This window comes from Leptodactylus fuscus, chromosome 2 (assembly GCF_031893055.1).
Source record: "Leptodactylus fuscus isolate aLepFus1 chromosome 2, aLepFus1.hap2, whole genome shotgun sequence".
Classification (NCBI taxonomy): Eukaryota; Metazoa; Chordata; class Amphibia; order Anura; family Leptodactylidae; genus Leptodactylus; species Leptodactylus fuscus.
The window spans coordinates 49,453,170-49,681,907 of NC_134266.1; the positions used below are offsets into that span (position 1 = coordinate 49,453,170).

The 228,738-nt window shown below is 43.2% G+C and overlaps 2 protein-coding genes across 5 annotated transcripts; one reads left to right on the forward strand and one right to left on the reverse strand.

Annotated features, from left to right (window-relative positions):
* The first annotated feature begins 13,740 nt into the window (after positions 1-13,740).
* TMIGD1 (transmembrane and immunoglobulin domain containing 1) lies at positions 13,741-34,176 on the forward strand. Its single transcript, XM_075266384.1, has 6 exons — positions 13,741-13,806; positions 15,238-15,307; positions 21,202-21,480; positions 28,757-29,035; positions 33,242-33,348; positions 34,105-34,176. The coding sequence occupies exons 2-6, from the start codon at positions 15,250-15,252 to the stop codon at positions 34,174-34,176; spliced, it is 795 nt and encodes a 264-aa protein (XP_075122485.1). The 5' UTR covers positions 13,741-13,806; positions 15,238-15,249.
* A 13,213-nt stretch (positions 34,177-47,389) lies between these two features.
* Positions 47,390-210,759, reverse strand: SSH2 (slingshot protein phosphatase 2). Of its 4 annotated transcripts, XM_075263728.1 has the most exons (16): positions 210,503-210,759; positions 172,131-172,208; positions 144,372-144,415; positions 74,958-75,061; positions 72,546-72,610; positions 67,589-67,710; positions 64,128-64,196; positions 63,218-63,283; positions 62,926-63,120; positions 62,258-62,351; positions 61,410-61,538; positions 58,544-58,590; positions 57,506-57,652; positions 56,355-56,555; positions 54,099-54,906; positions 47,390-53,550 (listed from the first exon to the last, which is right to left on the reverse strand). In XM_075263728.1, the coding sequence occupies exons 1-16, from the start codon at positions 210,563-210,565 to the stop codon at positions 51,556-51,558; spliced, it is 4,227 nt and encodes a 1,408-aa protein (XP_075119829.1). In that variant the 5' UTR covers positions 210,566-210,759; the 3' UTR covers positions 47,390-51,555. The 4 variants fall into 4 exon arrangements, with proteins under 4 accessions (XP_075119829.1, XP_075119831.1, XP_075119832.1 ...); XM_075263730.1 differs by lacking the exon at positions 172,131-172,208; XM_075263731.1 differs by lacking the exon at positions 210,503-210,759 and having other exon boundaries at positions 172,139-172,181.
* Positions 210,760-228,738: the final 17,979 nt, after the last annotated feature.

The following is a 228,738-nucleotide window of genomic DNA, read 5'->3' on the forward strand; positions in this document are numbered from 1 at the left end:
GGTACACTGGAGGGACATGGGGGATAGTGCGGTGCTTGTTAGTAATGTGGGGTACACTGGAGGGACATGGGGGATAGTGCGGTGCTTGTTAGTAATGTGGGGTACACTGGAGGGACATGGGGGATAGTGCGGTGCTTGTTAGTAATGTGGGGTACACTGGAGGGACATGGGGGATAGTGCGGTGCTTGTTAGTAATGTGGGGTACACTGGAGGGACATGGGGGATAGTGCGGTGCTTGTTAGTAATGTGGGGTACACTGGAGGGACATGGGGGATAGTGCGGTGCTTGTTAGTAATGTGGGGTACACTGGAGGGACATGGGGGATAGTGCGGTGCTTGTTAGTAATGTGGGGTACACTGGAGGGACATGGGGGGGGATAGTGTGATATACCTGGATGTAGTTATAGCTGCACTCATTAGTATCGGGTCTCCATTATACAATACTGTGAAGACCCAGTGGCTATGATGGCCACCATCGTCTGACATGTACTATTACGGATGTCGGGAAGGGGTACAATTATTTAAAGGGATCCTATCATTCAAACGCATTTTTAGATTACTAACACGTCGGAATAGCCTTAAAGGGATCCTATCATTTAAACACTTTATTTTCTAGCTGACACGTCAGAATAGCCTTAAGAAAGGCTATTCGTCTCCTACCTTTATCCGTCGTCTCCGGCCCGCCATTCGGTAGAAATACAGTTTTTTTACCGGTATGCAAATGAGTTATTTCGCAGCAGTGCTCAGACAGTACTGGGGGCGTCCCCAATGCTGCCAGAGAACTCTCTCCAGCGACGCCTCCATCTTCAACAGCAACCGCCTCTTCTGCGTCTTCTCTTGGGTCACACTCCGGCGCCTGCAAAGTCGTTTCTGCCATTGGGATGCAGGCAAGAGCCGAGCGCACAGGCCGGCTGGCAGCAATTTTTTTGTAGGCCTCTACGCACGCATACGCAGTAGGCTCCTGTTCTCCATACAACTACAGGAGCGTACTGTGCATGCGCGCGTAGTGGCCTCCAAAATAATGACCGCCGGCCAGCCTGTGCGCTCGGCTCTTGCCTGCGTCCCAATGGCAGAGCAGACTGCGCAGGCACCGGAGTGTGATCCCAGCCGGAAGAAGACGTAGAAGAGGTGGTTGCTGTTGAAGATGGAGGTGTCACTGGAGAGAGTTCTCTGGCAACATTGGGGACGCCCCCAGTGCTGTGAAAGAACTCATTTGCATACCAGTAAAAACCTGGTATTTCTACCGAACTGCGGGCCGGAGACGACTGATAAAGGTAGGAGATGAATAGCCTTTCTTAAAGCTATTCCGACGTGTCGACTAGAAAAAAAAGTGTTTAAATGATAGGATCCTTTTAAGAAAGGCTATTCGTCTACTACGTTTCGTTGTCTTCTCCGCGACACGGTTTGCCTGAAATCCTGGGTTTTGTCGGTATGCAAATGAGTTCTCTTGCAGTACTGGGGGCGGGCCCCAGCGCTCAGACAGCACTGGGGGCGGCCCTAATGCTGCAAGAGAACTCTCTGCAGTGCTGCCTCCATCTTCATCATCAACGGCCTCTTCATCTTCTTCTTTCGGTGCGCGGTGGGTCAAAATTCAACGCGTGCACAAGTCTGCTCTGCCAGTGGGCCTCGGGCAGAGCTAAGTTCACATGCGGATGGCCCTTTTTTTGTGGCTGCTTACGCGAGCAGGCACAGTAAGAACTCCATAGAACTACAGGAGTGTACTGCGCCTGCTCGCGTAAGCGGACACAAAAAAAGGCCGCTGGCAAAGCCGACTTGCGCATGCGTTGAATTTTGACCCACCGCGCACCGGAAGAAGATGAAGAGGCCGTTGCTGATGAAGATGGAGGCAACGCTGGAGAGAGCTCTCTCGCAGCATTGGGGACACCCCCAGTGCTGTTTGAGCGCTGGGGCCCGCCCCCAGTGCTGCGAGAGAACTAATTTGCATACAGACAAAAAAACGGGATTTCAGGCGAACGGCGGCGCGGAGAAGACAAGGAAACGTAGGAGAATAGCTTTTCTTAAGGCTATTCCGACGTGTCATAAAAAATGCATTTGAATGATAGGATCCCTTTAAAAAGTGACCTCTGAGTTTGTTCATGTTTTGCTGTTATTTTGTTGTTTTTATTTTGTATTTTTTTATTTTTTTGCCCCCAAAATAAAATTTTATAAACATAAGTGTAAATAGTGTTTTCTGAGTGTCATAACTTTAATAGTAAGCCATAACTTAGTAGCCAATTAGCCATAGCTTAACCCCTTCCCCCCCTTGTGTCACCAAAGTGACTCTGACCCATCAAGGCACAACAAGATCTCTGCATACAGTAGTGGAAGACCTAGAACATGATGGAGTAAGGTTACTTTCACACTACTGTTATACATGTCCGTTACTGTCATCTGTCATAGGATGAGAGCAACAGACATAGATGGAGCCTCCTCATCCTCCTGCGTCTCTTCCCATTGACTAGAATGTTACAAAAAACCCATTAAGGACGCCGTCTTCTGTTTCCTTTTTCTGTCTCTTGTGTTTCTTCCGTTATTTTTGTAAAGGAAGGAAAATGTCTGGTGCGCACAACTTATTCTTCAGTCAGAAAACTAAACATAAATGACGGGAGACGGAGGACAGACGGGAGACGGAGGACAGACGGGAGACGGAGGACAGACGGGAGACGGAGGACAGACGGGAGACGGAGGACAGACGGGAGACGGAGGACAGACGGGAGACGGAGGACAGACGGGAGACAGCGGACAGACGGGAGACAGCGTCCATCATGTTGTTTACATTAGTGTTAATTGGAATGGTCACTGACTGTTTCTGTCCTTTTCTCTGATACAGTTAATGTTCGTTGCTCTCATCCATCAATGGACATTAGCCAGGGTAGCCTGAGCCCGCCATAGGGCTGCTATTACACAGGTGTGTTTTTGATCAGAGTAGAAACAACAGCACATGCGCTAATGTGAATAAAGACTACGTGTGTAATGGCACTCTAAGGGCGGCTTCACATGGACACATTTGGTTGTCAGCAGTATAGTTGTTTATGATGCTAGGAGTTCGACTTCATCGCAGCTTCAGTGTCTCATACTGTAATGTCTGTGTGAAGCCGGCCTAAGGGTGAGTTCACACAGAGTAAAGTGCCGCGTGAGCTTTTGCGGGCCGTATACGCTCCCATTGATTTCAATGGGAGTCGGGATCGTATACGCAGCGCTATTTTGCGGCCGCAAAATCACGGCTCCCATTAAAATCAATGGGAGCGTATACGGCCCACAAAAGCTCACGCGGCACTTTACTCTGTGTGAACTCACCCTAAGGGTGCATTCACACTGAGTAAACGCTAGCTTATTTTGTAGAGTAAAATTACACTTGTAAATTTTGCTATCCCATTGACTTCAATGACATTTTACAGGCGTATTTTTACAGGCGTATTTTTTACAGGCGTATTTTTACACTTGTAAAAAAATATCATTGAAGTCAATGGGATAGCAAAATTTACAAGTGTAATTTTACTCTACAAAATAAGCTAGCGTTTACTCAGTGTGAATGCACCCTAAGGGTGCATTCACACTGAGTAAACGCTAGCTTATTTTGTAGAGTAAAATTACACTTGTAAATTTTGCTATCCCATTGACTTCAATGATATTTTTTTACAAGTGTAAAAATACGCCTGTAAAAAATACGCCTGTAAAAAATACGCCTGTAAAAATACGCCTGTAAAATTTCATTGAAGTCAATGGGATAGCAAAATTTACAAGTGTAATTTTACTCTACAAAATAAGCTAGCGTTTACTCAGTGTGAATGCACCCTAAGGGTGCATTCACACTGAGTAAACGCTAGCTTATTTTGTAGAGTAAAATTACACTTGTAAATTTTGCTATCTCATTGACTTCAATGATATTTTTTTACAAGTGTAAAAATACGCCTGTAAAAAATACGCCTGTAAAAAATACGCCTGTAAAAATACGCCTGTAAAATGTCATTGAAGTCAATGGGATAGCAAAATTTACAAGTGTAATTTTACTCTACAAAATAAGCTAGCGTTTACTCAGTGTGAATTCACCCTAAGGGTTACTAATATGAGAGGTACCTGGAGGCAGTAATTAAGTAACTCCACTATGGAGATCCTTAAGGCTGAGACCCCACGTTGTGGAAACACAGCTTTTTTTTGTTGCAGTTTTTTGAGCCAAAGCCAAGAATGGCTACAAGAGGATGGGAAATATATAGGAAGTTGTTATACTTCTACCTTTTGCACAATCCACTCCTGGCTTTGGCTCAAAAAACTGCAGCAAATAAAGCTGCGTTTCCGCAACGTGGGGCCTTAGCCTAAAGAAGTATTCTAGGAATATGCTGTTGAGCTGTTGATTGTCGCCGAGCATGGACAGCCAGCTCTCAAATGATCTGAAATCAAAGATTGTTCAACATAGTTGTTCAGGGGAAGGATACAAAAAGTTGTCTCAGAGATTTAACCTGTCAGTTTTAACCTGTCTGTTCTGTGAGGAACATAGTAAGGAAATGGAAGACCACAGGGACAGTTCTTGTTAAGCCCAGAAGTAGCAGGCCAAGAAAAATATCAGAAAGGCAGAGAAGAAGAATGGTGAGAACAGTCAAGGACAATCCACAGACCACCTCCAAAGAGCTGCAGCATCATCTTGCTGCAGATGGTGTCACTGCATCGGTCAACAATACAACGCACTTTGCACAAGGAGAAGCTATATGGAAGAGTGATGAGAAAGAAGCCATTTCTGCAAGCACGCCACAAACAGAGTTGCCTGAGGTATGCAAAAGCACATTTGGACAAGCCAGCTTCATTTGGAAGAAGGTCCTGTGGCCTGATGAAACAAAGATTGAGTTGTTTGGTCATACAAAAAGGCGTTATGCATGGTGTCCAAAAAAAACAGCATTCCAAGAAAAACACTTGCTACCCACTGTAAAATTTGGTGGAGGTTCCATCATGCTTTGGGGCTGTGTGGCCAATGCCGGCACCGGGTATCTTGTTAAAGTTGAGGGTGGCATGGATTCCACTCAGTATCAGCAGATTCTTGAGAATAATGTTCAAGAATCAGTGACGAAGTTGAAGTTACGCCAGTGATGGATATTTCAGCAAGACAATGATCCAAAACACCGCTCCAAATCGACTCAGGCATTCATGCAGAGGAACAATTACAATGTTCTGGAATGGCCATCCCAGTCCCCAGACCTGAATATCATTGAACATCTGTGGGATGATTTGAAGTGGGCTGTCCATGCTCGGCGACCATCAAACTTAACTGAACTTGAATTGTTTTGTAAAGAGGAATGGTCCAAAATACCTTCATCCAGGATCCAGGAACTGATTAAAAGCTACAGGAAGCGACTAGAGGCTGTTATCTTTGCAAAAGGAGGATCTACTAAATATTAATGTCACTTTTCTGTTGAGGTGCCCATACTTTTGCACTGGTCAAATTTTGGTTTAATGCATATTGCACATTTTCTGTTAGTACAATAAACCTCATTTCTATCCAGAAATATTACTGTGTCCATCAGTTATTAGATATAATCAAACTGAAATGGCTGTTACAAACACCAAAATATTTAGAACTAAAAATGATTAAGATTAATAGGGGTGCCCAAACTTTTTCATAGGACTGTAGCCAGTTCAGTGTGAGATGGCTAAATACTATCACTGGAAAGGACCTCACTGGTATGAAACCTTGTAAGTATAGGATACATAGAAAAGGTCCTTACGGAGTATAGTAAATAGCCAGTTCAGTGTGAGATGGCTAAATACTATCTCAGTTAAGGACCCGACCACTAGGGGGCAAACAGGTCCTTACCAGAAATGGGAAATAGACAGCTCAAACTGAGCTCGCTAAATACTAGACGCCGTAAGGGATTCTACCATTAAAACCTTTTTTTTTGGATAAGACGTCGGAATAGCCTTTAGAAAGGCTATTTGTCTCTTACCTTTAGACGTGGTCTCCGCTGCGTCATTCCTTAAAAAAACCGGTTTTTACCGGTATGCAAATTATTCTCTGGCAGCGATGGGGGCGCTGGGGACATTATGTTGCTGGGATGCCTAGTATTATAGATAACTATTCTGCTAGGAGTCCCTCTCCCGACATGATGTTCAGGCCAGTAAATAAGGCCAAGACATGGACCAAGTATCACCGGGTAAGAGGATGGCCTATAGACAACTTGTAGGTGGGTTAGAAAAAATTACAAGTAGATCATGTAAAAATTCGGTCAGTGCTCTTTAATCATATACGATGCAGGATATTTTCTAAGATGTTATTTTTCTGCTGGATCGAAGCAGATTCTGTAATAAACACAATGACATTATTATTTATACAGTATTCAGAGATATAGCATAGTATTAGGTATGGTAAGAGAATTTGCTGTTAGGTAGGTGACATCATATGTTTCATCTCTCTAGGTTATATCTGTATTGTATATGACAGCATCTATAATAATGACTTAGAAGTAAAGTGTGAATTTGTTCCTAATCTCATCATGTTGTAAATAAAGTGAAATACTACGTACGTGCAAATACACAGGAGAGCTAAAAAACCGATCAGGACCAGTAATCCGGCAATCACCCATCGTGGTATGTCCTGGAGATTTTCTTTTAGTTCTTCTAGTCCTGACACAAAAGATCTGCGGATTCCTAAATTAAAGAGTATTCATGTTGCAATAAGAATTGGGCGGGTTAGACATTTTGCAGACCTACTGATTATTTTTTGAAAACTAAAGCGGCGGTCCAAAGAAATACACTGGGATAGATCTGCTAATAGTGTGTAAACTTAGAGCGGATATCGGACCAGTTATTGTTCCTGATCAGTAGAGATGAGCGAGTACTGTTTGGATCAGCCGATCCGAACAGCACGCTCCATAGAAATGAATAGATGCACCTGGTACTTCCGCTTTGACGGCGGCCGGCCGCTTAACCCCCCCGCGTGCTTGCTACATCTCCATTCATTTCTATGCGAGCATGCTGTTCGGATCGCCTGATCCGAACAGTACTCGCTCATCTCTACTGATAAGTGATCTGTGTAGTTGTACAAACGATCAGCTGACCAATGAGCATGATCGCCATGAGCGTGATCACCACTGTCATACACAAGTGAAAAACCCCTCTAATTCATTCCCTATGAAAGTAAATATTAGCAAGCTATTCGTCAAATTCATTATATAATACCCATAATTGCATCATATACTTTAAAACAGGGGTCTCCAACCACTGGTCCGCGAACACGGACCAGGCCGTTTGGGTTTTTTTGCCGGACCACAGGGCGGGACGATGGGCTGGCCTCAGCCTTAGCTGGATTCCTCGCGCTAGGCCACGTTGCTGTGATAATGTGTAAACTATCGGGTAACGCTATTCAATAGTTTACACGTTACCATAGAAACGTGGCCTAGTGCGAAGTATCCAGCCTCGGTGTCTAGCAATTCGCCATGTCCGCTGAGATGCTCATGTCACGTGTGGAGTCTCCCTCACCCCCATATGACCAAAACCCTGCCCCTGCCGGGCCATAGAAGAATGATCGTGCTTGAAACTGGTCCCTGGTGCAAAAAAGGTTGGGGACCACTGCTTTGAGATGATGAATCATTTTATTTCAATGGTGGAGTCAGTGTGGGTAACCTTTATCAGACTCCCACATTGACTTCATAGCCCTGGGTAATATTTGATTTTTTGGGGAGTAAATTTCATATGTTACATATGGAGGACACTTACTCAGGAGTTTGTGAGCTGCTATAGATGGGCCATTTACAGGGAAACAATGATATTTGGCTTCCTCCTCCACGACAGGGCGGCATGTAGTATATGACAGGCAAACAAGAATGACAGAACGCAGGTCTAGAATGTGATAATGTCATAGATACAGCTTATTCACCGTATATCTGTTCTGTCAGTGGCGGATACAGACTTTGCGGGGCCCTGGGCAATTGACTTTGGCGGGGCCCTACTTACCAGGGGTCTGGAATACCCCCCCGGGGAATGGGGGGTCTGCCCCCCCCCCCCCCAGGATTTTTTGAAAAATTAGCTCTAAAAATGTGTTTTTTTTGTGCATAAGTAACTAGACAGCCTTGTCTCCACAACGGGTTCAAACATAATGATACAGGTATATGTACAGTTTACCAATGGAGTCCGTATAACGTAGAGTTCTTATTTTTATTAATAGGCGGCAGACCCATTGTCAACCCTCTTAGGTATGAAATCAAGATGGAGAGTAACATTAGTTATTACTGCTATATATTATACAACCTGAATAAATAAAGTGGTTAAAAATTGTTAGATTGGTCTTTGTGCGCCCCCTGGTGGTAGAAAGTGTTATCATTTAGTAAAATACTGTAAAGATTGTGTAATTTTCTGGTTTCTGTGATTCTTGACACAATACAAACAATATAATTTATGAATAATGCCTTGTAACATACTAGGGATATCTGGATAACATTGGTAACGGCGCAAAAGTGTAAGGTAACATGTTACTGTAACATGTACGTTGGCAAAAGTAACAAAATTTTAGGCCTCGTGCACATGATTGTGTAGTATTGTCAGTGTGCTAGCCTTGTTTTTCTGGGCTAGCACACTGACCTATTTATTTCTTTGGCCTCATACACATGACTGTGCACGTATTACTGGCAGAGAAAAAAGTCCTCCATAACTAACGAAACACTGAAAAAAAAAAACGCATTGCTTTTTTTTCCCCACTGCATTTTCTTTGCGTTTTTGCAGCATTTTTCTCTGAGTTTTTCAGCGTCTTTTCCTGCGATGTGTGGAGGCGGTTAACCAAAATCTCATTCACTTTACTGTTACTGTAAAACACAGCGTTTTTTCCTGTTGCGTTTCCACAATGTGGGGCCTTAGCCCTAATGTAAAGTTTCCAATTATTGCATTTACTTAATCCAAAGGCTGGGTTTTACACAGTGATTTTCTACATACAAAAAAAGCTTACAAAAATGCATGTATTTCTATATGAAAAACACACTTTTTTGATAAAAGGCATGCTGTTTTGAAGAACACTTGTGTGGTCTTTCAAACCACATGAATTTTTCAGAAGTGCTTTCGTTTTTGTATGTTTTTGTGTATAAAAACACTGTGTAAATCCAGCCTTATACTGTAAATGTTGATCTTTTGATCAGCTACAAATCTTTTCTGCATTTAGATGTTGCTTTTGTATTGTTGTGTTCCAGCCTTTATAAAGGACTTTTCACCACCTGCATCCCTTTGCATTGTTTGCACTGACTTTGGTGCTGTATGTGCAGCATGGTGACACTCTCACAGTGCCATTGTATTCCAAAGGCACATTCGATGGACCAAATAAAATCCCAAAGATGGAGATGATGCAGAATTGACCAGCGCTTATCCAGTGGATTAAACAAAACCTCTTTATTACTCGTCAAGCACACAACGCGTTTCGAGGCATGCAAGCCTCTTTCTCAAGTGTAAAATAGACAAAACGGAGTTGAGTTAGTACCAAAAAGCTCATTTTTTCTCTCATCTGACCTCAGCACCATCTCCCAATCACTCTCGGAATCATCCAGATTGGTCAGATGAGAGAAAAATAGCTAAAAAAATAAGCACATTAAGGTCATGGCGTGGCCTAGCCAGTCTCCAGACCTTAAACTCATAGAAAACTTATGGAGGGAGCTGAAGATCTGAGTTGCCAAGTGACAGCCTCAAAATCTTAATGATTTAGAGATGATCTGCACAGAGGAGTGCACCAAAATTCCTCCTGACGTGTGCGCAAACCTCATCATCAACTACAAAAACCATCGGACTGCTCTTGTTTGCCAGAAGGATCAAATACTTATTTCTCTGTGCAAAATAAAATGTATAAAATTTATACACAAAATAATGGATCTGGGATTACCAAGTAATCAAGAAATATCCTATGGAAGTATCCCCCAAAGAAAAAAAAATATTAAAATATAACTTTTATTTATTATACTAAAATGCCGGCAAGCGGCTCCTAACAGTATCTATCACAGTAAGGGCCCCTTCACACGGAGTTACGCTCCATGTATTCTGTACATTTTACACGTGTAAAAATACACGTGTAAAAGGTAGTTAGCCATTGAGTTCAATGGCATGTTCGTATAACGCGCATCTTTTTGCGCGCACGTTTGCGCGCGTGCAAAAAGAAGCGCGTTATATGACCATGCCATACAGAATACACAGAGCGTAACTCCGTGTGAAGGGGCCCTAAAGGTATCGAAACTAGACACCATAACATAATCTAAGCCGAACAGCAGCACACCTGTGCAGTGTAACTTAGATGTTGGGTGGTGAAAAGGAGGTCAGTCCGGCCAATTCTGCAAGTGCACCTTGAATAAAAACACTACTCTCAGAGATTTAAAATCTAAACTGATTATGGCTCCGGTATTCCTTTCTCTGTAGCGTTGTATCAGTGCATATAGTCAACTTCACAGCAGCATACATACAGCAGTATATGCATATGTATAAAGTTTATACAATTTGGTTTTCCGGATCTTATTTTTGATATTCTCTCACTGTTAAAATTAAATTACCCTTAAAATTATAGACTGTTCATGTTTTTGTCATAGGGCTAACTTACAAAATCCGCAAGGGATCAAATACTTATTTCCTGCACTGTAATCCCACAGGGGCAGGCGGCATAATGAATAGCCTGTGTATTGCATGTAATATTATGTCATCTCCTGCCGAATTACAGACGTTGGTAAATCTTATGATATAACAGCACATGCTACATTTCCCACAAGTATATGAACCCCATTTTGGGCCTTTATTTACAAACAAATTAGTCTGGATGTTAGGGACATAATGCCCCCAAGTCCAAATGTCCCGGAGATTCCTAGATCTCCACCAGGTGATACTTGGAAATTCTGTCAGAAAGTGAGCAATGTCACCATCCCTCGACAACACCGGCCAATACTTATGAAGAACTTTACGTGCATCACACAAACTGGAAATAAATCTTACCTGTGAGGAACCCCTGTTTTCATTTTCCCAACTTACTAAAAGAGAACCTCTTGTTGCTGATTTAGCACGAATATATCCATTTCTAATATATGTACTATTATGGACAACACAATATATATACCACCTTTTCGTTGTGAAGCCCACAGTGTAACACCCACATCCACAGTATAATGTCCCCCTCAAGATTACCCAATTTAATATGCTCCCTACAGTGTAATATCCCCTTTCATGTGGCCTTCACATTATAATGTCTCCATTTATATGGCCTCCACATTATAATGCCCTCCTTAATATGGCCTCCACATTATAATGCCCTTCTTATTGTATAAAACTAATACTTACCTCATTCCATTTTCCCTGCTATCCATTTCTGTCTCTGCTGCCAGGTAGCAGAATGTCCGATGTAGTGATGTCACTGCAATACCCATACACCAGGAGAAGAGATGGGTCAAATGGTGAAGCAGAGAACAGGCAGCATCTTCCCTTCTTCATGAGTATACTCAACTCATCTGTGTCTGGAAGATGTAGAAGACGTGAAGCTAGGACATGCCTTCCACTGCCCAGAACAGCACCCAGAGTCCAGGAGGTACGCACAGCGGTCTCCTCCAGGACATATATAAAATCTAGCGGCATCATCTCTGACGCACATTTTTTTTCTTTTTTCTTTAGGCTTTAATTTTTTATAAAATTTTTCAATAAAGGTATAACAACTAGAGATGAGCGAACAGTAAAATGTTCGATATTCATTTTGAATAGCCGCTCAATATTCGACTATTCGAACGAATATCGAACCTCATTATAGTCTATGGGAGAAAATTCTTCGCTACAGGGGATCCCACCATTCGACTCAGGAGAGTCACCAAGTCCACTAAGACACCCCAGCAAATGATGCCAACACCCTGGAAAGCAACTGAGACAGCAGGGGAAGCATGTCTGGGGGCATCAAGTACCTTTATTATGTCGGGATCCCTGTCAGCTTGCGATATGCTGGAGCTGACTTTTTCCCTTAGGAATGCATTGACCAGCGTTGATTGGCCAGTGTACAGCATTCGGCCAATCAACGCTGGTTCTGCCTGAGGAGGCGGAGTCTAAAATCGGTCCTCAGCAGTTTCCATTCTGGTCCGATTTTAGACTCCGCCTCCTCCAGCAGAACCAGCGTTGATTGGCCGAATGCTGTACACTGGCCAATCAACACTGGTCAATGCATTCTTATGGCAAGATGAAGCAGAGCTAGCCGTGTGGTTAGCTCGGCTACTCCGGACACCGGAGATGAAGCAGAGCTCAGCTCTGCTACACCCAACCATCCCTCCAACTACTCCTCCTGTCACACACACAGCTCTGCACTACTGCCAACCATCCCTCCAGCTACTCCTCCTGTCACACACATCTCTGGTGTAACAGAATAGAGCTGAGTGTGCGCTGAGCTCTGCTATACATGAGATGTGTGTGACAGGAGGAGTAGATGGAGGGATGGTTGGGAGTAGTGCAGAGCTGCTACACCAGAGATGTAGCAGAGCTTGCCGACGTTAGCAGTCCGATGCAGCAGAGCTGAGTGTTTTAGTCTGCTGTATCGGATTGCTACATCTGCCAGCTCTCCTACTTTGGGCCGTGCGCTCAGCTCAACTACTCTGGAGTAGTTGAGCTGAGTGTGCAGTATCGGATTAACCCCCTCCCCTCCACCGGTGTCCGCTTACCTGCAGCTCCCTGTTCTTCTTGGTCCGATCTGGTCCTTTGTCCGGTTTTCAGAGCGCCCTACCCCCTTCTCCCCCGACTAGTGTTATAGAGAAGGCGGGGCTTAGGAGAGTGTGTGGGGGGGTACTGGGTGGGGAGAAGTCAGAAAAAGCCATATCTGAGATTCCTAATAAAAGGAAAAGATTTATATGGGCGAAAGATCACAGACATTGGACAAAGTATGATTGGAAAAAAGTGTTATGGACAGACGAATCGAAGTTTGAGGTGTTTGGATCACACAGAAGAACATTTGTGAGATGCAGATCAACTGAAAAGATGCTTGAAGACGCCTGACGCCATCTGTCAAGCATGGTGGAGGTAATGTGATGGTCTGGGGTTGCTTTGGTGCAGGTAAAGTGGGAGGTTTGTACAAGGTAAAAGGGATTTTGAATAAGGAAGGCTATCACTCCATTTTGCAGCGCCATGCCATACCCTGTGGAAGGGTATGTTCAGACGGTGGAAACCTTTTCCACCTTGTGACTTCTCCGCGCAGCTAGTGGCAACGGGATGCCAATGCAGTGCATCGGCATCCTGTCGCAGCATCCTGCTCCTGATTAGCAGCCTGACAGCATATAGAAAGAAATAGCTGTCAGTCATTGCCTACGACTGTCCACAGACTCCTAAGTATAGAAAAACAGGGATTTCCATCAATTTCCATCATTGTTGCCATTTTCAAGGTTTCTGCTCAATGTTACAATTTTTCATTGATATTTTGATAAATCTTTACTTTATATTTCAGAAATAAATTGTGAAATTGTTTTCGTTGTAAGCCATATTTCTGGGGGAAAAAAGGGGGAGTTTATTTGCCGGTTCCATTCCCTTTGACAGATTTACAGGGGTGAATGGCACAGAAATGATTCTAGATGCCAGAAATCTTTGCATTTTGTTGAGACTCTAAAGCCTCACCCAGTGTCATTAAGTGGGAAAGGAACAAGTTTGTCCTTACTCAACAATGCAGAAGCTTTTTCTTAAGAGTGGTTTTATATTTACTTAGAGTCCATAAAACCGGGCAGACCTTGAACTGTAACTTCTCAGGCATTGACCCTGACGTCAATAATTTAAAGAGAACAAGATCAGGACCAAGAATAGAATCACTCGTACTTGTCAGGTTCAGCTCAGCGGAGGTTCTCCAGGATCACCAAACGTAAGATATTAGTTTGTGGGCACATTTATACTTGGTCAATTTTCACCTATAATAAAGAAGAATCGATTCTGCTCTGCCCTTTCCTAGAATCTTCTTAATTTTGATGAATAATCGTGTTGGGATGTTGTAGAATTTTAAGTGGGTAATATGAGAATTATCGCACATTTGCACTGGTCAATCTGTATTCTTAGTCCTGTACACATGGAGGGTTTACCAATGGCAATAGAAAAATTTGGACACTTGGACATGGATTTCCATTGGATGGTACTAACGCTATTTAGCCATGAATTATTAGAATATTGTTTAGGTCATGAACTACTGTATAATCCTTATGTGTAGGGTTAGGTTCCGATTCTGCGACTCCACATAGAACGGTTACTTAAGCCAACAATCTTCTTCTTGATACTTACGCAGTGAAGACAATCTTTTCTGTTGGTGTTTTAATTGAAATCGTTACAGTAGGTTTATATTGTTTGCTTATAAATTTTAATCCGATCCATCGTTTATGGTAAAGTATTGTAGACGGCTTATAGAAACAGCCGTGTGTCTTTAAACCTTACGCGTTCACAGAAAGCTTAAACATTCATGAAGCTTCAGTAGCAACCACAATCTTGTTTGTTCTTCTTGCCGTATCTTATCAGATTATTAAGTGTGCAAAGAACGATAATCGGATAATGATAAGTTTGGCTTCTTTCTACAGAAATACAGTAGCCGGGAAATTTATGGAGGTTATCATATAGTTTGTTTATTTATATGAAGGACTAAAGTTCACGGTCTTATTTCTCTTATGTGGGCAGATACATATATACAATTCATAGGACACCAATTGGCCTCTCCTTAAAGGGAGTCTGTTGGCAGAACCCTGTATATCAACAAAGTCCAGCAGATAGATAGGTTAGAGGCACCTGAATTAAACAGTATTATTCTGCAAGAATTGGTGTGCCTGAGGGGCCACATGGTGGCTCAGTGGTTAGCACTGCAGCCTGGCAGCGCCGGAGTCCTGGTGTTCAAATCCTGCCAAAACAATCTGCAAGGAGTTTGTATGTCCTCCCCGTGTTTGCATGGATTTCCAACCCGTATTCCGAAGACATGCTGATAGGGAAAAATGTACATTGTGAGCTCTATATGGGGCTAACAAACTACATTTAAAAAAATAGAATTGGTGTGTCTGGTGCTTTTTTTCCCCAATATGCAAATGAGCAATTTCCTCATTGTTCCCAATAACTCATTTGCATATTGACAAAAACAAGGATATCGCAGCAACGGAATTGCCAATTTACAAGGGAAAATACTGTATGATTCAGGTGACCCTAACCTATCTATTTGCAGTGCTGGGTTATGGTGATACTAATAAGAAATATAAATAGGATAAAGTCTTCAATAATAAAGCATACAGAGAAGTAATGAATTCCCTTTTTTTCTCCCTACTAGTTCTGGGTAAACATGAAGAAACCTGTAATCTTAATAGCTGTCATTTTACCTCTCTTGCATGAAATTGCAGGTGAGTAATATCCAATGAAATTATGCAATATAATAATATAGTAATAGACTGTATATATATGCAGCACTATGTATTGGTTCTGTCATATAGATAGTAATAATACACACATCATAAAGGTCTCAGGCTTGACCACATATCAGCTCCGGTTTGAATGAAACCATAATAGGGCACCAATATAGGTGCATAGGACTTACAGTACTGAAGGGACTCCTATTGCAACCCATTGACTGTGGTGACCATGACTTCTAGTTGCAAAAAGATAGAGCAGTGTTCCATCTATTTGCAACTAGTAGGGTTGAGCGATTGAGATCGGGAAAGATCGGATCCCAATTGGCGATTTAGCAAATTTCACGATCAGGATCAGCTGGAAAATGAACGAAAATCAGATTTTAAAAACTATCCTGAAATCTCAAGATCGGCTCAACCCTACTCCATAAACATAAAATAACTAGGGTTGAGCGATTGGGAAAGATCAGATCACGATCAGTGATCAAGCAAATTTCACTATTGCGATCGGGATTGGCTGGAAAATGATTGGAAGTCAGATTTTAAAAACGATCCTGAAATCTCAAGATCATCTCAACCCTAGCAACTAGACACCCTAGGCGTTGCAATGGGACTCCATTCAACATTGGTGAAGGAATCGCAGGATGACTCTGCAATCTTGGCAGCTAAAGTCGCCATCATCCTTGATGGGAAGCACTTTGCTTACCCTCTTCTCCAGAAGCATTGCTTAGGATACAAGATTCCCTACACCAATTTGGCAGTAAGGAGAAACTGTGTGCCCTAGACCAGTGATTGCGAACCTCTGACATTGCATGTGAGACGTATTGGCAGCTACTTATTGTGTTTTTGCAATAATTTTTACTGACATGTCCACGGTCCTGTCCTGGCTGCCTTCTGCTGCATCCTATAGGTGTTGCTACACTTACGTCCCAATGCTGAAGAACACCGGGGCACTATGTACAGCGTCCCGGCGTTCTTCAGCACCAGTGCACCCAGGAGGTGGCAGCAGTGGACGGCCAGGACTAGAGCGTGGACAGGTGAACAAAAATTACACTGGTCAACACAAAAAAAATCATCAGCAAAAGTAACATGTCTGTTTTATGGAGTTTGATGTGCTGATTCCAAAAACTATTCCTATGATATTAACAGTTTTGTAAGGTCAAGCATTTTTTTCTGCTATGTAGATTACTGTTTGTAAGGTCACCATTATATTTCCTATACATTATAATAATGATGCTGCTCCGTGGAAACTATACGTGCTACAGAAAAACTATATACATTGAAATGAGGACAAAAAGCTGATTCAGAAAAGTACAAAGTCAACTGCAATGATTAAAAAAAATGTTGTTTTTTTTTGTAGACCTGTTGTCACTATTCTGTGTGGGGGGTGGAGGAAAAAAAGGGGGTCAAATACCATGGCTAGGCATTAAAAAAGGGGTCATATACTGCTTGCCAGGTATAAAAGGGGGTCAACACCTTGTGGGGTCCATAAATAGGGGGTCAAATACTGTGTGGGGGCCATAAAAAGTGGTCAGATACTGTGTGAAGAGAAAAAGGGTTCATAAACTATGTGTGTGGGGGCCAGAAAAAAGGGGCCAAACACTGTGGGAGTGGCATAAGAAAGGGGTCATCTACCGGGTGGGAGGCTAAAAATACATCATATACCTGGTGGGGGGCTAAAAATGAGCCATATACTGGGTGGGGGGCTAAAAAAAAAGGGGGTCATATACTGAGTGATGGGCCAGAAATACAGATAATATAAATACTCAAAAATATAACATATCTCTCTATATTATAAAAATGAATTCTTGTCTGTCTGTCTGTCTGTCCTCTATGCGCGACCAAATGACTGGACCGATCTTCACCAAATTTAGCACACAGATACTTCAGGTGTCCGGGAAGGTTTAAGATGAGGCCCCAACTCACTTGGACGTACCGTTCCGGAGATACAGCTTTCCCAACATCCTGACACCCCCCCCCCCCCCATTAGCCAATACAAACCTGCAAGTCTTTCACTCATATTCTAACTGCAATACACACGGTCACTCCACATATACAATCTAACACTGATATCCAAGTTGAGATACACACATCAGAGGATTAGATACTCAAGTAAGCACCCAGTATCACATGCCAGAGGATTAGATACACGCATCTGCACACAGTTTCACACGCCAGAGGATTAAATCTGCGCTTCTGCACACAGTTCCACATGCCAGAAGAATAGATATGCAAGTCTGCTCAAAGTACCACACGCTGAAGGATAAGATACACAGGTCATCACACAGTGTCACACGCCAGAGGATTAGATATGCACATCTGCACACAGTTCCACAACCCAAAGGATTAGATACGCATGTCTGCACACAGTACCACACACACCAAAGGATTAGATACACAGGTCAGAGCACAGTATCACACACCAGAAGATTAGATACGCACATCTGCAAAGTACCAAATGGCTAAAGATTAGATATGCGTGTCTGCACACAGTTCCACTTGCCACAGGATTAGATATGCACGTCTGCACAAAGTAGCACATGCTGAGGATTAGATACACAGGTCAGCACACAGTATCACATGCCAGAGGATTAGATACACACATCTGCACACAGTTCCACATGCCAGAGGATTAGATATGCGCGTCTGCAAAAATTACTACACGCCAAAGGATTAGATACATAGGTCAGCACACAATATCACATGTCAGAGGATTAGATATGCATGTCTTCACACAGTACCACATGCCGGAGGATTAGATATGCACGTCTTAACACAATATCATACGACAGAGGATTAGATACGCAAGTCTGCCCATAGTTCCACAAGCCGCAGGATTAGATACGAGCCAATGCACACAATACCACATGCTGGAGGATTGGATAAGTGTTAATGCACACAGTTACACACGCCATAGGAGTAGATATGCACATCTACACACAATTCCACATGCCAGAGGATTAGATATGCGAGTCTTCACACAGTACCACACGCCGGAGGATTAGATACGTGCGTCTATGCACAGTTTCACATGCCGCAGGATTAGATACGTGCGTCTGCACACAGATCCACACGCCGGAGGATTAGATATTCACGTCTTTACACAATACCACACAATGGAGGATTAAATACGTGCGATACATGCGTCAATACACAGTTACACATGCCGCAGCATTAGATATGCACGTCTGCACATAGTTCCACATGCCGGAGGATTAGATACGCATATCTTTACACAATACCGGAGGATTAGATATGCACGTCTGCACACAGTACCACACGCTGGAGGATTAGATAAACAAGTTAGCACACAGTACCACATGCCGGAGGATTAAATATGCATGTCTGCACACAGTACCACAAGCGCCAGAGGATTAGATACATGCGTCTTCACACAAATCCACACGCCAGAGGATTAGATATGCGCCACTGGACACAATACCACTCGCCAGAGGATTAGATATGCACCAATGCACACAATACCACACAGGGGAGGATTAGATACGCACCACTCCACACAGTACCACATGCCAGACAAATAGATACGTGCATCTGCACACAGTACCACACGCCGGAGAATTAGATACACGGCTTTGCACAGGATACCACATATTACAGTTTTACTCCAGGTTTCCATAGCAATACAGCCATTTTTTTTCCACTATTTTATGTCAGCCTTAAAGGGGCAGGGTGCTGTGGATGACACTGTTACCCAAGGTCACATACACAAAGCTTTACTCCAGGTCTCCATAACAACCGATTGCAGGTTTTTCACTGATATCTGAAATGAGATACACATGATCACATGACGTTTATGGACACACACAAACGATATACAAAATACACCAGTGCAAAGTTGGACAATTGATATGGGGCCACTACATAAAAAAAAAATTAAATATACCCGTGTGAAGCCGGGTCCTCCTGCTAGTGTGTGTGTGTATATATACACACTGTGTATATATATATATATATATATATATATATATATATATATATATATATATACAGTATATATACTAGAGTTACAAATAATACAAAATTATGGATATTTCTAGATGTGACACGGCACCCAAGTTAGGGGGCATTCACACGGAGTAAAGTGGTGCTGATTCTGCCACGAAAACTTGCAGCAGAATCAACTCCGATAAAAAGGCTCCCATTGAGTTCAATGGGTTCTATCTCCCGCGTGAAACACATTGAAATCAATGGGAGGCTTTTTATCAGCGCTGATTCTGCTTTGAGTTATCATGGTAGAATCAGCACCACTTTACTCCGTGTGAATGCACCCTTAAGCTGGATTTTTTTTTTACGAATTTTGAAACTAGTGGCACTCAGGAACGTACCGGTGAAGGCAGCGCTGTCGGCTTTCTAGCAGTATATAATGTAGCAGGTGCAAGATGACGTGAAAGGTTCTCTTTAAGGTCTAGCTAACTCTTGAGCTCTCTGTTGTTGTATTGCATCTTCGGTTAGTCCAGAGATGGAAATGCTAACATTAGAATAAAAAGCATGCAAGGTAGAGCAGTATGCGCCTATAGTTTAAAAAAACAAAAACAAAACCCGTACCCATCTGATCCATGTTCGGCACAATATCTACAGATGTTCAATTAATGCCAAGAGCTACAAATAAATTATCTAAATATACAGAGGCACCTTCAGTACCTGTCGAGCTAGTTTACCTGGCGCCATGCTAGTTAATGTGTAATCGGAATATTTTATGGTAAATTTTCTGTTACCATGGAGACCTCATTTTGAGTATTAGACATATTTAGACCTCGTAATTCATAATGGATGTCAAAGCAAAAATATGCAGGGGAATTTCCGGGGCTCCAATGTAACAGAATAGTTTACATTCTGCCATCGCTCTGCTGCCTGCTCCTTTGCTTTGTAAGGGTAATATATTACAGTTTTAGTTTGACATATTCTTGGGTATATTTTGCTTGAATCTAGAGTCGAATCTAGAGGTGACACTACCGTAGTGTGAACCTACTCTATGAGATTGCTATCAACTTTGCTCTAATATAAGAATATTGAAGTTTCGTATCAGTTGTATCAAAGTTAAATGGATTGTCCAGGAGGAAGAAATTGATGGCTGAGACCTCAGAGTGGGTTACATAAAAGGATCAATGGTGGACACGGGTTATCAATGTGGGCAGGGATAGGCATCTTCTAAGTATGACATGGGCCTAGGCCATAGAGACCAACAGGGCCCCAATAAGAATCACATTGGGAGCAGTGGGGATCGATTATAATTGATTGCCTTTATTACTTTTTATTTTTAACCCATTTTGACCCCTTTGTCATAGGTTTCTGTTATACAGCCCTTTTAATGCAGATCTGTCAGACATTGCTGCCTTTCATAAGGCATGCACAATTTTTTGGCAACAAAATGTGGTGCAAAGTCTGCCAGCCTTGAACTGATATTAGAAGGAAAAAATGTCTAAATTCTTGCAAGACGTGCCAAATCTAACACACATTTACAGGAGTAAGACTAGGGCTACATGGTTAGAAATGTCACACTGACAGTCACAACTAATGGTAGCGAATGCCAACAATCCTGCAAAGTTGAATTTTTGCTGTCAGGTTGTGGTCGTGGCACCTTGTGGCTTGCAACACAACCAGGCTTACTAGCTTTTTGTGATATTATGTGGTGCAACTAGCTTAATATGAAGCTTGTTCCATCATCAATAAATCTATACACTATAATATGGAAAATATTAGGTAGGTTAGACCAGGGATCCAATCTCTATAGCCATTTCTATGTAGTAGCTATAAGGACATGCCACCGACATGTTGTGTAGGTGAGGAGGAGACAATGCACTTTTGATAACAATGTATTCCATATAGCCTTTATACTTTGCTAATGATACTATTTTGGCTGTCTGCAGCCGTAGATCTCAAGCTGAATAATGCGACTTATGACAATCGGCATACTGGCAGCCTCGGCGACCCTGTGAATCTCTGCTGTGAAGTTATTGGCAACATGAAAGAGGAAACCCTAATCTGGTACCGTGGGACCCGACAAGTGGACATCAAAGCTGAGAACAGTGTGAACATCAGTAATGTGTGCATCCCAGAGCTGACTGTAGAAGACAATGGAGCGAGCTTTACCTGTCTATTGAAGCGTAACACCACCATCAAGCTTTCTCTGCAGCTGAATGTCCTATGTGAGTCCCAAAAATTATTCTGGTCTAGTAAATCCCCAACAATGAAGAACTGTAAGATTTACTTTCTTCTGAAGTGTATTATTAATGTGTGAATTACACTTGTAACATAGACATGGGCCCTAACATGTCTACAAGTGTCTATGACTGTGAAAGTAAAAGTAGGCTTTGAGGCCTAGTAGAAATTGATGTGAGTTACTACAATCACAATTCTACAGATTATGTCGGTGCTATATAAATAATGTAACAGACCAGAAAAGTAGGACCAACTTCATATAAACTCTATTTGCCACAGTATGAGTTAAGAAGTAAAAGATCCGCGCTTACCCTCAGAATAGTTGAATAATCGCCTTTATTTAAAAATCACAAACAGGGATCTTCATCACTACGCGTTACGGGACACCTTGGTCCCTTTTTCAAATGCAAAAAATTTGGATCTATTTTTGCACTTGAAAAAGGGACCAGCGTGTCCCGTAACGCGTAGTGATGAAGATCCCTGTTTGTGATTTTTAAATAAAGGCGATTATTCAACTATCCTGAGGGTAAGCGCGGATCTTTTACTTCTTAACTCATACTGTGGCAAATAGAGTTTATATGAAGTTGGTCCTACTTTTCTGGTCTGTTACGTTTCTATACGGCTGGATCTGCTCCTGAGATTACCCTGTGTTATTTTTCTAGCTATATTTGGGCTGTGACATATCACAGCTGAATAAGGTGATTATCCCTACACTTGTTATTAGAATCTTCTGTTACCAAGTGATAATGCACTAGGTGTAGCGCGGTGCTTTCTCTTTTTGTTTTTCTATATAAATAATGGGAATACATAGATATATATGATCAGGACTCTTGGCTATTCCTGATTATACCGCTGCCGTGACCTCTGGATTTCCTGTCTAGTACTTATACTGCTACCCTTGGTGTATCTGTGTTAATCATAGAACAGCTCTTGCTCCGGTAGACCTGGCCTGATGTATGTAATACTACTGCAGTGGTCAAGTGATCATCAGGCTAGTCTTAATCTAAAATTAGGAATGTCTTCATTAGATAAACCCCCTATAGTTCTACCATAGTCAGGAATTCATATCCTTATGGCCTTTGATCAAGCACATTGGAGTATTGGACGCTCATTCCTTGAGCAATTGGATTCACTAATATTATTCCTCTTCTGAGTCCAGTATAGGAAGGTTAAGTTTATGCCTATTCCAGAAATACACATATAATAGGACATACAGATGTAGCAGAGTTATATTGACTTTCTGCAGTGGGATACATTGTGTTATGTCAGTCCAGGTAGCTGCAACGGGGCTAAGGGATGGCAGTAGGGAATCTCGCCCTGCACTACTCCCACTAGCTATCCCGGTCCCTGCCTCACGGGTGTGGGTCGGCTGTACTCAGGCTAAGCCTGACCCCGACAGCTCCTCTCTCACTGACACCGTAGGCCTAGAGGGAAGTGGGAGAAGGAATGCCCTATAAGATCTCTAGGGACTGGAGACTAAAGGGGGTCACCCCTAACGAACAAGTGAAGCTGCTACTGACAGGGACTGACAAGGGTGTGTGCTGACTAACAACACAAGCAGCACACAGGAAACATGTAGGAAAGAATTCCCCAAACCAATATGGGAAGGAACCATACACTAGGAAACAAACACAGGGAAACTGAGTAGAAATCAAAGGATAAGGCAATTCACTCACACAGTCAATTATAAACGGAGGGAGGATTGGTGAACACAGAAGGGAAAACACACACACCAACTTGTTCACCCAAAACCTCCCAAAAACCAACCACGGAACTTCCTCTATCCAAGATAACCACCTACTCCTCCTGCTAAGGCCTAGCTCTGTAAAAGCGACACTCAGCACAGAACCATGGGAGGCATGGGTTTAAATACAGAGTAGAGACCACTCCTCCCAGGTGCAAATGGGAGGACAGACTAATTAACCAGGAAATCAAGCTGCCTACCAACAGTGCGTGCGAGCAAGTCAGAAGGTGTGCACCAATACCCACGACACAAAATACTCCTAACAGGATCCTCCCCTCAAGGAGAAGACTCCGGATTCTCTAGGAGCATCCTTCTTCGGGAACTCCTTGTGGAATTTCTCCACGAGTCTGGGGGCTGACATATCCGACTCCAGAACCCAAGAATTATCTTCAGGACCGTATCCCTTCCATGCCACCAGATACCGTAGCTTCCCCCGAACATATTTGCTATCCAGAACTCGGGATATCTCATACTCCCCGGACTCAGAAACTGGTGGAACCTTAACTGGAGACGTTCCCTTCTTGGCCTTCTTTAACAAGGAGACATGGAAGACCCGGTTTATCTTCCACCTTTTAGGTAGTTGCAGCTGTGCCGCCACTTCATTTACCATCTTGTTGATCTTAAAAGGACCCACAAACCTGGGACCCAGCTTCTTGCTAGGAACCTTCAACCTGATATTCTTGGTGGACAACCAAACCATCTCACCAGGGAAGAACTGCAACTCTCCTCTCTTCCTATCCGCCTGGACCTTAGCCTGGTGCGACGCCCGCACCAGATTCTCTCGGATACGGGACCATACCCCTTGCAGCTTTTTAGAAAATAGCTCCTCCTCCGGAACTGGGGACGAAATGGAAGAAAATACTCCGAAAACAGGATGTCTACCACCGGAGCAAAAAAAAGGTGTGGTACCTGTGGCGTTGGAATCATGGTTGTTTAAGGAAAATTCTGCCAGGGGAAGAAAGTCAGCCCAATTATTCTGATTCTCTCGAACAAAACACCTCAAAAACTGTTCCACATCCTGATTCTTCCTCTCTGTTTGCCCGTTAGACTCCGGGTGAAACCCGGAGGAAAACGACAGTGTAACTCCCAACCTGCTGCAAAAAGCCCGCCAGAATTTAGCCACAAATTGCGGACCCCTGTCCGAAACGATCTCCTCGGGAAGACCATGCAACCTTACAATTTCTTTAATAAATGCCCCTGATAGTGTCTTGGCACATGGCAGCCTGGAAAACGGGATCAAATGGCACATTTTCGTGAAGCGGTCAACGACTACCCAAATGACCGTGAAACCCTTAGACACTGGAAGGCCCGTGATGAAATCCATAGACAGATGAGTCCAAGGTGCCTTAGGAGGTTCTAACGGATGTAGAAGACCGTGGGGACGGGTATGCGACGCCTTGGCTCTTGCACAGACCGAACAATTTTGAACAAACTGCAAGACATCCTTACTCCACCCTGGCCACCAAAAATTCCTAGACACCAATCTCATGGTCTCTGAAACCCCCGGGTGACCAGCAAGAACCGACTCGTGACACTCCCTCAGGAGACTTTGTCGGAGAGTAGTTGGGACAAACAGCTTGTTTCTAGGTATCTTGGAAGGTGCAGCGTGTTGCGCTTCGATCAAGGCTTTCTCCAATTTCGTGCCCAATACTGCTACCACCACTCCATCCCCAAGAATAGTGGCAGGCGCCTCTCGTTCCTCATCGGTCGACATATACCGGGATAAAGCATCAGCCTTAACATTCTTTGAACCCGGCACATAAGTCACGGTAAAATGAAACCGCGCAAAAAATAGAGCCCATCTGGCCTGCCGTGCATTTAATCTCTTCGCCGACCCAAGATAAACCAAATTCTTGTGATCGGTAAATACCTGGACTGGCCTTCTGGCCCCCTCCAGGAAATGACGCCAATGTTCGAACGCTAGTTTTATTGCCAGTAGTTCTCTATCTCCGATGTCATAATTCCGTTCAGAGGCAGAGAATTTCTTAGAAAAGAAGGCACAGGGATGCGTACCCTCCTCGAACTCCTGAGAAAGTACTGCACCCACCCCCACCGAGGAGGCATCCACCTCCACTCGGAAGGCCAACCTCTCATCCGGCTGTCTCAAAATAGGAGCGGAGGAGAATCGCTTCTTCAATTCTTCAAACGCGGCTAGCGCCTCTGGCGACCACTTAGCACAGTCAGCCCCCTTCTTAGTCAAGTCCGAGATGGGTTTCACAACCTCAGAAAATCCCTTAATAAACTGGCGATAATAGTTGGAGAATCCCAAGAACCGTTGGACCGCCTTTAGGTTCTCAGGTCGCGGCCACTCCAAGACTGCCCTGACCTTCTCAGGATCCATCTCGAACCCCTTGTCCGATAGGATATAGCCAAGGAAACATAATTTATTGACCGCGAACACACATTTCTCCAGCTTAGCACTTAATTGGTTAACCCTCAGGAGATTTAAAACCTCTCTCACTCTCTCCCAATGAGTCTCCAAATCCGGGGTGTAAATGAGTATATCGTCCAGATAGACCACAACCCCCCTCCCTATGACGGCACTTAGTACATCATTAATAAAATTCTGAAAAAACGCGGGCGCATTGGTTAGACCGAAAGGCATCACCAGATTCTCAAAGTGTCCTAGGGGTGTGTTAAACGCTGTTTTCCACTCATCCCCCTTCTTGATTCTCAGCAAGTTATACGCCCCACGTAAATCTATTTTACTAAACCAGCGAGCTCCCGTAATCTGGCTGAAAAGATCCGAGATCAACGGGATGGGATAGGGATTCCGCACCGTGATTTTATTAATCTCCCTAAAATCCAAACAAGGGCGCAACCCTCCATCTTTCTTCTTTACAAAGAAAAACCCCACTGCTATTGGGGACTTAGATGGGCGAATATGCCCCACCTCTAGACTCCCCTCAATATACTCTTTGAGCGCCTCCCTCTCCGGAATAGTGAGATTGTACAACCTTGTCTTGGGTAACACTGCATTAGGTATAAATTTAATCGAGCAATCATAGGTGCGATGTGGTGGTAATGTCTTGGCTGCCCTTTCCTCAAAGACCTCCCTGAACTCACATATTTCTTGAGGCAAATTGTCTATAGACAAAGACAAAACGGATATGGGCAGACATCGACCATTACACCCATGCCCCCAAGAAACTACTGTCTCGGTCTCCCAGTTGATAATAGGGTTATGTTGCTTCAGCCAGGGCCACCCCAACACTACTTGTGCTGGTAACTTAGATAACAAGAACAAGTCAATCTCTTCCCTGTGGCCACCCACAATAAACTCCAGACCCTCCACCTGTTTGGAGATGACAGATTGCTGTAGAGGGGTCTTATCAATAGCCCACACCGGTATCTGAGACTTCAAGACCAAAGGACTCACCCTTAGTTGCTCGCAAAACTCTGAGTCAATAAGGTTGACTGCCGAACCACAATCAACCAAAATCCGGCACTTCTGCCCATTTACCCATCCATCAAGGGTCAACCCGGCAGTCTGAGTACAGGAAATATGCACACCTCCCTCCTTAGTAGGTTTTCTCCCTTTACTCTCAATAGACCTGGGGTTATTACCCTCCTTGGCGAACCATTCTCTGGAGGGGCATACCCTTGCTACATGTCCCATCCCTCCACACACAAAACAGCGTACTGTGCGGGACCCTTCACTCTTGGGTCTAGCACTTCGCACAGTGGCCCCAATCTGCATGGGTTGGTCCCCCGGGTCCTCTCCAAAAACAGAGAATTGAGGAGGGCTAACCCCCCCAGGACTCTTGTCTCCACGCTCCCGGAGGCGCCGTCCAACTCTAATTGCCAGCTGCATGGCCTCATCTAGATCTCCCGGAACAGGGTGAGAAACTAGATGGTCTTTAACCTGGTCCGAGAGCCCTGTCTCAAACTGACTAAGTAGAGCGGGGTCATTCCAGTGTACTTCTGCTGCCCACCTACGAAACTCTGTGCAATATTTCTCTATAGCGTGATCCCCTTGCACCACACGTCGTAGGTTATACTCAGCCGTGCGTACCCTGTCTGGGTCGTCATACAGTAACCCCATTGTGGAGAAAAACGCCTCTACAGTTAGTAAGCAAGCTGAGTCGGCTGGTAACGAATGTGCCCAGATGAGGGGATCATCTCTCAATAAAGTAATAATAATCCCAACTCTCTGTACCTCAGAACCGGAGGAAAACGGCCGTAGCCGGAAATACAAAAGACAGTCCTTTTGAAATCGGAAAAAATCTGACCTCTTACCTCGGAAGGGTTCAGGTAAGCTGACTTTTGGCTCCAGAGGCCGACCCACAGGGGCGCTACTCACCTGCCTCTGTATGCCCTCCACCTGAGAGGCTGTGTGTTGAGCTAACTGCTGTACTTGAGATACGCCAGAAGCTTGGATGGCATCCATTCGTAGCTTGATCCCCTCCATTTCAGTGGAAATCTGCTGCACCGCCTGGTACAACTGTTTCAGGTCCGTCATAATGCAAACGAACCTTTCCTTTTTTTTTTTTTTTACCGGCTGAGTGTACTGTTATGTCAGTCCAGGTAGCTGCAACGGGGCTAAGGGATGGCAGTAGGGAATCTCGCCCTGCACTACTCCCACTAGCTATCCCGGTCCCTGCCTCACGGGTGTGGGTCGGCTGTACTCAGGCTAAGCCTGACCCCGACAGCTCCTCTCTCACTGATTCCGTAGGCCTAGAGGGAAGTGGGAGAAGGAATGCCCTATAAGACCTCTAGGGACTGGAGACTAAAGGGGGTCATCCCTAACGAACAAGTGAAGCTGCTACTGACAGGGACTGACAAGGGTGTGTGCTGACTAACAACACAAGCAGCACACAGGAAACATGTAGGAAAGAATTCCCCAAACCAATATGGGAAGGAACCATACACTAGGAAACAAACACAGGGAAACTGAGTAGAAATCAAAGGATAAGGCAATTCACTCACACAGTCAATTATAAACGGAGGGAGGATTGGTGAACACAGAAGGGAAAACACACACACCAACTTGTTCACCCAAAACCTCCCAAAAACCAACCACGGAACTTCCTCTATCCAAGATAACCACCTACTCCTCCTGCTAAGGCCTAGCTCTGTAAAAGCGACACTCAGCACAGAACCATGGGAGGCATGGGTTTAAATACAGAGTAGAGACCACTCCTCCCAGGTGCAAATGGGAGGACAGACTAATTAACCAGGAAATCAAGCTGCCTACCAACAGTGCGTGCGAGCAAGTCAGAAGGTGTGCACCAATACCCACGACACAAAATACTCCTAACACATTGCTTCAGTGTGTTCTTATCACAGAAATGTTTTTTTTTTTTTCAATGACTTGTTTTCTTCTATGATAAGATATCACTCTATGGCAAGTTATCCCGCTGCTAAATTTGGGTTAAATCTGCTTCATGTGTAGTTGGCCTAACCCATTGAATTTGGTAGGTCCAGCAGGCTGGCTTATGTGTTGACTACACATTGCCACCCGCAGCTATGAAATAAATGGCATAATATTCATTTGTCTCCATGATGTTTCTTCACAGTTCCTCCTGTGCTGTCTGGAGACACACAAATCAATGCGGAAGAGGGTAAAACAGTTGATATTACTTGTGGATACAAGGCCAACCCGGCCGCCACAATGTATTGGCTACAGAATGACAACGTATTCACTTTACCTAACAACTTCAAGCAGGACTTGACCACTGACACCCTGAAGATTACCATAGAAAAGGTGGCAAAGAAAGATTCAGCGAACTACACATGTGTAGCTTTATTGCCCGATGGCAATTTCACCACCAGAGTCTTCGAGCTGATTGTTGGAGGTAAGACTAAGAGTTATCACAAAGCACCATATTGTCTGGCTCATGTAACCTCCTCTTGTCTACACGTCTGCTATCCATATTAGATGAAGGTTGGCCAAAGTTGACAAATTGCCAAGACCAGCTCAACTATCTAATGCCCAATACTTGCGTTCTCAGGGGCAGCGACTTACTTCTCCCTGCTCTTTGAAAATTCATGCTTGGCCGAATGTGCATGCGTAAGATGGTATCAGAAGGAAGTTTTCTGCCAAATGAGCTTTTGGCCAATATAGTGGGTTTTCTGGTCCCAAATGGATTTCCACAAGATAGGTCATCAGTATCTGATCTGTGAGAGTCCAACATCCAGACACTGCACAGATCAGCTATTCCAGCAGCTGTTCTGAAAGCTGCAGCATTGGAAGGGGAATGTATGCATGTTGATCCTATACAAATAATAGGAGTGGTGTTGCAATTCCCCAAAACCAACACTATACAGTGGATGTGGCTGCTGCACAGTTCCTATTATGCTGGGTTCACACCTGCGTTCGGATCTCCGTTCTCAGGTTTCTGTCTTCTGCATGCAGAAGACTGAAACCTGTTATGCCGAGTTCGGCCTTGAGCGCCGGTGAGCGTTTTATGCTCTCCACAGCGAGACCGGTTTTTTTAAACCGTCACAGAGTACTGCATGTCCGACTCTGTGTCAGGTTTAAAAAAAAAAAAAAATGGTTTCGCCGCGAAGAACATAAAACGCTCACCGGCGCTCACGGCCAGACACTTTTCCAACCCATTCAAATGGATGGGTTTGGAAAGATGCCGGCAGGTTTCAGTCTCCTGCCCAGTTTTGTGCAGGAAACGGAAACCTGCAGAACGGAGTCCCGAGCGCAGATGTGAACAAGCCCTTACTTGAATAGTAGAAACCAATACATGCTCCCTGTCCACTGCAGCACCTTGCAGCGCATAAAGACTACTGGAACAGATGATCTTTTTACTCCTAGGCCAGTGACAGTGACAAGGGGACATCCTCTACGTCTGGAGGAAAGTCTCACCAGCAACATAGAAGGGGATTCCTCACAGTAATTACAGCGAGGTTATGGGCGTCTCTGCCCCAGGAAGTGGTGATGGCGGATTCATTGAGCAAGTTCAAAGAGGGTCTGGATGCTTTTCTTGAAGAGAATAATATTACGGGTTATGGGTTCTAGATTTTGTTAAGAACACGTTGATCCAGGGTTTTATACTGACTGTCAGATTGGAGTTGGGAAGGAACTTTTTCCCCTGAAATGTGGCAATTGGCATAAGCCTCATGTCCTATAGTGGCCCCTGCACAGTCTTATGCCCCATAGTGGCCCCTGCACACTGTATTATGCCCCACTGTGGACACCCATGAACAATTATTATACTCTGGGGTCTTTTTAGACCCCAGAGTATAATAATCAGAGACTGAGAGGGGATACAAACATAAAAAACAATGTTATTTACCTATCTCCCGCTCCGCTGCAGTCTTCTGTGGTGACGGCCTTCTTCCATGACGTATGGGACGTCACATGACCGGGACCTGCGTCCCGGTTCATGTGACGTCAGGGAGCATCCAGAAGTAGGCCTGAACCTGCCCGGAGCGTGGAAAGGTAAGCAACATGTTTTTTTATGTTCTCTTGCCTTTTCCGGACCCCCGATCGTTATACTCAGGGGTCTGAAAAGACCCCCAATATAATAATGATGTTTGTGGGGCCCGTGGAGACACTTACCGATCCCGGTTCCTGGAGTAACTCCAGCCGGTAACGGGGAAAAAAAAAACCGCAGCATTAGCGGGTTTTGCCTGGCCCCTAATGTCCCGGGCCCTGTGGCAGCCACTACCCCTGCTACCCCTGTAGTTACGCCACTGTCTTCATCCAACCGTGTTGTACCCCACAGATTCAATACTGATGACCTATCCTGTAGAGCCAGGTGAGATAGCAACAGATCAGCCTTAGTATCGGGTAAAGATAGTAGGCTTGCCACAGTCACATGGAGACATAGAAGGGAGTTGTGCTGGTGATGTACAGCAAGGAACCACACTACCTACAGAGGTGGATACCATATACAAAGATGCTGGAAGCATTTGACAGTCTGGATTGAGCGCTGTAATCCCACCAGAGTTCAGGGCCAGTAGACACCACTACTGCTACTATTGCAGCCCCTATAGCTATGCCCCTAGAAAACAGAAAAGAAATCAAAGGAGTTTAATCAATCTTAGTGGGGTGAGGGTAACCTGTGGGTCCCATTGGCTTATAGGCAGGTAAGAGCTGCAACCTCAATAGTGACCCCTTCAGTTTTACCCTGTGCAGGACAAATTTAGGTTTGTAATGGATAAAATATAGATTTCCCAACAACTCCATATATCGAATGGACTAATGGGACAAGTATTGCAGAGTTTGTTATCTTTTTCCACTTATTTATAGAAACCACGCATGTCAGTTTTATAACATGAACTATAAAACATTGCAATGTCCTGATCATATGGAGGAATGTGGAATCTGTTCTCAGTGTTACTGAAGATCACTCGCTAGTTAGTTACTAGTTCTAAGACCTATCAATGGTTAACTCGGACATTTCTCGCCTTCCATCGTACAGTCATTACCTTATTCCTAGTATTATCTGGTATTGAGTGAAGCTTAAAGATTACCTTTCATGTCCTCTGGGCACATGAGGTGTGATACATCGCTAGAAAGTCAACAGTGTGCTGAATTCAGCGCACTGTCGGCTTTCCCGTTCTGTGCCCCCAGGGAAGAGCTATCGGTGCAGTTACTGTAGCTCTTCACCGTCAGAAGGGAGTTTCAGACAGTCAGTCAGCAACATCCTTCCTCACATCAGTGACTATTGCGCTGTACTGTGAGAGGGGGAGCGTTCCTTACCGACCAAGGATGACACTGAGCGGTGAGGAACGCACCCCCTACTCCTGATAGTACTTGTCCTTAGATGTGGGGTCACAGAACGGGAAAGCCGACTTTCTAGCGGTGTATCACACCGCATGTGCCCAGGACACGAAAGGTCCTCTTTAAGGGTATGTTCACATGTGGCATATATGCTGACACTTTTTTTCCATGAAACTCCAGGCAGAGAATCTAGTAAATCTCACACAGGGAGAAAATCTGCAGCAGAAAGTGACCGGCAATGCATCAAGTCAATTTATATTGCAGATTTTCACTGTGGATTTAACCCTTTGGAATGCATAACATATAATCCGTGGCAAAATCCACTACAAATCTGCATATAGCATGAGCAGATTATTCTGCAGACTTGTCTACTGGACAATATATCTTGGGTGGATATACCCTAATGGTGGGTACCAAGAATGTGACTAGAGTCTATAAATCTATATATACAATGGTTCAAAAGTTACAATCATAATTCATTCTGGGACAACCATTGTAACATGAGACCATAACACTATAGAAAACTTGTAATTGGTTCCCAAGATCCCAAAACGTCACCAAAAATATACTCCCAACTTTCCAATGACAGGAAGAAGGGACGGAATTGTTCCGAAATGGGGAAAATTTAGCCCCACCCACTTCCACTTTGACACCACCCAATTCATTTCTCTTTGTGCCCACATGGTATACCCCCCCCAGTATCCCCCACTGTAGAAAGTTCTTCTCCAAATGCTCCCAAAGTTTAATGTTCCCCCTCCTGTTGCCCCCATAGTATAATGTCCCTCTCCCGGTACCAATCAAACATAGAAAACCTAATACTAACCTCACTGCTGGACACAGATTATTTGACCTCAGGATGTAATTCCCACTGATATGGATAGTGAGACAGGAGCCAGAATACGGGGAGGTATCAGATGACGAATATAGATATAGCAAATTCTCACACATAAACGTTAAGTTGTAAATCACTTTCTATGATGATGACAGGAACTTGTTTGGAGTTCTGTACATACTAAACCGTATCATCATACTAATGCTCCTTTAACTAATAAGTCCTTATACCAGTTGGTTGTAGTGAGGTAAGAGTTTTCCATATAGATCAGGGGTAGGGAACATACGGCTCTCCAGCTGTTGCAAAACTACAACTCCCAGCATGCATACTTGCTCTGCTTTTCTTGGAACTCCCATAGAAGTGAATGGAGCATGATGGGAGTTGTAGTTTCACAGCAGCTGGAGAGCTGAAGGTTCCCTACCCCTGATATAGATCGTAAGCCTGATTATAAGTTGGAAGATAAACTTATATATGATGTCTTCTTCACAGATCGGAAGGTTGGCCTTCCTGTGGAGGCAATCGCTGCTGCAGTTGTGGTCGGAGCCCTCATCATTGCCTTTGGACTGTTTGCACGGAGAGACAAAATATTGAAAGTGGTAAGTTTTAAAATTCCTTGAAAGAAATATGATTTATCCAGGTTATGATGCAACTAAAAAGATCCCTCACACAGAAAAAGAGAAATCTGAGCAGGATCACGAAAGCTGCGACTAACATCCCATAATCAATTACACAGTCAGTCACAAGTATATACAAGTACATACTAAACTCTCCTTACATTGTCGAAGTTTCAGAATCCTCTAAGTGCCTGCTGCTTGCAGACATGTACAGGTAGTGAGGATAACCAGCCTCTCTACATTCATCCTGTAAAGAAAATCAGCCCCTCCTTCCTCTACTCACTGTTAAAACATCTTGCTTTTGAAGATAACTAAGGACATAACTTCCCTTGTAACAGGGAGTGAACAGCAAAGTAGCTAGAAGTGGGAGCACCTTGTACCAAGTGTCTGTTTTAGTGCAGGTGACCAAGCTTTAAAAGTCTGTGTTCATGGTTTGGTTTGCTTGACAAAGCAACCTCAGGAATGTATTATTCTGGAACTAAGAGGAGTATATTACAGTCTGCTTAGTATTCTTTCATATTATTCCAAGTTTTTCCAGCCATTTCTTTTTGCACATTTGTGGTCAGTATTGCTTCAACCTAGATAGTTATCAACCCAGATCAAATGTACTTTTGATGTACAGAATACTCCCTATTGCTGAAAATAATTCTTCTACAATTCTTTAGTAGAACAGTTATAAGGAGATTCCCATGTAAGATTAGTTACATTCCACTTTAACATGTGATGTCTAATATACAGATAACGCCCACAGGGAAATATTCGTGGAATTATCTGCTGGGCTACAGAAAGCTGCCTCTTATGTCTACATAAACTTCTCTACAAACACATATAATAGATAGATAGATAGATAGATAGATAGATAGATAGATAGATAGATAGGAGATAGATAGATAGATAGATAGATAGATGATAGATAGATGATAGATAGATAGGATTGTTGGGGACATTAAGGGGTCCCCATGATAGAGTATGTTGCTGAGTTCCAAATTAAATATCAGGCCTGAAGTAATTACGCCCATTATCAGGTCTGGAGAAGCCACACACACACAACTGATGGTGTATCAAGTGAGTTCTAATTTAATGGTGCACAAAGGTGGTTTAAATACAATACAGACAAGAGCAGGTTGGACTATTCTAATAACATAACATGGTTGGCATAAAATGATTGGTTATAAGATAAACCTGGCACATGACTATTGGCTGAGGCCTTATGTATTTTGCATATCATTACAGCTTAATGGACTTTGTACTTTGTCCTTAAACAAAGAAAGTTTCAAAAACACTTATGTGTGAACTAACAGCTCACACTATGTCTATATGCATATATCATGGAAACAGAGATAAGATGTCATGTTGGTGCTAAATGAGTCTCAGTGACCTCCATATACCATGAAGATAAGATATACAAATAGCCAGCTGCGACTTACTTACACAGTTTATGTGTGAAAGGTTACAAGATGACTGACAAAATACAAAGATGGAGGATTTGACTCTAACAGGATGATAGATAGATAGATAGATAGATAGATAGATAGATAGATAGATAGATAGATAGATAGATAGATAGAGTTAGATAGGAGATAGATAGATAGATAGATAGATAGATAGATAGATAGATAGGAGATAGATGATAGATAGATAGTTAGATAGATAGAGTTAGATAGGAGATAGATAGATAGATAGATAGATAGATAGATAGATAGGAGATAGATAGATAGATAGATAGATAGAGTTAGATAGGAGATAGATAGATAGATAGATAGATAGATAGATAGATAGATAGATAGATAGATAGATAGATAGGAGATAGATGATAGATAGATAGTTAGATAGATAGATAGATAGATAGATAGATAGATGATTCAAACACACACACAAGTTCAGAACTTAGAAAGTATACCATTTATATTGATCTCTTTTGCACAGAGGGATAACACACATAATGATTGTACAGGGATGATCCAGACAATGATGTCATAGTACAAGGATAATACACACAGTGAGGTCACAGTACAGGGATAATGTGCATTATGACATCATAGTACAGGGATAACGTACACACCAAAATATCACTGTACACTGTGACATCACAGCATATGAAGAAAGTAATTATGATGTCCCAATGAAGTAATGGCGGTAGATTCAGTTTTCCACATCCCCTTCCAGGCCCATAGTTATCACTAACAGCACCCAAGGTCTCAGTGGAAATGGCCCATAGTTGTTTGGGTCCATAACAGCAGCCATGTTTGCTACCCTGGTAAGTTTTAATCTTCTAAAACAGATACATGTGTATGTATTTTATAGGATTACCAGTCACAATGCAAAGGATTACTATCGGATCTGATGAGAAGATCAGATTGTATACCACTGTAGATCACTTCTTGAGGATCCTAGTCATGGTGTAAACTCACTTCCTTGGCTCATGATCCTTGTACTAACTCCTCCACTTGACTTGCTACATCTTGCTGGGAATGTTCTGAGAAGGTTTCTTGTGTAAACTCACAGTGTCAGTTCTGGTGTGACTCATGACTAGTCATTATATAAGTGGAGGGTTGAAGATCCGGTCATAATCCTCACAGCTGCTTGTACTAGTTCTATGGCACCCACCAGCACCTCTGCTACATGGATCAGCTAGCATATCGCTGTGTGTTGTGCCAGTTGGCAGCCACAACTATTTTTTCTTGGAGTAGACTAATACCAGAATGATTTGCTATGTCAGTTCTTATAAATATTTCTTGTGCCTGACTTTTTGACTTTGCAATGTATTACGAAGGCAGGTGGAACAGATACAGAGAAAGTGATGTACACTTTGGTCCTATATAAGTCCTCTTTATTATATCAGGCACCACTTGTGCAATGCATTGAAGATATTTTGTACATGGATTAGAGAAAATTGTATACACACTGCAGGAAGGAGTCATTTTTGTAACTATAGTAGAAAAAGGATACTGTGAGATTTTTGGCAGGAGGCTGGGGAAGGTAAAAAAAAAAAAAGAAAGAAAAAAAACAAAAAACATACGCACCTGTCCCCTGCTCTCCCGTGACCCCATACCGCTGACATCTAGGGTCCTTTCCTTAAAGGGGCAAAATTATCAGCAAAATTATTCTGTATGAGCCCCACATATGCCTGAATAGCCTTTTTAAAGGCTATTAAAAATCACTGTGAACTGAGGTTAGTAACAAGGAGTGAACAGCAAATTAGCTAGAAGGGAGACACCAAATGGCAGGGGAATTAGAGAGTTTTCCAGGCAGAAAACAGCAACATTTGTAAGGCTGTCACTGATACAGAGGGAGAATGCTCTTGTTGTGTCTCTGGAGGAATGTTAAAGTATATCTTTCTGGATCACAAGAGGAGTGCTGAAATTGGAACATTTGATTCCATTAAAAGGGGTTGGCCACTTTCAGACCAATATTGAGAGACCAAAGTATTGTGTGTCTAATAAAAAGTTGCACAAGTTTCCAATATACTTTCTGTATCAATTCCTCACAGTTTTCTACATCTCTGCTAGTTGTCATTCATTCTACTTACTGCCAATGGATAAAAGTCAGTCCATGGTCATGTGATGGACACAGGTGCAGAGCTCGTTACCAGGCAGACGCCTGATTACTGTGCTGTGACTATAACGAGCTGTGCACCGGTGTGTGCATCACATCACCATGGACTGTATATCACATCACCATGGACTGTCCATCACATCACCATGGACTGTCCATCACATGACCATGGACTGTCCATCACATGACCATGGACTGTCCATCACATGACCATGGACTGTCCATCACATGACCATGGACTGTCCATCACATGACCATGGACTGTCCATCACATGACCATGGACTGATTTTTATCCCCTGGCAGACCTCTAGAATACTGCAAGGAAGTGATACAGAAAGTATATTGGAAAATTGTATAACTTTTTATTATTATTGGTCTGAACGTAGACATCCCCACGTCCTAATTTCAGCACTCCTCTTGTGTTCCAGAAAGATATACTTTGACATTCCTCCAGAGATGCGCCAATAGCCTTCTCCCTCTATGTGTCAGTGACGTCCTTACAGAGGGCTGGCAGTCTGTCTCTGACACTAGTGAAGCCAGCTCTCCTCCCTATCTGTACATCATCCATGATGAAGTAAGAGGATGGTTTAGCTAATGAACTAGTCAGCCGTCATCATTATGTCTGCCTGTGTCACAACAAATATTGGCGAGAGAACAGGGGCCACACGGTGGCTCAGTGGCTAGCACTGCAGCCTTGCAGCGCTGGAGTCCTGGTGTTCAAATCCCGCCAAGGGCATAAAACCATCTGCAAGGAGTTTGTATGTTCTCCCCGTGTTTGCATGGATTTCCATCCCATATTCCAAAAAGACATACTGATAGGGAAAAATGTACATTGTGAGCTCTCTTGTGGGGCTCACAATCTACATTTAAAAAAAAAAAAAAAAAAAATATTGGCGAGAGCTGTTCTGACATAAGGACATTGATGCCGACTCCATAATCAATGTTTCTTAGCTAGTCATACACATACAGTCTTACAGCCACTTCAGAACTGACTACACATTTACTATTTTGTGCACATTATGGAATTGGAAATGTGAATTTTTGCACATTCCATGACTGATAACATGTTGTTTCTATTTACAGTGCAAGAAGGGTCGAGTTGAGACGGCCATGTAGGTGTACATTGTGGTGTCACAGTGATGTATTACAACACACTACAGGCGACTGCTGGATTACTACACAGGGAAGCCAATGAATTCCATAAGGACTCCATGTCTATTTTTATTACTGCAACTTCTTCTTTGTAACAAACTAGATCCTATTTCCATCTGTTCTGCACTTACCCATTAAACTAGACCAGATGAAGGGCATTGTGACCTTTCCACTGATTTACAGGAATTGTTGTACAATACTCACTTATATGGGGTTGAGGCACAACGACCATTGAACTTATCAGTCGGTACGTCGTCATCAAACTAATTCAAGGCATGAATCATGGACAACAGTGTTACAAAACCATCTATTCACTTCTGGGGTAATTCATTATTATTGATGTCACATTGTAGAATGCAATGTAATTGTTCCAGATACAGACCATAAAATACCGCTATATAACTTGTATGATGCCTTCGGAGTATGGGCCTAGGGTAGACTTTGTTCGCAGGAGCAGACTATTTCCATATTGATATGAATCCTGACTCACTATTGTAAAACAATTGCTTTAATCCAATAGTATTGAGACTACAATGACAATAGGGGGAATGTAGTGTCATGCAAACACGGGACTTAGTTTACCGCGGTTCTAAGTGGTTTTCAGAGACTTATATTGATGACCTATTCTTATGCTGATCATATATATATATATATATATATATATATATATATATATATATATATATACACAGTATATATATATATATATATATATATTACACACCGTATATACTCGAGTATAAGCTGAATTCTCCAGCACAGTTTTTGTGCTGAAAATGCCCCCCTCGACTTATACTCGAGTCAGCAAAAAAAAAAAAAAAAATATATATATATATATATATTTTTTTTTTTTTTTTTTGGGGGGGGGGATGGGGGGCTATGACCAGCCACAATATCAATGAAAATTAAAAAAATAAAAGTTCTAAATCACTCCTTTCCCTAGAATACATATAGAAGTAGAAAATGACTGTGAAACACATACACATTAGGTCTCCCTGTGTCTGACAGTGCCCGGTCTACTGAATATAGGGTATCTGCAGTGCTCCTGTTCTGTCGGGAAGAGGTTAATAGGAGCACTGCAGATACCCTTTATTCAGTAAGGCTGAATTCCAAGTGGGTGAAGAAAAAAAAAACAGTCCTCAAGCTCAGGGAAGGGGCAGACAGACAACCAAAACACCCCCTCCCTTTCCCCAGCACCCAGCATCTACTGCAGCCAAAACCTCCGACCATTTTAATTTTTGAAATTTTCCAGTAGCTGCTGCATTTCCCCCCCTCGGCTTATACTCGAGTCAATAACTTTTCCCAGGTTTTGTGGTAAAATTAGCGGCCTCGGCTTATATTCGGGTCGGCTTATACTCGAGTATATATGATATACATATTTATACACACACACACACACATATTCAGCTGACAACTATTTTACCCAATCTCCCCAGGCAGTCGGCTGAGCAGCGCATGTGCACAGAGCAGGGCAAGGGGAGGAACTGGACCTCCATAGGTCTGAAGATGATGGGTCCAGCAGTGGATTATAATACAGCCTTTTTGAGCAGCCAAACAGAACTCAAGGCTCCTAGGGGCTCATGGCCACCGAAATGTCTCACCAACATTAACAAGCACATACCTCTTAGACCTTCAGCAGCATTTTACATGTACTTGGAAATACAATTGCCTTCAGCTATGCTTATCTGATCCCTAGGTTTGGCAGCAGCCCGGGTACATGCGCAATGTAGAAACCCAACTAGGGTCGAGCCGATATTGAAATTTTAGGATCGTTTTTAAAATCCCAATTCCGATCCCAATGCAAGGCAATGGGATTTTTTTTAATAATCGAAGATCGGATCCACTCTTTTGCTTCGTCCCTGTTTTACCGTATAATCAGCTGAGTATACGGTGAAACAGGGACGAAGCAGAAGAGTGGCAGGCTGCGGTAAATCCATAGGAATGAATGGACGCAGCCGGCACGCAGGGGGTTAAGCGGCCGGCCGCCTCCATTCATTCCTATGGGTGCTAAGCTTTTCCCACAATGATTGGCCAGTAGCCAAGCATTGCGGGAAATAACCTCTGATCTCGATCCCGCCCTAAAAGATTCAGGATCGGAATTCCGATCGCGATCGTGAAATTTACTCGATCGCCGATCAAAATCCGAACATTTTGCTCAACCCTAAACCCAACCTAAAACTAGGAGTTATAGTGAATGTGCTTTCCTATAAAGAATCATTCAACTGAAAATCAGCCCATTTATAAGGCCCTGAAAACCATATCCTGGAGAGACCACAATGCCTTCATATAGTTCAGGGTTCACAGTAGTCTAAAGCCATCCTTGGATCAGTCATCAATATAAAAGTCTTGGAAAACTTGTTTACCTGCACCTCCCATTTCAGGAACCTTCTGCCATGTCATAATGACCAACGAGATGTATTGATCATGTGGGTCCGGTGCTATGACCCCTGGGCTCATAGAAAGTCTTGTGTGTCCCTTGCTTGAATTGCATAGGAAAGCTGAGGCAACTGAATAGACAGTGCCCCCTTCTGTAATGTGATGGTAGTGGGATGGAACGCAAAAAGCACGTGATTCCGGCCATCATTATGGGGATGTGAGATCAATTGTGAATAAGATGGATGAACTGACAGCACTGACCAGGCATCAACAGGAGTTTTGTGAGTGCAGTATGATGCTGTTTACAGAGACTTGGCTTACTGAAATCACCCCGGACACACTTGCCTCCTTGGGGGGCTTCAAACTTCTTCATGCGGACCGGACACTGGAGAGCAGTAAGCACAAGGGTGGAGGGCTTGCAGTATTTGTGAATGAGAGATGGTGTAATCCAGGACATATTGTAGTTAAGAGACAATCGAGTGAAAAGGATATTGAACTGCTAGATGTGAGCATGAGACCTTATTACCTGCCAAGGGAACTATCACATGTTATCGTACTAGCTGCATATGTTCCCCCCTCTGCTAAAGCTGACGCTGCCTGTGAGGTGCTACATGCTGCTGTGAGCAAGCTGCAATCATCTCACCCCCATGCCCTGCTCCTAGTGTCGGGAGCTTTCAACCATGTCTCCCCAGCATCCACTCTACCAGGACTTACTCAGTACGTAACCTGCCATAGAAGAGACAACAAAACACTGGACTTGCTCATTGCCAATGTAAGGGATGCATATAACTCATCTGCCCTACCGCCCCTAGGCAGATCAGATCACAACCTGGTACATCTGCGACCCACATACACTCCACTGGTGCGCAGAGAACCGGCGGTTACCCGTACAGTGAAAATTAAATTTGGTCAGAGGAAAGTGTCGAGACTCTGAGGGACTGTTTTAATATAACATTATGGGAAGTGTTTCAAGACTCATTTCCAGGTGACATTGAGGGACTCACACACTGCATAACAGACTACATTAATTTCTGCGTGGACAGCACGGTACCAACTAGAAAGGTGAGGTGTTTCTCCAATAAACCATGGATCAACTCTGATATTAAAACTCTTCTCGAGGAGAAAAAGAGAATTTTTAAGTCTGGGGACAAAAACGCCCTGGGGGAGGTGCAAAAACAACTAAGACAACTGATCAGAGAAGGGAAAGCCAACTACAGGCGGAAGATGGAACTACAGATGGAGGATGGTAGAATCTCGAAGGTGTGGGATAGTCTTAAGGCTATATCTGGACACAAACAAAAGTCTGGCCCTCAGATAAAAGATGACAGGAAGTGGCTTAACGAGCTTAATCTAGCCAACGCTCCCTTCACCAGCATGTCAGCCAACCCCCCTCCCCTCATACACCAAGACCCAACCCCCACCGACCTGCAGTCAACTGCAAGCTGACTACCTGATCCTACAGGAGTCTCAGGTGTGTAGGGAAATCAAGAGGATTAAAGCAGACAAAGCTGGAGAACCTGATGGAATAAGCGCAAGAGTTCTTAAAATGTGCAGTGACCAGCTGTGTGGTATTATTACGCACATGTACAATATGAGTCTGAAGCTGGGAGTGGTACCTCAACTGTGGAAAACATCTTGTGTGGTACCAGTCCCAAAGAAACCCAACCCGATGGGCTACAATGACTACCGACCTGTAGCACTGACATCCCACCTGATGAAGGTCCTAGAGAGACTGGTCCTGACACACCTACGCCCCCTAGTGAGCTCCGCTCTGGACCCCCTCCAGTTTGCCTATCGGCCAGGCATTGAGGTAGATGACGCCATCATCCACTTTCTTCATAGAGCTCTCTCTCACCTGGAGAAACCCGGGAACACTGTGAGAATAATGTTCTTTGATTTCTCCAGTGCGTTCAACACCATTCAGCCAGGGCTACTGAGGGAGAATCTGAACCTTGGTGGTGTGGACCATCACCTGTCCAACTGGATCCTAGACTACCTGACAACCCGCCCTCAGTATGTGAGAGCCCGGGACTGTGTGTCTGACACTGTGATCTGTAGTACGGGGGCACCACAAGGTACAGTTCTCTCCCCTTTTCTCTTCACACTGTACACTGCTGACTTTAGGCACAACTCATCCAGCTGTTACTTACAGTACTTACAGTACTCCGATGACTCTGCTATAGTAGGCCTTATCACTGATGGCGACGATACGGAATACAGAGACTTAAACCAGGATTTTGTGGAATGGTGCCAGCGGAACCAGCTCAGGATTAATGCTGGGAAGACCAAGGAGATGATGGTGGTGGACTTTAGTAAACGGAGAAGTGCTCCAACCCCAGTGGAGATCCAAGGAACATGTATTGAGATAGTCAGGACCTATAAGTACCTGGGTGTGCTCCTCAACAATAAACTACCTAACTGTGCTATTACACATCAGTTCCCATTCATTTGAATATCCTTCTATATATGTGATACATTTACTCCTGGATGATAAAAAAAACCCCTCTCACACATACAATCTCATTGAAGCTCCATTTTCTATTCTTTGCCAAATATTAACATAAAAATGTGGTGCATAACACAGAACAGAATATCATGTAGAAGGGAAAGTCCTCAGTTTCCTTCTGAACTGGACTTCAATATCAGATTTACAGAGTTTCCTAGTCACCGACCACTTCCAGTGGGTTTATGATATCATCATGGTATGTATAGTGAATTACAGTATAAAGAAATTTCACATCAAAAAACTATTAAATTATGCAGTTTGTACTTTGGCCACTAGATGTCAGCACAACAGGTCACATAGTATACAGCCTGCTTTTTCAGTCTGTAGTGATATTAATTGTGTCATCCTCATTAATATGTGTAGGTTAAGGACAGAATTACAGGTCTGTTATATTAACGGAAACAAGATAAGCGCTTTTATACCAATAACACAAAAATAAAGGTAGCTGAGAAAGATCCGTGATGGGCAGTGTATGGCTGCATTCACACGTTGCATTAACTTTACCTTTAAAACACGATAAGAATGTATGGGGGAAAAAAATCATCATTTCCGGAAAAGGAAACGCACATCTACTCTGTTAAAAATGCAAAACTAAACAAAACATGTGCATGCAGACTTAAAAGGCATCTGCAAAGTATTAAAAAAAATATATTTTTATAGCATATTTTATTGCTTTCAGGCAACTAAAAAAAGTCCCAGATAACCCTTTTAAGTTTTGCCCACAGTGGCCGGAACACTCACTTTGCATAGGACATATGTATACACATGCACAGAAGCAAGCAGTGTCTTTATGGCAGGGAACAGAAAGTTACAGGGTTAAACCATCCCCTGTAATATTATCTGCCATCTGCTGGTGAAAATTACATGGAAGATCTTCATCTTTCAGCAACAAATGGCAGACCTAGCATGCAGACAGCAGCCCAGTCAGCAGAGAGGGAGCCTGAAGAACTTCACAGCTTTAGCCCTTTCACATGACCACTGGCTGGACCGGCCAACCCTGATGTGCCCATCCGCTTATGTGACAGACGCCCAGCAGAGCAGGCACTGTGTCCGAGCAGGAGGCTGATTTTTTCCGTATCCTGCTGCAATCTCTGCCTCCCATTGAAAACAATCAGAACTCGCTCCCAAATCCGTGCCAGATTCCTCCATGCGAACGTACCCTAAATGTGCCAGATTTATCACAGTGACTGATTTTAATAAACCTGGCGCACATATGTGATGTCCATGTTACTCACAGACTGCATGTGCACCCATGGACTTTAATAGGAGCGTACAGTTGTCCTTTATTTTTCCATTTACTAACAGTCCTTGAAAAGCCAAGAGAGAAATCCGATATTTTGGCTGTTTTGTGGACCACAGACACCAATAATAGTCTATGGATCTGAGAAAATCATGAACAGTGCAATGAGGATATGGAAGTGCTGTTTATATATATATATATATATATATATATATATATATATATATATATATATATATAAAAAAAAAAAAAAAAAGTATTGAAAATGTCAAATAAAAAGTTGATGTATATGAAAAAAGGTCCAACCATTGACCGAAAATAACCCAAAAAACGATCAGGATTGTGCGCTGCTGATGGTACATCTTAGGCCATGCACCCTTGTTGGATAAAGTGCAAAGAGTGTCTAAAACCCTACATTTAGTGTAAGGCATGTATACTAATTTTCCGGTGTCCTCACTGCTGTTTCCTATACAGATGGATACACCAATGAGAATAAATGAATAGCTAAGCTGCCATGTGCAGAGGAGTAACATGAAGTTTCTGGGCCACCAATGAAAAATCTATACCAGACCCCCCAATTATAATGTATATTTAATAGTACTGGTCTAATGAGGGGAAGAGACACCTTATGGGCCCCCCTAAGGTTCAAAGACTCCCTCACATTACTCTCCTGTGTTTTTTACAATTGGAGTCAAGGTTTGGGGTACAACAATGTAGAATATATCAGAGAACCCCTAACCTACATCTCTAATCCCATGAAACAAGTCACCAACGTCTCCAGTGAATATATTCACATGGCAGATTTGTTGCATAGTTTCGACCTTCCTAATGATTTAATGGAATTCTGCAACAAATCTCTAGTGTGTGAATATACTGTAAGCCGTGTCTTCATACTGTGCAGGGGGCTGTAGTGTGTTGTGCCACAAAGCTTCATTTTATTATGTGTAAATCCACTACACAATACACTTCATTGGTGAGTGTAAAGCTGCAAGACACAAACTGCAAGACTTCCGTTGCCCAAAATGTCCACCTTTGCCATGAAGTCTATATTCACTGCTCGCTCCCTTCCTATGTCCTTCATCATGTAAATGCTCATTAGGCCCACTGTCAGGTACCCTGGATCCCGGTGTGCCAGGTGTTGACGCTGGCACTGAGATCAGCAGGGTATTTGGCAGTGTTGGAATGGGGCGGTGTGGAGGTGAGTTGGGGAGATCAGTAAGAATCCAAAATATAGAAAATCTATATGGCTCAAACTTGCCATATGTACTGTGTTGTTGAACTTAAAGACCTCGGCTGCACTTATTAATTATTGCATTATTAAAACACCGCACGTAAAACACACGGACTCCATTATAGTCTATGGGGTCCGTGTGTTTTCATTGCTCACCGCTTGTCAATGGAGGGCATTTCACAAGTCCAGCTCTTTACATCATTTAACTAGTCACCACTCTGATTCTGGCACAGCAGGAATTATTCCTCTAGCCCCCACCATTCCTGAGCAATCAGTGCTGTGAGTTTTGCTGGCTGATGTGTTATTTAGTCTCTGTATAGTCAGGTCGCAGGCGGTATCAGGCAGGAGTAGACAAGGGGTGTGATTCTGAGCTCTGTCAATACAGAACATAAATAGCACAAATAGGCATCAAAACTTCTGTGCTTGTTGCTCAGGAATGGTGGGGATAGCGAGAAAATTCGAACTGTGTTGGAATTGGTGGAGCAGCAACTATTAGCAAGATGCTAAGAACTGGAATAGGTGGAGGTGGTGAAATGAAAGGTCCACTTTAAGGCCATTCTTTGCACTATGAAGGAATTTTCCACTACAGTCAGTTATAAGCTTAAATGTGTCATGTTCTGTATACCGTGTATGATAGCGATTGGCTATTTTGGCATTTACCAATGATTCTTCATACCTTGGAACACCCCTCTAACGTAGTGTCACTCAGAAAACAGTATCTCTAGTGTTAGCGGGTGGCAGTCATGTTATGTTTCCTTATACTGTATCTCACCACGGAGAAACAATAATGACTGATCAGTAAGGATGAATTCCCACTATATTTACAGGGTACCTCATAGGTGTATTTAGCGAGGATTTCCGGCCGTAAACCTCTCACTGATGCCTTTGATGTATGATACTAAATAGTAATACGCTGGCACAAGTTACACATAGGCCCCTGTGTATACGCTGCAGGGCTACGAAGTAGAAGTCAGAGGCAGGAAGTAGGTTTTGGGTGAAGTTGGAAAAAAGTTACCGACTTTTGATAATTATTACTTTAATTAGATTATTCAATGATATATACGGTATATATACACGTGTAGTTTGTTACATATTTACTTTCTTAGGAATCTATCTCTGGCTTTTTAATGAATTAGAGGATCTTTACTTCTTCTGACTGATCATGGCTGTCCACCATTTATGAAGGACTTTGAGGTGACGCAGGAGTCGGGTCGGGCTGTGGAAAAATAGAGGAGTCTATGGTTATGTTTTTCGACTACTCAGGGCTCGTTCACATCTGCACCCGGTCTACATTCTGCAGGTTTCCGTTTCCTGCACAAAACAGAGGCAGGAGACGGAAAGCTGCAGGACTCTTTCATACCCATTCATTTGAATGGGTTTGAAAGATGTCTGGCTGTGAGCGCCGGTGAGCGTTTTATGCTCTCCGCCGCAAAACCATTTAAAAAAATAAATAAATAAAAAAAAATCGTACAGAGTCGGACATGCAGTACTCTGTGTCCGGTTTAAAAAAAAAACGGTTTTTGCGGCGGAGAGCATAAAACGCTCACCGCCGGACCCGGTCTGACAGGTTTCCGTCTTCTGCATGCAGAAGACAGAAAGCTTAGAACGGACTCCGGGCGCTAGTGTGAACCTAGCATTAGCTCTGATACTCTGCGCAGGATATAGATTTCTTTACTGGATGCCTCTGCATAGAATAGTCAACTACATGATGCTATATAGCAAAAATATGTATACTGACATACACCAGCCTCATGGACATTGAAAGGACATTCGTTGTTTCCAGTGGGCAAATAGGGGCCTATATACCTGACATATACTCCTAAGAGCCTTCCAGGGGCATACACCAAATGGATAAGAGCGCACCCCTGACTGGGTATATTGGGCACCATTCTCTTGCGCCCCCTTATGGCAGGCATACATACATTACATTCTTAGGGTAAATCACAGCAGCACAGACAAGTCTTTAGGTATTTTTCTTTATTCAGGTTTAATATTCACAATGTAAACAATAAATTTCTTCAACCACAGTATTTCTTGTAAAAGACAAAAGAACAGCGTTTGTACAAAAATGCCCTTAAAAAAAACAAGTCGTGTTTACATTGTACAAAATAAAACTTGCCGAAGAGTGAGCCGCTATGGAGAGTGTGTGTGTGTGTGTGTGTGTGTGTGGACGGGGCCAGACTGGGGTACACTGACGCAGACAAGACATCCAATGAGATTAAGAACCCTTTACTCATCCAAGAACACAAACCTTGTCTCCACACCACATTCCCCTTCCTCCTTTTGCTGCATCGGGGGCTCCGACTACCAAATTGGAAATGGTGAACCACATTGTGAAAATAAAAGCAACGGTAAAAAGTGGATCTGTCATAGTCCTGGTGGACCGGGGTCATTTCCAAACCACTTGGCAGGCACATTATATGCAGCAGGGTATATGGATAGCTACTGTGTAAAGCAGGAAGGAAAGTTATAGACCCCCCCCCCCCAAAAAAAAAAAATACAGGCAAGATACCGAGTCATAGATCAATAAAACCTGGAAAGCCAGACTGTCTCTCAGCCCATAGTAATACGGTCGCACCCGGGAGGGAAGCAAAAACTCACAGTGTGGCTTGAGGAGCCGGGACGGAGCAGGCGTCTATTGTCAGAGACTTGGCTAGCGGTTTCCAGAAGACATTTAAAAGGCAACTAGACCTAAAGTGCCGATTCATCCAAGTCATACAACCAGGACGTCTAGTGGGCAAGTGTCCTCTTCTACTCATGGGTGGGTCTATCTTACCTCTACTCCGTACCTGCTCTCCTGACATATCTGTGTTAGTAAATCCCTGTGAGATAACTATGCTGGAGCATCGTGTCTGACAAAACCATGCCGTGCCATTGCTTGTGTTATTCCTCCTGGAAATGTATGACTGAATCCAGTAATGTGTGTAGCTATGTAGCCCAAGTTCACATCACCCTCGGAGTCTCCATTGCATTGTATGCCGAAAACATCTGACGGATCCCATTATAGTGTGTTACCGCAATTTTAGTGGTCCGTCTCTCCGTTGTTCAGGTCCCATGATGAACTCGAACAATGGAGAAGTGATGCTAATGTTCACTGAGCACTGTCCGCTCTGACTGGAAAAGTTTATGCATACGTTTCCAGGAATGATAACAGAGGAACGATACAGAATTTGACGAAAAGATGCTCCAAAAATGATTTACTGAAACAAACATATCAGGAGAGTGACAGGTCCTCTGTAAGGCACTTATCTATGAATCATTCTATACTTAAAGGGGTTTTCTGGATCTCTTAAAGATAGGACATTAATTGAAGGACTGTGGGGGCCCGACAATTGAGACTACTGTGGATTGGCTTTTCCTCAGGGCACGTGATGTCACGTTCACTGGTCGCATGGCTTGATCACAGCTCAGTCCCATTCAAGTGAACAAACTGTGCTGCCATACCAAACGCAGGCGCTGTGCTTGCCAAGTTTTGCAGTGGCTGCAGCCTCCAAAGTTTCTTATCAGTCAGTGGCTTGGGTGTCGGACCCCTGACAATCTTTAATTGATAACCTATCCTAAAGAGATGGTCAAGATTTATTTAGCCTGAAAAACCCCTTTAAACGATGCTGAACTGATCAAAATGCAAGATGCATCGATAAGTTCTAAGTTCCTTTAAGGGATTGTCCCGCAAACAAGACTATCCAGAGAATTTGGGGGTGGGTTCCAACACCATGAGTATGGGAGGTCTGAGTCCCCCCTCCCCAAATTGAGCAGGTTGCACATGCTCTATTCATCTCCATGTAAAAGGAAACCCAAGTCCATCACTATGTTATCCCTTATACTTGAATGGAGAGACAGATTTTATGTGTGACCGCTGTTCTATTCTAATTTATAAATGGGGGGGGCACATGAACCCTTGTCCTCATGGCTGGTGGGGTTCCAAGCTGTGGAAAAGATGAGATGCCTCGTTTACAGGACACCCCCTTTAAGTGATGCCTCGTTTGCAGGACAGCCCCTTTAAGTGATGCCTCGTTTGCAGGACAGCCCCTTTAAGCACATACACAACAGCATGATTCACGGATTAGTATATCCTGACACCTCGGTACCCCATAGATCTAAGAACCCATGCACACCTTGTGAGATCTCGAAGCATTTCAAGTGTCGCTGTTCTTAAACCGCCTCTGCAATGTGACCATAGCAGCAAATAAAAACAACTGCTAAAACAGGAAATGATCGACGCTAAAAACACCACCACATTGGAGGATTCCAGTTTGCAGCAAATCTTGCTAGTAACAAAACCCCAAACGTCAGTAAAAGTGTAATATAGATCACATATATTATATGTATGTATTCGAGTGGATGTTGCAGGCGTGTACATACACTATATATACACGGCAACAAATACACCAATATAATATAGTTTTATGTCTTCATACGCAAACTTTAATAGACTGAACACGGATTCCAGGAAGGCCAAACACTTTGTAGCATTGAATATCAAACACGCACACACTATGTAACATTTACAGGTTGTTTTTGTACAGACAGATAGGCAGCACTGAGAGTCACTAGATTTACAATGTGTGAAGTACGGCGGGGACAGGGGATCAGTAGAAAGAGGTGAAAGGCAAAAAAAGAAGAAGTAAAATGGCCATAAACTCCGACAGTTCACAGCATATTCAAGTAATGGAGGGTCAATCCCCATAGAGTAGACCAACTAATAAGAGCACATTCCAACATAATTATGATATTCCTCCGCTCACGTCGTCTCCCATTTACAAGGCAAAGCCTCGGGCGGTAATGGGACAGATTTTCTGAGATGTAACGGTAACTACTTCATCATTAAGACCTTCTTGTCAAAGGATAAGTGGCTGGGCTCAGCAAGACAGGGCAGTGGCGGCCTCCCTCATCCCGCAAGGAATGGAGGACAAGGGGCCACCAGGTATGTTCAGCAAAGATTTCCCCACAATGTCAGCACCTAATAGGTCACTGTCCCAACAAGCCACGAAACAGGCGTCGTCTTGCTTCAAAAGTAAGGTTTATAGTGATATGTAAAAGTCAACAGCCACATGGCACTCTGGATCCCTACTTGCCGACAGCATCTACAAATGCATGGCGGCACTGTTGACCCCAAAAGGCAATAGGTAAAGGATGAAGGGACTGAGCAGGACTTTTCTAAAAAAACAGAAAGACAAATCCAAATATCTTCTAAAATAACTTACACTTTTGTATAAGCTTTACATGCAGCCCACGGAGGTGGCAACTTCAGAACATAGCAACACCAGTAACCTGGTTATAAACTTCGGACTATCCTAAAACTTTCACAGTTCTGAAAAGATTGAAAAAAAGAGTCATCTACCCTCAGACAAAGCAACAATCTTAGGTTTTAAAGGGAGTCATTCAGTAGTTTGGACACCACAAGGCTGACGGCGCTGTATAGAAGATGGAGGGAGCAGTGTGAAGGATGAGACCGCCTCATGTGCAGTGCCCCGGACTCTCCACAGGCCATAGTCTCTTCTCTAGGTGATGACTTTAGTGGTCTACAGATTGGATTCCAGACCCATCACGAGGAGAGGTGCAGAGAGCCCTGAACCACGAGTATGAAGATCTCACCTCCTGAAGACTTACAGCACCAGGGACGGTAAAACATGAATTTATCGGTCATGCCTATGACTCCACCGATCTGCCTGACCTCTATACAGTACGGTCAACAGTCTTGAGGTGTCAAACCGGCTTACAGACTTTCTTTAAAGAAGCAATTGAAAGTGTGCCTGGTTCCTACAACAGTGACATACGCGCCAGTCGGACACCGGGGCCCGACGACCCTATAGGAACAGTAACCTGCTTTTACTAAGGATCTCTTAAAACAAACATTTGAGGTTTCAGAGTTAAAAAAACAAAATAAAAACAAAAAAAACCACACAATTCTATTTATATATGTACAATGACTTACATGTGTGCAGTCAGGAATTACTTACAAAGGGAAGGAGGAGTAAGGGAAGCCCATACCTTACATGCATCAGGAACAATAAAACAAATATGTCAAAATATATAAAATTAACCAATAAAGTGCACGTTCCTCACATATTACACCTGCCCCTTTATAAGAATGAAAAAAACAAAAAAAACACTAAAAAGTTCCAGGACTACATGGTATTGTATAGTGGATTGGTTGTTCTCTTCTTCTCATTGGTCTTTTTAAGTCTTCGCAAAGGATGAGTTCTACCATGTTCGTGCTTGGGAGTGACAGATATTAGTGGGACTGAGGGGTCTAGTACCACTGGCGGGTGCCCCTGGGCAACAGTCAATTCAGACTCAGGACTTGCTATACCCTGCTGAGTTGAACCAAACTCTTTGGCATACTGCACAAGAGGCTTTTCCACTGGCTTGCTCTTGACGACACACTCGGCGGTTTTGATCTGTTCTACAAAATGTTTTGTGGGTTCCAGTCCCGAGGAGGCCTGTACAGACAGGATGCAAAGCTTTTCAGGTGGGTCTTCCGATTTTGCTAAATCTAAATCAGACTCGTAATTTCCTGGCACGATCCGGAGAGAATTCTGGAGCATGTCAGGGTAAGTGTGATTATTTTCCGATGAGACAGAGTCCCTCTCTGACAAATCATCTTTAGAAAGTTCTAAGCAACCCAATTTGGCCAGAGACGCAGAACGTTTCATCTGGGACGGAGTGGTGAGACCAGCTTGCCGAATCCGTGCCTCTATTTCCTTCGCTCTTTGTTTGACGACGCCGGGGTTACTACTAAAGTCTTTGATGCTGTCACTACTTGAACTATGAGGAAGGCCAAAAGAGAAGGATGAAACGTCCAACACTTCTCGCAGTTCGCGTATATTCTCCGTAAGCTTGTTGATTAGATTAAGATCTTCATGGCTCAGCTGGGACAAGGCACTGTCTGCTTCCCTTTGCATTAACTCCCCAAGGCCCAGGAAAGTGTCACCTTGGTACTTTTCTGTACAGTTCGACAGATTGCCTAAATTCTCATCAGTACGAGTGCAGTCTTCGGTGACACCTTCTAGAACAATGGAGCATGGTTGACACTGGTAATCGGGACTAGGGAAAACTAGATGTATACTAGGACTGACTAGATTAGGAACCTTCAGATCACTTACAACACCATGCTCTTCCTGGGCACTGTCACATGTAGAAGTTGCATCCGGAGAACCCAGTTTCAAAGGTAGGCTGTCTATATGTGCCGAGGACCTGCCCGATGCACTTGTAAAGACATTTTTTAAAGGTGCTTCTGAAGATAGAGCCTTGGACTCTAAAACTACCCCTTCGCTATCAATGCCGAACTCATGATGAGAGAGGTCATTGTCATTGTTATCAAAGCACTGAAGTCCAAACTTATGTTCTACATCTTCTACTTTCTTTGGAAACTGTCCTGAACCATCCTGCTTTTCTAAAGGTTCGGTAATAACCAACTGGTTCTCTTTTCCTTGCTCTTTAGGTTCTGAATGACTTGTGTCTTGCTTCACTTGCATGTTATGATGCTCAGAGAATAGAGATGACTCTGTAGATGGCTCAGATTTGAGAAGTTCCAAAGGTTCTAACCCTGTAACTTTTATTTTGACCTTTTTATCCTTTTCACTATCTGGAGCATCAAGCAAAGAGTCTTCAAGTTTACTTTTTAGAGCAGAATCGCAGGAGGCAGAGTCATTCTTGGAATTCTTCCTTATTGGCACAGCGGTGGTGAGCTGCTGCTGCTCCTGCTCTTGCCTCAAGCGTTCCTCAAACTCCATTGTGGCCCTTCTTACGGAGCCTGCGCACCACTTGGGAGCCTGACCTGGAACTTCCTGATGGTCATTTGTTTCACTGGAGTTTTCAGCGTCATCCTGAGAAGCTTGTTTGCACTTCTGGTCTTTAGACTTGTCATGTGGCAGTGCTGTGCTCACCTCGCTATGCTCCTTGCAGTTGCCTTCTGGCTCCCATACAGATTCAAGTGACAAATCGTGGATTGTATTTCTCTTTGGTGCTTGTACTTGGCTAGACAGATTGTCTGTTTTCTGTTGGCACTGGCCTACTCCCTGGTTGAAGGACTCGATCTCTGTGATGATCTCTTTCACAGATATTGCATTTTCAGAGTGTGATTTGTGGAGATGATCTTGAACAACTGGTTCAGAGACCTCCTAAGGGGGAAAATAAAAAGAATAGGCTTACTACACACCATTTATTAGAACACAAAACCAATAAGAACAAGACAAATGTTAAAGGGGTTCCTCACGATTTTCACTCTGCTTATTGATAGGGGTGCTGAGAGGTTGGAGCCCATTGATCAAACATTGACAGATGGCCGACTCCATAAAGCATATTCACTAGATCAAGAATGATGAGCCAACCAACTTAATGCTTTCATTTTAACCATCTGTAGCAATTTTTGTGTTTTTGGATTTCCATTTTTTTTTATTCCTGCCTTCCAAAAGCCATAACATTTTTTAGTTTTCTGGCAAAGGATTAAAGGGTAACCCCCCCCCCCCCCATGTCATTAATTTAGGATCTGTAGGAGTCTGATTTAAGGGACACCCACCTTTCCTGAGTGAAGGGGAAAAAATCTGCAGCATATCTCCCTGCAGTGACACATGGCTCCCTGCACGCAGTCTAAGAGTGTCCTATTCTGCCTAAGCATGTAGCAGTGTAATATATAACTGAATGTAGTACATTGGTAGGGTGGACTTACCTTTGGCTGCTCCTCATCAGTAGAGGAGTCTTCAGAGGCCTGTGGGGGACTAACATCTGTGCTCTGTTTATCTGCAAGGCTCTCATACAAGGATGACTCTGGCCACGACCCTTTCAGGACGCCATTCCTAACATTACTGAATTGCTCATCCGCTCGGGTGGTGGAGCACGTCCGTGGTCGATTCTCCTGAGATAATTCTACAAACTTTTCCAGTGCACTTAGGAAATCAATTCTGTCCCCGCTCATGTCCTCAGATTGGGAGGTAAAAGAGGATTGATCAGGAGATTCCGGGAGATCACTAGTATGTGATCCTAGATCCCTTAGTGGCAGGAGATGGCAGGTAACGTCATTCTTCAGTGCATCCTTCTCCATGTCTTCCAGCGTCAGGTCAGGTAGCTCAGACTGACCAGTTAGGCTTTCAGAAACTGGAGACAAGTCTTCTGTGAGCCTGTCAGTTCTACAATTGTCCAGAAAGATTGAAGACTCGTCGGAGCAGCATCGTGCTGAGCAACCATTCACGGTGTTGAGATTCAGAATATCCTCTATTTGTCCAGTGTGATAGTCACAAGATGTAAACTCATAGTGCGCTTGTGGCGTGTTGCACAAAGAGGTGCTAATGGGGCAGGATGGGTTACAGTTATCTGTTTGAGGTCCCAGTGTAAAGGAATGATGCATGTCTGAGAGCTGCTCTGCTGAGGATGTAATGTCCTTTTTGCTCATGTCCATTCCGGTTTTCCCAATGGGCTCATGGTGATCGGATAGGTCGCTATCTGAGTGAGAACGCCATAGCTTGTTGTGTCTCTGCTTGCTGCAAAGTAAAAAAACAAACATTATTAGAAATTATATAAACATTAAGTGACAATATATAATACAATGTGTTTATATGTTATTGCACTGTACCATAATATTGATTGAAAAAGAGACAAAAAAAATGAGCAAACTGTTACCAAGGTCATTCACACTACCGCCGCTGTCTGCCCAGGTGTTTTCATCGTAAACCCCCAGGAAACTGGACAGGGGATGGCTTGCCAGTGGTTAGCTTTAAAACTCATTCATTTGAAGGTAACCACTGGTGTCCGTATGTGGCCTCTCCGCCTGGAGACTGTGCAAAAAAAAAAAAAAAAAAAAGAAGTCCTGGTCTCCTGTCCTATGGAGATCAAGTAGCAGCACACCTGCACCACAGTCACTTTATTCACTGTTGGAATAAGACCCCCATATTTGTTTCTGGTGTGGGAGTTTCCATTAAATAAGGTGTTATTCTGGGACAACCCCTTAGATGGACTGAATTAGGTCCCGGGGCTGGCATGTCTGAAGATCTGGGTTTTGTCAGGCCATCAAATAAAATGTAGAAACGTGCTTGAAAAGTATTGTAGACACTGGCAGGAGGTTGTGTACATAGCTGGCCGGGACATGGCAAGTCAGTAAAAATGCAGAGAGGCATCATATGAGTAATATCCAAGGGCACCTGTTGTGTCCGTCACTGCTGCCCAAACCTTTCCAAGAAAAAGGAGACAAGTACACAGTGAACTTCAGATGTACAAGTTCACATGGAAATATATGGGATCAAGGAGACTGCTACCTGGAAACTTTAATCCACACTTAAATATACTGTTAATGCTATGGATTCATGACATGGTTCTCATACTTTTATCATGTAGAATGGTATTCCCATCTCAGACATACATGGCAGAGATGAGAATACTCATCATGTCTGCAGCGGCTTTAAGTACGGAAACATCTTAACAGACTCTTCTATGTTTCCATAGAATTTAATAGGACTTAAGGAAACAGTATCCTTAACTTGATGGTTAAGGAAACCGCGCCGTAATCCTTACTTACGAACGTTACACTAACAGTCCATTTGGCTGTTCTATACCCCAACTCATATGAAGGGGTCTTAATCGCTTTGCCTTTCATGGCTGAGATGAGACTATCCTTTTATCTAAGTAAAAGTTGCTGATTTACCTTAACTTTCCAAACTGTCCTCCACCTTGGTGGTATCTCTAACTTAGATTAGATTTACATGGTGACTTGTGGCAGTGCGGCATTAGGATCCCATATGTTACACTGTCAGTCACACCTATTAATGCTGAATGTAGGCTAGGTCTGCTGGAGTTCTCTATGGTCAAAGACCGATATGGAAATGCAGGCGGAACCTTGTGATGTCATTGACTTCACCACAAATAATTAATTTGCTAATAAAACCCACAATATAATTATTATAATATACCCACATGACATGAAACAGACGCTCACCTTGCTAGGAGAATGCCCTGATATTCCTCAAGTTGCTTCATAAAACTAGGGTTAGGTTTGGTAACGGTTCGCCTCTCCTTTACATAGTCAAAAGCCCTATCCAGGTTCCAGCCGTACTCCTTCATAGCATAAGCGATCACAGTGGAAGCGGAGCGGCTGACCCCCATTTTACAGTGCACTAGACATTTAGCTCCATGTTTTCTGTAAGACAACAGACAAAGTGATGGTATAACAATGCACAACATAAGACAATGTGTAAGGACATTATTTAAAAAGGAAAAAAAAAGAAAAAAAAGACTGCACTGTTCCACCACTAGAGGGCATTATTTTATTATATACCAGGCCTAAATCCAAACCTGAGGGCAGACACTTATCAGTGTGCCGGGTTCATAACGCAACACTTGGACACGTGTTGGGTTGTTTATAAACCTGGGATCATACATCTTGCCCATGTTTTGTCAACATTAACACGAGAGCTGTGCCTCGAGTTTCGTGACAACATGACATGGAAACACTTCCTGCAAAAACATCCTTTCCAAAGTAACAAATCGATTTGGTAATAAAAGTTTAGGCGGACTAGGATCTCTGACAAGCTAGGCAAAGAGAAGTCATGCTCTCATTCAGCATTTTACAAGGAAGCCCCCCCAACTTTTAGAATACTGCAGAGATCTAATCAAAAAATAATTTCCTAGTCTAATCTTTTGTGGAAACATACGCGTAAAAGCTGCCCAAACTCAAAGACTGTATTGTGTTTGTTAGATGTTAAAAGGAGTTGCCCAGGATTTAGGGCTCACTCAGAGGAACCGTATGGAAAAAAGAAAAAGAAAAAAAAAAAGGCCCCCTCTACAGTGCCTGCTGAAGCCAGGGGCTCACATGACTCCCCTTTTCACTTCCAGCATGGTAAGTCCCAGCACAGGAGAGAAGGTTTCTCAAGGCCTCATGTGATTAAGCCGTGGTGCACATGCTCAGCCACCGCTCCATTCACTTCTATGGGTCGCTGTTCCCAAAGTCCCATAGAAGTTAATAGAGTGGTGGTCAAGCATACACACAACTGCTCTGTTCAGACTGGGACCTTACAGACCCTAAGTCTCCTGATCGTTTGGGGTTTTTATATGTTATAGGATGTAGTACTATATAGCCATTGAACTCACTTTGCTTTAGAGATGAATTTGTATGTATCATTCCAATACGCCAGCAGGTCCGTGCCTTCCTCATCGTACACTCTGATATTATGATACTCGAAGACACCAGGAAAGAAGTTATCAATCTCTCTTGTGACGTTCAAAATGTACCTGACCCTGTGGTAAGAGAAGAGGGGAGAAAAGAGTTAATGCGCAGGTACAGACTTGCAGATTGCAGTTCTTGCCATGCAAGTATACTAGGAAGTTAAGGGTCAAAGGTTAATTATGTACAACCCCCTCCCCTCCTTAGACATCTGTTTTATCACACTGTCCACCTTATATACATTAGCGACAGTTGCTGTCCTTGACTCCTCTAAAATCATAAGATTACTTTGGTTTTAGTAAATGCCAGGACGCAGAAGAAGAATGTGAAGTTCATTATGGGGGTTTTCTGGTCCTGATAGGGTTTTGATACTGGTGTGATATGGAGCAGAGCTACAGTACTCTGGCACAGCCACTACATGGAGCTTTCTGCTTTTGGCTCCATACACTAAAGTTCTGGCAGCTGGAGGTTGTCTGGACCAGGACACTGCTGCAGGGTCTGTGTCCCACCCCACTGATCTGATACTGTTGACCTATCCTGAGGATAACATAGCAGCCTTCCCTCCAGGGCCAGAAAATCCATTTAACTACTTACTGTTTCATAGTGACACGTCAGAAGTTTTGATGGGTCGGAGTCAGGGAGCAGAAGGTGCAGAAGTGCCCGATCTCTTCAGCTATGCTCAGCTCTGCTGAAGAGAAAAGTATGGTGTACAGATCCATAGAAAGTAGATGAATCTGTAAACGGCACACTCAGCTATCCAGAAACCTGGAGCACAGAGGATCAAAGCTGAAGGGGTACACTGCCCTGGACCTCATCGAACCTCCTGACAAGTGACTATAAAATGACTGGTATCTTTTATTCACAGGTCTTTTATGCTTATTGCTCATCCCTAAATGTATTCACTGGTATCCAGGGACATATTTATCTGTATCCATGTATACATACATAGAAATGAGTTCCCTTACCCTCTGTTCTGCAAATCTTCCAGATTGGAGGCGTTCCACTCCGAGCCCTATGAAAATAAACATCAATTCAGTTACACTTGTACCCAGTAATGACTCAAAACGCTCCAATGATCTCACTCCAATTATTTAGTAAGATTTCATCATTTATGAAATGACAAGGAAACCATTAACCAAACCCCGCAGGTAAAATCAAGGGAGGTCTACAAATCTGCCTAGAGGACACAACGACACGTCACATCAAGGGTTAACACTTAAAGTCTTCATCTATTCCACGAAGCAGAAACGTAACATGAAAGCAAACAGATGACTTCACCATCCGCACTGTAATCGGATCCATCTGAAAAGCCCTTCTCAGGGAGAGGAACAACCTGTCAGACCAGGTACATCCTCCACCGAAGGTCACATTTTCACTGAACTCACAGGAGAGCGGCCCCTGGGACGACGTAGAAAGCACCAGGATGTGTGCGCAGGGACAATGGCTGAGCACAGCTGCATCCTGGTGCCATACCGGCAAAATCCTGTAGACACTAAATGGCATAGCCGACCATTAAAAAACGACTGGGACTTTTAGAGTAGATCTGCCAGTCCACACTGACATCATATTCCCGGCAGGATCCTTGTATAAAAAAAAAAATATTAATGGGCTCCAGCCAGATAGAATATTTTATTTGCATGTGCTTTGTGAAGGAATGTAGTCTATTGTTGCCAGTAAGCATCTGTATCCGGCTCAGTACAGAGCAAAATATAAAAAGGATAGTGTTCTTCACGCTGCATTTATGGTGCATATTCAGGCTGTATATACTAAGGCAGTGTGAACTGGCATCTAGAGAAAAACAGGTCCAGTCCCTGATCACTATCATACAAGCAGAGTGATAAAGATCAGGGATGGAAGAACGTCCAGGAGGCCATGGGGTCAGGGATGACAATCTAAAGCACATGCTGGACTTTCACTAACCTCTCGGGATCTCCTGCCTATCTGCGGAGTATGGTCTTATACTGTAAAATTACAGGGGCTTTTATCTTAGCACTGACCATAATACATCATCATCAGCGGTAGAGGCCACGTGTTAACTTTACACCCTGTACATAACCCTCCATACCTGAGCAATATAGATCATGGCTCCACATGTGGGACATGTGACAGAGAGATCCATTATACACAGATAGATCCATTACTATTAGAGGTCACTATCATTGTAATAGGCCATCAATAAAATGGGGGAAACTCTTGTTTTTCCCAAATGATCAGCTGTTTAAAGGGCCACTGCACTATGGGAAACAGTATGGCCTCTTTGTGGTTTACCAGGCACAGCTTAGAACTTCTAGCACTTGTAACCAGACAGAAGTGCTACTAAATGTGCAGAGCTTTGTGTAGTAAACTGTGTAGGGGACGTGAGGCTTACTGGAGCCCAAGCTGAAGCGGTGAGGTGCAGAGTCCACCAATTTAATTTTGGTGGGGTCATCATTTTGTCCGTTTTACAGATAAAGCCATCCCAACAAAACGTGTCCTTCTGCCAAATACCGATCGTCACCTGGAGCCGGCCTCACGTTTTAAGCTAATGTGCAGTCATTGCATATTTGCTGATGTCAGGACTTCCGCTCATTTTTATTTCATGAACGCTTCTGCCCCGAGGTCCTTTTCATATCTTGGCATTGGTCCCTGGAAAGATTTCATTGTGTTTTGGGATACATTTTCCCTACAGGGAATACAGGAGGCTGCCAAGAATCTTTCTTGCCCCCATAGACCTGGCTTTGAAGATAGTCTTCCTTACACAACAAAGCCTGCTGGTTCCGCTGCAGTCACTATCCAACTCTTACCCGACCTGAGGATCAGTGTCCTCGCAGTGTAAATAGTTTACCATCCCCAGAGAGCCTGCCGGTCATCTGGCATTAACCTCACGCCGCTTCTAAACACTGTTGCTGTTTCCTGCCCTCTGATGTGATAATACAAGCCACAGGGACCCATTCCTTCAAAAGGAAGGATAAGCAAAGCCAGCAAGATGTCCTCTGCCCCCAGTGGTGGAACAGAACTATGCTGAAAAACTACCAAAAAGGATTGTATTTACTCATTTCCCAACGGGAGGGGGCTTACATATAGTGCAATCTGCTTCCTGCATTAGATCATCAAGTCCAAGGAAAACTTTTTAAAGGGCTTTTCTGGGCTCAGGATATTGATGATCTATCAGTAGAACAGTCCATTATCAGACCTTGGGCTCTCGGCATCTCAAGAGTTTTTGTAATGGCAGCTGGAATGAATGCGGCTTTTTTATTTTTATTGCTTACCTTGATCTGCCTACCTGCACGCCGTCTACTTAGTAGTGGTGGCGATGGGCTCTGCGGCTGCAATACCACTCATGGCCACTGCTATATGTAGACATGTGGGTAGGCAGACCAAGGTAAAACAAAGAAATGGCCTCTGCTCTAAGCCAAGTGCTGCAGCACCTTCAGATCTCAGAAAACCATTCAAGAGTCCAAGGCCTGGGGAACAAGAATATTTGTGACAGGTTGAATGTCCCCCACTGAATCATGTACATGGGGTCTGACTACCCATTTATTATAAGCCCTTCTACCACAAGCAAAGGTAAGCTAGTTTGTGTTGACAGTAAAGGCTACAGGAAGCAGCAAATCAATCTTACAAAATTAACCACTTCCTCAAAGAAGACAGAAGTAGAATGTAGATTTTATCAATGTCACAGTAAGGAAGTACGTAGAATTTGTGAATTAAGTTGCAAGAAAATTCACTGGAATGGTCTGAGGTTATTTTTGCTCAAATTTCTGACGTATATTGAGTTGACATACACAGAAATTAGGAAGCACAGGCTAAAGGAGAACCAATATGAAAGTGAGAGCAAAAGAGCACTCTTACCAGATACACATGGTCAAAGATTTCGGTGGGGCTATCCATCTGTCCCAAGATGACAATCATCTCATTGTCAATGAACTCTTTGAATTCTCTCAGGTTACACACCATCTGCATTTCCAGCTCTGTCCGGATCTACAAAGTAGCGTGACATATTGACAAATTTAGTATGCTGACCCTTAACATGGCTGCCATAGGTACGTCTACTTTATTACTCCAAGTAAAAACCACCCCCCAAGCAACATAATACAGAAATCTTCAAAGAGGTCAAATGCATATCAAAATATAAAAGCTGATGGGAGGAACATGCTATACTGCAATATATGACACCAACATAAAAAGAGCAAAACCAAAAGGAAGCAATATTGAGGAAACCTAGTTAAGAGGATTTGGAAACCCCCTTTTAGGAGCTGTCCAGCATTAGAAACTCACAGTTGCTTCCTTCCATAAACAGCACCACATGTGCAGATGGGTTGTGTCAGGTATTGCAGCTTGGCTCCATTAAAGTGAATAAGCAACTCTTGGCTGAAGCAATGATTTCAGTAGGGCTGGCTGACATCTGTTGGGGGAGAGTCTAGAAAACCCCATAAATCTCAGATACTCAGCCATCACCACTAAACTCAACAAGGGAGGATTAGGCATGTTGAATTTTAGATGCACAATCCACTGTTGGCAGAGAGGATATGCCACTGAGAGGGCTGTCTGTCATTGGCTTACTATTCCCATACAGAGCTGGAGCAGAGCATTCATGTATATGGGGAAGAGGGATTGGCAAGTCATGAAATTGCTATTGAAGTTGTATGAGCACCTATTATTGAGATAGGATATAGAGCTGTTGCACAATATTTCCTCACCTCTTTGGATGTGATGTTTTCCAAGTCCTTCTGCATCATGATTTCTCTTAGCTTAATTTTAATCAGACGTTCTGTACGTTCTCGTTCTGTCGGGCTGTTAAAGAAAAGTGACAGCACTTAACATGGCATGTAACACACAGAAAGTTATCATAGGGACAGGTGCTGGAGTCCTGCGAGGTGAACATTCCCCATGTTGTATCAAAGAGTCATCATTTAGAGAAGAGCCAGCGATGTTCTCATGGCTGCTACACGATGGGTCATGTCTCCGCCACCTATCCAGTAGCTGTATAGTCTCAGTCCATTTATGGTTCTGTAAAGTAGCTATTCGCCACTTGCATTCCATTAACCTTGATTCCTGAGGCCTTATCGCCCACAGCAAAAATAGCCCAAGTAATCACTTGTGATGCTGCGGCAGGACATCTCTACAGGAGATAAAACACCTCCTTCATGTGAAGAGTCCACTACAGCTAGGAGATTTACTAATGTAAGCATTGCACCAGGTATTCTAGAAAGAGCACCCACGGGCCACTTACAATGGAAACACTAGTAAATATGAGAACCAGTGGGATCAGTAACAGACTGTTGTGAACAGGTCGCCCCTATACCAATATAAACCACAATCCATATACACGGTTACGCCCTCTACAGGCTACTGTGTTGGAACTTACACATCGGTAAAGAGGACAGGAGAATCGGAGCGGTGGGACTGGACATCCTGCATAGCGTTCCATTCGTTGACCGATGTCTGGTCAGAGTTGATATGACTCTCATAGTAACTAACCCATGTTAAGAAAAGGCTGCCTGGGTAGTAATTGTTGGCACGAGCTACCTCGCAGGCTTTGTGCAAGCTTTGCAATGCAGACCTACAGAAGCAAGGAAAAATGAGGAGGTTTTAGTAAGGATTTTAAGCCAATATGATACATTTGTGACGTGCTAATAAGAAAGAGATCCTTAACTTACCACATGGCTTGAACCGACACTGGCTTAAATACGTGAATCCTGTTATCTGTAGATACGCTGAAACCCCTGAAAAGCAAGTGGAAAGAATTGGACAAAAAATACCACATAATGAGAAGGAAGCCACTGGCTGCTGATGTAGACCTTTCATATGTACATCAAATACATTCCTGACTAGAAGGACAAATACAGGAACACATGTTTACATTTATTGTGGGCTTTACAAGTAGACTTGCTTTTATATCTATGTCTAGACAATAACTCTGCTTTACATTAACTTAAACTTATCAAAAGCTGACAGCCAAAGCACAAGACTAAGGACACAACCATCTTCACAATGTATAACCTGCAGTCAGAACTGAAATGTCAGAGGATGGTCAAAATGGGACAAAGACGACCAAAACCAAACCAGACCAGAGTCATACATTACTGCAACCAGCTCAATTGTGCCAGGGCTGTCCTATAAACTGGGACAAATGGGCACAGTTTATGATCATTTAGATTAAAGGGGTTTTCCATCTCCTATTGCATGCTTCAAGCTGACTACCTATCCACAGGACAGATCATCAGTATGTGATCTAGGGGGGTTCAGCACCCAGATCTTGCACTGGCCAGCTGTAGCCCCATCCACGCTATAGAAGCTCTATGGCAGCTCTGCTCCTATTACGGTACTTGAACAGCTGATCTGTGCGGGGTCCAGGTGCCCAACCCCTACAGGATCAGATACTGATGACCAATCCTGTGGATAGGTTATCAGTATGAAACATGCATTGGGGAATGAAAAGCCCCTTTAAAAAAGGTGGTTCTTGTAATACTTAGGGGAATCATACAAAATGGATGTCTTTTATAAAATCATATTTTATCTTAAATTATTAGGAAGTACTGCACCTTAAAAAAATAATTTACTGCTTACCCATCTCCATCCAGGTGTATAAGAGTGTCGCTCCACAAAGGAAGAACTAAGCCCATGGTGCAGGAACTGCTAAAATACAGAAACAAGGCAAACAGGTTAAATACTGGCCAAGGAAAAACACAAAATAGCAGAACCAACCTCTGTATAAACCAATCGTTAAAGGGATTTTCTTATAAATAACATATAGTACTGAATCAGGATACATGCCAAATATACAATCACTGAGACTCCCAACAAGAATGGGTGTTCCTCAGCTCCATGTGTGTATGGAGAAGTAGTGGGCACGCACGACCATAGAAGTGAATGGAGTAGAGGTCATGCATGCTCAGTAATGGGGCTGGACAATCTTTTGGCTACTGGGGGCTTGACGCCAAGCAATCCTAAATTTATCAATTATCCTAATGTTCATAGGAAAATCCCTTTAATGCTTGAAGGTCCTTTAAGAGTTCGCTTTCATGGTTGATCATCATGGCTCGTTGATTCCTTTTGTCCCTTAAGAATTGTTAGGAAGACTACTGAAGCCAATTGGTGCACTCCTCACCCTGTCAGCCTATAATTCATAAGAAGTAATCGTTTACAGGTCAGTGGGCTGTCATTGTACATCTCACTAAATACTGCTAGTCTCCAATGCACTGACACGTGTCCCAATGACCTGAAGAAGTCATTTTCTCGTGTCGTGTGTACTGTGAATGTGATGAGTACATGGAAAAAAAAAAACACAAGGCATCTCATGGTGCAAGGGATATTTTTAGTGAGATCTGATTAAGGAAACCTAGCAACCTACCCAGAAACTTGTCATAAATATTGAGGCTCGTAAGCCCAAGAAACTTGACCTGTTGATCTAAAAACAGCTTGGCTTCTATATGCGGAGTCCTCTGCTCCGAAACTGTCAGCACACATAATGGACATCAACTATGCAACAATGTCCAAGGTGTACCCTATTAATAGGTCCGGGCCTTGGAGAAACATCCCAAGGAGAAATGAAAGCTACCATTGTAACTTGAACCGCTGAGGTGTATAGTTATAATATTTCTAACTTTAGCCGAATGACCGGCTACTTTTATGGTGCAAGTACCATAAAAAGTGAGGGAAAAAACCCAAAAAAACAAGTGGCTTCAAAAGCATGAGAAGTTTAAACTGGCTGGACAAGTCTCAGATTTTTACGGACAACTCTACACCTGTCACATTACAGAAACATGCTACCTAAGAAGTGGGGAAAAATGTGAGACAGCTGGTATCTTGGGAAGAGAGAAGCCTACGACACAATAAGCAGACCACAAATTTTGAAAAAATATGAATTATTTCCAAAGAGTAATGGTCAGGTCTCCTGACATGTCTGCCATAGTAAAAATACAACCTCTGAAGCAGTAGGTGTACAAGTCACCTATGAGGCCAGTGAATGGCTGCAGTGCTGATCAGTAGCCACACTGACTGGGCTACTGCCATTGAAACAGTAGACCTCTAGAGGGGCAGGTAAACAACTTTTTTTAAAAATAATTATTTATAGGATTTATTGCAGATTTTTAACTGTCAGGCATCTAGTGGCTAAAATGAGTTACATCAATAAAGAATTAAAGTGCACTTAAAGGGGTTAAGAATTAAAGTGCACTTAAAGGGGTTAAGAATTAAAGTGCACTTAAAGGGGTTGTGCTATTAAAGACATCCTCTAGCCAGAGGACAGGGGATAAGGGTCCAATTACTGGAGGTGCAATTGCCATTCCCTCTAAAGACTCCTTGCGAATGGAGCACCAGTGCGTTTCTGTGTCCAAAACTCTATATTCACTTTTATGGGGCCTCTGGGACTAATCTCCAGCATAGAACGCAGCAGTGTCCTTAATGGCACAACACCTTTAAAGCAGTTTTCTGGCCACAATGCATGTGACCTATTCACAGGATAGGTCCTCAGTATCTGGTCTGTAGGGTCTGACAGACCTGCTTATCTTGCAGCATCCGGGCACTGGAAACCGCACAGCTCCTATTCACATATTCCTCATCCACTATATATAGCGGTGGGGCAGCTCAGCTCCTATTACTTGCATAGGAGTAGAGCTGCTTACACCCCTAGACCACTGCAGCAGCTTTCAGTGGTGGAAACAGCTCATCTGTGGGGGTTCTGTGGCTATTGCACTAGGAGCCAAATAACTTTAAGGTCCGTCAGTGCAGCAGCAACTAGATTTGCTCCAGACATGAATACAAGATCTCCAGTAAAAATAAGTAAAATAAAAAGCTAGTTACATGTTTTGCTCAACAAAACACATTAGTAACCAGTCAAAAGTCCCTGCAAGTCTCTGACACATATTGATTTACTACTATAGAAAAGCAGAAGTGCAAACGCTAAAGAGGGTCACTAAAAGTATCTCTCTACACAGACGGTTTCTCAAGACGCTTATTCAGCTGTCCGTCTCCCCTGATCATTTGTTTTTCATCTTTTTGTTACGTGAGAGCAGAAAAACACACCAGAACATGATAAAAATGATGGATCTTCACCGAGAAACCATTGGTGACTAAATATCACATGCCGGTCTCGTGTCGGAGAAGAGGAGGGGAGCAGATATTACACCATGCGCAGGTGGGGTTTCAAAACAAGCAGTGAAATATTTTCCATAGTAACCAGACTACAAGGCTATGAATAACATTACACTTGAGATTCTTGGCATAGCAGTTCGTTCTCTGCTTTTCCCACAAGCTGCTGGCTAGCAAGATGGATGAGAAGTACGGAGACACGAGCTGCCAGAGAAAACGGGAAATCGAAGGAGAAGAAATAGAAATGAAGATCTGCTACATCCAAGAAATATGGGAGAGTAAACAGAAGCCATAAGTGTGAAATTTGGGTGGTACTGAAGAGGAAAGAACATTGTGCTGTCATGGCATATATTCTGGGAAGTTACGAGGATTTGTAATGAATGGCGACATGGGTACAAATGCATCAAAAATAGCTATCCCATGGAAAACATTTATCACCAATTCACAGAATGGAAGGATCATGGGGTCCCACCAGCGCCAACTCCCCCTAAGGTGGTGAAGTGAGAAGGAGGTTGTATAGAACACTGTTCACACTTGAGTACTGCTGCTAAAGTCTACGTTTGATGGAAACTACTAAACGTTCAATTTGATTTCTCCAATCTTCCCCAGGCATTGAATAAAGTGGTAATGGGCATGTTGGACCCTTTCTCTATTTAAACACAACCGCAGTAAGGATCAAGAGGAGACTTGGGACCCCCATTTAAGAGGCCGGTAATCTGACATTAAAGCTGGCCCCAAATTGATTTTTGATCCGGATGATTTTTACTTTGGATAGGTCATAAGTATGTGATCTGTGGGGGACCCCCACACAGAATGACTGTTCTGGATGAGGTGCGCCTTTCCAGTGCATGTATATGTAGGGGTCAGGGGAGCGCATGCAATGAGCCAGACACTTCTTGAACCTTATACTTATAGAAGCAGCATTTGTCATTATGTACCTGTCATTACACGCAAAATCCATCCCGAGCACAATGCTCTCCTCTGTGTCTTGCCTTCCGTTTGTGGATACGACCACCATGTAACGTGTACGGTTCTGATAGGTGCTTTCCAATTTCACGGCCTAAAACAAAGATGAAACAGGTTACTACTAACAATCTAAAACACATACAATAGTCACAGCACAGCAAGCAAATCCATAAAATAACAGCTGGAAACCAACCTGCATGGTAAACTGGCATGAAAACAACATGAGTACATTCAGTGATAAGACTAGATGTGCACTGGAGCAGAAAGCACTTTCACAAGGATAGAAGCTGATGTTCTTCTTTCATCACAAAAGATGACGCCACCCCAATTGCTAGGAACACTATTACGCCATAGGAGTGCCCTGCCAAGAGGAACTATCAAATAATTACCATTTCTGAAACAGGGAGTCTCCATGGTGTTTAGGCACATTACGGTATGTTCAGACACGCCAGATTCACGGTCGGGACGTGGCTGAAATTTTTTTGCACTGTGATAACCTACTATACCCTGGACTTTCAAATCCAGAGAATTCACAATCTGTTGCAGAAACATTGTGGACTGTGATATCGTAAGTATATGCAGAGGAATGCTGGTTAGATAGCCTTGTGTAAACCCGCTCAGGATTTACACAGTGCCTGCTGCATAGCGCTTGCATATATGTCCTCCCCGGGAAGAAAGTGCTTCCTGAGCAGTGTGCCATATCAAAGAGGACATCTGCACGGCCAAGAGACACCACAGGGATTACAGCCTATTGTATTCTCACACTCTGGGTAAGACGTCAGCTGTGTGCCCAGTCAGGGCTGACTCTGCAAGAACACAAGTAAGAGCTGTGCCAAGTCTTCAGGAAACAGCGGTCTGTGTGCATGTGATTCCAAGAAGTCGTCTTGCATCACAGGCAGAAAAATGTAGGATAACAATAAAGATCCATCAACGTCTGAGGCAAGCCTGATGGGCCGGGCTGTTCTTTCCAAATTAAAAATATGGTTATAATAGAACAGACTTGCAAAAATGACACACCTAGCAATATAAAACCATCACAATGAAACTGTTGGTTGATAAGGCTCTCGCCCGTTGTATATTGGCACACAGAGCACAACTGCAATGCTCTATCGTCAGTACGGTAGATGAGGGTTTAGACCCTAATGGAGTGGTTTAAATCAGGTGTGTTGCGGATCCAGTAGGTGGCGCTGCCTCGGCTCTGGGAGTGCTTGCTGTGCGGTCCGGCAGGCTCCTACTGGTGATATACCCAGAGCCTTTGGGTTTACGGGTGTTGAATTGTTGAAGTAGAAGCAAACTATACCTCCCCTATGTGCAACCCTTACCTGCCTGGTCGGACATGGGCACAGCTAGTGGTTCCTCATTCGAACAGTCACAAGTGGTGGTGGAAAGACGGAGGAGCGGAAATAGCCCACCTCAAATTCATCTTCCATTTCCCCTCAAACCCCAAGTTCGTCCCCTAGCTTTTAACACTGTGTGGGCTGGGAAACCCTCACATACATTAGATAGTTGTCCAGTTCCCCCTTAAAGCAAGGAGCAATGTCAACACTCAACTAAAGTGTATGAGGGTACCCGGGCTCTTTCCAGACATCAGATGCGGGATATACCTATGAAATGTATAATGTACAGATACTTTTATTCAGAATTCCTACTCATTTTAGATATGTATAGGGCTCCCAAAGCAGAAAAGCAACTCTGTAATAAAGAACGGTATTATAGCCTGTACTCTGTGTACTGCTACGTATCCCAGTTACTGATAAAAGGCCTGCAGCTGGTCCTATGAGCGGAGGAGAGAGAACATGAATTCCTGGAAATCGTCAGCCATTAGATGACTATATAAGTGGAGCAGACACTAATTGGGTGAGAGGTAAATAATACGACCCCAGCGGGAGGGATTGCATAGCGTGTGCGAGTCCCATTTGACATGACCGGTCTGGGTAAATGTAGAAAATGATCAGTTTCAGGGGGTTTAGACTAATTATCATGCCTAGCAACATGGAAAGCATTCGTAACATAAACCGCGGTAACTAGTAATTCACATCAACCAGAGGATGTATACCTCCAATCCAGCTATTCTTGGGCCGGTCCCATATACATAACACTGGGGTTAAAGCTATAAGATGACTGCATGCAAAGCTTTAGCACCATTATTAGGATTTGTTAATATTAAGTAACGCATATCTAGAATGTTGCTGTTGGCACGAAATCTAAAGCGCCCGGGCAGGGTGAGGTAGTACCATTTGTCATAAAGTTCAACAATGAGATGTGTTGGAGAGGGAGAATACGGAGAATTTTGACGTCTTTGCACATCCATAGTTATTGCCTGTTGGTTGCCCTTGGTAATAGACAATAGTTTGGCTCTACTTTGCTGTCAGATGTGGTCTAGCTGACCAAATACAAGGTAAGCAATATTGTCAGGACTATGGGGGCTCAGATTACACTTCAACACTTTGTAGACAATATCTGAATTTTAAGTGTAAGGTCACTAATAGCGGCTGCGGCCCGTCTGGTGTATGGCCAAAAACCACACCGATATGTGGTTTCATTGTGAGTCAGCACAGTTTTGCAAGGTGTGTTTATGTATGGCCTGGCTGATCTGCAAGAACAGTAAAAGAAATTGTGGAAAATCTGCATTAAATTGGGGAAAAAATTGTGGTGGTTGTGGTTCTAGGCCACAGTACAGACAAGTATGGGGAAAACTATAGCCATAGGCTTTAGAAAGATGTTGGCTATATGAATGGTCAGATGACAACTATTGCTCGCAGTAGTCTCATACTAGTGTATGCAAGACAAGTTCTCAAAGGGGAAAGACAACTACAAGAGCATATGTTCCTTGAGAACAAAGGATCAGCCATGTCGAAATTCAACATGCGTGACCCTAACATGGAACCCATCCTATACATTAGATGGGCAGCTACTGGGTGTACGTGGCATTCATCTAACGTGTATGGCCGCCTTTACACTATAAAATACATATATTCAGCTCTGTAGCAACAGTACAAGCGTCATCTAAGCCCCATAATGCACTGCTCTGGTACGAAGAAGGCAGCAGAATACTGAACGCAGCTGTGGAGGTCAATGATGGAGGATCCAGATCGGCAAACTCTTCTGAATTACTCCTCATATGAAGATTTCTACGTTTTCCCGTAAAACCTGTATGAGCTTGAACGAGCAACTCTTATACCGATTGCCATTTTAACATTCTGCCCCCTCAACGGTAGTTTGGAAAGAAGGACTCGAGGAAAATCCCAGTAGGTGAGGTACTCCGAGAAAACGTATCTATACACCGAAAGATCTTCCGAATAACCTTTGGCAGCTCAGAGTGACTGCCTCAGCAGAAATTGCCACGTGAGACAAACTTCAAAGCTTGTTATTTTATATGGGAATATCATATGAATGTGTACACCCTTCAGGCAGACATTCCTGTATAGCTTCTTATACAGAGTCTGCAGCAACTCCGCTCACAAGTGAGGGGTTAAGAGGGTTTGCAGATGAGGTTCTCAGCATATCATTGGGATGAATTAGTCTTATTTCCCACCAGGACACTTAATCCTAGTGTGCATAAGGTGCAAGGGATCCAGAATACATATGTCCGTGTGTATCTGCATTATGTGTTGAAGGATCTTCTTACACAACGCCTGTAACAAGTGCCCATCAACAATATATCAAGTCAATGGCTCTTTAATTTTCATTTACATGTGGTGACCATCATCAGTTTGCATCAGTCAACAGGGATTATCTTAGCTACAAATGCATAAAAACGCAATCAACGACATATGTTGGCCAACGTCTGGACATATTTAGATGAGACTTGATCGGTTATGTATTGTTGGTTCATCATCAACCCATACAAAAAGGGCTTTAAAAGAGTTGTGACACAGTGGATAAGTGTCTGATTGCTGGCTCCCCCAGTGATCAGGAAGATGGAGAACCAAAAGTCCCCCTAAAGACTCTATTCACTCCTATGGGGCTACGGGTGCATTACAGTGCCAGAAGCTCCATAGAAATGAATGGAGTGGCACTCACTCAAGTGCACTGGCATTCACGAGAAGGCCTTAAGGGGAAGTTCGGTTCCCCATCCTCCTGATCGCTGGGGGACACTTATAAGGGGAATGAGAGTCCATATTGGCACAAACCATTTAAAGGGATGTCCTAATTATATATATATATATATATATATATATATATATATATATATATATATATCATACTTTGTACGGATCCCCAGTCTTCCATAGTATAGAGACTCCCCATTGGATCCCAGACTAAACAGACAGGTACGTATAAAGTATTTGTTATTTTAGGCCCTATTCTGTAAAAAGTTGAACTGGAAGACTCCTTTAAAGTTTGGTGCAATTTGGTGTGATGTATTTATCTTTGTGATTATGAGAGTATAACAAATCTATCTGCAAAGAAATGAAGTTGCTGCAATTCTTCAACAATGGAGGCCACAATGTGTTGTGGTAACTATTAGCATAAGTGATTTTTATTGCACAATATGCTTCATACACTGGAATTAAATGAAAAGCAGAGGAGGTACAAAAAAATAAATAAAAATAAAGTGGCATTTGACTGCCTAAATACATCAGTAACACCTCGGTTGTAAACTGTTTTATGACTACATTATGAAAACCTGACCTACTTCTAGGAACTTTTTGCTCTGCTGAGAATTTAGGCTCAGGTTACAGGACATGTAAATTGTAACGTCATGTTACTGCACTGAACCTAATAATGGTGAATGGGGTTGCAACCATGACCTGACAACTGGCAGAAATCCAACGTTGCTGGATTTCTGTGCAACTGCATTCACTATCATTCATGGTGACGGGCAGAACAATATTTGTGATCTTCAGGTTATGCAGGCAAATGTCGCCATATAGGTCAAGCCTACAACAGATGCTTTTAGTTTTAGTGACAGCCACAAAAACTCACCAAGCGGATGTTGTCTTCAGGGCGCAGGAGTGTAAACATGGCTTGGAGGTGTTGCTGAAGGTCCCCTAAAAGTAGAGAGAATAGAAAGATTGTTATACCATGTTAACACCATTGGAAAAGAACAATAAACTGGGGCTACACTCTAGTAGTTCCTCTGTAAGCTGTCAGAAAAAAAATCTACCCCAAACTGGGTGTTTTTTTGGTGCAGCCCACCTGTAGAAACTGTTGCGGGTCCTGACACAGATTACAATCTTTGCATTGACATGCTAAAAAATAAAAACATACCGCACAAGTCACTTTGTGCAGCAGGTTGTAGTTGCAGCATGTGGATGAGATTTGCTTAATCTCATCTACTACATTGCTGGTGTAAAGCGCAGTGCGTTGTCTATATGGTCCCGGCCGTATCAACAGCCAGGACCAGCCAAGGGAATATTTTTGTTGTTATTAAAAAAAAAAAAAAAAAGTACTTTTTGGTTGGCAAGATGATGAAAAAGCATTACCATTGTTTTGTGTGCAAAATAGTAGACAAAGAAGATATCACTAACAGCTTCTTCCAGGTTTATAAAAAAGTACAAGGTCGTATACAAGGACAGATGCAATGCCAAGCTATTTCCCAAGAAACGCCTGTGTAGAACTGATAGTTGGCACGGGGTGTTCAGATAGGAAAGTATCTAAAAGTTGCCCTTTTACTGCATAGTTGTGAGATCGGGCATCCTTAAGGACAGGTCACTTCGGTTTTCATAGCAGGCTGTTAAAATGGATGATATGTAGAGGTGTCAGGTTCAGATTCACTGCTGAAAACTTATTGCAGTTGCTTATACTGTATAGCACCTGCATATTCAGCAGCGTTGTACAGAGATGATCACTTACACAACTTGTTTCCAATTTAATTGCAATGTCTCAGACAAATTAGAGTCAATTTCATAGGAAGACTATAAGAGAGTTTTAAGAGTATGGATGACCCCCCTGGATATCCATTAGGGAGTCTCCATTGGGTCCCTGGTCGTCTTGACCTTTGGCCAGAATAGGGGCTCCTTGGTCATCAATGAGCAGGGAAGCAAAGCGGAAATGGAGCATCGCTACTCATCCACTGATTGGCTGATACGCTTGTGCATAGGGAGAAAATTAAGACTAGGACTCAGAGTCCCACTTGATACCGATCAAGCAGACAGATGAGTATGTACTGTGAACATAATGAAACTGGAACACCGCTTTAATTATAACATTTATTTTTTTAAATGATATATGATATATATAGTTGATGACTTGACCACTAGGCGGCGCTCTACAATGGCAGCCTATGGATATTGGCTTGGTTCACCTTGTTGGAACAGTAAGGCACATGCTCCCTTGTATGTAAACATAGAGAAATTACATTCCCAGGAGAAAGTACATAATCTAAAATAGTTAGCTAATTATAGAATAAACATGAAAGGAGAAGCCTGACATAGAGCGATTCCACCGACAGTACAGGTGAGCACATCCGGGATTTTATAGTAATTGTCTCCTGAGTAGACAATACGAGTTTAGCATAATGTAAGGTCTTTGTTCAGTATGTCTGGCAGCGCTGTATTTTTCCATCATGTTGGGTATTGTAATATCACGTACTGTATGTCACACAAAGGACTTAATGCATCGGACGAAGAATACTTGGTGAAAATAATACTAGATAAAAATGACAGCGTCTTGCAAAACCAGTTCATGTTGCGTTTACATTTCTAAAATTGTACAATATATTAACTCATATCTTTAAAAACGTTTATAACTCATTAAGGCCCCATGAAGACTAGATAATCTCGATCAAAAAATCTGATCTGTATCTGTACTGTATATTATACGGACAGTGAAGCTCAGGCAGGCAGCGTCTCCTAGTATCAGAGTCCCGGTGTACTGACTGTGGTCGGGTTGGAAAATCTAGTTGATGTGCAAATTGGATTTTCTGATACGAATCGCCCTGTGTGCATGGGCCCTAAATGGGCTATACATCCTTTTCAAACGAATGACTTACCCTTGGGATATCAATATTATATTGTAGGTTGCAACTCTCAGCAACCCTGCCGATCAGCTGTTTGAAGGGGCTGCAGCGCTCATGTGAGGGTGCAGGCTGGCTCATACATGCACACGGCATATTTTTTGTAGTGGTGATACAGGCTATTGCACCATTATTCCATTCACTTGACTGGCTGTAGTGGTCACATATTACTGTTGGGATGCCATAGCCACCGCAGAAAGTAGACACTGGCAGGGGACCAGGCAGCATCGGTGAGGAGGTCTTCTTTTACTATTTTACACTATCCTGGTTGCAAAACCCATTTAAACAAAGATTCTGGCTATCAAAGCTCCCTTTACCTGGGCAATGTAATTCTATACTCTCAAGGAAAAGAATCAGTTCAGGAAGATTTCGGTCCTTACCCGCATGTTTATTGCGCCTGTGGCTGATTCTTGGGGTACTTGAGCCATTTCCACGTGGAAGGAATAAGGCAGCACCTTTCACGGTCAGGAAACTTTCGCTGATGCTGTAATGAAAGCAAATAATTCTCAATTAAAGCTGCAATCTATCGACTGAAACAGTGGTCACATTTACTTCACAAGTCTGACATTTAAGGGTGTAGTCCGACATGGTGGTCATGGTGCAGTTCTGGGGGTCTAAATAAATTTTACTTGGGTTTGCTGGAGATTCTTGAAAAATCACACACACACACACACACACACACACACACACACACACAGTGGCTTCTGCATGAAAAACAGTATCTGGTATGTAAAATCCAAGATGTCCAATCCATTGTTGAAATAGTGGACTATTGGTGGGCATCTTGGATTTTACGTGCCAGTTCCAGTAACATATTAGCAAGTTATAGCCTTTCTACAGTACACAACATGAACCTGCAGCATAAGGTGACAAAAGCTGAGTAGTCCTTGAAGCTGATGTAAGTATGCATACCATGTAAAAGATAGACCTGGTTTTCCCTGATAACGCTGGGACCAGCAGATGGATATGTGCTCTGCAGGCAGATCTGTGCTGCAGCATGTAAGGTATTTAAGGGGTGCCCTGAAAGTGAACCGTACGGCTGGGAGCAGCGCAGCTGCCTGGGACTGCGGCCTAACAAGGGCATGTCACAGTCCTTTCTCTCCTAATCACTTGGAATCAATCAGTCTCAGATATGCATCGTATTCATCTGAATCACCGCGGCAGGTGTTACTACAAGAAAACTATTCAATGAAATAGGTCTCTACAACCAAGAGACCTCGGAATCAGGGCACTACTGAAAAGCCTTCTTATCCCACTGAATACACATCTATTCCTGGGGCCCTTACCCTCTGAAATAAAAGTGACTTGTCAGATTTGTTGCAGAAAATTCTGCAAATGTAAATCAGTTCCATTCATCTGAATGGGGTTGTTTTGTAAGCAAGCACACAGGTTTCTGAAAGCCTCATTTAGAATAGGTAGGTCACAAAACCTGCTATGTAAAATCTAACACTTGTGGATTTACCCTAAATATTGAGGTTTTCATGGACCTGGACACTGACAAACAATCCTTAAGACAGGCCATTCATATCAGAACTGTAGGAGTCCGACACCCCGAATCAGCAGGGGTCCGACACCCCGAATCAGAAGGTCCGACACCCAGAATCAGCAGGGGTCCGACACCCAGAATCAGCAGGGGTCCGACACCCAGAATCAGCAGGGGTCCGACACCCAGAATCAGAAGGGGTCCGACACCCAGAATCAGCAGGGGTCCGACACCCAGAATCAGCAGGGGTCCGACACCCAGAATCTCTACCTCCTAGCTGTTTAAACAGGTAGCAACTTACGGATGAACGCTTTGACTTAACCATATGCCAAATACAGAAGTGTACATTTGTATAGTGGCTGTGTTTGATATTACAGCTCACCCCATGCATTTGAATGGGACTGAGCTCTGAACAGGCCATGTGACTGACAAACATGATATTACATGGCCTGACAGAACTGCTGCTGCTTCAAACGACAAATCCATGACCCCATTGATCAATTGATGACCTATCCTCATCATATAAGTCCCGGAAAACCCCTTTAACTCTTGCCAAGTTATAAGTAAAGTTTGCTATAGGAAAGATGAATTGTGACCAATATGGAGTCTATTACAGTTCCTACAGGACTTATCAACCAGATATCTCAGAAGCCAGAATTTGGCGAGTAATGCAGTGACATATTATGTCTTGTCAATGTGGAACTAAGCAGATTTACTGTACAGGTCTTTAGGAAAGCTGGGTGAGGAGTAACAGCGGCCTCCCACCTTCTCTAACAAAAACCAATGCTTTGGCCTGCATGTAAACAAGGGGTTAAGTTTCTCAGCCCATTTTCTATTCTTGCTCAAGGCATTTCTCTTTTCTATGGTTTCCCATGTACTAAGTAAAACAATAGAACAACATTGCAATTAGTAGGTATAAAGTTTCTCAACTTCCCCATCTGAAGGAGAAGAAATACATAAGACAGACACCTGGGTTTTGTAATACGCTCTCTCATGCCAACTCTGTTCCCATAGCCCTCAGTTCAACCCACAGCAGAGCGGGCACAGACCCAGAAGTGATGCTTTTCCGCAACACACTTCAAAAGAAAGAGGAAACCATGTTCATATTGCTAAACATTGTGAGACGCTTCGAGGCTGTAATGCTCGGCCCTATTGCCTATGTGATGTGTCCAGCTGCAGGGGAAGTGATGCGGGTGACGATAAGATGGCCTCACTAGGGAGCCTTCCTTCCACCTGACAATCACCGCCACAATAAAAACAAGAATGGTGAAATGTCAATTCCCATCAAACACATTATATGCTGAAGAGATGTCCAGCAACAGATAGAAGACCATCGGCCATTTAAAGGGAGCCTACACTGAGACATGAGCAAAGAGTGGCTCCTAAGGGGGAAAAAAAACTATATCGGCAGTACTTACATACAGAAAAACAGAACAAAAAGAGCGAGAAAAATGAACATCAGGGTCTCGGCTGCAATATGTACAGGCACCCTGAAAGAGGTCTTCAATATTAAACATGCATGGCTGCTTTCACTCCAAGTCCATGGCTTGCATTTGGTACTCAGCTATTAAAGGGGTTTTCAAACCCTAAATGCATTTTGATTCTAATACCTTATCCAATATGTCAAGCCATCAGTATCCTAAATGCAGGGTTCACACACCCAAACCCATACAAACCAGCTGATCCAGCCGCCATAAGATATAGCAACGGCTAATAGCCCCGCTCAATGTATAGTGGTAGCACTAGGGAATCGCAGCTCTGCTCCTGTGACTTTAATAGGGGCAAACTGATTCTGCTCTCCGTCCACTGCTGTAGCCTCCGACACCAGAAGCAGCTGATCTGAGCTAGGTTCGGGTGTCAGATCCCCACAGATCAGATACTGATGGCCTATCCTGTGGAAAGGTCTGGTAACAATACATTTGGGTCCACAAAGCTCCTTTAAATGGCACTGCAATACCACACATGACCTGTAGACAAATTTGGCAGCCATGTTTTTGTAATCTTGGTTATATTCACATGCGCAGGTTTTGATCAGGATTTTTGATACAATTTTGTATAGAGTACACAGATAACACTTCTCCAAGACTGCATACAGTTGTCACGTGTGAAACCATCTTTAAGAGATTTAGAAAATCCAGTAGACAACCTGGTGTGAGTTGTTACGGCGGCCATGATGCTTGCCTCCATGCCTTCCTGATAGAGGAAGGAGCTATGAATTTTTTTTTTCAGCAAAAGGAAGAAGGAAGATAGCGTGAGAAATCATTTTTGTTTTTCTGCAGAAATGAAGATAAGCAGGGTGTCCGCCTGCTTCCTCTCAGCGGGATAACTTGGTTTACACTCTTTTTCAGCACCTTTTCTTGGCCTGGAAATCTGGGCTCTTCCTGTGTCGGCGGAGGATTCTGGACTATGTCATGGGGGCCCCAAATGGAACGTGAAGGATGAGTTCACCAGTAAACACTGTGGCCTCAAATTCAGCGTAAATGTGGATTTTATATCATCACACTGACTTATTTACATGACAAACCATTCATAATCTGGTTTGGCTTTGTGGATATGCTGGATTATGTACAAGGCACGGCAGCTACACCTATTATTACTGTGGATTAAAGGCAGAGATTGTTCATGCCTTTAAAAGTAAAAGCTCGATGAACGTCAGAAGGAAAAGTAAAGCCGTAACAGGGTGAAATAGAAGAGGGCCAGAGTCTGCGGAGCGAGGAATAGGGAACAGTGAGCAGAACACTTAGAGCGTGGGAACGCGTTCTGTAAAAATGTATATTTGCATGAAACATCTGTGAACCAAAGACCTCAGCGTGAGGCGAGAATTAAGAGGGCAGCTCTGTACATTAACCCTTTCCTCTAATAAGGAGAGCGTGGACAAGCTAAGCAATACCCAGACCTGCGCCTGAAGCCATATAGTACAGATCTGCAGGTAACAAGCAGTCGGCAAACCAAGTGCAAAAATAGGACTGCAAACAGTAATAATGAAATGAACGATCTAAAACCCGAAATACATAGCAAAGGGATGGATTAACCCTTAAGTGGCTAAACTAATTACTATAGGCACTTTATGTTTGCACTTGTTTTAATATACAAGGCCTACTCAAGCACATTTACTAAGGTTAAGTTCACATCTGTGCCAGGGTCCTTTTATTATTGGAGAAAAAAGTGCTGTAAGCCCCAAATATTTTGTCTGGTGGTTCAAGCTTAGAAGAAAATACATCTGACGGATCCTATTATGAAGAATGGGGGTCGGTCGGACACTGTTGTCTGCTATTTTAGGACTCCTAGTGTCGGCTGTTCTGGTCCTCCAAGGAACGAAAACAACGGACACAGCGGCGCAGATACAAACATCATATTAGCCAACACATAGATCACATGCGCTATATAATTCCCATCATACGTGCTAACAATATGAACACGTAGGTGAAAAAATAGATAAAAAGAGACGGTATATTGCTAGGATAGGCCATCACTATGATCATGATGGTTGGACTTCTTAACTCCCATGGCACTACGAATGAAGGGGCCACAGTACCGAGTCCTCTTCCAAGCTCCCCATGCACAGTGCTACCCAACCCCCCCCCCCCTCCAAAGCATGAGGCCTGAAGTGCCACCATACAATATTGGGAGGCTTTTTTTGGAGGATGATTTTGAGGCAGATTCCTGACCAAAAAACTCTGTGTGAACTCTGTATTAACTCTGTATTCCCGGCCACACCTTACAGATCCATAGCAAAAAAAAGTTGGAAAAAAAAAAAAAAAAGAGCCTACAGCAAACCATTGACTTTCAAGAGATAAGAGGAACTCAGTCAGCCATTTTGTTGTGGAAACAAAGAAATCTTCACAACAAAACTCCTCAAAGCAATACAACCAGCAGACATCAAAGCCTGACGGCCCAGATTAGTCACTAGTTCTTCATGAATAGACAATTTGCATCCTCATGAATAGGAGGACAGTGTCCACACCACAAGATGGCTGCCTGATACCATGTAGTAAACAAGTAACCCATATCTCAGCCCTTCCCGCTCGGTTACTATTTTTAAGACATTAAAATATTTTGCATTTTTAAACAGGGCCGCCCTTTCACAAAACAGCTGTGGGGTCACGAGCTGAAAAATGTATCTGGAACAAACCAAGGGTCAGTCACATGTTTCCGTCCGAGGCTTGTGTCTGAGACACATGACTGAAATGTGTAACACAATGACTGGAAACATGGCTCAAATTTTAGTAAACTGTGCAAGCAAGTATGTTGAAACAAGTGCAAGAGAAAGAATTTATTGCTAGTTATATAGTCCTATAAAAATGATGGAATACCAGATTAATAATCGCACGCATAGATCGGTGTAGCAGAGTTAACCCGAACGACTGCAATTGGATAAAGCGCTGCAGCGTGATATCACAGAAGTCAACAAAAACCAAAGAAAAAGTTATTGGAAAAACATTTTCATTGGATTCTGCCGTATTCTGTGATAAGAGATTACACTGGAGTGGATTAACCAAGTGAAGATTTTTGGGGTTAAGGGTACATGCACACCACCATGTGCATCTAGCAAGGCCGTGACTAAATGGTACTGACGGCACATGGATGACATAGGCGTACCACCGATGCCTTCAAAGCCTCATTCATTGTTACCAATTAACATGGGCTGCAAAACGGATAGGACATGTGTGTATGTATGTGGCCATAGAAATGAATGGGTGAGTGTGCTAGCCATGAACACCACGGCTAGCACACTGACCATGCACACAGTCATATGCATGGGGCCTAAATGTGATATGATGTGTGTGTACACACACCCTACATAAAATGATTATATAATATGATATTGCACGCACACACACACACATAAGACGGCCTTAGAATCTGCATTTCCGTTCAGTACACTTGCAGGAATATCATCATTGTCCAGATATTCTCATCTGTTTCCACCATTAGAAATAAGTTACAAATGAAATCCCTGTAAACGTACTCAAGTCTTTTTCCAGTCAGTTGCTTCAATTTATGTTTTTTTTATACTATCCGATTATGGGAGAGCTGGGTGATGACAACAATGGCCACCGTTCCAGCCCCCAAAAGGGTTGCCATCCAGCTTTCCCACACATATGAACAATTTTAAACACTGGCTCGCTGAATGGAAAATAAAACCTGTGAAATCTTCTACTAAGTAAGTTTGCGGAGCAGAGACTTTCCTTCTCGCAGTACTTTTCCTGTACAGAACAGTATTTTACAGTAACATGGCCAGCTGGCATACAGCAACACTGTCTGTGTCAGAACGTTTATAAAGCCGCTCAATGCAAGCGACAGGGTGTCTACTGTAAGCGGACGGTGAGATGGCTTAAGGTCAATATACTGTCCCCCTTCCATATTAGTCAAGTGTAGACAACACTATATTTAGCTGTGGTATGCCCAGAACTTCCCAGCTGAAAAAAGAACCAAGCCCCCTTTGACTTTGTCTGAATTAGGTATTGGACGGTCTTGCACTTAGGAGTGAAGAGGAGATGAATACCGAATAAGTACTGAAAAAAAACTGGATGTGCGGACGGCCGAACACCGCAGTCAAGTCTGTCACTGGTCGGCTCTTTATAGCTGTCGCTGCATCGCCGGTTCACACCTACTGTGAAGGCCGGGAGCAGATGGGGCCTACATAACATGAATACCTTCATTTATAAAGGAGGACATCTAATACGCCACACGATTTCTAGGACTAGGATAGTGTACAGCACCTCAAGGACAGGCAAACATAGAAAGCGCCATCTAAGCACCTTCTTAGGGCCTCATTTATGAAGACTGGAAAAAGAAAACCGGTTTTATTGTCCATAGCATCTAGGGTGCATCAGTCTTAAAATGCATGGACAAATTAGAAAAAGTCTCAGTTCTGAGTATTTGCTATGGGCAACAAGGCCAAACTTTCAGCGCTGGCTAGAACGTATCCACCATTTTATGTCAAATCTATAAACTGTGCTTTATAGACATCTTGACCTGCGTACAGACTCATACACATAATACTAAACAGTATCCACAGGTAAAGAGTTTGATCACTGGGACCCTCTGTGATCTAATCAGTAGGGGTCTCAAGTGTCCTCGGCCCTTGCTCCATTCAGTCACTTATATGGACTACCAGAACAATGATTGACACCAGTCCCACAGAAGTAAATAAAATGTGGGAGGAAGTCTTATAGATGTGGGTCATACCACTGAGATCAGGGACTCCATCGTACGGCCGGTGTGAATGAAGGTTTGACTTGTGTGTACATGGCTCCCTCCATTAATAGGCTCTTTACAGAACTCCCACCGACGTGAACAGAGATAGGTATAACTTCCCGAGGTGGAAACCATCATAGACCAAATATCTATGTATCATGCTCTCCTAAGCACTAAGCAGAACACACACATCTATCTATCCATCCATCCATCCATCCATCCATCCATCCATCATACAAACACATATGTATTAGGCTTCTACATAAACTACGGTTTTCAATTGTAGATTAAATTGGGAATTATCGACAAGTATCCACATTAAACAACGCTATATTTCTCGAGCTGGTGGTGCTTGTGCAAGTTATTGTGCCGAATTTTCCTCCACAATACAACAAATTATACTGTAGGTTTTTTAGATTCACTCAGAGCCCAAAAGACTATAACAAATCAGCCTCATACATCTTGAGATGGTGGTTAAGTTGAGGGCAAGTTAGCTCTCTGCAACCATGTCCAATGAGCTACATCAATAGAGCATTGTCTTCCTTTTCATGACCCTTACAGACAACCCTCAGGCTGTAAGCCCTCTGTAACTGCTCCATAAGTGGACACTTTAGAAAGTTTCTATAACTTATTCCAAATTCTTAAGAAATAACGTACAAGCCACTCGCGTACACTGCAATGTACTTCACTATATTAAAAATTCCGTGAATGGGGAGATGTAAGGATTGTTGTGAACACTGGAATGGTTTTCCATCTAGAACCCCTATAACAATTACTATCAAGCATTATAATAGGATTGAATGTGGAAATTCAGTCCCCACCAATCCAATTTCTAAAGTTTGCTTGGGCTTTGGCCATCAAACAGATGTTATCTAGCAAAGTATCTCAAGGACCTTCCCAGCCCCCATCACACCACTGAAGGACACAATGCTACATGGTTGTTCCTCTCCATAAAGCCGGTCACCAGCCTGCTGGGCTCCTCTATCAAGACACAGATCTTAGAACAATGGTAGCTGATCAGCTGGAAAGACTTCTCAGAATCTATGCTTCTGAGAAGATGAAAGATGTCTTAAGTCAACAGGTTCTTAACCACTGTCATGCTACAACACTCTCACTGCTTGGATGACTGACAATCTCAACAACCACGTTTTACATACTTCTACACATGCAGCTGTTCTTTCCACTTACATATGGTGTTATCGTGTTCACCTGTGAAGAGCACCCAACATAAAGACAATATAACAGTAAACCTCAAGACGTCAAACCTAGTGACCAGAAAATGACTCTCGAATTACGCAACCTCATCGTAAACAAAGTTTGACAACTGTTCCGGGGAACAAACTTGATAGGTATTGACTTGGCCATACATATTAGACTATGGTTGCTTGAAACTAGGGTTTTTGACAGAGCCAGACAGTCATCTAATGTGCGTAAGATGTTTGGCTCAGATCTCAGATGAAGCCACTACTTAAGCCCCTCTCCCAACTGAGAACGCATGCAACCCTGACCAAACCAAACCAAACCAAATATACATATTTATCAAGAAGATGGAAGGTCTGCTATATTCAGGTGTATGGTCAGTTTTAAGAAGAACCTCATCAGCCATCTTGCCTGACTCCCAATACACATGCATGCCAGGTTTGGCACAGCTTGCAGATGATCTTAACTGGTAGAGAGGACAAAGTCACTACCTGAGGGTTACCACAGTCTCTGTTGTCACTTACCCGGAAAGTTGAAGGATACTTTCACTCACAGCATGAAGAAAAAACATGACTGAGATCATCTTGAGAAGGTTCAAAAATAAAATATCTGCTTGAATAAGAACGGGGTTTATAATGTCATAGAAAATCACAAGGGCTTCTATAATGTAATGCCACATGTGGGTGACTGGAAATGAATATTCACTGTTTTTGGGCAGCAATGAATAGGCCTACAACTATTGTCCTTTGTTTTCTACCATCTGACCTGTTGATCACGCACAATTCTTGTGTTGGTCAACAGATTCCTTGTGTCCGGTGTACGCGGCGCACGACGCTCGTAATAATCGGAAGACTGAAGAAAACTCTAATCAAGTTTAACAACCTGAAAACCTTCTGAGTGTTGTACAGCAAGGTGAAAAACAAAAAAAACTATGCGGTTAATGATTTACCTGGAAACAAATTGTATTTGTGTAGACTTGGGCAACAACATGAGAGACGGCTATATAAATAATTACAGCGGTGGAGGAGAGACTGAGTAGCACGCTTGGTGGTTATGTTGCAAAGACAACCACCCGCTGCCTGGTGAGTATAGTGCACAGGGCTTATTCTAATCAAAGGGACTTGTGCGCAATATTTCAACTTCCCAGAGTGAGGTTGGGACTCCCTATAGGGGATCTGTGGGAGAATATACCTGCCATAATCATGATCAGACCAGTCCTCTTTAAAAGGGGTTGTATGAGATCTTTTTCCAACCAGAAACTGAGATGAGCACAAGAATATTAGTCTCAGCTGCAATACCAGACACAGCCTACTGACAAGAGTGGCACTATTTTGCACAAATAAAAAGGTAGACCATTTTCTGATCTCATTCAATCCCTTTAAACGAGCTTCAGACACATGAATATTTTTTCACTTACAGAAGGTATTTCTATACAAAGACCTATATAATAACCACCTTTACTTATACAGTGCTAGCATATTTCACAGCTTTAGTCAGTAGGTCTTCATAGGTATTTCTGGTTCCCAGAAAAGTTGCCTACATGATATTTTCTTGTATGTTCCCCGGCAGTAACCCTTCTGGGAAATACTTTCCTAAAAACAAACTTCTAAAAATACTCAGACCGGTGTATGTTAATTTCGCCTTGACAAGCCTGTATAACCAGTGTGGACCTGGGATCTTCACAAGAAAACACAACATAAAAACATATCAGCGCACACACCAACTAAGTAAACACTCAAAAATCCACCAATACAATGTGTAATTCAATGCGTTGTACACAAAGGGAAAAACCCTTTAACCCTTCAAAGACATGGCCTATTTTGGGCCTTCAGGTAACAGTGATTTTTTTTTCTCTTTTCATTCCCATATTCCAAGTACCATTTTGCCATCTAGCTTTTGCAAAAGACGTTTCATGTTCTTAATGCCGCAATTTTGGGTATTTTTTTCAAGCCTCCGGACTGATGTCAGCAGTCACGTTGGTGTCACGACACTTGGATACTTGCGTGTTTGCATCACAACACCGCTGGAGCCCGATCAAAGGCCTCAGCGGTCCCTGACATCATTCAGGAGGCCTGAAGAGGACGGAGGCCAGGGTTTACTTACCTCCCCTGGGCCTCTGATTATATTCTGGGCTCTGAAGAGACCCCACAGTACAGTTTGCCCCATTATGGACCCTTTATCGTTTGACGACACCCAGCAAATTTGCTTGAACTTTCTTCAATAAATGTGCCACATGTGAACATAAGCCAAGACTTCCAAGCTGTCCAGCCTTGTTAATGGGTGTGAAAAGTAACATGAACAAACAGTTATCCCATGTGTGCCAACAAGGGACGCGTCATGTGTGACGACTCGCTAGGTAAACACAGCCCTGAAACACAGGACGTGATTAACAAGTCTGAGAGACTTTGCACTTGAGGTAATATTTTCTGCTGGTTTCTGTTCACAGGTCTGTGGAGTAACCGATAACAATAACAGAAAATGCTGACACATGCTGTATACAGGAGAGACAATATACCGCTACCCACCTGTCACTGATAGGGCCGCACTAAACGTGGCTGACGACCTGTTCGTGCTAGCGTCATGGCTTCCAGTATCACCTGATCTACGAGAGTGACGACTGGTCTGCTGAGTAACAAGTCCTAAGGGAGAACTAGTCATAGGATGGCCGAAAAACAAAGGAAACTGCACAGACTCAACAGCAGTGTGAACAAAGCACCACTACAACGCCTAGACTTCTAAACAGGAAATCGACAAATTTTACGGTGTGTGTACATATATATATATATATATATATATATATATATATATATATATATACACACACACACATACATACACAGACATAATCATATCTATCTGCCTATTAATGTCAAAAGGTTCACAAAAGGGCAGATTAATTGGAAAATAATCCATGGCTACTATGCAGCCATGGGGTATACACATAATATCAAATTTGTCATAGGTCTGTATAAGCTCTCGGCAGTAATATAGAGACTATGCATTGTCAGGTATGGCACCTATGGACCTATGAAGTTACAACTAAATATACAATACTGCACAAGCATTGGCAGTGGACTTTGACCATCAACTGAACTATAGTGGCCTGGAAAGAACTCTAAGGCCTGGTTCACATCTGTGCATGGGTTTCCATTTGGGGAGTGCGCTCAAGGACCCCACGAGTGGAAACCTAATCCGCATAGAAAAAGTGCTTACTTCAGGAAACCCACGGACTCTAGACTATAATGGGGCCAAGTGTGGTTTCTGCTTGAAAAAAAAAAAAGTGGAGAGAAAAGTGCTGCTTGCATTTTTTATGCAAAGGGGGAATGGAATGGCCTGAACACAGATGTGAACTGGGCCTAACCAAGAAAACAATCCATAAAGGTCCCCAGATTAATTTGATCCCTGGCTCATGGGATTCCTCTAAAGATTCATGCCCACCAATGGACTTTTACTAACCTATAAGAGGGCACTCAGAGGCAAACAGAAGCATAGCCAAGCCTCATGTACCTATAATTTACTAGAAGAATACTTTGTTTAAAAAAAAAAAAAATATATATATATATATATCTAAAAAAAAAATGTAGGCATGCTCAAACACTCCATAAGTAGAGGTATTCTCCCCTAGAAGCATTGCTTCTAGTGTAGAATATATCAATGTACGCGATGTGCTCCATGGAAGCCTGTACACAGAGGTTTCACAGCTGTCAGTGCAATGGGCTCACACGAGGCTATCACCTGCAGGCCCTCATACACATTAGTTGGTTGGTCAGACCACATTTATGTAATTTGTATGGATAGTTTAAAGTCGGGGGTCTCAAAACGTTCATCTCACCGAGACAACGGCACAACATCCCGGAAACAACTACTACATTACACAGAATTTCTGCTTAGGTAGCAATGTGCATGCACCTTTATTTGTTGGTGAACTTCAAGTAGAAGCAACACATCCTGTATGCAATATGTGTTTCTATGTTGTCCCAGCCAAAAGGTTGTCGCCCTAAAATCCAATCCCATACAAAGCCAAAAGGACAAACAAAGATAACCAGCAGGTTACTTGGATACTGAATGTAGGTAAGGCCAAGGTAAAGACTAAAACAGCGCCGGCTGCATTGTCTTTCCAATCCGCAGAGACAAACAAAAACCTGTGGCTGGATAAACCCTGCCATTAGCATGACTTATACTCCTTGGCCCCCAGTCAAGTCTAGACTGCATATAGCAACAACTGAAGTCCTATATCAAACAGATAAACTGTGACAACCCCAAGAGTGGCTTCACGTGACAACTTCGGCTCTGCTACATCTATAAATTAGAGCAGTAGGACTATTTTTAGCACTTTTATAACTCTTCCCCAGGCAGTGGTGCATAATACATGTATCTAGGGAGACCCTCCCGTAATAAACTTGTATACTTTCCCACCATAGAGGAAGTCGGCGGCAGAAACAGTATCTAATAAGTCAGAAATATTCCACAAAGAATTCAGTGCTCGCCTGCATATAAACAGGAAGCTGAAGGAAGATAAGGACACAAGCAACAAGTATCAAAGCAACACTACACTGTCCTTACAAAGGTCAAGTCCTTCAGACGATCAGTTTATTCTAAGGTGAGATCGAGACACCAAGATTTATATTATGGAGCTATGCGGATCCCGGAGATGAGAATCTAATTTTAGCAGACATAAATAAAAGGATATAATAAAAATGGTTCAGGAGAACACAAATACACTGCTAAAACTCGCTTTTAAGGTCAGCGCTTGAGCAAAACATATGGCAGTAAATCAAAACCCTAATAGATGCCAAGACGTCATGTGGTCAGATAAAAGGCAATAACGTTGGATGTGTCTATCGGATTATCTGCACTAGGGTGGTATATTGGCAGGGGGGTACAGGGCAGCAAAGAGCACACCTTTCATAAGCGTGCAAAATACAGATAGTCAGGGATTTCAATAGGAAAGATGTAACACTTCTTTTCACCTGTGGCGGCGCTGTAGAGAAACTGACCACCTGCTGCGGGCTTATCTAACAGATAAGTGATAGGGAGGGGGGGGGGGGGGGGGGTCCAGCTGTAGGATACCCTGTAAAGTAAATCATTATTTAATAACAAAAGAAGAATTGTCCAAACCTGAGGCACAGACATGTTCGGGACCTGACAATGTTCCCTTTACGTTTCATGCCACTGAGCTCTATGGCTACTTGAGGTTTGCAGCCGCAGCTGTACAGCAGGACATCCTGTTTCCAGAGCAGGATGCCAGAAGTCCAGCAGAATATTGCTCCACTAGTTAAAAAAAGGATCATCTCATGAAAAAAGTCAAGCAATGGAAAAGTTTCCACGTATACTTATGGACGGCACTGAGAGATGTCAGGAAAAGCGATCTCAGTCTGCTTCTTCCATTTACCTAGGGCCCATGTGGAAAAGTTTCACAGCATAGAAGTAAATACTGAATATTATTACTTGGACCTTAACCGCACTGCATGGGCTTGTGAAGAGTGCAAATGGCTGCAGGGCACAAGTCATAGCAGACCCTCAAGTGCCCCTGCCAACACAGATGGGACTTGGTCAGGCTGAAAATAGACAGCGGTCCATCCACTGTATAACCAATATGTAACATTTCTACAATAAATCATGTAATGGAAACCAAACCACTGAATATATAAAATACACGTACAATATTATATGCACACAAGAGATGGCGCGTTACTCAGCGTCTGTGCTGTGTAAGATCTGCTGTATGCAAGGCTGAGACAAATAAAGCCATTGAGAAGACTTCTGTATCAATAGGAGCTTGTGGTAAGATTCCCTGAAGTGGGCATGAGGGCCTGTACAAGATCTATTGTCCTGTGGATGAAACTATGCGCCCCCAGGGATGGGACATTAGGAGGAAGAGCTCTACACAACAGGACTGCACTATACTGAGGGTCAGGGGTAGGCGACCTTTGGCACTGCAGCTATTGTGGAACTACAAGTCCCAGTATGCCCTTGTGCTCTGGTCTTCTTGGAACTCCCCATAGAAGTGAATGCAGCATGCTTGGAGACATACAGCTGTATGTCCTACAATAGTTGCATTTTGCACATTATTCCTGTTAATTTCAGAACCCATTATCTGCCGCCTGCAGTACCATCTCCCCCCACTAGTAGACACGACTTTTGGGGACTGCTGGGAGTTTGTGCACATTTACATAGCCAGTAATTCACTTCTTTTCTATTGTCGGGAATCCAGCAAAGCCTTACAACAAAACTTCAAAGTCTGATGCTCCTTGCAGTCACTTATAGAAGCCGCAATCCTATAGTATGGAGCAATACACATGGACAATAGGGATCAGAGGGCTGAGCAACTGTGGAAAGAAGTCTTACACTGTCCTATGCACATATTACAAACCAGATCACAGATCAATAAAACAATCAGATCATCGAACAAAACCACAACAACCATACGAGATCACAATTTAACCACAATTAATTGCCAATAATATCACTAATGACAGCAGCGGTGACCACAACAAATCATCATGACCAGATCACCAAACTAGATCACAACCAGACCACTCATGACAAAATCCACCGCCAGATCTCTCATTACCAAACTAGATCACTAACTAGATTACTGATGATCAAACCTTACCACCATTAAGATTACTAACTTCCACATTAGACCAGTGATGATCAGTGATCTTGTGGGAGATTTTCTGTGGTTACCACACCAGATCACTAAAAAGAGCAGTGAGGACCAAAGCAAATCACCAACCAGATCACTAACCTGGCCACTGATGACCAAACTTAAAACCACTTATAACCACCACTAATCAGAGAAGTGATCTGGTTGGAGATTTGCTGTGGTCGCAAAAGAAGTCATCACACCAAGCACACAAGTGATTAAGTTACAACCAGATCGCTGATCACCATGATCAGACCACACCAATCAGAGCAGTGCCGATGAGTGATCAGGTTGGACATGATCTATGATCCCCACACCAGATCGCTGCTCCCACCACCACCAGGTCACTACTTACAGCTGGTTGATGGTGTTCTGAGAGATGACGGAATTTTCGGAGAAATGAGGGATCATCTTCACCCCACAGACCGCACAGAGGTTCCCGCTTCCTTCCTGCCCGTCCCCGGGTCCGGTGCCGCTCACTGTCATGGAGAAGTGTCCTGCAGCGCTGCCCGCCCTGCTCTGCCCGCACCGGCACATAAGACTCAGCGGCTGCCGCTCTGCGCTCCGGTGCTCGGGCTGCACATGCCGCCTCTGTCCCTCCTCCAGTAACTTGTGGCCGGTCCCGGTGTCAGTGCCGGTGTGTCACACGTGTGTGCAGTCACTGGGCTGGATCATGTCTGAGCAGAGAGCAGAGCTGACATGCCATCCTGAGCCCTGCAATTCACATAATGCGCTTCCTGCTGTCCCGGCTCCAGCTGCCGGCTCCCGCGCATGCGCAGCTGCCTATCACCCTCACCACCTCCTCTGTGGTCTTATCAGTGCCCTGAGGGGTAAGTTCTCACACTGCTCCCTGTGCCCTCCCTGTACCAGCCTCAGATTCCTGGCACCAGTCACTCATCACAAGGGATTTTCCCCACTACAGACATTTTTAGAGGATCTGCCAAGTTCTATGGAGGGACAGTCCCTACTTGTCACCCAAGTCCCTATTTTCTCCATAAATGTCCCTCTGATATTGGAAATAGATGTGTATTAATAACCCTAGCTGTTGCCCCATCCTGTATATCACACCTTATATAACATACAATATCATGTGACTTTTTAATGTCAATATTTAGATATTGTTTGTGCTAATAAATATGCAAATAAACTGCCACCTAAATTATAGGGGTATGTTCACACCTAGAAATTTGGGCTGGATTCCTACTTTGAGGTGGATTCCTACTTTCAAATTTAGGCCAAATTTTGCCCTAAATCTGCATCCCATTGTATCCAATGGGGGACAAGTGATGGAAGCAGGGCGCTGGGTAACCCCATTCATCTGGGGCTGATCACTATTGTATGGCAGGGTGGACAGCCAACACTCTACTTCGAGGAATAAGGGTCTGTTCCTCTCCATTTTCCGTCACCGGCATATTCGCATGGGCTAGCGCAGCGGGATGTAGATGCAGTGCATCAGCATTCTGTCGCAACATCCCACTCCTGACTAGGGTCTACACGGGCGGAATCCGCGGTGAGATCAAGCAGGACGCTTCATTTCTCCACGTCCTTCTGCAATCTCTGCCTCCCATTCGGGAGAAATCGGCTCTAGATTGGGGGCGCAAATTCCTTTGTGTGAACTGACCTTTAAGAGGAAGAAGAGTGCACCTCAATTCCTCTTCATATTCTGCCATCTGGACTGGCCCTAAGGGTAAGTTCACACAGTGAAGATGAAGGTGGATTTCTGCCTTATACTCCTCTCCATTTTCCAGCCCTCCATCTTTTTGCCATGGCTTTTACTTGCCAATCAGGCCGAGATGAATGGCCAAAGGATGTTTATTCTGTCAGGGTCCTAGTTCAGTCTCTGCCTCCCATGCAGGATGAATTTGGCCCTGATTCTAAGACAGAATGTACCTGAAAATCAGCACCAAACTCCCCTGTGTGAACATACCATAAGTGTTCCTCTTTGACAGCCCAAATATTTGGGACATGTACAGGTACCACTTACCATGTGCTAGCCAATGGGTAATCCGAACTTCTCAAAGCTCTCCCACTACTTTCTTCTAACTTGTAAAACAGCGCCATCCTTGTCCACTGGGCTAGTTCAAGAACTGCAGCTCAAGTGAATGCTGCTCGGGTGTCATTCCTGACACAGCCCATGGATAAGGGTGCTGCTGCTCCTGGAAGACAACCCCTTTAAGGAGTTGTTATTTATGTAATTGCCTAAATTAAGAGTTTCTAACCGTGAACCTACAGGCATTGTGAATAGTGAGAGGAGAATAGTACATGTATTGTATATGTATATAGGTATAATCAGATGCTGGATATTTATAGCTTCCTGTATGCAGGTCGCTGTATAAGAAAAGCATTGCAGGCTACCCAGGGCTTTCATACTCCTTCTATTCATTGCTACAGAACCAGCACGCAACGCAGGGTTTTCAATCAGCGTTCACAATGACGCCATGCAGGGGTTGGCATGGGCCGATTAGGAGATCACCATCTGGAATCTGAACCGGATTTATATAACACCAGATTATATTCTTGTCTTTCACAAACCTATGGGTTTGCTGGTATTTTATGTGGCTTTATTACATAATGCTCTTCTGATGATGACGGGCAGGCGCAGACGCCGCCACCGCTTTTATTCGGATAATTTTTTCAGCATTATAAAGGTGTTTCCAAGAATACATACATTAGGTCACATAGGACATTACATGTGGACCTCAGGGACTGATCTTGGCTGCAAGGACTATTCCATACACTTAGAACTCATGCAAAGAGCGTAATGTTCATTTTTTTTTTTTTAACTTGTTTTATTGAACATGAAATGTACTCTGTATTCCATTGTGATATTTCATACAAAATAGAGATCAGTACAAATTGTGCAATAAAAAGACCTTCAAGGGTTAAATCAAATCACTGGAATTAGGGTTAAGTTAGTGAACAGCAGTAAGGCTTGGGCTCTGTTCACATTGTCTCATGGTTCTCATAATACGGAAAGGGAACAAAAATACAGTGCCGGGTCCACCACAATAGACTCCAGCGACTTATAAGGAGGTCCTATGGTGTTCCTTAGTGGTGCCCATTGTTTTGAAGAGAAGAATCGCTCTGCATACTGTGCTATGCCTCCCACCAAATGTGAAGGATTTCACAATGCAGGATGGGATATATATGTGAACATTGCCTGATAAGGGTTGTGTCTGTAAAGGGGTTGGAGTGTTCAGAGGATAGGGGATAACAAGATACTAAGTGGGTGTCTAACCAGTGGGGCCTGTACAAGAGCAGGGGTCCCGTTCCCCTGTTCAAATGAAGCACCAGGCCAAGCATGTGCACGTTCCTTCATTCATAGTCTATGGCACTGCTGTAGATAATGGAGCACTGTACTCTCTGGAAGCCCCATAGACCGTGAATAGAGCCGCAGTATGGACGCTCGGACTTCTAGTGCACTAGAGTAGGCCCACCCACTGGACTCCTGACTAGACTGAGCAGAGATCTAAAGGAATCCTTTAACTATAGTTCCTGAACTCCTGGCTCCTTCCATTCCGACATAAGGCATGTGATATATAGGAGATAAAAGTTTTATTTAGAATTCTATAAAGCAGAGAATATAATGGGGATGTTTATAGCTATGGACGTCTACTATACATAACCCTGGTGAGAGCGATCTGGAGACTTGTTCCAGGGACTGCTTGGAATGTTCCTAAGCACTAGACTACAGGCGGACCCACACTTGGAGCACTTCAGCTCGGCTTTGTTGGCTTTAAAGCAGAGCACATGATCCGCAGCTGATACAACACCGAGCACTGCTCAATCTGCTGCCTAAAGAAACAAGGAAAGCAGCAGCGCTTGTAATGGGGGAAAAAAAGCTGGGAAAAAAAAAAAAATCAAAATATAAAGAAAGCTTTTAAAGAAGAGCACTCCACATTCCTGATGTGTCTGTTTCAGTAAATACTTGTATTCACCAAAATATATATCATCCCTTTGGTCTTATGAGATCTCTTTTTGCTGACCCACACATGTTAAAGGAGTTGTCCAGCCAAAGCAAAATACATCCGTGCATAGAATAGGGCATACCTAGCTGATTGTAGGGCGTCTCACCACTGAGACTCCCAATGATGTGGAAAGTTGAGGTGTTTTGCACCCCAGTTTTGGATGGTCAGACGGGTGTGCGGAAGTGCATTAAATGGGCTGTGATGGGTTGTCCCATCACAAGGATCCTATCTATACTGCTGGTTAATGTGGATGTAAGACTTTTCCTAAATACATTGCTTCAGCAAAGCTGCTTTGTTTGTCCACTATCTTACTTTATTCAATTCATTGTTGACACATCCCTTGACTTATCTGCTCAAAAGTCAAGTGATGTATCTGCTGCTCTCAGGGGAGAGGGAGGCGGGGCTAAGTGCAGGGATCGAGCCTGTGTATCTAGCTAATCCTGTGTCTACACCATGTGACCTAGGTCCTGCACTCAGATAGGGGAGAGGAGCTGCTTTCATTTCTTCTGTTCTCCCAGTTATCAGGCTAGCTAATTCAATTGTGTTCATTATGGCAGAGACAGGCAGTCTCTGTATGTAACACAGAATGGAGTTCCTGCTGCCTGTACTTCATAGTCCAATATGAGTGGGCGGAGCTACATGTGAATTTGGGGGCGGAGCTAAACTGCAGGTTGCATGTGAAACCCCGCCCACCAAATGATGCAAGAAACCAGGAAGAAAGAAGATTTTACAGGAGTGAAGACTGGTCAGTATGCGAGGTGGGAATACCCCTTTAATTTAAATTGGTCCGTCAGAGATCCCACACCTGGGACCCCCGCTAATCAGCAAGATCCTATGGATAGGGGGTCAGTTTTGCTGTGGCTAGACAACTGTTTTATCAAGGGGCATGGTAGCACCTAGCTGTCAAGGAGGAATAACAGAGGAACAGCACAGAATACACAGTCATGAGACAAGTCTTCTTATCTCATGGGAAATATAAATATCTCCTAAAGTAGATATATCAGAAGTGGTGTCAGGTGCTCTTTAAAAGGGATATTCCTATCACAGATCTTTATGGCATAAAGGCTACATACACTGGGGGTGGGGGTAGGGATTTACTAACCCATCAATCTTAGTTTTCTGACATAGATGGGTGTAAAATATGGCACAAGGGGAGGAAACCCTTTTAATAAATTCGACACAATTTGTCATAAATGTATATGATGGAAATATCCCTTCAAAGGGTCTTGTTTTTTGACCAAAAGCCTTGTTCTTATGTTACATGGGGGCACATTGACACTACGTGCCGCAGCAGTAGACACAAGCCATTACATCTGCCCATGATATGCACACCTATTCACAGAAATGTCAGCCTAAACACATCAAGAAACCAGACATGCAGATATCAGCGGACTACCACATTACAGGGTTATCCTACAAAATATCAGCGGCTTCCAACCTTCTCATACAAGACATGGGTGTGGGGACATGCACTGCATTCCAGCGCTATGTTCTGACTGATACGCTGACTGCTGTGCCCAAGTCAAATGGCTGTGATAAGGCTGAGATCAGCTTGTCGTCTCCACAGTATAAGCGCCAGCTCCTGTAGACGCAGTCTTCTGAGGAAACCATGACAAGGTTCTGTGCAACCCCGAATGGAAAACATTGCTTTATTATGTGAATTCCAGCCTGTAAATGACTGATATTATTAGAGTTTACTGACTGCAAGGTTAGTCAGAATGACAAGGCCCGACAGGTCTGACGAGTTATCACAAAATCTGGAGTGCAGGTCAGTCTGGGCACCAGATCGGAGTCTATTGACAGTGGGCAGAATGTATCACGTGCAGTATTTCTGCAGGAGGTAATAATGCCGTTACTTACAACAAATGTATCCAAAGTGTTCACTATATATCTAAATACATTGGGTATAAAGCGTAGACTTTCTATTATACAGCTTTGTGTGACTCGTGGCATTTGTATGTATGAATGTGCAGAGACCCTATTATTGGCCATGCTATTTTCATACAGCTTTGGCTCAAAAAAACTCAGAAAAATACACAACTTTTCCACACTGTGAGGCCTCACCCAAAAGGGAAGTTGTCATTCGGTATGGGGCCACCAAAAAAGCAACATTTCTTTACACTGCTGGGGTATAGGGTCCCAAATTTGGTGCTACTAGTCCCGTCCATCACAGTGTTCTGCAGAAACTGAAAATGTTATTTTGCCCGAGATTAGCCACGACTCGGTGCCGCACCCTGCGTGGTCAAAGGGTTCAACTGAAGCTGAGCGAGTAAACCATAAGGCCATACTGTTTTGACCTTTCATTTGAGAGGAAGTCCTCAATGTTGCTGCAGCGCCACCACAGTGAGAGGTTGAGTATTGCACTGTTACCTATGAAATCAATGGATTGCTTTATTTGATGCAGGACATGATAGGCCTACAGAGTGAGAGACACTATATTTATAGGGCCACTCTCTATGACCAATTGATGATCATCCAGAACAGAACTCATCTTATAAAAATGGGGTCTCCTAAATGCGAAAACCCCTTTAAGAAAGGATAAAGGAGTAAACGTCCAGCTCTAGGGGTGCTATATTACAACAGTACCGCTCTGTAATGTAAGCTATTGCTCTATGTCATAAGAACGTATCCCGTCCTGCCCTTCTATTGAAATATTACACAGGAAGTTAGAAGTACCGCATGTAGTAAAATCCATTTCTCCATGGCCAGGACTTGTGACCGCTCTGTAACAAGCCATTTACTGCTATTACTTGGTCTCTTTCATCTTTCTCTGCTCTCCTCTTTAAGTTTGCTTGCCCTTAAAATATTTCCCCTGTTTAATGCACCAACATAAAACAAGCAATTGGTGCAGGACATACCCAATGTACACAGCCGCATGTATGTGATGTTTATCTACTGTTAGCACACAAGGAAGAAACATGCCGTCATGGCACAACACTAAGCCAACTCAACTCTTGACACTTGTGTGCAAATGTGACATTTATGATGTACATAAACAACTGGTTCCACCTCAGTGACCTCTGATGGCTTGACGGCTATTCCTCTAAGAAATCCGACTTATACCCTGTGAATGACATAATGCATGTGGAGTAGGTCTGCCGAGTCTAAGCGCATACAGAGCCATGCTACTACTGCCTCAGTTTTTCATCTTTTCTCTCTGCCAGTTTCAGTCTTAAACTGGTCAAAACCCAAGGAACAGCCATTGGAAAACATTATAGTCTATGGCAGGGGTAGGGGAATCTTCGGCTCTCCAGCTGCTGTGAAACTACAACTCCCAACATGCTCCATTCACTTCCATGCGAGTTCTAAGAACAGCAGAGCAAGGATGCATGCTGGGAGTTGTAGTTTTGCAACAACTGCAGAGCCCAGGTTCTCTACCCCTGGTCTATGGGGTATGCAAGTAACAGGTTTTTTTTAGCGGACAGGCTCTCCATCTGGACCCGAATGACAGAGACGAACGCTAATGTGTACCTAGAATAAGACGTCTCTTAGCAGGAAGGGAAGGGTCTCAGACTGCTAAAGAACAGCAGAGAACATTCAGAAAATGTTCTAAGCTACATCTGAGACGTTTCAACCTCATTCACACAGCAGCAGTACTATTTCTAAGCAAGTCTATGAGAGCCTGGATATAAGACTCTTATTGAAATTTTGTATAGAAAAAGGGACTTGCAGCAGTGGTGTGAATCTCTATACATGCCCTGCTACTGTCTGTACATGGGGCTCTATTCCAAAAGGACATACTTCAGTCTAAGTTATCCCCATAAAAGGTTACAGTATATACAGTATATATTTGACTTGTACTTCATATGTTATACAGACAAGGTGTGAACAGAGCCTCAGTTTCTAAGAACATATGAGAAAAATCTCCCACCAAGGTTCATGTGTAGGTGCAACGTCTGAGTGACAGCAGCAAATCCTCTATATTATACTAAGAACACTGCACATTTTTACTCTGTTGCTCATCTACACGATGGAAATTTCCATCTCTGACCTTAGGCATTGGTTGACCTCTTTATAGCATCAGTACATTGCTATGACACCAGTAGGTTCCCATCATCTTTGCGGCTACACCTAGTGAAAAGTGTGTTTAAATGACACTAAAGTACCCGAGGCAGTTCAGTAACAAATAACCCCGATCACGTAACATGAGACCAAGGAAAAGATCACACGTGAAGAAACAGACCTGACATGGACTGCACAGGGAGGATGGAGGACAACATGCCGAGCAATTACTCAGTCTGGTTCACATGGCGAGTGACAAATGGAGGATCGTATAGTGTGAACCACACAGGTGTACAAATACACAAAACACACACATCATACCACACAGACCAAACAGGGTAATGCTCAACTGTTCTCTGATTCAATCTGTTACAGGGGGTTGTGCAGTCACTAAATACATTTTAGAAACCACTGGTATACAACAAGTAAAGTTGCAAATATTCATCTTACTGATTCCCAGCGGTTTTGTAACTTCCAGTTCCGGTGTCCTGACCTCCAGTGATGACAACTCAACATGACTATCTGACCAGGTCACTGCCTGCAGCACTGACCTCAAGTCACTATTACAGCCAGGGATTGGGTGCAGGGGTCACACGTCTATGTCAGGACATTATTGCTGATCAGGGGCATTGGTGGTGGTGGTGGTGGGGGGGTTTATCAGTAAATTGAGTATTACTCAAAGAGGCTCTTTCACCACCTTCAATAAGTCCAGCTCTTTATACAAATTAATAGTCACTGCTCTGCTGATTCTGGCACAGTTGGAATTTATTCTCTAACCCCAACCATTCCAGATCAATCAATGCTGTTCGTTTTGGTGCCTGATATTTTATTTAGTCTCTGTACTGTCAGGAGGGCGGTGTCAGGCAGGAGCAGACAGGGAGCGTGATTGTGAGCTCTGACACTGAGCTCCCTCTGATTGGAGCTCTGAATCACGCCCCTGCCAGACACCGCCCACCTGACATTACAAAGAGCACATCAGGCACCAAAACTAACCACGCTTGATTGTCAGGAATGGTGGGGGCTAGAGAGAAAATGCCAACTGTGCTGGAATCAGCGGACAGATGCTAAGAACTTGAACTGCTGGAGGTGGTGAAAGGTCCTATTTCAAGACCAGACACAAAACTGTACTCATTACATGTGGTGGACAGGATACAGAGACTAGACGAAAACTGGTAGAGGTGGGACAGGGATGGCAGGGTACCTGTAGGTATGACATTTATTTTAAAGGGATTATGCATTGTAAATTATTTATCCTCTATACAAAGCATAGGATTACTAGCCGATCCGAGTGTGGAGACCACCATTATCCTGAGAATGGGGGTGTTTTTCTCTCCCTTTGAGAATGTAGAGGTGGATGTGTCCTTGCTGAAACTAATGGAGATGGGGTGCATCTATATCCACCGCTATATTCTCAACGGCAGTAAAATAAAAACTTCCTTTCTCAGGATCTGTAGGGGTCTCAGCAGTGGGACCCTGGCCAGTAAGTAAACCCTAACTGTATATTTAGTTTTATGTACTTGGATACTTTAGTTCTTATTTATATCTGGTTGACATGCAACATGCTTGCCACTTTAACTTCTGCAAGTGTCGTCACACTGCATAACTTTTTAGTTAGTTACTTTTCCGCGTACTGAGAAAGCTGGGTTACAATCCATGTGATAGTAGTTACTATGCTTTCTTAGGGCCATGTCACATGGTTGTGTTCAAGCTGAGAAAATGGTCTGTGCTGAGTTCAGTTCAGCCACACAGCATGAAACAGCCCTACAAGACGCCAAATAAAATAACTTGTCCATGTAAATTTTTGACAAGGAAATATTTTTTTAGCACTAGAAAAAACATGATTGACAGCCTTTAGTGTCAGCATTGTAACCTGCCCGGACAACCGCTCATTTCCAGGACTGTAATGTCTAGAGAATAATAGGAAGGCACGCAACATGCCCTAAAAACTTGTAAGATTTCAGAGGGATCAAGTCATCCTGTAGACTTAAGAGGGTGATGATCACACATGTCAACTTGTCTAGAGACAGACATTGTGATTGTCCGTAACCCTGGAAATAACGTATCTAGAAAAGATCACAAGGCCTTACACATCCACAATACATTGGGAATATTCTACAAGTTTTTTGTGTATTTATACAAATGCACATTTCATTATTTTATATTTTTATAATTTAGACTAAGGCTGGATTCACGCGTGCACCGGACTTTTTCATCTGGCGGTTTAAGTTAATGAAAATGAACACAACGTCTGCAAGGAGTTTGTATGTTCTCCCCGTGTTTGCATGGATTTCCTCCCATTCTACAAAGACATACTGATAGGAAAATAAATAAATAAAAAATGTACATTGTGATCCCTATATGGGGCTCACAATCAGGGGTGAACCTACCTTTTTTGCCGCCAGAGGCGGACGACAGAAAGCCCCCCCGGGAGGAGGGGGCAGGGCTGAGCAGAGGGGGCGGGGAAGAGCGGAGGGGGCGGGGAAGAGCGGCGTTAGCAGGCAGAGAGCAGGCAGGGAGCATACCTGCTCTCTGCCTGAGCGTGAGGGGAGGCCGCTGGAGCAGCGATGCGTCCACAGGGCCTCCCCAATCCACCGCTCGCTTCCCGTGCCGGGCTGCCGAGACGGTGACGCCAAGCCAATCCAGGACAGCTTGTCCTTGTCCAAGCAAAAATGCCGCCCCCCCTCCGGGGCCCTGGCATAGTGCCGCCTGAAGCGGTCGCTTCAGGTCGCCTCATGGGAGGTGCGGCGCTGCTTCACAATCTACATTAAAAATAAATAAACAAACTTCTGTTACTGAAGCCCTTCATAGGATCAGAGCAACAGACTTAAATGCTGGCTAAGCTTCCTCTATCTGCATCTATTATTAAGTCAGTTGCTCAGAACCTATGACGGATCAGGACAATGGACTTCAACGATGGCAGTGTGAACTAAGCCTTATATTAAAAGTGAATGTTCTAGATGAGGGCTCACCAACCTTTGGCACTTCAGCTGTTTAGGAACTACAACTCCCAGCATGACTCATTCATGTGGTTAACTACAAAAAGAGCACAGCGAGTATGCATGCTGGGAGGAGTTGTTTCACAACAGCTGGAGTACTTAAGATTTTAGATAGTAGTAGGGTCTGCCCCAGAACCATTTCTTCAGTGTCGGACTGGATCTCCTTGGGATCACCTGAAGGAATTCAATGTGTATGGGGTAGAGGAATTAAGAATTTTGCAATGGATCTTTGTATTTAGGTACATAAAGTATAATAATATTACTACTAGTTGTAGACATAGCACAGAGCTGAATCCAGTCTGAGCATAAAACTTCAGATAGAGAACAGAGTTTGGTTTGCTACGTTTCCTTTGCTATATTTTTGCTGCATGTCTGACCAGGGTATATTTGTATATCCATAATCTTTGGCTGTAGTCTAAATACCAGATAGGAGAACAAGTAAGGGCACAGACAATGCAAAAAACATAAATCTCTGGATATTCTGCCTTGTAGTCCACCATCATGTAACATAAGGACGTCTGGTTCTTCTGCGGAGTCATTTAGCAATTATTCATCCTGTAAAGAACATAGAGCGAGGCCGTCCTGTGTAATGTAATGAGCGCCTGAGCAGTGGCGTAACTATCGCCGTAGCAGCAGAGGAAGCTGCCACAGGGCCCTGCTATCATTATACTCAGGGGGTTTATAGGACCCCCGAGTATAATGATCGGCAGCCCGGGAGAGGTAAGAAACATAAAAAACAATGTTACTTACCTCTCCATGAACCGGGCAGGCTTCAGACTAGTCCTGTGAGGTCTCATGTCCCCGGCCTGCATCCCAGGTCATGTGACGTCTGACGTAATTGAAGTTGGACTACTTCGGAGGCCGACATCGTAGGAGCCGGGAGATAGGTGAGTAACAGACGGTTTTTAAATGTTTTTCTCCCCCTGGGTCTCCGATTATTATACTCTGGGGTCTGAAAAGACCCCAGAGTATAATAATTGTTTATGGGTGTCCACTATGGGACATAATACTGTGTGCAGGCTCCACTATGGGGTACAATACTGTGTGCAGGGGCCACTATGGGGTACAATACTGTGTGCAGGGGCCACTACGGGGGATAATACTGTGTGCAGGGGCCACTATGGGGGATAATACTGTGTGCAGGGGCCACTATGGGGGATAATACTGTGTGGAGGGGCCACTATGGGGGAGAATACTGTGTGGAGGGGCCACTATGGGGGATAATACTATGTGCAGAGGCCACTAAGGGACATAATACTGTGTGCATGGGCCACTATGGAGCATAATAGAGCGTGCAGGAATGCATAGAAGGGGGCTGTCGAGGTCTTCGACGTCTGTGTCGGTCGGGGGGGGGGGGGGGATGTCAAAAGTTCGTCACGGCCCTGCCATTCCTAGTTATGCCATTGCGCCTGAGTCATCGGTTTCAGATGACCTAATAGCCCAGGAAATCTACTTCTTACAAATAAGGGCTTGGCGACAGATATGGTATAATCTACTCACCTGCAATAAAGCTATTAAAGGGTTTATTTCTGAGGATAACCCCTTTATAAAAGGAAGCTGGACGCTCTGGACTACAGAAAAGTTGGCCAAACAATATGCCTTTATTGCTATCAATACATGCAGACTTGCCAGAACCTAAAAAGTGCATGTGTATGTGGAAGTTAGAAGGAATCGATGTCAGCCAAACATGTGTTAACGGTATTTGTGCACCATAACCTCTGGTGATCAGGAGTAAATCTCACAAGATCATCTAAAGCAGCCATATAATGCTCTATGAAGGAGGCCACTCTTACACTTCAATGGTATTTAGTTCTTTTTCTTACACTAGGTTCACACCTGTGCTGGGGTTTCCGTTTGTCCGCTAGGTTTCTGCCCAAAAAATGTGGACAAAAAAGTCCTGCTTTTTGTAAGTGGATTTGGAGACAGAAGCCCAGAATAGAATCCAGGCGTAGGTGTAAGCCTAGCCTTACTTGTACAAGGCCAGCATATTCCACAGGACTTTACCAACATTGTCAGCCACTGTCCCATATAGGGCCCATAATCTACATTCCCTATCAGTATGTTTTAGGAGTATGGGAGGAAACCAGAGTACTCGGAGGAAATCCACGTATACATGAGGAGACTATACAAACTCCTTGCAGATGTTGTCCTTGGCTGGTTCGAACCTAGGACTCTAAAATGGAGCCACTGTAGGACCATGTGCCAAGTGGCTGGTGCCAGTCTTACAGACTGGACTTCATTCCTGGCGCCTATACAGGGTAATTGTTAGTGAGGTACCACCTTCTATGAGACCTAGGAAGACAATACCTGGTGCAATCTGTATTTGGCCAAAGGATTATATAGGCAGCCCTAACTTATCTATTAACTTGGCCAAGTGTACAGGCCACATTGGTGGGGGAAGTAAGATAAACAGCTGGCAGACATCTCTGGAGCCGCTTTCTCTGTGGGAAACAATGGCAGGTTAATATACGACCCATCACATACTTGCCTCTGTAGTCATAAGAGCTAGCTGCATTTCTCCACCTCAGTGTGCATCTGTAATTTTGCACTATTATCCTGCAGTCACAAGTATATTTTAACTCATGTACCACAATATATGACTTGTGCATCCTTATGGCACATCTACTAGTTGTGAATATTTTTTTGAATAAGAGTTTTTACCGGTAACAAATAAAAGCGAGATTTAGGAGGCCACAGGAACGGAGAGACAAAGTGGTCAACATGGCCGAACTTCTTGAATATGCATAGGTCAAACTACAAAGAGAGTAAGGTGCCCACCAGATTACACCATACATAGAGTCCAAATGAAGTCATTGGACCACCATTAGTGACTCTGGAAGTGGGTAATGACTTATTCCAAAGATAAAACATGTACAATTCTAAAAACAAGAAGTAAAGCTGTGTCTATAGGTTACGGCCAGGGTTCGGTACGGTACATCTCCTAACGGCATGTCTCACTACCGTATGTGTCTGACGCAGCCTCACAGCCTACGTGCTAAAAGGTCCCACTTCATCCACAATGGCTGACATAAGTGTTAGATGTTTCTATGGTGCAGTGAATCACAGCATAGAGATAGGGGGTGCTAAACACCAGGATGGTTCCAAAATTCAGATGACAAAACCATCGTGCATTGTGCTGATGCGTGCTGTACATTCAGATCTTACTAAGCCGTGACACTTTAAAGCAGTACAGATCTCTGGCCAATGTCACTCCGCACAGGATCGGTGCCACTGGAGGAATGAAAGCTTTTGCAATACATCTGACATCTCCATCCAACTTGTGGGTAATGTGTGTGCCAGGCAGATAGACGTCACACAGAAATCAAAACATCACAAGGCCTGAATCCTATTAATCTGTGTCATGTAAGCTGATAACTACATTTGGCCCAGCAAGAAAACTCTGTTTACTTACAGTCAGCTCTGTAATCCACCTCCTTGTGATGGGATAATTACCATGGACTCCATGAAGGATCTGAAGGGCGGTGATACTATCAGTCCTGTACCGGACAGAAGACCTACTAGAGTCTGAAAGTAGGCCTCTCAAGATGGCGGCGCCACAGAATGAGCCATAGCAGGATGCTCGGAATTTTACCTGAATATATTGGCTGCAGTACCTAAATACATTCAGTCTACATGAGTGTTATTCTGGCTGCACCGGTGACCATTGTGTTATGGCAAGATCTTATGGGATGTGGCAAATCAGAAATGTCACATTATGGACTTGTATAGGTTATGGTAGTGTGCAGAATCTGTCCAGGGCTGGAATCACACTTGCAGTCTTTAGTGCGGTTTTTAAATGACTTTTTTTGAGCCAAAAGCAGGAGCGGGTTCAGAGGGAATGGAGAATTTATTTTTACTGTATGTCTAGCTTTGGCTCATCAAAAATTGTATGTGTGTTTGCAGCCTTACACTAGCGTCCAAGCTAATGTGCGGGGGTCTCTGTTAGGGTCTGAATGGGAACCTGAAAGGTGGAGAACGCATTAACTTAAAAAGCGGTTACATGTGGACCGGCAGAGAGAAACGTCCTCCTTGCAGTCTCCAGATGTGAATCTATCCTTAGGCTAAACCAAAATATTCTTATGAAAAAATGTGCAACTTTTTAAAGTCACATAGCTGGTCATCAATATCGGGTCAGTTGTGACTAAATACCATACTCCATAAAGACCTTGGTCAATCCCACTTCACGTGGACTGAGTAGGTGGCGCTGCCTTGGTTCTGGGAACTTAAGCTGCCTTGGCCTTCCATAGCTAACACATTCTCCACCTCAACATTGCAGGGGCAAGGTGTGACATGGACACAGAGGGGTGGTGCCCAATGCTAAAAGGCAAAGGAGGAGAAATGGACACAGGATGATACCCAAGCAAAGGTCTTTACGGAGCATATCAGATCTTTGAGGTACGACATCCACATCCGTCGTTTTCAGCTGCATCTGGCACTGGAACTGTACCATGTACAGAGTCGTGAGCAAAAGGATCCATATATTGTGTAGTATATCGGAGTACTGCAGCTCTGCTCCTATAGGAATGGGAGACGCAGCTGTGAACAGCAGGAGCCACAGATCCTAAGAAGGTAAAAAATATTGACAACTGACCCCAGAAAAGTCATTTTGACTCTCACTTCCTTTGGAAAACTCTTGTAGCATGATGGTTAAAGAGAGCTGTAATATGGACATATGCATGAGTATAGATATCGTCTCTGAAATGAGCCAGGGACCATAGTCCATGTATTCTCTGTACTGCGCTATGGAATATGTATACACATTCTAGATAAACAATATATATGCATATCTCTAGTGATACCATGTATATTGTAGCTGCAAAGAGCCAGCAGGAGATACTAAATTGTGACTCCTGGATTGCAATGTTGTTTTATCAGGACACTTTCATTCTCATTATTAGAAACTGGCATGTATACATTACCCTTCTACTGGCTTGAGACTAGAAAACAGACATATGTGCTCTACACTATAGTCTGCACCTGATTCTTAGTAGCCCCCAAGCCGTGTGTGTGCCCCGCACTTAAGATGATGCATGTACAGGCCGATTCTACTGACACTGATAGGCTTTGTAGTGGCGGAGATCCAAACAAGACACCGGCACATATATCCATCATATAGGATGACGTACACCACTACTAATTCCAGTGTACATTCACTGACAGACATGTTGTTTTCATTATCTGGAAACAGGATCACAGATGGATTTTTGGGCCCGAGCCATCTTTGGTCATGACACACAGCAAGGGAAATGGCTTTGATAAAGTGATGTATGAAAATTGAAATGACTTAAAGGGGTTGTCCTTTAAATAAATGGTTATGGATAGTGAGCTACATGTGTAATCCAAGCTTGTAATATAGTCTCTGTATAGTAATTTGGTACCCAAGAGGATTTAGAGGCCACAATGTAGGCTGTAAGACTACCCGAACCAAAAAAAGGGGAGTTAGTTTAGTTGTTAGATAAAGTACAGCCAGTCTGCACAAATCAGCCCATGGTTATCCAAAAGTGGCCAGCCATATCAAACAGTAGTATTTCTGGCCAACAGACAAATGACAATTTCCAACATGAATGATCATGGTAGATTGGTACATGGTAGAGTCTGCTGTCACTTGCGATTTATATGCCTCTGTGCATATATATATATATATATATATATATATATATATATATACAGTCCTATGAAAAAGTTTGGGCACCCCTATTAATCTTAATCATTTTTAGTTCTAAATATTTTGGTGTTTGCAGCAGCCATTTCAGTTTGATATATCTAATAACTGATGGACACAGTAATATTTCAGGATTGAAATGAGGTTTATTGTACTAACAGAAAATGTGCAATATGCATTAAACCAAAATTTGACCAGTGCAAAAGTATGGGCACCTCGACAGAAAAGTGACATTAATATTTAGTAGATCCTCCTTTTGCAAAGATAACAGCCTCTAGTCGCTTCCTGTAGCTTTTAATCAGTTTCTGGATCCTGGATGAAGGGATTTTGGACCATTCCTCTTTACAAAACAATTCAAGTTCAGTTAAGTTTGATGGTCGCCGAGCATCAAATCATCCCACAGATATTCAATGATATTCAGGTCTGGGGACTGGGATGGCCATTCCAGAACATTGTAATTGTTCCTCGGCATGAATGCCTGAGTCGATTTGGAGCGGTGTTTTGGATCATTGTCTTGCTGAAATATCTATCCCCGGCGTAACTTCAACTTCGTCATTGATTCTTGAACATTATTCTCAAGAATCTGCTGATACTGAGTGGAATCCATGCGACCCTCAACTTTAACAAGATTCCCGGTGCCGGCATTGGCCACACAGCCCCAAAGCATGATGGAACCTCCACCAAATATTACAGTGGGTAGCATGTGTTTTTCTTGGAATGCTGTTTTTTTTGGACGCCATGCATAACGCCTTTTTGTATGACCAAACAACTCAGTCTTTGTTTCAACAGTCCACAGGCTTGTCCAAATGTGCTTTTACATACCTAAGGGGGCTCTGTTTGTGGCGTGGTTGCAGAAACAGCTTCTTTCTCATCAATCTCCCATACAGCTTCTCCTTGTGCAAAGTGTGCTGTATTGTTGACCGATGCACAGTGACACCATCTGCAGCAAGATGATGCTGCAGCTCTTTGGAGGTGGTCTGTGGATTGTCCTTGACTGTTCTCACCATTCATCTTCTCTGCCTTTCTGATATTTTTCTTGGCCTGCCACTTCTGGGCTTAACAAGAACTGTCCCTGTGGTCTTCCATTTCCTTTCTATGTTCCTCACAGTTGAAACTGACAGGTTAAATCTCTGAGACAACTTTTTGTATCCTTCCCCTGAACAACTATGTTGAACAATCTTTGTTTTCAGATCATTTGAGAGCGGGCTGCCCATGCTCGGTGACCATCAAACTTAACTGAACTTGAATTGTTTTGTAAAGAGGAATGGTCCAAAATACCTTCATCCAGGATCCAGGGACTGATTAAAAGCTACAGGAAGCGACTAGAGGCTGTTATCTTTGCAAAAGGAGGATCTACTAAATATTAATGTCACTTTTCTGTTGAGGTGCCCATACTTTTGCACCGGTCAAATTTTGGTTTAATGCATATTGCACATTTTCTGTTAGTACAATAAACCTCATTTCAATCCTGAAATATTACTGTGTCCATCAGTTATTAGATATATCAAACTGAAATGGCTGCTGCAAACACCAAAATATTTAGAACTAAAAATGATTAAAATTAATAGGGGTGCCCAAACTTTTTCATAGGACTGTATATGGCCTCTGTGCATTAGCCAAAATTGTCCATTTGGGCTGATGAGAAGAAACAAGATCATAGCCAGTATTATGGTTTATCCTTGTGGAGTCCTCCAGTTGGCGAAGGCCAGGTATTGCCAAACCACTGACCCCAAATTCATAACTGGTTGATAACTATGGTCAGTTAGAGAAGATAAGTAAATGAATCCCTACAAAAGTAAATATGTAATTAACTCTATATCTAATCATATAATAATAAGTGGATAATGCAATCCAAAAGAATCATTTTACTTAGAAGCCAGAGTCGGTAACTCTTTTCCAACTTTGACTATCCAAAACTGGCTCCGACTCTGACTCTACAGCCCTGGTTAGGAGGGTGGTTGGAAAGTTCAAAAGCTTACCAATGGATACAACAGTGTGGTCTGCAGAGCAGCAATGTACATTAGAAACAGAGATTACATACAGTCTATAGAGATAAGAGAAGGGACCCTTTATATTGTGGTTTCAGCAGTGATGTACAACAATGTGCTAAGTAGAGAGAAAACACTGGCAAATGTCTGCACAACCAACCTGAGAGATAACACACACAGTGTGGAGTCAGTGACAAAGTCTAAGTCCATAACTAACTGATAATTGTTATATTGTCTTGTGTGTGGCCAGAGATAGCGGCAGGATAGCAGGCTCTGGTATCACAGCACTTATAGTCAATGATCACCCCCTTCTAATAATGGAGGCTGCTCCACAGTCAGCCACAACCACAAAGACTGTATTATAGCTAGGGGTTAGGGGTCAATACATGGGGTGGGGGAGAAGAGAAGCTATAAGCACAGTGGAGAATACAGCACCCATATAAAAGTACAAATACACTAAAACAAGCAAAATAATATAACATTAGGGCCCTCCTTATCACTATATACATTAGCGGTAAAATAATATGTTGCATATGATAAATAGCATTTTACACTGAAAGACAAATCACTATCAAAATGTCTGTCTATGAGGAGTCTTTGAATATAGCTATCAAGGTTATTGTACTTAAGAGGCTACCAAAGACATGACCAAATCACCAATTCCTCTATTTTTCCCAGATGTTCGTTGTTATGGGGCCAGTCATCCACAAAACATTATAATACTCAGAGCCGAACGATTAACACATTCGTCAAAATAAATGTTGTGGGGTCCACCTGAAGTGGGTTGAGGCTTTCAGTCACTGGGAGATTTACACTGTGTGGGGGCTACTATACAGCATTATACTGTGGGTGAGTCTTTAAGGAGCGTATTATACTGTGTGGCGCCACTGTGGAGAATTATATATCATGTGGTGCCACTGTGGAGCATTATACTGTAAAGGGATCACTGGGGAATATATATATTACATATGTACACACACACATAACCAATGTGTGGGGGCTACAGAGCAGGAATCTGTAAGATGGATTGTTGAGAAGAGTAGCCCAAAGATTTTGCCAGTACGAGGCCCCAAAAATCCTGATGGCAGCCCTGTACGCAACTGAGCGCATCCATAGGGAGCCCCACGGCAATGTCATTCCTCATATAGTATTGTGCATGAACCAACCATGGTGGTATAGGGGTATGAACAGTATAATGAGAGCAGCGTTGGTTGCTGGGCAGTCAACACATAAGCAAGATTTCAGTGAAGGAGCCGCGGTGTAGGCTATTACCAGGAAGCTGCTGGATGGGCCCCCAGAACAAGTTCCTCTGGCGGGTCCTAGGCACTTCCGCTACTGGGTGAGCATGTAGCTTTAGAGTGCACGATGCAGAGGTCTCATCTATATGGACAGGATACTGACCCTGGTATCTATTTGACAATTTGCCCCATGCATACACTCACAGTCAATGTACATTTTGGATGCTAATGTGATATAGCACCTTGCAGCATTATTATCAGCCATCACCTAATGCTCTAAAATAAATATAGCCCACCTCAGGTTAGTAAGTGTATACTCATGATGATGGGGTACCATTTACATACTGAAGGAACCCCCAAACATGGTGTATCTGAATAGAAAACCATTACAGCCCACGTAAGGCTACTAATAATGCTGGTATAACATAGGAAAAAAAACCCGAACAGAAACGAAAATGAACAGAAAAAAAAAAAAACTATACAGTAAAACATCAATAATCTGAAACTAATAAATCCTTCTGCATGCTGCATATAAAAAAATCTAAATATTGAATTAAACTAAATTTTAATCCAATGCCAGTAGAATATTCCTATCCAAGATTTATGATCTCTCATATAGCTTTTTTTGCTTTAACCCCAATTATAGGAATTCTCTATTTTTTTTTTTATATTTATGTATATTTATGTAACTGGTCGGGTATGTTTATACGTGGAAGACCTTACGCTAGGTTTACGCTAGCGTTGCAAATCCGTTGTTTGAGTTTGTCAGGGGACCCAAACCAAGGAGATAGGGATCGATAAAACTGAGGATTCACACGGAGCGGGCAGACCCCTTTAATGGTGTCCATCGCGTGTCTGTTTTTAAACTTAAACATGTGGAGGATAAAAAGTTCCCTGTGCAGGCGCAGATGTGAACGTAGCCTTACACAGAATGGGACATGAATTTTATGCTAAATTCCACAGTAAAACTATTGACAATCTGCGAATTGTGAATGGAGTTCCTGCAAACCCATCGACAAGCTATGACAAATTTCCATGCATTAAAAATATCTGCAAGAATAAGGCTGAGGACACATGGGGCGTGCTCGCAGCAGGTAAGCTGTCGCAAACTTATAGACCTTTACCATTATGTTTACATGTAAGAGAGGCCTCGGGGAGGATTTTAATGAGACAAAAAAAATAAAAAATCCTTTGACGCTTTCTTTCTTTATCACGCATTTCTGCTTAGTAATGACAAAATAATGCTCTTCACATAGGGAAGTGATCTCCTGCTGTCTTCACATATACCCACATCAGTAGTACCATGAGTAAAGTAGTACTCCAGACAAGTCATGGCAAGTTCTGCTTTCTAGAAAAGCTATCCTTTACAAACTTTTAGTCCATTTCAGACATCGTAGCGTCATAGAATTTTTGAAGATTCCGTATAGAAAATTGCAACAAAAACTAAAGTGCAAATGAATGCAGACTTATTGAACCCCAATTACAAGAAAAAAAAAATATACGTAATTGGTGAACAAAACCCCCCCCCCCAAAAAAAAAAACAAAACAAACAAACATTATTTAATTTATTGCAGTGTCATAATATCCAAGATACACATGTAATATTGCTACATTCATGCCTGCGTCAGTCTCTTTTGCAGAAACCGCCAAAAACAGCAGAGAGAACAGTTCTACACAGAGGGGGGGGTTGCCGCCACTTTACAGTGCACACCTGCTGAACATGTGGGACACAGGCGCGTGCACACTGATGCGGCATGTATGGCACATGGATGGAAATTCACCAATTTCAATGAGCCTGGGATGCAAAATGGATTATAGGAACTGTACTGGGTTTTGTGCTGGTCTCACAGTCCCATGATAATACACAGCCCTGTATATGGGGCCATAAAAATGAATGGATCAGCGTGCTAGCGGTGAAAGACATGGCTAGTGCTCTCACCATATACGTGGTTGTGCGCATGACTATGAACTGACAGCATTTGTATAGCACAACTAGCAAAAGAAAAAAATTCAACATGGCTGGGTGGTGTTTTGGCTTTTTGCAAGAATACTACTTCACTGAACCCCCACCACTCCCATGACACTGGTTTGGGGTTCCTGTTTGGTCTCCACTTCTTGGTCATTCACCTCAGCACTTCTTTCTGTGCGTTGAGAAGAACCAGATGTTGGAATCTGTGAGCCATCACTTTTGTATGTTTAAATGCCATCATGATCCTTTTAACAGCCAGACACCCTCTCTTTAAAGCCCCCAACTCACCAGTGCCTAACCACAACACAAAGTGATCATGTCAAATATTGCTGCGGATGTCACCTGGAGCTTCCAATCTTTGTCATGCAGCGATTCCTGCAGATGTATCACAGCAGATACCATCTGATATCATCCGATACCTTCAATCCAATGCATCATTTACAATTAACCCTGTCTATCCCATAAATGTCACACTACACTCCCTGTTTTGCAGGGATAATGCTCAGATCCATTAAATTATCAATATCAACCAAACCACATTAAATATTCGAGGTCTCCGATACTACCATTACAGCGTCTATATATCTGCTGAGTGTTTGCGCTGCTCATCCTTTCAGAGGGATATACGGTAGACGAAGCATTAATATTATAATAAAAGGCGGGTTATTCTCCTGTGTAAGCAGCCCTGTGACCCCATGTTATCTGCTGACATCCTGTCCGCTCAGTCACTCCCGTATAAACTATGGAACCAGAGTGACTTGTAGGAAGCAATGGACTCCAGAGGAAATGAGACATACAGAGAGGTGAACAAACACGCGTTATCACAGGGGGACAAAGTGTGCAAGACACAACCTCTGGGCACATCCTTCTAGAAATGGAGGCCTTCAGGTCAGGACAAACGGTGAAAAATGGAATTGTCCAAAATAATCGAAAGGAAATGAAGTCGTATTTATGGCCTGGAGGAGAGGAGGAATACTGGTGGCTCCATGGTTTCCACATACCGTACTATAATAAGAACACAAAAGAGTTTGGATCCTGTTTAGTACATGACTAAGCATACGGTGAAATATGGCTGCTTTAAAATGCCCTGACTCACAAATTCGGAAATTTACAGGTCACTTTGTGCTGTGGTTAGCCACTGGTGAAAGTCCCTCTAAAGTCTTCTTGTAAATGGCAGTGACTAGGGCGTCAGTCACACAGGCAAACTGGTGCTCCATTCACAAGGTGGCTTTAGGGGGGACTTTCGGTCCCGTTGTCCTGATCACTGGAGAAACCAGCAGTCAGGTCCCCAGTGATCAGACACTTATGCCCGGTCCTGTGGATAGGGGATAAGTGTCCTTAACGGCACAAGTCCTTTAAAAGTTTTTTTTTTTTTTTTTTTTTTTTTTTTAAAGGAACTACCATACACCCGACAGAGAATGGAGCAGGAAGCAGACAGCTCTGTTCTCTGCGTAGTAGGTCACTACTAGAGATGAGCGAATACTGTTCGGATCAGCTGATCCAAACAGCACACTCCATAGAAATAAATGGATGCACCTGGTACTTCCGCTTTGACGGCGGCTGGCCGCTTAACCCCCCGCGTGCCGGCTACGTCCATTCATTTCTATGCGAGCGTGCTGTTCGGATCGGCTGATCCGAACAGTACTCGCTCATCTCTAGTCACTACAGTAAGCTGCAGTAACCTGCTTCAGCCACTAGACAGAGAACAGCGCTGTCCGCTATCTGCTCTGTTTTCTGTGTATCAGGCGTTACGAACAGCTGATCAGTGGGTGTGCCAGACATCAGACCCTCACCAATCTGTTACTGTATTATTTGTAAAAGGGACTACTAAATCTGCGGTTGTGATGTTGCGCTGTGTATTAGCCATATAGCACTTTAAGGTAAATCAGATCTAAGACAAAGCAATGTTAACTCAAACCTAGAAACCCCACCATCGACATCTTTGTTGTCATATACAAAAACACAAAGCTACAGTATATGCACCTAAAATAAAAGGCCTCTGCGGCTTCAGATACTGAGGTCGGACTACACTTGTGAACATGGGAGGATACTTCCAGGGCCTCATGTGAAGCCGCGATAAGATAAATTGTATGAGAAATGGATTCTGTAAACTGCACAGTGCAAAAACATAACAACAACATAAGAGCAGCGCTCTCCAGCTACTCGCTGTATATTGTGTGACTTTCTAACTCCTGTGTAACTTTCACACACACAACCCAATAACCACACACCTTCCCTCCCACTCAATAACCACAATATTGTACATCCATCCTGTACGGAAACTTCACATGAATGTGCTGAATATGGGATGTGCTGCAGAATGTGGAGGAGATCTGGTGACCCCCTCATCCACTATGTGAATACTGTACACCGCAGCGGATTAGCCACCTACAGCAGGCCATACACATGAGATAATTATCTGCAGATCATGGTCAGATTTTACTCATCTTGGTATCATCTGCTGCTACTCTTAGGTTGTGTTCACATCTGCGAAGTGGTCTCCATCACAATGTCCGCCTGAAAATTGGCAGAGAAAAAAAGTCCTGCACCCAACGGACCCCATTCAAGTCATTGGGGTTTGTCGAATTTTGTGTAACTGCGTTTTTTGTATCTTCCTCCCTGTTGTTCTGGGCCTCTGGCGGAAGTTAGGTCACGCTAGTGTTAACCTAACTTCAGCAAATTTAGCTGGATATGCAGATAAATATCCTGTGTATGGCCAGCTTGAATGGTGGTTGGACGTAGCCTAAGACCGTATTCACATGTCTGTGTGCATTAAAGCTGTGACAATGTCCGTTTGCCTTTCGTGTATCCATTATTTTCCCTCTGTCAGCTCTTTTTCACATACATTTAGAAGGATGGGGGGGTGTTAGGGCAACCAATGAGGCCTATTTTAGCCCAACCCACTGAAAAAGCTCACATTGTCCTCAGAAATAAAAGACATCTGAACCCACATATAAAGCACAATGGGCCTGTCTGCTGTCCATAGAGAACAAGGATGAGGCCTGAGAATGCATAGATAGTGTAAAGATTTAACCCATTGTGTGACCAAATCTACACTTTCTGTGAAAGCTCTATTGAACAGTGATAGGATTATGCAACTAGGAGATCCTATACTGGAAATGTTCAGAGGACCTTTCACCAACTCCAGCTCTTGGCATCCATTAAGGCTAAGACCACATACTGCGGAAATGCAGCTAGAAAAATGTAACAAAAGAGCTTACGTTTTTCACTGCATTGTTCATTTTTATGTTCCACGTTCCATATAGGTCATCATTTAATCCAAGACCCAGGCCCCCAGCCGATCAGTTATTTGAAGAGGCTACAGCATTTCACCGCTTCGGCCTTTCTAGTACTTACCAAGCACAGCGCTGTACATTTGTATTGTGCCTGTGTTTGGTTTTACAGCACAGCCCATTCACTTGGGACTGAGCTGCAATCAGACCATGTAACTAATGAACGTGATGTCACCTTAGAAGCGGCAATCCGAAAATCCGACACTGCCGCTTTAGCCAGCTGATCCACAGGCATCCCAAGTGTCAAACCCCCATTCATCGTCTTTCCAAAAGATTGGTCATCACCTTAAACGTCCCGATAACCCCATTATTAGATGCCAATACACGGATTCCAACACAGATGGAATTTTTTTCTCGTTCTTGAGCAAGCAGTACACTTAGTTTTGTCGGCTTAAGAGCTGCAATACCTGACACAATCCATGAGCAGAAAGCATGGAAGAAAGCGCTCATGTATTTTGGACCCTGGCAGACTAGAGTTTTGCGCCAATGCATTAAAGCAGTGTGGGGTGTAGCATTTTGGAGCAACAGAGCCACCCCCGATGCTCCAAATTGATCATTTGCATATTGTGAAATAAATGAATATCTCAGCAATTTTTTGCTCCAGAAACTCATATCCAGTTAGAAGTCAAAACGGTGACAATTTAATATCACTTTTTGGTGTAAACACTTTAATAAATCCCCCCCAATGTGCACAGAGCCTTATTTCTACATAAAACGAATCGGTGAACGGTATATATTACATGAACCGCCATAAGCTATAATACTTATTATATACGTCACGGCACTTTAGAACATTATGGCGTATCCGGAGATCTGTCCAGGAGTGAGCGAGGGCGGGTAGATCATATATCATCAGATAAAGGGGGAATATTACATACGAATAGGGCTCCTAGATAAGGTGTGCATGCTGTGTGTGTTTTCTTTGCACAATTTGCTCTCTTTGCATAGTCAAAGTACTGTTTGTTCAGTGATGGATGTGGAGATCTGACTTTTCTTCCTGTTTCACCTCAACCACAACCAAAATACACACGGCATGACGTCGCCTGCGCCGTGTGTGAAAACAGGAAACATATATTAGCAGAAGTACCAAGCGGCAAGGATATACACCGCACATCTTCCTGTCTTCTGTATTTATAAGTGCATGTGCCACAGATTGGCAGATCACCGGCAACTCAAGACTATCGGTAGGTGAACGCTAGGTTCACAATAGTTGTTCAGATCAATCGAAACAGCGGTGCAGTGGAGCACGGTGGACCCCATTGACTATAATGGGTTCTGTTGGGCATCTAATTTGTAAACTGAAAATGGCGCAGGAAAAAGTCGTCTCCATTGACTCGGCCACAGATGTGAACATAGCCTTAGCCACCAGCTACATCTACTGTTTCATCATTGCGAAAATATCATTGACATCGATATTGGCGAGGTTTATAGTGATTTTGACTGCACATCCATCAGGCAACCAAAGATGGCACTTTCATTACACTACTTTGTAGCCTAGTGAAAGTGAATGGGATTGCCAGAGTAGACATAACCTTAAGGCCAAGGCCCCACGTTGCTGAAAAGCTCCTTACTTATTTCAGATTTTTGCTGCAGTACTATACAATAAAGATAGTAGATGCAGCCCGAACAGATGACACGTGCAGAGGTCAGCTCTTGGTTTCCCACTGGTCAGATATTTATGGCCTATTATTATTATTAAAAAATATATATATATATATATATATATATATATATATATATATATATATATATATATATATATATATATATATTTTGTAACCAAACCCTTTAAGGTGGCCATATACTTTTAATAACTATTGTCCTTGCCATATGTGAATGCGTTATCAATGGGAGCTAAGCTGCTGACATTTCTATCTACCAGGGAACAAAGGATCCGGTCATGATAAGATTCAACATGCCTGATCCTGGTTTTTCCTGATATCATCTGTCGGGGGGGGGAGATGAGGAATGCCCCCATACACATAGGGAAGAACATCCTACAGTGTTCTAAATCTGATATTCCTGGCACTCTCATCGCTATAACCAGAATGCACCCATTGTTAAAGGAACTTATTCATGCCATCTCCTATCAAAATGCGGATATCTTTTTTTTAGTTTTATGCTATAGGACAAAACTCAGATTTTTCTTTTTATACATCTCAGAATTAGTTGTACTTTTCACTGAAGCCGGCGGAATGAAGAAATGTCAGATTTGCTTTCAGTTCCAGTAAACTGTATTACAAGGAGTTCTGTACTTACGGCAATGAAACAGACGTCTTCTGTCTACGCATACTCTTAGAATGAGACTTTATTATGTATCTGGCATCATTTGTGCAATCATGACTCTATAGTAAAAGCTAACAAGTTAGAGGCGTTGTCTGATTTAGAAAAATCCCCCCCCCCCCAAACCACACACACCCATTAATACCCTATAAGGGCACTCTAAGCTAATAGAAGCCACTTTCATGGTCCATGGTGGGACTATTAAAGGATTACCTTATCTTATACTACAGCTCTCTGCTGGGACTGTAACTATTGATCAAGAAGAATAGAGAGCCGCTAACTACAAAGACGCCGCCATATTCTGCTGCTGCAGTCTGGGATGGGGTTATACAAACCGCCTATTACAGGCTCTCATTATTGGGGTATGTGTAGGGAAACAGTGTGTATAGTGTGCAAGAGCAAAGATCCTAAACCTACAAACATGAAGCCACAAAAAGCAAAGCTGAGAAAATCATAAAGGCAGCTCGAGTCAATGTGACTAGAAACTTGCAGCTGGCACCTAGGTTTTTTGGTTGTTTCCTATTGAGATCTACAGTTCCTACCGTACCTTAAAATTTTTGCTTATATACAAAGCCACTAAAATAACGGGAAAAATATCTTATACTATATGTGGTAGCATAAAGCCACAGTCTGACACCGTACAGGCTCCTTGTGTGTATAAGGCCTAAGACTAATAAAGCCGCAGTCTGACATCGTACAGGCTCTAGGCCCATAGCGGGACTGTGTATTAGGCCCAAGGCTAATAAAGCCGCAGTCTGACATCATACAGATTCTAGGCCCATAGCTGGACTGTGTGTGTTAGGTCGAAGGCTCTATGTACTTTTTTAAGTGCAGCTGTGTTAATGCATAAAGTAGACTTTTAATCTGCTTACTATATTCCCCCTAATATATTTTAAGGACTTTCCACCTCGGTGTTACATTGCATCTGCGCCCAATATATCTCCACATAGTAATAGCACATGTAAAGCAGACAGACCTTATATAGATGCAGCATCGATACAGAAGAGAGGTGCAAATTCTAGTAAATGCTCTGTCAGCAGATCAGACTTTAATAACCCACATGTAGTGGTCACGAAAGCTAAACCTGCTCTAAACTAACCAGTTCTAAATGAATCACTGAATTATTTGCAGTACGTGGAGGATTTTTGTCACTGTCCAGCATACATTGGCAAGTCTCACAGTATAAGCATCTGTTAGTATTAAACGGGTTGATCAGAATTAGAACATGGCTGATGCTTTTAGAGACAGCGCCGTACCTTTACATTGCTTGTGTCTGGTATTGCAGATGCAATAGCAGGGTCATACCAGGGGTCATCTGGAATATAATGTATGTTTATGCAGCAGCTGTGTTGTTGTTGTTGTTGTATTCACTTAAATGAGGCTGAACTGCAATCAGGTCATTTGACTGTTAATGTCAGATAACATGGCCTGTGAAACGGAAGCGGCATTTAGGGAGTCTGGCCCACACAGATCTTCAATGAATGAAAAACCCCTTTAGGATTTATTGAAAATATACACCCTGGTTCTCTGGAGTCCTATGTATTACATGTACAGAGACACAGCTGGGGAGGCCACAAAGCTTATTCCTCTGCTTCAATGGATGACTATTACTCAGTGGACCTATGGCCTGATTAACGGGGAGTCTGTGACGTCACAGAGCGAGAGGCGCTGCAGGGAACACAGAGGAACAAGAGTCCCGGCCTCCCCAGCAGCCCTCTGCACAGAATATAAATAGGGCTAATAATAGTGCAGGGAATACACTGCTAACTAATATTATTCCCAAGACCACCCCTTTAATGTGAACACATATCAAACATGTCAGAAAATATTGTAGTGGGTAAAGCGCTATCTTGTTTTATACATTTTTTGAAAGGTAACAGATAATAGTAGCCTGCATATTACATGTCAGTCAATGTTTTGTCTCTATCACAGCACAGTAATCCAAAGCTGTATAACTTGTTATGCTACGAGTGGAAGATTACTGTGCGGATAATGTAATGTAATATGTGTAGTCAATAAACACAGAAATCTTGTATTGTCAAAGCAAAGGAAGGAAGATTATCCCGAAGAATGTAAAAGGGATCCTGTCACCAAGAAAATGCAGTGCTTTCTGCGGGCAGCCTGTTATAGAGCCGGAGGAGCTGAGCAAACTGATATATAGATTTGTGGGAAAAGATTCCAAATATACTTGGCATTTTTTAGTCAAAGTTCTGAGCTTAGGTGTCCAGTGGGCGGTCCTACTGATAGGCAGCGTTTCCTGAAGGAGTGTGACTACTGAGATAGTTATCATTCACTGTGTAGGACCGCCCCCTGGACTCCTAGGCCCAGAATGAGCATAGATAAAAATGACGATAAGTTATGAAAAGTCCTAGTATATAAATCTGCTCAGCATCTCCTACTCTATAACATGCCGCCTGCAGACCGGACTGCATTTTCAACAAGGCAGACTCCCTTAAACTGTGGCATCAACAGCAGTATGTTTAACATATTTTGAAGATTTTTTTTGGTGAGTTTTAAATTTGTTTTCAATGTTATTATCTATATAATAATAATAATAATAATAATAATAATAATAATAATAATAATAATACTGCAGTTCTAACTATGGCCACCAAGCTAAATCATATGCTGAGACAGACTTCCTGTTTTCATATAGATTTCTCCTCACTTAGCACAAAGATGATCACAGCTATCATGTATATGTAATAGAGGATATCACAGCTTCTCTACTCCCCTCTATGCACAATGACCTCTGCCCAGGTCACAGCAAATACCTAGAAAGTTCTTCCATAGAAGGGTCTGCTCCTGACCATTGTGTCTATGGCCCATCTACAGGAAACAGGAAACCATAGATTATTGTAGGCTTCGTGCGAAGAGTTGGAATTGCAAGATTTTTTTTTTTATAATATAGGGGGAAAAAAAAAACACAAAAAACATGGAAACTTAAAAACACCACTGAATGCAAAAAAAAAAAAAAAAAAAAAAAGTCAAATATATTTAGGTAGAAATGCCTTAAAGGTGAAGGCAAGAAAATCTTAGTGCCAGTTATTGGTGGACTCTCTAGCGGTCCTGGTCAGGCTAGAGTTACACATAGATGGTTTGTAGTGTGACATAATACAGCTAGGGTGGAATTTATCAAAGTAACCAAAATTCCAGGGTCAAAAAGTAGCAAAATAGGGTTTTGCAACTTTATGGGTTTTATTTGCTGAAATATTTTGCACAATTTTACAATTTTTTACACTGTTCTTTCCTATTTGGAAAACTGGACATGGTAACCCTGGTGAACGGATATAGTTCATATACATAAACGTGTCAGAGTGAGCGCTTCAAAACAGAATCCCATGGACTTCAATGGGTGCCGTCTTACGCGCGCTACACATTGAAATCAATGTGTTAAAAAGCCTCACGCTGCGATCTTTTCCGCAAAGTGGAGATGGGATTCACATGAATCCCATCTACTTTGCCTGCACTGTACAACTCCGCGAGTTTTCCTGCAGCGTCTCCGCTGTGGGCAAATCGCGGCATTTACGTCCCGTGGGGCCCCGGCCTAAGAGGGTTTTCCCATGTACATAACCATAACTAGATTTGTAGATAATTAAAAGTTGAACATTTTTGCAAATACAAAGAATTAAAAATTTTGCAGAGTAGTAAAGATTTTTCTATAACCATTTTGGTAGCGAGTATTTTATCTTACCAAATTTTCTATGGTCTGGGACCATGATCTCCTTATTGTGGACAGGTTATCAGACCGGAACACTACACATATGAGAAAACAAACCTGACATAATAAGGAAATCATGGCTGGGTTCTTGCAGCCACGGCCGTACTCATCGGCAACTGGTCAACACAACAGATGTCACCACTATGATGGTTAAAGAAATTTTTATATTTATAAAAACTTTATTTTTAAACTACAAATTTAAATATGGTTATTTTCAGGGAAAATCCCTTTACAGGAACGCCAAATGTATCCAACATTGTGCAACGTTTAACAAATTTAGCATAAATTATGGCAACGCAGACAAAATTATTTGCCTCCCGATAAATTTCCACTAGCAATAACATAAATGTGCGCTATATTTTGTAGCCCACTTCTTAGCTATTGCCATAGTTGTTGTGAAAAAACTGCCACATATCCTCGTCCTGTGCGTGGGGGGTATTGCAGGATGTTTTATTTTTCTTTCTCGTTTTTCAGGATGTGGGGGGGTTTACAAAATGCAGCATGGAAATGGTGAAATGGAGATCTGTCCGCTGTTTGGATGGTCTCTTCCTGTCCTGAATGTAGACATCTGCTTGAATGAGTTTCCACATCTATCACAACAAAAATGTTGTGGTCATGCAGATGGACGAAGCTTTCGAAGATAAGACCCAATTGCAAAACAAATAGGGGCCATGAACAGGAATCCAGCAGGGCCCCCATGTTATCGCAGTGACCCCCAACTCCCCACTTCCTTGTCCACTTGCCCATTTTTTCCCCCTCTTATTTACTTCCCGCCATTACTTGGTATATTTCTATATCTCTGTATACTTGTGGTATATTTTAGCTTGGGTCAGGTGTAGGTGAGCGGTGGCCCCATCCCTTGGCATGTGACGGTTCAGGAATGTTCTGGTTTTGAAGGGATTCCATATCCTTACTGGTAGAAATTCTGTGGCGGGAAAATAGTCTATAAATTCTAGTGTTTAGGATCGCCAGCTCGTATCTGGACTAACTGCAAGAAGATTAAAGCTCCATTCACATCTGTGTTGGAGTCTCTGTTCAGAGTCACCGTTGCAGTGTCCATCAGAAATCACTGGATAAAAAAGCCTGACTTTCTCAGTAAATTTGGTTATTTAAAAAGAAACCCTTTCACATCCTCTGGCACCCGCGGTATTATATACCGCCAGAAAGCTAACAGTGCAATAAATTCAGAGCCCTGTCAGCTTTCGCAATGTGCGTCGGGTGCAGGAAATATTGGTGCTGTTAGTTTTGGCACAGAGATACTCTTCCATAGCATTGTACTGTTAGACGGGGCTCAGCGATGATGCACCAATATCTCTGGCCCCCGGGTGCATAGTGTCAAAGCTTATAGTATGCTGAATGCAGTGCATGGTTAGCTTTCCAGTGGTATATAAAACAGCCAGAGCCAAAGGATGTGAAAGGTCCTCTTTAAAGAAAAAAACAGACACCAGACAGACCCAATTATGGTCAATGGGTTCCCAGTGGTTCTGTTGTTGTCCTGCGACCTACCAGAAGAATGGATTAAACAGCCCAGATGTGAACATGGTATAACAAAACCCTTCCTGCCCTTACGCTAGGTTCACACCAGCGCCGTGGTCTGCGTCGTACAGGACCCCAGAGGTTACTCATGGAGATTGGCGGATACAATGGACTTTAACGGGGTCCACTAAGTGTTCGCAGCTTCAAAACTGAAAGCGGTGGAGAAAAAAAAAAAAAAGTCTTCTGTGACTGTGGAGACTTTTCTCTCCACCGATTTTTGGTGGTTTCGGAGCAGATGTGAACCCAGCCTTATTCTGTCAGGGTAAATTGTTGGGGTTTAGTCATCCAGTTTTGGGTTGACCAGTTCTGGAATTCATGAATTTTAGTTGATTATTATTATTATTATTATTATTATTACTACAGCTTATTTAATAATGCAAGCTCACTAGAACTATTGCAGCCATTTTATGCCAAATATGAACTGTGTGTTCTGGTCTTTATTTAGTATTAAAAAAAATAAATAAAAAAATAATTTAAAAATCATACAACTAATAAACCCTAATACACATTATTTAAAAAAAATAAATTGGCAACACATTTCCTATAAGTAGGGGCAACACGGTGGCTCAGTGGTTAGCACTGCAGCCTTGCAGCACTGGAGTCCTGGGTTTGAATCCTGCCAGGAACAACATCTGCAAGGAGTTTGTATGTTCTCCCCGTGTTTGCGTGGATTTCCTCCCATTCTACAAAGACATACTGATAGGACAGAACAAAAAAATGCACATTGTGATCCCCATATGGGGCTCACAATCTACATTTAAATAAAAACAAAAAAAAAAAAAACATTTCCTATAAGTATTAGCAGAAACGTTTGTGTGTTGGTTGGCGCTTGTGTTACCAGATTTGTGAAAACTGAACATTGGCCCTACTAATTCATGATCCTGTTTTACATACAGAACAACTGCGTAAAACCATATGGAGTGATGTAGAGCAATTACGTAAGCACCGTCTTATACATCTATATATGGTGAAGAGTGCAGTGAGTCACATACAGAGAAGGGAGTAGACTATAGAGCATACTACACGAGATACCTAAACACATCCAGGAATAACAATTAATATTGATACAGCAATTAGCCGTAAGTGGAAATGCAGTACACAGAATAATAGGTGACTACGTCTTCGAGAAGGGTGAATCACAGATCTTCGGACACGTTCCTCTCACTTCCTGTGACTGATCAAATATCATTCCTTTGATCATGTAAATATTAAAAAATTAATGCAGCGATTATAAAATGGCCTGACAACATTTTCTGTCCCAATTTCCGTCAGTAGTGTTTTCATGGAAAACCACTGTGGCTCCAAATCACCATATAGAAGGAGCAGAAACCATCAGCTTCTCTTAGCTTTGGTGTCTATTGAAGACGTGGAAAAAACATCAGTCTGTGTTGATTTCATTCTGCAAGCTCTCCTTTAAAGGGGTATACAGCTCAATATATCCATATTTAGATTTGTAGACAATTAAAAGTTAAACATTTTTGCAAATATATATTAAACATTTTGCAGGGTTTTAAAGATTTCCTCTAACCATCTTAGAGGTGACAGTGTTTTGTCTTATTAGCAACCTATGGATCCAACCATGAATGGAGGAACATTCTATGGTCTGACACTTGTTAAAAATCCAGCCATGATTTTCATATTGTGGCCGGGTTAGGGCTAGTTCACACGTTGGGGGCCGCGCAGGTTTTGACACAGAGAGAGACGCGTCGAACCGCATCTCTCTCTGGTCAAAACTAGAGATGAGCGAGTACTGTTCGGATCAGCCAATCCGAACAGCACGCTCCATAGAAATGAATGGATGCACCTGGTACTTCTGCTTTGACGCCGGCCGGCCACTTAACCCCCCCACGTGCCGGCTACGTCCATTCATTTCAATGCGAGCGTGCTGTTCAGATCGGTTGATTCGAACAGTACTTGCTCATCTCTAGTCAAAACCCACCTGCCATGACCATCACGGTTGCAGCTTTCCACTTTGTAGCCGGCTCAAATGAATGAGCCGACACAGGAGGGTGCTGCCGCTAGGCGGAAGCCGCGGTCCAGCGCGCCGCAGCTTCCGCCTAAAGAAAGGGCATGCCGCTTCTTTTCTCCGCTAGCAACAGCCCGCCGCTAGCGGAAAAAAGAAGCCCGGCGGTCTGCATAGACCACCATTGTAAAGGGGCGGTTTTTTGAAGCGAAATTTGCTGTCAAAAACCTCCCCTTTGCTCATGTGTGAACTGACCCTTATTAGGCAGAGACAGCACATGCGCTAGAAAATATTCCAGTGACAAGTTATGGTTGGCTTATAGAACGTTCCAGCACCTATCGGCAACTGACTGATACCACTAAGGCTAGGTTCACATCCGCGCACAGGTTGTATGGGTCTGCTGGAGGACTCAAACAACAGAGTGCCAGACCGCTAAAACCAGCGATTACCCATGGACACCATAGACTATAATGAGTTTCTGCAGCATAGTCTTCAACAGGTGTGAACCTAGCTCAAGATGATTAGAGAAAATATTTATAACTCTGCAAAAAAATTTTATGTTTTATATTTGCAAAAATGTGGAACTTTTAATTGTTTACAATTTTAAGTATGGTAGTGTTCATGGGAAATCCCTTTAAGGCTCGGATCACATTTGCACTTTGGTTTTCCCTTGAAGTTTTCTTAGTATTGTAGATATACAGTCTATTGTCCCACCAATTTGCCCCATTCAAGCCTGTAACCATTATAAAATGGACCCATCACAGACGTCAAAGAGCTCTTATAAACGGAAGCCAAGACACTAGTGTGAACAAAGCCAACCAGATAATTGGTCCCCACTGATACAGACTGTAGGTGACTGGCTTTGAACATTTATCCCTAACCACATGAGACTGGCATACGTTGGGCAAGAGCCCAAGAGAATTGGGATTTCTTAATAATAACTAACATGAGCTACGACTTCCCTCTGACTAAAGACAACAACCAGATGTGTGCGTCACTGAGGTGTGGTGTCAACACTAGCACGAGGAATACTCTGCCATCCCTGTTATATTACACAATTACGGAGAGTTGCACAATTACAATCTGAGGTATTACACCAGTAGTCTGTAGCTCAGGACTTCTCAAGTCTCTCTCTACTTCCTACCAGACAGACGATGGTGAAATCTATCCTTTACCAGTGTTCAAAGTCCATCTTAGAACATACAAGCTTATCTTGTAGCATACATTTTTCTCCTGAACCCCTAAAAAACATTAAAAGGAATTCATCAGGTCTGTTTGGGACCGTCAAATACTGACAGGTCTTTATGGACCAGTGGGTTAGTAAGTGTGTTGTCCGGATTTCCTGCCCTGAACAGTATGCTGGGAGAGGGACTCCAAACAAAATAGTTATCTATGATAATAGGAGTCCCTACCTCCCACTGACATACCCGTCCCAACTTTTATAGGTATGTGACAGTAGGTTGCTGTGAAGCGGGGACTGTGGTGCCTCTTCAGACAGCTGATCAGCAGGGGTCCTGGGTGTTGGACCTCCACTGATCACATAACGACAACCTATCCTAGGCTAGGCCATCATTAAAAAGACAAAAGACGTGCCTTTGCCACCATGTTACAGTCCTATCCAGATAAACGGAACAGATACACAGTCACAAATCTGCCCTATGTAAATATACCCCAAGGGGTTTGAAAACCTTCTGACAACTTCTTTGTTAATAAATCAGAAGAAAACTTCCTGCTTATGTGATATAGTCTCATACAATGTAATATTCATATTTTTTCAGCGAATGATGCTTTAAGGAAACCTGTCAGCAGAATTCTGCCGCCATAACCACAGGCAGTAAGAAATTCTGACGCACATAGGGAGAGGCCTGTCAACCAAGCCAAGGCAGGGGAAACTAGAGAGGCGCCGCCTACTGGACATTTTCCCCCCAAGCCTGGTTCTTCTAATATTATGTTTTCTCTTAAATGTCAGAGTATTTCAGGGTAAAATATAATATGAGGAAGTTGGTGGCTCAGTCATGTTGTCTGTGGTCAGGGTTACATGGATCTGCAGACAAGTTCCCTTTAATAAATTGTTGACACACTGAATGCTACTTGCAGTTCTCCCATACAATGTGGAGTCCAATTTCTTCCCCCACACAGGCTTGTTATTCCTAATAATTCAGTGTTCCCTAGGAAAAGACTGGGGGTAAAAGGCCAGGCGATACTGAGTGGCCAACGTGACTTATGATCCATAAAATATGTCTGTCACAAAGGCTTTCAGATTCTAGATGGAATTTGAGGAGGAGGGAGGATTACAGCTGGCGACAGCAAAATAGACCAGGAAGTAGAAAATATTCCAGAAATAATTAGAACCTTCTTCTGGGTTGGATTTTGTTGTTGTGGACTTAAAACCTTACAAAAAACTTAAACAAAGGGTCCTTGGGAATCAATGTAAATCAGACGTCATCTGGAGGTCACAAGCCGAGCATCAATACTCAAGGGGATGGCCGATCTGCTTTGCATGTCTGTTGACTTAACCAGACCGCGTGTGAACCCAACGCACGACATTCCTGACACTGAGCAACAATTCCTCTGCAATGTTCTCCTTAAAGGTGAGCACGGACAGGTGTCTTACCTCACTTTAGCTTTCAAGGAATCTATTTTGTAAATGGTTTAGCACTTGGCTGGGTCCATCAGTCTTACAAGGCAGTGGCAGGACACATGCCTGACGACGACTACACATACTTGGGAATGTAGAAGCTTGGGATGTCTGTTCTAGTGATCAGTTGGGGAGCCAGTGATCATACATCTATCACCTGGGATTTTTACATGGGATAACCCCTTTGATGCTCAGGCGACATGCTACAAGTTTGAGTGGGATTCCCGAAATCCACTGGTTTATGTTGCTTGGTTTTCGAGATTCTCTTCCAGGATCTCTTTGCATTGCAAAGTTTGGAAATCCACAGGTGAATGACAGCAGTAATTGACATGTTAGGTGACATGCTAGGTAAGCGACATGCTAGGTGTTCGAAACCTGCAGCAAAAGTCACTTTGCACTGCAGGTTTTTTCTGCAGTGTGTGAATGGGCTTTGTAAGCCCTCGCGGGCAAGGCCCTCTACCCCACTGTGCCAGTCGGTCACTGTTAGTATTATATCTACCTGTATATTTTGTGTATTGTATGTAACCCCCAAATGTAAAGCACCATGGAATTAATGGTGCTATATAAACAATAATAATAATAATTCCCATCCACTACACTGATGTTGTACTTCAAAACAGGTTAACGCTAGCAATAATGCCATAGCTAACCCAGTGCAAACTTGCAAAGTGTGACTTTAGCCTAAAGGGGTTTTCTATGATTTTCATATTGATGATCTATACTGAGGACTGGTACTGAAGCTCTCTCACATTTACTTTAATGGGACAGAGCCATGGCACCATTCTGGGTTACTGCTATGCTATTTCCATTAATACTCTATCCCCTTTAACCAGCTGGGAGTCGGACCTCTTGATATCGATCCTAATAGATATTAATGTAAAAGTAAAAAACAAAAAAAAACAAAACCCCTTAAAGCTTTAATACAGTATGCAATACAGAACTGACTTGCCCACCATATTATGGTGTTGAGTTCCATATCTTGAATTGTAATCCCATAAAAGTGATGCAATGAAGAGCGGTGCTATGCTCCGAGGTATGGTAGCTGTACAATTAGATTGACCTTTATGGATCCAGGGGGTTTTCAGAGTTTTCTTGGTTTTTTTTTTTTATCTGATGAGCAGAAGCAGTCACCTGGACCCGCACAGATCAGCAGTTGGGGACAGTTATAAAGGAAGCAGAGATTTCTGTACAACTGTATAGTAGCTGTGAAAGGAGGCCTCTGTTCAGCTCTACTCTAAATAAAGTTTGTGACTTGGTATATTACAGGGTCCGGCTGAAGTCCCCAACAGCTATCTAGCGTAGGAGCCAAATGTTGGCCCTCCCCAATCAGATATTGAAAAAAACGTCTGGAAAAACCCTTAGGCTGAGCCAAAATGTTGCAAAAAATTTGTGGTTTCTGCTGCAGAGTTTGTCGTGGTTTTCTTTGAATCAAAGTCCAGAGTGGATTTATTAGAAGGTAGAAACATAAGAATTCCTTTATAATTCCAATTCCAATTGAAGCCACAATTGGCTTTAGTCAAGAAAGAAAAATACAGCATTGATCTCTATATTAATATGTGATCCAAATATGAGGAATCAAAGCTTTGGAGCGGAGCTGCAGTAACTGGGCATGGACATAACACTTGAGAACAGAGTTTTCTGTGTTAGTTCTGGCAACTGAGATGAACAGCTGATCGGTGGGGGTGCGGGGTGTATGACCCCGTGATCTGGGTATTCTAGGTCTACACCATGGAAAACCCCTTTAATTAATAAGGGTTTTCATTGTGTAGAGGAAATTTTAAGTGAAGTTTTTGGTGTTTTGAGGCTTGAAACATAAAAGAAAACAAGATTTTCATCTGAAACATCATTGAAGAGCCAAACCAGAAAATAGTTCAGCAGTAAGAATAGGACATTCAGTTCTTTATAACACACATTATATGGGATTTATTCACATCATCTAGGCTGTAACAAATCACACCACTCAGTGAGAGCCCTGTGTATTCAAGAGGCATAAAACAGAGAAGAAATAAGACTGTTCACACACAAAATATTCAATAAACCAGAATTACAGCTCCATAAAATTGTGCAGAAAGTGTGGATTTAGACACCGCATAATACAGTGTAAATACTGCCCAACCATAATACTGATGATTACTAAGAAGTTATCTCCATGAGTGTATTCGTAGTAATACAAGGGCTGGCCAGTGCAGGAGAGTGGTCTAACGTCAATGAGCAGTACATACACATTTTGTGTATACTGGCTTTATTACGACAGGTTCAGCTTTCCGTTCTTTGGGTCCGCTTTGAAACCCAAAAAACGGAAAGCTAACCCGCTTAAAGAGTGGTTACCCGCGGACCCTATAGACTATAATCGGGTCTGCTGAGTTTCCGTCTGGTTTCCGCCTGAAAAATGCATGCATGCAAATGAGAAAAGTCCTGCATTTTTTAAGCAGGTTTGGGAACAGAAAATCAGAAACAGAGATTAAGCGCTTGTGTGAACCCATCCTTAGGCTAAGGCCCCACGATGCGGAAACGCAGCTTTTTCTGTTGCAGATTTTGCTGTGGTTCTTTGAGCCAAAGTTAAAAATGGCTACAAAAGGAATGGGAAATATCTAGGAAGCTCTTATACTTCTCCTTTCTGCTCAATACACTCCTGGCTTTGGCTTAAAAAAACCGCAACAAAATCTAAAATGTGGGGCCTTAGCCTTAGGGCTAGTTCACATGGGGTTCCACGTGAACACATTCTGTTGCAGCTTTCCGCTTTGGATTAGGCCCAAATGAATGGGCCTAACCCGGAGGGAGGTGTCGCGAGGTGGACACAGCGGCTGAATCAGCCGTAGAATCCGCCTGAAGAAAGGGCATGTCGCTTTTTTTTTTTCTGTGAGCAGGAACAAACCGCTCACGGTAAAAGGAAATGACTGGCTCTCGTTGATTTCAATGGGAGGTGGCATGATTTTGACGCGGATTCCGTTTCAAACTCCTGACCCTTTTGCCCCGTGTGAACTAGCCCTTAGAGATTTTCTCATGACAGGATATAAGGATAGCCACAGTATATACCATAAGGCAAGTATAGTTTTGGGAGGAGATCGGTGACCAAAGATCTGCATTACCCTGTGACTCCTTCACTACTGTAAGTAAATGGAGTCACACTGTAACCTTAAGGATGCCGCAACTGCAACAATATAATATTTTTTTGTGATACTGTATCCTTGGGGTCTCAATGTGATACCATCCACTTAAACGAGTGAAGGTGTTGTAAGGCAACATGGCTATCCTTGGCTGCATGACAGAATGGAGTTCCCTAGATGCTGCTTCACTGCATCCTGTAACTTATAAGATGTGGTGCTTGCTGTTCTAGGCTCTCCTTATAGCTCCCATTTACTTCTATAGATGGTGAGGACACAGGGCACCTCAGTGAGCTCACTAACTACTGGATATGGCTGTCAAAAAAATAAAAATCACGATCAGACATTTTTTGGCATATCCTGAGGATAGATCATAAAAGTCTGTGGGAAAATCCCATTACGGCTTCTGCTACTATTTTTTTTCAGTTCTAAAAACTGCTATGAAATTCATGCGTCTTTCAAAGTCTTTTTGTCACATATTAAGAATTTAGATTACCCAGAATTTGGACAGGCCTGATTGTAGTCCTGTGTGCACACGGCCTACATGTGATGGATGTCTCTCTATGGCTTCTCTCACAAGCCTCCGCCAGAGATACAGATCCTGAGCATATGCAGCCAACAGCGTGCCCACAAGCAATGTATACACAGCCTGATTCACACCATATTGACAATTACATTTTTATGACTCAGGGTTCTTCTACATTGTGTGACTTGTTAGCAGTAACTCCAGTCTGCTACACTGTTCAGCAGCCAACTCGGGGAAACTTCATTGTCTATAGTGGTCTGGTTATTAAGAAAAGAATTAAAAAATACACAAAAAACACTAACCGATTTAAAGAAGACCTTTCACCATCTCCACCGATTCCAGCGCAGTTGGAATTTTTTCTCTAGCCCCCACCGTTCCCGTTAGTTTTAGCATGATTATTCTTTTTACTGTCAGGTGGGTGGTCCCTGTCTTCCTGTTCCAGCCAAGGACCACCCACTTGACAGTGGAAAGCATAATTGTGCTGAAACTAACAGCATTGATTGCTCTGGAATGGTGGGGGCTAGAGAAAAATTTACAACGGTGCATCAATTTAATGGTGGGGATAGTGAAAATCTGGGGTTTCTTACCCAATATTGTCTGCATTTGATATAATATGCATGGGACAAGGCGAGGTGAACCATGGCCCCATTCCTATGGGTTGCAAAAAAATAAATTAAAAATTAGGACAGTTGTTTCAGGAGGGGAAAAAAAAACAAAAAAAAACAAACAACTTTTCTATGGCCCAACATTTTACACAGGAAATATACACTTAAATAGATGGCAGGCCTTTATTTCTTCCTTATAAACCCACAACTGTGTTTGTGTGTATGCCAATTTTTATGGAAGGGTGTAGCTGACAAAATGACACAATTAGATTCATTTACCAGTAAGCGAATAGTCCGGGTACTTCCCAGTACTTGCTATAAAAATGGGAACTGGGGCCAAGAGGAAGATATTAGACAATTGCAGTATTAATATCTAACACGCAGGGCAACATTTATAGCTTATGTCGATAAACATGTTCAGGCTGTGAAAATTTAATTACAGATTTCTCACTGATTTATTTAAAGTGGACTTCAGATATATATAAAAAAAAAAATAATTCAAAAAATCAAAGCAAGCAAAAATAGTGCACATTTATGATCCACACCTGGATTTGGCTATAAAAATTGTATATAAAAACCTTAATGTATGAATATACCCTGCAACTTTTTGGAAATCGTGGACGTGCACCATGTTTTAGACACTCTATATAATACTAATAGGATTCTGATCTAGAACACTGAAGTAATTATGATATTACAAAACTTGTCAGGTTACAAGCCCATGCCCATCAAACTGAAAATCTCTGATCTACTGGCACAGTAAAAATATGCTACTCATTACGTGGCCCCGTGTAGCTTCCTGCATCAAAAAAGTGCTGCGGAAAAGACCACGGCAGTAATGAATCATTGTTTTTCTGCAGCGCTTTTCACAGAAAGTTTGCAGAGTTTCCCTCTGAGGACTTTCTGCTTCCATTATACCGATACGGCTTTTCCGTAGGTATAACTGACGTGCTGTAATTTCCAAAACCACCAAGTTTTGGAAATTGCAGCGTTTCCGCTGCGCGTATTTCATCACTTTGTGGGGTGGGATTCACTAGCATCCCATTCACTACACCAGGGCTCAGCAACCTTCAGCACTCCAGCTGCTGTGAAACTACAACTCCCAACATGCTCCATTCACTTCCATGGAAGTTCCAAGATCAGCAGAGTAAGTATGCATGCAGGGAGTTGTAGTTTTACAACAGCTGGAGTGCTGAAGATTGCTTACCCCTGCCCTGCACATGGTCCCCAGCCTCATAGGGAGTCTGTCAGCAGGAAATATGACATTAAGCTAAACACGGTACTTTCGGTATGGTCCGCTGCTCAGATATTAGTTGCTTTAAATTAAGTTTATATCTTATATCTTATCTTATTTGTTGCCTATTAAGTGAAGAGTGCTTTAGGGATGTATTATTCTGGCAACGCTGCAGATAACTGCCCCTAACTCACGAGGGGTCTGCCCCCTACAGGTATAATGACAGCTCTACCCTCCCACTGGACACTCTCCAATTTCACTGTAGCCTCAGGCTGGGTTCACATCTGCGTTGGAGACTGTCACATAGACCGTCAAAAAATCAGCTTTCAATTTCAAAACAGTAGAAACCCAATAAGACACCATTATAGGAAATGGGGTCCACCGGGCTTTGTATGTAACTGCTATTTTAGCGGTCCAGCGACCTGAATGACAGAGAGGCAACGCTAGTATGAACCTAGCATAAGTCTGAGCTGGAGTCCAGCACTTCCTGAAATAGGCAGCCATATTTGAAAACAGTGTCACAGGTCGTGTAAGGTACTGCGATTAGCTTAAAGGGGTTTATCAGGCTAAAAATGGCCTATGATGAGGATAGATCATCATTACCACATTGGTGAGGGGCTGACACTCGGGATCCCCATGGATCATCTATTCTCAGCAGCTGGTACACAGTAAATAGAACAAGGTGCAGACAGCGCTGTTCTCTATGTAGTGGCCAACCTGAGTTACTGCAGTTCAGCTCTGATTCAAATGGTCTGGTCACTACATGGAGAATGGTGTAATCTAGTTCCTGCTCCATTTTCTATGTACCAGCTGTTGAGAACAGATGATCGATGTGGGTCCCTCTCCTTCTGTTTCTACCCCCTTCCCTCATAGATTGTAAGTCCTCGCGGGCAGGGCCCTCTACCCCACTGTGCCAGTCAGTCATTGTTAGTATTATATCTACCTGTATATTCTGTGTATTGTATGTAACCCCCAAATGTAAAGCACCATGGAATTAATGGTGCTATATAAATAAATAATAATAATAATAATAATAATAATCAGAACCTTCCCAATCTGAGAACAATGAACTACCTTTACCATAGGACATCAATATTTTTAGCCTGGAAAACCTCAGCGTTTTACAGTCCCTGCAAAGTGGATGGAATTGTAGCAGAAAAATAACCGCAGCAGAAATGCTGCGATTTCCAGCACAGCATATCGATTATACCTATGAAAATGCTGGCAGTTTCCCTATAGATATAGTGGAAGCAGAAACTCTGCAGAGGTTTCCCCTTTCCTTTCTGTGAAAGGCACAATGGGGAAAAATGCAATGTTTTTCACTGCGGTCCAGTAAGTGGGGTCTTAACTTTAAAGGGGTTGTCCCATCACAAGGATCCTATCTATACTGCTAGTTTATGTGGATTTAAGACTTTTCCTAAATGCATTGCTTTATCAAAACTGCTTTGTTTGGCCGCTATCTTAATTTATTCACTTCATTGTTTACACTCCGTTTTTATGGCTCTTGGGATTATCTGCTCATTTGTCAAGTGATGTAGCTGCCTGCTCTCAGAGGGGGAGGGGCTGGGAGCAGCTCTGAGCTGTTTGAGAAGCTCCGCTACTTAAATGACACAGATAGGGGAGGTGAGAGCTCTGGGATTTCTGAGCGCTTATCAGTCGGTTTAATTGAATTTGGCTGATAAGGGCTGAGATAGTGAGTCCGTTACCTCTGTATGTAATGCAAACTGACTCAAATCCAGCTCTGCTACATCAGCTTCACACTGTAGTAATTCATTTACAACCAATCACGTGCAAGTGAAACCCCGCCCACCTATGTGCGAGAAAAGGAGGAAGTGAAGAGAGCACAACAGCCTGCAGGTTAGTGAACAAGCGTCATGGGAATACCCCTTTAATGTCATATATTTTAATTCCCTTTACGACATGCAAAAGTGGTGGCATGGGACCATGCTTTGTAACATTTACTTGCCTTACATAAAAGGACATACCTGACTACAATTGCACACAATTCCCAAATCCCTACCAACCCTAATTCTTCCACAACATACACAGACCTACCCACATCTTGTAAGACTTGCTGGTGACGTCTCCATCATACCCCAGGCCAAAATAACTGTGCCGCGTCTGTATTATTAATGACTCAGACGTAACGCTGGCACCGTAGCAGACTGATACAATTACACTTCAGCTCTCCCACGAGAACACCCACACTTTGGCACCCATGGTCCACTAGCAACAGGTTGCCTAAATAAACCCTTAAAGAACATAAGGGACCAGTCACTAGTCGTGGGAGAACACAAGTGTTTTACCTACCACCGGAGGGTACGTGGCGTTTGCTTAGCTAATTCTAAAAATTGCACTATCCAAAAAAGACAGGGTTTTCCTTCACTGCTGCCTTAACTTCACCCAGTCAAAAGGGTGCGGGACATTCTTTTGAGAAGTCAGCATGCTGAGTCAAGTCTAACAGATGGAGCAGAGCTGGACTGGGCTCGCTGCCAGATGATTTAAAGGTGCGCCAACCTCTTGCCAATCTGCCATGTGCAGCTTGTCAGGGTTCCCCAAAGCGGTTTGCTAAGTCGACAGAAGTAGGCTGACATACAAACAGGTTCAGCCGAGCTTACTCAAAAGAAACAATTTTAAGACCGAGAGGCCTCCATTTACTTTTGCAAAATGCTGTGCATGACTTTAGTCTTACACATTACATTTGTAGCAGAAGTTTAGGCAACCTGAACTATGGGGTTCTTCACTCAAATTTTAAGACCCCATGCACATGGACATGTATGGTCCAAAAAACCTAGTGCATGTATGGTCCAGATCATATTTCCCGGGATGTATGTGGTTTGACGAAAAAGATTCCCTGCATAACACTGATCAATTATGCAAGGAGTCCCTGCAGCTATTCTGCCCCATATTATACACAGCGTGGAGCTGCCAGGACTCCTAACACTACAGATCACTATGATGCAAGGAGTCCCCCGTCTCAAGACCACATTCAATCTAGGAAACGCACGCAATATTTTATCCAGATTTTTGAGACCGTACTTGCCTGTATGGGTGTTATCCGTGTGTCATCTGTGGTTTTCACGGACCCATTGAAAATGAATGGACAGAGTCGCAAATACAGACAGATATAGGACGTGCTCCATATTTTTCAGCTCTTTGATTTGGCCACGACACAGAGCCGCCAAAACTATGACTGTATGTATGGGCCCAGTGAAATGTAAACTATGACTGTATGTATGGGCCCAGTGAAATGTAGGAGTCTCTACTTTTATCTGCAATTATTTGCATGAGGCCTAAGTCACCAATCTTGTAAGTCAATATCCAACCTTGTAAAAAGGCCTTGGGAAACAAGTAGGGGGTCATTTACAAGATGTCTGCCCTTCGCAGTTGCTGTTAGAGGTATGCTGATCTGCAGACCTTTTCCCAGGGGAACACTGGATGGCCTGTAAGACTCCTGATGCTTCATCACCCCATCCCTAAAGAGCAAGAGGATCCCTAGAATAAAAACTAATGAAATCTAACACGTACTACAGGGATTTTGGTGGGGGCTGATGGACCATGTTCTGCGTCATATAGACTGTGCATGAAGGATCTGGACTTATCTGTTCTGCTGAAGGAGTAACCATGATTTTAGGAGCTGGATACAATGCTAAAAGAAGTTATAATCTTCCCCGGACTGTAGATTCAGCTGTGTGAACACTCCCTTACAGCAATAGATAACAGTGACAAGTTTCCACAACAGGAACTCGCATCACTGTGTATTATCGAAGCGCTTTCTACGCAATGCATAAATATATATATATATATATATATATATATATATATATATATATATATATATATATATATATATATATATATAAATAAATTTATGTATACACACAAAAAAAAACAAAAAAAAAAAACTATACACTAATATGCGTCACATGAAAGCTCTGTACCATGTGGCAAGAATGGCATCAGACTGTCAGGTTTCACATGATTTTTTTTTTTTTCTACAGTCGGCCAGCGAATGTGTTTAATGGGTGCAGAAAAATGGATACAGAGGAGGACTATCCATTTACACAGAGATCAAGGGTTGTTTGTTTTTTTTTAAATCAAATTCATGATTTTTCCACCTGCAGATTTGTTCAAACCATACACATCTGAGCCAAAACCACTTATTATACTCTGGGGTTTGAAGAGTCCCCACAGTATGAGAATAGAAGAGCTTTGGGGAGTTGAGCAAACATAAAAAACAGTAAGACGCACTTCTCCTGGACCACGGGTGATACTGCCTCTTCTCTCCCAGTCTACTGCCTGACGTCAGGGTGAGTAGCGCTTGGGTCTATGCATCACAACGCCACATAACGACAGAGGCCCAAAAACAGGCCTAAGCAGCCCCTGATGTCAGCTAAAAGTGCAAAGAGAACAGGGAGTCGCGCTGGAGCCCAGGAGAGGTGAGTAACACTACTTTTTTATGTTTGATCACCTCCACTGGTCTGCCCACTTATACTTTTGGCGCCCTACAGATGACAGAGTATAATAATCACAGTTTTAGTTCAGCCGTATTCGGTCCAAAAGAAACTGTTGGGTGAACCTTGCTTTAAAAGTGGGTGACCTAAATAATTGAAATGCCATTAATCTTATTCAAGGTAAAATGCCCAATTAATCGTGATTTTGATTTGGGTCATGATCGCCCAACCCTAGAACAGACTTTGTTGAAGGGCAGAATGGTTGTGGGTTTGAATCCAACGCAAAGCAATATCCACATAGAGCATGTATGTTCTTCCAGGCACTTCATTTTCCTTCCACGCCAAAAACATACTAATAGATTAATTTGTAATTTAGATTGTGAGCCCCAGTGGGGATGGGGAGCAACGTAAGTATCGACAACCTCTGTACAGTGCTATGGATTATGTTGGAGTTTTATAAATGAATAAAATATACATAAATGTAATGATCCCACATAGCCCTGGCCTATTATAACCAATCACCTAACAAGCAGAGTAGCTTACTCACTACGTGAACATATAGAAAGCCGTACAGGTCATGTACTATGCTCTACTTGGTCTTTTGGATGCCTAAATTGAGCCATCTATCAGCTAAGACGAAAACTGTATCTGCCTCTTTGCAAAAAACAAGGCGACTGATTCTGTGTAAGTGGATTTTACATGTCATTAAGCCTTTTCATGATCTTTTTTGTGCTGAATAATGGCCCCGTGATTGGACTTGTTCTGTTACATAACTCATGACCCAGACGGCTGGCACATCGTAAGGACATGTCAGGTCCCAGCAAGTATATAGTTCAACCCCAGGTCTAGTTTACAAGAATCATTGTCAGCAAAATTAGGAAGCTATATAAGACAAATATCAGAAGATGACTAACACTCTGCTATGTTTTATAGCTGTCCTTGCTTTGTGTATAAATCTATACAAGGTTTTACATGCAGAACGCCATGGCGGTAACACTGTGGGGCAGATTTATTAATCCCGTCTAATATTTAGACTGCAGAAATGGCCCCAAGTGTATTCGTGTCTGAGACTGGATGATACATTTGGTACATATTGTCTATATCATCTATTGTTTGGCTCACTGCACTAAATCTACAGCAAATTTTTGGCACTGGTCTAGTACACACGGCTCCATCTTTTACTGCTTATGTGAAGCTAGTCATAGAAATCTGATAGTGCTCAACCAACAACTATTACACAAACCTCTCCAATAACACGCATGTTAAAGTAAATGCACATGTTCTGCTGCCCGACACAACTGGCATCATTTATATTCTACGTAAGCAACGGAACGGACACAAGAAATCCAACAAGAGGTTTTCTGGCATTGCTCAAGGTGACATCCCCTATTGGAAGCCATTAGAGGGCCCAGAAAGGTTGGTACCAGAAAGTACTTACTTGCTGTACTGCACAGACTCCTCTATAATACAGGGATCCCTGGAGCATCTGTGCAGCGCTGGCATGGGAAGTGAGACGTTAGTGTCCTTTGGTTATTTTAGAACTTTTGCTGCCGTTTTAACTTTTTTTTTTCTTTATATAAATGATAAAGTGAATATTCTGTCAATGTCGAATATTAAATATCATAACCAATATATTTCTTGTGAACCAGTCACCCACTATACTGGAAACTATACAAAACCTCTGCCACCCAGTATCCACCTACAGGAATGGATAGCAGACCACCCCCTATACCGGAGGGTGTAAAAAAGACATGGTTCAGGTTCAGGAGATCATATTATTCAGGTTTTTTTGCCTGGAGTGCAAACCATGAAACAGAGACCTCACAAACCGGTATTCAGGTGTTCATTCTGCTACAATTATGTAGAACGCAGGATCTACAAGTTTAACTATAGACTTGTGGAGATAACATCAGGGATTATTACACACAATGTCAATCATGGAGATTATAGCAGGGAAATCGTACTACATCTTGTCACAATATACCACCTCTGCTGTAATAATAGATGTAACATAGCTGGAAACACTGGGAGATTATTAATATATAGGGATACGGAAGTGTTCTCTACTCAAGTCTAGGAAATAATTTTGGTATGGGTTAACTAACTTCATTTCATTGGAAAAGAAGAGGGGGGGGGGGGTGAAGCCTTTTTAACCCCTTTGAGAGTTTGTACGTTCCTGAAAGTCTTGTAGAAATCCTACAAACAGCGGAAGAAACTCTCCTGTTTTCTTTCATCTTTCATTTCCCCTTTAACTTTCATAGGAAATACAAATGAGTCGGAGTGAGCGACCTGTTCTCCATGGACATTGGTAGAGGATTTCGCTCAAGGTCGACACGATGAATTAACAAAAATGAATGCAAATCACGATTTGTTTTCTGAGAGTATTTTTTCTTCATCTCTTCCTGAAGATAATTTAGTCTTCTCAGTATCATTGCACAACGTTACAAAAAACCAATAAGGAGGTCGCCCTTATACTGTCCGCCCAGGCGCTCTGTTCTCAGGGCAAACATCAGTCTTTCTACAAGGAAGTAAGTGAATAAAACTAAAGAACGTAAACAAATTCCTCACTTCATTCGTCACGAATCTGAAGATAACCCATTTTATAGACGTTTCGCCAGTAGCCATTGTACATTTACAGTGTATCAGACCAAAGACAATAAGCGACACAATAAGGAAGCTGATGGCTGTGGTCAATACCCAGCACAAAGTGGGTAAGCCTTATCAAAGTGAATGTCAATCAAAAAGTGGAAGAGATATCATTGACCACAATAAGACCACAACTTCCCCTCATAGTTATATACACTCCTTGTGTCCTGTCCTACATTAATGGTAGCTTCAATTGTTTCCCCCCCCCGAATTCAGTGGACCCCCACCCACAATACAAACTTTTCTGCTTCTCGGAATTGTAGCGATCTGATATATCGGACTCCTACCAACCAACGTTATGACATATCCAAAAATAAGAAGGGGGGGGGAGTAAAAGAGCTTCCTTGCCTTACTATACCTATCCTTGGCTCAAAAAAAGTAGCAAAATCTGCACCAAAAGAAGCAGCTTTTCCGCAATGTGGGGCCTTAACCTGAAAATGTTTTTGTTTTTTCTTTTTTTTAATCCCACTGGAAAACTCCTTTACCATAAAAACACACAGGTAGACATACACGTTCTATGGACTATGGTGTACCAGGGGCACAATCCTACAGACGACACAACAATGACCTATCATAAGTATTGGCTAGCAATGTTATTTTCTAGAAGACCCCTTTGATAAGAATATCCTATGCAATAGAGCCAGGTGATCGTCATGTATCATATGTTTATGTCGTCCAGCCCTTATTATGAGGACTTACAATGTCGAAAAGCAAATATATTTTCTAGATATCAAGATCAAGGTGTGAACCATTTCCTACCTGGATATTAATGCCAAAGAAAACCAAAGAGTTTCTGAACAGACTAAACCAGCTTGCTTGTCCCGTTGGGAATCTGACCTCAATCGGACGATTCCCCTCCAGGACTGGTACTCAGCATTGGAGTTTGTCAGGAGGGTTTCCAGGGGAGATGGCCTGTAAGATAGCTCTTAGGTGGTACCACACTCCGACCCAACTGGCACATATATCCCCCCTCACACACTAACCTTTGTTGGAGAGGCTGCGGCGCTATTGGAACCATGCTACACATGTGGTGGGAATGCCCCCCAGTTTTGGCCTTTTGGAAAGTCGTTTTCCAATTTATGTCCCAACTGTCTGGCATTCTGCTGCAGCCATCCCTGGGTTTAGCGCTATGCTTTCTTGATTCAGCGAGCCTTCCGGATACTTTGAGCACTGTATTGGGCCAGATTATTCGGCAGCGAGACTGATGATCGCCTACCACTGCAAGACTACGTCTTGTTTTACTATAGCAGAGCTTATTCATCAGGTACACTTAGCCTTCTCCCTGGAACTAGCCTCCAAAAATCACGACTATCACAGAATGAGCAAGAAGTAGTCCCTGTGGTTTGACTACATTGCACGAGTAAATATGCCCCTGGGTGATTGAGTATTTCCTTGTAGCCTCACTGCCCCTGGTTATGATTACTCCCCATCTTGGGCAAGGTATGAATCTGAGCTATGATTTCCCTCCCCCTTTTCGTGCAGTTTTGTTGTTCCTTTATTTCCCCATATTTGAGGGACCTACTATATTTTATTGTATACTTGCTTCATTGTTATAGGCCTTCCAATGCTCTTGATGTATCCCGGGATATCCCCTAGATACACAGATTGTCCTTGCTAATTTAACATGCTGCAATTTTGGGTCCTCGTTCTCGTTTTATAATGTATGTATACTTGAAAAGCTGCAAGTTTATTTTGTTTATTCTCTCAAAAATTATATTTATAAAAAAAAAAAAAAAAGAAAAGTAACATCGGAAGTGCAGCCATTGCCTATAGTGAGTATACAGCTTGCAGCCATTGCCTATAGTGAGTATACAGCTTGCAGCCATTGCCTATAGTGAGTATACAGCTTGATCCAATGTAGGCTGCAAAGCAATGATCTGACTCCTAGCCAAGTATTATCTGCACGGATCCAAGTGGTTTCTTTATAACCCGTCCCCACCCTGTGTGGATAAACTCAGCCGCAGCGGAAAATTCTTATTGCCCTGCAATTTTGGGATAAAAGAAGAGCCAGTTGCATGTAGGACAATAGAATAAAGTGAAGCGGAGTTGTCTTGTGGTGTTAAAGGTAGTTTACTGTTCTTTTATCTGGATTTAAAGGGCTGTGTGAAGGTAAAGCATGGTAAGCTCCGTTTAGCACACATTTACACAGGAGTTTGTCCTGCCATCAGGTCTTCTACAGTCGGCAGATCACAAAATATTTTCTAAGTAAAAATCATTTTTATATCAAAGAACTTTACCTTGTCCTGACAGTCCAATGATGGGACATGGGGGGGGAGGTTTGTTGTCAACATTACAAGTGTCTGACAGCAGTTTGCTTCCCACTTCCTTTTGAGAACACATGCATGCCAGGCTGATCCGAGTATGCATGTGTAGGGGGTTGCCCAATAGCCATGTTCGATGCATGACTACCATTAGAATGTCTGTACATGACATTTTTAGTCACTGACCAGGGCATTTGAGCAATTTTAAGCAGAATCTATTAATATGCATATTATAGACCTGTCCAAACATGTCCATACTCCTGGGATGGTGAATAAGGGAAACATGGCTGCTTCTTCTAAAAACAGCACCACAGCTGTGCATAGCATCTGGAACTACAGCACTTGAATGGAGTGGAGATGCAATACCAGACACAACCCATGGACAAGTGTGGCACTATTTCTGGAAAATAATCAGCCTTGTTATTCCAATTCTAGTCATTTCATTAAGGAATAATAGCAGGCTAGTGAAAGAACATCAAAAAAACACACAACATGTGAACACAGCCTTATCTTTCTACTAGGAGGGAATAGTCAGCATTAGGTTAATAATGTGTGCACACTGCTGCAGGACATGGAGAGAATACTATTCAATAGAAGTCATGTCAGGTGTGAAATAAAATCACCAACATGAACCTGAACCTCTGGACAAGGTAACACAACCTGATTTTATCACCTGGCAGAGAGTATCTAAACAAATGTAATAAATCCGTGGTGAGAACTTGCAGCACTACCGGAAACTGTGTTATTGTGTAAGGTGTCTTGTGGTCGGGCACAGCGTGTTCTGATAACATAATCACGCCTTAGTACGGCTGCTTCTTCTAGTAATCCAGACCGAAAACGGAAGTGGAAACTCGACATCATAAACACATCGCTCATAACATAGTAAAAGAAACACCGAGCAATTGTCCTCCCTGACCTCATGTAATCCGCACACACAAATAGGTTTACCTGGATTTTTAAGGGGGAGTCAGGAAAGTTGTCAGGTTTGGCTTACAGCTAACCAATGTCTAGTCCAGCCTAAAGCTAGATTAGGCCAAACTATTAATGTATATTGGGGTCTCCTAACACTTGCATGATAACCAATGTTGGGAGAGAAAGATCAGGACCTTGGATTGCAACTGCACAATCCTTTTGTTCTTGGGAAGAAACGTCTATCAGCAGATCTTCCCCTCCAAGTCCAGCCATAAAGCATGCCAGTGTGAACAGGACCTGAAGGGGTTATGTGAGAAGATAAAAAGTGGTCACAGTGCATTGGATAAGTAGACTTGCTCATATAGATGAAGGACCAGTAGCCTCTCCATTATCAGATTTGCAGCAGAGTACTGGAAGTCTTTGCGCCCAGCATCCACTGCTGACAACATGACTATGTGTCCGACCATGCTCTACTCTAAGCACAAGCACAGGAGTAGAGCAGAGTCGGTGATGTCATAGAGAGCTGGTGCACCGGCAAAAGAGACAGAGAATAGAGAACTCCAGCACTGCAAATCTAACAATCAGGGTGCTGGGGTACCCTCATTTATAAGAGTATGGCTGCTTATCCAGAGCAATGAATGGACTCCCCACATATCCCCCAAATAATGATTTTTTCCTCTCTTATTTCAAGCACCTTTCTTGTGCAATACTTCCTAGTACTGGTAGTCTTTGAAGATTGCCTATGTTCTCTCTTTCAAGGAAAAGGCAAGACTTAACAGGAGCCTAAAAGAATGACACTATGGAAATGGGTCTGGCTGCAAACGTCACTCACTGCACTGAATAGAAAGGCTTTCACACATGTCATTTCCACATTAGAAATGGAGGTGATAAATCCCCTTTAAGCCTCATAATAAAGTTACGGGAAGTTAAGGACTACCTGTTATTAGCCATTAACCTAGCAGACTATTATTACACTTACTGGAACTGACAGGGACATTCTCACGGTTACCTAGAAAGGTAAAAAAAGTGTTGCATTTTCCTGTAACTTTACACCTGGTGAAACAGCAGAATGGGGTAGAAACTGTGCTCTCCGGCACGAAACCAAGACATTACAGTGAAACGGAGTCAGACTTTTAGTGAGAGCCCCTATGGGGGCTGACAGTCCATAAAGAGGTGCCCGGGCCATCACAATCCTACAGCAACAAGAACAAGTCATGAAGAAAATTGCAGAACTGACTGTACATATCTGCAGAGCGGCTTACCTTCTAGGCTGCGACCGACACTCTTCTTCCCCACTGTCCGCCTCCTGCAGAAAGAACAGAGGCCATTATTCTATGTTAGACGTGTAGCGGTCATACACAATGCATTATATATCAGGTATTCTGTCACAGTGAAATACGGCATAGAAATCAGCAAATCCGTCAGAATACAAATTTCTGCTTATTGGTCTAGTTTTTTTTTTTTAATTTTACTTTTATTTATGGTGTATCCTTAGGAAAAGTCATAAATATGCGATCGGTGGGGGAGCACAGTTGGCCCTGCACAGATCAGCCTTTGCACTCTACATTGCATGGAGCCAGAAGCTGATAGCTCCCTGCCCTGTATAGTGGCCAGGTCATGTTACTGCACCCCAGTTCCCAATAACATCAATAGGAAAAGAGATTCAGTAACGGCGCCTAACCACCATACAGGGCAGTGAGTTATCCGCTTCCAGCACCGTGCTCTGTATTATATACAGGTCCGATGTATCCCCGAATAGCTGATCTTTCACCGCACAATCCAATAGTTATGGCCTAATGTCAGGAAAGGCCATAAATAAAAAAAACAAACCTTGGACAAGCCCTTTAATTTGCAGCTCTATACAGAACTTGCCATCACTCATATTTGTAATCCCCTATGGGAACAGAGACCATCTAAATTATTCCTCCTGTTTGAGGCTGGATATTGATGGTCTATCCCTAGGATGGGTCACCAATATCAGACTGGAGGGGGTGCGGAGTGTCAGACCATCACCAATCAGCAGTTCTCAGCACAGAACTGGAAGCAGACGGCTCCATACACTGTGTAGTAGCCGTGGCACAATGTTGCAGCATATAGTTTACGTCTACGTAGTCCCAATACAAATGAAGCACTACATTGTGACTAGGACTTGTTAGTCGCAGCAACAGCAGATATAAAACAAGCTAACCACATGACCATGTATATACTTGAAATTATGTGTACACACCTATGTTATCTATTACATATAGAAGACTGCCAAATCAATGAAATCTATAAATAGAATTACCAAATTGGTCTGACAACCCTGGCTGAGAACATATTCATTATGTATGCGGCTTATCTGTACTCTAGACAGTTCACGTGTAATGGGTGTAGATTATGTAACTGCTTATTAATATATCCGGACTGCATGCGCCGATCATAAATAGATGTGAAAAGCCAATAAGGTTATCATATCTAACTTTCCTATTACTACCCATAAATAACCACATCAATAGAAACCATAGAGATTATTATTGTCAGAGGTTATTACAGTGTGAAACACGATTAGGCTAAAGCCCTTCGTAGCAGGCCACAGCCAAAAAGCGCGGCGAGAGAACCGCGGGGGAAACACATGACGATTTTTCACGCAACGCTTTCTGCTTCATTTATACTTATAGGGAAACCGCCAGTGTTTCCGTAGATATAACCGACATGCTGTGATTTACAAAAACGCTACGGTTTTTAAGATGACAGAATGTCCGCTGCGGATATTCTTCTGTAATGTGTGGATGGGATTAGACAGAACTCCATTCACTTTGCAGGTACTGTAAAACACCACGATTGTTGCTGCGGTGTTTCCACTGTGGCAAAAGCGCATTGTGCCCTTATGTTACTTGGGTTCTGGCTTCAAAGGGGAACTCCACTTGGACGGCACTTATAAATATTCCTATACTGGCGACTTTATAGCTGGACCTGTATATTGATAATATTGCTCATATAACTAATGCATAGCTGCAATCCCCTGCACAATGGATACTAAATAACAGACGCGCAGGTCTACAGACCAATGGAGAGTGCTTGGGTAAGTGCCGCAGCCAGGGCGGGTGAAGAGAGTAGGACCCCTACCAATGTAATGGCCTACGCTAAGGATAAGCCATCTTTTGTTTAAGGCGTGGGGTATACAATAGGTTATGTTCACAAGGAGTAAGTGAATTTCGACACTTTTATGGTGTTTTAACCATATGGTGCTAATGAGTGAGCGGCCACCTGCTGAGGTTTCACTGCTGAAGGACAGGGCAGGACACTTGTTTTTAAAGCCTCCCAGTGAAATCATTTGAGGAATTTTACATGTTTATTGCATTGCATTTTCTACATTGGAATCAGCATGAATTAACCCGGTGTGAACAGACCCTAAATTCTCAGCCAATCCTGCCATGATTCGTGATTGTATTTCAGATATAGAAGTGTGGCCAGCTTTCCTCCCAGGGCGCACATACTGTATTTTATTCCACTTTGTATTCTTGGAAGCTCTTTGTTGCCCCCTGCTGAGTAAATTAATTTACATGAGTTATCTAAAGGAAAGTGTATTTCTGGCTCAGGAAACAGCTTTTCTGTTTTCTTGACAATTCTGCACTGGACCAACAGATCACATAAAATAGTTCTACCCTAAAACCGCTACTTTACTTTCTACTGCCCTGGAAAACAATATGGTTTGGATAATCTCTTTATTACAGGTGATTATATATGAGATTGTTATGCCAGTCTCAATAAAAGGCCTGGTTGGCACAGGGTATAATGCACTACAGAAAATTGTAGGGCATTATAATAAATATAATGGTGGGTGTTAGACATCTGGCACCCCTATTTGATCAGATAATGGATCAGGAAGACAGCTCAATTCTCTATGTAGGGCTGCAGCATTCAAGTGAATAGGGGTGGATCTGCAGTACCTGGTCTGACCACTACACAGAGAACAGCACTGTCTGCTTCCTTCTCCATTCTCTGTGAACCAGCTAAAGAGAACAGCTGATCAATGGATATGTTGGTGTTGCACGCAGAAGGCAAGTATAGTCAACTGCAGGACCTGATGGCACACATGTGTTTGACTGTTTGTTGGGGGAGGGGGGTTGATAGGGTTTAACCACTGAGAATAGCTCTACTACATAGGAGCGGTGTACAAAAATAGATTTAGATCAAGACTATTTGATCCAGGGTTGAGCAATTAATTGAAAATTTAAAAAACGATCATCAACCCCAATAACCGACATGATTTTGTTCAAGTCGGTTATTTGGTTGGTGTCGCAATATTTGTGAGGTTCCACCCGCAGTTTCGTTCAGACCGAACATGTCTGAATCAAAACGGCTATCACTACACTCAGAGGTCTCTATCCTGCAGCTTTCAACCATTAAGTTTTATACATTGAATGCTGCAGGTGAAATGCACAGCAAAAACAGACATGCTGCAGGTTAAAACTCACAGCATGCAAAACTTAGTCGCAACTTGTGTATGAGATTAGTCGACGTATTACCTGCTATGCTGTAGATCGCAGTGGATTAATGGTGGGTAACCTGCCATGCTTACTGCCTATGTGGCCCTGGTCTTACACAGACATTAATATATGTAGATAGCAGCGGGTGGGTAGCGACTTACCTGCTGTGCGCCCATGTGGCCCTGGTCTTACATAGCTATTATACACATACTAAGCGGAAAACAAGCGATTGTAACTCCACAAGACCCCCGGCAGGGACTACACATACATGTAATCCATCAAAATAATTACATCCCTGGTGTACATGAAAGAATACAAGGTAAGGAAATCCAGTTACTGTCTGACTACAAGAACGAAACGTGCGAGTTTCATCGGGAGAGTAATTGGAGGCTGAGACCATTAAGCAGAGGAGCTTTTCATTTTCTCGCTGTTATGGGAGATTTCTCTCGGATACATATTTAATTAACATAAATAGGAAATGAACGAAAAGACGAAGCCGCAGGGTATAGTGTAATATTACTGACGTGATATGACAGATAACAGACTGTATCATCACTGCAGCATTATACCTATTCTCAGTACCTCAGTGTACGCTACGTCCTGCACTAAACGAGGGTGGTGTCATACAGAGGCAGGAAAAGGTCAGGAAAACCCCAAAAAAAGGATTTGCTGGGTCACAATGGAGAGGAAAGCGTGACGTATTTGTTATTTTAAGACCTAGAACACCCCTTTAAGTAGAGGTAGAACAATTACAGAAAGCAGAAGCTTTATTACTCCCTGGATAACCCCTTTAAAAGTAACCCGTAAACACCAAGCATGTCCGAAAAAAAAAAAGCTGCGAAAAGCAGTGTGTGTGAATTGAGTGTCAGCACCCATATTACACATGGCAGTAGAGCTGCAACCCAAAATGACATCACGGAAACCTCAATTTGTTTGTAAAGAAGCAATTCTAAGAAATGTTCCCAGAACTGCTTCCATGGAAAACCACATTGTGGCAGCGCCTGTAAAACGTCTGTCTGCCATTTAACTGGATGCAGAAATCAGAGCAATCCATAGGCAACTTAAACATATAGCATGTGCTGTAGGTATGGGGGGGGAAACTAGCACGGCGCAGTATCTGTTAGGGTAACGGTCGCAGTATTTTGTGAAATATTCTTTACTCCAACAGCAGCTAGTTTTTGCTACCAGCAACTTCATCTTCTTTACCTTCTGTGTAGTCAACACAGCGTCCTCTGCTGGCTGAAGCAGGTAATCTACAGCTAGCATCCATATTTATGCCTACCAGTACCAATGTTCATGGCAATTGAGGCAAATGCCAATATACATCCAAAGTCTTTTTCCCCCTCAAAGATATCCACTGAAAAATGAAACCGAATTACCCGGAGGAGTGTCAGGAGGAACAGCGGTGGGTCGAACGAGCAAATGTTTGGCCATCTGGGACCCACCGATTTTGGCGAAGACAGCCAACTATCTAATGTGTATGAGGTGGATGGCCAGAGATCTTTTTGGAATATATCTCGTATAAGGCAACCAAATTTTATCCTACCCAATCCTTGACAACCCCACCCCATGTTCTACATGATTATTTAATAGGGGACCGATCTGTAACAGCAGGAACTAAAGTTAGCATTAGTTGGCCTATTTCAATAGGTTTGTCCGACCATCTACGGAGTCTTCCCCCGGGCATCATATGTTGGGGGGAGATAATCAGTTTTCTTCTTGAACCTTTGGTTCTCTGTGAGATTAGTCTCTACTAGACATGTCTGGTTCCCACTTACTCCCCCCCTCTCCTATTCAGCACATTGCTCAACAGAGCCCCAACTTATGTATGGGGCAGATAGAAAAGATGGCTGTCAGACAAAGCGGGTTTTGGCCAACATTTCTCATGAATATGGCCGCCTCTACTGTCCCACTAAAAACCTACAAAAGTTGCCATTTGAACAACAATTAAAAAAAGGTTCACCAGGACTTTAAAACGGATGACCTATCCTTCCAACACTCAGGACCCCACAGATCAGCTGTATGACGCAGCAGCATCGCTCTATGAGCACCGCTACCACCAGGTCATATGATCTGATTGTAGTTCACTCATTCATTAAAATGAATGGGAAGAGCTGCAATACCAAGTACAACCACTGGACAAATGTATGGCGCTGTGATTTGTAAGGCTTGAGATGCTGCAGCTTCAAATAGATCATCTGGAGGCCCGGGTGTCAGACCCCTGCTGATCTTTAACTGACGATGCTGGACAATCCTTTTAAGCAAGGTGTACCTTATAATACATTACGGGGCTGTTCACATAGCGGAAAATGAAGAAGAATTCCTCTTCATTTTCCAATCCTTTCTACCCCTGCTTGGGCCCAGATGAATGGGCCAAGTCAGCAGAGAGTGCTGAGCCAAGAATTCTGCAACTAAATCAGCTCCGGCATCCATGGCAAGAGCGAGCAGGACACTTCTATTTTTCAGCGTCCTCCTGTGAGCTCTGCCTCCCACTGAAAAGAATGGGAGGCAGAATCTGGGTGTAACCTGTATCAATCTGCAAAATCAGGGTCTGTCTGACCATGGGTGTCAGCCATTTATGTAGTAGTTGAAGTCAAAGTGAGAGTCGGAGTAAGGCTATGGAGCAATAGAGGAGTCAGAGTCTGTGGTTTCACTTACAGACTCCACAGCCCTGGCTCTTTGTATATAACGCACATAATACATTACAAATCATTAATACCTAGGCTAGATATTGATCCTTATATGACATCAGGTGACAAAACTGCGATAATAGGAGGGAAAGAGCGGATATAGCAATCTGTCAAACAATTATCAGGTGTACCGAGCCTCACATGATACATTACATTTACCTAGGAGCCAACGTGCAATAAATGAAGTGAACGATTAGTGTCACCCCGGATTAGGCAGGTGCTGGTTTACAGAGATATTTGGCTAAGCATATTAAGGCCACGCTCATCCCAGGAAAATCCCACACGTATTGTTTAAGGTGTATAATCCGCCATATCCACTTATGTGTAATACCGCCACAAACCAAAAAGTGTCTTGAAATCATACACACCATAAACCGCAAAAAGTTATAAAAAAATGACCACAGCATAGAATATGATAAAGTATATATCAGTAACAATTGGTAGACGTAATGACGTTTACCAACAAGAAACCGTAACGGCCGCAGGGTTAACAGAAGCTAGAAGTGAAGCCAAGAACAAGGCTGCCAAAGGTAATATCATTGTGTCTTGTTTGCATATTATACCGGTAAAAACGGTGAAAGTTAATTCAGCTGCTGACCACTAGAGGGCAGGAAGATCATTCAGTAGGATTGCTCTATGGATTGCTAGTGCCAACACACCCCGGGGCTTAGGTCTGTGCAGTATAAGGATAGAAAACCTACACAAGCCATATAGTACATAGCCCTACAACTGGTCCAAACCTTCTAACAAGCTAAATCTTTTAGCAAGTGAATAGATCGGAGGAGAAGAAGATGAAGACCCAAATGAAAAACCTGGAGCAGAGGTGTAACTTGAAGACTTTGGGCCCCAATGCAAAATATGTAATAAAGGCCCCTACCTATAATCTCTGAGTGGTATATTTTATATGGCAAGCATCTTTGGGGCCCCGTCAGGGTCCAGTAGTGACTGCTACCTCTGCACCCCTATAACTATGACTCAGATTCGGAGAACAGACTTTTCACGAAGACCCTCAAGAGATGAGCAATGCAGCTGTGATGGACAATGTCCAGCAGGATTAAGGGTAAGGCCACACAATATGTTGGAACATTTGGCAAGGTTTCCACTGCAAAAATCACCTGAAACCAAGTACTTTTTGCTGTGGCTGGCCTGCAGATTTCTGGGTTCTCATATTGGGACTGACCAAGGTCTGTAGTTTTTCCACACATAGACCTATGAAAAGCTATCACCAATGGGGTTGTGGTAAACGGGCCCCCCACCCTTTACAGCACCTTATGATCCCATAATGCCTCTTGACTGTAGGTGAAGGAGGTGAAAACCTCTGTCTCGTATGAATTTTAGTCTAATGGGGGGTGTCAGATCCAGGAACCCCATGTTATGTCTCTATGATCTTTTTCTTACACAAGTTATGGCTTTAATTATTTCTAAGCACATTGCAACCACACTAATAAATCTAATAGCACCTTATACTGCAGTGTGGGTTCCCATACAGTGCAATGGTTTCCTACCACAAACCAGCAAGTCATGAAACAACCGGCTTATGTGTGCCTGCTCTGACCCTGGAGTCACAGGGTGCATGCGAAGAAAAGTAAGGCCAAGTTCATATCTGCGCTGGGGTCTCTGTTGGAGATTCCATCACAGTGTCCACCTTAAAATTGGAGCAGATAACTTTTTGTGTGTGTGTGAGTGTGGGGGGGGGGTCGTCAGTATTAAAACAACAGACACTCGACAGACCCAATCGCAGTCAATGGAGTCCATTGTACTCTGTGTGCTACTGCTATTTTAGTGGTCCACCTCTCAGTTGTTGTGGTCCTCCGACGGACCAGAGTCACAGAGATGTGATGCTACAGAGAACCTAGTGTCCTTTATTTAATATGTATTGTATATAACACACAGTAGTGAGTTTGCCCAGTGTGAAACGTATACAGGCCAGTACTAAAGAGACACAAGGCACTAGGCATTTGGATCTGCCACAAAATCTGGCACAGAAAGGACAACAACAGTAGGAGAGTTTAGAGAGAAAAGTAGAGCACTTTAATTATTGGGGGACACCGTTGACGGCACATTATTGGGGGACACTGTGTACTCACAAAACAACTGCAGCTTTTCTAGCAGCTTGGGCAAAATCCTATAGCTGCTGCAGAGGTACTCAGCGTATAGTGCCAACTATGGTGTGTCCAGTAACAATGTGGCAGCTACAGTGTGACCCCCGCACCAGACACAAAACCCTATAAACTGACAGAAAGAGCCCTTTATTGCCTGACGTACATCCCAGATTGGTAATCAGAAGTCCGCCAGGTTTTGGCACTCCCCATATGGACATCAGTAAACCAGTATCATTTATGATTTTGGTTGCCACAATGACAACTTCAACGCCCCTTGCAAGGGTGCACCCTGCTGCCTAAAACCAGATGCTCAAGCCCACTTTGGCATAATCCTCAACTTTGGCACTGGCGCACGCCCCAATTTTAGAGATGATCATTTCCTTTGTGATATTCCTCTTTATGAAATCCTTTTCCATGGTGAAGCAGTGCAGAGCTGTAATGTGGAAAAAATGAGCCAGTCAATGCTACAAATATAGAATATACCGAAATCCTCCGCCTCACCTCATGAAGAATAAAGACAGGACAAATAACCCACCACAGCTGCGATTATGAGCCATCTCTACAAGGTCACCAGGGATGACACAAAGGGCAGATTTTATGTCCGCCGAGATGTGACCAATGATAGGTTATAAGTAATAAAGTCCGCTCAACCACACAAAATACAGTGATTGAATTTGGTGTTCCTCTAAGGACACAAGAAATCCTTTCTGTCATATTTTAAAAGGTCAATGGAGAGATTTAGCATGCAGATCACAGCTTTAGCGAGAGGTTAGCCGCCTAGTCAAGTCCTAAAGCATGAGCTGTAATTTCTATCCAGCCCATAGGACGTCTCATTCCTTCTACCTTATAAACATTAAGGTGCAGCAGAGCAGAATGAGATGTGTGACCGTATACTCAAATATCACAATGTCTCATAAACAGCCCTCCCTTCAATCCCTGCAAACTGTTGACGTGCTCAGAGTCACTGATCTATTTTAGATAACTCTGACTTTTCTATATTTTAATGTCCGTTCAATTATGAAGCATATTTGATACTCCAGCCTTATCGAGGCCCTTATTACCAGTTAGACGTTTCCTGGGAATATAATATTGATGACTTTTCCTTAGTCTAGGTCCTCAATATCAGATCGGTGAGAGTCTAACACCCGGCATCCCCACCAATCAGCTGTTTGAAGAGACTGCTGCATTTGGATAAGTGCTGTGACCTTATCACTGCTTTCCAGGCACAGCACGGTATATCATAAAGTGGCGGGACTTGGTATTGCAGCTGAGTCCCATTTATTTAGAGGCTAAGTTGCTCAGAGTCCTTGCAGCCAATGAACATGACATCATATTGCCTGTCAAGCAGGTCTATCAATCTGGTTCTAGGCTAGAATTACACAAGTGTAACCAAATGGAAAAAAGAATTAAAAAACAAAACCCTAAAGCATACCTTTATTTCTAAACAACTGCATGTGAACATAAAGTTTGTAATATTCTGTATAAGGAAAGCAGTTTCCTGCTCAGCTTATTAAGCTGTCCTCCTGACTGACTGCTTATATACATAAGATTCATGTCTCAGTATTCAGCGTCACACACAGAGCTGTATAGCGAAGGGAGAAGTGGAGCAGGCAGCTTCTGCCGGCTGGTTAATTGATTTATTGCCGCATTCTGTGCACTTGCAGCCTCTTAACTACAACCTTGCAGTGTTAAAAGAGAACTGCATATCAGAGTATGCATAGGAGCAGCAATTTGAGTGTCTTTCCTATCCCCACTTCATAGACTAATATGTACCAAGTAACTCAGCCCCAAAAGGGGAGACAAAACTATTTCATTATATTAACTTGTACTCTTCATTTACACTTTTAAAATAACCTTGCAGCAATTAGTGAGATAATAAATGACCTTTACAAAACCCAATGGGGAAAAAACTAAAGCGTAACATTTATTTGTTTCCTAAAACACCATGTAGATCATTAAAATGAAGAACTTGTGTGTGCCGCTACCACTGATAATTCCCAAAGCCCTCCAAGACTGGGGACAGAAATGATTGTTCAGGAATGGCGGGGCCCATAAAAAGAATTCCAAATCTGCCAGAATCAGTGGAGCAGCGACTATTGAAGGATGCAAAGAGTTGGAGTTGGTGGAGGTGGTGAAAGGTCCTCTTTAAAGCAAGTCTAAATGTTTCCACATAAATTTAGTTTGATCATGGTCAAGCCCATGGTCATCTTACATTACATTCTCTCCTAATACTTGCACCTCTGCAAGAGTAAACCGAAAATTCAGACTTCAGATGAGATCTATGGATTTTTAGACTCTCATTCCAAAGCTATTTTAAATAGACACGATCCATTCTTACAGACACAAGGAGCCTCGGATCTTGAGCCGCCGGCATCTGAAAATCAAACATGTCTATTTTAAGATTCCCAGAATATGTAGAATGCATTAAGATGCCTTGTCTGGGGAACACATTTACTGGGACTTCCACTTTCGTCCCATGGGAAAGAAACAGGAAAAACGCACCAGCATGACACAGCAACATCACATAGAAGAAAAAATAAAGCTGGACACACATTACATAGCGGGTCTCTCCGTGGGAGCACAATGATGAAATCAAACATGTCCCATCCTTCATATTTCCAACATCTGTTGCGAGGACATGTCATTCTGACCGCATACACATTAGAAGGTTCAGCAACTCGGTCTAAGAAGATTTTAATGCTCTACAGAAGGGAAATCATAAAAATCTGGGCATAGACAACAATCAGAGGTGAGGTACAGACACTACCAAGTTCTGCTGCTACCGAAGACTGTGCATGAGACCAGAGCCCCACGATGCGTAAACAACACAATTTGGATGTGGCAGAAAAAAAATGCAACATTTTACAGTCACTGCAAGGTGGATAGGACTCTAGCGAATCCATCCACACCTTGCAGAAAAACATGTGCAGCAAACAGGCTGCGATTTCCAAAACCGTTGCAGCTTTGGAAATCGCAGCATGTTAATTATAGCTATGACGGTTTCCCGATTGGTATGATGGAAGCAGCTGCAATGAAAAGCGCTACAGGAAAACTGTGATGTGTTGCCGTCAGTTTTTCCTGCAGAGTTTTTTCATTGTGTCCCACTACAAGGGGCCTTAGCCTTAAACAGTCTACCACCTCCCCCAAACATATTCAACTGCACTATGTTACAGAGCACGCCAACGTGCTCCCAAGGCTGAAGGCCCACCCCCAGTGCACCAACTGGACAACATAAGGCAAACCTGACAGATACCATATCATCCAACAGGACCATCAGACCTCATTGGTGTCTGTTATTTAATGGATATAGTACGGATATCATTTTTATAAGATAAGATAATCCTTTAATAGTCCCTCAGTGAGGAAATTTCAACATGTTACAGCAGCATAGTAATACAGATACAGGATATTACACAGTAATATATTACAGACGTAGACACATATGCTGAGAAGAGAAGCTGTACTAGGAAGAAGAAAGAAGGAAGACTTCAGAATCATTAGTTTTCTGTGCGGAGTGACCTTTGCTTGGTCTGATGTAGATTATACAGCCTGATCGCGGTTGGAAGGAAGGACTTGTGATAGCGCTCCTTCTCACACTTGGGGTGAAGCAGACGGTCACTTACAGTGCTGCCAAGTCCCCATACATCGGGTGGGATTTGTTCTCCCGCATGGAGCTCACCACAGACAGTATCCTTCTGTCACCCACCACCTGTTCTGGGTCCAGGGGGCTCCCCAGGACAGAGTTGGCCCTTCTGATCAGTCTGTCAAGTCTATTTATGTCCCTGGTTGATATACTGCTCCCCCAGCAGGCCACACCTAAAAAGATGGCTGAGGCAACCACAGAGTTGAAAAAGCCCCTAAGAAGTGTCCCCTGGACTCCGAAGGCCCTCAGCCTCCTGAGCAGGTAGAGTCTGCTACAATTCTTTCTGTGCAGCGTCTCCAGGTGATCAGCCCAGTCCAGCTTATTATTGAGGAGAACACCCAGGTACTTATAGGTCCTGACTATCTCAATACATGTCCCTTGGATCTCCACCAGAATCGGAGCACTTCTCCATTTACTAAAGTCCACCACCATCTCCTTGGTCTTCCCAGCATTAATCCTGAGATGGTTCCGCTGGCACCATTCCACAAAATTCCGATTTAAGTCTCTGTATTCCCTATCGTCACCATCAGTGATGAGGTCTACCATAACAGAGTCATCGGAGTACTTCTGTAAGTAACAGCTGGATGAGTTGTGTCTAAAGTCAGCAGCGTACAGTGTGAAGAGAAATGTGGTGCCCATGTACTACAGATCACAGTGTCAGACACACAATCCCGGGCTCTCACATACTGAGGTCGGTTAGTGCAGTAGTCTAGGATCCAGTATCCCTCAATAGCCCTGGCTGAATGGTGTTGAACGCACTGGAGAAATCATAGGACATTGTTCTCACAGTGTTCCCGGGTTTCTCCAGGTGAGAGAGAGCTCTGTGAAGAAGGTGGATGATGACGTCATCTACCCCAATGCCCGGCCGATAGGCAAACTGGAGGGGGTCCAGAGCGGAGCTCACTAGGGGGTGTAGGTGTGTCAGGACCAGTCTCTCTAGGACCTTCATCAGGTGGGATGTCAGAGCTACAGGTCGATAGTCATTGTCGCCCATCGGGTTGAGTTTCTTTGGGACTGGTACCACACAAGAGGTTTTCCACAGTTGAGGTACCAATCCCAGTTTTAGACTCAACTTTTTTGTTTTGCTCTGTCATGGGAGTAGAATAATAAAATATAAGATGTGAACAGAGCCTTAGTGAAGGCACCAGGCCAATATCTACGTCTTTATCAATGTACGACTATATGTGATACTTAACCCCTTCCCGACATTCGCCGTAATAGTACGGCGCTGCAGGGAAGGGCTTCCCGCAAACCGCCGTACTATTACTGCGGATGCATGGTGCGCACACAGAAACTGTGTGCGCACCATGCACAGCGGGTGTCAGCCGTAATACACGGCTGACAATGCCCCGTAACACCCGCGGTCGGAACCGGGTCCGATCGCGGGTGTTAACCGCTGAGATGCCGGTGATCAACATGACCACCGGCACCTCCGGGGTTACAGTGTAGTATGGTGCCGATCGGCACCCCCCCCCCCACCCCACCCCCGCGCCGGTTTCGGGGGGTGCCGGTGTTCGTAGGGGGCAGCCCGGGGTCTGATCAGTGACCCCGGGTCTGCCCCTTCAATTACCCCGTCCTCGCGCCTAGCCGATCCTGCTGTAAATGAAGCTGTTAGCCTGTGCGTCTACACAGGCTGACAGCTTCCTATACAATGCAATACACGTGTAACACGTGTATTGCAGCGTATCTCTATTGAAGCAGTGATCAGCCGATCACTGCTTCAATCCCCCATGGGGACAGAAAAAAAAAAGTTAAAAAAAAGTCAAAATAAAAAAGTTTAAATAAGTTTAAAATAAATTATAAATAAAGCCCCAAAAATCCCTTTTTCCCCATATAAAATGTTTTATTATGTAAAATAAAGAAAAATAGAAAAAAACATTACATATTTGGTATCGCCGCGTCCGTAATAACCTGAACAATAAAATTAAAACATTATTTAACCCGAACGGCGAATGTCGTAAAAAAAAAAAAACGTAGAAAACCGCACAAAATAATGATTATTCACCACCTTTCCCTTACAAAATGTTCAATAAAAAGTAATCAAATGGTCAGATGAAAACCAAAATGGTACCAATAAAAAGAAGAGGTCTTCCCACAAAAAATGCGATGCAAAAACAATAGATTTTTTTCCCTGAATTGAATTCTATTCTGCACAAATAGCAACGCATTAAAAAATCATATAAATGAGGTATCGCCGTAACCGTACTGACCCGCAGAATAAAGGTAACATGTTACTTATGCTGTACGCTGCACGGGAAAAAAAAATGCTAAAAAGCAATGCCAGAATTGATGTTTCCTTTTACATCCCACCCAGAAAGAGTTAATAAAATGTAGTCAATAAGTTACAGGCCCCAAAATGGTGACATTGAGAAGCTCATCTAATACCGCAAACATCAAGCCCTCATATGGCCACATTGCCAGAAAATAAAAATAAAAATCTACCTTGTACAATGTGAAGACAAAAACCCCAAAAGTCGCCAAATCATTAGGACATAAGTGGCTGCGACTAGAAGGAAATGTGTAAGCGGTGCGAGTGTTTTCAGGGGACACCCCATATTTAGAGCTTATGAGAGATAATACACCAGCGCTGACCCCCCAGAATGCCCCTCTTCCCCGTCCGTGTCATAGGAGCTAGTGGGAAAATAGAATGGGATTTGGTGTACCCAATTTACTCCGCACAGCTTACACATTCACTTCGGGGTTACTAATGCTCACTACATCACTTGATAAATTCTTTGAGGGGTGCGGTTTTCAAAATGGGGTCACTTTCTAGAGGTTTCCACTGTTTTGACTCCTCAAGGGCTTTGTAAATGCGACATGGTTCCTGAAACTGATCACAGCCAGATCTGCCCTCTAAAAGCTTCTTGGCACGCCTTCCCTCCTGCGTCTCGCTGTGCGTCCATATATTAGTTTACACCCACAAGTGGGGTACTATGGTAGTCGGGAGAACTTGCCTAACAAATTGTGGGATGCGTTTTCTCCTTTAACCCCTTGTGAATGTGCAAATTCTAGGGCTAAACGAAAATATTAGTAAAATAAATTCAAATTTGAAAATTTCACCTCCATTTTGTATTAATTCCTGTTAAGCACTTATAGGGTTAAATTACTAGGTATATGTTGTTTTGGCTTATTTAAGGGGTGCAGTTTTGAAAATGGGGTGATTTATGGGGGGCTTTAATACAAGGGTCTTTCAAAACCCCTTCATAACTGGATTAGGCCCTTTAAAAATGGGTTTTGGAAATTTCTTGAAAATTTTGAATATTATTGTTTCACTTGTAAATCTTATAATGTCCGTAAAAATTAAAAGGGTGACTAAAGTTTGATGCCGACATAAAGCAGAGATCTGGGACATGAGATTTCTGATATAATTTTGGCGGTCTGACTATCTGTATGTAATGCACATCATTTCAAACTTCATAAAATGCATATTTTTCAAAATTTCCACACCAAATTTCCAATTTTTTTATAATTAAACACAAAACATATCAACCAAAATTTACCACTAACATGAAGTACAATGTGTTACGAAAAAACAATCTTAAAATCACTTTGGTAAGTTAAAGCGTTCCAAAGTTATTGCCACATAAAGTGACACATGTCAGTTTTGAAAAATCGAGCTTGGTCAGGAAGTCAAAAAGTGCCATCGGCGGGAAGGGGTTAAAGAACTATACATCAGCCTTTTAATAGTGATTTAGTCCCCGGACATAGATACACTATATACTGTCAGACTCTATAAGGACGTTCGCTTAGAACTGACAAAAATAAGTGGCCTGTCCACATACCAAGCCTTTTCTGGACACACCACTAACAATACGTCAAGTACAGTCAGCATGTAGTCAAGCAGAAATCTGGGCCTCCTGCCAAAAGATTTCCAAGTGTATGTTATAAGTCATTATTCATTTTATATCTATACATAACTTTGCTGGCAGTAATGGGAGCGACTCGCTAAAACAGAGTAATGACAGCCTGTAGTGTAAGGCAAAAATAGAGGCAAAGGCTTGAGGAGCATATCTAACACAAACTCCATTATAGTCCAAAATAAAGGGTTCCTACACATTATACAGCTTAAGGCTTACCTATTAGGAAACTGTGGCTATAATGCAGTGAAATCATCCAAATTTGTAGAGAAAAATGGTCTCCTATGGGGTAGTCCTCACAAAGAAGAAAACAACACCAGGATACAACCCTCAAAAAATTCCAGACAATGATGGAGCCCATTTATTTTACACTTGGTATTGCATCAGTGTATTACACAGAACCAGGTCTAGACCACAAGCACCACAGTCCTGTACTCAAGTAGCTCCAACCCAGACACACAACCATAGGGGGCTAGAAGCAGTATGGCACTTCTCTAAGGCTGGGTTCACATCGCCACCGCTATCTGCACAGGGATTTCCATCGTTTCCCAGGGAAATTGGAGAGGAGACGGCTTGCCGGCCATCAGCTTTAAAATCCATACATTTTTAAGGGTGACCAACGGTGTCCCCTGTCCAGTTTCCCTGACGTTTACGATGGAAACCCCAGGGCGGACAGCGGTGGTAGTGTGTACCCAGCCTCAATCTTAGTCCCTGGGATGGCTTTCCACTCGGTCGTAGTTGCCAGTATGGCTCCTCCACTCATTTCTAGTTCTTAGCGTAATATCCCTTTAACCCTTCATTTTTAGCACCGCTTCCCCCTCTCTTTTCCGTTTCCTAGCATGGATCTCCTCTCATTCATACACCCTAACATTCCTACCTTTCCACTTTTCTTCTTCATTGCAAAACTTGACCATACTTTCTTACATATCAGAGGCCAAAGTCTGAACATTATATACCCCAAGAATGAAAACTTTGATGTGGGGTTCACTTGTCCCTTTTGTGACGCACGGAGTGGAATTGGTATTAATGACATGGATGCTCGGCATGTAAGTGACAGACTTCTAGAAAATGGAGACTGAAATCACATATTGAATGACATGGGCTCTCAGCTCCAGGGTGATGTTGGCCACTTTTCTGCCCTGATGTCCCTTGACATGTCCATATTGGTGGGCTTTTCAAAGGGGTTTCCACTAACAAATTTGGTCAAAAAGGGGTCTATAACTGAATAAGGGTCTGCCTATAGAAAGACTCCCTGCCAAGACTAACATGTACAGCACACGGTCTGACCCTGTCAATCATCGCAGGCTGGGAAAGAGGATATAAAGATTGGCTAGAAGAGAGAAAGATCCGACTACACCTTGTAAGTCTCAAGTCTTTACATGTATTACTGATTTCTTGGAAAAAATAAAAAAATCTGCAGCTGCTGAAAAGGAGAAGCAGCTGTTAGAGACACCTGGACTTCCCATAGAGAAGACAGAGATGATTTATGGCGGCCTCTGCCTTTCTCATTCTACACATGCTCAATGAGAGCCAAGTATACAACTCAGAAAATGGTAATGTCACTTACGGATTCAATCCCTGAAAATTGGGCACCTGCAAGATCTTAGCATACCCAAGTCAGCTCTACAGTGTTTATATAGACGTTATAATCCCCCCGTATGGCTTTTGGAGGGGGGGGGGGGGGGTCACAAAGTGGACTACTTGCTGCAGACTTGTCGGTCATTAACCTGCTGCAATGTACAGTCGAAACAAGGTGGATGAGATTCCATCAAATGTGGATTTAGGCGACTGTCTAGTCTAGTGGTATATAATACCGCACAATGATGGGAACATGAAAGGTCCTCATTAAACTTCTAGAGATAACGCCTGCGTTTCCGCTGGTAGAATTGACACGGAACATGGGCATTTTTGAAAAAAGCAGCTTTTCCGCAGCAGATTTTTTTTCTGCAGTGTGTGAATGGTATTAGCCAGAATTTCATTTATTAAATCCTGTAAAACAAAGTGTTTTTTTCCACAGCAGCAAAAACGTTGCGTTTTTTGCAACGTGGGGATTTAGCCTAAAGTTGTTTTGCCGTTACAGTCACTTATTCCCTATCCGCTTCATTGACATAAAGGATTCAGGGGGACTTTCAAGCCCCTGTTCTCTTGATCAGTGGGGGTCCCAGTGGTCGGATACCCCCCTGTTCCCAGGCTGTCTGACACTTGTCTGTAATTGCATAACTCCCATAATACCGTACAATAAAGTGACAGCTATATATGACCATTCTTGTATCTGTCTATAGGTTGTTAGGAATATACGTGAACTCTTCCCTACATTCCGCCCAGAAGAAAAAACATTATATAGATGACGTACATCTAGTCATTGCAGTTATTTTGCCTGTCATATAAAATTAATGTCTCTGCTCTGTATATGTGCACGTGACGCCGCCTGGAGCACGCCGTTACATTAAATGTAACCAGCATAAACACTGGTAGCCAAGTAACGGCAAGCACAGGCAGCGTCTCTAAGAAGCCAGACTGCAGAGTAAGCAGACGATAATGGGTAGGAAAGTTTCACTGTAACCGATCACATGTCTTATTATACTGCAGATCCTCTATGTATCTATACAAGGTAACAGCCTTCACATATTCTGCAGGTTACAAACCACCATGAACTAAGTCACGGGGAACCTTGTCATATGAGAATTACATTATGAACCCCACCATGCATTGCATAGGATAAATGGAACAAAAAAAAGGCAAGCATTATATATGTAAATTACCCACTGAAGTCATATGGGCGGGTCTCCTTGATGGCCATATAGCACTTAAAGAGGTTATCCAGGATTAGAAACACACCACTGCTTTTTTTTCTAAAACAGTGCCACACCTGCCCACAGGTTGTAGGTGGTATTACAGCTAAGAGCCATTCACTTCAATAAAAATAAGCGGCATACCCATGGAAGGGCATGGATCTGTTCTTGAAAGAAAGCAGCCATGTTTTCGTAATCCTGGGCAACTCCCTAAGACTCATGTTATCACTGCTTAGAGAGGACATTTCACCACCTCCAAATCTTCTTGGGCAATCAGTGCTGTTAGTTTTGACACCCAATATGCTAATTAGTTTCTGTCAGATGGGCGGTCCTGGGCTGAAGCAGACAGTCTGAGAACGCCCACCTGACAGCAGGAAACCTGGTTAGCATATTGAGTATTGTAAATGGCAGAAATCATTGCTCAGGAAAGGTGGAGAGAAAAAATATTCCATCTATACCAAAGCAACATTAAAGGGAACCTGTCAGGTGAATTTGGGACACTAAACCACCCACAGGTCCTTAAGGACCAGCACAATTCTTCACTAAAGACAAAGGAGTACACCTCAGCGCGTATGCCCTATACCTCTAGCATTTGTACAGTGAAGCTGGGGTGTCCATCATGGACTTCACTGAAGAACCGTGCAGGCGCAGGGAGCACCAGAGAGGAGTCCGATGAGATTCATACAACTCATCTCTATGTAAGTATAAAAGGATTATTACCATCATCATCATCATCAAAAACAAGGAGATTTGGGAAAATAAACCCTGGTCTATAAGAACCAATGGGAGGTTTAGTGTCCAAAGTCAACCTGATACATTCCCTAGTTGCTGGAGGTGGTGAAAGGTCCCCTCCAATTCATACCCACCGTGGCAGGACTGACATGGCAGAGAAATCTTGTGTAAATGTATAGTGTCTGCCAGCTCCCTGGCCATGAGCAATACACATGAAGCTGGGGCTAACCTATGTCACACATGCACCGTGCACACATCCAGAGTCCAGAGCAAGCATACCTGACCTCACAAAGCACGGCCAGACAAGATTTCAAGTGGTGTAATTGACATTGAAACTTTTCTGCCATGCCCGTCATACCACAACATGACTCAAGCGCTGATAAAGTGATCCTGGGAATGATTCAAGGTCCAGTGTTGTGATTATTTCATCCCTGGAAACCCATATACATGAATATAGGCGTAATTTGCATGATCATAAAAACTTGATTTTTTTCCCCCCATTGATTCTATGGCATGTCAGATACAGCATTGGAAGGAGCACCACTGCCTCTTTATTTAGTGGACAGGTGGGGGTTCCCAAGACTCAATGATCAGCTATTGATCCATGTAGGTGCAGATCTCAGTTTATAGTATTTACTTACCTTGATGTTAAAGAAAATGACTGTCTATATTGACAGGTAGAAGTCTCAACAAGACAGGCATAATACATTGCTACGTACCATAATGTGTCATAAAATAAACATGCAGCAAAGTTAATGGCAGGTGAACTACAACAATACAAAGAGCCCCATGACCTCTGTCACTGCTATATTCATGCAGGAGGGTGTGTGCCGATATGCTCAACCCCACTCACCCATAACAAACAGACACCCCCGCGAGAAAAACCAGACTAGTCCAGCCTGTATGCAAAGAGGAAAAGTTCAGTACACAACAAAGACTGACAGGTGTGCAGACAAGCTGCCTATAACATGGCCACAAGCATACAGTCAGGGATTAAAGGGACGGCTGCAAGAAACCTACCTGACCAGAGATAGAGCCTAGCTACAATACAGGGGCTTCAAACTAATCCGCTCCCATAATATGCACTAAGCCAGGTTCACACTTGGTGGATTTTTTATACTTTTCGTGGCACTATGATGCAGTTTTCCATAAAGGTGGTCACTTGCTGGCTTACCATTTCACAGATAAGGAGAAGTTGTATGAGAAATGTATTCTAGAAGGACAGCTATGCAGTTGTAGGATACATTCTGTGCTGACCACTTCTGGGTTCTCCAAATTAGGGTGGGATTGTAGCAATGTCATGGACAGTCTTGTAACATATTTCTAGACACGAATAGGAAGTGCAGACAGATACATAAGGAGCCATTAAAGCTCCCCCTAGTGGTAGCTGCATACAATCAGAATTTCATACTTTAAAAAGGTTGTTCATGAACAGTTATTAATGACCATTTTTTAACACCTAGAACCCACACTGATCAGCTGCTGTGAAACCAGGCGCTGCAGAACACATAGCAGGAAGCAGACAGCTTTGTACAGCAGTGACCAGAATACCAATGCTCAGCTCTCATTCATTGGAAAGGCAATACCAAAGCATTGCCAATATACAATATACTGAGCCAACTGCTTAAAGGGGTTGACCCATTATGGACACTTAAAGGTCCGATTACTGGGGGACCAAAAGTCCTTGGGAATGGAGCGCCAATGCGTTCACGTGAACAGCGCTTCATTCATTTTATGAGGCTACAGGCGCATTACAGTCCCAGCAGTTTTCAGGTCATCGCTGCAACCTCTACATTACTTCACCAAGCATTGTGTCACACATTTGCACAGTGGCTGCATTTGGTATCACAGCTCAGCCCCTTCACTTGAATAGGACAGAGCAGCAAAGAAGAATCGGTACTCGGGAAGTATCACGCTGCCACTTCAAACAACTGATCCGTAGGGGTCCTGAGTTTCAGACCATCAGTTGGTACCCTATCCTAAGGATAGGTCATCAATTTAAAAGTCCCGTAAACCCCATTCAGTAAATGTGAGCAGGGCTGCAGTACCATTACCAGTCACTACCTAGTGTCCAGCGCTGTGCTACCCCAAGGCCAGACCAATACAGCCTGCTGAAACAGCTGATTGGTGGAAATTTTGGTGGAAATTTCAGGAGTCGGCCCCCACCAACCTGATAATTATTACCTATGCTAAGAAAATGTCACCAACATTACGATCATAGAAAACCGCTTTAGGCTGAGGCCCTAGGCTGCAGAAACACAGCTTTTGTTGTGGTTTTTTGAGCCAAAGTCAGGAGTGGATTGAGCAGAAGTATAAGAACTTGCTAGATATTTCCCATTCCTTTTGACTTTGGCTCAAACCCATAATAAAACCTATAACAACAAAAAAAAAAAAAAAAAAAAAAAAGCCTGAACCAAAATCTGCAACAAAAAAAGCTGAGTTTCCGCAACGTGGGGCCTCAGCCTTAAATGGTCTTCAAAATTCTAAATTTAATAAAAAGAACATAATACAATTCTATACCGCCAGATGCTTCAATTCCACAGAACTGATGTTTCACTGCACATTCTGCTCTGTACAATAGGTTAGTGCCAGGTTCTTCCTCTAGAGAGACAGGCATGGCCGCTTGACTGAATTTGATATCAGACTGTGAGCAAGAACAGCAAATAACAAATGGCTGAAATCTCCAAAATCTAGTAATTAAATGATAAACGCGGCCTTCCATTCATTTCCGAGCATCTTAAGTAGAATTACAATTACACAAAATTAAAAATCGAGATACGGGTGAAGAAGAAAAAAAAAAGCCATAAGCTGATCTAAACCCCCATAGCTCATAGCTACAACATAATAATAGGAGAGAATTTGTGTTATAATAAGAAGGCGACAGAAACGACAGTAATAATATTACATTTTATATAAAGCGATTCCAGATAGAATATAAAGGGCTCAATAAGAAGACGGGAAAGGAAAGCTTGTCAGATTACACAGCAGCAGGCAGATCTCCTTCTGCACAATTTTTAATCATCGACTATGTGCGGCGTCCGCTTACTTAATCCTTAAACCCTTTCCCCTTTCTCTGCATCTGATAATCTAGTTAAAACTTTCTTATTCTCTAACTCCCCCTCCCCAACCACCTGTCTTGGCTACCCTAATATTACAAAGCAGTAAAGCAGATGGTCTAGAACAATACAGAATTGTTAGGCTGGGTTCATATTGCGTTTCTGTTCTCGCTTTAGCTCGTATGCCGCCATAAGTGTTCACAGGGTTACGTTAGAGTGTCCATAGGGTTACATTAGCCAGATGGAGACCAAAAGGTTGCCCTGCCTCTGGCTGCTATACATCACACTTCTAATGTAGTGTTAATGTGCCTTCGCTTTTCTTAAATCACCAACCTCTTTTAGGCCTGAATTAAAAAAGATCCAGAATTTAGGATTTTCCTTAGGATAGATCATAAATGTCTGATTGGTAGGGGGTCAACAGGAGGTCCCCACACCAATCAATTGTACACGGCCGCTTCATAAGCCCAAACTATGCACAACAGGGCCAGAAGCAGCTGTCGGCGGTCACCATATAGTGGCTGGGGCATTGGAACTGCAGCTCAACTCCCATTGACGTCAGAGTCCTGGACAACCCCTATAATTGGGCGTTAAGTTTGTCATTGTGGCATGTACCTACACACTGTGACATGGTCAGTATTGATAAGCCAGTGTCAAACAGAATAGGAATAGACCCTATTAAAAAGTGGAAAGCTATTGTCCAGTTGTCAATTTGTTTATACGTTTCCAGGGCCAATATACATTTCGGGGTGCAGACTGGTGCTCTTTGGAGAGGATATGTATTACAACTATGCTACCCTCAGCAAGGGTGCAATAGTATGGGTACAGATCCACTCTCCTATAAGCCAAATATTGTGCCTTTTAGCCATTAAGATAGTTACGAGTCCAGTGTATTCAGGAGTAGGGAGCAATCCCTCCATCTCTTCTGCACTATTCACAGAGATTGACAGGCAACTGTGTATATGCAGGTACATCCGGCTAGCCGTCACTTACCACTGAGAGAGGTGGGAAAGCTCATGAATACACTGGACTCACTGTGAAGACTGACAGGCAGCCCTGTATATGCAGGAACATGCCACCAACCGTCACTTACCACTGAGAAGTCTCATGAATACACTGGACTCATATCTACACATCCAGTGTACTCTTTGCTCCTATTACCCAAAGGTTCACTATTAGAGATGAATGAGTACTATTCGATCGAATACCTCCCGGCCATAGGTATTCGTGTAAGCGGCTGAACACCAAGGGGTTAAGCGCATTGAATATTCCATCATTCCATCTTTCATTGGGACTCGCACTCCTATAAAGTTGGCACCGACTGTTCTGGCTGCTTACAACCTACATGGCTGACTGTTCACACAGAAAACTCTCTGACCTGTACCCACAGAAGAACCATTGTGTGAATAGCATCTGAAAAGATCTGTTCCCAGGGATAATGGCTTTAATGCACCTCCACCCTGCACCTCCAGCATCTAGACCAGGCAGATGTGACACATATCACAAGGTGAGAAGTCGGCTTGTTCTTGGCACCATCATCTATTCACCTCCTACACATACACTTCTAGTTTCAGGTGATCAAACCTTTCCAAAGCTTGTATTATATAAAAACATCATGTTCTGCTTTAGAAATGTATTCAGCGGAGTAGATAATTCACAAAGAAAACGGCCAAGTACTTTGTTCTTACATATCCAGACGCAATTCTCTTAAAAAAAAAAAAAAAAAAAAAAACTAATAAAAAGACAACATAGTCTCTGTTGCTGTGCAAGCCGGCTGTCATCTTGCAACGCGAACTTGTCAATAAGACGACACCTAGGTAAGAACATTAATACTGAAGAGTTTGCAGCGCACATTCAGCGTAGAAGACAAGTAACTTTCCTGATGTATACTCCAATTGAATGGGCTCTCAGGTTTTTTTGGGGGGTAGGCATTAGATTGGTGGGGGTCCCACTCCTGGCACCCTCACAGATCAGCTATCTGAAAGGGCTGCGGTACTCTGGTGAAACCAACTACTACTGCCTAGTGGTTGTGAAAGGGACTGATCTGATTCTTTTAGTATTCGGTTTAGTGGGTTGTCCCATAAACTAATAATTTACTGTGACACTAGGTTCACAATAATGTTGTCTGTCTGTTGCTTTGGTCCGCTGGAGGACCAGAACAATGGACAGGCAAACAGCCTAGTGGACCCTATTTATTATAATACTCTGTTAAGGGTGCGTTGACATCTGCGTCTTTTAATCCGTTCTTCTGATCTGTCATAGCAACAGAGGAACGGATTATCTGATAAAGATGGATCCATCTAATGAGACAGCAACAGATCCCTGGGGACCCCACGCACTATAATTGGGTCCGTTGGGTATTTATGGTTATCGGTCACATTAGCCAGATGAAAATTTGTGCTTGCTGGACGTCTTCATCCTCTATTTTAGGTGGACTCTGCGTTGGACAGATTCTGATGCAGATGTGAGAACAGCACTACCAGGTTTAATTTAAAGGTGTTGTCCAGGATAAATTGATATTTATAATCCAACACCTAAAACAACCCCAACCCCCCCCCTTTCGCTGCCCTGCCTACCTTCTATGTGCCAAAGCAATATTTTTTGATTTTCCGGTGATGTCCCTTTTCCAGAAAGAGAAAAACAGAATGTGACCATTACTAACCCACCCCATCATACTTATTTTACTTCCAGTCTGGATCCTCTGGGCACAGAACATCACTTCTTCTGGGCTACTGCACATGCCAACACAATTATTGTGCAAGTGTGAAGAAGTGACGTCCTGTGCCCAGAAGGTTCAAACTGGAAGACAGGCAAGTATAATGTGGTGGGGAAGGGGTGTTGAGTTAGATAAGGAGGGCTAGTAGTGGGTGGGCTAGCTAGGGAAACAGGGAGGGGGAGGGAGGGAGCTCTGAGTGAAGCCCAAGGCATCATGGTAGTTGTAGGAAAACACACCAGGAAGATGCCCATGTAAACAAATGCAGAAGATCCCCGATCAATCTTACAAGCAGGGATTGTCAGTCTATTTATCATGTCCGTCATCAATATAGATGTCAGTTCTCTCTGAGCTGGTGGGTAGAGACTATCTGCTATGTTGTCTCCCACACAAAGTAGAGAAGATCCAGAACACTACGGGATACAATTCATGTCATGGACAGAAATGGTTTTATTACTCAAGACAGAGTATTCTGAAAACATGTGCTTGGGAGTGACCCGATAGGAATGTATTATCTATTCTCTGTATCAGAGGATTTTTGTCTTTCGAGTCTTCTTAAGATCCAAGTAGTTATGTTGAGACATGTTTTACTAATAGGAACAATTTACTGAAATGATTGTATAAATACTTAAAATACAGCTGGCTATTCTCTTGTGCTAGAATTTCTTGGAAAGTTGGCAAGACGCCACATTTATTTTAAGTATCATTTCCATTTGCTTATATAGTACACAAATGAGTCTTTGCAGCCAGCGCTTGTTGCCAGAGCTCAATAGTAACTTGTAGAAGCTATTCAGCAGGGATGGACAATACTGTGCAAAAGTTTTCAGCAGGTGTTTCAGAATTGCTTCAAAGTAAGATTTTTTTTCAGAAATAGGAATAGTTCATTTTGTTTAACTAAATGAAGTGGATGAACAAAAGAGAACTCTAAATCCCATCCGTACTTCGTGCGAGCTTTGCCTTCCATCAGTTCTTCTCGGTGCTTGCAGACAATTTTTGAAGGATCTCGGCAGGGTGGTTGTTCCCATCATCTTGGAGAACTAAGCACAGATCTTCTGTGGATGTAGACTGCTCCAATCCTTCTGTCTCTTCATGTAATCCCAGAGACTGGATGATGATGAGATTAGGGCTCTGTGGGGGCCGTATCCAGTACTCCTCCTCCAAAGGGTAAAGGTCACACCAAATATTGATGGGAAACCAAGCTCTATAGTATGGCACGTGTTTTGTATTATATCAATGATATAAACTAGGGATCCCCAAACCCTTCTACCAATGGGCTAAAGCTGACCATACATAGAAGTAGGTTGATGTGTGGAAACTACTGAATGAACCATCATCTGGTGAGCAATCATTCTGCCATTTATCCCATGGTGGCCTGGCACATAAGATAGTTATTGGCCAAATAAGCTATTCCCCCCCCCCCTACACATACATGCTTCATGTGAGCTAAATGGGGTGAGGAAAGTAAGCTGCTGCCAGTTAGACACGTACACTCATCTGGGAGTGCAAAAGGGTTGGGCAATAGGCATAAAACTGTCTGATCTGATGTTTTATCTCCTCCAACATCTCTCTTCAGTAGAGTCAGGGTGCCCCCATACCCACTATTAGATGGGTGGCCATCCTGAAGCAATGATCAATTTCAGCCAATGATCTAACATATACAACCAACTCTTCAATTGTTCAGATGGGCCATACATTATGGCAGAATGACCAATCTAGGCACTTTCCTTCACGACCAGCTCTTTCCAGACAATAATGGTGTGTCGTTGGTCAGCTTATTCGTGTCCGGAAAACGATTGCTAAGCACTGGATGGACTCTGTCCCGCCTAGGATGGGTGAGGAGATTTGATCTATTAACATTGCCATAGGTATGAAACAAGGTCTATACGAAAAGAGGGGGCGTTGCATAAATTTGAAAAACATTGGGGCTAAATCAACCAGGGTTGGCAATGAGAGATCTTTTACTAAACAAATTGTCCACGTTCGAGAACATACTACTTAGATGGGAATCAAAGACAGGGATACCTTTGGCAGATGGAGGAGAGGAGTGTTTTATAACCTGGTTGACCAGATGTACAGGGAGAATGGGTTTTATCAGGGGAGGGGGGGGGGTTGCTGCTTTGTTATTCACTATGCTACTGTATTTATTCCCCTGTCCCTGAGGGTATGGGGCCTCCCAGCACAATCCAGTCCAGGTACTCTGGTGTTTTCTTCCCCCCCGCACGTGACTGTTGAAGCCAATCCGTGGCCTCAGAGAAGGACATGGGACATCACTACCTATATCCTTTCCTTAAACCTCCGATTGGCAGGAAATTCCTACCACAAAAAAAAAAAAAAAAAAACACTAAAGCAGGACTGGACTGCTCTAGGAGACAACGGAGCCCCGGGACAGGTGAGTATGGCCTTATTTTGCCCCTCATCCTTTTCCGCCTAATATAAAAAAAAAAACTATAAAAATTAGGAGGGAGAAGGTGTAACATTTAAATAAAAAACCTCACATCACCTGTTCCAGGCCCTATTCGGGCATGCGCCATGCCTCCACTGTCAGAAGTCCTGTGTCCCAAGTGACTGCTGAAGCAAATTGGAAGAGACATGGTAACAGCAAAAGCATGGCGTGCCTCCGAAGAGACAGCAGCAGCTGCGGACACTAGAGCGTCGGAAACAGGCAAGTGTGATAAATTCTTCATAAAGTCTTAATAAAATCCCCCACTATTTTTATTTGGAGCAGCGTCAGTAACAAAATCCTCAGCGGTGCGGGCGCTCAAGCTGAATGGGCCTGATAAGCACATTTTTGCAAGACATCTGGAATAGGCTCAAAGCTTTTTATTCCTTTGTAAGGAATTTTCATATTAACATCTTAAACAACTAAATTAACAAAATAAAAAAATCATCAGCTACAAGCGACATGCTAGAAAAAAAAAGCGGGGTGGGCTTAACAAGCAGTCTATGCTAATGTGTATACCTACGTACATTGGTACCATTTAAGAGCTCTGTATCTTCGCACTGGCAGCAGAACACTTCAGTCTCACTTTCTTCCAACTGTGAACTCTGTAACGTAAATGGAATAATGTCACTTTTCGTGTGTCTGGGTAAAAGGCAGAAAAGTGGGTAAGGGAGGCCCAAAAGCAGAGAGCAGAAGAAGCGTCAGTCATCAGCAGAAAGGAAGCAAGTCCCAGGAGAACCCAGAGCCAACGTCGCCATAATATACACTGTGCCTATAGACAGGAGAGACCAGGAGGTAACTATCCACCGAAGCGGTATACCAGTCATGTTGTGCTCACTGGCAAAGGAAAACCAAACAGGTGCCATAGTAAAGCAGGAGTATAACAATTCTGTGAGGTACTACAAGTACCTGCCAAGTTTATCATATACAGGTTTCTAAAATAAGCGACAAAGGACCATATACAATGGAGTAAGTGCCATAAGACTCGGGGTTTAGAAGGGAAAGGATGTGTGTCGACATGTACCAACCAACCATGGTAGCCTAACAATAAAACCATCAAATACGCCATATCGCCTTGGCGAAACCAATGCTCATCCATAAATTGTGCAGCTCCATTCAATGGGTATGGGGTACAAATCTGCTACCCTTGCTGACTGTTCCTTCAGATTCCCCTTTATGAGCGTGTTACTCTCTTTCTCAAGGGTCGGTTCATACACAGGTGCTTCCATTCATTTCTATGGGTGCGTGCTGTTCGGATCGGCTGATCCGAACAGTGTTCGCTCATCTCTACTCATCACATCCTGAATGTGTGAATGGACTTGTGGCTCAGTTCACACATTGGTGACCCTGCTATCTATACAGACAACGGGGGAAATTTATTACGATTGTTGTATCATACGATGGTCTTAACATTGAGAGGGCTGGTGTCATTGAGGGAGATCCTGTGTGCCAAAAATGAAATCTACACCAGTCACTTCACCAGAGTGAACTATAGTAAATCTAATGGGCCGAGTCAACCCTACCCAACCTGAACATGAACATGGCCCATAACCAGGGCTGTGGAGTTGTTAGGCCAAAATACGGACTCCAAATTCTCTCCTTTTCCACAGCCCGATTTTAACTTTTGTTCCAACTCTGACTCCTTCATCAATGATTGACAGCCATGGTCAGACCGACACAGTAAAGATCCTCTACTTCATTAAAAGGCTAGCCATGTAATTTCTATGAAAGTAAATGTTTAACAAACTATACATCGAATAAAATATTAATCATTGCGTAATATAAAAAATAAAAAAAATTATCTTTTTCATTTTAAAGTCAGAGTATGAGTCGGTAACTTTTTTCGACTCCAGATAAAATTGATTGAGTCTCTGACTCCACAGCCCTGTCTATAACAAGAATACAACAAGGGCCGCCACCGTTCTCAAGATAGGTCCCAGAGGTGGAATATCCTCTTAGAGAAGTGGTTTTCTTACTCAAGACAATGACCAGGGCTCTTACAATACGGTGGAAATCAAAATCTGGTCTGGATAAGGAGATGGTCCAGTCAAACAGTTGGCCTTTAGGAGAGGTTTGACTATATATAAGACGTCGCCATAGAACGTTATCCTGCAGGAACTAAGCTTTAGCCGTATTTCCTCATGTAGAGTCTCATTCTACACAGGAAGAAGCTCTGTGTACTCTGTGTGATCCTGCAAGAAAACATGATGTTTAGCCAGCGTGACAGATGCAAATCGGCTTGTAAAACGCATTATATCCTTCATGTGCTCGGAGCAAATGACTGCATTAATTGCCGCTCATGAACAATAAGCTGCCTTGTGCGTCCTGCAGGAGAATCTGTTCCAGGATGAAGACACGTAAGCCAGGAAGTTTTTGTGGAAAAGGGATAAAGATCAAATAAAAAGTCTATGGATTGGTATCCGGTCTCTGTGATTATGTGTAAGACAATGCTCACCATAAGACAGTCTCGCTTCCAGAAAACAAGAACAGTTAAAGGGATGGTGCAGAGTTATAAAAAATATCAAAGGGCCTCCTATTTGTCTTCAAGAAACAGAGACCGTGTCAGGCATTGTAGACTCATTTAAAGTAGTGTTGGTGTCCGTCTGCTGGATCCACATGGTCATGAGGATGGGGAGCACAACCCTCTTCCCAACCCACTTACATGGGACAACGGCAGGCTGTGGAAAAACAGAGGAGTTGGGGTGAGTTCACACGGAGTAAAGTGCCGCGTGATGTGGCACGTATACACCGCGTGAGCTTTTGCGGGCCGTTCACGCTCCCATTGATTTCAATGGGAGCCGGGATCGTATACGCGGCGCTATTTTGCGGCCATGCGACAGTCTCAAAAAAATAAAAAATGGACATGTGTGTGAATAGACACTAAAGTATCCTCATGGTACGTAAACAGCATATCCCCAATATATAGTAAATCCCCAGTATCTGCAGATAAATTTATATTAAGGACCTATCCTTTAGATTAGTTATTAATAGATGATCATTAGGGGCGACACTCGGCCCCCACACCGATCAGCGGTTCTCTGAGCAGTGTATAGAGCCACAAGCAGGCTCTGTAACTGTATACCAGTCACTGTATACTGCACTAAGCCTTTAGTCTCTGGCTCTGTACATTGTACAGGATTAGTGGTTGATGCTATCTGGAGGTTTCCCATATCCTGAATAAGCACTGAACCTCTTCCCCACAAATCCTGGGTCCTTCTATATGTTAGCTATTGCAGGAATCGCTCCATCAGGCCATCAGCACACTATAGATCTGTAATCTTTGTTTCATTGCATTTGCATTAAAAATAAGCTCCTAAATTTCAATATGCAATTGATGTATATTTCTAATGACGCAGATAATATATTTACCATCCTTACTCTGTATAATGGGTTAACTATACTGCACGTCCTACGTCATCGAAAGATTACTTGCAAAATATGAAAAGCAGCAAGTAAAGCGAACACCTGGATTATTATCAGCATCAAAGCTGCGTCTGCCGTCTGTTACATGCCCAATGTAATCTTTGTACACTGCAGGCATGTCATTATACACAATGACATCATGCATACAGGCTATATATAGCAGGCGGCAGCACAGGTGTACGCTGCACAGGAACAATCCCGGCTTACATTACCAAATTAATCATTTACCTTCCCAAAGAGATACCAGAGAGGTTGGAAAGGTAACATCATGGAGGGGTCTTATCAGGAGATTACGATAATTCCTACCTAAGGGACTCAAAGATGGCATTTAATGGGGAAATCTATCATAAACCTGCCTTCAGTATGCAAACTGCCTCCAGGTATATACTGGGAACACTCCCTGATGTTTATACCCTCTGTAGCTATAAAGTGGCATATGTTGTCCAATGAATGGAGCCCTAGTGCACTGTATACTCTAAAAGTTGACCCCGATCAAGGTGCAGAGTCTTATTTGCATATCCTTTCCCAGAATTCCTAGCAGAGCTTGCCTTGGATTTTTTGGGAATACATATTAATGACCTTCAATATGTAATTGTGGAGGGCCAACGTTTGGGACCCCTGCCGATCAGCTGTGCAGCGCTCAAGAGCGTTGTGGCCTCTTTCCTGTGCCATGACATCACATTCATCAGTCACTTGGTACAGTAGTAGCTCAGTCCCAAGCAAGTGAATGGGGCTGGGCTGCAATACTAAACATAGCCCCTGCTGCGTTTGGAATTGAATGAATAGGCTCCAGCACACTCTAAAATGCCATAGTCTCTTCCACCAGCTGATCGGAGGGGGTTCTCATACGGAAACCTCACCAGTTAACTGATAAGCGATCCTAAAGATAGAAGATCAGTATATAAACCCATAAAACCCCTCGACAAACTATATACACCTGCAAAGGCAGTTGCCATGAGACCGTACCCAACCGGACACAGAGCCATACTTTTATAACTATGCCAAACCTTGCTGCACAGATCGGTAGTGCAGGATTTTGCAGGAGAACAGGTAACTTTTTGAAGTGTTATCCAGGCCTTTATATCCATCAGATTGGTGGCGTCCAATTCCCAATGCATAAGCCAACAAACTGTGTATAAGCACCACAATGCTCAGGCAAGGTCGAGTCCTGTTCATTAGTCACATGGCATTTCTGCAGCTCAGTCTCATTCAAGTGAATAGGGCTGAGTCACAGCTACTCAATGTTCAATGCTGTGCTTAGTATACGCCAGTCAGCTGATCATTCGGGGGGTTGTAAGTCATCCCCAGATCGATCAGATTTTAATGGCCTATCCTACGGATAGATCATTCATCTTAAAGTCTCAGTAAACCCCATTAAGATAAGGTTCAAGATCACTATCAAGTCTTGAACATCATTATATGCATCACATTATACACACAGGACTAAAGATTTTTCTGAGCATTCACACACGGCTGGTTGTGGCTACATGATATGTGCAACAGAATTGATAGAAATCAATAATCCATAAATCCATCTCTGCCCCAGGCACTACCGTCCTCATGTAGGAATTGACAGGGTCTGCAGCTCCTCTAGCTAATGGGCGAGTACAATAAATTGTAGACAGACACATTAGACTGGGTTTTCCAGGACTACAATACCAATTGCTTTTCCTAAGTCTTAGGATATGTTCACATTACCATTATTGAAGTCTGTTGCTCTAATCTCACAGGGTGACAGCAATGGATATTAATGGTGGTAGAGAAGCAGACACAGACGGAGAAACCCCTATCTGTGTCTGTTCCCATTAACATTAATGTTAACAACACGACGGACACTTCAGTGAATGCAGGCGGACAGCTGAGAGATGGTTCTCAGTCTGCATCTGTCATTTAATGTCCATTGCTCTCATCCTGTGACAGATGAGTATAACGGGTGTTGAATAACAGTAGTGTGTGCCTACCCTTGACCATCTATATCAGCATTCTGGCAACCCAACCAATCAGCTGAAGGGGCCAAAGACTCTAACCAATACTGACCCCCTTCACTGTTTACTGGTCACAGTGCCATACTGTTAGTAGTGGTTGTAAGAATTACCAGTCAAATAAAGCATCTACTGGCCACTGTGGATAGACAGGACTGTGCCATGTGCAGCACTGGACCTTGCGGTCCTACCTTATAACACATGAGTAGGCTGGGACATAAAACACTGACCCTTGGCATCTGGCACTTTCATTCATTTCAATGCAATGGCAACGGTTTTGCAACAGACTGACCTTATCAGATAAAGGGTCTTGATTTGGAGCATGTGCACATAATACTGAGACCCTGCCAAACCATGGCACCCAATGGGAGTGCAACGTGTAAGGTAACACCTGCAGATTTGTGGGGCCGGAGCCAAGTTTCAGCCACACTGTCTGGTTTTACCCCACCATATAGTTTCAATAATACTAATATCTCACTACACTAAAGATTTGATATTAAAGCTGCTTGTATTGTACCTGCTACTTGCAGACAGATCTGCGCGCCGCCATTATCATACAGATACCAGGACGCCAGCACACACAGCTGACAGCAGAATAAATGGCTAATTTACATCCATTATAGTCACATAATAAAGCATTTTCATTGTGGTGTCTGCACAATATGGTACAACGTTGGCGTGTGATAGATTTGCGGTTATTTGGTATTAGTCTCTACCCTCCATTATCTTTCACGGTATTGTCCAAGCGCACAGCGGAGCAAAGTACTATTGTGTCTACAAGGACTCTGGAGCCAGCAGCACTTGTCAATGGCTCAGACGTGCAAATTAATTATTTATTCATATACTGGAAATAAACTGCAATGAATCCAAGGACAATATGAAGATTGTCACATTCTAACACGGGGTATTGTCTCAATCACACGGCAAGACCCCTCCGACTTGTCCTGAAAGTCCAGCCTTCGCTTCTGAGCTTAAAGGGGTTGTCCCATCACAAGGATCCTATCTATACTGCTTGTTAATGTGAATGTAAGACTTTTCCTAAATACACTGCTTCAGCAAGACTGCTTTGTTTGTCCATTATCTTACTTTATTCAATTCATTGTTGACACAGCCCTGACTTATCTGCTCAAAAGTCAAGTGATGTATCTGCTGCTCTCAGGGGGGAGGGAGGCGGGGCTAAGTGCAGGGAGCGAGCCTGTGTATCTAGCTATTCCTGTGTCTGCACCACATGACCTAGTTTCCTGCACTCAGATAGGGGAGAGGAGCTGCTTTTATTTCTGAACTCGTCTTCTGTTCTCCCAGTTATCAGACTAGTTAATTCAATTGTGTTCATTATGGCAGAGACAGGCAATCTCTGTATGTAACACAGAATGGAGTTGCTGCTGCCTGTACTTCATAGTCCAATATGGGTAGGCAGAGCTACACGCTAATTTGGAGGCGGAGCTAAATGGCAGGTTGCATGTGAAACCCCGCCCACCAAATGATGCAAGAAACCAGGAAGAAAGAAGATTTTACAGCAGTAAAGACTGGTGAGTATGCGACGTGGGAATACCCCTTTAAAATCACACCGAACCATAGAAACCAGCATTAGCCCTGGAAAAAAAATTAAGCGATTTCCCCCAAGGACAGACACAATTTCGTAGACTTTATGAGCCAGCAAAGCCATTCAGGTGCCAATACCAAATTCATAAAAGACTAGTAATAATTAAAATGGCCATGTATATGGGGTGACTCTGGAATATGTTGAAAAAACAGGTCAGGCTTTTGTTATCATGGCAGATAGGCTTTGTCTGCTCCTGCCTGACACAGCCCTCCTGACTATACGGAGTCTAAATAGAATATCAGGTACCAAAACTAACAGCATTCATTGCTCAAGAAAGGTGGGGGCTAGAGAAAAAAATCCAACAGAATCAGTGGATGTAAAGAGCTGGACTTGTTGTGCACACCCAGCCTGAACTACGGATTTTGGACACACAAAAAGGTTTGAGGCTAAGGCCTCTCATTGCAGAAAAGCAGTTTTTCTGGTTACAGATTGTGCTGCAGTTTTTGGGGGCAAGGGCCAGGAGAAGGGAGAAGAGTTTCCTATACATTTCCTATTCCTGTTGAAGTTTCTCTTGGCTATGGCTAAATAAACAAACAAAAAAAAACAAACTGAAAAATCTGCAACGAAAAGGAGCTTTTCCACAACAAGAAGTAACAGATCTATATTCTAAACCGGAATATGCCATACACCCTATAAAATGTGGATGTACCCCAATAAATTGTGCCGGATGGAGAAACGTGATCAGATTCATTCCTCGCTGAATAGAACTGAATCTCAGCATTGATGCCATTGTCATACAGCCATTGAAGATTTCCCCTCCATAGACCCTTCTCTTCCATCTCCTTGTTTCATTGTTATTTCTGTCCGCATAACATTGATTTCCAATGTGTGATAATTCCTGTAGGACGAATCTTCTGATAGGAGAATTGTTTGCAGGCTTCAATCTCTCAGATTACTAGTAAAGACTAGGTTCCTTTGAATATTACAAGAATAAGACAGAAATATTGGAGAAAGTATCTACATATCAAAAAATCCAGTGTGGATCTGAGCCATGTGAATTATGGTGCAGAAACCCCCTCTGAAGATAATGGGAGGAAGAAGTGACGAGCAGATCCCTTGGATATCAGTGGAATGCAAGACAAACATACTAAGTGTGAACATTCCCTAAAGCAACATGTACAAATATTGACGTTGTGTGGCGAGGTTTAACAAGACAGGTTCTTAAAAGTCTTCTCCCTAGGGTCTTTTTATGATGCTGCATTTTGCAGGGTCTGTCAGAGGTATACATCATGAGGATTTCACAATATGAATGCTACACCGACAGATGCTACTATATAGGCATCACTATGATCCTGCTGCCCCTTAAAGGATCATCCACCTTTGTATTATTGACCGTCTACTCCAAGGATAGACGTTGGATCGGTGGGGGTCTTACAAGTGGGTCTCTTGCAGATCAGTGCTGCCCCATACGATAAAGCTGCCGCTACTCTGTAAGGAGACCGAGCACATCCTAGAGCAGCTCATCTGAAGGGTCCCGGCTGTCAGACCACTACGGATGTAATATTGATGTCCTATACCAGGGATAGGTCATCAATATTACTAAGGTAGATACCCCCTTTAACTTTCCTGGCACAGCCGGGAGGCACTACAAAGCCAAGCATAAACACAGCTTATCATCATTCAGCCGTGCACCCTGAAGATTGGTGAGCCTATGTTTTAACTTTCTCTTTTTTACACGTTTACAGCTTTAGGCTACTTTCACATCTGCAACTGGCTATCCGTTTCCTCAGGGCCTTGCCTGGTGTAGCAAAACACCAACATAGAACGGTCCCCACTCAGAGCAAACATTTATGGTTGCCTTAGGTAACCCTTCATCCTTGGAAACTTCACTCTGTGATGCCAAAGACAGTGAAGTCCAAAAGCAACAAAAGTTCAATTGTAGACCTGGAGTCAGCCATAAATTCTGCACATGAGAACCCGCACTTCCTTCCAGCTGGATTCCTGCACAAGTCTTCTGTGGAATTCCACAAAAATATCACACAGGCAGAACACAAGACACAGTCCCCATGTAATCATATATGTGGTAGGCCATGCCCGAATATCACAGGGTGTCAAACCGCAGTGTCCAGACTATGATGATAGCCTCTCTGTCTCTACATATGAGATCCCTGTACCCGACATGCCATAGTTATGACACACTTTTACCCTGTGCATCCTAAAAAAGGAGAAGAAGAAAATAAAAAAATAGACCAGCATAAATACATACCATGGGACTAGGGCTATATAGAGGATAGTCCCCTATAGTTAGGGGTTATGCCACAAAAAGTATTTATCCTCCATCCATGGTATAGAAGATAAATACCCGATTGGTGGAGATCTGACAGCTGAGACCCCCACCAATCCTGAGACTGGGGGCATCCCACCACTCCGCTACACATTCAGCCAAATCTGAATGCACAGGCTAAATGTAGGTATATCTAGTGGTGGACGGCGCTCCTATTCACTTCAATGGGAATGCCAGAGATAGAGTGCTGTACTTCACGTATCTCCAGAGCTCCCAGTGAAGTGAATGGGAACCCCGTCCAACACTAGACATACCTAATATTTAGCCTGACCGCAATGGAGTGATGGGATCCTTCCGTACTGGGGTCTCAGTGATCAGACCCCCCCCCACCGATCAGGTATTTATCTTCTACCCATAGCTAAATGGTATTTATTGCAAAACCCCTTTAATAACATTAAATTTGAGAATAGCCTATAAGCTTGGGGAGGGGGGAAAAAAAAAGAAAACACGCCCGGCCCTACCTGTGACTGTCCTCTAGGTCTGTACTAAAAAAAAAAAACAACATAATTAGGCTTTTTCCTTAAAGTTTCTACAGGTTTAGGTCACAATATCTGATCAGCGGGTATTCGATACCCGAAACCCCAACAAACTTGCAGATCCGGCGAGTCCCTCTTCTGGTTCACATTCCAGTGATTTCACATTTATTCATCATGTGACCTACTTAGTGCTGAGTCCCATTAAAGTGACTGGAGCTGAGCTGTACCAGAAAGTACAGCCCCAACAGAGCATTTGGTGAAGAGACCGCAGCCCCCAAATGCTACAATTGCTTCAAACAGCGGGATGCTAAATGCAACACCCCCACCAATCTGATGCTGGTGACCTTTCCTATGGTTATCTAAGCACAATGTCAGGGTCGGGTTGCTAGGTGGGGTGGCATAGACACAAAAGTCCAGTTTCTTTTAGTCCAAAACAAAGGTAGAGTTTATTTTCACTCAAAAATATAGTGCAGCAACAAAAGGAAACAATTCAAAAATAAATACCTGCCCGGCTAGGCTCTAACTAAACATAGAATAGGTTACCTCACCTAGGATAACAGAAATCCAAAAGCCAGTAGAATCATTCAGGACACAGATCCAAAAATATGACCTCTCTGTCAGCTCTCCAGCCAAACTCTGCCAAAGTGTTGCTTCTGGAGCAACTTCTTAAGCCTCCTTGACGAGGAGACTCTCTGCAGCTGAGTCACTGCCAGAACATCCCCAAAGTGTGGACTGGAGGGGGGTGGAATGACAGGTCCCATTACCAATCCTACCTGCAATTCCTAAAAATCCAGCCCAGTAACCGGAACTTTGAAATAACCCTCAGCAGACAATAGTTATCTGCTGACAAATGTTCTTTCTGTAGTTTTCTCATCTCACCCAAATTAGTAGTCTGGGTGAGATGTACACCCCCTCCATTACCTGATCAGCCATCGGCTTACAGCACTAAGCTAATTATTCTCTCCCTGACCCCTCATTCACAGTAAATAGAAGGTCATCTCAGTTTAGGATGTTCATCGCGTTCCTAAAATGGAAATCAGTTACATGGTGCATCTCATTCATTAACTGGAACAAATACCATGTAATACTTAATTTGCCCTGTGGTGGCGCTTCAGTTAAAATTGCCAAATTACTACTAGTTGTTGATGCAGATTACATTACTTGGTCTACCATTATGCAGACACTGATCAGGCCCTTTCTAAGAAGAGGAGGATGTCCAAATCAGAAAATTCCTTTAATGGGTTACACATATTAGATAAATAAGAGGCAAGCAGTTACCTATCGCAGAACGCTGAATAGTTATTTATAAGAGGGGAGTCACTGCCTGACACCTACTAAGATGCCCATACACCAGCAACAGCTGTCAGCTAAACAGCTCTCTCTCCAAATTACCCTCAAACACACGCACACTCAGTTCAGCCGAGTGTGCATATGTTGTGTTTTAGGAAAGGGGAGAATTTCGCTACCACACTGTTAAAGGTATGGTGTTACCGTATTCATAGCAGTGTCACTCATGTAGTAACGGTAATTACACAAATATCTCTTCTCCCCCCAACAGTAACAGCAGTGCACACTCCTTTCCCCCCAGTAGTCACAGCAGGGTCTCCTAATTCCTCATATACTCCACTTCAATAAGTAACAACAGTATACTATCTGCTAAAAATGGCTCTATTGAGCAAAATGATGGTAGGGAGGTAAGGAACCCAGAGAGGAGGACCTTAAAGGGATGTACCAAATTATTCCCTTTCGATAGGAGCTCTGTACTTGGCCATCTCTGACATTCCCATAAAGAATGAATGGAACAGCAGGACACATGCTTGGGCTGTCACCCCATCAGGAATGAAGAACCAAACCCCCATTCTTGAGAGTTGGACCCCCATCAATAACGTATTGATAGGAGGTAACTTAAAAACCTGATACAGCTCCTTTAAATCCAGGGATGACTTTCTATTCCTGGTGTTATTTTGGATGGTCCACTGGGTGACAACGGTTTCCTACCAGTTATATCATTGACATAATAACCTAATACTAGAAGTAAAAAAAAACATATAAAGCCCTTTGAAGTCAGAAGCTCTCAGTAGTTATGAGACAGCTCCTCATATACAAGCGTATAACATATGGGATGACCACGGCGGCCAGACACTCCCAAACATTTTTTTTTCCGCAGTTGTAAATTCCAGTCATTTTGGCAAGTGGTTTAGATTCATTTATAAAACCATAAAACAGTACAATGCAGCAGAGGTTAACAAGTGGCCATGCTAGCCGAGGACAAGAGCCAGAGGAAATATTTATAGGTCCCAGGCGCTGTGTAATGAGGACACACATGCTGTACATTCTGCATCTATACTGTACAGGGCTACATCTGTACTGGAACAAACGGGATCTGTATGTAGAGCAGGATAGAGCACACGTACTTATACAACGCCACAGATATCTGGAGATCGCACAGAATACTGCTCTACTGTTCAGTAAGCTATTTACTAAGAAAGGAGCATCTTTAAAGGGAACCTGTCAAGGCGATCTGTGACACTTAACCACCCACAGGTCCTTATAGAATGGGGGCTTTGTCCCCCAAATCACCTTGTTGTAAAGTCATCCGTGCCCTTAATGAAGATAAAGTTGTATGGTCGCCCTGCTAAAGCCAGAGGAACTCATGTGCTGTACCCCTGGCACTTGCACATCGTGAAAATGGTGTCCATCCTCGGCTTCATTGCAGAACTGCAGACACCAGGAGCACCAGAGAGGAGTCCGATGAGACCGAGATTCCTCCACAAGAAAAAAAAAAAAATAGATCAGACATGTTGAAATCCAATAGCTCAATCCCCTACAGGTGAGCACTGCGGATTCTGCACACAAAACAAAATACAGTGCCATACATTGTATAGAAGATGTGTTGGGTATTGCAGCTCAGCCCCATTCACTTAAATGGGCCTGAGCTGTTTATTGGTCACAGGGCCTGCAAACATGAGGTCACAGGGCCTCTGAATCACAAGCACTTCTACCATAACACAGCCACCAATGTAACGTCTTTGTTGATAAGTGACGAAACCTGGAAACAGACGGTATACGAGTAGCGCTACGGCAGTGAAATGGTTAAGATGCCATAGCGAGCAGACAACTGGCCCGTACGGCTATAGTCAGGTTATGGCAATTAATCTCTTCTCTGCTATAATTATATTTCTGGAGAAAGATGCGAGGATGATGCAGTTATGTCTGTCTGGCAGGGGAAACCTCAAAGGATTGTAGTCTGTAATATCAGATTAGGATGAGACAAGTCAAGCACTTTCAAGGCAATCCCTATCTGAGGGCATTTTATCCTGTGCGGAGCAGACTGGTTATTAAAAGCTCAGACTGGGAGCGCTCCGCAGGCAGATAACATGCAATTCTTAATCAAGATGGCCGAGGCCGCGTTGACCGCTTAGGATTCATTCTCCCGCCACAATGAAAATTACTGACAGAAAAGTATTTCATGAAGTATTCATTCCACATTGTAGTAAAGGTCAGAGGCAGGAACTTTCAGCACATTCTGAATAAACTCCAGTATGGACAGAGTCCCTTGTACGAATACAAGAGTATACACGAAATTAAGGCTGGGTTCACACTCGTCTCCACACCTAGTCAGTTCCTTAAGATCATAAAAACTGATCAGAACGGGTTGTTGATTTTAATGGGTTTATAAAAACATCCGCCGCTGTGCGTTTGGAGTTATTCCCCATTGTATTCGCTCTTTTGGATGAAGGAAAAACAGACTTAGGCCCAGTTCACATCTGCATTCGGGTTTCTGTTTGGGAAGTCTGCTCGAGGACCCCAAACGGAAACCTATCCACATAAAAAAGCAATTACCTTAGGAAACCGGTGTACACCATAGATTATAATGTGGTCCGTGTGGTTTCTGCACGAAAAATGTGGTGAGAAAAGTGTTGCTTGCCGGACTTTTCTCTCCGCATATTTCATGCAGATAAGCGAACGGAATGGCCCGAACGCAGCTGTGAACCGGGCCACAGACCGTTTTTTTTTTACCGATACCCATTGATGGATTATGCTATGCACTGTGTGAATTGTTTGTGTCCGTTTTTGTGGAACCCGCTGCGCATGCGCCGATGTGAACATCCATGAGATGGGGGTGGTTAGTATATACTCCTAGGTGGGCCACCACCTGCACTATAACACCTTACATATTTTATAAAAAAATTTTGGTCAAAAAAAGCATTTCTAGCATTCTCTACCATTTCAACTCACTAGGTGCCCCCTACACGACAACTTACAGCAATTCTCTGTGGAAAACTAAGGTTGGTTCACACACTGTGTAACCACACACTATAGACAAACCCCCTGCAAATCCAGTCAAGCTGTAGGCACTGCTTATCAACCATAATGCCTTCAAAGGGTTAATAACAGGGAAACAACCAGATGCAAGAGGCAATTATGACAGCTTATACAGTGACAGAATTCTCCAGGTCATTGGCTATGCAAATCAAATACCGCCTGACTGTGCATTACTATTAATGGTTTCCATATCAGGGTGTATTCACACGTGACAACTTTGTCACTTATCTGGGTCAGGAGGTCACAAAAGGCTCCCAAGACCAATCACTGGCTCACTGGAGAGGGACTAGTGACGTCACTCACATACTTCACCAATTCCTTACTAGCGGCCACAGATCTCAGTGATCACATGAGTCTTCAGACTGGGATTTCAAAATCGTGAGAGAAAGGGGGCCAGGACTGTACAACAGAGCACTGCGGATAAGAAAGAAGGACCTTTTGTTTGATTGACACCAATCTTGGCTAACCTGAGTTTGCTATAATTCCTGGACAGACCCTTTAAAAAAAAAAAAAAAAGTAAAAGTAAGAGTAAAAGGGGGTTTCTTGACGCAGAATATTGGCCTAGTGGGATCCATATCAGATCAGTGGGGGTCTGACTCTCCACAACTCCATGGATTGCTATAAGGTTGCAGAGGCCTCGAGTGTTTACATTGGTCGTCTACTTAGTAGAGGTTGTGTAGGATACGGTGTAGGATATATCGCAGCTTCATTCTATTCAGGTGAACAGGACAAAGCTGCAATACCCAACAGTAGCTAGACTGATGTATATGATCTACAAAGAGGCCGCAGTCCTCAGACAAGTGTCACGGCCCCATCAAACAGCTGATCGGCGATGTACTAATCTTATATTGACGGCCTGTGCTACCAAAAGGCAACAATTTTTTAAAGAAAGACTAACATGATCTGGCCCCTTAAAAAGTGTTTCCTACCCCGATAAACAAGTTATTCATGCTGCAGGAAAATTAGCCAACTGGCCAACACTTCCCTAGAAAAATCAGCTGTTTGTTGTGGGTGGGGGGCTGCTCCAGTGTGAAAGGGAAAGTACACTAGGTCTTTAGAGAATGGAAAAAATGTATACTACATTTGGGCCTATTCTAAGGTCACACCCCATTTACGCAACTTTGTAGACTTTTTGCACACATACAAGGTGTTTTTCTATAGAGTGCTCCCTATACAAACAAATATACAAACATAACCCTGACATACATTTCAAGGAACATTCAGATCATGTTCACACACAGGTACATTTCTATGAACAAAACAGCTATAAAAACATATCAGTAGAATGTTTAAGGAGTTGTCCAGGACCTGAAAGTAATACTGTAGTACTGATGACCAATCTATAGGAAAAGTTATTTATATGAGATGGGTCAATGTCTGATTTCTGTACGCACATCCCAGAAGCCATATTATAGGTATACAGCCGGAAGAAGCCCGGCTGCTATTTATTTATATTGCCTTCTCATACAGCACCACCATATTCCGCAGCGCTTTACAGATATTGTCAACACTGTCCCATACAGGGCTCACAATCTAAATTCCCTATCAGTAAATCTTTGGCGTGTGAGAAGAAACCCAAATATACACAAGGAGAGAACACAAACTCCTCGCAGATGTTGTCCTTGGCAGTATTTGAACCTAGAATTTCAGCGCTGCAAGGCCACAATGTTAACCACTGAGCCACGTGTTACCTATTTAAGTGAATGGGACAGGTGCTGAAGTTCCAGAAGCTGTATACAGTGTACAGAGCTCCATACATGGGTGCCTGGAAATGTATCTACGATCAATAGGAGGAGGCTGGTTCCAGTCGTATATCTAGTACAGTACATGGCTTCGGCTGAAATAATTGACCGGGATGAGGCCTCGATCGGCCAACAGCTATCTTGTCCATTTCCACCATGCACATGAACACTCAGCAAAATGTTGCTGTGTCTCTCCGAGAGCAAAAGGCGAAGCTGAGGGTGCAGTCCACATTAGATAGTCAGTCCTCTCAAATATCAGGTTAGCTTGGCCGACAATCATATGGCCAGCTTTACTCCGTTGTGATATTGTACTGTCAGTAAAAAGATCCCTATCTTAAGGGGGATATATACATATATACTACCAGGGGCATAACTTAAGGGGGTGCAGTCGTGGTGGGGCCCAAGAGTCTTAGGGACCCCTAAGAACTAGCATCAGTATGGAGATTGTAGCTTCCATCTGACCCATAAACTAAGGTGGATTAAACGCTTTAGCACCCGTAACCATCACCATCGAGAATTCACTGTAGGGATGAGGATTGCACCGGGGCCCACAAAGCTTTAGCTACGCCACTGATACTTACCCCGAGGTTCGATTGCAACCATGAGTGCCAAGGCTGGTCTAAACCCCTGCACGGAGTCACTCCACTTCCCTCCTTTCCTGTCCTCACTGCTAGTTACTTGTACTAAGGGGGCTGGCAAACAGATCAATAATAAAACCTGCCCCATAATACAAGAAGCTAGCAGAGAAAAGGGAAGAAGCGGAGCGATTCAGGACCAGGTGCTTGATCCTATAATGTGACCCAGGTTCAAAACCAGCCTAGAAACCCATGCTTCAACCGCTGCAAAACCCCAGGGACGGCAGTATGGAAAGCCTCCCTGGAGAATCCCTTTAAATTGTAAACAAAGTATTCACCATTGTACACGTCTGAGCCTTATGTTACTTTGTGCTGTCCTTTGCAGATGGAAAGTAGGTTGGGGCTCTGAACATATTAACATTTTTTTCCAAAATGAGGAACCATATAATGATGGTGAAGCAGTGTCTGAAATACATTAACAGGATTTGTTGTTTTTTACTGGAATGATCGTCTGTCTCATCGGATGCCCAGAATTCAGGAAGTTTAATTGGAAAGAGGAGAGAGAAAAAAAAAAAAAAAGAGCTAACTGCATGTGCGCTCACATGTCTCCATCATAAGACCCACATGTACAGCCAGGGGCGGCAGAGGTATCTACTGCATGGAAGATATTCACATATTTCACTGGAAATAAGTAAAAACATCTGAGGACAAACACTGAGCTCTCTGCTGTTCTTCCTCTGCAGACGGCACTCTCAAACTCTATGTAATATGTAATAGCCAACACTGCACAACAGGAGCAAGCTATGCCACACATGGTGCACCGAAACACTGGGAGAAATGGTGTTAAACTTCTACAATGCACATGGACTCTCTACTATGGACCCACAATGTGGTGCAGTATGGAAAAACTACTCCACAAAGATCTGCTCCACCCGTAAGAGCAGTAACACTGTAGCTTTGCAGCGCTTAAGTCCTGGGTTCGAATCCATCTGTATGTTCTCCCTGTGTTTGTGTGGGTTTCCTCCCATAAAGCGCTGCCTTTACGTGGCTCGCTTCAATACATCCCCTTCCCAAACCCACATCAGTATTTGTAAGAAAAACAGAAGCGATGCAAATCTTTCCATTATACTCTTCCTCTGCAGATTCCGCTCCTGGTCTTGGCTTACAAACACAGAGGCAAAGTATTGATCAAAGCCTGCCATGTGAAGGTGTCTTTAGTGTTGCACAAAGGCTGTATGTCAGAGAAGATGTATGCCTGTGGGCAAGTGTGTGAACCAGATTGGTAATAATCCTGGAACTAACATAGAACATCTGCCTGCTGCAGCAGAAGAGCACGGCTGCCAGAAGCCAAGGGAAACCCAAAGTGGGAAAATGGATTCCAATGTGTCAAGTCTTTGTAGCAAGAGGTCAATATGAGTAGACTGAAATAAAAAGTTACCATACTTCTGAGATACTTCTAATCAGTTCTGAGTCTTTAGGTTTCCTCCACTTATATTTATAGCTAGTAGCAAGTAGAGTTGGTGCTTTGAGGATGGAACGGAGTTGTGTGAACAAAGTCTAAGGGCTAGCTCACACGGGGCGGATTTTGGCGCGGAATCCACCTCAAAATCCGCCCCTTCACAACAGAGGTCTAGGTAGACTGCTAGCGATCTTTTTCCCACGAGCAGTTTGTTCCCACTCACGGAAAAAAGAAGCGAGCTGCCCTTTCTTGAGGCGGACACCGCGGCGGAAATTGCCACGGTGTGTCCGCGTCAAAACAATACCTCCAGACTAGGCCCATTCATTAGGGGGGAAGTCGCAGCGCGGACATGCTGCGATTTCCAAAACAGTCATGGTTTTGAAAATCACAGCATGTCAATTTTATCTACGGAAACTCTGGCGACTTTCCCACAGATATAACTGTAACAAAGTCTGTGAACTTTCTGTTCAAATCGCTGCAGGTAGAACCGTAATGCGTTCACGCCGCAGTTGTTCTCGCACCGCTTTAGCGCAGCGGTTCCAGCCCGTGGGGCCTAAGCCTAAAACAGGCATGTCAGGAGGGGTAACAGATCCTCTTTCAGCAGTGATGCCTTACAACACTGGGGTCATAGGTTCAAACCCCACCAAGGACAACACCCAACCGTGTTTGCATGGGCTTCCTGCAGGTAATCCGGTTTCTCCCTCACGCCAAAGACCGACTGATAGGGAATGTAGACTGTGATCCCCATAGGAGACAGTGCCTGACAATGTCTGTAAAGCGCTACAGAACATGTTGGAGCTATACAAGTAAGAGAAATAAATAAGTAATAAATAGAGAGAACATTTTCCCACACTATGTCCAGAGAAGCACATTACGCCCTCATATCTATGACACTGGGATCCAACTAAAACCAGATTTATAGGGGAAGTAAGGATTACACACCACAATTTTCACATTTTCCCATGGTCTCCTTAAAGGACAAAGTGCACATTAAAAAGGTGAAATGTCCACACAGCGATAGGATTACTTACAACTACAGGCCAAGGCCAGGGGCTGCACATCTGTCAGGGGCGATGACAACATTTCCTGCTCTAATATCTATCAGGTGCAGCTTTAACCATAGAGACCCTCTGTAGACTTAACCCACTAAATAGATCAATATCTAGAATAAACCTAATACACGGAAAAGTTGTAAATGTGCATATAAACACAGATGAGCTCCATGACAACCATGTACCTGAATTAAGTTTAATAAAGTTCTTCTGGTAGTCACGGTCTAGCTTAAAGTGGGTTTCTATGCTAAAATGATTGATGACCTAACATAAGGATGGGTCACCAATATCAGATCAGTGGGGTCTAACGCACAACACCCCCATGGAACAACTATTCTGGGCAGCTGATACACAGAAAATGGAGCAGGTAGCAGGCAGGTTGAATACGAACCAAGCTGCAGTAACGTAGTTTGGCCACTAAATAGAGAACAGCGCTGTCTGCATCCTACTCCATTCCCCATGCATCAGCAGACTGGTGGAGAGGTTTGGTGACACATTGATGATCATCAATAAGTAGAAGCCAAGCAGCAAAAACCGACCTTCAGAATTTACCTGGGTCTTTCAACCTTTATAACAGCAAGGTGAGCAGGTGCAGGTGAGCCATAGCAATGGTCAAATGTAACTAAAGTTTCTGCAGAATTAGGGTAAGTTCACACTACAGTCATTAAGGTCTGTGGCGCTCATCCATCATGCAACGAGAGCTACAGACATTACCAGTGACAGTGACTGTTGCAGATAGAGCACTGCTCATCCACTTTCACTGTTATGTAAAAAAAAACAGACGCTTTCTTCGGTCAGAAAAGCAAACATGACGCTGGAAAGTTTACGTGTTTTTTTTTGTTGTTGTTGGTTTTTTTACATTAGAGTCAACAGATATGGATGCAGATAGAGGGGGCTCCACCTGACTGTCACTCGGTTGCAGTTAATGTCCGATGCTGTCATCCTAGGATGGAGGATAGCAACGGACATTTTTAATGGTAGAATAAATATACCCCTTAAAGAGGTGCCAAAGGACACTTACTCCCTATGCACAGGACAAGGAATAAGCTTGGAATTCAGCCCCTGGGTCCCCCAGCAATGAGGGGAATGGGGCATCAAAAGTCTCCCTAAAGCCTCCTTGTGAATAGAGAGCCAGTGTGCGTGCATCCGTACTACAGAATATGCTAAAGCACCCCAAAAGACTCCATTATATATAAGCAATGTGCGCACTAGCTGCAGGTCAGATACGGCTCGATCAAATAAAGAGTCATGGACTCCCAGCCTGCGATCCATTTCCGTGTGCAGAAATCTATAAACACCCTGTATACGGACTGTAACCCTAGAGAGGAAACCAGTTTACAAGTGCCAGCAATAAAGGGGTATCCGGACTACCTAATGACATAGATTAGACCTGTGCAAACACAATTCACCTGCTTCATAAATAGCCCCATGACAACATGAGAAAACACACAATGATTGTTCACCAGGAGACAGCACCAATAGGAGTCACCGCAACGGGAAATCCAAAGTCTATCACAATTTCATCGATACTCCGGCTCTGCACGTCTCAGTTTTATGGCAGACATAGCAATTGTCCTCAGCAGAATATCTCCAGGTTCACACTGTGCAGTAGGTGCAAATAGGTTTACTTTTTTTTTTTTTTTTGCATCATGTGAATATGCCCTACAGCCTTATGCACATAACAGCAATAAGTGCATGGTGACTACGGAGCCACATATATAGGGCAAGTTAGCATTACTGTCATCCATAGAGTATAAATAACAGGTGGGGATCTGACCACCAGGAACCCCCATCAATCCTGACAACCAGAGCTATGGGGGACAAACTACCAACTCTGACATCTTTCCACAGACAGACTCAGACTCTAATCTGGCTTCAAAGCCAGACTCCGACTCCGCAGCCCAGGTGAAAATGGAGGGTGTTTAATCCCCATTGTGAATTCATCCTGAATGCAGCACTTGGATATCTCTGGCGCTCCTATTGAAGTGAATAGATACGGGGATGTGTCCCGTCCAGCAGGGGTAGGACTACATTCAGACCGGCTGGATTCAGGCTCAGATCACAACAGCAGTAAAACGCTTCCACTCTTAGGATCGGTGGGGGTGTCAGTAGTCAGAACACCACCAGCTATCTATACTATGGATTTTTTTTGTCAGTTTATACTGAATCTTACTCAAGGGGGAAAAACAAAACAAAACAAAAAAAAACACGAAAATGGTGGCATATGGGCAATATACAGTAGTTACCCCACAAAATACTAGGATATGGTATAGAGCTATGATTTGGTTGTCCACCAGGGCCTCTAGGGAAGATCAAGAGAATTCTGCCAATTGTCTCCAGGAGTGAGGGGGGAGAAGAAGAGGCAGGAAAATTAGTAATTCAGGTATTAAGGGTACCCATATATCCATATGTATAGGGGGTGTCAACACTTCACTCAACTTTGTTGAATGTTACATGGAAATTCTTTTGCCCTCTTACCTCTTCCTATTCAGAACACTTGCATCCATGTGTATGGAGGGGAAGGGGGGGGGGGGGTTGGAGGAACAGGAGTTTGGGAAGGAACATTTGTCTGAGCTACTGAGAGTGCCAGATTCGGTATCATCTACTGAAGACTTGCAAGTTTGTTTGTTTTTTTATATTTCATAACCACTGGCTAACACGGTACAAAAACAAACATTTTCCTTATACCAATGTTTAATAGTGAGATTTTCCTCCCCTTTACATAGGATAACCGATAAGTGTCCGACTGCCGAGGACCCCCAACAACCTATCCCTATATCGCTTCTATCCCTACATCCCCTACCAAGAGGCGTCTCTCTATGGTTTTCTCCTCCCTGGAGTTGATGTAATGGCTGCAGAATTATGTTCTTCATATACTGTAGATCCTATAGACCTCATACTACAGGCTAGAAGCTGAATGACACACAATACATACACTTCTGATCCCCAGCTATCGCACCAGTAGGAGTGTCACACAATGACGCATCCAGTACTTAAGACCTCAAGAGACTTCTTCAACTGTGCGGCCCAACAAGTCAAGCACCTCCATGTACATACAGTCCCTTCGGTCCATTGTTATGTTGACATTCCTGATTCTGGCATTCCAGCGCACTCAGAATACATACGACTCCTTCCTGTATGAGAGCATTTTCCTTTGTCTTACCCAGGACTGAACAATCACATTTGTGAGTCAGGAACGTGGTTTATCCATCACTGACCTCAACCGTTTCTATAAATGGCTCATCTCATTTAGAAACCACCCTCCGTCCATTAATGATACCAAAGTCTTACAAGCCTTTGTAACTGGAATGTGGACACATTAAATTCTTTTACATGGATCTGGTGCCAAGAACCGCAGCAATTGTCATTCCTATAGCAGATATTAAAATGTTCTGTGGATCAACATGAACTGGACTGAGTATCCCATAGGGTTCAAATTAGGATGGTCACCTAAATAATTCATCTCCGAAGTAGTGAAAACCTTAAAACATTTCGATGTCTGCCCTATCACCTTCTGCAACCACCATACTGATCTCATATAGCAAGTTACCAGTAAGGGCTAGTTCACACGCGTGTGCATATTCCGTCGCGGCAGCCGCGCTGGGATGCCGGTGCAGTGCATGGCTTCCAGTCTTGGCTTTCGGCTCCGGATTAGGCCCAAATGAATGGGCCTAGTCCGGAGGGTGCTGTCGCGAGGCAGAAACCACGGCTGATTCAGCCACGGAATCCACCTGAAGAAAGGGCAGCTCGTTTCTTTTTCACCATTGTAAGGGAGCGGATTATGATGTGGATTCCGTGCAAAAATCCGCCCCCTCTTGCCCCGTGTGAACGGGGCCTAAGGCATAGTAAACTAAGGTAAACAGATGAATAACTCCCAGCACAGTGGGTATTAACCAAAATGTAAGAAATTAGAAGCAATTTATTCTTTATAAAATTTTCAAAATATTGAAAAAAATTACCCAAAAAAAAAAAAAATTTACCAGCAATCCCTCCCTTAGGCCCCACACTGCGGAAATGTGTAGTCTTTGGCTACTGCAGAAACACACAAGTAAAGAACCCTGCGTCTTATGGTAACAGAAAAGTGAATGAGAGTCTGGTTAATCTCATCCAGACATGGGGGGGGGGGGCAGAAAAGCTGCACGTAGACCTACATTTTTTAATAACGCCTCATATTAAAGAGGTTTCCCATCTCCTTCTCTCACCAGTTTGCCTGCTGTCTCTTCTTCTCAGTTCCTGTATTCTTCAACAAGCTGGTGGAAGAGCATTGACTATTTGATGGACAGAACACTATGAAGTACCTCACTAAAAACAGTCATTGACTTTACCATGAGAGATTATTTATTATCGTTACTAAAAATCAAAAATTCAGATTAAATAATATGCATAGCAACTGTATATCACATTACACAAGTTTGTAGAGAAAAATACATGGTGCAGACAATAGATTTGCAGTAAATTCAATGTTATCTTTGGGTTTACAAAGAGAGATAACTGACATTGTTCAAGCCTTTATCAGCAAACCGCAATCAGTGGAAAATAACAACTGTGAGAGCAAATGTAATCAGTAGAACTCAGCCCCCCTACCCTCCAGAGAGCAGTGAGTCACATCACCCGTCCTATAATGCTAGATAAGGCGATAGTACAAGTTGGGTTCTGATACATCGTTGTATAAACGATGGGAAGAATATTGTAATAAAACAAATACACAATAGAGACCTATCATTTACAAAGTAATACCCAGGACTATGGAGTTAGTAGGCCAAACCACTAAGGGTTCGTTCACATCTGCGTTCTGCTCTCCGTACTTCAGGTTTCCATTTCCTGCATAAAACAGAGCAGGAGAGGGAAACCTGCAGGAGTCTCTCACCCATTCATTTGAATGGGTGAGAAAGATGTCCGGCCGTGAGTGGCGGTGAGCGTTTTAGGCTCTCCGCCGCGAAACTGGGTTTTATAATCTGGACACAGAGTCGGACATGCAGTACTCTGTGTCCGGATTTTAAAAAAAACGGTTTCGCGGCAGAGAGCATAAAACACTCACCGCCGCTCACGGCCGGACCCGGTCTGTGGTTTCCGTCTTCTGGCATGCAGAAGACGGAAACCACAGAACGGAGACCAGAACGCAGGTGTGAACCTAGCGTCACTCTGACATCTCTAGTTTTCAAAAGCCCACCACCACCTCCTGCTTTGATTCCGACTCCTTCATAGGCCCAGTTCACAATTGCGTTTCTCTGCATTTTTCGTGCGAAGCCCATTACAGTCTATGGGGCACAGATGTGAGCAGGGCCAAACATGGCTGATAGCAAAGGACAGTCAAAAGCAGTAAAGTAAAGATCATCTAATTCATTAAAAATCCAGAAATTGAATTCCTATAGGAATAAACATGTGACCAATTATACATATGATGAATTATACAATTTGAATAATTGTATAATAGAATTAAAGATAATTATTTTCAACCCAAAGTATTTTTTTTCTGACTCTCCTAAAACTGGTCTTGACTCCGACTCCACATCCCTATAATGTTCACTTTATAAAATGGGAATACCCCTTTAACTCCATCTAGATTGAGAACAATAAAAAAAGCATTCCAGCAATAACCACATTATTAAAAAGGTTCCTGTATGCCCTAGAGGCGCGCAGGTGACTATTAAGTGTTACACGACCGCAACTGATCATCTGTGACATCACCGAGTCACAACGCTTCGAGCCCTAGGTGGACTGACTAACTGCAGTACATGATCACTAGTTCACTATATTAAAGGTGCAGACATCCAGACGTGTAGCAGCAGGCACTGTTTGGTGTGTCTGCACCCTAGATGCAATTTTTGGGATTAGGGTAATATTATCCTTAGTTCACATCCGCACTGGAGTCTCCACCACTAAGTTTGCCTGAAATCGGCAGACGAAAAAGTCTCCACCTTTTCAGTTCTTAAAGGGATTCTACCATTAAAAATCTTTTTTCTGTGGCTAACAAGTCGGAATAGCCTTTAGAAAGGCTATTCGTCTGTTACCTTTAGATGGGATCTCCGCCGCGCTGTTCCTTAGTAATACCGGTTTTTACCGGTATGTAAATTAGTTCTCTGGCAGCGATGGGGGCGGGCCCCAGCTCTGAAAATGCGATGATGGCGTCCCCACCGCTGCCCGAGAACAGGATCCTGCGCCACCTCTATCTTCTGCTGGATTCTCCCCTTCTTTCTTCATCTTTCTTCTGACACCTGCGCAGTTGGCTCTGCCACTGAGACACTAGTAGACACAATTGCATGTGCGCAATTGCGGCCTCGGAACTATGGCCGCGCATGTGCAGTCGGCTCTACTAGGTCAGAGCTGACAGAGGTGAAGCCGCCGAAGAAAGAAGGGGAGGATCCAGCAGAAGATAGAGGCGGCGCAGGATCCTGTTCTCAGGCAGTGGTGGGGACGCCCTCATCGCATTTTTAGCGCTGGGGCCCGCCCCCATCGCTGCCAGAGAACTAATTTACATATCGTTAAAAACCAGTATTACTAAGGAATGGCGCGGCGGAGATCCCATCTAAAGGTAAGAGACGAATAGCCTTTCTAAAGGCTATTCCGACTTGTTAGCCACAGAAAACAGATTTTTAATGGTAGAATCCCTTTAAAATGACAAACACAGACAGTGTGTCCGTGCTGCAATTTTTTCCGCAACGTGGGCATGGGATTCGCAGGAATCCCATCCACTTTACAAATAGTGGCGTTTCCTGCCCGTGGGGCCTTAGTGTAAGTTCTCACAGGGTTTTTTGGTCAGGATTTTGAAGCTGTATCCGCCTCAAAATCCTGACCAAAAAGACGCCTCCCATTGAAATCAATGGCAGCCGGTCAGGTCTTTTTTTCCCCCCCGAGAGCTGGAGGAGACATGCTCATTCGTCTCGCGATTCGGCCTGAAGACACTCCCTCTTCCCGACTAGGCCCATTCATTGGGCCTAATCCAGAGTGGAGTGCGTGACTGGATGCCAGTGCAGTGCATTCAGTTGCGCCTACCCGTTTTTTGGTTTGGAACCTGAGGCGGCCTCTGCCTCCGCCTCAGGTCCTGGACCAAAAAACCCTGTGTGAGCTTACCCTTAAGGTGTTTTTTGTGCTCTTTCACCATAGACACACATAGGTCTGCGGGAGCTGTAGACACCACCCATAGATGAATGCGCCTCCCTCCCCATTCACGAGATCACTTCTACATATACTGCAGCGCCTGTAGGTTTGCTATAAATGTCTGATGAGAGTACAAAGGTGTCAGAGCTTTTATAAGTAGTTGTTCTAGGAAATGTCCATACAAAGCCACATATTCAATGCAGAGAAGGCCACAACGCACCAGGAATATAATTAAAAGCAGCATAAAGGTGACCGACTGCAGAGTGCGAATACTTACAAATTACAATTGTTATGGTATGCCTGAACATAGGCCCCAAGGCCAAGGCTAGATAAAGTAACATTGTAAAAAGGAAAAAAAAAAAAAGCTATAATTATGATTCCCTTGCCCCCATACAGAGGAATATGTTTGATAAAGAGGGATGAGACTTTGCGCTCATCTGGTATGAACTGTAAAGGGGACTGACACTAGTGCCGCCATGATAGTGAGCCAGATCTATACCATAGCATCACATGTACACACAACCTTCAAGAGATTCCAACACACCTGTACCGCTAAGTTAACGTCTGCATAGGGGTGTCCATTGTTCTGATTCGTTGGAGGACAAGAACAATGGATAAACGAATAGCGGAGACATGCAGAGCCCAATGGACCCTATTGATTATAATGGAGGCAGTCAAGTGTCTGTTGTTTTCACTGAAAGCAGAAAAGGAAAAAGTCTTCAACCGATTCTAGGTGCACAAAGTAACGGAGTCTCCGAACTTAGTTTACTCAGACGCAGATGAAAATGTAGCCTAACAAATAGTGTACAAGTCACAAAAGGTCTCTAATATGTATCTATAATATGAGAGCAGATACTGAGATGTCAAAAAGTAAAAGAAAATAAAGGGATTCTATGGCAAAGCTGTCTCACGCCATGTAAAAAAAGAAAAAAAAAAATCCAGGCCACGCGCCAAGACTACTACTGGCTGGCATGAGTCATAAAGCATTCATTATACATCTTTAGCAACCGAATTGGCTGCTATAGTTCGTGTTATTAATGAACACATATAGTGACAGCTTTATATGATAAGACAATATGCAATTCATGAATCAGCAGTATCCGTCACGCCATGAAAAGACATGTAGATTGCCTACATATAGTGGTGGGAACAAGTCAGTGCTCTTCTTAAGATGGTCACACTCCTTCAATACCTGTCCGCCAAATGCTTGCTCATCTGACAGCTATCCTTCCATTCTCAATAGAGAGAAAGGAGAAATCCACCGCCAGGAATCTGTCAGGGATGACTTGCCTGTGATCAACCATGTAGGTAATTCCTTTGTGTTTAGGTGGGATAAGAAAGTGGAGACCAGCAGGGATCCAGTAAGGCCATGTTCACATGACTAAGCCATATCCTGGAATCACAGTCCGTGAGCAGGCCATATTTCCCAGGTATAGGACCTGTCCTGATTTTTATCCTGAGCTCACACCCTATACATGGACCCATGATATTACACAAGTGTGTGTACAGGGCCATATAGAATAAGAGGTCAGTGTGTTAGCACAATGCTAAAGCCCTTGTAAGTGTGTATGAAGTGTTATAGTGAGCTATGATACGGCCTGATTGTGCAGTACCTACGTGACAGTTCAGTACTGTAGTGATCTGTCCGTGTCACTACGAAGTTGCGAGTGACATTCACAAAGTCAGGTTCAGCCCAGGAAATACAGAGAGCGTTTCCCAGATGGTACCAAATCAAGTGCTTATAGCCACGGCACCAGAATGGCCGCATCAGCGATCTCTGAGGTTATTAATGCTTATTTTTTATCCTGCTTTGCCTCTTTGCTCAAACAATTTATCCTGCTACCAGTCCGTCCCCATGCCCCTTACTAAAGCCATCTTTCTCCTACTGCCCAGTGTGTGAAAGACCACAGAAGATCTCTAAGAGCAGGTTCACATCTGCCTTGTTTTGGTCTGCTCTTTTGTTCAGAAACACAAGCTAAACATTGAAATGGATCCATCCAAAGACAGACAACCAATGACTCCATAGGTAACCTCATTAACTATAGCGGAGTGCAATGGGTATCCATTGTTTTCTCTGAGTGTCGGATGAAAAAGTCGCGATTGTAGAATTTTTATTTTTTTTTGTTTCCAGTCTTAGGCTGACATGGTGGAAACACAGCATTTTTTGTCGCACTTTTTACTGCGTTGTTTTGAGCAAAAGCCAGGAAGAGATTGAGCAGAAGGGAGTAGAAGAACTTCTTATTTCTCATTTCTTTTGTAGCCGTTATAAGCTTTGGCTCAAAAAACCGCAGCACAATTTGCATCAACAAAAGCTGCGTTTCCGCAACGTGGGGACTCAGTTTTAAACAGCCTCTGCAGCAGAGCTCCTGATGAAACTGTGAAAGTGTATGGGAACGTCCTCTTAGGGGTGAGAATTAGACATATGCTGTATTTTACCATTGCAGAGTATGTTAGTAGAGACATCACTGGAGGAGACCCTGACCCTCCATCCTACAAGAAAATTCAAAGACTGCCTATAGCTTACCATTAGGGTCTTATAAGGGGTGTGGGATATTGAGTTTAGAACTACGGGTTTTCACAAGAATTAAAGGGGTTATGGAAAATTTGAAAAACATGGCTGCTCCATTCCAAAAATCAGCTCCACATCTCTCCACTGGTTGTATGGGGTATTGTGGCTCAGTCCAATTCATTTCAACGGTAGTACCAATTTCAATATATGGCGTGGAAGGTTTCACTTTTCTAATCCTGCACATGTAAGCGTTAAATGGTGAGAGAAATACATGTATAAAGAACAAAAGGATATTTCTGGACTTTCCTAGAATAGTGTTGGTAAGGAACTAAAGGCAGCTCCAACTGCGCTGTAACATGCCACCCGATTAATAGCTCCCTCCATGTCGCACACACCTCCAAATCCAACAAAGAGGTCATTTATTATCATGGACAACAAACCCATGAAGACTTCCCTGAGTCATACCCTGTGTCATGTCAGCGTCCCCATCAGGGAGACCATTGTCCATGACAGATGGCACGTGTGAGCCGGGCCATACTGTGCAGAGGAGCTGAGGCTCTAGTATAATGGAAAGATTTTAGAAATAAGTGTATCAGATAGTGCCGCACATCTGATGAGGCCTGTAATTGTCTGAATAGGCAATAACTCACAGCAGCGACAGGCAAATGGCTTCAGACGGGGCGGCCTGGAGAACCAGTTTGGCAGTACAGACGGGACTAAATGATTATTGCTGCCAGACAAGGATTCAGATTATATGTGAATAATTGAGGGCTATTCAGTCGTGAGGACACAGAGGTCACGTGCACCTGACAGGGCGAGCCGTCTACACGCCATCGGCTCTCCCCTCGCGATACATATTTGTATTAGCCAAACTGTTCCCAGCAAGGGAGACAGTAATAGCAAACTCACTATTAGAAATAATTTTTTAGAGAATTGGTTAAAAAGATAAGCTTCTCTATGACCCCGTTCACATCATTTCTGGTTCATACCAAGGCTGTGAAATTGACCAACGCTGACTACTTTTCCAAATCATGACTCCAAGTGCTTTATAAATGGCCGACATCCATGGTCAGACAGAGGCAATAAAGATCCTCTATTAAAAATAATGGATCATTTTCTATTGAAGTTGATGCTAGGTTCACACTAGCGCTGGCTGATTCTTGGTCACGTCTGACAGGGGACCAGAACAAGAGACGCGCAGAGATGAGCGAACACTGTTTGGATCAGCCGATTCGAACAGCACGCACCCATAGAAATGAATGGAAGCACCTGTGACGCCGGCCAGCCGCCGGCAAAGTCAGCGTCACAGGTGCTTCCATTCATTTCTATGGGTGCGTGCTGTTCGGATCGGCTGATCCGAACAGTGTTCGCTCATCTCACTAAAACAGCGGTTGCACATGTAGCCCTTGGGCCCTATACACTAGAGTGGGGTTCGCCATTTTCAACCTGAAAGCAGTGGAGGAAAAAAAGTCCACAAGTACGTAACTTGTGAGAGCCCCTTCCTCTCATAACTTGCTTTAGGACAGGGACACACAGGGTAAGTGAGGGTGACTCAGTGGACATTCTTCTGCAGGAAAGCCCTCCACATAAACTGCCCAAATCCTAATAGGGGTAACACCGAAGAACTCATTACCTGAATATTAACCAATACCTTATTTTTAACCAACGGACAAGATTTTCAGCAGCAACCCTGTCCCTTAAGTAAATGCAAACGTTCATAGGGGTGCACACAATTACGTAGAGAGAAAGTATATGCCAGAGTGAAAGAATATACAGAAAGAAAATTATACATATCCAGGCTTCAAAAACATGGCTGCTTCCTTCTTCTCAGGAAGAGACATCACACCTGTTGGTCACGTGGCAATGCCACATCTCAGGCTGGCAATGAGCTGCAGTATGGCCATGCGACCAAGGAACATGATGTCACTTCCTGAGAAGAAGAAAGTAGCCATATTTCTGAAGTCCTGTACAACCCCTTTAAGTGAAGACACCTACAAACATTTTCTGGCAATCTTGGACAATTTTGGTCACTTCTATATTAATAGATGTTCCATTTTTTAGCACAAGTCATCAGGATCTGCCAACTAACGTATATTTTTCGGACTATAAGACGCACTTTTTTCCCAAAAAAAATTTGGGGGGGAAAGAAGGGTGCGTCTTATAGTCTGAATGTGGCCGCAATATGTCCTCATCTAAAGTTAGTTTGCCATTACCCAATATCCTAAAAATCCAGAATGATACGAGATATACCATTCAAATTTATATATACCATGTATGGTCTGTAACAAGCACTATATCGGTGGTTGTCACCCATATCTCAGGGACTTATTTATCATCACCTGAGCAGATACCATTAAACCAGAGAGACAATCACTAAGCCGCGGGCCGGAGGACTAGGGATGAAGAGCACTGTCTTAATGAACGATCATTGGATGAAGTCATCTTACTAAAGGTACACTTAGGTAAATCACTTCGGGTAAAAGCAGATTATCATAGCGTCCTCCATTTATTTAATCAACCAAACAAGCTGTCGTATAGATTGGATCTGCACGCTGCTAATAGACTTTATACTGTATACAGAGCAGGTCAATTTCTATAAAGCAACAAGACTCCAATAGTTGGCACTGCAGCTACACATACTGGGTAGGAGCGTGCCCGCCTAGCATTGTAGAGGTGTCCGTCTGGTACTACAGACACCAACACCTATGTTAAAGGAATTGTCAAGTTCCAGAAAATAAATATTATTGCTTGTATAATGAAAAGTTATGCAATTTTCCAATAAATTTTCAGTATCAACCCTCATGGTGCTGGATCTCTGCTCGCTAAGATTCTTAGTTTTTTTTTTTACAGTGAAAAAAATAAAAAATAAAAAGTCAGTCCATAATCATGTGATGGACACAAAGGTGACTGTAACCAGCTGTGCACCAGTATATCCATCACATAACCCACGGGCTATCTATCACATGACCTGCGGGCATACAAGGTATAGCAATTTACAAATATTGTGTGTTTAAATCAGATTTTTGAACAAAAAATTGCAACTTTTTTTTTTTTGTTTGTTTGCACCGCCCCGTCACTTTCCAAAACAGTGGAAAAAAAGTGAGGACACCCAGAGGATGGGCCATTGTCCCTGCCACATTTATTAATATTATTACCAGGCACGTATGATGCTGGAGACCTACGCCAGCTCCTATCCCTCAACATAGGTGGCCCTCGGTTATAAAGAGGCATGCATGTCGTCCTATATAGGGCACACCTTCTGCCGGCAATAGGGTTAATCTCCCCCACTGTATTTGCTCTCCTATGGATATTTGCATAAACTTCTGAGACGGTAATACCCCTTTAAATACAGAATTCTAAGCCGGCGTAGACGTACAAGCAGCAAATAAAAAGAAATTGGCCTAATTTGTCTGATTTATAGCAAAAACAGATGGCATAAAAAAAATATTGCAACATATGCAAAAACTTGGTAGTACACAAACAGCGGCAGTCTATAAATCCTACCAATAAATCTAGGAACCTATCATAAAGTGAGCCGATCGATTTACTACACATACTTGGTCGCCATGGTGACGGCAGCATGTCACAAGGCCGTAATGGGCAGAGTCATATCTCAGGCGCGGTTATAATGGCTGTGTCTTCTACAAAGCGCCCGCATAATCCATTACCATTATTAGGCCTTTTAGAAAGGGCCGGACCCGCGCAGAGCACTTTCTCTTAATTCACATCTTCCTTCAGGAAAAGCGCAGAGAGAATTACGTTTACTTCTCATAAATTATGCAGATTTTTTTCCACAACTGAAGTCCGCCACCGGCGTACAGTATTGTATAAGCAGCCCTGTGCCCAAATGCAAATGATGTTTTAAGCACAAGCAGCTGCTTGGCATATCATGTAAATGCGGCGTGGTACTGGACTATAGAGCGGATAATACAGGATTATGTCAGACTACTCACCGCTCAGAAAGCTACAAGTCAATAAATCAGGAGAAGGCAGTCAGGCTTGGGGCCGCCCCGGCCTGCAAAGGGTTAAGGCGCGGTGACGATAGAAATGAAAGCTCAATGAATGTTCTAAATTCAATGAGTGTTCTCTAATATAGGCTGGTGTGGGTGCTAACCAACAGCCTGGCAAAGCCGCGTGCCGGCTGAGTAATGATAGGGGGAGTCATTCATTCCAAGGCAAAGAGAGGAACAGCTCAAAGGGGGTTTTGTATATAGCCAAATAAAATCTCTAAGTATATAAAGAACATCGCAGCAACCAATTAAAAGACAGCCAAAGGAAGCCACACGCGGTGCTGTCAGAACACGGCTCACAATGACAAGTCCTTTGGGTCCTTGGTTTGTTGTTTTGTTTTTTGCAAACATGGGCATGCAACTGAGTACCCGGAAGAAAGACCATCAGTGACTACCTTATTGCCCACTCTATTGTCGCCATATGCCCAAATGGCATTTTTGGGCACACGCCTGGCTCAGTGTAAGCTATAGATATGTCAACGTTACCTTCTCATTTATGCTTAGATCACAATGGATCTACAGCGCAAAACTAGATACCAGAACAATAAGATCCACAGTATAATCAAAGAAGTTATACAGGGATCTAAAAACCTTAAAGGAGTTCCCACACATTTTGTAGACCAGTCAGGTAAGGGGAAACTCTCTGTTGTCCGCCACTGCTATGTGGTCCAGCATGTGTCCATGCCTCTGCCGGTGGACCTCCTGCACCACACTTGAGCAATTGGTGACCTCACCAGATACAGGAAAGGAATCTGTGCCATCAGCACCTGGGACAGGTTAGTATTTTTTTCATGTTTCCCCTCCTCCAGTGTTTATGAAATTTGCGGACAAACCCTTAAGGCAGAGTTCATGCATTGTTGAAAAGTTGTTTTGTTTTGGGGATTTTTTGTATATTTTGTTGTGGGTTTTTTGAGCCAAAGTCAAGAGTGGCTTGAAAAGGGATGAGAAATATATATGAAGCTTTTCACCCTTCTGCTATATATGCTCCTGGCTTTGGCTCAAAAAACTGCAGCAAAATCTGCAACAACAAAAAAAAAAAACGTTTTTTCTGCAATGTGTGGACTTCGCCTTAAGGACTTGTCTATACACTGTTTAAAAACTCACTTCCTCCAGGTTTTATTTCAGCCAAACCTCAGGATTCCAGGTGGTCTCCAACGATGGGTGACATGATCAGTATCAGATCTTCCCCCTCCCTGCTCTCTCTCTCTGTAATAGTAAAACTAACCCCTATAGTACAGGAGGAAACTACCTGTGAACATGGGTGAGGAGAAGAATCAACTAGGGTGTTGATTCCGATCGGGCGACTAAGAGAATTTCAACTAGCCCACAAACCCAAGTTTCAACTAAATACAGACCAGATTTGTTACCCAGTAACCCCCAGACCCCTTATACTATTATGGGGTCGCCTATGTTTATACTAAAACTGTCGGAAATAAAAGACTTTTTTCTCCACTTCTTTTCGGCGGCTTCTATGGCAGAGTCTCCAGATGTGAAATGTGAACCTGGCCTTAGGTCTCCTGCACATGACCGTGGTACACAAAACACATGTATACGTGGATCTCCAAAAAGACTTGTATGGTTGTCTGTGTCGCAAATGCAGTCAAAAATAGGAAATGCTTCATAACTTGCAGTCATGTGTCTGGGTCCTTAGAAAATAATGTGTCCGCATTGCAGATAAAGACTACGGTCATGTAAATGAGTCCTTAAAGGGGCTATCCAGGATTAGACTACTTATTTCCTGATAGAGCTCCCCTTCCTCCTCTCAGGAGGTAACATCATGGCGGTAAGATTGAGCTGTTGAATGGCCATGTGACCACCATGATATCACTTTCTGAGAGGAAGAAGTGGAGCTCTGTAATTCTGGATAGCCCCTTTAAACACAATACAGAAGCATAAACCTGAGTTTTCACATGAAGGACTAGTGTACACAGCAATGAGGTGTACTAAAGGTACTATAGACACAAAGAGGGGGAAACTGTTGGCCAAAATGGTACATGGTCATCTTAAAACAGACAAACATCAAAATCTGTGGGTTCAGTTGATCATCTAATGCGTATGAGGAGCCTCCAATCCATTTGTTCTGGGAAAAACAAAACTTGTGGCAGCAGATTTCTCCCCTCTCCCCAATTCAGAAACCAGGTATGTCGCAAAGATAGGTGTTGACATAATGAGGCTTGTACAGAAATAAGGAACAGACGGGAATATTTTTATGTAAATTAATGATTTTTTTTTTTGTAATTTTTTAGACAATCATGAGAACATATTACCCAGGATTTTTTTTTTTTTTTTTTTTTTTTTTTTTTTAAGAGAAAATACAAAGTACACAGTAATTGGATCAATAACCACATGTACCACACAAAGTGTTTTTACGTTTGGTGTTGTAATAGTATCAGCCTGTGTGAATTTGTCCTGAGATCACCTCTTCACACAGGAATATTTTGGTTAGTATTTCTAAGTCAAAACCAAAAATGGTCCAAGACATGGGAGACATGCATACCCTTCTATTATACGTCTCTCTTCCTCTTCACTCATTATTACATTACAATAGTTCAAAGTACTGAACAAATATTAATGCGTGAAGTGTCCAGTTTCGCGCAGCTATCTGTATGGGGCCGCATCCAAACATCATCGAACATGGCGGCCAATGATCGTGTCATTATGTGGGTAGGCAGAAGTATTTACCTGCATATTTATGTGATCACTGACCACTGCGTGCAAGTAGGGGTTCATCCATACGTGAACTGCTGCAAAGTTAGGCTGCTTTCACACGGAGTTACACTCTGCTCATTCAGACACAAACAAGAGTCCGCTGTAAAACAGAATCCCATAGACTTCAATGTGTGCGTAAGACTGGCACACATTGAAGTCTATGGAATTCTGTTTTACAGCGGTCACTTTGACATGTGTTTACGTGTCTGAATGAGCGGAGCGTGACTCCGCGTGAAAGCAGCCTCAGAGTGGGCGGCGTAAAACAGAATCACATTGAGTTCAATGGGTTCAGTCTTACGCGCGCTACCCATTGAAGTCAATGCGAGGCTATTTTACCTACTGCTTTCAATGTGATATGCACGTATCACATTGAAAGCAATAGGTAAAAAAAAAGCCTTCCACTGAGTTCAATGGGTAGCGCGCGTAAGACTGAACCCATTGAACTCAATGGGATTCTGTTTTACGCCGCTCACTCTTAGGCTGCTTTCACGCGGAGTCACGCTCCGCTCATTCAGACACGTAAACACATGTCAAAGTGACTGCTGTAAAACAGAATCCCATAGACTTCAATGTGTGCCGGTCTTACGCACACATTGAAGTCTATGGGATTCTGTTTTACTGCGCTCACTCTGAATGTGTTTAGAGGATTGTCCACAGCACGAGACTCTCCACTGACTTGGCCCATTCTTCTGAGCCTTATCAGCTCTGCATTGGCTATTAGCAGCACAGACCAGAAAATGAAGAGGAATCTGAAACAGACGTCTGCCTCAAACTCCTCCATATTTTCCATCATCTGAACATAGCCTAACATGTAGACACAATACAGCTATCTGCAACCCTTTCTTCATATGAGTGACTCATTGTATAATACCTCCACATGGCAATACATTACAAAGGTTATGGTCCCATACACACACTGAAATTTTGGCCCATGTTCTTTCAGTTATTATGGATCCGTAATATCTGATAGGATAGGGACCCATTTATTTCTTTAGCTCCATAAACATAGCCGTCGTTTTTACTAAGGGCTCGTTCACATCTGCGCCCGGCACTCCGTACTTCAGGTTTCCGTTTCCTGCATAAAACAGAGCAGGAGACGGAAACCCGCAGGAGTCTCTCTCACCCATTCATTTGAATGGGTGAGAAAGCTGTCCGGCCGTGAGCAGCGGTGAGCGATTTATGCTCTCCGCCGCGAAACCGGGTTTTATAATCCGGACACAGAGTCAGACATGCAGTACTCTGTGTCCGGATTTAAAAAAACGGTTTTGCGGCAGAGAGCATAAACCGCTCACCGCCGCTCATGGCCGGACTCGGTCTGGCATGCAGAAGACAGAAAGCTCAGAACGGACAGCTGAACGCAGGTGTGAACCTAGTGTAACTCTAGTGGGGGGAGGCATACAAGTCAGTATGGAGTAGGTCCTATCCCTGTCCTTTTCTAAACCTCAGTCCATCGAGTCTACACACAGATGTCATCCAAGTGCGTCTGTTCAATTTTTCTCAGACCCACAAACAACTCAATGAAGCATCCATGGAGTATACTACAGGTTCGTTTTTGCATTTTAATGGAACAAAAACTCTATAAAAAGACTAGAGGTATATAAAGTAAGTGTTTTATTAACGAAACCTAATAAGGGTATATTCACACTGGGTTTTTCTAGACATCCCTCCAACTCTCCCATTCATGTCAATGGGAATCAGGAGCAGATTTTTTTCCTCTAGGTGATATTTCAGCTAATGGGGGAAAAAACAAAACAAAAAAAAAAAACGCATCATGACCTATCTTCAGGCGGATTCCACCTTGCAAACCCCTTTGAAATGGAGGCAGGAAAAAAAAAAAAAAACAATTTCTGCGGTTATTTGGAGCGTTTTTCTTTGCCCCCATTTCAAGGTTTGCAAGGTAGAATCCGCCAGAATATAGGTCATGACTATCTCTGCAGCTGATAAAAAATCTGTTCTTTGAAGTGAGTAGTAGAGTTGGGAGGCAGATTCGGCCTCAAAAGTTCACCTGCAAAAAACTCTGTGTGAACTTACCCTTTGGGGGCATTCATACAGAGTAAAGTGGCGCTGATAAGTCGCGGCAGAATCAACGCTGATAAAAAGATTCCCATTGACTTCAATGGGTTCAGTTTTGCACACGGAACACATTGAAGTCAATGGGAGTCTTTTTATTAGTGCCGATTCTGCTGCGAGTTATCAAGGCAGAATCCGTGCCACTTCACTCCGTGTGAACTTATCCTTCGCCTTCCAATATAAGCCTTGAGGGCAGACTGTCCGCTTTTTATTACAACACATAGGGATAGACTTCTATGGGGCCACATTATTATTTTACAATACAGCTCATGCCTCTGTAATTGAAAAAATAAAGTATGCCAAAAAAATATATTGAAATGGGAACCATGGAAAGATCATCTATTTTACATAGACTATAGTGGAAATATAGATTATTGTACCGGACTAGAAATGCGTGGCAGACTATGCTTTTCTGTACTGCAAAAAAATGGACAGCTATAGGATTTTTTAATCATTTAAGTCTATATGAAACAGATGACTTTTCCTTGGCAGTGTTTGCATACTTTATTTGGCATGTTTTTTTCATAATGTATTGTAAAAATGTGATATGAACCTAGACCTAGCCTTACCAGTCCATACAATGCTGAGACTTACAGAGGTACAATACAGTCATGTCAATGAACCCCAAGGGTACGCCCAGCCTTATGGGATATGCATTGCACAGGAAAAAGAGAAATGAGTTGCAGATTTTCACCGTAAAGGGTGAAATTCATGGTGAGAATCTGGACTTTACATTAACACACTGTGCAGATTTTCCACGTTTCAGATTTTCTAACTGAATGAAAAATCTGCAGCATAGTTGCTTCGTGTGAACATACCCTTAGATGCCCTTGGTAACCTTTTCTAGCCCAAAACCAATTCTATTCCAACCAAAACAGTTGTTTTAATCCCAACTATAAGATACCACATGTGGATTTTCTGTACAGTTAGTGTCGTTTTCACTGACTACGAAACTATTGACAGCGGTCACACAACTATAGACAACTTAAAGGTACAAAAGTGACAGGGTTCAATATAATACATACAGGACATGCAGCCCCGCGACATCAAGGTTATACGTAAATGACACCTTGTGCCATGTAATGAAATACTCGACATACGGTGCAATTTTCATAAGCGCCAAGTCATGTGACTTTGCAAGGCTCATCATACAGGTCTATGGAGATGCTCCATTGACTTCTACCAAGGAGGACACGTAACGGTGCATTATTTGCAGTTAACCTGTCACATAGACTTCCAGATGCAAACATGGTGCCCAACAAATAAGTGGCAGGTACAAGTGCCCAGCATTAGTGACAGCCTAAATACAGGTGAACCCCTGAGGGCAGTGGCACACAATGGCAGAGAGGCCCAGCACCCCATAGTGCACCCCCTCCCTGCAGCACAGTGTACCCCTGGGGTGCAGGATGACAGAGCAGGCCCTGGCACAGCTAGGAAGGAAGCAAAAGGATGGCGAGGAGACAGCAGCAGCAGCACCCGCGCATGCGCACTGAGGCGCCGGTGGCCACTATAAGGCAGGAAGAGCTGGCAGCAGCAGACAATAGGAGAGAACACCGGACTCTCATCATCCTCATCACTCACCGACACGCAGGGGCTGGAGGTCGTGCTGGGGGTGGGGGATCGCTGCACCGTAACCAAAGCCATCTAGTAGCGGATGTAGGAACACTGTAGTCGCGACCGGCCTGTCATTATTATCCCATGGACTAATGGGGGGAGGCCGGCTATCCCGCTCACATCAACGACTCCTGCGAGCTACTACAACGCCCAATATCCAGCGGACGCTGTCCAAACCCGCCGCCTGTCCCCACACTGATAGGAGAGGCGGCAGCGCTGTGTGTATGTCCCGGCCGCACATGCGCAGAGTGTCAGCCGTCACTTAGCCACACCTGTTTAACCCCTCCCGCGCTGGAGCGCTGTTCATCTTCTTATATCCTCGCTAGGAATTACCTATAAATCCGATCTTCTATGTTATAACAGTCCTATAAACGTCTATGTGTCAGAAAACTACCCCATAACCTAAAAAAAGTGAAGAGATCACTGAGCAGACGGCAAGGAAAGGGTGCTTAACCCCTGTGTTACCGCTGCCATCCACATTTATGTAGTAGAGCCAAGCTGAATATGTCAGATCATTAGACAGTGTGTAGATCACATCCCATCAGCGCCCCTGGGGAATGGAGATCATGAGGAGGAATCAGCTTTATAGGTTACAAATTTATGGCTGAAAAGAAAGAAGAAAAAGCCAATGGCCGGAGATTATCCTATCAGAAATCCATGGCGGTGACTGGGGCACATCAATAACCAAGGCTAATGAATGACGTGGGCAGTGAGGGCAGTGGCAGGCGCTGGGCGATGGAGGATTATTGCAGCATTGATGGATCGTTCAATGTGGCGCCAAAATGTCATAATGTAAATAGGACGAGCAACCGAAACCAATGATCGCTGTGAAATGGATTGTTTATCCAATAAAAACGATCCTTCTTCTTATCGTATCGGGTCATACAATGGTGACGTATATATAAAATATAAGGCTATGTTCACACCTGCGCCATGGGCTGTGTTAGGAGCCACCATCACAAATTCTTTAATCGCGGATGAAAAAGCGCAGCAAGCTGCACTATTGTCTGGCAAGATGACACACGCCATAACAGAAACCTTACAAACCCCATAATAGTCACTGGGGTCAGTTGGCACCTTTGGTGTCCATATTATTATGGATCCCCATCTCAGTGATAGATAAACAGAAGCACTGATAGAGGCCGCTGGGGCTAATAGTAGTTACTTTGTCTCACCCCATGTGTTTTATTCCCATTAGCATGGCTCAGTACTACTCTATAATGGTGCTGGCGCTGCTGCATCTGCGTAAAAGAGTGAGGCTAGGCCTACTTGATGACTTTGACCGTGACTCCAATCACTTAAGCAAAGATTGCCTGGTCTCCCTGCAACACCTTCACTAATGTTAGCAAATGGAGTCACATTGAAACCCCTAGTGCACCATGATTGTGTGGCAAATTGACTCCATAGTCATCGCCTTTAGTGTCCATCATAAAAATTTAATATAGTGCCCTATATGGTGTTTTGGAGTTAGAGAATAAGGCTCGGCCTACATGGCAGCTTTAGCCGTGACTCCTGTCACATAACCAATTTGGCAACTCCCTTCACCACTGTTAGTTGTGACCCCTCGTTTGCTGAGACTGCAACTTATAGTTGCAAAAAAGTCAACTAGAATTTGAGATCGCGACACACTAGAGGTTGCAATGCAACTCCATTTACTAGCAGTCTCAGACTGGCCCACAAGTAAACCGATGAATAACCCTATCAATATCTGAAGGCAGGCATATTTATACAGGAATAGAGTGTTAGATGCAAAATAGATGGAAAGCAGAATATGCAAATAGACAGTTCAAAAAAAACATATATCAGTTCACAGGAAAGTTCTCTGGGTTTATGCCTGCCTTCAGATATTGTGTTATACCAGCCTGATGAAGGGATAGCTTTAATATCCTGAAAGCTCGCAATATGTCACCATTTTTTAAGTTAGGGGGCGTTCACGCTACCGTCGGTGTCCGACAGGTAGTGTCCGCTCCTAGTGTCCGCTCAAAATCTGTCGCGGACATTAGGAGCGGACACTAGCTGTGTCCGTGACACCTGTCATTCTTTTCAATGGGCATCGGGTGCGTTCTTTTGCACTCCGTGCCCGTCCTTCCCTGTCCGCAAGTGAAGATGTCCGACTTCTCAAGCGGACAGAAGAACCCTGGTTCTTCTGTCCGCTTGAGAAGTCGGACATCTTCACTTGCGGACAGGGAAGGACGGGCACGGAGTGCAAAAGAACGCACCCGATGCCCATTGAAATGAATGACAGGTGTCACGGACACAGCTAGTGTCCGCTCCTAATGTCTGTGACAGATTTTGAGGGGACACTAGGAGCGGACACTACCTGTCGGACACCGACGGTAGTGTGAACGCTCCCTTAGCCATTAATAAAGGTATCAACTACTGAGAACTTCTCTCAAATTTTTTTTATTTCATATCCACTGGCTAACACGGTATCAAGATATTTTTCCTTATATAACATTAGAGAAGGAGTCGCAGGGTGACCCAGTGATCTTTGGATTCTTGTGACCAAAGTCACTTTGTAGCCCTTGCCTAAAGAAGCAGAATCTCTTCTTTTCTCCGTGTACAGTGTATGACAGATGTCGTAGAAGATAGGCTTTATCCACCAGCTCAGGACCAGCTGAAAATGAGAGACAGCCCGTACAGGGGAAAATACAGAAAATGCACGATACAAGGCATATAATGGCTACTCCTCATGTACACACATGCTAGCCTAATCTGAACAGGTAGAAACATTTCGGTATGTTTTCAGTTTAGCATACATGTGGCAGTCTCTTAGGCTATGTTCACACTGCATGAATAAATAGAGCTGGAACTCGGCTTTCTGGTGTAGAGTTGCCATAAAATTTATGTGCTGTTTAGAACCATTATGATTCATCTGCCAGATCCTAATAGGCATCCATAATAAAGCGGGATGATTTAGCACACAGTCAGTACGTCAGTTTCACCAGTTAGTCTAATCCCATAATGTCTTATGATATTTATTGCATTATATTGTATAAAGGTCATGCAGTAGCACAGTTTCTATTATCACCTGATGTAAAGTGCAATTAATTCCTCCCCTTGTTAAAGTGTAACAGAAGCGTGAGTCAATGGCAGGAGGAAATGGCCGGAATATCTTCTACGCTTTAGTTTATTTAAAAAGATGTGAGACTTGGATGGGCCATCGATATAATGCAGACAAGACCTCACTAGAACTACTTAAAGGAGTGCTAAACCTAATGTAGAAAATCTAAAAAATTCATCTACAAAAAAAAAAATAAGCTGCTGACATCATGTACTTATCTGTATGCAAATACTTCCGGAGATCAGAACTGGAGATATGAGAGGTGAAAGAGTCATCAAGATGGAAGACATTCCTTTTTAATATAAATTTTATCGCTATTTCAAATAAGTAAGGGTGTGTTCACACCTGCGCCAGTTCTACATTCAGGGTTTCCATCCTCGAATACGCTTAAAAAATATGGAGAGAAAAGCTCTGCAAGCTGGACATTTCTCTCCACATTTTCAGGTGGAAACCTGGTGGACCACATTATAGTCCATTGGGTCCACGTGTAACCACTTTTTAAGCATATAGGTTTCCATTCTTTGGGTTCCCGAGCAGACCCAAAGAACAGAAATCCAGGCGCAGGTTTGAACCTAGTGTAACAAATATACAGTATCACAACATGAAAAATAACAAATTGTATATTTCTAGATATTCTGCCAGTAATCCCACCAGATACTCCCAACATCTCCCCACCCTGAAATGACTGATTCCACTGGATTGGAAATATAAAAAAAAACACGAAAACTTGGTAATCTTCAGTAGTTGATACCTTTTTAATGGCTAACTCCACTGGATTGGAGAGCTCCACTGGATTGGGATGAGATATAGCATTAGTAAAGTAGAATGTGTTTGTAGTGGGGCCCCAACACAAATTGGCCTCATTCTCCCAAGAAAAATTGGCTTTATTTCCCCCAAAAAAAAACCTTTTCTGGAGGTGGAGGCCGCCTCAGGTTCCAGACCAAAATACGAGTAGCTGCGACTGGACACCAGTGCAGTGCACCAGCGTCCATTTGCGCACTCTGCTCCGGATTAGGCCCGAATTAATGGGTCTACTCAGGAGGGAGTGTCTTCAGGCGGATGTCGTAAGGCGAATCCACCTGAAAGAATGAGCATGAACTGACCGGATCCCATTGATTTCAATGGGAGCCGTCTTTTTTGGTCAGGATTTTGAGGCAGATACGGCCTTTTGAGGCAGAACTAACCCTAAGGCTAAGGCCCCACGTTGCGGAAACGCAACTTTTTTTTGTTGCAGATTTTGATGTGTTTTTTACAGCAAAAGCCAATAGTGGCTACAAATGGAATCAGAAATATATAGAAAGCTCTTATACTTCTAACTTCTGCTCCATCTATTCCTGGCTTTGAGTCAAAAAACCTCAACAAAATTTGCAACAAAAAAAGCTGTGTTTCCGCAATGTGGGACTTTAGCCTTAGGGGGCGTTCCACTCAGCTACTGTGCTGCCCCCACCCCATGCTATTATGTCCCCCATCACCCCCAAAAAATGGACTTGTGATGGATTTAGAGTAAACAGACACTAAGGAACAACAGATAAAATCCTATTGAAATTATTTTTATCAGATTTATGACGGTTCTGTTTGTGTCCGTTGTTAACATTTTGTAATGGTTGTTAGCAATGGACACTAGCAGTAATGTGAACACCCCCTTAACACTACAACATGCGGACACACCTCAGCATATTCCGGAGGTTCTCTGGCCATCCTTGTGTTATGTTGTCTCCACCACCTCTCAACTGAGACATAAATCAGTTTCAACAGACGTCTTATAGTGTTTGATAGTTCACCTGACAGGAAAAATTCATGCTGCTTGTGCCAAATTCTGATCCTTCATGATGCACCATAAGGCCAGGGCTCCACGTGACGGAAATGCTGCAGAAAAAAAACACAGTGTTTTACAGTCACAGCAAAGTGGGGATGGGATTCTAGAGAATCCCATCCCCACTTTGTATTAAAATACATTGCGGTTTTGGAAATTGCAGAATGTCAATTATATCTACGGAAACACCGGCGGTTTCTCTATAGGTATAATTGAAGCAGAAAATTTGCAGAGGAAACCTCTGGGAACTTTCTGTGTAAAGCACTGCAGGAAGAACTGCGATGTATTGCTGCTACAGCTTTTCCTGCAGCACTTTTTACTGCAGGATGCCGCGTGGGGCCTTAGCCTAAATCTGGATTTACCTGACTCACTGCTGATTTTCCACTGCTCAGTTATCCATTGTTTAGGCTCTTATTTACTGGAGTGTTACCTTTCAAATTCCCATAGATATCAATGATACTGAAACTGCTTGTCTGCTGTCATAGTCCATCTATGTTAGGAAATGACAAGTTGTACCCTCAGACACCAGCCTCTTGGGGGCGTTCACACTACCGTTGGTGACAGTCGGCAGTGTCTGTAGCTATTGTCCGTTACAAGATTTTAGCAACAGACACTAGCTAAACCGTCACAAATCCGTTAAAATTTCCATTCATTTCAATGGGATTTTATATTGTGTCCATTTACACCCAATCCATCAAAAGTCTGGGTTTTTTTTCCAGTGAACAAAAAATACTACATGAAAGACTTTTCTGTCCATTGATAAAAATGGACAGCAAGTGTCCGTTATTTTTTTAGCATTGAAGTGTATGGGCAACGGACTTATAACAAACAGTGATTGATAGCCAACAGTTACAGTCTGTTATTTTATGTCCGTTTTTTTCTGCACATGCTCAGAAAGCAGAAACAAAAAAAAAAAACATACAGTATAAAAAACTGATTCATTAAACGGATCCAATTGATCTAACTGATCCATTAAATGGATCAGTAAAAAAAAAAAACTGGACACATTACCATCAGTTAGCGTCCGTTAATGTCTGTTATGTGGGGTGTCTGGTTTGTTTTTCTTCTAACGGACACCTTCATTCATTGAATTCAACGGTAGTGTAAACCCAGCCTTATATGGGTGTAGTTTGTTTGGCAGTGCACCGCTTGTTCATCAGAACAGTTCTTAGCATCCTCCTTTGACCTCTTTTATCAACAAGTTGTTTACATCTTGAAGATTCCCTTATCTGACCTTTTCAGACTTATGTTCCCAAGACGGAATCTCCCACCTTAAACCATAGCAAGAGCATCTCTCACTTTGGGACATCCACTTAATCTGCACTTAGATGTCCCACCAAGGAAACAGAGATGGTACATGGAGGATCTTATCACAATCGCTTTACATTTTGGTAGATAAAAATGCCTCTATTTCATTTCTATTGGTGGAATGTACATGTTAGGCCGGGCTCACACGGAGTATTCTGGCTCGTCATTTGGTACGTAGACGCCGCGGGAGGATTTGCGGGCCATATACGCTCCCATTGTTTTCAATGGGAGCCGGTACCGTACACACAGCGCTATTTTGCAGCCGTGATTTTGCGGCGGCCGCAAAATAGCGCCGCGTGTACGGTACCGGCTCCCATTGAAAACAATGGGAGCATATACGGCCCGCAAATCCTCCCGCGGCGTCTACGTACCAAATGACGAGCCAGAATACTCCGTATGAACCCGGCCTTATGCCACACACCAGGTCACACCCAGCACTGCAGTGTTAAGATTATCAGGCCATACATGCAGATCTCCAAGCAGCAAGCCTCCACTCCTCTCTAGCAAGCTGTACGAGCTCCCCAACGTGAGAATCATCCCTTAAATTAGATGCCCCTTCTCACCATGGATAGCCTGGGCAACCCATAACCTCAGTGGGTTGTACTGCAGGAAAGCTAGACACAACCTCCATCATGGTGAAACATGACCTGCTCCAGCCAAAGTGACCCGCAATAATCAGTGCATCACACAGTGCCAGTCATGTATATACACCATCACAAAAAGAGGTGCAACTTCCAGTTCCTGGGCCCAAGTGCAAAATCTGTTATCTTACTTATCTTGTACCATTTAGAATATGGTATATTTGTGGCAGAGGGACCTTTGTGGCCCCTAAGAGTTCTGCGCCTGGTATCGGTTGCTACCACAGCACCTCCTGTAGCTACGCCCCTGTACACAGTACAGTATGTAATGCAACCCAAGTAAGGGGGTGTTCACACTACCGTCGGTGTCCGACAGGTAGTGTCCGCTCCTAGTGTCCGCTCAAAATCTCTCACGAATATTAGGAGTGGACACTAGCTGTGTCCGTGACACCTGTCATTTATTTAAATGGGCATTGGGTGCGTTCTTTTGCACTCCGTGCCCGTCCTTCCCTGCCCGCAAGTGAAGATGTCCGACTTCTCAAGCGGACAGAAGAACCCTGCATGTCGAGTTTTTCTGTCCGCTTGAGAAGTTGGACATCTTCACTTGCGGACAGGGAAGGAAGGGCACGGAGTGCAAAAGAACGCACCCGATGCCCATTTAAATAAATGACAGGTGTCACAGACACAGCTAGTGTCCGCTCCTAATGTCCGTGACAGATTTTGAGTGGACACTAGAAGCGGACATTACCTGTCGGACACCAACGGTAGTGTGAACGCTCCCTAACAATGGCTTAGAAGTAACCAAGCATTGTCACACTGTGCTGAGGCCTTACCTTGATTAAACTACATGTACAGTGTGAATAGCGGCCGATTTCCTCCCTGGCCATCTACACAACTGTTTGTGAGGACCAAGAGGAGAAAAGCAAACTAGTTAAAAGGGATATCCAGTTTCAGTAAATAAATATTATTGCGTGTATCATGAGAAGTCATAATTTTTCAGTATGCTTTCTATAGCAATTCCTCACAGTTTTCTAGATATCTACTTGCTCTCATCCATTTGCATATTGCCAATGGATAAAAATCAGTCCATGGTCATGTGATGTATAGTCCAGGGTCATATGATGGACACACACGTGCACAGCTCGTTACAAGACAGAGGTCTGATTACTAAACTTTGACTGTATCAAACTGTGCACCTGTGTGTCCATCACATGACCATGGACTGATTTTCATCTACTATTGTAATGATACTGCTAGCACAAGCTTCAGGCCTGTATGGTACTGCTAGCACAGGGTTCGTGCCTGTATGGTACTGTCCTAGACATCTGGGACATTACCATACAGGTTCGAAGCCTGTGCTAGCAGTATCCTAGCGGGCTTCGGGCCTGTCATGTCTTGGACATTACCATACAGGCCCAAAGCCTGTGCTAGCAGTAAAAGGCTGTTACTACTAGCACAGGCTTCGTACCTATATGGTACTGCTAGCGCAGGCTTCGAGCCTGTGTGGTAATGTCCCAGACCACGTGATGACGTGATGTCTCCGACATTACCATACAGGCCCGAAGCCTGCTAGGATTAACACCAGGAGAGGTGAGTAAAACTGTTTATTATGTTCCCTCACCTTCCCTGGAGCTCCGATTATTATACTCGGGGATCTGAAAAGACCCCTGAGTATGATGATAGCGGCAGTGGGTTCGTGGCCTGGGCCCGGGCCTGATCACAGCTGCCCCCTGCGTCCTATAGTAGAAGGGGAAGCTGGGGGCGGCCATGAGCAGGCCCAGGGAGGTAGGTAAATAGGCCGCTACCTGTTGAGGATACTCTAGCAGGTAGCAGCCTATTATAAAACAAAAAAAAGTATTTAGTTACCCACCTCGCTGCTGCTCCCGCTGCCACCGCCTCTTTACTTCGCCCAGCTATAAGCAGTCTATGTCTCAGCGCCAGAGGCGTTATGACGCCACCTGTGCTGAGAAGCAGAGGTCTAAACCAGCGCAGGAGAGGACCGCTCGGGTTGTTATCATAGCAGCCCTGTTCTGTGCTAGTTTAGCGGGGAAAAAAGTTTAAAAAAAAAAAATCTAATTGCCGCGGCTGCCGCCCCCTCCGGAGTGCCGCGTGAGGCTGCCACCTCACCTCGCCTCATTAGAGGTGCAGCCCTGGGTATACATCTGTACCACCTTACACCAATAATACTTGCATAATCGACAGTGTGGGTTTTAATAAGTTAAAAGCTAAAAGTAACCAAGCATTGACAAATTTATTCTTATGAATAAATAAATTACTTTTACAAACCTCCATGGATAACATAAATGGCTCTAAATTCTGGCATAAATACTATATATTAATAGCTACTGATTTGGAGTAAAAAGAACCAAAAGATCATTGTGAGACATTTTGTTTTACATTTTAGTCTGTCTCAAAATATTTCTGCTATATGATATACAGTACGTCCAACACGTAGATTCTGCAGGATAAGAGGTTTCAGCCGTCTGATAGTCAGCATCTTTTTATAATTATATATCTGGTGAGTCAATATTTATGTAAGAATCACTGGAGCTAGACATTTACTGAGATTATATGTTTCCCAGTACAATGTTGTGAAAATGAATTTGTCCATCAGATTTGCCGTCTTTGCATGTATTCAATGCTTTCTGATCATTACACAAAATTATATATTAGACAAAGGGAATGAGAGTGATCACAGATACCGTGCACTCGTATCACCTTTATAAAAAAAAAGTAACTCAGCCCAAGAACAGAAAACCGAAAAAAAAAACTCCAAGTCTATGTCAAGATTTTCTTCTTGTTACAATGCCCCGATATGATGTCAAAATGCCCCACTATGATCCAGCATGTGTAAATCCGGCAAATCCAAACCTTCTCTTGTTTAACATCTTCAGTCATGGGAGAGTTGGTAGGTCTCAATACACATTAGATGGTTGTCAGTGCAGTCAAAATCATCAGATCCTGTGGACATATATCTAATATGTATGGTCAGCTTTATATACATGTAGGATATCCAAATGGCTTTCCCATCTGCAGTTTTCCTAGGCTTTTATGACTGACAAATACCACTGGTTTACAGTCATAAAAAATTCCATGGTTTTCCGGACTACTTCCAGTGCTAGCTGTATATAAATCCAGTTAGTATGTATGCCACTGCGGATTTGGAAAAAGCAAGATGATAAAATAATTCACGTTCACCTATGAGATTGACACACAAAGGCAGATTTATTAAAATTGGCCCATCATATGTGTGATTTATGAAGAGGCTCCATGCACCAGAATGGAGATCTACACTAGTTAGAATCCACTATGTGTATGTCCCCACGTGCTCTGCCCACAATTGCACAGTGTTGTGAACGAGGTGCAGAACAGGAACTATGGCGCACAATTGGTATAAGAAAGGGCCTTGCACCAGAAAGCTGGCGTAGAGGGATTGATAAATCTCCCTCACTGTCTTGTAGGCTCTTACTATGCTAAAGCAGAGAACGGTTTGGTTTAAAGTGACATCTGCTGTCCCTCTGTATGACATATGAAGGAGGGCCATTTTGGCCCAATCCACTGAAAACACTGAAAAAGAAGATCACATGGCTGCATAGATGCCATGTTCAGAGTCTTTCCTAGCAACAGTAATGAGCCGCACAAGGAAGGCTTCCGCATAGTTGCAAGCTGTCCCTGGAAATGGGCAGGAAGGGGTTGTAGTTTTGGCAAAATTAACCCAATGGTGAAAGATCAAGATAAAATTTACTAGGATTTTGTCCATTTCGTGCATAGCGCACTTCATCAGGCTTGCTACATAGTGCGGGCCAACTGTCCAGACCGCAAAACTCACGACAGGTCCTATTCCTGTCCGGTTTTGCGGCCACTATTTATTGAATTAATAGGATCATGGAAGCAAGGCCGGTGCACGGTTCAGTCACGGCCGGAGGCCAACACACAATCGTATGAAACTGGCTTTAAAATGATCCTGTCATAGTGAAAATGGATTGTGTGTTATACAGAACTGAGCACGCTGATATATAGTTATGGGCAGCATGGTGGCTCAGTGTTTAGCACTGCAGCCTTGCAGCGCTGGAATCCTAGGTTCAAATCCTGCCAAGGGCAACATCAGCAAGGAGTTTGTATGCTCTCCCTGTGTTTGCGTGGGTTTCCTCCGGGTACTCCAGCTTGATCCCACAAACCAAAAACATACTGATAGGGAATGTAGATTGTGAGCCCTAAATGGGACAGTAACTAATAATATCTGTAAAGAGCTGTGGAATATGATGGTGCTATATAAGTAAGCGTAATAAATAAATAATAATAGTTGTATAAGAAAAGATTCAGTATAACCTATCACGTATCCTTGTCATTTATCAGTTTATCGCTGATTATTCAAGTATTGAGAGTCCAGTGGGTGGTCCTACTTACACAAAAGTAAATGGATTGCATTACTGGATCTATTCCTACAAATCAATATATCAATATGCTCAGCTCCTCCTGCTTTATATCTAAAGATTGGACTGTATCTTTAGTTTGACAGGTTCCGTTTAAAAGGAGTCAGCAGGAAAATTGGTATCAAATTAATGACAGTACTTCGTAGGGCGACTTCTACACTTTCCAAAGATGCCTTTTTTTATTTTGCATTACATCTTCATGTTGTGTCTTCTCTGGCCAGGGCATCACTCACTGCACCAGACAACTACTCCTAAGTGCCGCACAGCCCCATTACTTGAGTGACATCTCCCATTTTGTCTGCAGTTACAGACACACTATTTTTTTTACAATCCGTAAGACCTGTGCTGGTTACTGTGCTGTCACTGACAAGGGTATATAATGGCTCACAGTCTCTGTATTCATTGTCCATTATAGTAATTTAAAGAGGACCTTTCACCATATCCGGGCACATGCAGTGTTATATACTGCTGGAAAGCTGACAGTGCGATGAATTCAGCGCACTGTCGGCTTTCCCGATCTGTGCCCGGTGTGAAGAGCTTACGGCCCGGTACCGTAGCTCTTCTATGGTCAGAAGGGCGTTTCTGACCATTAGCCAGAGACGTCCTTCTGCCTCGCGGCGCCAATCGCGCTGTGCTGTGGAGCCGGGAGGAACGCCCCCTCCCTCTGCTCACACAGCTTGTCCGTAGACTAGCATTATCAGGAGCGGGAGGGGGGCGTTCCTCCCCGCTCCACAGCACAGCGTGATAGGCGCCGCGAGGCAGAAGGACGTCTCTGGCTAATGGTCAGAAACGCCCTTCTGACTGTAAAGCGCTACGGTACCGGAACCGATAGCGCTTTACACCGGGCACGGATCGGGAAAGCCGACAGTGCGCTGAATTCAGCGCACTGTCAGCTTTCTGGCAGTATATAACACTGCCTGTGCCCAGATATGGTGAAAGGTCCTCTTTAATCATGGCCTGTAGCCGATCTCCAGTAGGAATCAGGAGCATCTGCTTTATCTGTACATGCGAAAGCAGATCTATCGCCTTCGATTAAGACTATCTGACATTACATTAGAAATCACTTTCTTTAATCGCTGCCCCAGGGAAGCTTTTATGTGGAGCTTGTGTAAAAATTTGGTTTGGCAAGAATTTCTTCTCTAGATGTGATAACACACCATTGTAAATTGGTCTGCAATGAGATTTTATAGGAAAAGTATGCCCCCTGCAGGTAAGTATCAAAAATAGCAGTGACAACGTAAGGGATTGCTGACATGAGGAGTCAAATCTACTTATTCAGTAGAACAAAAGAAAGAAGATTTAACCACAGTATCAGATAACATTATGACGTGCTGCCTTACTTATCATTCATGTCTATGCCCCAGACTCCGCGTAATCCTGGACTACATAGAAACTGGAGTAGATGAACATCATGGAGACAAATGGATGATTGATTCATGTTCCAAGTGCAGAAAGTAGACGAGCAGAGTAAAGGTGAATACACACTAGGGCAGATTTATCAAGACTGGCATTTCCTACTTCGGTCATAATAAAGAGCTGGACATGCGCAAAATGCTTTGATTTATCATCTTAATAAATCGGACACACAACCGTGCGCCAGATTGGGATTCTACAGCAGTCAGGAACTGGCTGAGATTTCCTGTATAACTCATGGCAGAAAAGTGGTGTAAGTTATAGTAAATATGTCAGGCTGCAAGAAAAGCGCAGAAGGAGGGGATGTGTCGCATATTTGGCACAACAAAGGACCTTGTGAGGCGTGGATCGAGGCTTGTGGCAAAGATTTTTAGCAAGCTAGGACCTTGCGCCAAATGTGTGCTTCAATTTCATCCCTCTACACCAGAAAATTGGTAAAGTGGAAAAGATAAATTGCTCCCATAGGCCCCACTTAGCAGGCTACAGCCAAAAAGTGCTATGGTAAACAGGGTCGGACTGGGATGTCTAGGGCCCACCAGTGGAATTGTTTCTAGGGGCCCACCACCAGGACCCTGCAGACCAGCGATGCCGAGACATGGCAGCTAAAGGTAATACCATCTCGGGAGCCATGCTGCTCACCCGCCATACAATGTGCAACAACATACTACCTAAACCTACTGCTACACTCTGTATGGAAAGTGAACAGCGCTGCTCCTAGAAATGTTACCATTACCTATAGCCACGCTGTCCTGGAATAGCTGATCTGCAGAGGTCCTGGCTGTTGTATCATCACAGATGTAATATTGACGGCCTATCCTAAGGACAGACCATCAATATTATAAAGTTGGATAAATCCTTTAAAGATTTGTCCAGGAATTGGATCAACCCATTTGCCTGGCGGGAGGTGTAAAATAAAAAAATAAAAAGTGCCTTCACCTGTCCCCATTGCTCCATTGTCCGCTGCCAGTGTCCATTTAGTCTCGTGTCGGCACCTCCATGCTGGGAGTCCTGCACCTCATGGGACCACTGAAACCAATCAGATACAGGATTTCCAGAAATAAGGCCATGAGACTGAACAGACACAGGCAGGAGGATAACGGGGCGCTGGGGACAAAAGCTCAATGAAAAACACTGCGTCTCACTGTTGTGCCTAATCCATAAAGAGGACCTTTCACCTCCTGAGGCACATGCGGTTTAATACACCGCTAGAAAGCCGACAGTGCGCTGAATTCAGTGCAGCTTTCACATTCTGTGCCCCCGGTGAAGAGCTATCAGTGCCGGTACCGTAGCTCTTCACTGTCAGAATGGCGTTTATGTCAGTCAATCAGTAACGCCCTTCCTCACAGCAGCGTCCACTGCACTGTACTGTTGTGAGGGGGCTTTGCTTACCGCCTAGTGATGATGCTGAGCGGTGAGGAACGCTACCTCCCCCCAGTACACGTCTATGGACGAGCATTATCAGGAGGGGAGGGAGCGTTCCTCCCTGATCTCATAGTACAGCACAATAGGCGCTGCTGGGAAGAAGGACGTTCCTGACTGACTATAAGAAACACCCTTCTGACAGTAAAGAGCTACGGTACCGGGACCAATAGCTCTTCACCGGGGGCACAGAATGGGAAAGCCGATAGTACGCTGAATTCAGTGCACTGTCAGCTTTCTAGCGGTATATAAAACCGCATGTGCCCCAGGTGGTAAGAGCTCCTCCTTAACATCTCAATATACTGTACATCACACTATAAGGATAAGACCTAGCACAGCGTCCCACAGCAAAAAAGCGCTGCATGAAAACCCCCGGCGCCGACACATCAGTTTTTCCTGCAGCGCTTTTTGCAGAAACTCCACAGAGGTTTGCTCCGAGGGCTTTCTGCTTCCATTATACCTATAGGGACAGTGTAGGTGTTTCCGTAGGTATAAGTGCTGCGATTTCCAAAAACTGCAACAGTTACCTACACACTCATACATATACATTCATATATACACACACACACACACACACACACACACATATATCATAGCATATACACATTTATATACATTCATATACCATATATACTAACATATATACATACACTCACACATTATTATAGCATACTGTATATACACACACACATACCTGTATACAAACATACAGTCCTCACACAGTATACAAGACACATGCTTTAACCCTTAAGTACTATCATAGTGTCTATCATAGTGATATGTGTATGGTAATGGTGTATGATAGACACCATGGTAGGACTTAAGGGTTAAACAAATGTACACATATACATATTACACATTACAGTTTACCAAAAAAAAAAGAAAAAAATATACTCACATTTGTGAAGCAGCAGCAGCAGCAGACTCCTCTGTCCCCACACGGGCCGATGTAAGCGATGACTCACTCTGAAGAGGAGGGGGAGGGGGGAAAGTCCCGGCTTGCAGAGAGATCGCTTTCTAAGATTGCACTGGCAGGAGGCCTCTGTGTAAGTGTCGGGGCCCTGGGAAACTGCAGCAGCCGTGCTTTTTTATGCATTACAGCGCTGCCAGCAGCCTGGGGCCCCGAGCTTACTGTTCCAGCCCCTGCCACTAGCAGCATCGCTCAGTTTGCAAATGCACTGGACAGGGGCCCGAACCAGCCCCTGACATTCCGATCGGGCCCCTGACCAGTGCTTCTCCTGCCTATGCGTTTTCTTAAATAAAACGTGCAGCAATATATAGTCGGGCCTGGGGCCCACCGGGGGATTCCCCGGTGCTCCGGCGGCCCAGTCCGACCCTGATGGTAAAGACCATGGCAGAAACACATTGCATTTTTTTCCACACTGATTTTCATTCATAGTCTGCAGAGTTTTCCTCTTTCTGCCCTAATTATATCCATATGGAAAACCCCAGCGTTTCCATAGGTTTAATTGACATGCTGCAATTTACAAAAACATTAATGTTCGGGATTTTTTTCTGCACTGTGTGGATGGGATTAGCTATAATTCACTTTGCAGGTACTGTAAAATGCCACATTTTTTGCTGCGGTGTTGCCATTATGTGGGCCCTGGCCTAAAGGTGGCAATACACCAATTTTTTTTAATGAGCGCATGTGCTTGGTTACAAAATGTGCTATTGAGTGATCACTCTGTACCAGCCAATAGGCCAATACTGAACACATACAGGAGGAATGATCATTAAAGCTATCGTTTACCTTGACATACACTTTCATTGTATATATCCAGTTTATCAGTGAATATTACTTTCAGACAGTGCTCACTCCTTCAACAATCATTCATCCTACAGCTATATATTGCTATATGAAGCTGGCTCAGCCAAGCAGTGCATGTGTACTGAAATGGGAGGGTTGAGAATAAGCTGCTGGTAGGGACCTCTGGCGGTGGCTTTTTCCCCTCAAAAGGATCAGGCATGATAAAATCTAACTATATTCCCTGACATCTGCTGTAGGAAGAGGGTCAGGAGGTCCCAATACACATAAGTCTATGTTCATGTCTGTGTTGAATGCTGCATTAGGAAAATCGGCTGAAGGATCTGTTAAAAGTTGGGGACGAAAAATTACTGACAAAATGATACCGAAATGAAAGATAAATGGACCCCATTATAGGTAATGAAATCTTAAAGAGGAGCTTCCACTTCCTGGGCACATTGAGCCGACAGTGCACTGAATTCAGCGCACTATCTGCTTTCACATTCTGTGTCCCCGGTGAAGAGCTATTGGTGCCGGTATCGTAGCTCTTCACTGTCAGAAGGGCGTTTCTGACAGTCAGTCAGGAATGCACTTCATCACAGTAGCGCCTATAGTGCTGTGCTGTGTGAGGAGGCGTTCCTTATCACCCAGTGATGATGCTGAGCGGTGAGGAGCGCCTCCCCAGTACTAGTCTATGGACAAGTACTATCAGGAGGAGAGGGAGACGTTCCTCCCTGCTCTCACACTACAGCACTATAGATGCTTCTGACAGTGAAGAGCTACGGTAGTGGCACCAATAGCTCTTCACCGGGGGCACAGAACATGAAAGTCGGCTTTCTAGCGGTATGTAAAACCGCATGTGCCCCAGGAGGTGAAAGGTCTTCTTTAAGGACTCCTTTGGCTTACACCATTTTAAACATAGGAATAGAACAACAGAATACAGCGCAGACGTCAAACCTTACATGGTCACCCAGTCCTACAACCATCTAATGTGTATGGCCAGCTGTCACAGCAGCCAGCCGACAACTATCTCTCACAAATTCCTATACAAATTAGACAAACCAAGCATCTGTGCATTCTCAATCGGGTCAGGGGACCTCCCCAAAATATAAGGATCAGGCATGTATAAATCCATTTGCAATCCATAAAGAGGACCTTTCACCACCTCCACCAATTCCAGTTCTTAGTATCTGTTAATAGGCAACACTTCACTGATTCTGGCACAGCCTGTCATACAAAGGCCAATATTTTGTAATGCATTAGCTTTGCAATGCATTGCATGAGTGATCAGAACCCCTGAGGTTCAAGACCTCTAGGAGGTCTGATAAATGCAGTAAAAAATTATAATAAAAATAAAAGATCAAATCTTTCCCTAGAATACATATAAAAGTTAAAAATTACAGTGAAACACATCCACAAGAGGTACCCCTGAGTCCACAAATGCCCCTGTTATCGATGTCAGAATATCGGCTTCCCAGTACATTGTACAGAATAATAAATGGTACCATTATGAAGACCAATTTGTCCCACAAACATTAAGCCCTCACATTATGGGGTTTGGAAGGCGGGGAGTCAAAAACGAAAATCGAAAAATATCATCGTGGGATATATAATATACATGATTAAGTACAGTGATGTCACAGTACAGGGATAATACACATAGAGAAGTCACAAAACAAAGATAATAAAAAACTGTAATATGTTGTCATAGTGATGATATATTAAACATAATGAAATCACAGTACAGAGATAATAAACACAGAGTTGTCACGGTACATGTATGATCAATAAGACGGTGCATATCTTCCAACTGTCCTGGAGTCAGAGGGACAGTCCTGGATTTTGGGTGAAAGTGTTGTGCTGTGGTGTGAATTGAGCTGTATTAGATTTAGGATCTTTTATGCCAGTTTACTTTAGTGTAGGTGCACAGTTCTGGCAGAGGTGGCACAGGGAATATTAAGACCAATGTACTAAACTCTGGTCTTTAACAATCCCCCCTGTGTGATGTTAGCTTAACTTATATCTTGGCCTTAGGATAACATGACTTTTTTCTTAGACTTTGCAAGGAATACTTTGCTTTTAATATTCTTGGTGAAATGTGTTTGCCACTTGGGCATTCAAATCTGCATGGGGACTGAAAGACGGAGAGCTGTAGACTACAATGGGGTCTGTCGGGCTTCTGCTGGTTTCATACTTTACAGGACTTTTCTCTGACGATTTTAGACAGAATCTGTGGAGATTCCAATACAGACGTGAACTTAGCCTTACTTTGCAAGGCATGCTAAACATACTTTTTTTGCATGTGCCCCCTTCGGAGCGTAACTACCGGGGTAGCAGTGGTAGCGGCTGCCATCGGGCCCAGGACATTAGGGGGCCCAGTGGCAGCTGCTATTGCTGCAGATTTTTTTTATTTTTTTTATAGGCTGTT

What these genes read in the sequence shown, in the direction of transcription:
- TMIGD1 (XM_075266384.1), top strand. Translation starts at nt 15,250, where the DNA reads ATGAAGAAACCTGTAATCTTAATAGCTGTCATTTTACCTCTCTTGCAT. An exon ending in TCTGCAGCTGAATGTCCTAT is followed by an intron (nt 21,481 to 28,756) that starts GTGAGTCCCAAA and finishes GTTTCTTCACAG; the next exon opens with TTCCTCCTGTGCTGTCTGGA. An exon ending in CTTCGAGCTGATTGTTGGAG is followed by an intron (nt 29,036 to 33,241) that starts GTAAGACTAAGA and finishes TCTTCTTCACAG; the next exon opens with ATCGGAAGGTTGGCCTTCCT.
- SSH2 (XM_075263728.1), bottom strand. Translation starts at nt 210,565, where the DNA reads ATGGCTTTGGTTACGGTGCAGCGATCCCCCACCCCCAGCACGACCTCC. An exon ending in ATACACCTGGATGGAGATGG is followed by an intron (nt 63,284 to 64,127) that starts GTAAGCAGTAAA and finishes CTTGCTTTTCAG; the next exon opens with GGGTTTCAGCGTATCTACAG. An exon ending in TCTTTGACCATGTGTATCTG is followed by an intron (nt 58,591 to 61,409) that starts GTAAGAGTGCTC and finishes TTATTTTCATAG; the next exon opens with GGCTCGGAGTGGAACGCCTC.